A 288,358-nucleotide genomic window follows, 5' to 3' on the forward strand; every position below is an offset into this window, starting at 1 on the left:
AGTTGATCATTAATGAGATTTTTTGGTATCTGCCTGTCTGGCATAAATACATGTAGAACGGGGTGCTTTGTGACCCGTGTTTCCCGGGAATATCTAATATACACTTCCTACTTTTGTAGATCAACTTACTATCCTAAATGGTTAGGTGATTAAAATATTTACTGTCTGAATTGTAGAAAAGTTTGTTGTAAACCCCCAGAAGAGATCACGAGTGGTTGGAATCGGAGGTCAAAGGCTACGACAGCTGGCTCAGAAAACAGGTGTTCAGATGTCAGCCGTGGATGAGAGCACGTTTGACTTGTTTGCTCCTGATAAGACTGCCATGTTGGAGGCCAAAGAGCTGTTGGAGTCCTGGCTGGAGGAAAAGGTCATACCCCAATGTCATTATCTACTCAATATCATTATCTACATGATGTCTCTTTTACATGATGTCATTATTTACATGATGTCATTATTTACATGTATACTTTATCTAACTGTTATGCTGCATGGGTTACTGTACATTTCAGCCTGCACCCCGGCTGGACTTTGGAGCTATATATACAGTGAGGATATTGGAAGTCAAGTATGTATATCAGCACAATATTCTACATCCATTACACAAAACTAGTTAAAAACTGATAGATATCTTCCACTTCATGTCAGTTAAACATTACGCAAAGCTAGTTAAATTAAACTGATAGATATATTCCACTTAATGCTATTTAATTATAAGAATTATAGTTGACTGTTAGTTAAATTAAACTGATAGATATATTCCACTTAATGCTATTTAATTATAAGAATTATAGTTGACTGTTAGTTAAATTAAACTGATAGATATATTCCATTTAATGCTATTTAATTATAAGAATTATAGTTGACTGTTAGTTAAATTAAACTGATAGATATATTCCACTTAATGCTATTTAATTATAAGAATTATAGTTGACTGTTAGTTAAATTTAACTTATGTATATTCCACTTAATGCTATTTAATTATAAGAATTATAGTTGACTGTTAGTTGAATTAAACTGATAGATATATTCCACTTAATGCTATTTAATTATAAGAATTATAGTTGACTGTTAGTTAAATTAAACTGATAGATATATTCCACTTAATGCTATTTAATTATAAGAATTATAGTTGACTGTTAGTTAAATTTAACTTATGTATATTATTTTGACTCTTTTTGATCTTTTTCATCTGACAGTAAAGTGAATAGTACTTGCAACTTTAAATGGACTTTATCACCCACTGTTACTATGTACATGTATATACAAGGGTGAGTCAATAAGTAACCAGCCTAACTTATTTCCGGTTGAGATCCACCTCTTCTTTTTCGATGTAATTGCCCTCTAGTGTGATGCACTAAGATCATCGGTGTTCAAGTGCCATCAGCCCAGAACTGAAAAAGTCAGGGTCCTTTTCATTGACCCACTCCTCAACTGCTGTCACGACTTCTTCATCAGACAGGAAATTATGTCCATCGATATCCTTTTTCAAGTTTGGGAATAGGAAGAAGTCGCTAGGAGGTAAGGCAGGCGAATAAGCAGAATGTGGTATTTTAAAATTCATACCCGTTTCACTCTACAGCATCCATTACAACTTTGCAAGTGTGGACTCTTGCGTTGTCCTGTTGCAGCAAAACACCTTTAGAGAGTTTACCTGGGCGTTTTTCATGGATGGCGGTTCTCAGCTGGTCTAGCAAGTTTGCATAGTACACTCCAGTTATTGTACTTCTCTTGGGTAAAAAGTCCAACATTACACCTTTTGCGTCCCAAAATACTGTGGCCATCACCCTGCAGATGGTTGTGTCTTGAACTTCTTTGGCGTTGGGGACCCAGGCCCTACCCACTGACGACTCTGAGCTTTATTCTCTGGCTCATAATAATGAACCCAGTTCTCATCTACAGTCACCAGACCGACGCAAAAGAAAATCATCTTTAGACCTAAAACACTTCAACAAGGTGCTGCATACTGATGCTCTGGTTGCCATTTGCTCATCACTAAGGGATTCGGGGACCCAACGGGCTGTTAGTTTGTGCATACCTAAATGATCATGTAAGATTGTTGAAATGCTACCCATGTGAAATGCCAAATGCCTGCACTATTTCTTTCACCTGAATTCGCCTATCAGAGTATACCAGATCCGGAACTTTCTTACACATTTCTTCATCGGTGGCATCTAGTTGGCATCCAGACCTGGCTCCATCTTCTAAAGATGTTCTATCGCATTTGAATTCCCCTACCCTGAATTTAACCTGAGCTTAAGATGGTGCAGAAGACCCATGAACATTGGCTAACTCGCCGTGTATTTCTTTGCCTGTTTCACCTTTTAAATACAAGTACTGAATTATAGCACAGTACTCAGCTTTAGATGAAAAGCATGCCTTTGTATCACTAGCCATGTTTGACATTCAATATCTTATTAAAGAATGACTCGATGAAAATCGTGACCGAGACGGTCAATTGGAAATGGGATGGATGGGTTACTTATTGACTTGCCCTCGTATAACAATATTTAGCTGTATTTTCCGTCAGTTTTGTTTATAAAAATATTTAGCTGTATTTTTTATACAGATACTAAACTGTATTTTCCGTTGGTTTTGTATATAACATTATTTATCTGTATTTTCCGTTGGTTTTGTATATAATAATATTTAGCTGTATTTTTTATACAGACACTAAGCTGTATTTTCCATTGGTTTTGTATATAACATTATTTATCTGTATTTTCCGTTGGTTTTGTATATAATAATATTTAGCTGTATTTTTTATACAGACACTAAGCTGTATTTTCCGTCGGTTTTGTAGTGTGCAAGGAGTCATGGTGGAGGTCCATCCCAGTATAGAGCCAGTATTTATACACAGGTCACAGCTAGATCTCAGGAAGGTAAGGGAAGGATCAAACTGATGCCAAATGGACAATCATAAAATTACTTTTACAAGTTCTACAAAATTATAAGGAATCCTGAAATGTGTGTTCTGATCTAGTCATCATTGCATAGTTTTTTAAATTTTGACAGACATAATATATTGTTTTTGATGCATGCCATTTTTTAAAAGCTTCTGTATTTTAAGTTTTAGCAGTACATGTAAATTTACTTTTACAACATTTTCTTTGAATGAACAGGTTCATGACGCCACAGTTTTAGGATTAACACCTGGTGATGAGATTCAGGTGAAATATTTTGGGAGCGATCCAGTTAGTGGTCAGATCAGACTGTCCCGCAGAATCCTGCTGTCACCAGCGCTCCCGCTATTCAAGTCTTGATGATGCAGGATCTCTAGTTTAACCATTGCATTTCTGACACAACCCGAGTCGTGATATTCCCAGATCAGAGGGAGAACCATAGAAAGAGCTAGAACTCCACAGGTTCTGGACTGGCTTGACAATTTTCTACACAGCATCCTAACAGAGCTATTACACCAAGCTCAGTTTGCAGTGCTTCATCAGGTCAGACTTTACTGACCAGTACGAGAAAATTGACCGTTCTAAAGATGATTCGTGCATGTTTTAATGACAAAGATTGACCATATGATTTCACTAGTTTAGTTTGCACTCCAGTTTTCTCTCAGAAGAGAATAACATAAAGAAATCTCTTATTGAATTATAAGCATTGATCATTCCTTTCTCTAGGACGGATATTCTGTAATTGGAGTATTTAAAGCACAGCCAGGTTTCTAGTCCTCTTTTATCATCACATAATTCGTTTGCAATTTTTTAATATAACAAGTGTAAGTTTTTCTTGCATGTTACAAATATATGTCGATATGAAATACTGTACACAGGAAAAATTTTATTCTCATTTTAGTTTTGCCCAAACCCTAAATGGCTAAATCGAAAACTGGACGCATATAGATTTATTCATAACTTCAAAGTAGAAAAAACAGCTCTGAAAAAATTTTAAACTGGACAAAATTTTATTCCATTGTGTATGGATGAAATTAAAATCTGCGAAAAAAAATTTCATATGTAGTAGTGGTTCTTTATAGAAGAGTTTGTGAGCATTCACCATTGAAGTGTACTGTTTCATATTGATTATTTAATGGTTTGAATTAACTCTATGATAGCACTACATGTTTTGTTATTTATAAGATTTTGTTTGAATTGTACACCAATCAACATTTTTTGCTGATCACATTTATAATGTTTGTGGAGTATCAGAATGGTAAATTCATGATACTTTACTTGTTGACAGATGAAATGTATAAAATTATGATTTTTTAGAATATTGTTGATTTCATCCTTATGGTACATGACAATCCGCCCGTTTTGAACATCAGCATCACATTACGTGTAGATATCTTGGATTGATTGATTGCATCTTGTTTAACGTATATCACAAAAAAATTTCACTCATATGAAGATGTCACCAAGACCGATGAAGGGCTTCAAATTTTGGCCTTTGCTTGGCGCTTATGGCCTTTGAGCTGTGAGGGTTCTTTAGCGTGCCACACCTACTGTGACATGGAGCATCTGTTTTTAAGGTCATCTCCGAGGACCCGTGACATTCACACTTGATACCGAGCGTTTGGCCATGGAACTGTCACTACCTGTTTTAACGACTTACATATGCAGGTCTGTCGCGGCCGGGATTCGAACCCCGACCTTCCTTCCGCATGCGGGGCAAATGCTCTAACCTCTAGAACACCATCTTTGAAGCTGTACAATATTCATTTGTAATCAGCTTTAGTCCCTTGGGGAATAATTCTTGTAATCATAGTACATGTACCGTGAAGTGAAATGTCTAGATTTTGTATTTTTCGACAGTGAATTGTGTTTCTGCAAAAAAGGGGAGACCAAAAAGCACTAAATGAAACTGGGGGGGGGGGGGGGGACCAACTGCACCAGGTAATGAAAAATGTTTATAGATCAACCATGCTGGTATTGTATCGGTATATTTCAAATGTTGAAGTCTATGGAGTGCCAAATTAACATTAACTTGAATAATTGAAAGATTTCATTTGAAGTGTGCAACAATTCATTTAAAGATCTCTTCAAATAATTAATGATATCTTCAATTCTGAGATATTGTGCACATTAATTGAATGTGATAGCATTAATTCTTCTGCTGAATTGATGCACACTATAATTGAATTGTTGCTTTCTTCAAATGAATTGATGATATCAATGATTGAACTTATACACGATACAATTCAATTGAAGAGAGCAATAGCTCAGTTAATCTGTGCTTGAATTCATGCGCGCAATAATTCTTTTGGAGATATCTTCAATGCAACATATGTACAGTTGAATTCATGATCTCTTTAATTGAATTGTTGTTCTCTTTAAAAGAATTGATGCAAGTATTGATTCCTTACACAAAATCGTTGTGAATAGTTTTTAAAGATATCTTCCATTGAATTGAAGAGATCATCAGTGGCGTAGCCTGAGTTAATTAATGTGTATGGCGAGGGGTCTAATAGAGAGAAAAACATAACGTAACGACAACGGTTTAGACCCGGAAAGGTGTAACATTAAAAAGATATCAGTACCAATAGGGAGACTAATGTACCGCAAATACTGCAGACACTTATTTTTCACCTATGTTTGTAGCATTTTTAAAATAGGTTGGGTTTTTTTTATGTGTACACCCGGGCGTTTTGACGTAAACGTAGCTATTCGCCTGATCATCAAATCATTTATACCGAGCTCCAAATTAGATTTTGCGAGCAATAATTCCACCACATTATGAGAGCAATAATTGAATAGATGCGCGCTTGAAATCAATCATTGCTCTCACCAAATGAATTCATGCACGCATCAAATCAATTATTGCTCTTAACAATTGAATTGATGCGAACATTAATTCAATTATTGTGCGCAATAATCGAATTGATGCGCGTATCAATTAAATTGATGAGAGCAATAAATGATTTGATGCGCGCATCAATTCAATTATTCCGCGCAATAATTAAATTGAGGATATCTTCAAATAATTAAAAATATCTTCAATTGTTTGAGTTTATATTAATTTGGCGCTCCATGGAAATCTACAAAGTATCAACGAATATTCTCTGTCGGTTTCCTCGGTTTCCCTTCTTAAACACCGAGTGGAAGTTTTACAGGGGAGCTATTTTGTTAGCATTAATCAACTTGCGGGGGATATCTGTCTTGTACATGTAAGACATCGATTGAGCAGCTGTCGATGCCTTGTAGAATTTCACAGTGACGCACTTATAGCAATAGTAATGCAGACCTCTAAAAGGCTTCAAATGTCGATTTACATATCCCCTTGTGCTAAATACTTGAACTTTTGTAGTTTAGGTGGATATTTTGCATTTGAATGCTCCATGGATTGAATGATTGATTGAATATTGTTTAACGTCCTTCTTGAGAATCATTTAATCATATTACTCATATTGCCGGTGAAGGGCTGCAAAATTTAGGCTTATGCTTGGCGCTTACGGCCTTTGAGCATGGAGGGATCTTTATCGTGCCACACCTGCTGTGACACGGGACATCGGTTTTTATGGTCTCATCCAAAAGGACCGCCCTATTTAGTCGCCTCTTATGACAAGCAAGGGGTATTAACGACCTTTTCTAACCCGGATACCCACTGAAAGACTGCTCCATGGAAATTTTGAAATTCAGAAAATTGAAAACTATCCAATCTGATTAAAATCAGATCCTCGATCCGCTCCTCTTTTTTTTCTTTTTTCTTGTCGCTACCTCGTGTAGCGACAAGAAAGAAAAAAAGAGGAGCGGATCGAGGATCTGATTTTAATCAGATTGGAAAACTACCATAATTAAACTTTTCATGCAGCTGATGTACTTGCACAAAATGTGAATCCTCTCTATACAACTTTACACAATGTACAAGACAGAAACCGGAAATTACAAAATGTGAATCCTTTCTATATGACGTTACTCAAAATGTGAATCTTTTCTATACGACAACGTCACACAATGTATAAGACAGAAACCGGAAATTCCAGATGCCAATACCTAAATATAGGTAATATGTTCATGTCATGGAATTAAAACCACCAACATTTCAGAAATTCTTGACAGGATAATGACACGGTTTCACTCTTTGATAGGGCGTATAAAAATAAAAATTCAGAGGCGGAGAACGATCACCCCCTTCTCTCTCTCTCTCTCTCTCTCTCTCTCTCTCTCTCTCTCTCTAAAAGAGGTGGTGAGAAGGGCATATGTTTGTTGCCCCATAATACTTGTCAACATAACTAAATGTATTAGTATTTAACAGACATGAAATATAATTTTGTTTTTAATTTAACTAATTACTTCCGCATTATAAACGCAAAAATATGATGCGTAGCTTTAGTTGGCAAAACACCGTGAAACTCAGTAGAAGATGTAGTACCTCCGTTACATTCTAATTAGTCTCTGAAACTGACGAAATGGATTTCAGGGAAATTCCAAATGAAAACAGAGAATGATGAGAGAAATTAGATAATTTTTTCGTTAGAATCTTTACTAATTTAACCAATTAATGAGGCTCTGTTTGGGAAAGGGGGTGGGTGCATGGGTGTCTCAATACTCTAAACTTGACGACATGAAGCCAAAGTTTACATTTCTCCTCCACTACTTCAATTCATCAGTTCTGGCTTACAATCTTATCATCCCACTACTGCACTGCTATTATAAAAAGTATCTTAGTTTTCGTGTAAAACAAGTATTCTGAGAGTATTGCATGGCAATACATAGTCCCCTACCGGTTGCAAAAATTACTGTACCACAACAATATTCAAAGTGCATTATGTAGGTTATAGTAAAGGGAAAATTGGGGAACCAGGATAGGAATGGTTGGAAATCAACTACTATTCGAGTAGAGACTAGACCAAGAAAAAATTTATAATTAGGTTTAGGTCTTTAACCAAGTCAATAAACTCTGACATGTAGATGATCAGGAATAATTTAGCTATATTGTTGTATTATTATGCTAGAAGTTTTAATGAGTGTAGTATTCTTATCTACAGAGATAAGAAACTTGGATGTAAACTAACAATTCATGCTATTTTTCTTAAGTCCAAGTGCCATAACTTAATGGAAAATTAATGGACCGAAAAACAAGGCGTTTAAACACAAAATTAATTTTCTTTCCATCAAACTATAAGGTAAATAAGATTTCGTAAACTAATGGAGAGGCCGTTTGCGAAAATGTTTATGTATTATTATTTTTTTTTTTTTACAAGATTTGTGTAAGATATGGGCGTCGTGTGCCCCTGCTATTGTACCTACATGCGCAGGTTCCGTGATACTGTTTGCCCCATCTTTTATCCTCACGTGGTCTAATGTAACCACAGTCCTGTCAGTGGACTGTACAGTAGATTTATAATGCCAGAACGACAGAGAAATTTTCGTCCTTGAAGAAAAAAAACCCACCACAACAGAATCCTATTATGATTGATATTTATGAGTAAGAACTTACTAATAAGTGATTGAACTTGGGGTTAACTATGGTTAATTATACCTCATCAATGCTTAATGAATCCTAGTATACAAAAGATGTCTTTAAGAGACATCATATACGTTTTGTAAATACATACGTTATGTGTATCAATTGACAGACTTATCACCATATTAATCAACCTATTATTTTGATTACAAAACCATATTCAATATTCATGAAAACAAGTAAATCCAGTGAATGAAAGGGTGAAAATAATGAACAGTACTCAATTCATAATTCCTATAAAGAATACAAAATTAAAGAGTAGGACAAGCACAGAACCCTGGACACACCAGAAGTGGTATGGGGTGTCTAGGAGGAGTAAGCATCCCCTGCTGACTCTCGCGGTGAGCCCAATACATGTATATTGAATAGGCGTTTTAAACGGAGTAATCCGTAGTCAAAATCAGTGTGTAAAATACGGCCTAACAATTGGTATGAAACACGTCAGACAGCATTCGACCTAATGACAAGTTGTATTTGTGAATTAGATTGTTATAACGACCATAGAATTTGCGAAAAGCTTACTCTAAACGAGACTGCTGAAACCCCTGTGGCACCAATCATGTGTCAGTAGCTCGCCTCGATTTAAAAACTGGTCATATGCAAACATACTGTTGCTATCGTATCAGTTGAGCGACTAACACCATATACAGGTGATAATGGAATATTGCTACACGCTCTTTACACCACCACGGGTCATGAATGATATTCCTTTCGAATCATGCCACCAGTTCCTTAAGCTCAAAACAAAGGGATAGATGCCGTCAACATAAGCAACATCCTTCGTCATAAAAGAGTCCAGCCGTGTATTCCAACCAATTTCATGTTCAAGTCTGCACCCTGTATTTCCTATAAATATACTTCTACTATTGCAGCAAAACTTTTTCATTATAAACAAACTTTGCAGTGCCTAGATATATACCATCTTATACGTAATCCACCAACATGTTCTTGTTCTTCATCTTCTTTCAGCTATAGTCCAACTGGACATGTCATTACTGGTGATGTTGATATAGTTGGAAATGAGGATCTCAAATCACTTATTCTATAAGGTCTTAAATACAGAGAACCTCGGTCTTTCAATTGGCAACAGAACGTCATCTCGATTATGAATTCTGTCGAAGATTATGCCAGACGATGGGCTAAATATGAAAAAGAAGAACTGTATACATTGTCAGAATGGATTAAAAGAGAAAGAGGACTCTTAAAATCCCGCACTAGACACATCAAAACAAAAGAACGTACCATCTATACTAGACAAAATTTCTAACTCCCCACCTAAGTTTTGTCATCCACTGGTTTTATTTTCTATTATTTTGACATAGGTTTTGATTGGTATAAAATATAACATCTTCAAAAGAAGTCAACTTTTTTTTTCGATGTTCATTTATTGAAATATTCAACTAAAAACATGAAAACTTAGCAGTACCCTAAATTTTGAAATTCTCAACAATCAATACCGTGTGTGTCCCCCATTCGCTCGAATAACTGCCTGGCACCTGTTTCGCATTGAGGTCACGTAATTGTGTAAAAACCTTTGTGGAATGTTGTTGCAAGTGTTAGTAAGGTTTCTCTCAAGTTCTGTCAGATTCTGCGGCTGGGGAAGCTGTCTTACTCGCCTGTCTACCTCGTCCCATACATGTTCAATAGTACTGAGGTCTGGACTGCAAGGGGGCCAGTCAATTACGCGGATATTGTGGCCCTGCAGCATCTGTTGGGTGGTTCTTGCCGTATGTGGGGTCGCATTATCCTGCATAAGGACTATTCCGCGATTTGCTTGGATGTGCGGAATTGCCACTGGCTGAAGGACAAGGTTTTGGTACCTTGCTGCATTCAGGTTCTGGTGGATTGGGATCATTGGTGTTTTTGTGTGAGACGATATTCCCGCCCACACCATGACAGAACTACCTCCAAACTGCCCTCGCTCCCTTACACATGCGTCAATATATCGTTCGCCAATTCTGCGGTAGACGCGGGGCCGTCCATCTGATCGCCTTAAATTGAATCTGGACTCATCTGTGAAAAGAACTTGTCCTCGCGCGTATACCTCAGATGGCGTCTTGTCCACGCTAATCGAAGTTGCCTATGTCTTGCAGGCAATACCAACCCTACATAAGGTCTTCTTGCCTGCAATCCCCTTTCCCTAAGTCTGTTTCTCAAGTTTGATCACTGAGGGATCTTCCATGTGTTCCCAATGTGCGCCTTGCTGTTGCTCGAGCTGTCAAATGTCTGTCACGTAAATGGGTCACTCTTATGTAGCGATCCTGTTGAGGGGTTGTTACACGCCGTTTGGGCCGTCGGTGTAGATCCGCTACACTTCCGGTTCCATTGAATTTTCGGACTAGGTTTGCGATGGTCTTGTGGTCTGTATTGAAATTTCTAGCAACCTGTGAAAATTATCAATTCAATTGAATTTTTAAATTGTTTCCTACACTGTGTATCTAAAAGTTTTTCGCAAAAGATCGAATGTAATGGAAGAAAGCAAACCTCTCGTAAACTGCAACCAGCATGGACCATGCCAACTGCTCTTGCGCGTTCCTCTGTCGACATGCGCCGCATTTGACTTCAGTAATTTTGTGTTTTTCAAATACAAATTTGAGAACAAGAAAACAAAGAATTTTGAAAAGCAAACCAGTAAAACCAATCGAGCACGAGATTTTCAATTTCAACAAAACCCACTACGGTCCAGTGGCTACGAACGCGTTCTTGAAATGGTCAGCATTTTAGTTAGCAGACGATATTATAAATTTACAAATTGCATAACTGCAAAGGTTTGTAAAATTTAGAAATTATTAACATGGGGAGTTAGAAATTTGGTCCAGTATATCCTTCTGTGTTTACCAAGAATTAAATAGGTTACATGAGGAATATGTTTCAAATGGTTCTAGCTGACAAAGCTTGTAACAATAACGAACTTGACATTAATTCCACCTTTGGTAATCGTACTCATATTCCAACTGCTCTATCAAAAGATGAAATTCTTCCAAACCAGTTCTAGACACATTTAATATTATTAATTATCATTACAATGAAATGAAATATGTATGTTCATTGTTGCAAATGACTAAGAAATATATAAGCAGAATGCAGATATGAATTATCAAATGATCGTGATTTTCTGAAAAATGAGCACATTCCCACATATTGTTTGAAACATTTCCGGTTGGAGCATATTGCGCCAAAGTACAAAAGGGTTTCTTACAAATTATTACATAAAATACCTATGTATTTCCATAGCCTGGTACCCGAGGCCTTCCTATGTTCGTTCTTTGAACATCGGAAGGCCTCGGGTACCAGGCTATGTATTTCCATTGTCACGTGTTAGATTTGACATACGGACAATAGTACTTCCACGCCAATGGCTGATCGAATATCTACAACATCTAGACTTTACATATTCTGCATTGGGACATCTTTTAAACAAAAACTGTTTTGAGCTTCAGAAATTCCACACGAGCAAAAAAGGAGAGTCAACAATATTTCTCATGTCGACTGACGAGTCACAACGTGGACAGATTCTAAGATTTGAAGGGGAAAACCCCCCAGTTATAATTAGTTAATGTTAGTTATATAATAATAATATTGATAGTATAATTAGATATAATATATAGATAGATAGATCCTAAATCTATAGTCTTGTTTAATTGATAATTAATTCCCTCGTTAAGGATGACCCTCGAATTTTGCGTAGATTTGTTTTGAATTTCAGTCAAAAGAGAAATTTATTGCTCTTATTGTTTCCAAGACGCAACAAAATTATTAAGTGTGCCCCCCCCCCCCCCCCCCCGACCGGTCGCGGTATAGCGTTCTTTATCATAACGAGGAAGTGGTGACACCCCCCCCCCCCCCCCCCCCGTCGTGTTATCATGGTTATGCCTGAGTCAAACTTCGGTAGTGGTTGCCCCTTCGCCAAACGCTCGGCATTTAGAAGTGAGAATCATGGGTCTTTCAGATATGACCCTAAAACGGAGGTCCCGTCTAAATTTGTGTTACTTCACTTACAACTGGCGACGTCCCAATACGAATGATGATTTCACCATACGTTGCCCCCCCCCCCCCCCCCCATACCCCCCCCCCTCTGTGTACGTTGTGCTAAATCTTATTTATGGGCATCAATACCTCTAGTAGAGTTTTCATTTCTAATTTAATTATATAATAAATATATCTGGGGAAAAAAGTTTTCTGTCGAAAATACCTCAGCATTCCACTTGTAAGTGCAAAAAGTAAACCATGTTCAAATATGGCGGACATAGCCTCCGAGTGACTGGCAGATCCCAGTATTTCATCATGACTAGTACTATATTATGCAAGTATGATATTTACGGAAGTCCTCAAAGTATCTTATAAGTTCCCCGTGGATTTGGTATTCGGTGTCTAGAAAAGTTATTCTGTAGGATGGATAGCAAATTATATCAATATTCATTAAAAGGGAGGTGGGCATTTTCTTCTAAATGGAAAATATAGGAAGGCAAGTCCGCTCGACAACCAAAGCAGATTTTCTCTTCAGCAAGTCGTTCAATTGATCCAATATGAAATATAGATGTAATTTTGTCATGTTTATATAAATGTCTTAATAATGAGTACTTAGATGCAAGGAAACTCTGTTGATATAGTTGGTGGGTTTTTTCCAAACTTTGCAAATTTCCTACGTCTTTCTGGAAGATTTGCATAAAGAAATATTTATTGATCTGTAGAAGGCGGCAATGCTCTAAATTACCTACAAAAAAAATATAGGTATATTTTCTAACAATTCAAAAGCCGACGTTGACGGATTGCCACTGTCATAACGATACGCATGGCTTGTTATAAATATCACACCTGCGTAAGAGAATTATCATTTATAAGTAATCGATGAAGCGTGACGCCCATACTGACACGACGCAGAAGACTTCCGTCGGTTCGCACAGCCGTGGACCACTTGTTCAGGTAAGGTGTTATAATCTTTCCTGTTCGAAAATATAGGGCAGTCATTAATTTCTCCCTCTGTGGTCACTAACTATCACAATTTCTAACATTTAGTGAAGGTCCAAAACGATATTATTTTGGGTTTTTTTCTCTAATTTTATTTTATTATTATTATTATTTTTTTATTTTTTATTTTTTTTTGCTGATTTCTTTTTTATATTTTTGACATTATATGCAAATATAACTAAGCAATTATCACGTGTCACAATTAGATAACAGGTTAAGGCATTGACAGCACTTTTTTAAAATCTTCTTTATATGGTTTCAAAGTTCAGTAAAAATAAATTCCCGAACCATTTACCATGAATATTTCATATGATCATTATGATATAAGGCCCCTACACTCCATTCTTGATCTGTGTATCGGCGCTAGTGGTAGCTGCCGGTGGCATGTCTTTCTATGTTTACTTATTTTCCCTATCCGTGTTCAGTTGTTTACTGTATACGTTATTCATCACTCCAACTTTACACAGAGAGATAAGGAGTTTAAACGAAACATTCAGTATATCGGAACCTGAGATATAGAAGAAGAAAAAAACCACTGGGTGGAAAAATTAAACTGGTGGCTAAATCCGTATCTACGAGGGCAATTTATATACATTATTCAGTTATTTAGCTGAATGCTGCTTTACATTGCTTCAAGGATATTTTATAATTCACTTCTATTCAAAAAGTTGCGGCTCGAACTTAATTGCGCATTACGATATATTAATTACTCAGCATATACAATTACTGCATTTAATAAATGCACAGCAAACTGAGTTCCATGAACGAGTAACTGACAAGGGGCGTGTTTTATTACAGGTATTATTCACAGAGATGACTTGATTAGTCTGGCGACATACAACTTTATATTATTGACTATAATTATAAAGTCAGAACTTTTATTACATTAATGTGGGCCTATGAACAAGACAACATATAATTGTGTTCTTTTCACAAGAGCCTACGGTAACTATTGAATAAATTCCTCCAGAACCTCAAATTTAATCTGACAGCGCCGCTCTACATGTCTGCAAATTGAAAGACAGTAATATGTACAACACGTGCTGATTTCCTGATAGCTTGTACAGGAACCCAGCCTCCAGCTCTTTCTGTCAATGTATGTTTTTTTAAACACTCTCACCAATTACCTACATCAAAAATCAATGTAAATGATACTTATACAGTGGCGAATCTAGAGCCCCCCCCCCCCCTCCCCGTTTGTTGACACCCCCTCCCCAATTAGTACAACAACAACAAAAGTAAAATATTTGACATTGTATTTACATGTAAGTGCATAAAGAAAAACAAATCAATTATTTGTTGTTTTTTATTGATTTTATTTTGTATGACGTATTTAGCTAGAATAACTCACAAAAGTAACTTCAAAAGCCTCAAAACCTTGGGGCCTCTAGAGCTTATTCCACTTTAACAAATCCTGGATCCGCCAATATAGAACACACACACAAAAGATTTGGCAAAACCTTGTATACATGAATACATATACACTGTTTTGTCATATACTTCGCATTGCTGCATGCTTATTGTAAAACTGAATCTACGAAGTATTCTGTACAAGGGGAATTTAATGATTATAATTATGATACTTTCACCGCCCAAAAAGGGATGAAAACCTCAACCATTATTACACATAATTCCAACCAGAGTTTTGTGTGTAGGGGGGGGGGGGGGGTGCAACCCTTCTAATTCCCGCTAGGTACGCCTCTGTTCATTTTATACATTGTTATATTTACGGAGTTGTATCATTTTCGTATATAAGTTCTCAAAGTGCTTATATTTTTTTTTTATATTGAAAAAGTGTGTCAATTTGGTTGATACAGTCTGCATTCGTTAAATTATTCATAAAACAGTACCCATTTTACTAATGTTTGACGTCATACGCAGCCTCCTTTCCAATGTTTGTCATAACCAGCACGATTGTAAAGAGTTTACATTCGTTACGTAATATATGTGAAGTTCATCACAAAAGTGGAAGTAATTTGATACAATTTATTTCCTTATTGCCGTAACAGGTATATGGAAATTCAAGTCAGATTGTGCATTCATATATCATCTTAATATAACATTTAATCAATGATTTGTTGATGGGTTTCTTCTAAAGATATATCTCGAACAATCCGAACCTTGTAAGAACCAAACAATGGTATCCTTTTACCCATGACAATTTAAGAGAACACAGCATGTCAGTTCAAAATACAACCTGGAGGCATTTAGTGACAGCGGCAACAGTTAGCAACGGTTAGAAATGCAAATGTGCTTTTCAAGTTTTCATTAATTTACATATTAAGTAAACATTTTAAAAACACACGGATCAAGGCAAGGGGTTATGTCAGGTTACTTTCTTTACAGAGTTAGGACAACCGAATGTCACTCATCCCCATTTTTTCCAGAAGTGCTTGTTTGTAAATATCTGTCTCCCGCATGGAATCGACCCACGTGATCCACCTCAGTTAGCCCTCTTTTTAGATTTAAGGCGTGATATATATATTTAATGTTTTCTCTTTTTCATCAATTGCTCTTGTCAAGTTTCTAAAAAGTGGAATGTTACATACTATGAAAAATCAAATCAAATCTGTCTTTAAGTCGTGATGAGAACAAAAAACCATATCAAAAGTTATCAATATCATTCGTTTTGTTGTTGTTGGGGGGGGGGGGGGGGGGTACAGAAGGGTGTTGCATATCCGGTCCAGTTTTCGAATGCCTGTGGTTATATAATCTGCAAAGTTTACAGAGAAATATCATTAAATATTATCGATTATTCTCCAAATCTAGCAACAATTAGTTATTTGTACAGACACTTAATTAACAGCCCACAGGAAACCATGCTGTACATGTCACTAATTTTTCATTTATATGCTATATATGCTAAACTTAATGAAAGAGCTGTCAATTTACCTCAACAAAACTTGAAAGTGCTTTCTTTTAAAATGCATGCAAGTGATAAAAAAAAATCATATAGAAACATGAACATTTCGATTATTCTCTACGAAGTATATTTAATTCTAATGACTTTATAATAATTGCTTTCGAGACAAAAATTATTCCCTATACATCTTTTAAAATGAATGTCTATCGTTCCATGCACACTTAAAACACACAACTTGTTTTTCTGATTAATGACCATTTCTAATTGCTATCTAAAAGTGACGAGGTTTCAGACATATTTAAAACCCATCTTTTTGACAGAGGCTATCAAAGCTAATCACATTTACCAAGACCTAATTGACAACTTTTCTTTTCCTCAGTAGTTTAATCCTGTTTTACTGCCATCATGGCGGCCCGAAAGTTGAGCGGTGTGATGATGCGCAGGAAGAGCAGTGAGGGTCTACTGGACACAGCAGACGACCTGGCCGAGAAACTGGACTGTCTTGGCGACATCTTGGAAGAAATCGACCATAAGTACAGCGAGGTCAGTCTTCATATTGGGTGGAGAGGTTTACACCTAAATTTGCAAGAGTAATAATGGACACTACGAAGAGTAACCTCGATCGCTGATTTCCGAATATATCTTGAATTGTGTACAGCTTATGAATGTTTTTATTGCAGGCTGTTGAGGAAGAGTGTGCACAGGAAATCGAGAGTGGAACCAACGTTCGTTTGTACAGACGACTTAAAGATGGTCTCGAGTCAGCGAGGACATTGATTGGCTGTCTAAGGCGGGAAAAATGGCGTCTGAGCAGACGAAGAATGAGCGTTGAGCTGAGACTTGGCGAAATGGACGATTACAAAAAACACATCAAGAGAGATATGGTATCTATCATTCCCTGCATACAACATTTTTTATAATCACCAACCAAAATTATAGTGCACTGTGATGTAGCATGTAAAATTATCGCCCATCTTAATGTGCACTATCAAGTCATATATATGTTACTTGTGAATTGTACAGAGCTCCAGTAATATTTCTGCTTGGAATCTATTCATTGTTGGAAGAGTAACACGATCATTTTATTTACAGACAAGTTTGAACGACACGGTGGATGTTCTGAGTTTGCGGGTTATCCAGCTTGAGAACGATTTAGTGGAGCAGCAGGAAATACAGGAGGAACTCGAGGCGGAGAGGGCCGACCTCGAGCAACAGGTCATTAAGCTGGAACTCAAGTGTAAAGGTAACACGTCTTAATGGCACTGAAAGGTCCCAAAACAATAGAATTAAGTATAGAGGTAATGTTCACTGAAAGGTCCCAAAACATTAGCATGGTTATTTAATTACAGCCAACACTCTTAACCGGCATTCCATCGTTCTAAACATCGTTATAGATACATAACATTTTATGACCTCATAATTACCCTCGCAAAACTTCATAAAAAATTGTTTTGGTATGTTTATGTACCAGGTAACAGGAGAGTACCATGGATTTATACACTCGGAGAAGGCTCACCCTTCCAGTTAGAATCGTATCACATTGCGGATTGAGGAATATGTTCTACATACAAGATGTGTTTCGTGTTGTTTTACGTCCCATTCGAGAATTTTTCTTTCTGCTTTGTTTTTTGGTAGAGAAACATCCAAAAGCAATCAATCAAATTTATTTAATATTCCTACTACTCGGTTCTTTATTGAATAAATCAATACTGCGTGATTTAAGATGTGTCGGTGACTCATTTCTCATTTTCATATTTTATGAATAGCCGTATTTACTGTCATCAGTTATATATCTCCAACTGCCTACGCATCTTAATTTCGGTAGTGCTGTGCAAAACAGTTGCATTTCATATTCTGAATTTCATTTTTTGAATCCCTCTATTTCAGATTTTGAACAAGAGAAGATAGCTTTCCAGGAAGAGTTCAAGTCTGTAAAACGACAGCGGTCCAATGTTTCACTTCAGCTGGAAAATGACGAATTGCTCTCAGACATGGAGGTGTTGCAGGAAGAAAACAGAAACCTAAAAGAAATGATCCGCGCCCTTGAGGACGCTAACAACCCGAAAAACCAGGATGGTGGATCAAATATGAACGGGTACAAAACTATACAATACATTGAAAATAATAACAACAAAGTGCCGCTTAAATTCGAGTCACCGTTTCTGCTCAATGAACAAAGTGAATCGACGAATCTGTGATCTGTGAGTAGTGAAGGAGAAGAAGTGTGTTCGAACTGTAGATCAGGACAGCCAGTGGTAATCAAGGAGTCCTACAATGAAAGCGTTGCGAATCTGAAAGGTGACAATTCCTAGAATATCATTGTTTAAAGGTTTCGTCATGCACACCATCCCAAAGACAACAAGGTTTATCACAGTGCTGAGGGATCCTTTTATTTTTATTTTTTGTCTCTCACTGGCCGCAAAAACGTTGCACAGACGCATTTGTTTTGAGTTAGTACTGATGTAATTAATGCATATTTGTATATTTAATGAAATTTGAATATGTTTGCAAGATGTATAACTATGCGATATTTGCATTCTTCAAAACACTTGTGTCAAAGATGTACGAAGTTCACGTAGATTATATACACAGTGCACTCGTCTTAGAACACTTATTAGATACCAACTGAACATAAATTCTTAATAAACAAATGTCTGTTTTGACTTCTTTTGAGAAAGGTTTTGTTACGGAAGATCTTATCAAAGATATCATGCTATCATCATTTTTGTTTTTTAATTATTACTATTATTTTAAGAATAGACCAATATTTTTAAACTGCTTACAAATATTCAGACAGAAAATAAGAACTATATCGCCCTGGCAATCTAATTAAAATCAGATCCTATGATCCGCTCATTTACTATCGCTACACATACCTTAAACTGACCGCTCTGGTACCGGTTCTGTAGTATTGCCAACAACTTAGAAAAATTCACACAGGACACTATACAGAATTCAAGTAGCATTGAGAAATGTCGTGAGATTCCCAATCTAACTAAAGTACAGACCTATATCATATATTTTTAATATAATATAGGTCTGTACTTTAGTCAGATCGTGAGATTCCGAAACACCGCTGTATTTACACTTGTGAGGGGAATAAAGTTCTTATGATTTTGAACCCATATTGCTAACAACGTAATGTAAAGTATCATTTGTTAACAATTTAAAAACAATATTTTAAAAAATTATAGGAACATGTTACAGCTGTATTCATTGTTTCTATGGCGACAGATAATCTTCAGAGGAATGGTTGAAGCAGGGTAATATCAGAAACCTATACTAGGTCATGTTTTGTGTTTAGTGTGCATGTCTGCAATTAGTGAAATGGCGGGTAATCATTAAATTTTACTATATATACGTCACATTCTTCGTGACGTGTGTTCGCTGTTAATACTGACAGGATCGAGATCTCAAAAGAATAAATCATGATATGTAATTGCATTATAATGAACTCATGAATTAAATATTACCACATGAAAACACTTTTAAAAATATGATTTTTGATGAATCTTCTTTTCTTACATAAATTAAGTATATAAGTGTTCTTGGCGACCGGGAAATCCAGTTTAGAATTCATTGAGAAATGTTTATTTGGTATTTCATATAGAACAATCAACCGAGTGTGTTGTCCTACTGATTGGCTTCCATAAGTTTTTATATACCACCTGTCAATAGAAATATCGAAAACAAATCGATCAATTTGTTTTGTTAATCTGATGGTCATAACTATCTAATTAGTCTTACTAGCAAATAATCTTAGATATTAGGTGGGTGATTTATTATATGAACAATAAATGGTTCATATAGAGATTTGCTTATAATGCAATTTCTCCACGAGGTCATTGACAGGAAAGCACGACCTTCCAGGGGCACCTGTTACAAGGACACATAAAATAATTTGTTTATAAATAATACTATGGTAAATAAAAGAAAGTATTCTGAATCGAATGTAAATTGGATGGTGGTCGAAATTCGTACAATGTATATATTTTTTAATTATTATTATTCGGCGGGGGGGGGGGGTAAATATTGTTTATTGGAATTTTTACAAACCCCTACATTCCAACCTAACCAGTGGATATGGGGTAATTAATATGTAAAATAATATGTATACAACAAGTACTCACAAATAAAGAAAGAAAAGAGGGCAGAACAGTATGTAAAAAAAAGTGTTATAATACTCTGGCTACATATTCCTTATACAAAAAGTAGGCCAAGGTTTAAAGGTATAGGACAGTCATATAATGACAGTCTATTGATATTTTATCAAATATGATTGATAATTCAATGGATACACAATATTTTATTAATGAATACATCTTGATAATTCGATGACATTCTATCAAGATACACATAATTATAATATATCCGTGGATACTTCCTTATATTTAACCTGTGGATGCATCTTGATATTTTACCAATTGATACATCTTGATACTTTATCAATGGATACTTGATGGTATTTTTTATCAATGGACATTTGATACATAATGATATTTTATGAATGCAGCATAGTTGCATCACTGTCACATGTGCCGCTCGAAGTTCGTACTTCAGAGATGGTCGTTGGTGTTTCGCGAACTTTAGAATAAACAACATTACAATTTTGTGTACATACTTTCTTGACGTGCAGAAAAAATGTCAACATGATGTTTATAAGGACAGCCATTTCCTGTCACTGATGAAAAAAGTCTTGAATTTATGTGAAGGACAATTTATTCATTAGTGAGTGGATTCTGTTCTAATGAGCCTTTATCCTCATGAAATGACACAATAAGGAAACTGTTATATGACGAGACATGATTATGTACATATAGCCAATCCATTATCCTTTAATTTAATATTTTCGCCCATGCTATTCTATTTCAGCGAAGCACTTAAATCATGCAGCGAGGTATGTTAATTTACTGCACTTTGCCTGTCAGTATGAGTGTTGTTGTAAGTTGGTTTCAGAGAAGGTGATTAAATAAAGTTATTAAAAGAGAATTACTTTCTGTGAAGAAACATACATTCAGGTACAGTAATAAAACCTGTACTAGAGAAAGTTCAAGTCTATATTTCACAACAACGTATTTCGTTACACTCGTTTGTAGGTCTTATATTTATTTATTTATTTTTTGTATTCATGTTTTATATAGAAAGTCAAGCAAACAATTACTTTGTTACACTCGTGTATTGCACACCAAAATAGGAAGCCAAGCAAACTTTTTTAGTACTATAAAAAAGGTTTCTGCTGATGAATATTCATTTTTTTTTTAATGACCAAAAATGCCTAAATGTAAACATGAAACTAGCACTGTTGTAACGCAATGACGTAAGAACCGCCCAATAACATTGCATACAGTTTGTTTACAATAATAGTGGAAAAATTGCAATAATATCAGTGATCTTTCAAACCCTAAAGGACAAAAAGACAAGTGCTGACTTTGATAAGAATTGGCCAAAGTTAAACTCACCTTATTTCTTCCAAAAGTTCCAATCCAGCCTCTATAACATGCCATTATCAAATGTCATTCATGAAAATGATTGTCTTCGTGTCCTGAACATAAAGAAAAAAAAAATGCCATTCGGGTCGACTCTAATGTTATATCTTCTTCTCATCAATGAAAACTACATGAAAACAATTAGATTTCATGTAGAAAATAGAACGCTTTTTCCTCAATACTTTAAGACACATAGTAATGCTTGAAATCTTTAAAGTAGCTCCACCCTCGTGTGACATCATAGGTTTTGTAAAATCTTTAATTAATTAAAATTTGTGCATCATAGACATTTTTTTTTAAAATGTAGGGATTTTATTCAATGGATACATTAAAATATCTGGTAAAGTATTTGAAACTGAAAAAGTGTATATTTTCTATGCATATTTATGCTTTTTTTTATTAAAAATTGTCAAGAGCTAACTCCTATTTTGGTGGGGGGGGGGGGGGGGGTCATTGTATGGGTATCATAATTATATAGTTCAAATATTTTTATGAAGTAGCTCTTTCGTCACCAATTAAAATTTAAAATTTTGGCATTTTCGTCCAAAGTCAATCGTATCAAGCACAAACATAATTATATTTTTGTCAGCACAATGTGTGTTCAGTTTGGTGGGTCTGAATAACAAAATGTCAATGATGTGAAAAATGCCATTTATTAATGTAAATGGCAGATAATATGCAATGGTAAATACAACCAATAATAAACAAGATATACATGATGAAACATCACAATCAACATACATTTAATATCCAAAATTATATGGCCCACCAAAAATGGGGAACTTAACACCCCCATATCAAAATTAATATTCTTCAACATCATCTTCAAGTTTACAATCGATCAATTGCCAACTGAACTATTCGCATATCTATCCCCCCCCCCCCCTTTTTTTTTGTAACTTAACAAAATATGCGTCAGTGTGGGAAGTGGGATTGTTTTTTTATTACTCTGGATTTAATGCAAAGTGCAAAGTTGCGTAACTCAACAATCAAAAATGCATCCCCTTGCGCTACGCAAGAACAGTACAAGAGTGATAACTCTAATAAGATGACCTACAGCTTGCCAAAAATTAGTTTATTTCATAAACTCTATTATATCTTCGCAATTTAAATGATATCTTATTTTTCGAATATATAGTAAAAGGGTTGCCATAAAATATCCCTATATTGAAATGAGAACATTATGCAATGTTCGTTAATAAGTTCCACCTCCATTTAGGCTATCATGATCGGATATATAGATAAGAAATTCTATTAAATAAAGGTGTATGTGTCTGTTCCAATTTCTTTTTGTCACTCCGTATTGTGTGTTTCTTACCCTTCGATTTCATGAACACTGCTGCTGCTGCTGTTGCTGAACCTCGCTGTGTGGGTTCCCGGGATGTCCATCTATTTCTGTCAAGAAATAGTGCATTTCAGTAATCGGAGTTATCGTTCGTTCCCCCCCCCCCCCCCCCCCCCCCCCAAACTGCATAAATATATCGGTTAATTATTAAGTATTCATTTTTGAAAATATTTGAGAGTATTAATTTCTACGCTTTCCACCAGCATACTTCATTTAATTCCTTTAATTTTGTTTTGTAATATCCAATGTTTAAAAAAAAATGCATATTAAGACTATTTTGGGAATAAGCCACCGATTTAAGATTCTACTATGTCAAAATAATTAGAAATACGATATAGTATGGTGTACATGTAATGGAGGCCAGTGACGGAGTTTGTTTATTACTACCTTCCATCTTAATATTCCGATCATAACCAATAGGATAACCATGTTTTTTTTCTGAGTGCCGTGTTCTGCTCATTCCAGTCATTAAAGGCAACCATGTTCATAAATGAAATGTCGTTTTCTTTTACGGCATATTCATTCTGTATCTTTTAATGTTTGAATACTCTATTTCATATTCATTTGAGAAAAAACCCAAACACACAAACCAAAAAACCCGAGTCTAAACAAATGAAATGTACATATACATGTATACACACAGTACAAATGCTGCTTGTTTTATTTCGCGAATTTCGTCTTTACTCTGAATGGACGAATTCAAAACTGAACGAATATCCTTCAACCTACCACTAAACACTTTTGAGCGTTTTTAAACTGGGCAAAAAATAACGGGATAAAAAAATTCTCTAAACAAAATTCAATATTTGTAACATTATAGATATGCACCGTGTTTATTATTGATATTTATTATCACCTTCATTTTGGTGTGCATTCAAGAACTATATTTCCGTTATATATATATTGAAACTAAATGCATTACAATAAGCCCCTGCATGAGTTCCACGAAATCTGCAATCTTCATTACATGATAGGTAACTGGTCACTATTGGGGGTTGTCGTTCGTCTTATCATCTGATAGGTGGAACGGAACATTTGGGGGGGGGGGGGGGGGGGGGTGAAACATATGTGGGTTGGGGGTATACATCAAAGTCAGATTATGATATACTTATAAAAAATTATATTTCCCTTTTATGTTAATACTTGTATTCTATATTGGTGTAGTTAATAAATAATTACCCAAAATTGCATGTAATCTATACATACTGGTACTGGTGCACAAACATACTCTAAGCAGGTTCCCCTTTCTCGTTTTGATTTTCTCTCATTTGTGCTAGGTCGCACCATCCCACACCATCGAGCGAGGGGATTTAGACACTGTGTACACAATCAAGAACCCTGTCTGCCCTTCTTAAAAATCTACCTTTCATATGGGGCCATCCACCTTCCATCTCAGCTACAGACCACAGGAGCTCGGTTGTCAGATATTGAAGTTTTTTATTATTTGTTCCCGAATAATAAACTAAAGTATTGCATTACTGTATTTGTGTCCGAATAATAAATTACCGGTTTGTAAATAAAATCTACCATCGGTGTATCATATGTGTACAGGGGGGAAAACCACAGTTAGAAAATGCCTGCGTGTATGTGTGTGGGTGCGTGCGCAATGCCACACTGCTTTAATAACTACGGGAAATTCCTTGAAAATATCTAATATTGTTTAGAAGTTTTTATTCCCTACACAAGGAATCTCCAATTTAAAAAAAAACAACCAAAAGGAATCAAATTCAATACGGAATTTTCAATTTAAAAAATGAATAGTAAAACGGTGAACGGAAAGGTCACTGATGCCCTGGCGAACAGACGGTGAAGCATCCTTAAACTATCTGACTATGTATAACACCAAAACATACACCCTAGGTGATTCAGGAGGGAAAACCAGGTGTTCAAGAAAGCGTTAAACATTGAATAAAGATGTCGGTGATCACCCAGTCAGGAAGAATTCAAACCTTGGGAATCTGCCGTAAGATATAATACCTTTAGACTCAGGGGTACTTAGATTCTTGTAAAAGTCATAACAAGGTTTTAGCTCCAAAGCACCATGTGGAATTATCGAATTTCAATGATTTTGATCAACACGCTGACTTCACCACTATGAAATTCTGTACTGAAAAATATAACGTGGTATGACGTGCTATGAGTGATATGACGTGCTATGAGTGATATGACTGATATGTCAGTCATACTCTTGACAGAAAACTATTAGTAGTACCTATTTGTATCTATTTGATAGTACTTGCTAGTATGTAGTTTGACAGCACTGTTATTTTCACTGATAATAAAGGTTTAAAAGCAAGTAACATCTCTCTCTCTCTCTCTCTCTCTCTCTCTCTCTCTCTCTCTCTCTCTCCCACACTTTAAGAAATAATCAATGACTTCTTTGACACTTTCAACCTAACTTGACAGAAGAATCCCCAGATGAAGAGGATTCCAGTTTGTGAAAATGACAGATCATATCATCTTGAAGGTTGGGGGGGGGGGGGGGGGGGGCGAGAATTATGTAAACTGATGTTAAATTTTAAAAATCTTCTTTAGAACCGCATGGACAACTTCAACCTTCGGCTCAAAGTATTCTTGGGTGAAAGGGATGGATTTAAATGTGTTAAAATGAAGGACTGCAACCTCTTCAAAGGGGATATGATATACTGTATTGGTCAATGGATATCACACTTTTTTTTATTTTTTATATAATTTATTTATTTTTTTGGTCACATACAATACATCAAACACTTACACAAACATACCTTTCATACATGCAGGAAGGACTGCAACCTCTTCAAAGGGGATATGATATATTGGTCAATGGATATCACACTTTATAAATCTTAAAGAGGTTCGTGCCTGAGTTTTGTAGTATTGTTGTGTTTTTTAAGTATATTTTTTATTTTTACATTGTAGGGCAATTGTGAAATTAAAAATAACTGGGGTCGTAGTGCTTGTTACTGAGGAACTTTTTGCACTAAACTTTACTTACAATCTCTTTGCATAAACTCGAACTAATGGTTGGTGTCAATACAACATAGGCAACACAAATCAATCATTACATCAAATAAATACATATCCATGTCTTCTAACAGCATGGGCTATAAAAAGTTTAATGATAGTAGACTAAAAATAAATACTGACCGTTTTGCACTAAATATAAAGAAAAATTCATTATATAGAATTTGATAGTTATCAGAACATATTAGAAGTACTGTTTCTAAAATTGCACATAAGTTATAAAGTCTTGCCTTAAAATTTAAAATGGAACTTTAAAAATTAAAAAAGGGGGAGGGTTATAGATCATACTTTTGAATTATTGACCAACTTATTAATTTTTTTATCGAAACACTCGGGTAAATTAATTGATGTTTGTTTGGAAAAGTATATCAATTACCAAATCAATGAATTTATAACATCTGAATTACAACACTAAGTTTAAACGACTGTAAAACGAAAACTAGAAAATATATTGTTATGAAATAAACTGTTCTATGACCTATCAAACGTAGAGCATCACTGTGAAAGACTCACTTATTTTGGCAATAGGGACAATTTTGGTACTTTGTTATTTCCTCTACTTGTTTCACAAATTACAAAATTGAGATGCACGTCTAGGGGTATACATATTGGCCTTATATTGGATAAAACAGAATCTGTCAAATCGTGCAGTTTTAGAAGGTTTTTTTTAATTAAACAATCCTTCCACCACAAAATAAAGTAGGTTTTATACCCTTTCAAAATTTGCGTTGACATTAAAAAATTGAACTGTGTAGGTTGAAGAAATAAATGAATAATATGTTTGGACCGATGGAATAAGTATTAGACCAGCACACACGCAGATATAGCATCTTGCACAGTTGTGGTCAAAAGCCGTGGTGCTAACTTCCCCAGGAGCCAATTTCAACCAAACTTGGCACATAGCAAAACGTTCATGTCCCTTTTCAAGGGGAGATGATTTGGGCATATTGAAATGTAATCGAAACGATTTTGATCAGGATTGGATGAAACAATGCTTTCAATCTTATTTCCATTGTCAAAAACAAACAAAATACATTTTGATAAGAATCATTGATACTATTGAAATACTTATTATAAAAGATATGCTTCTTTTTTTTTTTTTCTTTTTTTTTTAAATATACATTAATCCCGCACTCGTGTAAACGCCTAGCCATTTCACCGAACGCCTCCTGGCGGCCGGTAATAATTATGTAGATAACGATGAAAGCATAAATTTTGTTTATATCAGCCGTTGATATACATTGAACTGACGATATCAAGAATAATTTGCTTGAAATAAGCCATTGAATTAAATATGAAATTATCATTTATTTCCTCTTCAACTTGATCAATGCTTTTAAGAAAGAAAGATGGTACGTGATTTTCGATTTTTGTTTGAGCTATTTTATTCTCAATGCTCACGTTCTCCTGCAGTTTCGGTGGTTGTATAACAGTTGGTAATAAATATATGATAGCAGCCATAAGCAATTGTGCCTAAAGTGTTCGGCATCATCTAACACAAAGATATATTCAAATAAATCATTATATGCTTTCTGTATTTCACAGGTATTTATTAAAAATTTTCCTTAAATTATGTATGTTTACCCTTTCTTAGGTAAACATTTAACAAAAACGTGTTTAATTCAATTTTCTTGAGACAGAATAGTATATATATATACATGTACAAGATAAAGCGTTTCAGCAAAACATGCAGAAGTCGTGTTTTACATTACGCCAAGGGGTACATCAGATATTCACCACAACAGCAGGGGGTATTTACAAGCATCCTCATATAGTGTAGATTCAAGTTGTTAAAATGGTAGCCCCGGGGGTATGGTGGAATAAAGTTTCATATTTGAATAAGTAAGGAAAAATCTTTTAAAATATTTTCTTTAGAGCAACAGTGCCCATGATTAGTCGTATTGATATGCAAGTATCATCAGGTAGTGCAGATTCCAATTTATTCAAATCATGGCCTTTGATGGTATGATGAGGCGACAATAAAGGATCAAATTTTTACGTGGCAATATATGATGAAATTAATCTGCATCATTTATACTTGTTCTCATGCAAAACATTTTGTATGGTCGGTGAAATGAAACAAATTATTTGCGGCCCTTCTTTGAAGCTTGCAGCAATATGTTTCTTGTCAGTCTATGATATTCATGCACGTATACACCTAAGCTTTCAATATAATACTGAACGTACCTCTATCACAGAAGAGCTGAGATATCTGAAATTGAGTATTAATGGGTTTTTTCTCTTGAACACTGGACCTAGAATTACAAAACGTAGGGTTAGGGTTAATCTTGGCTGAGATTCGGCTTGGCTGAATATTTGGACTGACACTTTCACCGAATCTCGGAGCAGTCGTTCATAATTCATGTCTGGAAATTTACTCTCAGCTTCGGCCGGTTAATGTGCACTTAGGTAACACTGCTGTTCGCTTCAAATAAGTGATTTGACTGTTCAACTAACTCTCTATCACTATTAATGTTGCATTACTTACCGTCTAAGTATGTAAATTCCATAAAATGAACTATCACTAAGTTTTCCGTTCAAATGATGACTTCCATGGCGCAATATGTTATCTCCCGAAATTGAAGAGTTCCAATAGTTTGTTTTTTAAATTAGCGAAAGACAAGACGGTATGTGGAGATACAATATACCAGTAACTAGATAATACTGACTATAGGAACTCTTCAGTTTTAGGAGATAAAATATTGTGTCATGGAAGTCATCATTTGAACGGAAAATTTAGTGATTACATGTATTTTCATTTTGGGATTTTCATACCTAAACGGTAAGCAATGCAAAATTAGTAGTGATAGAGAGTTAGTTGAACAGTCAAATCACTTATTTGAAGCGAACAGCAGTGTCACCTAAGTGCACATTAATTGCTAGAACCGGCCGAAGCTGAGAGTAAATTTCCAGACATGAATTGTGAAGGACTGCTCCGAGATTCGGCGAAGACGTCAATCCAAATATTTAACCAAGCCGAATCTCATCCGAGATTAGGTTAGTGTTAGATATAAGCATTATAATTATACAGTGTAGATTGTTCGAATTGGCTTAAGATAAGGTCATGGGGCCTGAAACTTTCAAAAATTCAAATATGTATGGAAACCACCTTAAAATCTTCTTTGAAACAGCAAGGGTACAGTATGTCCAATGAAAATAAAAGCGTCCTCGTCAGATTTAGTTTAATTAGAATAATTTCCACTTGTGTTTACATTGTAAAGCATGCCAGGGTGAATTATTTATTGAAAATAGAACAAATGTGGCATTCCTGGTTAGGATTATAAGGGGTTCCCTGTATTCTTTATATATAAGAAAAGTTAAGAAATCATTATTTAAAGACAGTTTTAGTGTAATTAAATGCCCCCCTCCACTCCGGACAGGATTAAGTCACAGTGGAATATAGACTTCGAGAATCTCAGGAATGACACAAAAAGTATAATTTTTCAAATCAATATGCATTCTAAAATAAACATACCTATATTGATTTGCTAATTTTATGTGGAGTTAATGCCATGTTACCACTCCGGATAAAACTTTAGAAGTAGATAATTTCAAGCAGGTGAACAATGTGGCCCTGCATCTCTTGGTCATTGTGTTCTCTGTCTGTCCGTCTGTCTGTCCGTCTGTCTGTCTGTCATACATTCTTTTAAAGAGAGAACAAAATCGTTTTACTTGTGATTAGATAAATCTTATAGATGTGCAATATGATTTTTTAAAATTTCGATTTGGGTCCAGTTGGTTCAAATAGGGGCCAAGAAGGGTCGAGTTCATGTGGTTGTATAGAATATCATCAGCCTATAATAAAGTGTTTGTGATTGTTGATGCATAAAATGGTTCCGATGTTGAAATCGATCTGCATTGTCAGGGTGAGTGATCAATTAATTTTTAAAGGCAGGTTTAATTCCAACGAAATATGTTGTTAAATACTGCAACTTACAAAAATTATACATGTACGGTTGTTTTGCATCAAACTTTGTTCGGATGTTAAAATTGACCTACATTTGAGGGAGTTAATTATCAAGATGAATTGTGGGCGCAGATTCAACTCTGGTATAATACAGTAACAATACATTTAACAATACTTACATTACCAATGTTTTTGCTTTTTATATCTTTACTATAATTACATACTATAATTGTAAACAATGCACTAATGAATCTTGATAAATATGCTTCAATTTTTATGTTAGATTTGTAGAGATGTAAAGGAAAATATTTTCAAGTGACAGCCTGTCTTTTTAATACACTCTTTCCGAAATGAGCCGAGTGCTGACCATGTAATTGTTTTATTAACATACCATGTGCTATTTTCTTAGCAATGCTGGATTTCCTCATAGCAAACTCCCTTCAGTGTTTTACACATTATATAACATACATTAGTCTGATACATCCTTACATCTACATCTGCAGTCAGTGAACTCGGATGTCAGACCTACCCTTGCTTGTCCTTCGGATGAGACCGCAAAAACTGAGGCCCCATGTCACAGCAGGTGTGGCACGACAAAGATATCTCCCTGCTCAAAGGCCGTACAAAAATGTAAGTGCTCATCATAGGTCTAGATACTTTCATCGGCAATGGTGACATCTCCATATGAGTGAAAAATATACAATCAATCAATCAAACCTACCGACGCCATTGTCTTCTTACCGACCACGTGTGAAGGTGTGCGCAATGCATATATTATACGCAAATAAAGCCAACCGAAAATGTCCGAGAGTTAAATTAGTCAAGAATAAACTAAACAAATCTATCTATTTCTTTCATCTGGGATGAAATCAATAGTTTACGTTGCACAAGTTATTACACGTATATCGCCATTACATAGAGAAATAGTACTGAAATGAAAGTAACGGCGTGAAGCGTAGCGGTTCAAAATGAAATCTCTTCTAAAATTGGTGAAACTAACATGTGTGATATCAGTAAGGATGCATTCTATCAGACTTGCTTTCTATACTGCATTTGGCCCATATGAGAGATCAAGATAAATTAAACAAACGTTGATGTGAAAGGAAATTCTTAAAGTACACAAGCTTAATCAGTAGAACTGATTTGGAAACGATAAAAGAAACTGGAAGTAAATTTGTCACTTATTCCTACAAAAAGAGTGATAAAATCAAGAAGAAATATATATATGTGTGTACTTAATTTTAGCCAAATATCGGTATATAGACACTGTAGATAATTGATTAAAGATCACGGAGATGATTTGAAGGTTGCTGAACACGATGTTCACGACCATGATGGTGGTTTGAGGGTTGCTGAACAATTGTTTCTTTTTTATGCCTAGTGTAGTTCATCTCTATCTTCTATACAAATTGACAATGAAAGCAAGATGATTAAATTGTTTTATTCTTTGTATAGTGTTGAACAGAACAAAACGTGTGAAGTCATTAAAGTATAAACTTCTCCGATTCTATTGACAACATGTTGGTAGTCTTGTCGATATAGATATATCATTAGTGTCTGATTTACAAGTATTAAAACATGCGGAAAACAAGCAAGCGCCTAATGAAATCAAACAACACTTCAACCTGACAGTTATGGTGTCACTTGATTAACTTCATAGAAAACGGATCGACAAATTCCGGCAAAGTTGGTCCAATAATTGAGGAAAATAACAGGGGAGCCATTGGGCCGCACAGACAACATGACAGAAGCCAGGGTAAAATAGCAGCCTCATCGGTCGTAATTGTGATCCTGCTCGAAGACTTATCCGGAGAAATCCAGTAATGAATTACAAATTGACGGCTTCCGTAGGTGGGAAACAAATCAAAACCTTTCTGTAATTATTTTAATTTGTAGAAGTTTCAGGTCTTAAACTGTTTTTTTTTTATTCACCCTAAATGGAAGCTTTTGGATTTTAAGTCTGGTTTTACTAACGTAGATAAAATGTTTCATTTGTGGAAAAATAACTAGTATAATTTCTAAAACATACAACAGGGTGCTCATTCTCTCATAGTACTATAATGATAATATTTTATTGTATGAAGTGTGTGTTGTGCAGTGATTTGACAGCTTCAATTTCTATTAGCATTGTGGTAACACACAAAATACCCCGAAGTCAAGCAGAATCCGTACGTGTGTTGCTTTATATCACGACCGTGTTCTGTTGTAGGCGAGCAGTCCAGTTGACTACCATAGAATAAAGCCTGGTAGTGCCTATTGACGATTTCAGGTATTTTCTTTGACATCCGTAACGCTGTTACCTGCCGCTTGCCAACACGATACGTCAAACCAATTTCACGCCTCCCGGATTAATTTTCCAATACAATTGTACTTTAAACCCAGCTTTCTACATGCGAAAAAAGTCGCAAGGACTTCTTTAAAGTCAATTTTACCATTTTGTTAGTTAAAATTATCAGTTTAATCTCTTGAAATACAACCTATCTATAAATGATACATTAAATGATCTTTTAAGGATGTAAAAAAAAACACAAAAAAACCTTTTTAAATATATTGAATGAAAACTGCAGTACGATACACATTTCTGTCTTCATTGAAACTGCATTGGACAATTTGAAATTGCCTTATTTAGATAGCGAAAATAGCAATGTTAGTGTAAAATCTTTGGGATAAATTTATTTATTTAAACTGCTGATTGAAGAAAAATTAGGCGTATATATGCTTTTTTTTTCTATGTAGAATCTGTGTGAGATTTATGTATAAACTTAGAATTACAGACCACCCGGGCCTAGGTACAGCTTCTATCATGAAATGTTCATTCGCTTCGCTAAGCCTCTTGTAGTTTATTTTCATTCTAGCTCTGAGACAAAATATATCATCCCGTCAATTAATTGTCAGACATTTTGTAGTTTCTTATGAAAATACTTCGGAAATGGGAAATCTACAGTTTGTTTACATACTTTTGAATTAAAAGTGAAGTATTGTCTGGCAACAAGAGGCACGTGATTATCTGACGTTGATTTCCTAGATTATTCTCAGTAAATAACTGTATCTACTTTGTTATCATGAATTTTGCAAACCATTTGAATGTATTTCAAATCTTATCACGAGGAACGTTTTTCAGCCCAACATATCGTTGAATTCTATATGTGGAATGGGTGTATTTTTATTTTTAACACCATAATGTAAATAAGTATTTGTAACAAGATGAACAAGTTTATGGCTATTCTTGAGGTAGAAATATAGAAATATATATATATATATATATATAGAGAGAGAGAGAGAGAGAGAGAGAGAGAGAGAGAGAGAGAGAGAGAGAGAGAGAAGCATTGAAAAGGCCACGACACTGTTGGTTATTTAAAACTCAAATTTTCGAAGCAACCCGCGTCTTTATCAAGAGACATATGTTACACGATAAAACGACAAGTATCAATAATCTACATATATATCTACAGTGTTACCCATATACTAGTGTAATCCAGTAAATATATCCATTGTGTTTCCTATATTAATGCGTATTAGATTTGAAGTAGTTGGACAAGTTATAGTTGTGGCCACATACACTTAAAAAAAAAAAGGCCATCATCTGACATATGTTAACCAATAACATTGAATCGATACGTGTTTAAGAATTTAAAAAGGTTTTCTTTAGTCTTTTACATTTAAAAATTTACCAGCAGTAACAACCAAAAAACTGACAATATGTTTTGACACTATCAAAGCAAAGTTTTTGGTGCTAGTTCAAGACTATCCGACACTGATGCGATTTAACTGTAATCTTTTGGGAGTTAATGGACAGGTAAAAATATTTTCTCCATGATTATCACATCCGAAAAGTGTGATATTTGTCATCTTACTTCTGAGTGTTTGAGAATATAATTTTATCATCTATATCATTTAGATTGAAGGCGGTTCATCAGAGTTAAAACAGTTGAAAATTGTTGACAGATGTTGGATTTCTGCCAGTTTAACGCCGTATATTTTTTCTGTCAATGAGAAAATATATAAGAAAGGAGTAAATGGTTTTAGATAATTTGCTATTTTCTTTCATTGAACCCTTCAGTCTCCCATTTGAGTTTGGATGAAGCAGAAATATGTAATTGTAGGCTGGCTGCGACCAGACGACCAAGTTCGTGCCGATATTGCCATCAGAAAAAGCATTTATTTGCTGAAAGGGGTATATTATCTTGATTGTAATTGGAACAGCTTTTAACAAGATCAAATTAGTAGTCATTGTTTGTTGTGTCGTGAAAGCGTTTGCGTCTAATGAGATACCCATCGGCAGAATAAAGCATATTTTTGGACGTGAATAGTCCAAAGTGTCACGTGGTTTTGTCGTCGGCCTCAGCAGGGCGGTGTACTAATACACTTCAACAAAGATACCAACAGGAGTATTCCCTTTGTTAGTGTGTGAAGTATCTAAAGAGCAAAGAACAGTTATCCAAAGGGTTATGTAAATGTGTTTGTTATGACGACTCCTTGTATCCCGTGTTTATTTACTTTGCCCGAATCCCGTTGTCGTGTTGACGCATCTGTAAGCACATATGAGTTAACTTTTACGCCATTATAAACCTTTTAGTCGTCTAATTGGATCAATTTGTAAATAACACGGAGACCCACTGTGTATTTTCTTTGTATTCCGCCTTGGGTAGCCTTAATTATTAGCACATTCCTGTCATTATTTTCTGCTACATAAAATATTGAACTTCTCTTTCGCAGAGTTCATGGAATGCCCTGAAAATGACATTTTTCTTGAAAAATCAAATTCACCCCCCCCCCCCCTCAAATTCCCTTTTTACCATTGAAAATATTTCTTCCCCTCCAGTAATGTCCATTTATCAAATAAAAAAAGAGTGGTCATTAGCATCGTTGGTACATTTATAAGACCCCCCGGTTTGTGCAATATATTTGCAATATATGATGATATGTTTTCGATAAAGCTTACCATGTCTGTGTAATAAAACTATTAAAATGAAGAGATATATTATTTCTGAACTTATATTATATTGCATCAATTCATTAAAAAAATTTCAAGTAAGTACATATTCTCCCCTCAACGAAGTAAATAGCTCCATAGGTTATGATACACTGCATGTAATTGAAGTGTTTTACTGCTTGGTTCGCCGACGTTTTGAATTTCTCCATTTTTTTGTGCTTTAAAAGATTTGTATATACATGATTCTCCATCTTTCTGAAATGTTTCAGTCCTACGGCGCATTTATTATAACTTACAAATTCCATATAAACATTCGTTCATTTTAGAACTATTTAAGTAGAAATATACGATAAAATTTTTAATAAAAGCGTCACCATACCCGACACATGGACTTTTTACAGCTGGTCAATGAGAAATCCCTAAAATTATTGTTATTGAGCAGCTGATAATAACCGTATATTTCAGTGTTTTATCTGCATGTTGATGTTATCGGGGGAACATTGATACAAGTCGACAACGAGAGTAGCTCGATAGAGTAAACAAAAAGGCGGGGTTATCACTCGTTTAGGTATTCTCTCCCCGTTCATTGGTTGATATGGAAATAAGAGGCGGAGCAATCTCAGCTGGAAGCATCATTAAATTGTCTACTTAGTGGCAGCAGGGGGAACTATATCCAATTTATAAACAGTGTAATTTTGACAAATTATTATTTGAATGTAGCAGTAACAGCAGATAGACAGACATTTTATCAATGAAGATGGTGCAGTTCGGAACTCCAGTCACGTTTGACCAACGACCGTCGTTTAGTATTAGCCGGGTGCTTGGTGAGGAATTGAATGACGAAAACCTGGATAATGCGACGACTGAGCATGATGATTCCTCGGAAAATTTTGACTTACCTGCTGACGACTCAAGCAACGTGGACGTAGAATCGTTGGAATCCGAGCTAGAAAATTCAGAATACTATCAGAAAATGTTCCCTAAAACCTGTGATCTACCACCTACAAGTCCGAACTCCAAAGACAGTAGTACAGGAGACGTTGATGTGGATGAATCTGATCGCAACAATAACAGTAATTCGTCACAGCAAACCAGCGACAGCAAGAAGTCAGAAAAACCACCGTTTAGTTATAACGCTCTCATTATGATGGCTATCAGAAGTAGCACCGAAAAAAGACTGACCTTAAATGGAATTTATGAATTCATCATGAAAAACTTTCCATACTACAAGGACAACAAACAAGGATGGCAGAATTCTATACGTCATAATCTCAGTTTGAACAAGTGCTTCGTCAAAGTCCCTCGTCACTATGACGACCCGGGAAAGGGTAACTACTGGATGCTGGATCCGTCCTGTGATGACGTTTTTATCGGAGGTACCACAGGAAAACTCCGCCGACGGTCTACGACAGCTTCTCGGAGCCGCCTGGCGGCCTTAAAAAGAGCAGGTTTTGCTGGATACCAGTCACCGGTTTATCCATATTTTGGACACGGAGGGAAACCCGGGTCTTACATTTGGCCTTTTCCATCTTTATTTCATCTCGGGTCTGCTAGTCCGATTTCTACATCCGGGTCATTGAGATATTCCGGATTTCCTATGTACCCCTACAGAGGTTTGCTGTCTCCATCGTCATCGCTTCCGACCAATTCTTCTCCCAGAACTACAAATTTTTCTGTGGACCGACTGCTAGGGTTGGACATTGGATCGCAACAAACCGCTAACAAATCCAGCAGTTCTTTCCTCCAATGGCCGCCTCAAGCTGCCATGTCTTTAACACAAATTGAACAAGGCTCTCCCAGTAATAGGGGCCTCGATCTCAGTGTATTTAAGGGACTTCATGGACTTCCGGTTTCGCCAGTATCTGCGTTTACCTCCCCTGACATGATGTCACAAAGTCCTTCATTAGCTGTTCGGGGGATGTTGCCAGCCCTGACAAGGAACAATTTAAGTGAAACAAGAACAAGTTGATCAATTCCTCAAGTGACTGTAAATAGTGCTATAACAATGTGCAATAAGAGACTGTCCTAGGCTGCTGTTTATATGAGAGCTGTAAGAATTTGTTTTTAAATGTTTATTCTTTAAATCTAATGATACAAATATTAAAATTATCAAGATAGTATATTTGTATGCATTTTAATAGAATTTTTTGAACAGCTAGGAGAGGGGTTTGCAATATTTTAGACTGGTTATACATTGGTAATTGTGGATCAAAATATTTAAAAATTAAATTCTAGCATGTTAAAGTGAATAAGTAAATCAAAATCTTAAATGTTTGCTCGTGACAGTATATGAAGTTGTTATAAGTTTTTATGCAACCAAATGGAAATAGAATTATCCGTCAAAGTACTTTTTCAAACGAACAAATTAATTCTAGTATTCTCTACATTAATTACAAGAGGTAATTTTTTTACTCAAAGATTACTTCAGGGTATTTTTATAGGTTACACAAATTTACTGCATATTAAGTTGTTTGATATTATAGTTAGGTAAATTTCCATTGTGTTACAAGTCATGAATTTCACAATAGCAGTATCATACAGTAAGTGCAGATGTTATATTGATTTGTCGCAGTGGACATCGTACAACCACTTGCTAAATTAATGACTAAAATGCTATGAATTATAAAATTTATTTATTTATTTTACATAAATAAAGTCAACTTGCTTTCACATGTATTTGTGAATTAACATGAAAGAAATAATTCATAAACATTGTTCACCTTTTTATATAGAAATTAAATGCAAATCTCAAAGATGAATCATTTAATGAAAGGGAAAAAAAGACAGAAAACTTTTACGCGATTTAAAATGAAAAAGGATCTTTCGATTTACACAAGATTGTTTACGCCGACCTTGCAATAATCGTATGTGGTTAATATCATGTCCGAATCAAACACGCCTATTGCGACGAAGAAAAAGACCCCCTTTGATCTTTCATTTTGTTGTATGGACATATTGAAACAGTAGCAAAGTTATTATACATCTCCTAATCCAATGTTTATTAAATTTTCCTTGAGACCGTAAATACAACATGTTGTTCTGTTGTACGTAACCCTTTTTCAATGGCCACCATCAAAGCAGTTCGCAACTGTTGCATTGTAGTGAACGCGTTATGGCCCACGATAAAAGAATCAGATTAATAATCTATTATTCGACATTCTTGCCATGAAACTTGATTAAAAAGTAAATCATTGTGATCAACTCACGCAGAAAATATATTTCCGGATCGCTGTTTTCATTTGATCTCATATTGCACACAGAGGGATAAGAATTGTTGAAGGTCTGCAGCTGACCCAGCGCCAGATAGAACACGTTACACTGTGGTTCAGTTCATATCCATTCCTCACTCTAACATTTCTTCTGTTCATAGTAATGCATAAATGATCAGACATTAATCGCGTCCGAATCATGGGATATAACATACACCCATCATATGTACTATATTGACGGTACATATAATTTTCCTAGCTTATTTCAAATTGGCTGAGCAAGAGGTTCTTATCTAACGGAGGATTGATTGATCGTATCTTGTTTAACGTCCCTCTCGAGAATTTTTCAATCATATGGAGACGTCACCATTGCCGGTGATGGGCTGCAAAATTTAGGCCTAATAGGCTATGCTCGGCGCTTACGGCCTTTGAGCAGGAAGAGATCTTTATCGTGCCACACCTGCTGTGACACGGGACCTCGGTTTTTGCGATCTCACCCGAAGGACCGTCCCTATTTAGTCTCCTCTTACGACAAGCAAGGGATACTGAGGTCCTATTCTAACCTGCATCCCACGGGACACTAACGGAGGAAAATTCGCAATTGAGAGAGCAAAAGATATAAAGATACGTATATTTAGTATTCTGAATTAACGGAACAAGAGATATAGAAAGTTATTCTGAATTAATCGAGCAAGAAATGTAGAAATATAATTTATTTTTGGTCCAATTTGGAAAAAGCAAATGTTATATTCACCTCGAAGGCATGCGGAGGTGAATAAAAGACTTAATTTTTCTAGGTTGTTGAATTTCAGCTTATATTCAGAATGCTCGCAAATTTTCCTTTAAATGATAAAGAAAGATATTCTAAATTACAAGAGCAAAAATATGAAGTGACCATCAGTATTGACGGAGCAAGGGCTCAAGAGGTATGGGAGCATATTTTTAATTGACGGATCGAAAGATATATGGAGATGTTCTGAATTAAAAGAGCACGACATATGGAAATTCAAGATACTGGCATATGGGCACTATAAAGTTGCTTTGTTTAATATATGGATGTAGTAGATTATGGGTGGTGGGGCGCATCATTTAGATTATATTTTGCTAATTTGAGGGATTTTCTCATTTATGAAGGAAACATTGGCGTGTCGTATATGTTCGTCCAATACATAAAAAAAAAAATCCGAAGTTGAATATACAGAATGTTGTTTGAATATCGTGGCATTAACATAACATATATAACTCACAAAACGCTGGTATGGAGAAACGGTCTCTCGGACACTTTCCATACCATTCCTTCTGCGGGGTTGCAGCTCCTTGCTGATTTACCAATGTGCAAAAATGATTGATATATCAAAAAGAAATGAACCATATGTTGTCCAACACTGCGATAAAAGTAATTCACCTGTCATCCAAATCGTCCGCGACACTTTTTTTCTACAAGATAACCTTTTCAACAGAATTTAAGATAAATCATGAGTTTGACAAGTGTTGATACAAATACGCAATCGATACATGAACTTTATCAAATAAAAAACAAACGAGAGGGCAGTTTTCTTAATATGGGCCTCTATCGTTCTCGCATCTGTAGAAACAGGTATCCCGGAATGCGGGACTGGGGTCCTTTTGAAGACGTTTCCCCGAGTTCAAGGGTCACTGTTGCACATGCATACCAAATAACGACCCTAATCTGATTTAATCCAAACATTCGGTATAAGTCAGCAAAATATGTTTTTGACAACTTGATAAAAATATTCAAAATAGCCCCTTGCATGGAGACACCTCAATGTACCAAGAGCAGGTACAAGACTGCTTTTCTTCGTCTCGGCCAAATATTTTGGCAAACATTAGAGATCCCTGCCCATCAGTGATAAATGTTTATAAATATCGTTATCACTAAGTATCTTTGAATTGATTTCTGTTTATTTTCCATCTTAAGTTTGTTTATTTAATGCCTCGGGTCAAAATAATTTTCGTTGGTTTGAAGACCGGTAATCGGACACCGCGCCGTGATACTGATGGTGAGGATGATTGTGAAATGAGCGAGAGCTAATTTGTCAAAAGCATGGTAAAAATGCCTCGCGATCTTCACATCATGTTTTTCTCTAACTTTGAACAAATGAATCGACAGGGGGTCTATTTTAGACACATCACGAGATCTTAAAAATATTATTCTTTCTTTTGAAACAGAAAGTGAAATTTTGATTGGCATTTGCATATTTTTATCTTCTACTCATGTGGGAGAGAGTAAACAAATATTGTTCATTGAAAATCAAACAAGCTTATAACTTTTCATACCAATGCATCTAAGGATTACTAATGTGGAGTCCGACAGCATAAAAAGCAACATTCACCTTTTGAAAATGGATGTTAAAAATTTAGCTTTGAAAGCAATCATTCTTAAATGAAACATTGGTTATCTTATTTTGATGTTTGGCCAAGGTGTCGAATACGTCACAGTATTATTAGATTGGCTAATTGAGCAACTATAACACAAATACATACAGATATTGACCAAAGTTAACGAATACGGCAACACATCCTTCTGTTTGCTTGTTGATTTATCTATCAAAAATATCATAGATATTTCCCAACGTTAGCTACTATGGTAACACATCGTTCTATTTGCAATTTGTACTAGCATGTTGTTATCTATTAAAAATATTTCGGTAAGAGGCATGCGATTTGATATACTTTGAGATTTCAAATATATATATATATTATATATATATATATATATATATATATATATATATATATATATATATATATATATACATATATAATAAAGAAAAATTAAAATTAGAACGCCGAAAATAACTCAACCGGTTTCATTTTCAATATTTTCTTGAATAACTCTTGAAAATTGAAAATGAAAACCGGTTGAGTTATTTTCGGCGTTCTAATTTTTCTTTATTATACTATTACTTGTGTGGATATTTACTTATATTATGGATTATATATATATATATATATATACATGTATATATATATATATATATGAAGTTAACCAATTACATGCGTATTTTATGCATCTGTTATGTAACACTAAATTGTTTTTCTCGGGTTTAATCTACACAATCACAATTAAGTACATGTATTATTTAATGTAGGTCGGTAAATGGTTTTGTCGACTGATGCTTTTCCTTTTACCGTGACTCGTGGACTTTTTATGAAAGTTATGGTGGCCATGTTTTTCATGACGTTCATGAGCAGCCAATCGCTTGTGTGGAAGACGTACCTGTAGTTGCAATATTTGATCTTTCCATTTGTATTGTCTATTTTCCAGTCATGTCATATTGTAATTTTCTTTATATACATGTATTGTAGAGAATTTTCCATTTGCATTTTATATTTTTCATTTGTATTGTATAATTCATTGCATTCTAGAAATTTTTCTGCATGCTATAATTTGTCGTTTGCTTTGCATGCTTTTTAATGACGACTCATTGAACACAAATGATAAAGTATTTTATAAAAATGAGAATAAAAAATATTAGATATTTTGAATAAATCAGTATCAGATAGTTCTTGTAAACTTTTTGGAGACATCTGCTTTATTCAAGACTTATCACGACGAATTACAAATTAAAGAAAAGGCTCAGAATACCTCGAATTCATATATAAAATGTGGAAAAGAGGTAATGCGTACAGCTAGAGGAGTGTGTAGTTATACAGTCCGTAGACATTACATACATCGACTTCCTGTCACGATTACTAATGACCAAAGGTTCAAGGACGTCACTCATCCAAAATCGGCTCTTGAAGCCAATTGAAGAAAAATTTGAGGGGAAATTCTTTATATGTTTTAACACAAATAAATCTCAGATTCTAATGGACGTATTCGGAGAAGAGGCGATATTCCTTATAGCGAACGTCTTGAATTATATTTTTCGTCAAAACGTTTGGTATACGATACAATATGACACTGACTCCCGGGCCATGGTTTGGGGTGAATAGCCATCTCATGGTGTCTGGTTCACGGAAAGGGCAGACTATTTACACCCCATCGTAATGATTTGTCAATATTTGGGATTGTTTTGTTTGTATTTTGGTATTCTAACACTTACTGTATTCAATATTTTTCATCGCCAGCAACCGCAGTTGTTTTATTTACGTTAGACTTCTGCCGGGTGTCTATTACAACGCTAAGGGCGTGTATTTTTTCAAACAACAAATTTAAGCTGTTAGCGGAAACATTATATTCCGTTTTGATGTTCTGAATTAAGTCGCAACTTTTCTCCATGAATAGATTAAATGTCTGTGTTTATCATAGCCCATCCTTTAGACCGAGTCATTGGTTTACTAATAAACTCAAACACGCAGACTAAATAACTTTATACAATATTTTATTACGTATAACATTGAAGTAGATCAGGCTACATATGTTATATATACATAATTATACAGTTACATTCTCCATACTTACAAAGGTTAAGCTATTCAACAAAATGTCATTCAAGAATAAAGATATTCAACAAAGTGTCATTCAGGAATAAAGATATTCAACAAAATGTCATTCAAGAATAAAGATATTCAACAAAATGTCATTCAAGAATAAAGATATTCAACAAAATGTCATTCAAGAATACATGTACAAGCTAACAGGAGTTGATCTGTGACTTTAACTTGAACACTTGTGTGTGTGCAATGCAGTATTTTTACATGTGGAGGACAGATATTACAACACGGTCAGCGTAATTCACAGTGCGCATCGCGTACCGTAAACATGTCAGATTTGTTCATATTTAACGGTTCTTCCAGTGTTAGTACATGGTTGTGAAATATGGATTTGGAAAACCTTGATATTATTGAAATACTTTATCTGAAGAGTAGTACTTCAAATATAGTATACATGTATACAAGAATGATATCATATTGATGTAAATCAATTATTAGCCCAGAAACTAAAATGACGGTCAGGAACTTACTTAATCTCAGCTGAGATTCGGCTCGGCTGAATATTTGCGTCAGTCCAAATATTCAGCCGAATCGAATCTCAACCGAGATTAGAACTTGCTCTGGAGGAGAAAATGGTATGAACCTATGGATCGGCTGCATACAAAGAAATGTTGACTTTTGTGGAATGTCTATATATGTTTGAAATGATCATGCAGTTTTAAAGTTTTTATATAATCACAAATAAGACTGGATGACTGTTGCTTAACGACTACAGGACCAATTTGTAAATAAGTGGCATGCTGAAGTTGATACTTCGTATTATATATTTATTACTTAAAGCTATCCATTTGAAAAATCTTATGTCGATTCAAAATTTGAACGGGTCTGGAAAGGACTATATAATTGTTCCAAATCTGCACAATTTTATATAATATATTGTCAATATTTATATCCTTAGACATGTATTTCAGTTTTGTAATTTATGATATAAGTACATGTAGTAGAGACTTTTTAATTTAAATGTTGCAAATTCATTGATTTGGTTGGGTGTTTTTTTCCAAACAACGCCATTTCTTTAAAAAGTTTATATCAATTAATCTACCCGACTTTTTAAATGACTCCCACTTATTTTTAAAGTTCTATTTTTAAAAATACCAATGGAAGACATTGTAACGTATGTGCAATTTTAAAACAAACAATACTCCTAATGTATTTTTAAACTCTCAGATTTTGTATGATGAAATTTTTGTATATTAAGTGCTAAAAGGTCATTGATCATTAACAGTCTACTAGCATTAAACTTTTTTATATCTATATCGTTAGAAGACTTGAGTATGTATTTATGTGTTGTAGCGATTGATTTGCGTTATACTGTGTTGACGCCAAAGACAAATCGAGTTTATGCGAATATTTAAGTGCAAAAATGTCAAGTTTAACACATTGTAGGTCAAAAAGAAGAAAAATATCCCCAGTTTTTCTTTTTGAATTCATAATTCCCCTTCAATGTAGAAATCAAAATTACACTTCCAAAAAATGACAATCCTGCAATACTCAGGTGCGAACCTTTTTAAACTCAGGAAAATACTTGTATATAATTTCTTACTCTGAATCCTCGTTACCAGTCGAGCTGGAAAGGTGGGCAGGTATACCACTGAATGAAAGATTATGTACACATTGTAACACGGGAAATACAGCAGATGAATTTCATTATATATTAATTAGAGGGTAGTGCACTTTCTCACATACGAAAGAAAAATGTTAACATTATTGCACTTAAATTTTCAGATCTCCTGTCAAAATAAAATCTTAAGTCACTGGAAAAACTGAGTGTGTTATTTTAAAGATGTATGATTTAACCTGTCCACCATGATTCTTTATGCTTACATTTTTTCCTTCTTACTTTCACAGTCTGTAGTAGCATACTTTGTTTCTATCAGGATGGTGTGTATGTGTTTTACTTATTGTCCTCGTGTACACCATGGTATAAATAGTTTGGAGAGAAAACTCAACTGCATGTGCTGTTTTCTGTTTAGTTATATAACAGTGTCATTTGTGGACAAGATTCCCCTACATTAGTCGAGGACACTAAATGTCACTTGAAATTCGTGGACGCACGCAAAATATTGTGATTAAACACAATTAAAATACATGATATGTTCCCATCATCTCTTCTGAAGAGGAAAGTTCGAAAATTATATGTAATGTTTACGATTTCAGGCCTTTCATCATCTAAATTTTTACAAATTATATTAGTTTTTCAACTTTATGGATATAGATTATCTGGTGTGGATTATCTATATTATTTCATTAAGGACTTATATTTCTACCTTGGCCAGCTATCTATTTTGCCAAAAAGCTCACTTTTTTTTTATATATTATTGAACCTAATTTTTCTCTGTCAACATAGAGTCGTTTCTGAAGGCTTGATTAATCCAATAAATCGTCAGTATGTTGTAAGTATATAATCAAATCATTTGTATTTTTGGGAACCTCAGACTTACAGTAAACCATAGTGTGTGTCTATCTTTAAAACTGCTTTTGATGATAGTACAGAAACGGACAATTTTCCCGTCCAAATCTGATGCATAATTAGACCAGCTGAATTAGGTTTCCATTTTTGCTACGGCTCCTGAAATGCCACACTACAAACTTTTAGTTATAATAGTATGCCAAAAAACAAAAGTCTAGACAACATTGAACAACCTCGAGTCGGTGAGTATGACAATTGTATATTCTATATTCATATTCAAATATGACATTTTTATATTTGATGGACAGCGGTAACTCAACAACAGTGCAATGGCTAAATTGTTGAATGATTTAACATGCATGTTCATTTATCAATTTCTACTCAAAACATTGTGATATGATTTTAGAAGTACATTACGCAGTGTAAACGTCATTTTAGAATATAGAGATTTTCTGCAGAATTTTCGTGAAAAAACTAATTAAATGCGATGTACAAGAATTAATATATTTCATTACTAATTTAGAAAATATGTCCTTAAAATATCATAACGACCAGTAGATGGAATCTGTAATCTTAAAAAAAAAACACGAGAAAGAAATTTAAAATTGGATACCGGTGTTATAAACATGCACAAATCCTTCTCCCGCAGTTGTTAAAAAAAAAGCACCCCACATACAAAGTAATTATGCATCAGTTGATATTTCAATCTATTATTTGATACCAAATGGAACTGTATCATTCATAAATCATGAGATTAAGAAAAACTATTTAGATTACCTATATTCTTTTCTTTAGTAAACAAATGTCCCATATATATGGATATTGCGTTTCTTTTCCTAGAAGAAAATCCTTCTGTTTTTATTTTTTTAAATTCAATTTCTCTATTCAAATGCATCTACAATAAAGTTATATAAAAACAAGGCAAATAGCATAAAATATTGAAATACTAATAGGTTTAGTATTATTTTAAATTATGCTTAAATCCACTTGAAATATTTGTGCCATCAGAGATTCTTTTGACGTTCATTCTACGTCTGTGCAGTATTTTGGAACATGGTAAAAGTTCTGTATATTTTGGACAATTATTCCTTGTTTATTCCCGTCAAATTTTAACGAAAGTTGACATATTTACGACACTTCCATATAACCGATTCCCAGTTTTGTATATCCATTTTATTTCATGAATGTAAATATTTTACCAATTGCCATTGCTTCTCTGAAACCATATGTGCCTTCATTGCCAAATACAAGCCGTGTTAGCGGCCCTCTTTACTGGAAATTTAACAAAGTTTACGTCAAAGTAGCGATTTCCTTTCACAATGTAAACTATGTTGGTTTCAGGGGGTATTTTAAAGCGAAGAAAAGAACAATAAAAGAACAGCAAGCCACGTGTTTGTAAACAAACAAGATAATTTACGGTCCCGATGTAATCAATCAAGTGGGGGAAATTCCTTCTGCACCTCTCTGACCCAGAGTGGCAGTTTTCTTTATCAGCCTTTGTAATAAGTGCAAGGGTTAAAACTTTGAACCGTTTGACGCCTTAATGAGTGTATAAATGTAGGGTGATATGATTATATATTGAACCTTTTTGACACATACCCAACCCAAAGCACACTTCCATTTAGTTTAAATCATTACCATGCCAGTAAAAAGTTATGTTAAACAAAGATGATTCAAACAAAAGACTGTAAATCACTAAAAATTGTGTTATCCGACCTCGATAAACGAATCAAGGTGTGAGCATTGCAAATAGAATTATAAATCTTTTCATATTAAAATTCAAGAATGAAAAAGTGAAAAAAAAACGAACAGTGATCAATCTCATAAATCCTATAAAGAATACAAATTGAGAGTAGGGCGAAAACGGATCCCTGGAAATACTGGAGTAAGCATTTCCCGTTGATCGATAACACTTGTCATGAGCCCTATATTTTGGTCAGGCAAATGCAATAATCCCTAGTCAAAATCAGTTTACAAAAAACATCCTAACAATTGGTATAAAACATGTCAGACAGCATTCAACTTAATGACAGGTAGTATTGGCAAATCAGATCAATATAACGAACATAGAATTTTCGATTTGTTTATCATAAACGATATTGCTGAAACTCCTGTAATATCAACTTATTTGTCAGTAGCCTACCTCGGTTTAGAAATTGATCATACGCAGAACATGCTCTTGCATTCATAAGGAAATGGCTTATCATTTCAATTGGTATAGATATCGAAGGCAAAAACATCGGAAATGTAAGTATATGAAAGTGAATATTGTCTATAGATAAAACGTCGTCAATGCATTTAAATGTCGGGTTGAAAACCAGAGCAAGATATATTTTCTTCTTATGTAGAAGCTTTTGCATAAATTATGCCTCAAGAGAATACAAAAACAAGTCAGCTATAATATATAGGAGCATAATTCATGTTCATGTGAATTCCAACAGACTGTAGGAAGACCTGATCACCGAAGATTATATACTGTCAATGAGAAACTCCAGCATCCTTCTTTAAAATATCGAATTCATAGAACTTGTTCGTGGTGTTTAAAAAAGTCTTTTTTAATGACTGATCACAAGAATGAATATTTCCATTCATTTTTATTGAGGAAGCAGCTGTCAATAATGTTTCTTTGTTTTACTTTTCACTCAAATTGAGATGTCACCAGCTGTAAGTGAGGTACCACAGATTTAGACCTATGCTTAGCGCTCAGGGCCGTGGCAGTGAGGGTTCTTTAGACCTATGCTTAGCGCTCAGGGCCGTGGCAGTGGAGATTCTTTAACGTGCCAACCCCTGTCGCGAAACGGGACCTTCGTTCCTAAGTTTATATTTGAAAAACCAGTGATTCTGACTTCTAAATGTCGAGCATTTAGCGAAGGAGCAATCACTACCTATATCTACGTCTTAGGTTCGACGCGGCCATGACACGGGCGGGGCTCTAACTCACGACCTCCCGGCTACGAAGAGAACGCTCTACCATTGAGCTACCGCGACCGGTCACTGATGTCATAAAGCCTAGTCATGGGGGTGTAAAGTGTTGAAAAGTGCGTTTTGATGCTGTTGAATTTGGAAAAGTTTCGTGATTTCAAATCTACTAAAAGTTATATACGACGTGCTAAACAATTCATGTTTTATCGTGTTAATGTCCATGAATTATCAAATTATAATTTCATTTTTTTTTAAACTTATTTTTCAAATGAACTAGAGATATGTACTTGAGTAGTATTTTGGTTAGCAGAATTGCTGATGTACTGTTTAATAAACGTAATCTACCACAGTACAAAAAATCAGGCCTGGGGGTTGATATACCGTACTCATACTCAAACTCAGCCATGTTTGTTTTGAGTACAACTCTGAGCAAGCTCCGAAGCATTTTTTGTCATTGTGAAGTTGAAAACTATATATGAGAAAATATCATTATCAGATAAACATTTAAAACCCTTAGTGGCAAACATTATCAATTACGCAATTACAAAGGCATCCACGCTCTATACTTTGGCTTTTTCACGTTGCTCCTCGTGTTCAACTCTTATGATAATATTTACATATCAATGCACCATATCAAAGTGAAATACTAGTACTGTTCATTAATTCTAAAGTGGTTTAAAATTCCAATGAATTTGTTGTCCTATTGTAAAATTCAGTTAATTCTGCTTCTGAATCTACGAAGTGAATTCATTACATTTTCTGGTGAGAGGATTTCTAGAACATAAGGTATGTTTGCTATACACAACTATCTCCAGCCATAGCACAGTGGATGGTACAATATAGCTAATTCTTAGCATGTTCCATTGGAAAGGCCTAACTTGCTACCATGATTACACCATCTTAAGTTTTATGCATGTAGTTCAAAACTTTTAAGAAATGTTGAAGTTTTTGAAAAGTGGATCAACTGTCAAGGTCACGGGAAATCAAATACGACAAAAACAGTTTATAGAAAGTTACAGACAATGTTAAGAATTTAATTAAGAACTAAATTTTATTTTGAAAATATATGAAGATATGAACTGTGACGTTTTATGTCGTCATCTTTCGTGACATTAGCGCTACATAACAAATAATCCGGCGTGAAGTGTAGCAGTTCATACCCTCATGTATTTTCAAAAATGGAATTTATTTCTTATATTTACATTCTATTGTCTTTTCTGTCGGAATTCCGTTTCTGTCATTGTAGTTTGTAAAGGTACCAGAGGCAAAAAATTTGGAAATGTGCACAAAGGTAACAAGCCAGAGTCACAGTCTATATTTTGATGTACAATCAAGGATCCTCAATTATTGGTGCAAGGTTGCTTTTGCAGGAGATAAAAAAAAATCAAATATTATGTACGCATTTCAGGGGCGGATCCAGGAATTGCAGTTACGGGAACGCCACTTTATGAGGCAGGGGATCTGGGGACCGCCTTGAGGCCTTCAGTGGGTCCAGGGCGAAGCCTCCGAAAGCTCCTGGATTTTACAGATTTTATAGGGCTTGAAATATGTCTCCTATTTAGTCATTTGTACTATTTTCTATCATTTCTTATAAGGTGAAATTAATAAAATGAAGCAAATTTTAAGGGTTTTTCGAAAAAATTAAGTTCTCCCAATAAAGTAATTCAAGAAATCAAAAGATTTTGTCATTTATTTCTCCGGGAGTGGAAGAAATTATTGCTTCTTTTATCGTTTAGTACATTTTTCTAAACAAGATACCGTGATTTACCTTAAATTTTAACATTTTAAGGGGGGGGGGGGCTGCGCCCCCTTAAATCCGCCACTGCATTTTGTAAATGCAAATACACACTAGATTCTTACTTTTCTAAGATGATGCTTTATGTGAGAAAAAAATCTAAATAATTTAGGTTTCGGTAATATGTGGGATTCGAATGGAGGTTTTACTATTGAATGGTTCAAGCATACTATTAAGTAACGAATCTGTGACCAGTTTGCACAAAAATGGTATAGTAATGCATTTTTAAAATTCATCAAAAGGATTTTTCTATCGTATAATAAAAGAAAAATTTTGTTTTGAAAAATACCTTGATATACTTTATCCTTCTGACAGAATAGCTTTGTATAGATTTCGTACATGTAATAATCGATTACCTATTGAAGTTGGCTGAACTGAACTGAATTTATTTCTCATCACAATTACACAATTGTATACAGAGATTTTGTACATGTATTTTATATAAAAGTGATGATAATATATCACTAAATGATTTAAGGCATGTGTCAATATGGAGATTGGCAACATTTGCAGTTTTAGGTTCGAGTAGTCATTGGGTCGCGAACATAGTTTATTAATGTTTCTTATAAAGGAACACAATTTTCTTAGAAAAGATTACTTGTTTGAATTCATTATAGTTTTAAATATGATGATATTTTGAGACGTAATTGTTTCTGTGATAAACATTGTTTTCTTATATCAATCAGAGATTTGCAATTAAACATGTAGTGGAATTCATCACCAATTTCATTTAAATCCCATTTATTACAACGTCTTGTTTCTCGGGACTCGTTTCGCCAGCGTCCACTTTCAATAGGTAAGTGATGATTACAGGTTCGAAATTTACACAAGGTTATAGCATCTTTTCTGGGTAGGATGTCCAGATATTTTTCAAATTTGAATTCATCCTTGTACATTCTATAATTTATAGTTTTTGATAAGAGTTTTATGTCAGAATTCCACTTTTGCTTGAATTGATCGAGTAAAATAAGTTTTACTTTTGACTTTAGCCAGATGGTCCGGCATAGAAAGATCCCCCCCCCCCCCCCAAAAAAATGTACCTTGTGTAATGGCAATAAAATTGGTGATGAATTTAAATGCAGTATATTTGCTACAATTAGAAATCAATGTATAAATTGAGAAAAAGGTCGCCACCAAATGTATTAACAACAAAATCTATTTTTAATTCTGACAATGTTGTCACGTTAAGAAAATTAAGTATAAATTCTTAAAAGCTATCCACCATACTCTGTCCCCTCTATAATGACTTAAGATACAATGTCATGTAAAATTTAGTAAATATTTTTTTTCCAGAGTCCCCCCCCCAAAAAAAATCATGTCAGGAACATATTTCAAGTGTTAAAGAGGTTGAAATATTTTGCAATGATTATATTCAAAGGATTTTTTTCTTCACATACTCTGTAATATTAGTTGTATAGTTATGATTTACGTGATATGAAATGCTTTTCCAAGTTTGATTAAGAGCAAGACGTCTAATTCAATATCGCATATGTATAAAGAAGAAACACCTGTATTTTCGTGATTTAATGTATGTTGCACCGGAATGTCTTGAGAGAGAGAGAGAGAGAGAGAGAGAGAGAGAGAGAGAGAGAGAGAGAGAGAGAGAGAGAGAATATCGACTTTCCCGCGAAATGGGAATTGAGAAGGATAAACAATGGGTTGATTTCAATACGTTGTTTGGTTTTATTGAATCCCTTATGTTGTAACGACCCTCACACGTGCTGTATGTTTTAACGAAACGGAGATTCCCCACTTGGGAAAGTAATCAAATCAAAAAATATATATAAACAATCGCCAGGGCATACACATGCCATTTTAACAAACGAGGGTAAATTTCGTAAATGAAAGCAATTTCATTCAGGAAATTATAAAAAATATTTTAAACCATGTGGTTCCAAATGGCTTCGTAGATGTAAAAGAAAGGGGGGATTTCCTTCCTAACAAGATGCGAGGATTTCACAGAAATAACAAACATCCTCTTTTTATGTAACTAATCATCAGAAATAGGTATAGATCTATAGTGTAGTAAAAAAAAACCCATCAGAAATAGGTATAGATCTATAGTGTAGTAAAAAAAAAAACCCATCAGAAATAGGTATAGATCTATAGTGTAGTAAAAAAAACCCATCAGAAATAGGTATAGATCTATAGTGTAGTAAAAAAAAAAAACCCATCAGAAATAGGTATAGATCTATAGTGTAGTAAAAAAAATACTGATATACGAAATCAGTAGAGAAATATACTCAGGCATTTCAGAATATATCGTGCCTAGATAATGAAAATGAAAATGTTTTTGAAAATCTAGATAAGTGAATTTCAAAACAAGGGAATCCATACTCCATAATTTCTTACTTGAATTCATCACATTTCAGATTATTTTCAATTATGACAAGAAAGAAAACAATATGATATTAATGATAATCAAAAAATAAATTAACAATGCTTAAGAGGTTGTCCTTAACAGTTTATAAATTCGGGGATTATCAGTAAGTAGCACTATTTATTTATTTTAACAAAAAATATAAACTGAAAATAGGATAAGTTGACTGGACAACAGACATACACATAATAGATTCAACATATGCAAGTCTGTTTGTACAGTGTTTTATGTTTTCTTTTGTTATAAATAGTTTTGATGATGATGGTGATGACGATGATGATAAAAACAACCTACTTTTCTAATTTTCGACAGTTTTAATGAAAACAGGCATTTTCTAGAAAAGAACAAAGAACAGACACAGGGTTTTAAATTTTTATTTGTTTATTTATTTTCATCTTAACAAAAAAGTGATTTTATATAATGAAAAACAGATTTTCGTTTATGAGAATCAATAGCCATTTACCGAGATCTAGTATATGATGAAATCATTTTTCTACAATTACATGATATTCTATGAAAACACTTCGATATATCATACAATAAAACCCAAGAACTGTAGAAGAGGAGTCAGTATTAATGCATTGTATCTATATCCTGATTTACAGAAGTATACTCATTGGTCAAGGAAAAGCATTTTATACAAAGCGATTTTTTTATTCTTCAAATAACAATATCGAGCACCACTAATATCCGAAAAAGGCAGACTTTTAAAAATATAATTTTGGAAATTTTGTACATACATGTATATATCTCAAAGAGTACTGGACGGAAGGCTGAAAGTCGAATTTCAACACTCTGGATTTCCACGTCGGATAGTTCATTAAATAATTTCTTTTCAATCGATATATTTCTGTTGAAGTTGGCTACATCAAATTTCAAGATCAAGCAAAATCACATAAGTATTTACTTGGATTGATTGTGTTAATTTAATGAAATTTGAATTAAAAGACTCAACGAGTTGATTGGGTAAACAATTATTTACATGGAAACTTAATTTCGTCGAGCTAGTGTACATGTTTGTGTATAATTTGCACCACTGTTAAACTCAATGAACCCAACACCTACAGCCTTACAAACAAAACACCTGTTTAACAGAAGCTTTCAAAATATTATTTACTTTCGTATTAGTACACACCTGCAGGATAATCAATATAATGTCAAGGTAAATATGCAATCATATATGAAATCTTCATTCCTAGCTAGGTTTGACATTATCATATGATTATTTTATCTTCCTTGTGTAGTACTGAAAGAGAAAGAAGACTTTGTTTGACTATTCCCGGATTAATAAAGTAAATGCCGATCCCTAAAATTTCATAATGTACATTCGACCAACCATGATTCACATTTCTTTGATATTCAAAACAGTATCATTCATAAGAACCAATAGTTAGCAAGCTACCTATTTTGTACAAATAAATCCGAAAATGACATACTATACTCAAGAATAAAATAACTTATTTCACTTCCAAATTGTTTTGTTTTAATGGATAGTCTTTGGGCCATCGATATACATATAAAACATTTTTACGATACAATATTGTATTATATATTGTATACTAAAGGGCATTTTCAGAATTTAGTTCAGGATCTAAAGTCAATACAAACAAAACTAATAAAGATGCATTCAGGCATCGTTAATGAATTAAAAATCTTTATAATCTTTGAAGCAGTGAATTTCGTTCACAAGTTCATCAAAATCACAATCCATCAACAGTGTTATCCTTCCGATATATCACAGGACAGTCGTTTTCAATACTTTGATATAATTATACATCCCCATCTATCAGTTTAAAACATTCGTAAGGGTTTATCTGGTTTTTACTTACTTTCACTGGACTTCCGCTTTAATTTTAAATGATCATTAATAAGATTACTTGAAATAGTGTCGTGATTCTTTTATACATGTATATACTTCAAAAATAATTTAGAATAATTAAATAATTTAGCAGAACCACAAAGTGAATTCCATTAACTAAATCTATTCCTATTCGTGTTGTTCCATGTTTCAACTCCATCTCCAACAGGTAAATGGGGGGGGGGGGGTAAGAAAGTTTTGGTTTTGTTTTTTTAAGGTTAATCGATCCTCGTGTGATGTCATAGGTTTTTGCAAAATCTTTATCAAATTAAACTTTGCGCCTGAAAGAAATATATCTTCAGAGGAATTTTATTTACTACATAAAATAAAAAATTTGGTAAACTATTGATATTGAAAAAGTGTATATTTTCTATTGATAATCAATTCTTTATAATTAAAAAAATGTTGTCAAGGGCAATAACTCCTATGCTGCTATTTCTTCTACTGCATGTCTAGTATGCATGATTTCCCCAATGTCCACAATTAATTTATACATATTTATGAATTAACAGTTTTCTTAAACTGTTGACATTTAAAATTTGTCATTTCAAAAAGATTTTATCTATTTTAATTATTCTGTACAACGAAAATGTGTGATTTTATGATGTTAACATATACTTCCGTTTTTTTTATGTCTGACATCTTTAAAAATGTGGCAACATACACATTTTCTATGGTTATTGTTTAAATTTAACTATATTGAATGGAAATTAATACAGATTTTGCACTTTTAACCATTATTATTGATAAGTCACATGAGGATCGATCGACCTTAAATCAGTTTTTGACCTTGGTGTCATATCAGCATTGTAAATGAACTTTTTCGTTTTTGTAATAAATTATCTTTTGTTTTATTTTCGAATAGTTACCACAGAAAACAAATTTTCAAAAAAATACTTTCTCAACAACAGAATATTTAATTTTTGTGAATATCAGTCGGCAGAAGTATGAATAATTCTAGTAATATACAAATAAGATTTTGGTTGTATAAATCATTTTTTAAAAAGTTTGTGGATATTCAGCATGGTCTAGAACCTGAGGCCCTGACATAGCCTTCCCCACCTACGCTGCCATCACAGTCGAGAGCCCGGTAACAGGAAACACGCGGACCCAGTTTATACATCACCGAAAAATGGCGAGGACCTGACGAGCGGCGATGACACACGGAGAGCGTTGTTTGATGTTTGACTAGCATCAGACCAACTTTTGGCTTTGATGATACGTCCGTCAAGTTCAATTAGAATTGTGTTTCGGTAGCGAAGAGTTTCATCTTGGTTCGTGTGTTTTTAAAATGTAATTATTTTCCGCGATCGCGTGCTCCGAGTTTCTGGAAACACAAATAAACACGGGAACCTGTTCAATTTTCTTGTCAACTTCTGGAAATCCAAATTATGTTGTAAACAGAAGGGAAATGAAGTAAAGAGAAATATTTTCCTACTGCCATAGGCTGTACAGAACGGTGCCCCATGAGTAATAAATAATATACAACAAATCATTTCTACATTTAATTATTTGCTGGCTGAATATTGATAATCTTGAGAAAAGCTTGATGTCAAAGATGTGTAAACTTTCTCCAGAGGGCAGTTACTTTTGTTCCATTGATATTTCTGTCACGTACAACAGTAGCAAATGGTACCACACATTTTAGTTACACATAGGTGTCCGTAAGATTTCACAATATGAAGATGGAGATGCCCCTAAAAAGGACGGTTAGAATAAACAACAAAACGAAAAACAATAAAATAAAATTGACTTGCAAAAGAAAAATACTGGAGTTTTTCATTACAATGTAATTTACTCTTGGGTCGATGCTTTGAATTTCTTAAATTAGAACTTGTCTGAGATACACAATGTACAATTATAGATTTAGAAAGGTTTATGAAAGAATATGTGTTGACTAGATTGTGTAATTAATATACAATATACGGGACCTGACTGCACTTTTGGAACATCGAGGTAGGTAAATTTTCAATTTTCGATTTTGCAATTTACCCGTGATGGACTACATATTGCCCACATATTTAGAAAATGTTTTGATCTTTGAAATGAATATTGTTCGTGAAGTAAATTGCAATTACTAGTGTGCGTAATATTTACCCAATTGTTTCCTATTTTTAGCGAGGCTGTTTCTCGTCTCTTCACGAGAGTTTTGGCGGGCACCTGTGTCTTCAGGTGGAACCATTTGTCGCTAGAAAACTCTTCTCGCGTCATGGGAGGAATATGCCACTTGGTAGACATGAAACAAATGTGCCGTGGTTTTCATGTTCGGTTAATGCTGTGGGAATATACCTGATAGAGTAAACAAAGTAAATATTGGCTTCTATCACACATTGTTCAATTCCGCCATATTAACCTTCAGCGGTATCTCAATAATGATTCACGGAAACCAATTTTCATTTCGATTAAATTGTTAATTTACTATAAAGAGGGGAAGTCAATGTACACAGAAAGACAACGGAATTTTCGTAGAGCGAAGGAAATGTTAGAGTGTTTGGAGAAATCTGGCTGGGTCAGCTATCCGGATACTTACGGTAAATGTTTACGCTTTTGGTTTTTGTGTATAAACTCGCCACCCAGGCGGAAGGGGATGCACGTGGAAATTGTCAGAATCAAGAACACAGATGTGTAAACTAAACAAGATACAAAAATATCAAGTTTGTTACAAGACAAAAATAATCAAATTAAAAGCGATGATGCACGCCATTACAAAATTTTGCCAACAAATGTTCAGATGAAACAGCAACGTTAGCTTGATAAATCGCCTGTGGACGTATGGACATGAGTGTTAGCGTCTGTGAATCCGCTCTATCATTTCTGGTATTTTCTATGTACTTTCTAAGACTCGTTAATTTCTGCTCTTTTAATGCTTTTCTTTAATGTGACGTCCAATTTGGCACAGCATTCAATTTATAATTTATCATGCACTATTCCAATCTTCCCGGTTGAATTTAAAGTTCGAATTTTAGAATGTTGGATAGAGAGCACATGCGTTTTCAGCAAAAGTATGCTTCCCATTATATTTCTTACAATTCTATTTTAAAATGTTCGAATGAATCATAAATCATTAAAATTGTTGCCATACTCGTCTTTAGCTAGGAGCATAAGACCAACGTTTCCCCTGTCCACATTGAAAAGTCTGAGAAAATCTCTCTGTAATGTAACACCTGAATAGAAATCCGAAACAAAGACCATGGATTCGATGAAGTCCCAACATGAAGACGAGGATCATAATGATAATATTTACCCAGTCCAGCTGAGCTGTACCCGGGGCCCGAGGCACGATCGACCGAGTGGAAATCTTCAAGCCACTTAACCGCCCAACATAATGGAAGACAAGGAATTTGACCATTGTGGATGCACAGTGTGAAATAGACTAGGCCGTGTCAAATTGATTCGCAATTGACCAACTAATTGTGGTCACACACGGTACGTTCTACTGCGAGAAAACATCTTAATTGATACTTGTAAACATGAGCACAGACAACAGCAAAAGGTGAGGAGAGAGTGACGCGCCTTGTCTCATACCCGCACGGTCGGAGAAAAACGACAGAAAAACGTCTCCTGTCTTCGTGATACACATGTCGTTCTAAGCTTCTCTCCGGGATATGCTCTGGCGTACACAGGACATGTGGAGTTATTATATGTTGTCTTGCTATTTCTGATGGCAATCTCACCGTTCCACTGTAATTGATATGTAGGTTCTGTCAGGTGAAAATTTGGATTCAATTTGTTTAACAATTTGAGGGAAAATAAACAATTAAAAACTTGGATTTTTGTAATGAACTTGTGAGATTTGAGAGATTAATATAAGAAAGTAATGCTTATGAAAAAAGGGAAACTGTCTGGTGTTTTGAATTAAATATTTAAAATCCATTCTCTGGTTTACTGTAATTTAATATGAATCGAGGGAATATACATGCATAATAAACATAAATTTCCTGGTAATTGTCAAAAACAAGAAACATACAGCTTGTAATATTACAAATAAAGAATCTTATTTACTGTCGCTCTGCGGAAATATCACTTCATTTGATTTCCAGTTCCATAACAAATTTGTCATCTAAGTTCCGTTCATTTTCGCTACAGCGACTAGAAAGGATAAATTTATACCCACAAATGACATTAAATGACAGCGGGAAACAGCAGAAAAAGAGGAATTAACTATTGAATTGAGAAACAAATCATGCCAACAACGGCCCTGATCGGAGTTAGTTCTGGAAATAGGATCGTGTTTTACGAGTCCAGACCACACGACGGCTACCCGCACTGATCTGGAGATAGGAAATGGATATTGGGGTTTAACTGCGGATCTAATGCGTACACGTGGCAGGGCGCTAATGAAATGCCACTCTGAAGTATTCTCATAATTATTTATATTTAATTAATAAACCGTTAGATTTTGCAAAACAGAACATTAACTCCTTTCGGATCGATCGATCATCATGAAGAGTTTTACTTTGTTTTCGATCATGCTAAATTAAGTGTGCGTCATTAAGATTTCCTTCGTTTTCGGGCAATATAGTTCACATAAAATAATGAAGTTCGTTTATTTCAATGCGAGCAATTGTAAATTATCATAAAATACGACTTTCTCGAACATGTACAAGGAATTTCTTCTTTGTTATAAAAAAAAACCAAACAACAACCCTTAGTACATTTAGTCAAAATCGGCAATACTCTATAACGATTTTCATAAAAGAGTTTTAACTGGTTAATTTGAAATATCCCTAACGAAACCGAGGGTATGGGGTAATTAGGTAATTACAAAATCATGAGCCGCTGTTATTTTCTAATAAATTGTCAAGGTAGAAATGGTTACGTTTGTTGACCGCAATAAATATGACGAAAGATGACCAATTGATGGTCCACTTTTAGATAATACCTTCATTTGATAGTTATAGGTATAAGAATATATAATATTTTATATAAAGTTTATAACATTTATTGCGGCGATCATATACATAAAATGGTAACTCTTTTTGGTGGTTGGTACAACGATATTTAGGAATACAGTGACGAAGCAATCCAGATTTCGTTACTATACACACACACACACACACACATATATATATATATATATATATATATATATATATATATATATATATATATATATATATAGCAGATTTAATATTTAGGCAAAGTGCTTTCCTTTTGCAGTACCAAAAAGCAAAAAGTGAATTAATAGATGAATGCAAGAAAAAATTATTGTAGGCCTACTATAAAAATATTATAGCATGGTAGCCCTTATTTTAAAATGCAAGTAGTCTATAGTTTTACTGTCATCAGTGGACGATGTAACAGATTTTATGTCGATGGTATAACCACGATGACCACCTACTGTGAGGGTGTGTAATTATGGTCGGGTTTATCGTAACGTCCCTACTTAAAACTTTGTCATTATTTCGTAACGTAAGAGTCACTGTGTCGCTCGTAAAGGGTGACGTCACTATCATCAATTCTACAAAAAATCTGAGGGGAATAATAAAAGCAAAATTTTTACTGAGTATCTTTGCTTTCAATGTTAACGGTAAATCTGAGTACAAAAAAAGAAAGAAAGAAAAAATAGTGATAAGATATTGTATCTGCGATTCACACACGTTTTTGATACAATCTTTATATGAATAATGCAAAAATGTGATAATTGATAACTTCAACGTCTAAGTTTTTTGGGGGTATCATATTGGCATATTCAAATCTATAAACAATACATTTCTACTTTGTTTGGACAATCATTGAATTGGGGATTGCTGGGTATTTGAATTTTGAGTGTAAATTTAATTATATTAAATAGGTACACTTTTAATTAAAACCTGACAATTATGGCAATATATCAGAAAAATACAGAGTTGATATGCTTGTTCATATACATATATAACAATTAAAATCAATTCGCAAGACAAATCATGTTCCAAAGGAAACTTAATATCCTCTTCTACATTTCTTTTTATCGAGAATCCTTATCTTTGAATTTTAATGACGTCAACATGCAATTCTTGCAGAGTTATATTTTCCCACATATTAGGAAAGCAAAATGAGATATTATACAAGAACATGCAGAGTATTTGTTAAAAATTCAAATGTTCTTCCATGAGGTGTTTCAATGAATAACGCTGATCAATACTGACACTATTTTTTCCATCTTGGGCTGATTCACGATTTCCCCCCAAAATTTGTTTATCACTTTTAATGATCAAAATCTACTGTCTAATGTGTTTGAAAGATTTCACCTGAAAATTAAGGTTATACATTATCCCAGAAGCTCATTTTAGAGAGTTTATTATTTGTTTTGTAAACAAAGATTGCGGTATGCTATTGTTTACGAAATTTTCAAAAGAAATGGATATCGATCTAAGTTTAATATATATCTTTCACATTTCATGCATTTTTGGGGTAAAATGTGTCATCTAAAAGTTAAATATGTGACTATGCAAAATTAAGATGCATTATATTACAAAATCAATATTTCACTTGTTTGTTTGTTTACATATAAAGACACGAGTCTTCGTTTACATAACACAGATTTAAGGCTAAAATATTGCTTGCATTCTAAAGGTCAAAATTTTGGTTGTCAACATTAACTGAGTTATATTTGTAATGTTTAACATCAAAAATTAAACATATTTTTATCAAAAATCGTGAATTAGTCCCTTTAAGATCGTAATGCCGACCTGATCTGGTAGTTTTCACATTCGCTCTTGTGCTTCCTTGTATATCGTGGCCAAGGAGTGTGTTCGATTTACTAGCACAAAATATACTTTTCAAGAAGGTAATCTTTTTCATCGTGTTCATCAACGTAAATTGTGATACATAAGTTATAGAGAAATTGTAATACATAAGTTAGAGAGCAGAAACACTTCTGGAATCATGGGGCCATGCTACAAGACCCACCGAGTAGATAAAAATGGGTATGAATTGTCATAAACTGTTGGTGACTTATTATCACCAGGGGTCTGGTAAACTGTACTATCCAACAATCTACAATGTAGAATTTTCATGCAATGGTCTGTAATCGTCACTAATTTTGAGAAGTCTTGTTATTTAAATATAAAGAATCTCTACTTTTAATTCTCTCCATGGTTTTTTTAAAACCACAAAAACGACATCAATTGTTTGACTGGTATAACACTGTCCGATTAATGACAAACCAACCACATACTCATGCTGTGCCAAAGACCCTGCTGTTGTGAACTAATAAAGGAAATTTGATACACGAAAGTTTTGTTGATTTTTTCAGTCCTGGGAAAATAAACAAGATGTAAGGCGAGGAGCTGGTGAACTCCCAATGACCAGGGCGGTGCGATGAGATCAGCGAGTCTCACCGCGGTAACCGACTCGTACAATACAAATTATCGCCCCGATCCTCGCACTTCGGTATAGAATTATCTGTAATCTCATGTCATTGAAAATATTGTCACCAGTTTAAAATATACAAAGTTTTGGCTAATAATTTGTTTAAATTATCCCCTGTTTTGACATAATGATGTCTGCTGAAGTGTTTCAATTATTGGTCGTTTTCGTTTTCAAGATTATTTTTTTATTAAGATTTACACTTTAATTTTTCCTCTCAAATAGTGTTTACAAATATGATTGTCATCCTGATGATTTGACTGTTTTTTGGTGTGTTTTTTTTTTAAATGTTTAGATATAAGAAACTCTGCAAGAAAAAAAAAAATGAAAGCATAAGTATTTTTCGCCACATTACCCAAGCTTCCATCAACCAAGACATTATTTACTCCATAATTATTGAATTAAAAAAAATACATATCAAAAGTTCAATATAAAAATACTAGGGATTTTTAAAAATTTAAATATCTTTGAATTGAATTTTTTTTTTTAGAAATGACAAAACTATTAAGCTTCTCCCTACATTCCGCCAAAAATATGTGAAATATAATATTAGTTTAACCTTTATTTCATTTGAATAATTCAACATGTATATACAATAAGTAGTATGCACACAGGATTCGGAAACAAGTTGTAGCAAGTTATATGTATTAATCCGTTTCCTTGATATTAACTTTGAATAATAAATGTATATTTGCCCTTGTTGCATGACAAAGATGAAAATGAAAAAGTAAAGAAAAATGAAAGAAAAAATTTAACAAGTAAATAAATAAACTTTTGAAGAAATGTTATAACATAACATAATGTAATATTGAATAACATTGAAACACACTGAACGGTGTTTTGAAAGTGAGGACCTTGATTGTGACGTCATTCTGATTGATTTCCGGCAAGAAAGTCTTCCAGATCGCAGGACGGAAACTTTGAAAACATTGATAGAGTTTCCTTCCCTGTTTTTGTAACGAATCCAACGTAAAGTTTCTACGTTCTAAATATTACAGCGAATCAATAAATCTTGCATTAAGCTTCTTCTACATCGTTTATCAAATATATTTTTAAAAAACAAACCAGAAATGAAATGAAACATGACATAAAATCGTGCGCAGAAAAAAATGTGCTTTAAACCGTTCGTCTTTAATTAAACGGTTAAATCTGTAGCTCTCTGGCCTATCCCAGTCTTTTTGCGAGAGAGCTACAGTTCTGCAGCTACCTAAGCTGATCATGTTAATTTGACTTTTAGGAAAATAGGTATGAAATTAATATATCTATCTAATTATACATACTGTTGGGTTTTAACATAATCTAATGCAATAAACCAAACAACATTCTTTATTGTCAAATTTTTAATTCCTTTTGATTTGATTTATCATTTTATAAAATGTGTGTTTTAGTATGAATTTATTTAGGCCGTTTTGGCACACTGATTTTTACTATGGATAACTCCGTTTACCTGATCAAATTATAAAGCTCACGGCGGGTGTGACCAGTCGACGGGGGATGCGTACTCCCCCTAGGCACCTGTTACCACCTCCGATATATCCAGGGGTCCATGTTTGGCGAACTCTCGATTTTGTGTTGCTTATAGGAGTTATGAGATTGATCACTGTTCGTTATCTTCGCCTTTTATAATAAAAAAAACGTCAAGGTTAATAATGTTGCAATACTTTAATTAGTAAGTTGTATTATTAAGAAATAGAGCATGTGTTGCTCAGCCAATAAAACTAGGAGTTAGAAAGGAAATAAAACTATTTTCAAAAGGAATGAATGTCTGTATCAGGGGGTATATAGATGATAGAAGGGAGGGGTTAACTCGACTACAGACATAAATTACCCCATTATGACATCCAACTATGATATAGACAAGAAACTAACAAAAGATCTGCCATGTTGCAAAGGGTTGGAAACTACGATAGAATATGTCGAAGTAACCGAGCCAGTTTGATCTGAATGGAACCCCAAGGAACGAAGAGCTTCAATTTTAAATGTGGCAATAGTCCAGTTTGTATATCAATAACCATATCGCTGAACTTTACAATACATCAATAAATCCGTCTGAAAGGCTTTGGAATAGCGGCGGCGATAACCAACTGCAATTGGTCGTTTAATTCTCCACTTTAAATTATCATATTGCAGTAACTGGAGTCAAAGAAAATTCCCACGTCCCCACGGCAAAGTTTGAAAAAAAAAATTTTCATGCAGGCTTTATCAGATTTGATATTTACATATATTTATCAATTTCCAGCTAAATGTAATGATTTGTCGCGCTACACGACGGCACGGCATAACATACAAATGAACAATCCGCAAATTATGTTATTGTATCAATCTAAGTAAATAGGCAAAGCACAGTAAATAGGGTAGGGTTAGTAATAAAACCACAGCGGACGCAGCAGCTGCCTAATAGAGGGGAATAGCTATGTGATTTCTAGATAGCAAATAACACGAATTTCTCTTGTCATAGCGACCATTATCCACACATGAGCAGAAGTGAATAGAATCTCATTATTTTAATATTTTGTTTCATTACATGCCATTGTTTTGGCCACAAATGTCACTGTGATATTTACTGGTACTGTGTTTGCTGAAATTGAAATATGGAGAACAATGTGCTTATAATTAAGCCCGGTAATTGAGAAAGAGAGAAAGAGAGAGAGAGAGAAGAGGGGCGATTTTTTCTATGGAAGAGAAAGCATTTTGCATGACAATATTTGCTGTTGACTTAATGATGAACATCGCAAAATCAAACCGGAAATATTGTCTGAAATACTGGAATAATGGCCGTGATGGAAAATGACAAAGAAAGCTCTTTTTTGACGTTCTGAGACAGAGTCTTTGATGTTTGCCATCAGTATGCGGTAATTTGTCGCTTTGAGCAGATGTTTGCTGATCGGAATAGGTCTCTAATTAGTCCCGGCAGCATTCCTTTACTGTGTGATGGATACGCCGTGTTGTCTTTTTGGTTAATTGTAGACGTAAAAAGGAAGCACCGCGCACAAGCTTTCAGCAGACGACAAACCCCGTAACGCGGTGCATTATTACTGGGAATAAAACATCCGTTTCCGGAAATGCCGCACGCCTTTGGCATCAAAACCGCGCCATAATTATAAGAGCACTCTTCGGTAATCTAACACTTTTGATTATGGAAAATTCGATATGAATTAATAAAAACATCTTTAAATCTTGAAAATTAAATTAAGAGGAAAATTAAAGTAATTTCTACATATACAAATATGTACGGTATGTTTTCTAGCTGTTCATACAATATTGGAACAGACCCTAAAACTTACCATACACTGTAGAATAGAATAGAATGGAATATTCATTCAATCAACCACAGGGGCGCATTAGGATGCACATTGTCAAAGTCCAAAATCACGGAAACGTACGACAAAGGAAAATAAAGACTGTATGATGAACAGAGAGTTAGCCATCAAATCTTTCAATGCATAAAATACACAAAACCCCCATATATTCATGTATTGTAGTACAAGCATAGTAACTATGTTACAGTAATCCACTTGCATGTTATACATGCACATAACTATGTTGTACATGTTATTGTATATTGTTTTCTTGTATTGAAATTTGCAATTAAATATTGGCATGATAAAACAGCAAACTCGGGATCTTCGTTTGACATAATCCATGTAAACAGATATTCAGCATTGTTAAGCAGCACTAGGTTTGGAAAGGTTTTACATTTTGCTCTAGAATTATTATATAGTGGACATTCGAGTAGAAAATGTAATTCATCCTCTGTTGAACTTGAGATACAGTGTTGACAGACTCTTTCACATCTAGGAAGAATTTCATATTTACCAGTTATTAATTTTTCTTTCATATCTGCCTGTTTCTATCCGTAGAAAATGATTACTAATTCTGAATTTAGTGAGAATTATCCGATTGTCTCGAGTTTTTAAATTCAGGTATTTTTCAAAATTGAACAACCTTTTGTACTGAAAGTATGTACTTAATTTTCCAAATCCTTGCATATAACTGGTACGGATATTTTCCCAAAAGTTTGAGAAACTGTTACGCAGTTGCTTTTTTATGTACAATTTAAATTTGTTTTAACTTAATTTTTTGCAGTGGGACAAATTGATATTTAGTTTTTCACTGTAGAATAATATACTAGAATACCAGTCACTGTTAATGGTGTTAGACCTGCACTCGTTGAAAGCAGCCTGTAATATGTTAGAAGTTGAATGTTCTAATCTATACCAGTATATAAATGTTTGCTTTAGCATATCAATATATAATGGATACCTTCCCAGTTCAGAATAGATTCCTATATTTGTACAAATTTTAGACACCCCTATAATCACAGAATTTTATATTTAGCTTTTCCATATCCCACTCCTTAAATATCAAAAAGTGGAAGGTTTCTTTTTGGAGTAACATTAATAATGCTCCGGTTCTCACAATCATACAACACTATGGGTTTAATACAGTGATCAAATATATGTAAAAAAGGTTTTATAGAGGGATTAGCAGTTTTTACATCCCAGTAAAATTTTAAGAATGCCTTTAAGCTTTTTTGATATAACTGTTTCTTTGCTTCAATAAACTTTCCGTTGTTTTCAAGAGTTAAACCCAGATATTTGTATTGTTTTACACATTCTATAATATCATTACCATGGCAAAATTTTTCTTTCAGTAGTCTACCTGAGTTGTTGAAAATTATTACTTGTGATTTTGAATGTTTACTTCTAGTCTCTAGACACCATTCACTACAGTAATCATGAAGGATATTTAGTTTATGTTGGAGATCTGTTTTTGGTATCGGATAGTTAAACAAGTTCATCTACATACAGAAGACATGAAATATTTTCATTATCTAGAGTAACAGGAACAGAACTGTCATCTAGAATACTTGGGAGGTCATTTATAAAGAGTTTAAATAAAGATGGGCTAAAGACATCACCTTGTCTAACTCCAACCCTAGATGTGAAAAAACCAGTCATTTTATCATTTACTTTCACACACAATCTATCATTTTTATACATAGATTTTAAAAATTCTGTAAAAACACCCACTGATATCATACGATTGTAGTTTATACATAATGCCAACTTGAATGACTATCAAATGCCTTGCGAAAATCAACAAAGCAGGCATAAAATGTCTTATTACCAGCCTTTAAATATTTGTTAATCAAACATTTCAGTTTACTTTATTCACTCACACCATATTATGGTACATGAGGTACAATATATACAATATTTACAAATAGAATATATTATATGCAAGGTACACGTGAAAAAAGCAGGGAGTTGTTTTAGATACATAAAATGAGTTAAGGAGGGCAGAATTGGTCATATATTTTAGATATAAAACTACATAATTTGATAAGTATACATTAGGGTCTGAAGTTGACATTAACTCTGAAATTTTGAAAAAGTTAGGTTTGTGACAATATTTTCTACACAGATACTTTCTTCTATAACATTCAAAAAACTTACAAAACAAAAATATGATCTGAAGTGCGAGATTTCTTAGAGAAACCTATAGATCTGTGATTTATGAATGATATTCTCCACCAAGAAGTTGTCAAGTATGCGGTACTTTATTAAGTTAAACAATTTTCCAATACTATTGTTAATAGCTATGTCTCTGTAATTTGCTGGCTTATTTGGATCTTCAGATTTAAATAGAGGACAAATAAAGCTTTCTGATCATTTTGAAGGGTACTCTCCAGATGTAAACACAGCACTGTAGAAAGAGCGTTATCTTTATTCATTAACTTAGTATCTTGTGATCAAAATAACCGCATCTCGACAAAATCGTTTCCAAATGCGCTTGAATTTTCGAGGATGAACATGAATATTGATACATGTAAATCATTTAGATGTAAATACTTTACTATTTAGAATAGTTCATCACAACCTGGCCAGGGGCGGATGCAGAAATGGCGGTAAGGGTGGCGCAACTTTATGAGGCTGGGAGTCAGGGGGCCACCTTGAGGCCCCCAGTGGGTCCAGGGCAAAGTCCTGGTGGGGGCCTAGGGGGCGAAGCCCCCGAATTTTACAGAACTTGAAATATGTCTTTTAGCTATATAGTAATTTTTACTATTTTCTGTCATTTTTGATAAGGTGAAATTAATAAAATAACGCAAATTGAGGGGTTTTGGGGAAAATGTAAGTTCTCTCAATAAAAGTGATTCAATAAATCAAAATATTTTGTCATTTATTTCTCCGAGAGTGGAAGGAATTATTGCTTCTTTCATCGATTGCATTTTTCTGAACAAGAGACCACGATTTACCTTAAATTTGAAAATGTTAGGGGGCGCGGCTGCACCCCCCGTAAATCCGCCACTATTGGCGGATAAAGTGCTTGACCGTGCTAATTTTGTGTCTAAAATCCTAGCTTAGTAGTTACTAGTATATCATTAGTCTACCGATCTGTTGGTCAGGAATCCAACCAGGATTGTTTTGAGTAGTTGCAAACATTATTTTCTAAAAAATCCGGAGCGGATCGTAAACCCTCTGCTAGCAAAGATGAAATAAATCTATTATCGATAAAACTTAAGAATAACATTTTCGTATGAATAGAGGGAATTTTTTGTGACTTTATTCAAACAATCTGCCATTTTAGCTTTTATGATGCATCGGCTGATAATTAAAAGACTAAATTTCAAACCACACTTGTAGGAAATATACTCATGAAGAGGGCATGTAATCAACGTTAGTCGCCGATTTCGTTATAGTATTGTATAGTAAGGATAAAAATTGTATATCCGTAAACATAAAAATGGTTTGGTTGAAATCATTTGATTTTTAGCAGAAGCTACATATACGAACTTAGTTGCACCTAGAATCTTGGGACCGAATGTAAAATATTCCCAATGAAACTTTTTTTTAAATCATGCACAATAAATTTGCTCACTGACAAATATGACCGATGTCCACTGAGTACAAGTAAATGTACATTAAATTGATTTCAAATCGGTAATTAAGAACCTTGTCCCTGTGATTAACATGAACAATAAAAGATGTCTGCCTTATTGCACACAGAGTACTATAAAATTAAGACAAATAATATAAATCGTTTAATAACAACTCCGCCGTAACGATCTGTCTGCTTCAAAACACGTGTATCTACCTGCGAGCACGTGATGTATCTTGTCCCAACGGCGGCGGCGGACGCGATCATGCGGGTAAATATTTAATTGTAAATTCGAGTGCCGTAGAAATGGACCATTATCAACTCTTAGAAAGTGTGGCGTGAAATGTAAAACAGTGAGAGATTTGGTGACGATTATGAATGGTATTAAGACATTAACGACCCCCTGATAACGTTGCTCGACGACTACCGGGTAGCATCATTCTTAGAATGACCCAATCCGTGATCTTTCCATTGTCACATGATATATTGCACAAGCGCACAGCGAGAATTTTAATATTCAAATAGGGGTTATTAGAGGTGCTTTAACCGCCATGACTACCGAGATCTTATTGTTAGTGCCGTGTCTATTTAATAGTGATTTAATTGTTATCTCTTGTCAATATTTGACATCTGTATAGGGACAGTAATTCGTCGTTCTTCTATCTGCCGAAAATAAAGATTATTCATGATCATTACAAAGTTTATAATTCCTAATCTTTTCTCAGACAAAGCAACTTCTCAACAATACTAAGCGATATTCCAGTGAAAATGATTTTAACTGTTTTTACTAAACGTATATATAATGAAAAGAAACATTAACTGCCAAGATCCTATATGTACACAGCAGTGGTAAGTCGGGTCTTGAGCGATTGATGAAGAAATCAATTTAGAAAGACGGCAAAAAGCTTGCCTGCCGATGATTTCAGTGACCACTTCTCCTTTAAATCTAGCTGAAAAACTGTAACTCTCCGAGAAAATATTGTGTGGGACAGATCAAAGATTTGTGATTAGCTGCAATAATGTAGCCCTATCAGATTTTTTTTATTCTGACGTTTTCGGGATCTCCCCCCCCCCCCCTCCAAAATAAAAAATCGGAGAGGGCTACATTATTGCAGCTAATATCTGATCTGGCCCAATATTTTCTCAGAGAGCTACAGTCCTGTAGCTACTTTAAATCGTGTCGGCCTGGGTGATGTAAACTGGTCTGGTAGTACACTTCCATCCCGCATGCAGCGTAATCTTTCCAAACTACCCCGTGTGCATTAGAGAATTTCAGGACAAACAACCAAACAAGAAAGGGGGAGCGTGCCAGATCAATTCCTTATCACACAACAGTACCTTGTGCAGCTGATGTGTGCAATGGAACCACCATTGAAAGGATGACGAAAAGTAAATATTGCACTCCATACTGTATAATTGGCAATTGAAACCCCAATACAAAGAAAAATTATAAAGATTAAAAATGGTTGTGATGCATGTACGATAAACGGGTATCTAATTTCATTCAACATATTTTTCAGAGCAAATACCTTATTGAATGAACATAAATTTTTGTATACATGTATATAATGCTTAATATGCTAGAATCACTTTCCTGTCAGGGATGGTGGTCGAGCACACGACCCACAAAATGAATTAATCAAATACATATGATGATTTATTTCTAATTTCAAACAATACATGTAACAACAAAAAACAATTACATGTGGATAAAATAATTTTTAAAAATTCCCCGAAGGAAAAGCGGCTTCAAGAAAGATAACTCTTAAACTAGCACTGCATATTTCAATCTCTCCTTTTCCGTTTCGGCTTTGGGCTCTTTTTTCGTGGCGTTGCTTTCACTTTCTCAAAAATTTCAGGAATCTTTTCCAAGAGTTCCTCTTTTGTTAGAGTGAAGTCACTATATTTCCAAACCTGTCTCACCTCATCTAATGTCAGTTTAAATAATGGTCCTCTGGGTATGTTCATATCTATTAAATCACTTCCTGTTGCTGGCAAAGCAGGTGGAGTCCATTTGCTGAACTCCTCGAGCAAATCTGGTTCATTTTTATACTTCAAAAGATCACATATATGTTCCATTGTTTTTGTCTGTTTACCCGGAGTGTCGACTAACAGATACTGATAAAACTTCAGCTTACCGTCTCCCTCTTGTTTGTCTCGATTATGAACTATGAAAACTCCAGCAGAAAACTCTTCATTGGAGAGCTTGATTCTGTTGTCCAAATCATATAGCTACAAAAAAGGAGTAGAATCACTACATCAGAAATTATTTTGTTTAAATCAAAAAACTACCATAATGGAATAGCCGAATCACTTCACTAGAAAATGCATTAATTCTGTTGTCTAAATCATATAACTACCTTACAGGAACAGCCAAATCACTACATCCTAAAAACAAAGCTAAATTCTGTTGTCTAATTATAGAACAGCCAAATCACTACACCAGAGAAAAAGCTAAATTCTGTTGTCTAATTAAAGAACAGCCAAATCACTACACCAGAGAAAAAGCTAAATACTGTTGTCTAATTATAGAACAGCCAAATCACTACACCATAAGGCCACATTAAAAAAAATGTTGGTTTGCCATAGCCCGAGGGTCATAAAAGATATTGGGTCGGTTGGTAGGGATTTTTTTTTTTTTTGCTGAAAATATATTGAATATCAAAACTCTGTTTTTATATTTTGTGTTCTTTTGATGAAGTAACCCTATTACAGTGAATTACTTGCAGAACTGTCAGAAACCTCTCTAAAAAGTGCAGTTTTAACTTCATGGACAGGAGTAGTTTGTGTATGGCTCATATATCATTTTGTTATTATGATATGTTACTTGTTTTGTGAGTGTTTGTTTTCCAGGTCTTGAATATGTCCATTGTTTTTTCAAATTTGTCTAGAGTCTTGGTTGCCATGATTTTACTCTCAATGACCAATGTAACATGCATGTATTATGAAACTGAAACTTGGTAGCATTGTTGTTGTTCTAAAATATTATTCGTATAAACTCAACACAATTTCATGTTCAATGATGTTGGTCAAACGATTTCTGATACATTAAATCCGTGCTCCGCGGTACCTCGAATTACCGAAATGCCCATTAGAACTAACGAAATTCCCCTTTGAATCAATTTTTTAAGTTAAATTGAAAGATTAGGGATTGATTCAATGTGTAAAATACCGTCTCTGAAGAAAAAATAACATAATTTTTTTTAATAAAAAAAAAGTCTTGTTTTATTAGAATTTGTGTTAATCTAAGGAAGGTAACTCATGTTATTTTTCTTTCATTTAGAAGAATGTGTTCAACCATTATTTCCTAATCATTATATATAATTATATATTGAGGGCCCTTGATTGGAAAATAAAAATGTTATGTATAAATTTTGCTAGAGTTATCTTTCTTTGAAACATCGTGAATGCGAGAAATGAACACAATTGCATTCCCTAACTTTACAATCACAAATCTAAAAACGTTTTATCATAAAAGATTAACATATATAAACTTAATATGCATTAATGTATATAATTAGAGGGGAATTTCGATACTTTTATGTGGTATTTCGAAAACTAATTCCTGGGGGCATTTTGGTAAATTGCGGGCATTTCCGAATATTTGGGATACCCATTTACATTTCCATCGGACACAGTTGCTGTTTGTGTCCATAATTATCGAATGATTCCTCGTCGGATAGATAAAATTCTACCAGTATGCCATATGCCAAATCGATCATTTGAGCGCTTAAAATTGCGGCGATTTACAAAACGCCGCAAAGAACAAAACTAAAAACAAAACAAAACGCATCTTCACAAGTTAAGGGCTATTGATTAGTTACCTCGTTACAAAATAAAAACAACACGCAATGTTCTTGATGTTAAGAAAAATACCCCACGAAGACCATTTTTGCTCTTTCCAAACTTGCATCTTAAACGAGGAATCTCATTGGATGATTTAATTTTAGATCATTGCGTCATACCCTGTCCCAAACCCGTGTTTTGAATGGTGACTGATGCGAGCATGGTGCGAGGTAACGAATCAATAACCGTTGACTTGTGAAGATGAACCAAACGCGGATAGGAACTTGAAAGAAAAACAGAAGTCGGAAAATCGAGTGAAAAAAAAAAAACATGGCCGAAATTATGTCATTAAAAACTTTCCAGTCGGGGGGTTAAAAATGGGTCGGTTGCGCGATGGCAAACAAACTCCTTTTTAATTCTGGCCCAAAAACAAAGCTAAATTCTGTTGTCTAATTATAGAACAGTCTAATCACTACACCATAATAAAGTGCACCGCCACGGCACATGATACGCCCGTCACATATTGTTAACAGTATAGATTGTACCCATTAAAACATTTTTTTTATATCACCTTAATTAAATGTCACAGTGACCTTAAAGTAGGATGTGACACACCTTCTACCTAAGATGCATTAGTTGACCAATTTTGGTGATTCTAGGTCTAATAGTTTTCAAGTTATGAGCCGGACAAGTTTTTGCCATATATGGCCATATCTTCTTAATGAAAAGTCACAGTGACCTGGTTTTAATGTGTGACACACCTTCTACCCAAGATGTATCTACAGACAAAGTTTGATGATACTAGGCCTTGTAGTATTTAAGTTACGGGTCGGACACGAAAAAGCTAACAGACGGACGGACAGATGGATATCTTCTTAATGAAAAGTCACAGTGACCTGGTTTTAATGTGCGACACACCTTCTACCCAAGATGTATCTACAGACAAAGTTTGATGATTCTAGGCCTTGTAGTATTTAAGTTACGGGTTGGACACGAAAAAGCTAACAGACGGACGGACAGACGGACGGACATGAACGCCATACCATAATACGTCCCGTCTTAAGACGGGCGTATAAAAACACTAGAGCATTGACTTGAAATTGTCAACCGATTCTGACAAAAATTTGTACCGACTTATAAGCGGGTCAATGGCAAATTCCTACAAAATAACCTTTAAAAATACAACCGACTTATAGGCGAGTATATATGGTACACCAGAAAAAGCTAAATTCTGTTGTCTAAATTATATAACCACAACAAGGAACAGCCTAAAGAGGTCTAAATGTCTTTGTATGGCATGATAAATCCCAATTTGATATCAAAGATGGGATACATGTATTTTACATATACGAAAGCTGACAATTCCAACCAGGTTACTTGGGTTTATAAAAAGTACTTGTTTGAGACAGTTAATTTTATTTACCTGGTCATCAGTAGACAGTAAAGCCACTAGTCTAGTCATTACTTGGCACCTGGTCACTTCTGTTGCTTCACAAACTCTCTCAAACTCATCCAAGTTACAGCACTCTGGTAAACCTTTACAAAAATACACATGTAATGTACAAAAGTTTATACTGAAGATGTTCTGTAAATTCATATTGATACATTGTCTGTATCTGTCAAATCATTTACAACGTGAAATCACCATTTTAAACCATATCTACATTATGAAATCAAAATAGACATATCTTGTGAAATCCCAAGTATTCAGATAAATCACTACCAGAAAGAGTGTAATTCTGTTGTCTAAATTATATAATGTAAAACTTATACGGTACCAATTTTGATGCACCAGATGTGCATTTCGACAAATAATGTCTCTTCAGTGATGCTCAACCGAAATGTTTGAAATCCGAAATAACTATGAAGTTTTAGAGCTAAATATAGCCAAAAACAGCGTGCCAAAAAAGTGAAGCCAAATTTGTCCAAGGATAAGAGCTATGCATGAGGGAGATAATCCTTAATTTTGAAATGAATTTCTAAATTTTATAACAGCAATATCCACAATAAAAGTCAAATTATCAAAGAAGTACTTTTTTATTACAGTATTAAAGCGCTATTCCAGTAAAACATACATGGGACAGGGGGAAGGCACTTGAAAATTAGGATGACCAGCCATGGAAGTGATTTTGGTACACTCTTATCCACCCATATAGAGGCAAATAATGAAGCTTTATAGGCACCTAGAGAAGCTAATTGATTCATTGAAAAAGTAGAATTTAAAATATTCCCAAATCAGAATTTTTTCCCATCATACAGCACAAAATACTTTTTCATCTTCATATCAACTTTATTTCAGTATTCAATACATGCAATTCCCTTTCAAGCTTAATTTACAAAACACCAAGATTGCCTTTGTCAGTTGTGTGTTCTTCTGATTATTTTCTCACAGATTATATGGTTTGGTAAAATAACCACCCAAAGAAGCAATTTTCGTGCAAAAGTCACCCACCAATAGAATCAATATCCCACCAGTGTGAACACCCACCATAGAATCAATATCCCACCAGTGTGAACCACCCACCATAGAATCAATATCTCACCAGTGTGAACCACCCACCATAGAATCAATATCCCACCAGTGTGAACCACCCACCAATAGAATCAATATCCCACCAGTGTGAACCACCCACCATAGAATCAATATCCCACCAGTGTGAACCACCCACCATAGAATCAATATCCCACCGGTGTGAACCACCCACCATAGAATCAATATCCCACCAGTGTGAACCACCTACCATAGAATCAATATCCCACCAGTGTGAACCACCCACCATAGAATCAATATCCCACCAGTGTGAACCACCCACCATAGAATCAATATCCCACTGGTGTGAACCACCCACCATAGAATCAATATCCCACCAGTGTGAACCACTCACCAATAGAATCAATATCCCACCAGTGTGAACCACCCACCATAGAATCAATATCCCACCAGTGTGAATCACCCACCATAGAATCAGTATCCCTCAGTGTGAACCACCCATCATAGAATCAATATCCCACCAGTGTGAATCACCCACCATAGAATCAGTATCCCTCAGTGTGAACCACCCACCAATAGAATCAATATCCCACCAGTGTGAACCACTCACCAATAGAATCAATATCCCACCAGTGTGAACCACCCACCATAGAATCAATATCCCACCAGCGTGAATCACCCACCATAGAATCAGTATCCCTCAGTGTGAACCACCCACCAATAGAATCAATATCCCACCAGTGTGAACCACTCACCAATAGAATCAATATCCCACCAGTGTGAACCACCCACCATAGAATCAATATCCCACCAGTGTGAACCACCCACCATAGAATCAATATCCCACCAGTGTGAACCACCCATCATAGAATCAATATCCCACCAGTGTGAACCACTCACCAATAGAATCAATATCCCACCAGTGTGAACCACTCACCAATAGAATCAATATCCCACCAGTGTGAACCACCCACCATAGAATCAATATCCCACCAGTGTGAACACCCACCATAGAATCAATATCCCACCAGTGTGAACCACCCACCATAGAATCAATATCCCACCAGTGTGAACCACTCACCACAGAATCAATATCCCACCAGTGTGAACCACCCACCATAGAATCAATATCCCACCAGTGTGAACCACCCACCAATAGAATCAATATCCCACCAGTGTGAACCACCCACCATAGAATCAATATCCCACCAGTGTGAACCACCCACCATAGAATCAATATCCCACCAGTGTGAACCACCCATCATAGAATCAATATCCCACCAGTGTGAACCACCCACCAATAGAATCAATATCCCACCTGTGGAACACCCATAGATTTTTTTTTTTAAACTGCCTTTCCCTCCGTACCCCATGTTCAAATGGAACAGCCCTAAGAAGATTTTGCAGATTCATAACTGCCATTGCAATACATTGTTACCTTATCTTAAAGTACAAGTGCAAAGTGGGAGACAGGGTACAAATGTACCCAATACGTACCTAGGTAGGTGTGCACACCACAAGACACCATTGTCCTCATCAGACTGGTGGCAAAATTCCCCATCAGGATTTTAGATAACTCCATCCAGAGACGCTCACCAGAAATATCTGTAAATACGATGCATCATATTCATTATCCGAGTCCCATATGACCTCCGAGAGTAACAAAATTAGTATCAGTAAGTTAAGGAAACACACCCAAGTGATTGCCAGGTAAAAGATGTCTTTATAACATCTGTGTTTTCCATCTTTTTAAATTCAATATTTTAACAAGTTCTAATCATATTTCAAAATATCATATGAGAAAAGCTGTAAGTAAGCAAATAGGCATGCACTTTGGTCATTATGAATATGTGTGTTTTATTGTTCACCACTGACAACTCACTTTTTAATCCATGTGCATTCTGCCTAATGGCCTCTAGGGCCGATTCTTCATGTACACTGTTTGAGTCAGCTATTCTTCCAAAAAATCTAAGACAAAAAGAACTTAGCTTGGGTATATACTGTACAGGTACAAACTCTCTGTTCAATAATTTCCTTGAAGTAGAATCACCTGTCCTCACCTGTCAGCCAGCTTACCTGAAGTATCTCATGATTCTAAGGTAATCCTCCTGGATCCTTTCAGTGGGGTCCCCCACAAACCGGATTCTCCTGTCCTCCAAGTCCTGTCTCCCACTGAAGTAGTCATACAAATTCCACTGAAAATCTACAAATAAATGAATAAGGAATTCTAGTTTTGTAAAGTTAATACAGGAAAGAGACAATATTGTAAATTAGCAGTTAACTTTGATAAATAATATCAATATCATGTGACTCGACATGAAGAGGCATGGGATTTTCATCTGATCTTAAAAAAAAACCTCACTGTAAAAAACATATATAGAGTTTGTATAAATGAATGTAAGTTGTTAAGCAGAAAAAAAGAGTATACATGCACCTAGAAACATGGCATTAATTGTGAGATCCCTTCTGTTGGCATCAATCTTCCAGTCTGTGGTGAAAGCAACTTGTGCCCTCCTACCATCTGTTATGACATCAATTCTCAATGTTGTCACTTCAAAATTCTCCTTTTAATAGAAAACAAAACAAAGACATGAACTCAGCCTGACACACAATAAAATTGAATTGTATATTAACACTACTTATTTAGTATAACCTTGTCATCTATTCTTGCTGTGATGGTGCCATGCTTCTCTCCATTCATGTTAATCATTCGGATACCCTCGGTTGTGAACATTTCTTTCATTTGTGTGGGAGTGGCAGTTGTGGCAAAGTCAATATCATGAGGAGTTTTGTCCATAAGGACATCTCGGACAGCCCCTCCAGCTATACGCAACTCAAAATTGTATTTCTCAAATATATCAGTCAACTTCTTCATTTCCGGAGTCATAAGCCCATCTAAAACTGGACTTTGAACTTTCATGATTTTTAATTCTCCTCTCCACTTGTTCAGTCTAGCTATATGAGATTTTCTAAGTTGTACGCAGCATGGAAGGTGTTTAGACTGCAATAGAATTGCTGAAGTTATCATTGCCAACAGTAGTATGTGTAACAGAATAGGAAAACCTTAATCAAAGAGGTTGTTCACTTTCACCGATATTCACGATTCTTTTAATACTAAGAATCACTATTGTTTTAAAGATCCCACTTACCTTGAGAATTTATACAAACAATGCTGTTATCAATACAGTACTTTAAAATCATGGTAAGAATTAAGGCCAAATTAGACCGTTTGTGAATCTAGTTCTTTCAAGCATTCATTTTTATCAGAAATTTTTAGTGTCGGGACCAACATAACAGTTGAAATTCAAACTTACAGTATTCATAACTATAAAATATGTTATCAAATCAATAAGATAAAAACGAGGCATAATCATGTTATTCGCACCGCCCGATAAAGTGTAAGATTTATTTTTCCTTTAGTAAGAGTTATTTGCTCTTTAAATTTGGTTTATTCCGTTAAATTACTATAGGAATATGCAAATTTTCAAAACATTCAAATATGGCACCGGTGAAAGAAGTATAAATTAAAACAACCTTGTGGGTGGTGGTGGGGGATGGTGGTGGGGGATGGTGGGGTACATTACAGAATAAACTGCGGTGCGAATAACATGATTATGCCAAAAACGAATACATTTGTTTAGTTCATATTGAATGAATGAAAGACTTTAGTTAATTTCATCAAAGATTTAAATGTATGATTTTTAAAAAATCTAGAAATAGAAATTTCAATGAATAATTGAAAATGAATACAACTTAAAATAAAAGTTGACTCGTTCATGGCAATATGCTGCATTATAATATAATGTGTCCATGCACATGGCATAAACACATTTTACGTCACTGTAAATTTAGTCCCAACCACGCGTGCAATACTCCCTGTCCTTCCATATAATTATTCAGAATACTAACAAGTATCTGTGCTCCGAATTGTCGTCTAAATAAATACGTGATAAATGACATTGATATGCATTTATGATGTTAAAGTCCTCCACCTCTTCAGGATCTTGCAAATGCAACAACGTGAAATAAGTAATCAGTCAATGTTATTATGCGTTTTGAAATGAGTGGTCAAAAGTTAACTATTTCAAACGCAGAGATAACATCGCAATTCGCTAAATTTATTTCGTTCCCAGACCTATTCTGCCCGAGATTTTTTTGCCCAAAATTTATGGATTCAACATCATAAAGGGGACTTGGTGCTAGGAGAAATATACTCTTCATATATTATGCACTTTATTATCAAAGGTACTTTGGAAAATAGAGTGTTTGTGATGTTTTGAATCTCCTTTACGCAAATCTATAATGATCTAGTTGCCAATAGATGGGTTTCATACCAATTGTTAGGCCGTTCTTGACACACTGATTTTGACTAAGGATTACTCTGTTTACCTGATCAAGATATAGAATTCACGACGGGTGTGACTGGTCGACAGGGGATGCTTTCTCTTATCATGCTCCTGATCCAGGAATTTTTGAAAGGGGGTGTTTCTACCATCAATTTTGGTTTTTAAAGGAGGGGGGGGGGGGGCGGACCCATCCTTAAACGTACAAACAATTTTTTTAAATCGTAGAAACAACCTTTTGAATCATTTCTACGATTTACTAAATGATTTTTTTTCCATACTAGGATAAAATGGCACGAATACGCCGTCGTAAATGGTCGATATTTTGTGTGGTTAGAAAAAAAAAAGTTAAGTGTTGATACTGCATCAACCAAATAAGTGTACATTACCAAGGTACATTACTTCAAACTGTTGTGGTAATTAAAAAAAAATTAATCAAATTAATTATTCTTGCATTTTTTCTCTGAAAACATTGGTTGATACCTGTATCATCCACAACAATATTAGTTATTTTGTAAGTGAAAGCAAACGCCGAGGGCATTAATTCAATTCTTTATTCCTTATGCAGTGCAGCATATTGGTTAACATATGTACACAGTAATATAACATTCAGCAGGGGTGAATATAGGTGACAATATACAATGTATATCAAATGGTTCTCTGATATGATTGGCATAACACTCAACATAGGTTATATGATTTAAATCAATCTTATTAAAATCAGATCCTAAGATACGCTCACAATTGCAGAGTATACGGCGCTGATCTAAGACATCTGATTTTAATTAGATTGGATTTAAATCACAATACAATACAGGACTGAGTTTAGTACACAAATATAACACAATGTTATGTACACAAATATAATGTTCATACATGTATACGTAATGCACATGAGCAATACTCATCATCAAGGGCAGATCCAGAGGGGGTTCGGACCCCCACCCCCCACCCCCATTTTTTTTTTGGTGGACCTAAAAGTTTAATAGTTATTCAGTTTTAACGAGTCTTTGAGTCAAAATGATATGAAAGGTGGATACTTATAATTACATCACTCAAATTTATCAACACCAGTATATCATTTAATTCTACGATATATAAGACGACATATGGATATATAATTTTACGATATAAGCCGGAAATGCTCAGAACTGGGCCGGATTTTGCACGATTTGCCCCAGAGATTCTGAGAGCTATAGGCGGCCCCCGGCCTGTTGGGAGTAACCTTTAAATCAGCTTCTTTTTTCTCTTTTTATTTTCATAGGATTAGAATGACTAGAACTTTGGAAACAAGTAATAAATAAAACTAAGTATTTTCATGTATAAAGACTGTCTCACGGATCGATCTCACTAAGTTACTCTAAGATGTTATGTACACGAGATAAGGGGTAAATGGGGGTAGGGTGGATGTAGTGAAAAGTACGTAAAATATCAAGTGCTAGATCACCCTTTAACAAGTTCCTGTATCCGACTGTGCACCACGGATATGGGGATGGGGGTGCTATATGTTGATTACAGGCTCCGCGCTGAAATGTAACACAGTATATCTTGTTTTGTTAGTTATAATACGATACAAAAGGTAGCAAGAGACGGTGCTATAACAAAATTATTTCAGTAGTGAAATATCCACCTCCATCCAAAGTAACATATAGCCATTGTGTATTGTTGAAGAAAGCAAAAGCCTTGTGCAGTTCAGCACACTGGTTAACATACACTCAGCAAGTGTAAATATAGGTGACAATACACAATTTATGAAAGGTGAAGATAAGGAACAGTGATCAATCTCATAACTCCTACAAGCAATACAAAATAGAGAGTTGGGCAAACACGGACATACCAGAGGTGGGATCAGGTGCCTAGGAGGAGTAAGCACCCCCTGTCGACCGGTAACACCTGCATGCCGTGTGCCCTATGTCTTGATCAGGTAAAAGGAGTTATCCGTAGTCAAAATCAGTGTGCCAAGAACGGCCTAACAATCGGTATATGAAACACGCCAGACAGCATTTGACCCAATGATAGGTTGTATTGGCAAACTAGATCGACATAACGACCATAGAATTTGCGAAATACTGAGTTTAAACGAGACTATTGAAACCCCTGCATCATCAACTTGTTTGTCAGTAGCCTGTCTCAATTTAAAAACTGATCATACGGAGAACAAGTTCTTGCGTATCGAATCAGTTGATCTATATAAACACCAGATGCAGGTGCATAATGGAATATTGCTACATAAAAATGGGAAGTTGACGATGGAGAAGATGTAATCATCCCGTTTGTCATAAAGTTGAGTTGTTAGTTTGCTGTTAATATTTACTTTCAATAAAGATATCTAAGGATGAATGGACGACTCCATGGTGTCTTTTATTTCAATTTTACTGGGATATATCGAATCGACATATGAATGAAAATTATTATTGTTAATAGATAAACGTCGTCGATATATCTAATTGTCGAATTGAAGGCCACAGCACGGTAATTTGAGATAAGTTTTGCGATTTCAAGTTTCGGCTAAAAATTCTTTAGAATCCACATTTGATTTGCACAACTTCTGGCATATGTAGTCGCACAGCACGTTTGAAGTTTCCAAAACATATTCCTCATATTAAAGGGATAGATTCTTATTATAAATGTAAATTCTCAATGTTACTCAGCCCTACGCATATTAGTTAAACGATATCAAATTACTGAAACTTTTTCTAGTTCATAAACACCATGTCTCTGATTATGTACGGGGTCGAATTTGTTAAGGCCCTCACACACCCGAACGCCATTTTCGTATTTCTTTATTCTAAAATGTAAAGAAACAATGAATGTAATAATTATAAGTTTCAAATAATATGAACAAATGCATAGTGAAGAATTTATATACTTACTTCTCTTTCAATTAGCTTTTTTCATAAAGTTCGAAACTTTGATACTGAGTTGTTCAATTGTTAGCCCAAAGAAAAATGGCAGCCACCACCATCCGGTACGTGTTCACGATAAGATTTTATTTGCATTAATGCTTGTCTTCGTTAACGAATTAAGATTTAATATCCTGTCAAACATTACTTTTATTGTGACTTTTCAATTTGAGCCTCATATTTCCATTAATTATCTTTTGTTGAGCAGAAAGTGATCGATTATTATGGACTCTTGCGTGGGATTCTCTGGTTGGCTAATTGGCGATTCGAATTTTCTCTGCAAGATGTTATTATATCTGAACCACGATGAACTTAATTCAGACGATTCCGTTTTTGGCATTCGTTTATTATGTCACAACATTACTTGAATACATTAAAAGTTTGTTATTTCCATCATAGTACATAATGTATAGCCATTTGCTTTAAAATTTGGTATTTCCCCTGTCGTTTGCCATCATCCTTTCCCTTTCATGATGAAAGCTGTGAATTTATAACTAATATGTTTTACGGCGTGACCGTGTTTGAGGGCGAAGCAAAAAAGTTTTGACATTAGTATCTATATCCAAAACAGGACAAAAACAACCCGAAGTTAGCACGCGGACGGAGCTGTATCAAAGCATCCTAATTTTTGGACATTTGATCCACCTATATATTAAACGCGGGAAATATAACGCAATTTATGTAAACAGTATATTGTGACGTCATATGCAGCGTCATTATTTAGCAAATTACAAACAAAGCGTTTGAACCACAACAAAAAACATGGCGTTAATGGTGGAGTGATTATATATGATTAAGAAAATAAGATTTACATGCTTTTACGGATTTTATGTATAACATCTCAGAACGACGTGAACTAGGGTAGATGAGATTCAAAATGGAGGAATACATGTCCACGCGCTAATATTCGAATCGACGCCATTGGTACCAAACTTTTCAAGTTCCATAGGTATGGTTTAATTTTTCATTATTTTCCTATATTTTCCTTTTAAACATGTATATACGTGTTACCTATAGGGAGAGCTCCGCTCTCACGGCCCTTTGGGCCGTGAGAGGGCTTCGCCCTCTATAACGCAATTGATGTAAACAGTACATTGTGACGTCATATTCAGCGTCGTTATTTAGGAAATTTACAAACATAGCGTTTGAACCACAACAACAAACATGGCGTTAATCGTGAAGTGATTATATATGATTAAGAAAATAAGATTTACATGCTTTTGCGAATTTTATGTAACATCTCAGAACGACGTGAACTAGGGTAGACGAGATTCAAAATGGAGAAATACATGTCCACGCGATAATATTCGAATCGACGCCATTAGTACCAAAATTTTCAAGTTCCATAGGTATGGTATAGTTTTTCATTTTTTCCTATATTTTCCTTTTAAACATGTATATACGTGTTACCTATAGGGAGAGCTCCGCTCTCACGGCCCTTCGGGCCGTGAGAGGGCTTCGCCCTCTATTAAAGATAGATCAGAAATATAATTGGCTCATCAGTAAAAAGCAGTTTTATAAGAAATGAATAATTAAAAAATCCATTTTTTTCCCGAATACAATTTGAATGATAATTGTATTTTAGGGATTTTAATTTGCATTTTTGCCCAGCTGCGCAGAGGTTGTGTAAAGTTTCTTTTTTTGTTAGATGTGTGGTCAGACAACACCCAGAACTGAATCAGATGTACAACATTTTTATTAGCCCCACGAGATACAACTTAATAAGAACAATGTTTTGTTATTTTTTGTTTTATGTGCGAATGTTGAATATGAACCAGAATGAGTTATTGCAGTCTTCATGCAAACTCAGTGATCCGAAGACCGAAGCCAGTGAATTTTACGGTCTGGTCAGTGAAAATTAAAAATCAGGAAGTCTGATGGGCTTGTAGACTTTTTGTAAGTCACACTAAATATATTATTTATTACTAAATTATTGGATTTAAATATTCTAAACGTCTTATTTGCTTAAATTTACCATCAAAATAAAAATAGATAAAAAAAATAGCACAAAGTAACAGGGATCGAAATTAACTTTTTTCACTACTAGCAAATTTTAGCTAGTGGATTATTTTCCAACTAGTGCAATTGAGCTTTTACTAGCATTTTTTAATCGATTGCTGTTTTACATGAATTTAAGAAAACAAGCATGTCTCTTTATCAAAATATAGGGGAAATCTTTTAAAATCTCCTTTAAAGTGCAATAATAAAAATAAGATTGTGAATTCTTTCATTTAAAATTTAATGAATTATCAGACAACATACATGGTGCATGGTGAGGGTCATAGGTTACACTTGTGCGGCGTACTCGCTGTCCAGAGATCTACCACCTATTTACAACATCATGTGGATTGAAATCTTGAAGACTGTTTGCACCAATTCACTATATGTTCAAAACTTTTGGAAATTTCATCTAAAAATTTCTAGTTGAAAAGAAAACCCCGCGAACTCGGAAGTGTTTGACTACAGAGTACAGAAGGACACCGCGTGAAACGGTGACACACTGTCATATGTTGTTTCGTGTAGATACGGACGAGATCAATGCTTGCTATTTAAGTCAGATGTCACTGAGACGCCCGAAGTGTGCTTGAAGTAGGCCATCTTCGATATCACTGACCAGTGCTCCCACTGGACCAGAATTTCCTTTCGCCACTTTTTCGGGGAGTGGCGCGGCACAAATAATCACATGCTTTACAATTATTTCCATCATATTATATATTATTTTATTCATTACACTTATTTTAACATTTTGAATCAGTTACATTACTTAATCATATCCAGCTACCATACCTAAACACTTCTTTCTGAAATGATAAGAAGTTGATTTGTTTGATAAATTCTATTATGGAAATCAAAAATCAGATAAGAAATCATATAAATATAAACTTCATGATGCTACACCCCTCAGTGAAAACATTGTGTACATTGGCCGAAATGCAGATGTCACAAAACATCAAGCCCAATTTAGAGTCGTATCTCTATTCCCTATTAAATTTCCGTTTTTGTATGGAAGACTTTGCAATTTGGACAGAATCAGATGTTTGAGCAGGTGGGGTTGACTGTAAAGCCAAACATAGATATTTTTATTTTTATTTTAGACTGACTAGGGTCAGAAGCTACAAGTTTACTGTCAAAATAGAATGGGGTGCATAGTCTTATCAGATTAGCATTTTTATACTGTTGTGCACCGAACTTCAAAGAAAATTATTTATTAAAATTGCTATGTCCATATCAATGGTGACCGACCGCATTGTTTATGAAATATTCGAACTAAAATCAAACACATCAAAATCAAAATCTTGTAATCAACGAGTTTGACCGCAAAAACAAACAATTGATGTATTCATATATACATTTTACACAATAATACGGCCAATTTAATTACCGGTCGGTTCTCTGGTTAATGTGGAGATGATAACACGATAATGAATGACTTTAAATGTTAAACAATTGACCACAGCAGGGTAAACAGCTGTCGATGTACTTTATTACATAATCACCGACTTTTTTGCAGCCATAAATTACCTGAGGCTGTGACCAGCTCTGTGTGCACTGGAGCGACGCGAGATTTCCGGTCGCACGCGTTGACTGAATAAACAGATTTTTACTGCATAAACAAACAGGCGATAATGTGTCACTGACAAAGGATTAAAAATACAATTTATTGCAAAAAGGGATTTTCGCCACTTTCAATTTTTTTTCGCCATTTTTGAAAAAAATTCGCCATTGGCGAAAATGGCGAAGCCCAGCTCGAGCACTGTCACTGACTGAGATGACCTTGGCCTTGGTTATTTATTCGATCCACGTTTACTTTTTCAATACTTGTATATTCATTCTGTAAAGCGTTTCTATGCACAAGACAAAATTATTGTAAACTTTAAAGTACAGCCAATAAACCGAGGAAATCCAGGAAAAGATCTTTTTTTTTTCACTCGCAAAAAGTTGCGATCACTTGTAATTTTTTACTCGCAATTTCAATTTTTAATTCGCATTTAGCAAGTATTTCCCCTTAATTTCGTTGCCTGAAGTAAGTGTTTGTACATTGTGGTTTGTTTATTTTGTAAAGAACGATAACTATACTTGTAATTGTCAAGATAACTTGTACGTTGATCACGTGAATATTAAACGAACAACTTGTTGAAAAAACAAAATGGCCGCATTCTGTATCGCACAACACACCGGTAATTGCTGCTTTATTGTATTGTACAATTAAAATGAACTTTGCCAAGTGCAATTATCTCTGATTTTATGCAATTTCTATAGTTTATAGAATTAATCAATCGTTTACATTTGATGTTAGTAGAGAAAGCTACTTCCTAAGGTGCACTCGGGCTGTTTTCATGTTTGTGAAAAATAAGTGAATTTGTAGTCTTGTTGTTTGCGGATGAAGAGAGGGAAAATACTGTGTACGACCGGTGTTATTTTTCTGGAATTGACAGAAAGGATGTCTTAGGGTGCATATGAATACGAGTAATAACCATAGTTTCAGTAAATTAATTGTACAATTTTACAATGCATTCCATAACGTATGTGATAAACATGTACTATGAAAATTTAAGGGGCCAGTAAATTTCACTGTGGGCCAGTAAATTCAGACAGTTCACTGGTCCGACTGGCCAGCAAGTTTTAAATGTTTTCGTGAAGACTGTTATTGAGTCTGAGAAATTTATATGAACGCATTATGTTAAAGTTGAACAAAATGGTGGAAACGAAAGCAGATCTGCAATGCATATCAAAGCATCCTTATTTATCTTACACAAGAAATAAAGAAAAGGGATGAGAACATGAAGAATTACGGACATTTAAGATAAGATGTAAATAAATCATGTGTCATAATCTTTAAAACAAAGAAACAGTAGAGATATGTTCACACACACACCTTCACGGAGTATCAACAGAAGATATACAATTTCCAGATGATATTTTTAACGGATTTCACTGGAACGTTTATTCCGTTGACCTCGGCATTACGTTATTTTATCGTGACAAAATGGAAACTGTAATAACGGGGTTCCACTGTACTAATAAAACTGCCCAAATAGCAAATATTAATGACTGATTGTACTGTTAACCATGACAACAGATATTTAGATCAGGATATGATGCAATGATTGGCTGTCTTATTTACACAGATGCTCTTTGACAATCTAGATAAAGGTCTTAAACATTTAGAGACTGAAGTAACCATTATAGGTACAGCAAAGAGCAACACATATGTACATGTATAAAATTACAGAGATCCAAATGATTTTGTGATTGATGTCTTCAAAACACTAATCAATACACTTTTTAATGCACATGTGATTTGTACCAACTTTCGTGGGGACAGGTATCTCATTTTCAATTTAAAACTGAGGAAATGTGCACTTATTTGTTTAAGACGTAAAACTGACTGTTTTATTTATTGGAGTGCATTTGAAAATGGCCAATGGACAGCTGAATCTCTGTTAACTCAGCTTACCATAACATAGTGCTAATGAAACTAATGTCAGCTAAAAGTGATCATTCAGTATTCTTTTTGAATTAAAATGACACAAAACAATTGAGTGAAAATGATTGAACCATGGCCACATGTGTGATAGTTTAAAGAAAATCTTATTTTTTTAAATGTACATGTGTAGAAGTTACATATCTGTCAGTTGCAAAAGATGACTTCCATCTGTAAATACATGTAGGTTTCGTCCTATCATCCTAAAAAATGAGGTGATGATTAATTTCTTTCAGACACGTGAATTGACATGTTTAGAAATCACTTTATGGGGAGCTCATACACATACTGCCAATAAACTGGCCTGCATTAAAATACAGTGAAAATTAACATTTGCTTTTAAAAGATTTGATGTACTATTCACTAATTTCCAGCTTCTCGGGTTCTAAAACAGGGAAGGGGATGATATGATTGATTAGTTTTGGATATTAGTGACTTTTATGTGCTTTCATATCAGCTGACTGCTGTCTGAAATATAAAGTGTTGTCTCTTGATACTGCTTATCATCCAGATGTTGTAAGAATATTTATAGTATATGATCAAATTACAGGTTGTCATCCTATCTGTGTTATTTGTTGTGGATAGTGCAGGTGCTCTCGGTCAATCGAGACAACTTCAAAACATGTGATCAGAGTGGATTTTGCAAGTAAGTGAAGAGATTTGAAATGAAATGAAACTTCAATTAAAAAGTGGATCTGAAAAAAAACCTTGTAAAAACTTAAATGAAAATGTATGATTATCACCGAAACTATTGATGTTTGGACAGATCTGTTTCCAACAATACAAGTTATTTTGCTGTATTTTATTTCAGGCGACATCGCAACGTACAGCCAGGGAATAGTCCGTATGTTGTACTGGCAGATTCATTAAAAATCACAGATTCTCAAATAAGTGTTCATCTACTAAATAGCAAAACAAATGTGAGACTTGGTCTGGACTTGTATGGCTTACAAGGAAACACAGCCCGGGTAAAAATTAACGAGCTGGAACCACTTAAGCCTCGTTACGAGATTCCTGTTGGGGATGTTCTTATTGGTGAACCAAAACAGCAGAAGTAAGTCTTATATGTACTGCATTTGTTGACAACATCTAGGACTGGGATGAAATTGGATTATTTATTTACATCATTATTCTGATTCTTTTTATTTTTATGTCCCTGTAGTCAGAGATTTGGGGGCATATAGCTTTCTGTCCATCTATCTGTCTGTCCACAAAAACTTTAATCCTGGCCGTAACTTTGAATGGAAGGTAATAGGGCTTTCATAGTTCGCATGTGTATTTCTTGCAATAAGAACTTTCTTTTTGTACCAGAACGTTTGACCTTGTGAACTTGAACTTGGGGATTTGACATACTATTGTAAAACGTAAACCTGGTCATAACTTTTGAATGGTTGGCGATAAAGGCTCTCACATTTAAAGTGAGCATTTCTTTTGACAAGACTTTTATTTTAGGTAGCAAAATGTTTGACCCCATGACGTTGGGGTTTGACCTACTTTTGAAAAACTAACCTTGGCCAGCATCAACTCTGCTGCAACTGCAAATGTTTCACAAACACATTTTTTGTGTTTAGAATGTTTCGAAGGCTTAATTAAGGTGTGACTTATCAATATCAATGGTTGAAAGTGGGAAAGTTGTATTAATTTTCACTCAATATAGTTTGATTTAAACAATAATCAACGAAAATGTGTATGTTGCAACCTTTTTAAAGATATCAGATATATAGAAACCAGAAGTATAGATCAACATCAGAAAAATCACACATTTTAGTAAAACAGAATAATAGAAATAGACAAAAACTTGTTAAAATGAAAAATGTCAACAGTTTAGAAAAACTGCATATTTATTTGGTGGATATTGGGGAAATTATTGTATAATAGACATACATTAAAGGAAATACCAGCATAGGAGTTATTGCCCTTGACAACAGTTTTATACGCCTGTCGAAGACGGGACGTAATATGGTATGGCGTCGTCCGTCTGTCTGTCCGGACCTTGTGGACAGGATACAGACTGAACCATAAGCCCTAGGACTTTACAATTTGGTACATTTGATCACCATGATGAGAGGAAGATGCCTATTGTTTTTCAAGGTCAAAGGTCAAGGTCGCAGCATCACTTATTAGGAAAACCTTGTGGGCAGGATACAAACCGAACCATAAGCTCCAGGATATTATAACTTGGTATATTTAATCACCATGATGAGAGGAAGATGCCTATTGTTTTTCAAGGTCAAAGGTCAAGGTCGTAGTATCACTTATTAGGAAAACCTTGTGGGCAGGATACAAACCGAACCGTAAGCTCCTGGATATTATAACTTGGTATATTTGATCACCATGATGAGAGGAAGATGCCTATTTTTTTTCAAGGTCAAAGGTCAAGGTCATAGATTTACTTAGTAGGAAAACCTTGTAGGTATACAGACCGAACCGTTGGGGCTAGGAGTGTCAAATTTAATACGCATATACCTTATTCCAAGTGGAGGAAGTCTATTGTTTCTCAAGGTCAAAGCTCAAGGTGGTTGTAGCAGGATTTCAATATACTGTACCTGTACTTATACTTTAGCACTAACAGTTTCAAGCAAAGGTGTGTGGTATATTAGCATATTTATGAAGTAGCGCATTCTAAGGCTATCCCTCTTTATATCTTGATATCCATTTCTACAAGCATAATAATGAATTAGCTCACAGAGGACAGTGCTAACTTCACTAAAATATGAATCCCACTAAAATATGTTTTCCTTGAGCAAAATCTACGGGCGTATTATGCCACGTTGGCGGTGCTCTTGTTTAGAATTATAAATACAGTGGAACCCCATTATTACGTTCCCCCTTTAATACGTTAGTCCGCATATTACGTTGGAATTTCAAAACACAAAACCATTTCTTAACAAACCTATATAAAATAGACCTCGTTATTACGTTGTCCTAAGATGCCGGGACTCGGTATTACGTTGTAAAAATTCCGACGAAAACGTAATAAACCCCTAATTGTTCAATAGTGATTCTCAAAATAATAAGCCATTCACACCTTGACTGCCTGAGGCAGTCACCACGTAAATTTCCTGGTCTGTTTGGGGATTAGAGACGCTTGACTGATCACGCTTCGATAGATCTAGCGACATCAATACAGGTGAATACCCCGTAACGAAGCCAGTGATAAACAATTAAATAATGTTTATTTAGAAATTGTACTCTTTGAAATTTACTTCATTTTTCATATTTTGATAATCAAAGAAATAATTTCTCAACTACCTGCGTGCTCAGCATAGTGTGATTACCTTCGCTATTAAAACTCTATTTACGGACAGCTTTGGTACCAAACATGAAAGACAAGATTTATCGTAGCAATATTAAAACCGCTTGGGTAAGTTCTTGGACATAGGTGACTAAAGGTGTTCAATTAAAAAATTGTCCGTTGTTTGGACATGCAGCTTGGGTGTTCGTAAATCTTGTCCATTCATACACCAATCAAACTGTCCTGTGTTATCGGCCGATTCGTGCACGGCATTTACCTCGGTGAATATTCTAAAATCCCCTGATGCGCACGTGATTTTAGTGCCATGATTTAGCGTTGTAAATGAAATCTTCGTGCATCATTATATTTTTTTATGTGGATTGCGCTTAAATTGTTCTTCGTGTTTATCGTTGGTGAGAAAATTGTGTAAGTGTTGGGTATTGTGTGCGTTTTGTGTCTATAGTTTTGTTGTTTTTTGGATGGGATTTTTTTTTATTGCGTTGTGTATTGTGTAATTACCGAACTTAATAAAAACGATGTTTTGTTATTTTTTTAATACGAATGTTGAATACGAACTGGAACGAGTTATTGAGAGAAATTTACATGAACGCATTGTTTTAAAGTTGAACAAAATGGCGGTCCAAACGAATGCAGAAAAGCAACGTTTATCAAAACATCCTTATGTATCCTACACCAGAAATAAAGAAAAGGGATAAGAACATGAAGAATTACGGGCATTAAAAATAAGATGTAAATAAAACAAAGTATCATAGTCTTTTAAACAAAGAAACAGTAAAGATATATTCACACACCCCTTCACGGAGTACCAACGGACGATATACAATTTCCAAACGATATTTTTAACGGATTTCACTGGGAACGTTTATTACGTTGCCCCTGGTATTACGTTATTTTATCGTGACAAAATGGAAAACGTAATAACGGGGTTCCACTGTAATTGATTATCTATGGAAAATATAAACTTTTTCATAATCAATACTTTACCTTTTTTTAAAAATTCTATCCAGTGAATGAAATTCCTCTGAAATATATACTTCTATCGTCTTTAATAAAGATTTTTTAAAAACCTATATTGATGTACCTGTTAAGGATTTCCAAGGTAATCTAAAGATTGTTTATGTATTACTTCATTATTGCATTTCATTATGTGTGATCATTCTCCATTGTTCCTTCTTAAAAAATGTCACAGCACACTGTCATTGTAACACTATACTAGTGCTAAATCATGACACCCCCCTGTTCGTATCACTATACAAGAAATAAGTGTCTCTCAGATGCAAATATGAAGATCTACCCAGTCTTTGAATGCATTTTAAAAAAGAAATACATGAACATGAATAAGATGTATAAGGTATGAATAGATAACTATAGCTCTTGTGATTTTATCCAATGAAAATTCTGTACAAATCGATACAGATATTTAATGTCAAGCTAATAACAAAACAGGAGTCTTTTAAGAGTTTTACCAGCTATGAGTTTAGGCTTGAAATCCATGTATAAAATCATAAGAGATCGGTATGATTTTGTGATGTCTCTATGGATACCTTATGATAGTGTTTTATTTTTACTTTCCAGCCTTAAAGTTTTAGATCGGGGTTCAGGAAGTGTAACATTAGGACTGGAGAAAAGTAAGATCGTTCTTTCGTATTCGCCATTCCGTGTAGACTTCATATCTGGAGAGGAGCCTTTGGTCAGCATCAATTCACAGGGCCTGCTGAAATTCGAGCATTTCAGGAAGAAGCCGTGAGTTTTTTTTTCCAGGTTTCATGTGTATATACTATAGAATAAGTAATAAAAACAATTTCAGAAAATTTTTTTTAGCAATTTTTTTTCTAAATAAGAATGTTGTTGAAATATATTTAAACTAGTAAATCAATTTTCTAACAAGGTAATCATCTAAAACTGTTTGAAATATTTCCTTTATTTTGAGAATTCTGATTTTATAATTGTCAATGGTAATTTTTGTAATATTTTTGTTTAATGTTATATACTTGGAGGATTGAGAATATGTTAAAATAACAGAATTTTTTTCTATATTTCTTTCATATATCAGTTGCCTAGATGAGTTTTTACTCTATAATCATGGAATTCAAATTAACATGTCACTAGTGGAAAGGCACATTAATAACTCAATACTTTTTGTGTTCATACTAACTGAAACTTAGGATAGGCCCAAACTGTATTTTCTCAGAAGTGTTTCAGGCTAATATCAAACTGTGATATCTCAGAGCATTGCTAGGATAGGCTCAAACTGTATTATCTCAGAGCATTGCTAGGATAGGCTCAAACTGTAATATCTCAGAGCATTGCTAGGATAGACTCAAACTGTAATACAATATCAGAGCATTGCTAGGATAGGCTCAAACTGTTGATATCTCAGAGCATTGCTAGGATAGGCTCAAACTGTTGATATCTCAGAGCATTGCTAGGATAGTATCAAACTGTAATACAATCTCAGAGCATTGCTAGGATAGGCTGAGACTGTAATATCTCAGAACATTGCTAGGATAGGCTCAAACTGTAATATCTCAGAGCATTGCTAGGATAGGCTCAATCTGTAATATCTCAGAGCATTGCTAGGATAGGCTGAGACTGTAATATCTCAGAGCATTGCTGAGATAGGCTCAAACTGTAATACAATCTCAGAGCATTGCTAGGATAGGCTCAAACTGTTGATATCTCAGAGCATTGCTAGGATAGACTCAAACTGTAATACAATCTCAGAGCATTGCTAGGATAGGCTCAAACTGTAATATCTCAGAACTGCCCTAGGCTAGGATCAAACTATAATATCTTAATAGAATCGTGCTAAGATAGGATCAAACTTATTAGATTAGGGTCAAACTGTGGTATCTCAGACATTGATTAGAGTACATGTACACTGTACATTTACGAGGAGTAATTTTTAAGTATTATTTAAAAAGTGTATTATTCTGAAAGCTTTGCTTTTTGACAGGTTTAATTTGATGATTATGATTGCAAATTTTTGTAGAAAAGTGGATTAAAAGCTGTATGGTGAACATATGTGTGAATACTCTCCTGGCAATAATGCCTTCTATTTTAGGAAGTACAATACATGTACTACTTCGCTGTGAAATCTAATCTAGTAAACGCCTGTTCAGATAATTATATTGAGATAAAATAGTGTAGTTCTAGAAATACTTAAATTGAGATAATACAGTTTGACTATACATGTGTGACTAAACATACAGCTTTGGTTGTTGTTTGTGTGTTTGTGTGTGCTGCTAGTTGCATGTTACGGTGACCAGAAGTCAGTAGCCTCTCTCTTGTCTAGGGGCTGGGTCGACAAGCTGACTTCTGTATTCTCATGGTTTTCCCAACCTTTCAGAGAGGCTCAGCCAGAGGAACAAGCCCCTGCGGAACCCACAGAAGAAGAGAAAAAGGTTGGTGTTAATGTCAGAAGTAACTTAGAAAGTGCAATCAATAAATGATATATTGAATATGTTTGGACTGATAGTATTTATGGTTCATAGTATATTATTCACATTCACATACTGTAAGTTGTTTTAATTCTGTAGTGCTAAAATTTCACGATTTGTTACAAGGGCACAGCAGTGCTAAAATTTAATGATTTGTTACAAGGGCACAGCAGTGCTAAAATTTAATGATTTGTTACAAGGGCACAGCAGTGCTAAAATTTAATGATTTGTTACAAGGGCACAGCAGTGCTAAAATTTCACGATGTGTTACAAGGGCACAATCTCTATGTTTTTAATTTCACATGGGAAAATCACTTCTAATATTTCAATTACGAAAGCATTGAAATATCTGTAATATATTATTCACTATAGATTTAATTTCGTTGAAAAACAATTGATAAATTGTGAACATAGTGAAATTAAAACCATCATGTTAATTTCCCAATCTACATTATTGATAATCTGTGTGGATGCATCCTATTCTAATTGTTTTATTATGCCTCCATCCAAGATGTGAATGTAGATTGTCTTGAATGGAAAGCATATGCTACATTTGAAAATTGGCCTCTCTGTTTGATGGCAGTGTGATTGTTTAATGTGTTGTGGCATATCACTGGTGGTTTAAACTGTTGTACATGTATTTGATTGGTTGTTTAAACTGTTGTGCATGTATTTGATTGGTTTTAGGAGGAAGAAGGTGAGAAGAAGGAGGAAGATGTGAAGGAGCCGGAACAGGAAGAAGAGTCTGGACTGTGGGAAGAAACTTACAAGTCTTTCCATGACCCTAAACTCAATGGTACTATTCAAATCAACCATCCATCATTGCATCAATAATTATCTGGGCTGGTTAAAGTTCATTGGACCCATGATTTACAAAGACAATCATAAAATGGGTTTGTCGTTATGTAAGATACATGAACATGAATGCCCCATCACCTAAACTTTCATAGAATGTAATTACATTAAAAATTTGTATGTGTATGTACATAGTAAATATCTCTGCAGTAAAAACGTGGGGATGTTCCATGTACACACTGTGTAACGCATGACTTGTTTTCACCTTGTAGGTCCATCCTCTGTTGGGATTGATGTCTCCTTCCCGGGTTTTGAGAATGTGTATGGAATTCCTGAACATGCAGAGAGTATGGCGCTGAAGACCACAAAGTAAGTGATAGATCAGTATATATACACTGTACAGCATGACAAAGTAAGTGATAGATCAGTATATATACACTGTACAGCATGACAAAGTAAGTGATAGATCAGTATATATACACTGTACAGCATGACAAAGTAAGTGATAGATCAATATATATACACTGTACAGCATGACAAAGTAAGTGATAGATCAGTATTTATACACTGTACAGCATGACAAAGTAAGTGATAGATCAATATATATACACTGTACAGCATGACAAAGTAAGTGATAGATCAGTATGTATACACTGTACAGCATGACAAAGTAAGTGATAGATCAGTATATATACACTGTACAGCATGACAAAGTAAGTGATAGATCAGTATATATACACTGTACAGCATGACAAAGTAAGTGATAGATCCAGTATATATACACTGTACAGCATGACAAAGTAAGTGATAGATCAGTATATATACACTGTACAGCATGACAAAGTAAGTGATAGATCAGTATATATACACTGTACAGCATGACAAAGTAAGTGATAGATCAGTATATATACACTGTACAGCGTGACAAAGTAAGTGATAGATCAGTATATATACACTGTACAGCATGACAAAGTAAGTGATAGATCAGTATATATACACTGTACAGCATGACAAAGTAAGTGATAGATCAGTATGTATACACTGTACAGCGTGACAAAGTAAGTGATAGATCAGTATATATACACTGTACAGCATGACAAAGTAAGTGATAGATCAGTATGTATACACTGTACAGCGTGACAAAGTAAGTGATAGATCAGTATATATACACTGTACAGCATGACAAAGTAAGTGATAGATCAGTATATATACACTGTACAGCGTGACAAAGTAAGTGATAGATCAGTATGTATACACTGTACAGCATGACAAAGTAAGTGATAGATCAGTATATATACACTGTACAGCATGACAAAGTAAGTGATAGATCAGTATGTATACACTGTACAGCGTGACAAAGTAAGTGATAGATCAGTATATATACACTGTACAGCCTGACGGAAGTGTGTACACTTAAGAGTTGCTTGTTTTTAGTCTTCTTGTTAAGATTTAACTTGCTCTTGAATGAAGTTTTAATATCAAGTTGTCATTAGAATTGTAATTCGTTACAGAGACACTGACCCGTATCGTTTGTTTAACCTGGATGTGTTTGAGTATGAACTCTACAACCCAATGGCTCTCTATGGATCTGTGCCTGTCATGTGGGCACACAAGTAAGTTTTGCTGAGGTTAAAGTTCAAGTTAGACACCTGTTTTTCTCGTGATATTTCAGATGCTGGAACTCAGTGATGCAACTTATTGAAGTAACTGTCCATTTTGTATTTCTGCAGTGAGAAAAGTACTGTGGGTATTTACTGGAACAATGCCGCAGAAACCTGGATAGACATTAGCTCTACCACTGCAGACAAGGTAGGGATTAGTTTCTGTTTTCTTAAAGCCCGTAGATCCACCTTTCCACATGTATTTGAATACAGTAAAACATAGTTGTAGCAAACCTCCAGGGCCAGTCAAAAACAGTTCATTATGACCAAACTTCATTATATCCAAGAAAATTTTCATCTCATAGGGAATGAATATCACTTCACAATAAGCTTGAATTCGTTATAAGCTTGTTTGTTATAAGTGAGTTTCACTGTCTTTAATATTATCAGATAATAATTACACTGCCAGTAAATCTATTTAGAATGATACTATTACACTGCCGGTAAATCTATTTAGAATGATACTATTACACTGCAGGGTAAATCTATTTAGAATGATACTATTACATTGCAGGGTAAATCTATTTAGAATGATACTATTACACTGCAGGGTAAATCTATTTAGAATGATACTATTACACTGCAGGGTAAATCTATTTAGAATGATACTAATACACTGCAGGTAAATCTTATTTACTTGTAGAATTTCTTTTCTAAAATTGCTGATCTTGTGAAGGGGAACACCGAGATGGCTCAGATGGATACCCATTGGTTCTCGGAGAGCGGGATAATCGATATTTTTGTCATGCTAGGACCACGCCCCAAAGATGTGTTTAAACAGTATGCTGCTCTGACTGGATCCACAGAACTCCCCCCAGTATGTCTTCATCTACTTCATCAATTCTGCATTCATTTTACACAGAAAGTTATTTTTAATTCTAATTTACTGGTGTTAAGAAGAAAGAAAGAAAAAATAGTAGGAGAAGCATGCATTTTGATAATTGTGAAATGTTGTGTTACAGCTGTTTGCGATATCATACCACCAGTGTAGGTGGAACTACAACGACCAGGATGATGTCAGGAAGTGAGTATCAGTCACGGGGGGGGTGGGGGGGTCATTTTAAGATTGATTGATGTAATATGTCATTGACTGACATTAAACTCATGCTTGGTTCTTTCAGTGTGGATGCCAACATGGATGTATATGACATTCCGTTTGATGTGATTTGGTTAGACATTGAACATACAGATGGAAAAAGGTGGGCGTACAATTACTTTTAGTATCATTTGTGTGTATGGTTGTCAAGTTTTACAACAAAATAAAGGTTTATATCTTAGTCTGGTTTTTGAAATGCACATTGTACATTACCAGTGAGTAATTGACTCTAAGAATACAGTACTGATTTGAGAAACCCATTTATTGTAGATATTTTACTTGGGATGCTCACAAGTTTCCAGCCTCCAAAGATATGTTGAATGGTTTGTCTGTGAAAGGAAGAAAGATGGTGACCATTGTGGACCCCCATTTAAAGAGAGATGATAACTACAAAGTGTACTCTGATGCCAAAAACAGGGACATGATGGTGAAAGGAAGCAATGGAGTGGAGTATGAGGGGTGGTGCTGGCCAGGTAAAACTAGAGAACTGTATAGACAGGTAAAACTAGAAAACTGTATAGACAGATAAAAGTAGAGAACTGTATAGACAGGTAAAACTAGAGAACTGTATAGACAGGTAAAACTAGAGAACTGTATAGACAGGTAAAACTAGTGAACTGTATAGACAGGTAAAACTAGAGAACTGTATAGACAGGTAAAACTAGTGAACTGTATAGACAGGTAAAACTAGAGAACTGTATAGAGGTAGTGTTAGACAGGTAAAACTAGAGAACTGTATAGACAGGTAAAACTAGAGAATTGTATAGAGGAAGTGTTAGTCATGTAAAACTAGTGAAAGGTAGTGTTGGACAGGTAGAACTAGAGAACTGTTTAGGAGTGATATTGGCTGTTAAAGTCATCGATCAGTCACTGAATATCAGTAATTTAGACTAAATGTCTCTTACTAGGGTCCTCAAGTTGGCCAGACTTCCTGAACCCCGAGGTCAGAAGGTGGTGGGCTTCCAAGTTTCAATACAATGAGTATGATGGCAGCACCCCAGATCTGTATATCTGGAATGACATGAATGAACCGTCTGTATTCAACGGACCAGAAATAACGTTCCACAAAGATGTACAGCACTATGGAGGATTTGAAAACAGAGATGTGCACAATTTGTACGGTTTTTATGTGGTAAGAACTCTAGTTTGTATAGGTGCAATACATATGGACAATAAAGATCTTTATCCGATATTAGGCCAATTAAAATTAATGGATAGATTATCATCCCCGCCCACCCCTCAAAAAACTGCCTGTCCTGATTTTTTTTATTTTCGCAAAAATTACGATTTCAAACAAACTTGCTTCCCAGTGACATGAGTGAATGATTAAAGTCACAGAATGTTGGTTTTATATCTTCTACCAAGGATTCTTTGAATGTGAACTTGATTAACACTTTGTGTGATGCTTTTTGTCAAATAAATAAAAATAAAAAAATAAAATCCTCCCACCCGCCCCATAATATTTTGTGTTCCCGGATGATAATCTACTAATTAAGTTGAATTGGCCTTAGTTGGCCCACTAATTACTACTGTGAAATGTTTAACTTAAATAACTTGTTCTATTTAGCAAAAAGCCACAGCTGAGGGAATCTTGATGAGATCCAACAATGAACAAAGACCTTTTGTTCTCACCAGAGCATTCTTTGCTGGTTCCCAGAGATTTGGTAAGGATATGTAAAGATAAAAATACAGAAATGCCGTCGGTTTAATATATGCCAGTGTTAAATCAATGAAGGAAAAAACTGACATTGTCACTTTGAATAATCTGTTTTAAACTACTTGAGATAAGAAATGCCATTGTTATGACAAGTTTGTGTGTAACAGGTGCGGTGTGGACAGGGGACAACATGGGGGAGTGGTCACATCTCAAAGTGTCCAATCCTATGTTACTGACGCTAAACCTGGCAGGAATCACGTTCTCAGGAGCAGATGTAGGGGGCTTCTTCAGGAATCCCGACAGCGAATTGCAGACTCGCTGGTACCAGGTAAAGACAAGGCAATCAGCATGCACTAAGAAACAATTAGGGAAGGAATGCATCAGAATAAAAAGCGATTTAAACCAAATTCATTCCATGTCATTAAATGTCACTTTAGAGTTATGCAGTATAACTCTTATTTTCAATTTGTACATTTCCAGTTTACAATGTATAGTCAAGCCTTGTTAATCCAGATGTCTTGGTTCCAGGCTAAATCAGCTGGATTAATGAAGCATGAATCACATGGATCATAAAAATATATATTTCATGAAAAATTTATTCCAAGAAATCTTGTCTAGTAAGGACTGATTTGTTGGGATCTAGGTAAAGGAAGTCTTGCTGCACACATACATCATGCAACTCATAAAAAAAACCTCCCACAGACAGTGGTTCCTTAAACAAACTCCCAGACAGTGATTGTAAAACACAGCTCCTAAACAAACTCCCAGAGTGATTGTAAAACATAGCTCCTAAACAAACTCCCAGACAGTGATTGTAAAACACAACCCTTAACAAACTCCCACAGTGATTGTGAAACACAGCTCCTAAACAAACTCCCAGACAGTGATTGTAAAACACAACTCCTAAACAAACTCCCAGACAGTGATTGTAAAACACAACCCCTAAACAAACTCCCAGTGATTGTAAAACACAGCTCCTAAACAAACTTCCAGCAGTGATTGTAAAACACAACCCCTAAACAAACTCCCAGACAGTGATTGTAAAACACAACCCCTAAACAAGCTCCCACAGTGATTGTAAAACAGCTCCTTGATGTTTTAGGCTGCAGCTTTCCAACCATTCTTCAGAGCACATGCCCACATTGACACGAAGAGGCGTGAGCCATTCTTATTACCTGAGGAGAACATGAAAATTGTCCGAGATGCTATTCGACTGCGGTACAGTTATCTCCCTTTCTGGTACACTCTGTTTTACCATGGTTATCGTAGCGGAGAGACAGTAATGAGCCCACTGTGGGTGGAATATCCAGAAGACAAAAGCACATTTAAAATGGATGATCAATATTTGTTAGGTAAGGTAATGTTTAAAATATGGGCAAATCCGGGATTTCTTGAATGTGCTTAAAAAATGTCTCCAAAGTGTGGAGTTACAGACTGACTTTGGTTTACTTTAAATGCATTATTGTACTTCCCTATTTAGGATCTTCACTTTTGGTTAAACCAATCACGGAGCAGGGATCCACTGGTACAACCGTATATTTCCCTGGTAACAGTGATGTAAGTATTGGTATTTCCTTGGTAACGGTGGTGTATATATTATGTGAAGGGTGACTGGTACAACAGTATATTTTCATAGTAACTATGATGAAAGAATTGATATGAAGTCTCCCTGATAACAATGATGTGCATGTATGTACAGGACAGATAGAAAGGAATCTTTGAATTTAATGAATTACATTTGTCAAATTGTTTACGATATATTTGTATGAAAATGATACAAGTATTTATATAGTATGTAATACTATATTTTCCATCATTGAATCCCCCCCCCCCCCCCCCCCATTAAATTGAATACTGTAAAAGTGGTTTTTTTAAGCTGGGGGTAAAGTACATGTTTTTCCACATCCAACATTACATGTGGGGGGAATTCACTGTGACTGAATACACTACTTGTATATATTATATCAAATATTTATATCTATAACGTGAGGGAAATTTATGTGCTTATTACGTGACCGCATGATTAGTGTAAATTTCCCCCACGCGTAAATAACCACTTTTACTGTAAGGGCTATTCCAGAAATAAATACATGGGGGGGTCGGGAGGCACCTTTTGTATATACCAAGCACCCATAAAAAAAAATAAAAAATTACCCCATGACCCATCAAATTAATAAACTCATTTTACAATGACCCATCTAATAAAAAAAAAAACTAACCAGACCCACGACAAAAATATTTTTAAAAATGAAAACGGTACAAATCTCGCAAGGTTTTCGGGACAAACATTCTAGTCAATGACGCGGTAATGCCTGTGTGACATTGTATCACAGTAGTTCTGAAGAAACGATGTCACATAAACAATCAAAGGCATCTATGGCAGGAATGTTGGAAAGATTGGGAGTCCAAACGATGCTATTATCATGAAATGGGTATGGATATGTTTTTCCACAAATCGTTCGTCTTCTAATGGAGCCCGCACCCGGAGGCCTCTATATCACCATCACACCGACTGATAAATATAACGCATCGGCACCCTCGTATAAATCAACTAAGGTTTGCCTATTTTTATTAGAAAACGGAATACCTATTGGTTTCAAAATATTCCCAAAATCGATGCACTGTAAACTGTAATAATCTACAGAACAGAGTTCGCCGCCATCACGTCCTAAGGGACCCTACTAAACGCGCCTCTAATTTGAAGAGTGCCGTAATGGAAAGTTGTGCGCTGCAAAGAGTGACAACTCGAATAGTTCTATGTTACTTCCGATTTTCGATTTCGAAAGCAGCATTACGAAAGCACATTTTCAATTTTCTCTCCGACGTTTTGTAACCAACACGACAAGAGCGACAATAAAAATGTTCTGAAAACTCAACACCCACGTGGCACAAAATAAGACAATAGAAACTACCCACTACCCATAAAAAATATTTTTTTAACAGTCCAACCACGGACCAATTAAAATATGAAAAAATACGACCACCCACACAAAAAAATATCGTTTGCCGCCCGACCCCTCCATTTGATCATTTCTGGAACAGCCCTAATACATTTATTTGCAAACATTTTTATCTTATGAGCATGTATGTCTATTGTCATTTGTTATTTAACGTTGTCTAGGTGTGGTACGACACAGAGACATATCAGAGTTATGCTGGCTCCCAGAGCACATATGTAAATGCACCTCTTGGAAAAATCCCAGTCTTTCAGAGGGGTGGAGCTATTGTCCCACGCAAAATGAGGGTGCGGAGGTCCTCGTCTCTGATGGCAACTGACCCTTTTACTCTGGTTATTTGTCTGAATAAACAGGTAACTGACTAATTAGGGCATCATACAGGTAACTCACTAATTAGGACATCATATTACCCGACTAATTAGGTTATCAAACAGGTAACTGACTAATCAGGGCATCATACAGGTAACTCACTAATTAGGTTATCAAACAGGTAACTGACTAATCAGGGCATCATACAGGTAACTCACTAATTAGGTTATCAAACAGGTAACTGACTAATCAGGGCATCATACAGGTAACTGACTAATTAGGTTATCAAACAGGTAACTGACTAATTAGGGCATCATACAGGTAACTGACTAATTAGGGCATCATACAGGTAACTGACTAATTAGGGCATCATACAGGTAACTGACTAATTAGGGCATCATACAGGTAACTGACTAATTAGGGCACCATACAGGTAACTGACTAATTAGGGCATCATACAGGTAACTGACTAATTAGGGCACCATACAGGTAACTGACTAATTAGGGCATCATACAGGTAACTGACTAATTAGGACATCAAACAGGTAACTGACTAAGTAGGGCATCATATCAAATCTGTGGAAGCCCTATGGTAATCACTGTATTCATTCATTGATCTGTTTGTCTCCCAGTCAACATGTCTGTAACCATCTTCACAAGTCAAGGGTTATTGATTCGTTACCTCGCACTAACCCTTGACATCAGTTGCTATTTAAAAGTTGGGCTCGAGAAGAAGGATGACGCAATACGCTAAAATTAATCAGCCAATGGGATTTCTTGTTTCAGATGAAAGTTTGGTAAGGGAATGAACAGAAAGTAAAAAATGGCGTCCGTTGACGAAAAGATATGTGAAAAATATCAAATCGATCATTTGACTGAAAACCAAAAGCTTTCGATATCATGTATCAGAGAAGGAAAAGATGTTTTTATTGGGACTAAAACCGGCAGTGGTAAATCGCTATCTTACGAAGTTGTTCCATTATTTTGGACAATTTGTTTAATTTATTAAAACATAGTCGACAAACGTACTTCGACAATCCGTCATTTTCATTCGGCTCATACCCCGAACCCTCGTCTAATTGTTTCTTCAAGCAAAACGAACTCCCGAAAATCAATCGACGGTATCTGTCTTGTACTAATTGGTCACAAATTCTACACCATAATGCCGTCGCCATGCGTGTTTACTGTTTAGTTTTGTTTTCAATCGACTATAAAAGCCGTTGTCTGATTGGTTTGCAGCTTCAGGCTGCAAACCAATCATATTGCTTCTTCTCGAGCCCAACTTTTAAATAGCAACTGATGTCAAGGGTTAGTGCGAGGTAACGAATCAATAACCCTTGACTTGTGAAGATGGTCTGTAACAAGGTATCTCAAATAATTTTTGAAATACAAAACTCCTTATTAATTGAAGGATATTTCAGAAGACGTTTATTGATTTTAAAGTCAGAATATCAAAGGTGAAGGTCATAATGATATGATGAAGAATGGATTTATGACATATTGGGAGTAATTGTCACCGAAAAACTCCATATTCATTACTCAAGTGGACAATTGTTCAACTTTAATACAGACTTGATATTTGGTGGGCATTAGGTGAAAGTAAAAGAATATTCTTATATATGTAGATTTTGGGCCACTGGATCAAAGGTCATCAATGTGTCAAATTATTCACCAATTTTATTGTGGGGTCCTGCAGTGACTTGTCAGTTTCCAAGTTTATTGGTCATTTGTCAAGCCTGTATAAGAAATGCAATTCTGCAAATAAACCAAAAAAAAATACCAACCTTTATAGATGATAGTTTTTAATTTCGATTTGAAAGAGTGGAAAAGGGGGTAATGATATGTGCTTGAAGTTCTGGGTACTGTAGTTGTCCATTTTTCTACACGGTATATATACATATCCACTTTAGCTGTGATTATAAAAAAATTCACGGAATTTATTAAGCACTCTAAATAAATGAATGATAGTATTTCACATAGATCTGCAGTTTTGTGCCTGTAGACTGCACAGAAGTGTAATAAAGTATGCCTCCAGTATTTTTGTAGATAAATCTGTTGACTCTTCCTAATTATTCAGTTAGTTATACTTACCCACTAAATGATAAACAATGTGAAACTGTGTATTATGATACAGTGTATGATTATTCTATCTTATTTTTAACAGGGTGAAGCTTTGGGAGATCTGTACGTAGACGATTATAAATCCTATGCCTACAGAAATGGAAATTACATACATAGAGCGTTCAGCTTCAAAAACAATATATTACAAAGCAGGTCAGTTTTTTGTCAGATTTAATCCATTTTTTAATTTTTTGTCTCTGACATATTACAATAGCTTCCATTTTGTTAGAGTTGAGTGTACAATATACACATGTACATCATGATATTTTGTTTTCAGTAATGCGGATCCAAATGGAAGAGGATCCAGCAAAGAATGGGTGGAAAAATTAGTGATAGTAGGATTTCCTAAAGCTGCATCTAGTGTCCATATTACAGGTAAGGCCATGTCATAGGTAGGCTCAATTTACATTATAGGTACATGTAGGTTCAATTTACATTACAGGTAGGTTCAATTTACATTACAGGTAGGCTCAATTTACAATACAGGTATGACCGTATTATACCGTATATACTCGCATATACATGTAGATCGGGTTTTTTTTGAGAGTAAAATTTTGACTCTGAAGTCTATGTCTACAACCCCAATTTTTTTTTTTTTTGGTCTCACAAGCTGCGAATTGTGACATTTAAAAATGGTGTTTTTAATGCATTAATATCGTTTTCATGAATAACAAATCACCAGGAGTGATCGTGTAAACAGCAAAAGAACAATCCCAAGTACTTACCACAGTTCACTGCAATGTTATTAGTGAAAATATATTTAAACTGTAATTCACTGCTTTTACATGTTGATAAAAGTCAACACAGAGCAGAGTTCCCTGCAATGTTATTTAGTGAAAATATATTGAAACTGTAATTCACTGCTTTTACATGTTGATTAAAGTCAACATACAACATTTTTGTGCGAACATTTCACTATTAAAGAACGAGCCCGATTACCGGTTGTAAAGTACATCGGTATTCTATATATCAGTATTAAATCGTTGTATGTAACCAGTACACTAAATAGTCACTCCAAAGCTAGAAAAATAGGTTTTGATGGAAGGAAAATCTGATAGGAAATTCAGTAATACTTATAAGAGGGTCAATGTGAAATTCCTAAAAATTTCTCTGAAAAATGGGTCCCCGACTTGCATGCAAATCAACTTACATGTGTGTACATACAGTAAGTAGAGCAATGTAAAATATAGGTAGGGCCATTGTACATCACAGGTACATGTAGGGTCACATAATAGGTAGTAGCATTTTACATTACGCAACAGGGTCATACCAACATTATACATGTTGGTAGGGCCATTTTACATCACAGGTAGGGCCATTTTACATCACAGGTAGAGCCATATTACATCACAGGTAGGGCCATTTTACATCACAGGTAGGGCCATTTTACATCACAGGTAGGGCCATATTACATCACAGGTAGGGCCATATTACATCACAGGTAGGGCCATTTTACATCACAGGTAGGGCCATATTACATCACAGGTAGGGCCATTTTACATCACAGGTAGGGCCATATTACATCACAGGTAGGGCCATATTATGAGATTGATCGCTGTTCATAACCTTCGGCTTTCATGTATGTAATGAAATCTAATGTGATGTAAAAGTAGTTAAAACTTACATGTACATGTCCTGTACGTTTGCTAATGCCAAGATTTTGATCAACTCTATTATGTTTGTGCATGAAAAGCAGTTACTGCCTTCATTGGGCGAGGCCTGGTCATTGTTTAAGGTACACAAAATAAAATGTATTCCGTTTAATATGTATCATATTCTCCAACGGACATATATCTATATGTATTGGATTACATGTCCAAAAATTAGACGTGTCTTTGTAAAGTCGGTCGGTCTGTAGACCATGTGTTGTCTGCTCAATATCTTTCGACCCCTATGCATGATAACTACCAAACTTGGTACAAGGGTTGCCCTTGGAGAGTAGATGATCCCTATTGACCTTCAGGTCATATGGTCAAACCTCTGGTCTTAAGCCCATGTGTTGTCCGCTCAATATCTTTTGACCCCTTTGCTTGATAATAGCCAAAGTTGATACAGAGGCTTTCCTTAGAGAGTAGATGATCCCTATGGATTTTCAGGTCACGTGGTCAAAGGTCAAGGGTCAAACTGGGCATAGGAATATACTGACCATTCAATGTCTAGAGAACCCTTTGCTTGACAGACATCAATCTTGGTACACTGATACGTCTTCAGGAGAAGATGACCCCTATTGATTTTGAGGTCACATGGTCAAAGGTCAAGGGTCAAACTGGACATTAGAATATACTGTCCACTCAATATCTTGAGAACCCTTTGCTTGACAGACATCAAACTTAGTACACTGGTGTATATTCAGGAGATGACTCCTATTGATTTTGAGGTCACATGGTCAAAGGTCAAACTGGACATAGTAATATACTGTCCACTCAATATCTTGATAACCCTTTTACTTGACAGACATCAAACTTAGTACACTGATACATATTCAGGAGAAGATGACCCATATTGATTTTTAGGTCAAAAGTCAATTGTTGAACTGGACATAGTAATATATTGTCTCCTATAATTTAAGAATTATTTGCTTGATTGTCACCAAACTTGGTACACTGGTACAGCATAAGGAATAGATGACCCCTATTGATTTTTAGGTCACACTCTTGACATAGGAAGATATTGTCTGCTCAATATTTTGAATTGATGATACTACTATCAATTAAATGATGTGTGTATAACCCTTTTCAATTTTGCACCATGGGGGCATATGTGTTTTACAAACATCTCTTGTTTTTTTGCAGTTGCTGGGAATTCTCAGTCTCTACATCATAGTTATGACAGTGCCACCAGAATTTTAACAGTTAGAAAACCTGAAGTCAATATAGCAACAGATTTCACAATCACCATTCAGTAACCATTCTCATCATTTATCCGTACCATCCAGAAAGAGCCAATCAGAAATTGTGTTACATTTCAAAGCTCTTTAAATTGTTTGCTGTTATCTCAATCTTTTTTGACCTCAATTTAGAATCAAATGAAAGGTTACTTAGTACATGGTGTGATAATTATATAGGGTTCGTATGGACATTTACCAAGTTTAAGAGAATTTTATGCTTTTATATAAACAATTTTTTCAAGGAAATCACTACCATGCATTTTGCAGTATTTCATATGATGTGTACTCTAAAGCTGACCAGGATAACCTGTATCTCCTCTTTTTGCCAATTTAAATTTTGTCAAAGGTTTTTTTTTTTTTACGACCTTCTATTATTTACAATAGTTTCCAAAGAATTCAGATACATATGACTGCAGGTATTTTGTTTAAAAGTATCAAAACATGTAGTTTTCAGGATAGTAAATATGTACTTACAAATATTTAAATATAGCACATTCCATATTTGTTACTGCGAGGCATATGAATGCCTTGTAATTAACATTTGTTAAATGATTCTATAATGCTAAGTCCTAATAGTACAGTTCTTATTTATTTGGAGTTTTCGTCAAGAAAGGAAAATGTTACTAAGATATAGAAGAGGTTCAATGATAGAAGTCATAGATGTATATGTAGTCCTATAGATTCAAGAAAAGCAGCTGATTACTCCGAGACTATTGATCTACGTTATTTGAACAAGGATGTAGGGTAATTTACACTGTACTGATTCTGTTTATGATTTTTAGTATTAAAAATAATTTTTCATTGATGATAAAAATTAACTTCTATGGGTTTGTGAAATAAATAAAACATACATTTCCCTGAATGAAAAACTTTCAAAGAAATTTTTTGTTGAGGTTGTAGAATTCATAGAGAAATGTGACTCCATTATATCCAAGATGTCATCTAATGATAAAACTTTTTAAAATCAGTAATTTATGAATATCGTTAGTACTGCAAATGGCCAAAGTGATGCTTTTAGTGTTTCATGATATCGTATGCTAGACTTGTGAGGTAAGAAAGTGCTGTATCATTAGTGTAACTGATTGCAAGAATTATATCCTGTATTATATAATCTCAGGTTTCCAAAATTTTTTTACGGTTTTGAAACTGTATATTTTCCTGTGACCAGACAGAAACTTACAATATATACGTTTGATTTTAAGTTGGGGTATTAATATTGTGGGCGAACATTCATCGTTTTGGTGTTTGCGCATGTGCTAAACTGCTTAGTGCTCCGTATATACATTGTATATATATAGTTGATAACTTAAGTGCTATCAAAATCCAATAAACAATGTAATGCATAAAAATATTTTTCATTAATATTGGGAAAGTCGTGGAGTTGCAAAATCTGTGTATAGATTCGCTGTACATGTACGAATGATATTGTGGAATTTTCTGTAAAACCTCGGTGTTGTGGTGCACGTAGAACAGCTCCAAATCCACTCAATTCTGTTGCCATTTGGACAGGAACATTTGCACTAATTATTCTGTACTCTGTTCACTACACATGGAAAAGATATTTCTTTTGTAAATCAGCAATAATATAGAAACTTCAAATGTCCCGAGAGAAGACTCTGGGCGAATACTATTTTTTGTTTATCACATGAATTGGTACATAGGAGGTCACGCTGCAATGTTTACCTGTTTAATGTTGCACTTAAAATTATTTTTAGATCGGTAAAATACATGTACCTATACCTGTATAAAACTGCTAGCCAGTATTTGTTTAATGATGGGAAGATTTGCAATATCAATTGTCATTCGTTATCTCAGTAGATTTCTGCTGAAAAAGTAGGGAAATTCAACCTTGGGCATTTGCATACATGTAAGTGGTTGAAGTACAGTGGATATGCGGTTTCACAATGTCATATTTTGTGACGAATATTTCTGGGAACATCAACTGTTTGTTTTTGCGATAGAAAAATAATTACGCATCGAACATTTTTTGAAAGTGTTTTTTTTTCCGTTGTCACAAATGTTTTGTTTGATTATCTACTCATGTACATTGTAGATGTGTGAGTATATGAGACACAATGTTGATGAATGTCGTACAAATGAATTGGTATGGCGGTCATGTTGATTTATCACCTGTCATTCATGTCAGTATGTTTGGTTATCTCTTCTTCATGAAACTGAAGCAAAAAATATTGCAAGTCCAAATTTGAGTGATAGTCATGAATAAAAATAACATAAAATGTAACTGTGTTGTCATTTCAGCTGTAATCAATCAATCTAAAGGATCACTTTAGGTATATAGAGAAGTTTAGAAGAAACTGTGTGTAAGGGGGGGGGGGGTGTGATATGGTGATCCATCCATTCTATTAAGGTAGCTCACTACACTAAAGCTTATACTCTTTACGTCACAAGATGGCGTTGTAAATGTTTTGTGAAATGATTTGCATCGATTGATTTGTTTGTCTATCATTGTAGCTCAGTGGTTAAAGTATCGGGCTGGTGAACCGCAGATCTCTAGTTCAAATCCGCCTGTCTTTTGTTCATAAGTGTTGAAATAATTTTTTGAAAATCATGTTATCCAAATTTACGTATTTTCTGCCTTTTTGGCAAATATACTTATCATATCTTTTATGATTAAATCAATTCATACTGATTTGAGAAACTATTGCAGGATGTAGTGAGCCACCTTATCGCAATTCACCTTTGAATTAGAACGCTTTGACCGATATAGTAATGCATTGTGTGACGACACAGTTGAATCTGTTTGTAATACAATTGCGAAATGCAACAGAAACTCTCATTGGTCCATATGTACAAGTCTGCCCAAATTCCCTTATACGGTAGTCAGCATTTGAAAACATGACGGCCAGATGCTAGATGGGGAAAAAAAACTTCAAAGAAAGAAAGAGAAAAAGTTGTATTCTCGTGTTGTTGTCTCATAAATTTAATATAAAAAAAATTCCTAACATATTTTCCTACTATACTTGTGTCCAAACATACCTTCAAATATTTATTAAAGCCCCATACGACCCCAAAACTCGATCACAGCTTTTGATGATTTCGTTCGTAGACGTAGCTAGGGCTGGGACGATTCAGGGTTAGCTCGATTCGGTTCGGTTTCGATTCAGAACAGCACGGTTCGGTTATTTTCGATTCGGTTCATGTTAGATCCAATTTATCTAATGACACCACAAAAATTAACAATTTTAATGAGTAGCATATTTGATTTGATTTAATTCAAGTTATATAACTATATGTTGTCATTTGTAAACATCATATCTATTCATAATGGCATTTTATAACTTTGATAGAAAAAAGAAAACACTGACAGTCTATCAAAATTTGTTATATTAATGTGCTGCATAAGTTTTGGATTATTAAACAAATCTATAGTGAATCTAAAATGTATATGATATTGTTTTCATTGATATGCAAAAATTCAACAATTCTATCAATTGAGAGTCTTTGAAAATCTCTCCTTTATTGATTTACTTCTCTCATGTTAACTTAGTTAGAATAATCTAACTGTGTCTCGGGACAGGCCCTCACCACAGTTAGAATACCTCCCATATACCCGTAATGTAGCAGAAAATTGCGGAATCGCTCCAAAACGATTTTAAACTTATCAAAGAATAAACGTGTACATTTAAAGTTAAATTTATATACAACTAACCTCATTGGTAATTTGTAAGTCCTTAACACTGTAAAAAATCGTATAATAATATTGTAAACTCAACACTTTGAAATGTCACTTTTCTCGATTCGAACTGACTGCCATTTTACCGGAAACTGCCATCGGAACACCCTGCTGCATGCTGTTTTCCAAAAACGAACGCTTACCTAATTTGCAAATAAGAACGGCCCAAGTGGGTCGTTAAGATAACTTTCCAAATGCATATGAGTGATGTGTTACATAATTTTACCGAAACATGCACTGTGTGCAATTTTCATTTTGCTACATTGCAGGTATATAGGACGCATTCTATCGTTAAATCGGGTCCGTAGGACATTATCATTTTAACGATAGAACATTCTATCTAATGTTAACTGTCAAATCTGTGTCATTACTTACGATGTTGATTTCACTCCACCACTGACAGAAATGCTATATGTCATGTAAAGATAAACTGCAATGATCTTACGGACCATATTCTGTTGGTATCTGAGTGGTGAAAATGCTAACTCTTAACACAGTAGTGATTTAAATCTCCGTTGCATAAAAAACCACATGTTTTCAACATCACTCGGACGCCATATTTGTTGTTTTGGTGTAAGTAAAATCTAAACCGAACCGAACCGAAATCCGGAATTTGTAATCGGTGCATCGAATCGAATGGTATGAATCGCGGTGCACCGAAATTTTCGGTGCACCGCACAGCCCTAGACGTAGCCATGTTAGGTAGCCAGTCAATTCGAATCCTGGTTCATTTCCATATTGTCACAATAGCGTCTAGATGTGTACTAATACCCCACAAATATTTTAGCTATATTGTTTAAATAATATACCACCCCAGTCCTATTAAATGATAATTATTCAAATAGCTAAACTCACGGCAGTGCGGCTTTCATTAGTCATGAGCGGCCACGCCGGCCGGTCTCCATCTAATGTCCTTATGTAGCATTTTCGTTCATCTAGAGCTTATTTTACCTTTACAAAAACTGGTTCAAAAATGTTTTAATTTCTATTAATTATTCCTGTTGATAATAAATGAAGAGCGAATAGATAACTTACAACCGATTTTATGAATAGATATACCAATAGCAAGAGTTCGAATTGACCGGCTACCTAACATAAACGAAATCATTTGAAGCTGCGAGTTTTCGGGTGGTGTGTGGCTTTAATGAATATTTGAAGGTTTGTTTGGACGCAAGTACATGTATATAGTAGGAAAATATGTTAAGATTTTTTTATATTGAGTTTATGAGACAGCAACACAAGAATACACCGATTTCAGGCCTCAACTGTCCACAGCTTTTTGTGACCCGTAAATCGAAGGATTTTATAAGAGGTGGATCTTTTCAGTGAGCTATGTACAGTTCTCCAGCTACACTGAATCTGCTCCAGAAAGTGGGCGGGCTGTAATCGGCCAATGAAAACTCTTGTTGTACTACATCAAACATGTCATTCAAATAATTCAATCGTCTCATTCAATTGTGTCGTCACACAACGCAATACTATATCCGGTAAAGCGTTCTAATTCAAAGGTGAATTGTGATAATAGTGTGAGCATGAACAAAAAGATTTGTCATTACATATTTTAATTTAAAACATCATCCAAAAGAAACATTACAAATATTGTCAGCAACATGATAAAATTGTTAATCACATGTACAGGTAAATATCTGTATGGCATCTGGAATCGCACATGTACAGGTAAATCCGTGGATTTAAGCGTGATTTACACCAATCTCGCACCAGAGGGTGATTTACGTCGGCTTCACTTTCAATAAGCTAACATGCTCCCTCTGCTCAGATTTTACACTGATGTTGGTGAAAAAACAAGGAATACAGATAAAATGTAGCTTTATATCGTAAATCTGTGAACTTCTCCATCCAAGTGTCCCAGGATGTTCTCCCAACTAGAATTGGAATATTTGTCCCCCCAATTTTTGTCAAGCTTGCATGCATGCCATACTTTTTCCTGCGAATGATCAGTGCAGATCAATCAGAAATTACTTCATCACACATCCTTGTATTATTACTCTGGTAACTTATATTTCTCTGTCACAAATTGGATCCAAAACATGATTTACATAGATAGACAGGTAGGCAATTCCACCCCCCCCCCCCCCCCTTGTCCTTGCAGGGGTACAATACATTGTAATAAGCTTTTGTCATCTTATGTTATAATCCCTGTACATGCCTCAATACATACATTTCCTATTAAATGGTTGATATACATATATGATTGTACAAGTATGTGTATTTTCCATACTAATTCCTTGTCCTAGATATAAATGCCTGTTTGAACTGTTACTTTGGCACACTACACTAAACTATCCCATAAAACAAATCTCCCATTCCCTAGTAAGGGCTACAGAAACCTTAAACATTATATATAAAAGTAATCACAAGTTAGTTGTACCCATCTTTTCCCAATACTGAACACATTGAAAACTATATGATAATCTTTGTTAATATTTGTCACACAACTGGCAGACGCTGATGGATAATTTAATATTGTCCTAAAATATTACAAGTATTCAAAAATGTTCATTTTCTTTAATTGTGCAACACTTATAATCACTGCAAAAAGGATACAAAATAGTTTTTTTCTTCTGGAAAACACTAATCACAATATATTTGTCACTGAAATAAATAAGGGCAACAAAAGGCAGACTTGCACGATTTCTACGGTCTTTAAACTGATGATTTTTGTGAATGAGGTGATATACGATCACATGCACGTAATGCCGCCCTGGGTAAAAGGTTATTGGTTAATAGAATCCTAACACACTGGTCTGTTGTCAGGCATAGTATGTTGGGGACACTAGCAGATCAGTTAATATGACAAGCTGATCGTCTGTGAACATTTGTTTATGATCATGCCAATTATCGTGGTGAGTTCGACGAAAGTTTGACAGTGTCTTCTTCACAGTCATCTGCAACACAATAATACCAAGTCAGAAAAAATTAAGTTCTATCAATGAAAGTAAATCACACATTATTTAGACTCATCACACATGTACATGTACATCAATTCACACAGGTTTAAAGATAATATTAGCAAAACTTATAGGTTATTGACTGAATATCAGGAAATATATGTATGCTTGTTTGTAGTTTTTTTTATAGGTAGAGCAGAATGACCTTGTGAGGTCTGGATCTGAAAAAAGACCCATTGCTGGTGTTTCCTGATTATTAAGTCGATAACCCTCTATTTCATTTTCTCTAATTCTTTATGTAAAAGCCTGAATACACTAGAATTTCAAAATGAATTTTGTATTATACACTGAATAACATTCCGAAGATTTTCTTCTAGAGTACAAACAAGTGCAATCATTCTGTCAAGGCTGCACGAGTTAATTATGATTAAAATGTCAGCAATGACATGTACACTGCAAGTGCTTATAATGCTGATATTTCTCCTTAGTCAATATAGCCTATAATGTACAGTGTATGTACTTCTCCTTAGTAAATATAGCCTATAATGTATGTACTTCTCCTTAGTAAATATAGCCTATAATGCATGTACTTCTCCTTAGTAAATATAGCCTATAATGCATGTACTTCTCCTTAGTAAATATAGCCTATAATGCATGTACTTCTCCTTAGTCAATATAGCCTATACTATATGTACTTATCCATAGTAAATATAACTTTGGTATTTTACATGTACAGTGTACATGTATCTCTCATGCACCAGTCGCTACTGACCTGGATTGGTTGTGGGTCATTGACATGATTGCTGAGGTCCATTAAGACCTGTGGCATGAACCCTGGCACGTCGTACGGATAAGCTTCCACCAAAGCGCTGAGGCCGAGGACACCAGCATGCCGCTTTATGAGAGCGTCCGGAGGTACCGAGTCTGAATGCTTGCGCTTCTTCACCTTGTTCTTACTTAGGAGTTCAAAGTGATCCTGTAGAGAGAGACGCCAAAACAGGACTTGAGTTACTGTATTTCTACTTCAATTGAGTGTTTTGTTAGATTTCAATAGCTAAATTTAAGGGTAACATTCATGTCAAAATTGAACGACACAAATACTTTCACACCCACATGTACAATTGAACAAGAGACCCATGGACCACATCATTCATCTGGATCACTATGGCCCTGCTGTTGTTTAACTGTTGTGATTTTTAAAAGAATTTTTCCCAATCTTTATTCCTATGGAAAAGTTTGACCCCATATTGTGGTCCAAACCTAGCCCCACAGGGTCATGACATAATCGAACAAGGTCAAAGATCATAGTGGTTCTTGGGAAGATTTTTAAAAGATGCCATAAAATTTTCAATAATTCTTAATTATCTCCTTTTTAGAAAGGGTATGGCATTTCATTTGAACAAACTTGAATCCTCTCCACCCTAGCATGTTTTGTGGCAAGTTTGGTTCTTAGAGAATTAGAGAAGAAGTAAAAATGTTAAAAGTTTATGGACAGATGGAAACTGGACAAAAGGTGATCAGAATAGCTCAGAATAGGTAGGTGAGCTAAAAATTCCCAGTCCTTACACAACTGTACATGTATGAAATGAAGAGAAGTTCAGTACCAGCATATCTGTGTCCATGTCCAGGAATCCACAGTGGAGCAACCCACTCAAAGTAATGGCTGCCATCTCTCTTACCTACAACATCAAGCACTCAGTAACTTGTACATCATTCAGTTACACATCAAGCACTCAGTAACTTGTACATCATTCAGTTACACATCAAACACTCAGTAACTTGTACATCATTCAGTTACACATCAAACACTCAGTAACTTGTACATCATTCAGTTACACATTACATCAAACACTCAGTAACTTGTACATCATTCAGTTACACATTACATCAAGCACTCAGTAACTTGTACATCATTCAGTTACACATTACATCAAGCACTCAGTAACTTGTACATCATTCAGTTACACATTACATCAAGCACTCAGTAACTTGTACATCATTCAGTCACACATTACATCAAACACTCAGCAACTTGTACATATCATTCAGTTACACATTACATCAAACACTCAGTAACTTGTACATCATTCAGTCAAACATTATATCAAGCACTCAGTAACATGTACATCATTCAGTCACACATTACATGAAGCACTCAGTAACTTGTACATCATTCAGTCACACATTACATCATCAAGCACTCAGTAACTTGTACATCATTCAGTCACACATTACATCAAGCACTCAGTAACTTGTACATCATTCAGTTACACATTACATCAAGCACTCAGTAACTTGTACATCATTCAGTCAAACATTACATCAAACACTCAGTAACTTGTACATCATTCAGTCAAACATTACATCAAACACTCAGTAACTTATACATCATTCAGTCACACATTACATCAAGCACTCAGTAACTTGTACATCATTCAGTTACACATTACCTCTACTTGGTCATCACAGATGAGGTGTAGTACGAAGTTCTGGATTTCCTTTTGGTACTTGGTCTGGTTCATGGTGAACAGATTACAGAAAACCATCACCTGAATGTAGCCCAGGATTGCCACCCGCGAATGCCATGACTTTAAACCCATCACCTGTAGATATAACAGAAACTGTCAAACCAGTTATATTCATTCTAACGTAAAATTTGTTTTAGCACATTCTAGATACTATTATAAATTTTGGTCTTGTTTCCAGATCTGAAATGTTCATGATGAATTGTAGTTACCCGTTTGGAGAGACCTGAAATGCCTTCACCTGATTCACAAAATTTAATGATGTACAGAACACTACAACAGCAGGTACTTATGACTGGTGTGTAACAATGCAATATCTACACCAGGAGCACTTGTTGTTCAGGTACATAGACTGCACTTTGTAACCGGAAGACATTTCTAAATGTCTGCATGAGCTATATAAGGAAAACTATGACTAGATCACAAACATTTAAAAATGGTCACCAGATTGCAATGCATGGCTGAGGAAAGGGATGATAATTTTCTCCATTAGAACTACATGTATACATGTACAATGCATTTACAAATTGGGGCAATTTTTCAACTTCAAACAATATAAGATGATGGTTATGGGATGAAACTGTCCATTTCACTACCGTATATACTCGCCTATAAGTCGGATTTTTGGGAGTAAATTTTTTGTCCAAAACTCTATGTCCGACTTATAAGTGTGTCCTAAGAAGATTGGTATTTTTCTGGGAGGCGTAATGTAGTGTTTTTTAAACAACTCCGACGATTATCATGGACTGCCACACAAATGATTATTGTTCACAAATATCTAGACATATCATATTCTTTCTGTATTTTAAAATTATGTATAAAGTACAAGTATTAATTTTATCTAGTGAAGTGTATATTATTTATTTTGAAAATTATTTACAAACCGGTAACTAATTCTTTCAATTTAACTAATCGGTAAAATTTAATTGCGAACCCAATTTAATATTGAAATATTCATATGTATAGCGGCTGAAATATATTTCATAAAAGATTGAATATTGTTAACAGATAATTTAGATCATAATTCTTGACTCTTAAAAACTTGATTGTTGATACAGTGAATTATACCGGAATCCCACAATAACAGTTTTCGTGAGGCACGTGCCACTAAGTAAACACGGTGTCGGGTACTGGTAATTAGGATACCATAATTGCTTAGATAAACAAGTGATCATTGCCAATAATAGATCAAGGGATGCGTTTAAACCCCAAACGGATATGGCTTCGATATTGAGCACCTCATAATTATTAATTTCTCAAAATATTTTTTGAAACATAGGTAATAACACTAGAGCATTGACTTGAAATTGTCAACCGATTCTGACAAAAAACTTTGTACCGACTTACTAGCGGGTCAATGGCAAATTCCTACAAAATAACCTTTCACAAGCATTCTGAGAGTATTGCATAGCAATACACAGTCCCCTACCGGAGGTAAAAATTATTGGACTGCAACAATATTCGAAGTTCATTATGAGACCAAGGTTATGGTAAAAGGGAAGATTGGGAAACCAAGATAGGAATGGTTGGAAATCAGCTACTATTCAGGTACAAAGACTAGACAAGGAAAACTTCAAAATCGATCTGTAACTTGTTATGGCAAAGCAATCATCATGATGTACTGGATATCAAATGAATATCTGCAAGCACATTAAAAAAAAGTCCAGAAAACTGATAATTCATCTTATTTTTTTAAGTCCAAGGGCCATAATTTAATAAAAAATCAACGGACCGAGATGAAACTCAAACTTGATCTGTAACTTGTTATGGCAAAGCAATGTACCAAATATCAAATGAATATCTGTAAGCACATAAAAAAAGGTCCGGAAAACTAATAATTCATACCATTTTTCTAAGTCCAAGGGCCATAACTTAGTGAAAAATCAACGGACCAAGACGAAATTCGAACTTGATCTATAACTTGTTATTGCAAAGCAATGTACCAAATATCAAATGAATATCTACAAGCATGTAAAAAAAAAAGTCCGGAAAACTGATTTGCAGGACTGACAGACAGACAGACGGACGGACGGAGCGCAAACCTAAAGTCCCCTTCGACTTCGACGGTAGGGGACTAAAAATACAACCGACATATAGGCGGACCGACTTATGGGCGAGTATATATGGTACAAATTCTGTTTGTGTACATGTGAAATAATGTGCTCTTCAGGCCTAAACTAATTTTGAGTTAATTTGATTGTCAAATATCTTGGGATGTACTTGGAACTTTAGAACAAATATTGGTGTCATTTGGTGACAACCCAGATGAGATGCAATGTACATGTATATGCAAGCCAAAAGCTAAACATACAGTATGAAAAGCCTTTATTTAATTAATTTTTTAATCACTGAAATCAGGCACCCTGTAATACATGTAGGAGTTGCTCTATTCTATATGTACAGGGTACCCATACGTTCAGAGGCCCTGTAACCTTGGTACAAACCTGGGTCCTGTTTTACTAAAAAACTCACGACCTAGATGTTACATAATTCTAAAAACTCATCAATTTAATTAATTTTGCAAGATTATACTTATATAAAATTACATAAATAAATTCTACTAATTGACATTAAAATCACAATTTAATTAATGTAAAGAATAAAGAAATTGCAAAAGAAAATTTTGGTCTTAGTCATAAGTTCTTTTGTAAAACGTATCAATTGTTACCCTGGACTCATCTCTCTGATAGTCCCCAGACACACCTGGACTCACCTCTCTGATAGTCTCCAGACACACCTGGACTCACCTCTCTGATAGTCTCCAGACACACCTCTCTGATAGTCTCCAGACACACCTGGACTCACCTCTCTGATAGTCTCCAGACACACCTGGACTCACCTCTCTGATAGTCTCCAGACACACCTGGACTCACCTCTCTGATAGTCTCCAGACACACCTGGACTCACCTCTCTGATAGTCTCCAGACACACCTGGACTCACCTCTCTGATAGTCTCCAGACACACCTGGACTCACCTCTCTGATAGTCTCCAGACACACCTGGACTCACCTCTCTGATAGTCTCCAGACACACCTGGACTCACCTCTGATAGTCTCCAGACACACCTGGACTCACCTCTGATGGTCTCCAGACACACCTGAACTCACCTCTCTGATAGTCTCCAGACACACCTGGACTCACCTCTCTGATAGTCTCCAGACACACCTGGACTCACCTCTGATAGTCTCCAGACACACCTGGACTCACCTCTGATGGTCTCCAGACACACCTGAACTCACCTCTCTGATAGTCTCCAGACACACCTGGACTCACCTCTCTGATAGTCTCCAGACACACCTGGACTCACCTCTCTGATAGTCTCCAGACACACCTGGACTCACCTCTCTGATAGTCTCCAGACACACCTGGACTCACCTCTCTGATAGTCTCCAGACACACCTGGACTCACCTCTCTGATAGTCTCCAGACACACCTGGACTCACCTCTCTGATAGTCTCCAGACACACCTGGACTCACCTCTGATAGTCTCCAGACACACCTGGACTCACCTCTGATGGTCTCCAGACACACCTGAACTCACCTCTCTGATAGTCTCCAGACACACCTGGACTCACCTCTCTGATAGTCTCCAGACACACCTGGACTCACCTCTGATAGTCTCCAGACACACCTGAACTCACCTCTCTGATAGTCTCCAGACAAACATGGACGTTGGTCTCCTGAATGAGAGCCTGAGAGAAGCAGGCTAGGGCCATAGAACAGTCTGCCTTCAACTCCTCGTCTTTTGTTTCACTCTCTAAGGTGCAGATCTGGAATATAATCCACCGTGTAGGATGCTACAGACACTCAATGGTCTCAATAATCAATCTATGTAACTACAGCCATTTCCAGCATATCTTACACAAATCTGTATGAATAGTACCTGTAGATGTTAGTAAATAGAGGGAGAGAAAAAACTCACCACTGGGAGAAACAGGAACAGCTCTGGTGTAGTGGAGGTGAACATTCTACCGAGACCATCCGATATCCACTTTAACACTGCATTAAATACAAAAGGATAATTATACACAATATATACATCTAAATGTATTTTCCATTGAAAATTATAGAATCAACTCAAATGAGAAACCCCGAGATGTTTGTTAAATAGTTACTTGTCTGTTACAATGGTAACCTGTTCTCTGTTGCCATAGTTACCTGTTTAACTTCATTTTAATGTTGCTAGTCTGTTACTATGGTCACCACTTTTACACTTAATAATTGTCGTTTTTCTATTACTGTAGTTACATTGTATCTGTATTGCTGTCTTTCTGTTACCATAGTTACCTGTTTTACACATTCGGATTGTTGTCTTTCTGTCTTCATCCTCATCGTCATCCACTTCCATCTTCTCGGACGTGGCAGGGGTTTCTTTGTGGTTCTCTTCTGTAAACATCATTAGTCTCAAATGCAATGACAATGCAGGGTCTCTTACTAATCTGAATGTTGTGCAATCCAATCACCACATTACACTTATGTAAATTGTAAGTTTGGCACTAAACTTTGTATACTGAATTAATGATTTCTGGATTTCAGATGTTGTCATAGCAAATAAAGTAGTATTACATTTTTCTCAGTCATCTCCTCTGCATCCTTAGCAAATCACCTGTTATTATTCATAAAATTGTCCAGCTCATTTTAAGGAGAGAATATCCCCTCCCCCATTTTTTTTTTTAAAAAGTCTTCACAATTTTGTAAAGTTACCTTGTTGTATGGAGTAAGTAAAAAAAAAAAATTTTGATGGTAGCAAGTGTCTAATCAGGACAACTGTCATCTTGTACAAGCAGGTATTACTAAACAAAATTTCAAAAAGCTTTTTTCTTATACTTTATCACCACCTTCAAATACAGATATCAAAACAACAACAGAACCTACCCTTGGAACTTCCATTATTCCCATTGTCTGATAGCACCAAATCTTTCAATGGTTCTAACTGTGGCATCACCCTCCGGACAAAATCTAGCCTGTGGGGAGACTTTGTGGTGCATTCACTGCGAATCTTATAGTCGTACAGGAAGATGTTGGAGAGCAGGCTGAAACAGACGTGATGTTCAAGTAAATCTTTGTGAAATTTTCACAAAAGGCAGGCCTCTTGATTGGCAACAAGTGATTTATATTTAAATGAGATCTGGGAATCCGGTTATACAGAGGCACAATCAAGAGTTTCCACTGTCTATGTATGGCCAAAATCAACCACAACTCAAAATTCTATTGTAGAAGTAAAGGAAAATTACAAGATGTTGAAGGAATTTTTTATAGATAAGTAATAAAATGAAGTGTTGTGTACTTATGTCAACCATGCGGTATGATTGTTATGCAGTGATATATAATGTAGATTAAGATAATAATCAAAACACGATGTTCAAAAGATTTTATACATAAAAAGTGTAGTCACATTTCCTTAAGGTTTATTCTGGTCATAGTTGTATGTCCCATGTGAAATTTAAGTATCTATAAAGGACAAATCTAATGGTCATAAAGTTAGATTTCATAAATCAAAAGATTAAAATAAACCTCATTTACAGGGCTCTCATTGATTTACTTCATTAAATTTGTAATTCCTACATAATAAATTATTTCTACAATTTATACTGAGGATGCATTACAAAGCAATAGAATTCTCTCCTTGAATATTCATTTTTGTTTAGGGAATAAAATTGATCATTACCATAAAGAATAATACAAAGCATTTACAACTACTTTCATTCTTTTACTATTAATGCAAAATTTCATTTTTGAGTTTATACAGTAGACATTGCAATTGAAAACGATTACAGAATTACATCTGTTTAATGTTCATGAGTGCCATTTTGCAATCCCCTGACTCTATCGTACAATTCCAATCAAATCTATTTTTGATTAAAGTAAATATTGGTTTTGGATGGCTAATTTCGGGGGGGGGGGGGGGGGGGGGGGGGAATCACTTGGCCCAGGCTTGGGTGTAATTATTGACCCTTTAAGCATGGCCTGTTTGCCACATGTACACACACATGGAGATAGATGACTGTTGATATCTAATTTGATGATTAGCCATTATAATTCACTTCAGAGCGACCTTTAATGACTAAAGCATGCAAAAATGTTTGAGCTGAAGCTATACAATCATCTAGAAAAACGAATTTCTTCAGAACTCAATCTCAGAAGTCCCTCTAAAAATTGCAGAGATCTCACAAAATCACATCTACTTGATCCGAGATTACAAACTTATGTACATTATCTCAATTTCATCCTAGTTTTGTGGTCTCTTCCACAATTCAATGCAACATTAAGTCTAATGTATAACAAAATTTAATATCGATGATTGTTGGGTAAAACGATGTGTGACGTCATGGTCTTTGTTCTGATGTCATAATACAACTGAAGCAGTGGCAGATTTAAATTAGTTGTTTTGTGCAACAGAAAAAACAAACCTACATTGTACATTCTTTCTGCATCTGAAAATACCAACCGCTCACATCTAGATACCAGATTCAACTCCTTGACGTGCTCGATGATGCAAACCACAGTGACAGACCCCCCTCCCCAGGTTTAGTGTTAATTTAGTATGCACACACATGAAAATCAACCATGCCACTTACAATTCATTATTCTACTAATACATGTATTTATGAAAATATGTAACTGCAAGCTTGACATCAAATGATTGTGATCAACCAAGATTTGTTGTGTCTGAATGCACAATGAAGAACATGTTTCCAAATAGTTTTAATGCATACCTTCCCACCCTATCACGGACATTCTTGTATCTGTGAGAGAGATACGACAACAGGAATCCCAGCAAGCGGTGTAGGAGTTCTGGAACTCTCCACTCTTGTTGTACCAAAGCATTCTGCACTGCAAACAGGCGACTGAAAAACCAGAATTATATTTCATTCATTTCTACATCATAGGGTGTTCCGTTTAGGAGCATTTTTTGTAGGATGTGTATATCATTACACATCTGTTTGTTTTCTATTTCATAATTCATGTGTGAGTTCTACTCCACGTTAAACTTTACCTGGAGTCCTCAAAAGAGGAAGACCCTTCCTGGATTGGTTTATCCAGAAGTAACTCGAAGAACCTGTACAGTCTTCGCGGATCACGACTCTCTGATACGACAGTGAAGAACGTCCCCCAGTCCCTCATAGTCTCACTGGTGATATTGTCCAGCGAGGTTCTCAAAATGGGGATTACCCAGTCCCATAAGGCACTCACCTACCAAATATAAATACAACTACAACTCAAAATGGGGATTACCGAGTCCCATAAGGCACTCACCTACCAAAAGTAAATACAACTAGAACTGTCCTAGCGAGACTAATAATCCTCGCAGCGCAAAATGGATAGTGGAAAATGGTGACTTTGTGCTCAATGAAAAATAAACACATCCTTTTGACATGAAGAAGAAAAGTAAAGTTAACTGTTTTCTTGAGAGAATTTAATGTAAATGCAAGACAGTACTATATATTCTTCAATACAGCATTACTCAAAATATGTAAGATATAATGTATATACAAAATGTCTGAATCAAATCAGTTCATTGGCTTTTAAGATATACTCTGGATAATGACAACATCCCCCTCAAAATGAAAAATATGTCCATAACTTCCTTGAATGTTAAAAAATCAATCAAAATAGCAGGTGCACAACTTCATTATTCATAAGATATACTGTACATGCTCGTAAAGTTTAAATCGAATCTGCTCATCGATGTTAAAGATATCCTCTGGACAAATCATATCTACGGACGGATGGACAAGGTGATTCCAGTATCCTCCCCCCCCAACCTTTGTTTGCGGGGGCATAACAAAATCATCCCGTAATGTACAGTATGTACTCATTCTAAAATCATAAAAAGCCAGTATATCTTCTTAATTCAAAATCCATGCACATCAATCTATGTAATGTCATACTGTTTACATCCTACACTCCTCTTACATTGAGTTTAACGAGTGATCTATGTAGTCTAATTTTAATTAACGAGTGATCTATGTAGTCTAATTTTTTTTTTTTTTTTTTTTTCACATATATCAGTCTTTAATTCCAAAATACATTACTATTTCGGGGTAAAGTCTCCGCAGAGACCCCCTTATAATCTTTACCTAGGGTGCCAGGGGCCCCTTGGATTAGATGTATATAGGCATACATATACATATATATAAATTTATCATATAAATTTCTACATATAGAAAACACAAACATATATGCATACATACAAACACACACACATATAATATACTGTTATATAACAAAATTTATTAACATGTTATGGCAAAAAAGGTTCTTATTTTTACGGAAAAACCAACAACACAACAATATAATTATGTACATAAAGAACCTGAAACTGCCATATGCGGGGTTAACAATTCAAAAGTTCATATCACAACCCCCATGGCAGCACTATAGGAGGACAGGACCCCTCCTCATAGTGGGAACTTTTTGCAAAATACCAGTATATAAAAGGTTTATTACAAAATTTTATTTGATATAGAAATATAGTTGTTTGTAATCAATTCAAATTGTTCAAAATAAACTCACATTGTAACATAGTTAAAAATGTGCATAGACAGATATTTGTCAGGTTTCATATTATAAAAAGTCATACCTGCAAAGGTGTATAAATTACAATTTGTCTTTAATTGCTTTCATAACTTTAGCATATTTTTTATCCTGAATTTTTGTGTACACTTCTGTATAAAAATTCAATTTACTTTTTATGTGGTTACATATTTCTTGAGGTTTTTCGTCTTTGTTATCTAATCTACAACACATTTTATACTTGTATATTTTACAGGCAATAAGAGATATTATGCTATTCAAAAAGAGTGTCTTTTCATTGTTTTCATAGTAAAATCCTATCACAATTGTTTTCCACGATATATCAAATTTTAAAATTTGTTTAACAATGTCCCATATATGAGAAACATTTTTACATTTTAAGATAAGATGTTCATTGTTTTCTTTAGCATCTCTGCAAAAGACACAAAAATCATTTTCTACTATCTTCCATTTCTTCAGCAATTCTCTGTTACACAATAGATTATTTAATAATTTATAATTAAATTCTGATATACTTCTGTCTCTTATGGATAAGATTTTTTGTTCATAAATAGATTTCCAAGCCGTTTTTGTTATTTCAAAAACCTTTCCGTAATATGTTTGGTGTAATGGAGGTATAAATTTTTCATGACAAAGAATTTCGTAAATCAACTTTGAATTGATATCACACACTTTAACATGTCCTTTACATAATAAATCGTATGATGTACTCCCATGAAAAATGTTTTCGTATCGTATATTTGAAAATTCATAACTTTTGAAGGTTTTTGTTATAACTGTTTTTATAATCATATATTCACACATCCAGTTTTTTTTACATATAAGTTTGTCATCAAACCATTCCAAAGGTTTTATGCCATTTTCATTTACAATATCATTCAAAAATTTAAAACCGCTCCTCAGCCAATTATGAAAAAATATTGGCTTGTTTTTGTACATAAAATTTTTATTACACCACAACGGTTCTTTCAATAATGCATTCAGATAAAATTGTTTTTTATTTTTTTTTACATTCGTTGAAAAATACAAGCATTTCCTTGTAGAATAGAGGAAAATGTTCCATCATTTGATAATCATTTGATTTCGTAATATTTGTTTTACATAGATATTCAAAATCAAAGTCTCTTTCTTTGCACAAACTATCTACAAAAAAGAATAGAGAGTTTCTTTCGCTTGAAATCCTGTTTATCCAAGATACTTTTATGGATTTTAATTTCAAAGATACATCGACAATTCCAATGCCTCCCTTTAGGACATTTCCAATCTGTGTATTTCTTTTAATTCTATCTCTTTTGTTCCATATATAGTTATATAACAAACTTTGAAATTTCTTAATTACTTCTTCATTTGGAAAGCTCAGAACTGATCCAACATATATAATCTTTGATATTGCTAGGCTATTGATGACACAAACTTTACCAAAAATGGTTAGTTTTCTTTTTTTCCATGATTCAAACAGTTTTTCTAAGTCATCTACAATTTTTGTCCAATTGTTTTTATAACATATTTCTTTGTTGTGTCCTATATAAATTCCAAGAGTTTTTATGCTATCATTGTTTACGTTAACATTTCTAATTTGTTTATAATGATATTTGTGAGGACCCGTTAATATACATTCTGTTTTTGACATATTTAAATACATACCCGAAACATTGCTGAATTTTGCTATGACTTTAAAAGAATGTTCTAGAGAGGTTTCATCTTTAAGAGGAAGAGTACAATCATCTGCATGTTGTATAATCTTAATACTGTTAGTCATTCCTGGTTTTTGAAATCCATTAATATTTGAATTCGATCTAATATTTACCGCTAATATTTCTATAACAAAAAGAAATAATATTGCAGAGATGGGACATCCTTGTCTTATACCTCTCTGCATATTGCATGTTTTGGACATCCATCCATTATTTTTTATTTTAAATATAGGTTTATTGTATAGTATGTTGACCCATTTGAGAAAGTTTTCGCCAAAGTTAAATTTTTTAAGAACTTTCGTCATGACGTTCCATTCCACAGAGTCGAACGCTTTTTGGAAATCAAGAAATAACATTATTGATTCTATATCATTTTCTTCACAATATTCAAAAATATCAATAATTAACCTTGCATTCAGAGCTATATTTCTCCCTTTTATATAAGCTGATTGATTAACATGTATTGCTTTATCCAACACTTTTTGTAGTCTATTAGCTAAAAGAAAAGCTATTATTTTATAATCAGTATTTGTAAGACTAATAGGCCTATAATTGTTAAGACTCTGCGGGTCTCCTTTTTTAAATAAGAGAGTAATTAAAGATAGTCTTTGTGAATATGTCATTGTATACTTTTGGAAGATCTCTTGAAGAGTGCAATAATAATGTTGTTTTATGTTTTCCCAGAAAGTTTGATAGAATTCACACGGTAATCCATCAGATCCGGGTGATTTATTTTTTTTCATAATGAATACTGTTTCTGTACATTCTGATAGTGAGGGAAGGGTGTCTAATTCATTTTTTTCTTCATCATTTAGACTATATTCTAATTGTATATTACTTAAATATTCATTCACTTTATTATCATTTTCATTATTTGATGTATACAATTTTTCATAAAAATTGCATGTAGAATCTAAAATTTCATCTTCATCAAAAACTGTACCTTTTTCATTTTTTAATGATTTTATCACATTTGATATTTGTCGTCTCTTTTCTAAATTTAAAAAATAAGAGGTATTTCTTTCTCCCTCTTCAATCCATTTTGCCCTTGATCTTACCTGTGCACCTTTTGCCTTTTTGTTTATTAATTCTGTCAATTCATTTTCTAATTTTCTTTTTCTATTCATATCTATTTTTTCATATGGCAAGTCTTCTATCTTACTTATTTCTCCTTGAATAGAATTTATTTTGTTTTTGTAAGATTTAGATATATTTTTCGATAAATTTATACATTTTGTTTTTATATTCCTTTTCAAATTTTCCCATGAATCTAGTGCATTTTCTTTATCGAAATTATAGTTTTTCAGGAATGTATTCATTTCGTTCATGAAGGTTTCATTTTCAATTAAAGATGTGTTAAATTTCCAGTATCCTGGACCTCTAAGGTTTTCATTTACAATCAAAGAAAAAATTAAACACTTATGATCAGACATCCTAGTACCGTTTGAGTGTGAACCAGGAATGTTTTGAAGCCTTATATTTTCACATTGAAAACAAAAGGTATCGGATAGTAAAATATAATCTATTCTACTTGTTGGGATATTTACTCCGTTACACCATGAATATCCTGTTTTTCCGCTTTTCATAGTTTTCCACATGTCGTGTAAATCGAGCTTGTTCAGTAGTTGTTTTAAAATTATAACACTTTTATCTGATTCATTTTCTGTTGAGCAATTAAGGTCACCACATATCAATAGATTATCAAAATTTGCTGTATATTTACTAATCCATTCTTTAGCCCGTTTAAAAAAATCACATCTATAATTGATATCGTTTGGAGCATATAAATTAACTAATGTAATAATTTTTTCATCATATGCTATGTTAACCATGAGTTTCCTGCCTTCATTAGATTTATGTATATTTAGTATTTTGAAATTCAAATCTTTATTAAATAATATTGAAACTCCTCTACTGAAAATTGAATCGGAAAAGCAATGTATTGATATACCTTTCCACCTTGCATCATAATTTAGTACATTTTTTTCAATATAGTGGGTTTCTTGCATAAATATTACATCAAAACAGCTATCATTAATCCAGGTATAAAATTTTATACGTTTTTCTGCAGTATTTAAACCCCTGCAGTTCACTGAAATAATATTTAACTTGTTCATGCGTATGACTGACTAGCGTTTTTTTTTTTTTTTTTTTTTTTTTTTTTTTTTTTTTTTGTTTGGTAGACTTAACTCTGTTTTTTGCCCTGCTTGTTTCTTGTTGATCTAGAGGAATTGTTGGTAGCTGAATTTTCGTCCGTACGCTAATCTAGTATGTAGTCTAATTTTAATTAAAATGAATTTAAGTTTACAAAGTTAGTTAACCTATCTGTAATTAATCAAAACCCTTCCAAAAAGGACTGTTTTCCTCTTCACCTGAACTTTCTCTCTACACCAGGACTCCCTTTCAGACTTTTCCTCTCTGTACTCATACTATTTCTACATGCTCATTCTCTAGATTCAGACTCTCTCTATGCATGGGACTCTCTTTACACTCATTCTATAAATTTGGAGTCTCTCTCTCTCTCTCTCTCTCTATACTTAATTCTATCTCTCTCCCTCTCTCTCTACTCACTCTCTCTACACTTGATTCCATCTCTCTCTCTACTCACTCTCTCTACACTTGATTCCATCTCTCTCTCTACTCACTCTCTCTACACTTGATTCTATCTCTCTACACTTGATTCTATCTCACTCTCTCTCTACACTTGATTCTATCTCTCTCTCTCTACTCACTCTCTCTACACTTGATTCCATCTCTCTCTCTACTCACTCTCTCTACACTTGATTCTATCTCTCTCTCTACACTTGATTCTCTCTCTCTCTCTACTCACTCTCTACACTTGATTCTATCTCTCTCTCTACACTTGATTCTATCTCTCTCTCTCTACACTTGATTCTATCTCTCTCTCTACTCACTCTCTCTACACTTGATTCCATCTCTCTCTCTACTCACTCTCTCTACACTTGATTCTATCTCTCTCTCTCTCTCTACTCACTCTCTCTACACTTGATTCTCTCTCTCTCTCTACTCACTCTCTACACTTGATTCCATCTCTCTCTCTACTCACTCTCTCTACACTTGATTCTATCTCTCTCTCTCTCTCTACTCACTCTCTCTACACTTGATTCTCTCTCTCTCTCTCTCTCTCTCTCTACTCACTCTCTCTACACTTGATTCTATCTCTTTCTCTACACTTGATTCTCTCTCTCTCTCTACTCACTCTCTCTACACTTGATTCTATCTCTCTCTCTACTCACTCTCTCTACACTTGATTCCATCTCTCTCTCTACTCACTCTCTCTACACTTGATTCTATCTCTCTCTCTCTCTCTACTCACTCTCTCTACACTTGATTCTCTCTCTCTCTCTCTCTCTCTACTCACTCTCTCTACACTTGATTCTATCTCTCTCTCTACACTTGATTCTATCTCTCTCTCTACTCACTCTCTCTACACTTGATTCCATCTCTCTCTCTACTCACTCTCTCTACACTTGATTCTATCTCTCTCTCTACTCACTCTCTCTACACTTGATTCCATCTCTCTCTCTACTCACTTTCTCTACACTTGATTCTATCTCTCTCTCTACACTTGATTCTCTCTCTCTCTCTACACTTGATTCTCTCTCTCTCTACTCACTCTCTCTACACTTGATTCTATCTCTCTCTCTACACTTGATTCTATCTCTCTCTCTACTCACTCTCTCTACACTTGATTCTATCTCTCTCTCTACACTTGGATTCTCTCTCTCTAGTCACTCTCTCTACACTTGATTCTATCTCTCTACACTTGATTCTATCTCACTCTCTCTCTACACTTGATTCTATCTCTCTCTCTCTAGTCACTCTCTCTACACTTGATTCTATCTCTCTCTACACTTGATTCTATCTCTCTCTCTCTTTACACTTGGACCCTCTATCTACACTCACACTCTCTATCTCTCTACACCTAAGTTCAAATATGCACTGACTTAAAAAAAATGACAGTTCTTCACCTTTTGGTATGGCCAGTGTTTTGAGCCTCGTACAACTCCTGCAAGAATCTCCATACCACACCTCTGTTTACTATCGTGGTGTTCGTGGCTTCTGTCAGACAGAAGCTCCACAATGTGAGCTCTAAAGTGGGGAAGGAAGGTATCCCCGTAATTCCTAAATAGACCCTGAAAGGCACACAGAAAAATCACCAAATCATGAAAAGTTACAGGAAAACTATCAAATATGACAGTTATATTCCTAAATAGACCCTGAAAGGCACACAGAAATAGCACCAAATCATTAAAAAGTTATAGAAAACTGTTGAATATGACAGTTATATGTAATACCAAATTCAAGAGATAAATTAAAATATATATATATACCAATACATATTAAAGCATAGTACCATAAAACTTTCAATACAAGTGTACATAGCAAACCTTGAAGAGTGTTAGATGCTTGTTCCTGAATTTGTCTTTCCCTTTATTTTCTTCTAAACTCAGCACATCTATAAACTTTTTTACAAACACAGAGTCACTCATTTTCACAAAAATAGGTTTTTCAACATCTAACAGTTCTAATTCCACTCGGTCTAATTTCGGTTGCTCCAACTGTTTGGCATATATCTTCATTTCTCTGTAACAGAAAAGCTTTAAAATACAGACTTCTTACATCGTAAATAACATCATTTCAGACTGCGTAACCTACTTTAATTTCAAGTAGTACAGAACCTTTACTCTGTGTAGTAGAATTTGCTCATTAAAAACATGGATACAACAAACTTCCATATATAACAAAGTAAATCCAGGAGTCCCCGGGAATTAGTTGTAGTGAGATGTCACTACACATGTACATCGATCAACAAACATCATACTTTGGCCAGCAGTAATATCCCCAGTGCGTTTTGTCGACGAATTCCATGGCTTCCCATTTTTCCTGACTGTCTGGAAGCTGGTCGGAGTTGTACATGATCCATTCATTATCCCGTCGACTTCCAGGTAGGAAGGTTCTAGCGGGAGGGGGTGGGACACCCTTAAAAGCATCCACCACCACTTTCGGATGTTTTCTTTTCTGCTGCTTCAGAATGGCTGACACTGAGGCTATTGAAAGCTATGGACAAAATCAAAAGCATTCATTGATCAGTTTACCCTTATGATATGAATATTAAAACTCGTACTTTCTGTAAGATCGCATTACACCACTTTTCAGCTTCCTTGTTACTATGGCGATACTCTTACCTTCCTGATGTAGATGGAATCATGAATGAGGTTGGAAGTGAAGAGTTCCACCGCTGGGGTGGGGGTGGATATATCATGCCTCAGTAGCAGTGTTAGTAGTTCTATACAGTACTGACTGAACTTCCACATCCTGTCAGGGAGATCGGCAAAACAAAATTCAAGTTACACGTACATTTCAATATCTTACAAAAAATGAACAAGACACTAATTCTTACACTTTTAAAATATAGAAATCATGTAATATCAGTGAAAATGATAATCAGTATAAATTCTATGCTTGTGGTAACTGAGCAGAATGACTTCAACATCACTTACAAAGTTCCACCATTGACTAACGCCACAAGATCTTCCACAACTTTAATATATAACCTGTAAGAAAATGTCGAGTCAATAACAAATATATCCCCATTAATTAAGGTACATTAGTACTTTTAAGAAATGACTGATAATTAAACAATGTACCATACCGTCTGTTGGACTCATTGCACTTGTTCTCAAATTCTTCACCCAGCTTCACCTCACTGTCGGACAGCTTACTGGGATTTGCTAAAGGAACACCCGAGGCCAGCAATCTTCTAGCCGCTTCTAAACAACTGGAGCTGGCCTACAAAAATTATCTCGGTATGCAAGTACAGATATAGACAAATCACCGAGAAAAGGGCAAAGGACAACAACTTTACATGATTGTCAATTGAAGGTACATGTATACATTTTTCATTACATTGCATTTTATATATATATTTTTCTGAATGTACAGGTAAATAAAAAATATTGTTCACAGCCATATTTTCTCTGCAATTTAATTTTCACTATTGACCAAAAGCATGCAGGGAAAATAACCTTGCCATAACAATTATATAGAATGGGTATAAAATTCATGAATTTAGAATCGAGTGAAAACAGACTTTGACAAAAAAAAGCGATATTACGGCTGAACATTGCATACACTGACAGTCAGCATTTCCCCCGTTTTATAACTGGTAACGATAAACGGTACTATTCCCAATGCCAAACGTTATCAATTTCCCCCAATTTTGAGGCTAAAGAATGCTCAGTAACAAATTGCTATTACATTGCAATTTGAGGCTCATAATTCGCTTTATATGAAACGTATGAATTAACTAATTTTTTCACTTCATCTTAAATACAAAATAGATGTCAATATTTGTAAAATTGTAAACGATAAATACTTGTTTATTCTTTAAAATATGGCTTATCAGTGTTAAGTTTAAAATAAATACCAAATTTGATCTATTTTGATGCTATTTTTCCCATTGGGTATGGGTACAATTTCCAAATAGTAGTGCAGGAAATGCTGACAGTGTTTCATGTTTAAAAACATAAAGCAGACAATTAGCAGTACACCCATTGAAAGCTTGACCAGCAGGTCCTTTCTTCTATAAATACCGTAACACATATTTACTTTGATTTCAATTCCAGGACTTTCTAGATTCTTGCTGACTTTTGCTATAATGTCATCAACCACTCGTAATATAGAGGGCTTCTCCGATTGCTGAGCCTGGACAATGGCAGGCCATAATTGACCAATCACCTCCCAGCTTCTCTTGGTTGCTAGGCACCTCTTTCCACTGCCGAGCACCACATACAGAGTCCCCTGCCAGTAATAAATGATCTAGTTACTCCTTAGTCCAAAGAAAAATTCCAAGTAATTTTTGCAAAGCATCTGCAGAATACATGTTTAATGAATTCCCATTTCTTACTAGCATTTGTATGTTAACTTACCTTAGCTTTTTATTCATACTTATGTGTCATTATGAAATAGAATTTAAATTTCATTCTCATGGAATTAAACAGCAGTTAAAAACATGGAACATGAATGACCTTGCAGCTTATACATGTACTCTGGTAGCCCCTCCCCAACAATGTTGGATTTGTTGTAGTGCAATATATTCAAGATTATGTAACAGCTGAACATCTAATTGCTTAAATATGAACTTGATGCACTATTGATTATTATTCTTTTCATAAAACTCTAAAGTTCAAAATATAAACCATTTTGCAGACAATGTTTAATGTTCATATACTTTTTGCTTTGATCCACACCCTGCATATACACACTCATTTCACTATTAATCATCTAAGAATACCTAGTATTCGAGTATTTGATTTTTGTGTGAAGTAGACTTTGTTTTAATGATTTTCTTTATTCCTGATGATGTAAGTTCGAATATTTCAGAATTGCTTTATTTTAATGTACAGTGTATGTTTGATTCCATTGTCCAGTAAAAATTGGAGAGAATTGATAAGATATTTAAAAGGCAATATTCTGTGATATTTGAAATTTTTCCAAAAATAAATATATGATTTACACAAATCTTATTCTGTTGCAGTATTTACCCCTTCTTTGTTGGTGTGATGTATAGAAAATTCTTGGGTTGTCAAATTTTCTCTTTCTCAAAGTTACTGTTCTCTTTTGGTTTTCTCCTACTTTGGGACATTGTAAGTATTGCAAATGTGAGAAAGGAGTTTTATGTTAGTCAGTTGTGTTTGAGAGATGATAATCAGCTGGCAAGGAAGCAGATGTGGAGAGAGGGACTTCTGACAATATCATTAAGGCTTAAGGTACCCTGTGAAAACTTACCTTGAACTGTTTTTCAGGGGTGTCCTTTCGGGCAAGACTTTCAGATACTCTACCCAGAATGCATCGGTAGCAGTATGGGAAATTCTGAAAGCATTGCATCAACACAGTCTGGGCTTTCTTTCTCACCTGTAACAAGAGAAAAGAAAGATCATGGAGTTGAAATGAAGTGCAACCCTAACAAATAACTTCTGTTTATTTGTCAGTACAGGAGTTATAGGGCTTCAGATCTGATGTTACTTCAATGATTGGATCTGGTGTTACTACAATAATGATTGGAACCTGTGTTACAACAATAATTGGATCCATTCTACAAAAATGATTGGATCCTGTGACAATTCACTGACCTCGCCATATCTACTGACAGCCAAGTTGTACAGGTCGAACAAAATATCCTGGTGATGATCAGTGTAATCACGAATTCCATAGAGCATTCTCATCTGTAAAAGAACAGGCAATTTTACTGTAAAAACCCAGTAATCTCACAGTACAAACTCAGTACCAGTAATCTAACAGTAAAAACCCAGTAATCTCACTGTACAGACTCAGTAATCTCACTGTACAGACTCAGTACCAGTAATCTCACTGTACATACTCAGCATCAGTAATCTCACTGTACAGACTCATTAATCTCACTGTACAGACTCATTAATCTCACTATACAGACTCAGTAATCTCACTGTACAAACTCAGTACCAGTAATCTCACTGTACAGACTCAGTAATCTCACTGTACAGACTCAGTACCAGTAATCTCATTGTACAGACGCATTTAATCTCACTGTACAGACTCAGTAATCTCAGTTTACAGACTCAGTACCAGTAATCTCACTGTACAGACTCATTAATCTCACTGTACAGACTCAGTAATCTCACTGTACAGACTCAGTAATCTCACTGTACAGACTCAGTAACAGTAATCTCACTGTACAGATTCAGTAATCTCACTGTACAGAATCAGTAATCTCACTGTACAAACTCTGTACCAGCAAAATCAAGGTACTGACTTTAAAGTACTATTGATGATGCTTAAACATAATGATTTGTGTGTTGAATTACAACGCTTTCAAATGAATATTTTTCTTTTATCTTTATTGATGTCAACTTCGCTTTCAAAACAAAGTTAGTATTACACCAACCCCCTGTATTCATGCAAGATTTACTTGAAAAGTACTCGGAGAATTTTGGAATATAGATTATTAGTTATTGATATTTAAACAGGTAGATCATATATATATATATATATATGATCTACCTGTTTAAATATCAATAACTGTATGTCACTTCTAGTACTTTATACGATATTTTATCTGCCTTTCATGTTTCGCGTCTTCCAAAATGTATTTAAATCGACAAACCTGAGAACGTATATATCCATGAATGGCGATAAAATACCATTTAAGGTACCCATTTTCAAACTAGAATTACCCGAAAAGTGCTCGGTGGATTTCAGTGGATTTCGGAATATATATTGTCTAGGGTCTACCTGTTGATGCTCTGTAATCAGAATTTCTGTTGCAATTAGTTCAAGGTTGACCCCCAATATCCACTATTTTGACTGGACTATATATATTAGGTGGTATTTCAGAATTACATAGATAAACTCTCAATCTCGCCATTCGCCATACAGGCGAATGTCAAATGCCCCACAGGTCTCTCTTGAAAACACAAATACATTTAAATTTACCTCTTGCTGTAAGACAACTCTATCAACCAACAGAGCTCGGATGTGCTTTCTTCTGTCCCGCATCTAAACAGGAGAAATCCAAGATGACAGATTTGGTAAATATACACCATGTGTTTCATTAAGATCACACTTACACATACATGTATCATGATACATCAGGATTACATCCATATACAATACACTACATTGTTTCGTGTTAGTTTTTACATTGTACCGATATAAAAAGTACATTAAATTGTTTCATGTTAGTTTTTACATTGTACCGATATAAAAAGTACATTAAATTGTTTCGTGTTAGTTTTTACATTGCAGCGATATAAAAACATGTACACAATAAGGTGTGAAATATGTAAATCAGCTACAAACCTTGTCCTCCAGGGCTTCTTTAACAGAATGTAAACTTTTCCATCGAGCATCAAAATCTTGTTTACTAGCACCATAGAAAAACAACACCGTCTCATAAATCTGATCAAAAGAGAACAACAAACAGGAAGTTTAGCCTCGTCACAAGCTACAGGTAAAATATACAACGTAATACAGGTACATTAATATACAATGTACTACAGGTACATCAATATACAACGTACTACAGGTACATCAATATACAACATACTACAGGTACATCAATATACAACGTACTACAGGTACATCAATATACAACGTACTACAGGTACATCAATATACAACGTACTACAGGTACATCAATATACAACGTACTACAGGTACATCAATATACAACGAATACAGGTACATTAATATACAACGTAATACAGATACATTAATATACAATGTAATATACAGTAGGTACATTAAAGGACACATCTCATGTTTTCAAAGTATACAATATTACATGCATTTTGTCTTCTTTATGCTTATAGTAATTAATTCTAATAGTTCATTTGCCGAAATTTTGTTATAATTAACCACAATACAGACTTACATGTAAATCTAAGCCCCTATTTCAAAAAGTTTAGTTAATTAGGTAGGTAGTCACGTGGTACATTGACGTCGCATGCGCCCTTCGGATTGTGAAAGTATTGTGAGGTATTATTAAAAACTCAGCTTTTAGGGGCCTAATTTATTCACCATGGGAAACATTTAAGTCGATGTTGACAAATTTTCTGAGTTTTATGTTTTCCCCACCAGTGCATATACATATAGTGATGAAAATAGCCAAATATAGCGAAGAAAGCATGTATGAAATCGGCAATATTGCGAGTAAATAATGTTTGTATGGGTTGCTGTCTACAAACTGTTTGGTAATGTTATTCCTTTATACATCTGTAATTGGCGCTGTTTTTCCCCCCAAATAAACAGTGAAATTATTTATTTTTGGATTAGACAAATTATAGTATGTTACATTGTTGACAACTACGTCCTAGGACAAGCTACTGTCACGGCCGGGTGCATTTCGGAAAGAGGAAAAGAAAAAATACACACAAATCAATAAAATCAAGAGGTACTGTGAGCAATGCTCACTAAGAATACCCCTCGCTTACCCCAATCTCCCAAAGGGTGTTGTTAATAGGCATAAATTACCTCTTTCCTGAGTGTAAAAATATAGTATGCCTTTGTAGAAGAAAATGGAAGATATAGTCTGAAAACAAATCCATGGTATAAACCTATAATTTTGACCTTGAGATCAAAGGTCAAGGTCATAAAGAGGTCATGAATGTACATGACACATAGTCTCATGGTGATACACCCATGTCTTATGGTATGACTATGTCAAAACCCTATAATCAATTTTGACCTTGAGGTGAAAGTTCAAGGTCATATAGAGGTAATGAAGGTACCTGACACATCATCTCATGGAGATACACTCATGTGTCAAATATGGTATGCCTATGTCAAAGAACAAAGAAGTCATGGCCCTGACACGGATCCATTGTAAAAACCTTTAATTTTGACCTTGAGGTCAAGGTCATATGGAGGTCATGAAAGTACATGACACATCGTCTCATGGTGATACACTCATGTATCAAATATGGTATGTCTATGTCAAAGAACAAAGAAGTTATGGCCCTGACATGAATCCATTGTAAAAACGTTTAATTTTGACCTTGAGGTCAAGGTCATGTGGAGGTCATGAAGGTACATGACACACTGTCTCATGGTGATACACTCATGTGTCAAATACGGTATGCTTATGTCAAAGAACAAAGAAGTTATGGCCCTGACATGAATCCATTGTAAAAACGTTTAATTTTGACCTTGAGGTCAAGTTTATATGGAGGTCATGAAGGTACATGACACATTGTCTCATGGTGATACACTCATGTGTCAAATATGGTATGGCCTAGAAGTTATGGCCCGGACACGAATCCATTGTAAAAAAAACTTTTAATTTTGAACTTAAGGTCAAGGTCATATAGAGGTCATGAAGGTACCCGACACATCGTCTCAAGGTGATCTACCTGTGTGCGAAATATGGTATGCCTATGTCAAAGAACAAAGAAGTTATGGCCCGGACACGAATCTGGGGTCCGTTTTACAAAACAACTTACGACAAAGTCGCAAGTCTTAAATTGTATTACACTGTTATTACTTTGAGTGAATGAAGTAAAACTTTTCTGAGGCTTAGTTTTCAATATCTAAAAAATATATATTGCATTTGGAGTGAATGATCTTACAATAAACTAGAAAATTTCAGTATGTAAACTTGGTCGTAAGTTCTTCTGTAAAACGCGCCCCAGGAGACAGACAGACAGTGATTCCTATATACCCCCCAGAACTTCGTTCGGGGGGTATAATAATCAAATTTAAAGTGGAAATCACATCATTTTATTTTGATAAAGCAATATTATTATTTTTGAATTGTGATCTGCACGTCGTTAGGAAGTGGGAGCACAGCGCTATACTGATGCACTCTTGAAAGATGTTACGAGTTCATTGAGGAAATAATCTTATAATTCAATTTAAAGTTAGGAAGTACAATATTCTATTATTTATATAATTAAAAGTTCAATTATTTTGTATCTTTAAAACGTTTGTAAATCTACCAGTTGGTAGAAACTGGAAGCACAAGTTATACCAGGTATGTTGTTACAAGGTGAAGGTCAGTTGATCCGAGTGTGTATTGAATTTGAAGACCAGAACAGAATTATGTAGTGTTTATAAACTTCGATATATCCATTTTCTCGCAGTTTATCAGGGTCTCTGTCCAAACGGTTTTTGAAAAGGTGAATGGGTGTGTTTTTAAAGGTAAAGTTCTTACTCCAACAAAAAATTATCCACGTCTTTTTTCTTCCTTCAAAAAATTGAAAATCCTTTCTACCGACAACTAGTACACCCGAGCATGGCACAAAACATCTTAATGCAATATCATTTACAAGCTGTTAACGTGATAATTGGGTTTTTTTGTCGATTAAATCTAATCTGTTTATGAAATGGCTAATAGATGTTCTCAAACCCGAGGGCGCATATGACGTCAATATGCATATTGCAAGATTTAAATTTCATTGCTTTCAAACTCGAAAACTACGCAAAATATTTCATTAAAAACACATTTAAAGTAGTTTTAGGCATGAAAAGAATTAATTTTGCAGAAAACATGAAAAAGTTTAGAAACATGCGTTGTGTCTTTTAATATACAATGTAATACATGTACAAGTTCATGCATCGATGGACACAGCACTTTTAGATGACAAATTGACACTATTCATTTCTCAGATTGTCCAATAGCTCTTTAACTCATAAGTTTACTGTTACTCTTACAAAAAGGCTGAAAACAAAAGTACCTTAATTAACAAACTAAGTACTGTACCTTAATTAGCTTCGACAAACTCTTAGTATCATCTTCTGTGCATTCCATCAGGTATTCTGTTCACAGAAAGTAGATTAAATTTTTTAAACATATATTGTTCCTGTTAGAGAGTTAACTGAAATGTCTTGCTCATATAAACTGACTTGATGAGGACAATTGAATCCTCTACTTACTCAGTAAATGTTTCATGGTTTTCACAACTTCCAGTCTTAAGTTAGCACCTTTATACTGTACCTCTGTCAATCAAAAGTTACAACATACAGTATGTTTACAGAGTGAAACATACAAAACTGATTAATATCAAGTACACATATTTTCTATAAAGCTGTAAATGGCCATATGTCTTTGACATTCTGTTAACTGCTTACCTAATGATTCTTTCACCGATTTAACTGGGAAGCGTTCCATAGGAACCTGCGTTTTTACATTCAAACTGGACCTACAAAACAAAAGTACAAGTACATACATGTAGAGGAAATGTGATCAGAAAATGATTGACGGAACAGTGCTTATTGTCAAAACACAGGTAAGACTCACAGACTGACGGATGTCGACTTCCAAACAGGAAGTGCTGCCCCGGCCCCGAGAAGGCACTCCAGTGTAATGTTTAGTCTCTGCAACAACTCCTCTCTTTATTTTAAAAGAATCACAATACTGTATGTGTGCTTAATCTGTTACATTCAATTCTATGTGCATTCTAAGTCAAAGACCATCAAAAGTAGTCAAGAATTTATGCATTTAGCATCACAATATCATACAATGAATTAATGAAAAGTGCAAGTAAAATTTTTGCTAAAAAATTAGCAGACTCCTTGCCTGGATCAAATATATGTACTACCTATATTATCAACTACTAAATATCAACAAATACATTATCAATCAACAAAGAGCTCTTTCTTATACTAAAAACTATTTTAGCGGTGCATAAATTTTCACTAGTGTCGAAGTAAGGGATGCCTGGGATCTTACTTGTCCATTGGATTGGACGATGATAATGACATGATTTTCTCTAACTCTGGTTGTAGTATATGGTCCATCAGACACTGTGCGAAAGCTATCTCGTCAGCTGAGGGGATATGCCACTTCATTCCAAGGTCATCCATATCGCCGGACATTGCCCAGTCCTGTAAACAGTACACCAATAATTCAATAACTCAGCCATTCATATTTCCTTCAAAAGTTACTCCATCATATATTTTAAAAAGAGAAATGCAACATCCTGTACATGGTACGGTATATGAAAAATTAATGGGGAAAAAGTCAATGGACGGGATCAAAGAAGAGACATTACATTTAAATAAACATCCTGGAGACAAATGTATGCACACAACTCTCTCTGTGACTGACGCATTACATACATGATGAGATATAGCTATAATGAAGACACATTCATTCAAAACCTGTAATGTGACTAACACTAATGTTACACACCATGAAGACTAATTCATTAACCTGTAATGTAATTAACCCTAACGTTACACACCATGAAGACTAATTCATTAACCTGTAATGTAATTAACCCTAACGTTACACACCATGAAGACTAATTCATTAACCTGTAATGTAATTAACCCTAACGTTACACACCATGAAGACTAATTCATTAACCTGTAATGTAATTAACCCTAACGTTACACACCATGAAGACTAATTCATTAACCTGTAATGTAATTAACCCTAACGTTACGCACCATGAAGACTAATTCATTAACCTGTAATGTAATTAACCCTAACGTTACACACCATGAAGACTAATTCATTAACCTGTACAGTGACTAACACTTACATCGATAATGAGATATACTGTAAGTATAGTGAAAACTAATTCATCACACTGTCCTGTGACTAGCACACTTACATTGATGGCGAGATACTCGGACACTGGTCTGTCGAAGGACCCAGCCACACTCCGATAATCCAAAGGATAGTGAAGAGTTAAGGCCCTTAGTATGTACCTCATCAGCTGACAGGCTAGCTCGTAGCCTTGTACACACTTAAGGTGAAGAATCAGCTGGAGCACTTCAAGCAGCTCATCTTTGTAGGGGAGCAGCACTACTCCATTGCATCTTACAAGCTACAAGGATGATAAAAAATAAAGTAAGAATTCATTGACAGTTTAATTTTTTTTTTTACAAGATTTTGAATTGATTAACATTAAGAATCCAACCTGAGAGAGCATGAGAAGATTCCACAAGAATCCATCATCTAGATGTTCCTCTGTCTTGTATTCTTCATCTACAACACACACATGTACTTTATAATGTCTGAACAACACACAAATGTACTTTATACAGTGTGCAAAACTAACTTTATGTCACATCTACAAACAAATGTACTTGTGCTTCATAATAATTAGATCCTTTGCATTTCTACTACATTCCTCAACAGAGTATGAAACTTACGTTCTGCCATTAGATCTTTGATCTTCTTGCAAAACAGAGGTAAAAACTTGTCTACTGCTGCCTTAGGATTTGCCTTAAATTAAAATCAAAATGCACATGTACGCACCATCTAATACTGTATACCCTCTCTCACAAAATCAAAATGCTCACTAAATCAGAGTACAACACTCGTGACTTTGCTTCTCAAAAATCAACATTTAATGACTACACAAAATTCAATACATGTACTAGCATATAACTCTGCAATAAGATATGATTTTTTATACCAATAATAAACTCTCATCATATATGTTTTTCATGTTCAGTGGAAGTTTCTGATACCTTTGCTGCTGCCCTGCAAAGATTTGCTGCGAACCTGCCGCCAACATTGGACTCATACACACTAGTGGTTATAAAATTATAGAGACGAGAAAGCGCCGACTGCAAAGTAAAAAGTGATTAATGTTTGAATCAATCAACCTTACAGAGAAACCTTGTATGTCAACACAAATACATGTACTGTATGAGAAGAAATCATTTATACCCGTACCTCATATATAGGAGTAGAACATTGTAAGAGAACCGAGGTAAATGTTGATGACAGCGCCACCTCCATCATGGTCTGTTCTGGATTCAGACGAGTGGGATCACCATGAGTGTGCTCCTGGGCACTGTTCTCAATCAGGGCAAACACTCTAAAAAGATAAAATTAGACACATTCTCAATCAGGGCAAACACTCTAAAAAGACAGAATTAGGCACATTCTCAATCAGGGCAAACACTCTAAAAAGATAAAATTAGACACATTCTCAATCAGGGCAAACACTCTAAAAAGACAGAATTAGGCACATTCTCAATCAGGGCAAACACTCTAAAAAGATAAAATTAGGCACGTTATCAATCAGGGCAAACACCCTAAAAAGACAGAATTAGGCACATTCTTAATTAGGGGAAACACTCTAAAAAGACAGAATTAGGCACATTCTTAATTAGGGGAAACACTCTAAAAAGATAGAATCAGGCACGTTATCAATCAGGGGAAACACTCTAAAAAGATAGAATTAGGCGCATTCTCAATCAGGGGAAACACTCTAAAAAGATAAAATTAGGCGCGTTCTCAATCAGGGCAAACACTCTAAAAAGATAAAATTAGGCACGTTATCAATCAGGGGAAACACTCTAAAAAGATAGAATTAGGCACGTTCCCCTAAAAAATTAAACACTTTATTAAGCTACAAAACTGATACTAAATTTTAAGGACTTTTAAAAAAAAAACCCACACATCAAAAATGCACTGAAATACACATATCAACAAACCTGTCCAAAAACAACAGAACGAAGTCCTCAAACTGAGCTGTAGCTGAACATAGTTCTTTTTCTTCCTGTAATTTAAACCAATCATAACAATATATACACACTAAAAAATGGACAGATACAGTGAAGTTTTATAGCATTGTTATAACCATTATCTCTGATTGTAACAAACCAACATATGCATCTTACTTTTACTGTATAGCATTTGGGGGAGAAGTGTAAAATTCAAAGAGTTTAAGAAATAAAGGTACATGTTTGTTAATAATTTTGATGGTAAATTTGGTGACGTAAATGATATTTACTACATTTGTACACAAATATATACACTGAATATTGGGGATTCAGTTTGGTTTTTATCATTTTAGCAATTAGGAATCTATCACCAAAATAGGCCAAACTTTGTACTCCACCAAAATAACCAGCTATAACGTAGAGTATATAGTATCAGAATACAAAGTTTCATTCTATGCTTGTTGAGATCTCAAACAACATACCTCTGAGAGGTCATTTCTGATGAACACAGCCTCTGAGCAGTCAACAATAGGAACCTGAGCCACAAAGGTGGAAATCATCTGAAAGGTCACCAGGCACTTCTTAAAGTCATTAGGGTCAATTCCTGGTAGTGCGAGGTTCAGCAGGGGGAGTACATGAGAACGGCCTTCTGGGTACCACTTCCTGGCACTCAGCATTGAGCGAGACACAGCCACCACACAGTTCATGCAGGCAATCAGACGGTGGGGCTCGATCAGGTTCTCCATCGCAGGATACATCCTATCAATGCAAAAAAACAAAGTGTTTCAAAGCTTCATATAATAAAAGAACAGTAAAATAACAAACAGTTAAATGATTAAATGTGAATAGTTGAACAAGTTTAAGATAAATTGCACAAAGTGAAATTTGATTACTGCAATCAAGGCATGGAGACAAGACTCGTGTGTTTGAAAATAAACAGTCTAAATGGCAGCCTACTTCTCTAATAGATCTGGTATGATGAGCTCCGGCCTCATGTTAGACAGGTGTCTGATTGCTATTGCTGAGTCGTGACTTCCGTATTTACTGAACATCGACACCGATACTACAGGCTGCATGCTCTTTACGAATCTGGTGATTTCAGAATCCTTGAGTTTGTACTCCTCTGGAATCACTGACAGCCAGTCCTTCTTCTTATATCTCTCTCTGAAAAATGTTACAAAATGTGAAAATGATTATTCCTTCAACATATCGACATACCTTCAATATTTTGGCGTAAAACATCTGTTACTTCTGGTGCACTGTACAGCTCCATCATATCTACTCGATTGACAGCAACTATATTACACAGTATATTTCACACGGAACCAAATTCAATAAGGACAAATACCTGTGTATTCTCTTTACCACCAGTTTTGGAAAATTCATTAGTAGCCCACTCAGCTTAATCTGCAAATTGGATAGGTCAATATCACTGAATGATATAACAGGTATACACTCGGTGAAAGAAATATGGAGGATAAACTGCCTTCACTACTTACATTCCACTTTCCCAGGTTTGATGGGTGGAAAAATGACTGCAGAGCTTTAAAGAAGCTGTCTATGTGATCCTGCACCATGCTCCCATTAGGCCCGCCCTGCAATGGACAATCAGAACAGTGAAGTCTATCCTGATATCTCTGATACAGAATGGGAATAACATTTTGAATTGGTTGCAAGAACGGGAAATACTCTCACCATCATGGACACTATCCAGGTAATCGTGGCGCCGATATCGTAGGTATTGTTAGAACGACCTACTTGCACTTTCTGCATTCCGACCGGCAGATTGAAACTTCTTATGAAGCGATTGAAAACCTGTGTTGAAGATATACATCTAGCTTATCAAAACAAAATAATTCAAAATACAGAAACTGCAACATTTCAAACAATTCTTTGTTAATGAATTTCCTCTTTAAACAGTTTAGTAGTGTAGCATTATAGTGTAACACTATATAAACAAACCAATAGCCGAGTTCAACTTCGTTGCAACTCGGCTAACAATACCGACAGTAGAAATAGACTCACCATGGATACATGAGGACACCAGTCTATATAGCCTATTGTGTCGTGGGCAAGTCGTGCAAACAATCGAACGAGACCCTATCAAAATATTTTTTTTTAAGTTACTGCAAAATTTGGTAAATGGTGTAAATCAGTAAATCATGCTATTATTTACTAAAAGTAAAATGATATATCTTACTGCCTCCCAAGTCGGAGCATTTTGGTAGGAGTGCCACATGTTGAGAAATTCATCAAGCCACAGTCTGAAAGAAAAACAATTTCAGTTTTTATATGTAATGAAAAATTATAATATTTGTAATTAACTCCCATATCTCAGTATTTCTGGGCTTCTTTCAAGAGGTAGAATACTGCTCTAACTGCGAAAGTCCTTTCTACATATCTAGTGGGTTAAGAACTAAAGTGAAAACAGAAAATAAAACTGGGATGTGCAATCTATATTTTGGATACAACAAGATGTGTTTGTGAGACACTGATGTCCTTGTATAGCAGCAGAGTAATTCTGGTGCCCAAACAAAGGTCTTGTCACAAGGAATACACATATGAAATACGAAAACCTTTAAAAGTTATGACCTAAGTTTTAGTTTTCCCCCCAAAAGTAGAGTAAACTCCAAGGTAAAGGTCACAAGGTCAAAATCTGTGCTACCTAAAGAAAAGTCTCGTCACATGGAATGCACAACTGAAATATGAGAGCTCAACACTAAGCATTCAAAAGTTACGGCATTGGTTAAGGGTTTTTAGAAGTAGGTCAAACTCGATGCCAAGCCCACAAGGTCAAAACTTCTGCTACCAAATGAAAGGTCTTGTCACAAGGAATACATATGGAATATGAAAGGCTTATTACTAACCATTCAAAAGTTATGACCAAGGTTAAAGTTTTTCAAGAGTAGGCCAAACTTCATGGTTAAGGTCACAAGAATTTTGCTACCAAATGAAAGGTCTTGAAACAAGGAATACACAATAATGAACAATATGAAAGCCCCATCACCAGTGATTTTTCAAAAGGGTCCTGTGGCTTTCGAATTGGGAAAACTTGTCAACATTTTGATCAAATTGGGAAAACCTAGTCATTATTGTAAATGTGCTAAATATATCATATCAAACAAGAATTCAAACACAAATTGATGTCATTCTTCTTATATTTTACATATTTAACTTTCTTATCTTTAAGCTCTTAAAATTTTCGATTATTCTTTCTAAATCATCTAGAATTGATGTGTCTTTATCATGTCGTATATAAACTACTCACATTGAACTTATTTTTTAACAAATTATACATTTTTTACCAGTTTCTAGTATTGGAAAAAGTGCAAGTTAAATTGGGGGGGAAAATGGTAATTTTTGGGAGGGGAAATGTCAGATATTCAGACCTAAAATGGGTCTTTAAAAAATCACTGATCACTATCACAAATCATTCAAAAATGATAGCCAAGGTTAAAAGTTCTTCAGAAGTAGGTCAAACTCCAAGTTCAAGGTCACAAGATTTCTGCTACCAAAACAAAGGTTTTGACACAAGGAATACACATGCAAAATATGAAAGCCCTATCACTATCCATTCAAAGGTTATAGCCAAGATAAAAAGTTTTGCAGACAGACCAAAAACTATATGCCCCTGAATCTTCAATTATGGGGGCAAAATAAACTCATGCAGCAGTCTTCACATTTATAATCACCCATGTCAGAACATTGTGAATTTCTCTATTGGGTAATAGAGCTATGAATAAAATCAAATTCACATTGATCATAATTATGTATTTTAAAGTACAGCGTAGCTATAGTCCTTCACTGATCAAGGTCACTTGAACCCTTTTATCTTTTACAATGCACAAGTAACTAATCAGACTCACTTGAACCCTTTATCATGGTATTCAGGAGGTAAATCTGTTGGTAAGAAGTATTCAAAGTAGTGAACAGCTTTAATATTAGTGACATCAAATGGACAAAGCAATGGTCGCCATTCGTCCAACATCTCCTGGGTCGCTGACACTGGAAAATAACTGAAAAACACCTTGAAATTAATTCACGGCTATCTACAGTTGTTGTATGTGTATTTTCAAATTTAAAAATTCTGATCATTCAGTAAATCTGTTCCCCTAAAAAAAATTGTACCATTAGTACTTTGTAACATTGCACAACATCAGTGCTACTAGCTGCAAAAATGTAGCCCTATCTGATTTTTTTTTTTTGCAGAATAAAAAATAAATAAATCGGAGAGCGCTACATTATTGCAGCTACATCAGTGTTTGATAATCAGCTACGTTCTTTAAACCCATTAAAACTTACGTCCTACAGTAATTAACAAGGTTCTTCAAATCATGCTCCATATTTCTGGAAAAAAAAAAGCAACCGAATCATAATAAGGATAATTTTCCTGCCTTGTGTCATTATCATCATCATCAACTGATTTTTATTATACAGGCCATGTATTAATCCTCATATCGAGGGTGTGTCACTAATGGTTTTTCAGCAAAGTGATCTCTGACACAAGAAAATTCTTACTGTGGAAATAATTGCAATCCGTGGTGTTCATATGGTGAGTACGCCACATTTTCCACAAGCTGATAAATTGGTTTCCATGGCAATTCCAAATCGTCTCGTGTTAACAATTTTTGTTTTCTGAAATAAAGTGAATAACAAAACAATTCATATAAACTCTTTGGGTCTTTGACCAGTAGCTAGGTTAAAAGAAAAAGGAAACAAGATGTGTTTGTGAAATACACAGGTCTTAGAATGTCGTTGTGTCTCATTTAACAACGTTGACCTTCACTAAAACTTTGATCCAGCAAATTTGTTTTACATTGATATTTTCAATTTGCTAAACATGAATAGGAAGTCTCTATCTTGTCCAGTTCATGTTTAATACAGTTATGTTCAATGTTATTTTTAATTTTTTGGCCTTTACATATAACTTTCACCTTTTTTGGACAGAAACCATGATTATGCCCTTTCACAATTCAAGTATTAAGTCTCTGTCTTTCATAGCTCAAACTTTATGACCAAACTTGAAGTTAGGGACAGACTATCAGACAGACCATAAACAACATGCCCATATAAGCAGAAGTCTTTGTGAGGATTTGATTTTGGCATTATTAGCGAGGGTGTTGAGATCACTAAAATTGAAAATCGCTAACAATTTATTCCCTATCTGAGATAACAGTTATCTTTCTTAGTTTCATAAAGTCACTAAAATTAGCTCTTGCTATATATATATATATCATGCTTAGCAACTATCCAGTATGTTTCTGTGTAACATGTACTCAGTCATGTAGATGTTTTTCGTTAGATGTCATTTTTCTTCTGACGAGTGAGGAGAAACTATCCCCTTACGAAACAGCCTGAAGAGAAATAAATGTTATGTGATTAAACTCCATCTGATCATCAATTTATGTAGCTCCGTGAGTCCATGTCGAGCACTCTAGAAGATTATATCGGAGATTTATCCCACTATGTATATATATATATGTATATATATATATATATATATATATTCCCATTTTTAATGGAAAAATTGCTAAATTTGAGGTTTGCTAAAATTCCACTTATACAGTATATGAGTGAAGACTCACAACATACAGTTGGGATTGGGTTGGCAGTCAATATTTTTAAGAAATGAAATAGAACATGGCAATACAATTCTAATGTACGAACCTCTTCCAAACTTTAACAAAAAATACTGGTTGGCCACATAGACATCATTCCAAAAGGCTTCAGTAAAAATCATTACCATTACAATAAATCATATTTAAAAGAGTGTTACAAAGTTAACTCATGTTAAATGTTGACTGTGTGAAGAAAAATTTCAAAATGTGACACAGGTGACAGTGAAGAGTGGTAGGTTCCAGAGTAGTGGTGTTAACTTACTTCAACAAGCCAACAAGTTGACTGGCAAACTTTGGAACTAATGAAAGTTCAAGGTCAGGAATGGTGGTCAGCTCAAACAAAAGCTTGATAAACAGAACATGATCTTCTTTTGAGAACTTCATTCCATAGAGACGAATGTATCTGGAAAAGAAAATATTGATCGATCAATCGTCACAAAGATATAGAGCATCAAAACGGCATACCTAAAAACAGACAAGCATTCCTTACATAAATTATTTGTAAATATAGTAAAGTACCACAAACATTTTTAAGGACTAGAAAAGTCTTCTCATATCTCAAAGCTAAATCTAATGACACAATCATATTTCCCATATTAAATGAATAGGCATAAAGTCGTGTAGCAAGATGTTAAGGGTCTCACTTGTCTCAACAGTCACACCTAACGGTAACCATTGTTGGATATTTACACTGTGGCCTTCATTGAATCTTGGAGCAGTTCTTCATAATTCATGTCTGGAAATTCATTCAACTTCCGTCAGTTATGCGCTCTAAGCTGTTAGGGGCATAATGCAAATACATTATTTGTAAAATAATGCACATCAACTTATTTTACACATACATATATTTTTTTAATATATGTAACACATTTTCATCATTTTTTCATCTTAAGCCCCAGACTTAAGGGGTCATTGATTTCATCAGAAATTTTTGGTTTTTTGCATTTCACGCCATGTAAACATAGTAAGAGAAATGTAATAAATAATAAACAGTTGTGATGGAAGGCATGTAGCAGGTAAATATTAGTAGTACTTTACTCGTTACTTTGAGGTGTTATTTACAATTTTGGGTGACATTTTTATCGACATATGAATAATTCGCCACGTTTTTCCTTAAACTTTGAATACTTTTCCTGGATTAAGTAAGCTTTAAAATAAAACAAGCATTGATCTTCTTGGTGCACCAGCGAATACCTGAGATGTCAGGGAGGTTGACACACAATAACATAATCAAGCACTAAACATAACCTGTTGAGTTATCAATATTTACATTGACTGAATCTTTTCTCTTAATATATTTCTTTTGAAATTGATATTGCTTTCATCTGCGACAATGAGTGCATATTTGTTGCAAAGTAGTTTGATCTTGTTTTTTTAGTACCACCTGTCTGTGTAATCATGACCAAATATAAAACGTCATCAAGGTCAAAGGGTGCATTGGCTGTTCCATTTAACACAATGAATGGGTTAACTATTTGATATTTTAGTACTTTAATCTAGTTAACATACATGAAAACAAAAATAATAAAATGTCTTTCTTTGACATTTCATCAGGTGATGAAGGGAGCAATTATTGCAGAAAATATTTACATAACCCACTTAGTGGGTTATAAATTTTTTCTGCAATGCTTGCTACCTTCATCACCCAATGAAACAACAAAGAAAGCATTTTTGTTTCAATAAATGAAAGAAAAGATTAATTCATTATAATATTGATGAAGGATATAAGCAAAGAGAGGTAACTCAATGTGACCAAAAAAAAACAAAGTTCTGTGCATTATTTTTCTAATAACACGTTTGCGATATGCCCCCCCCCCCCCCCCCCCCCCCCCCCCCCCCCCCCCCCCCCCCCGCGACTGCTTAGGTGACAGTGCCAAAATAAGTCACTTGACAGTCAAACTAACTCTCTCACTATTAATGCTGCACTGCTTACCATTTAGGTATGAAAACCCCAAAATAAATACTAGCAGTCACTATGGCATACTCTCATGGTGTAATTGTTTATCTCCTGGTATTGAAGAGTTCCCATACTAGTCTGGGTTTTTTTTATTCATGTTATACAGTAGGTAAAGGCAGTTGCTATATATCACTAATAAAGAAAAACAGATTATGGGAACTCTTCATAATCAGGAGATAAACAATTACATAATGGGCATCTTCGTTTGAATTTTTTTTTTTACTGTTTTTATTTTATTAATAGCAATACTTATTCGAAGCCCTACATGCACATTAATTGCTAAAACTAGCTGAAGTTGAATGTGAATTTCAAGACATGAATTATGAAGGACTGCTCAAAGATTCAGTGAAGGCGTCAGTCCAAATATCCAGTCCAGATTATGGTTACACCATAAACCAAATTATTTTTAATTTTGTTATTAAAATATATTATTATACAGGGTTTGACATTGACTTTTTTGAGCACTAGACCAGTTGGGCTACTTCAAATGATTTTTACTAGACCTGACCTTACATGCACTAGCCCTGATCAACTTTCCAGGAAAAAACCACAACTCCATATCTAAATACTTAATTCAAATTACAAACATTAAGTTTGAACTAAAATGTATTTAATTGTCTCAAAAAATCTTCAGTCTCTTCATTCAATTTGATGCTTTTATTTTCAAACACATTTTCTGTTTCTTTAAATTCTACCTGGAACGGAAATTCTTTAGTCCATTTAGAATAAGATGACCTCAACCGTAGTAGTTTTTTAAAATTATTATTTCTATTTCATAAGCCCTGCTTTGTTTTTTCCCATTTTTTTCTCTCTTGGAACATCTTTCCTTGAGGACGAGAAGTCGTATTTGAATATAGACATTCCCGCACATGTCAACACCGAAAAATGGCTGTTTACGACGTAATTTATCAAGTTATTAAACACTTATAAATATTAAATTCAAGTAAACTGGGCTTTTTTAAAATGAAAATGAATTTTATTTATAAATATTTATATTAGAACTAAAAATAGAGATTATGTCATCACGCGGTTCAAAATTGCTCTCAAACTCTTTGCAGTTATTTTTTTGTTAAGAATAAAATACCTTATGGTTTAAAGTAAAGTTTCTTGTTTATTTTTTCAACTCGACCAGTCGGACTAGTAAATCGACATTTTACCCAACCGGACCACTCATTTAGTAGACTCGGTTGGTCGGATGTGCCTTAGTGTCAAACCCTTTTATATAATTATTTTTCAATATACATGTATTGTACAGTGTGACCGTTGAGACGAACGAAGCCCATTAACATCTTGCAACATGACTTATAGACATCCAATCCGCCTCCTCATTTAAAGTGGGAAAATATAATGCAGTGGATGTAAACAGTTGCATTGTGATGTCAATTAGCTGCAATGATTTTTCTTTCAAACCAAGCAATTATCAACAAAAACAAAATGCACAAAGCTATGAGAAACCTTGTCTGGAATTTAAAAACATTTGTGGTACTTTTTAAACAATTTATTCACGGGGTTATCAATGAAGTATACCGCAGTGACATTTTTCCAGAAGTATTATGGGTAATACTCATCTTTTTTCAGCTGATGAAGAGCAAATCATGTGACTCATATGTGTAATAATTGGAGCAAGCTTGTTGCACCGCGAGCTTTGCTCGCTATCAAAATAAATTAAGTGTCATTCTGGTGAGTTCGGGCATCATTCTGGTTTTTACCGTCATTCCTCAGTTCCTGTTATTGGACATCATTTCTGTTATTCTAAGCAGGTCCAGCACAATCTTTATATTTAGCTATGTAGCTTTACGAAGATATATATAGCTTTACAAAGCTATTTGAAATAGCTTGATTTAGATATTTCAAATCTTTAATCAAATCAATTTCTAAAAGCACTGAGTGAAAATATTTCATCCTTATACTCCACACAACACATTGGTTACAAAAAATACTTCTTAAACTGTATCCCCTAGGAAGAAGTTTGATTCAAAATTGTCTAATGTTTAGGATTCTTAAGTTAAGCAACAATTATCCAGTCTTCAGCAAAGAATAAAAGTCAATGAGGATAAAAAGAATAGTGGATTGGCAATCAGATTCCACATCGTAAAGTCAGCATGCACAGGGTAGGCTGAGCTATCTGGCGACCCAGCTAACCCCTACATTCCTTCCTCCTTAAATTGTCTTTGCCCTCAAAGACACACAACCCAGATTCTTTTGCCCCTGGCAGGACTTTCACAGGACTGCAAGTCCAGGGGTGGTCAACAGCACCAAATGTAGTATTGGAGAGGAGAAAATTTGAGGCTGGACTGGGCATCGAACCCAGGATCCCCGCATTACTAGTCTGGTGCTCTAACCACTGAGCTATCCAGGCCAATATCCACAGTCCTTATAGTCCTAACTACTACATTCCTCCTTCCTTTAATTTGTCTTCATCCTTGAAGACTCACAACCCAGATTCTTTATATGCCCCTGGCATGGCTTTCACCTGCAAGTCCAGGGATGGTCACGGCACCAAATCTGACAGGAAGGGAGAAAATGCAACCGACCAGACCGGGATTCGAACCTGGTTCCCTGAATCTCTAGTCAGGTGCTCTACCAATTGAGCTATCTGGCCACTAGATCAAACCCAGCTGACTGCTACATTCTACATTGGAAATGCCAGGATGGGATAAACATCCTGGGTTGTTATCTTCAAGCGTGTAGACATTTAAGGAGAGAGAAATGTAGTGGTCAGCCAGGTTCGATCACTGGTAGCCAGATAGTTCTGTTGGTAGAGTACCTGCCTAGAGATTCAGGGGGTCTGGGTTCGAATTCCGGTCTGGTCTGTTGCATTTTCTACCTTCCTGTTATATTATGAACTCTAATTAAAACAGTGTTGTGGTTAGTTCAAATTATAGTCATGTTGAAAAATTATTATGCGACTACTTGGCAAGTATTCCATTGCACTTAAGAAATTCAATCTAAACTAGCTTAATCATGCTATTTCAAATATCTTAATATTACGTTATATAGCTAAATATAGAGATTGTGCCGGACCTGCTAAGTACCCAGAAAAAAAAAATCCATCTTGTGACAATTAAAGTTCTGTTCATTAACTTAATCCCCAGATAAATACCATTCCCTTCATCACTTATCTTATTTACATAATCGTACCTTGTGAGCTGTCCAACCCAAAAAGTCGCTCCCACTTTGATGTCTCTGAGCAGAACGGCTTTTGCCAGATTGCCTTTGATTTCTGCAAGAGCAGCTATAGATTCATCATCTATATGCTCGACATACGGTAAAAACTTGTTGTAGATTTTATCCTTCTGAGGCTTAAAGCCCAAAGCCTCCTCTCTGTCCTCCATCTTCTGATAATGTGTGAAATTTGCTAATTCAACATGACATTGCCTTTCCGAAAGTCTCCATTTTTTTCTATGTAATGTCATACCATAGTGTCATTGAATTTTATTGGTTAAGCTGCTCTATATTCACCAATCACTGATCGGGTTTCAATTTCCGTTAGGAACAATTATTTCAGCCACTCGGCAACTCCTCGGTCAATATGATATATTCCAATGAAGAAAAAGAGCGAGGTTTACCGATGGTTATTCGATAGCTTGAACGAAGGGAAGAGAACCAGCTTTGACAGCAACTTTCACTTTGACAACGGTTTGTTTCTTCTAAGAATATGGCTTACCAGAGATTTATATCAGTTGATTTTGAGTTGTGTGGAAATGTTCAAGGTATTTGACTTCCCAAAGTTGTTTTTGATACAATTTAATTTTCAAACCTTGTTACAAAAGATTCAAAATGTAACTAGACTCTATATTGTAACATATTTTATGAAATTGTAACTATGGAAGAGTGGGAGGGAAGCCCGAATAAAACATAGTGAAACTATAGGTACGCGTTCGACATTATTCTTTTGTCATAACCCTCTGCCACAAGTCAGTTAGTTTGTAGATTGTTTTAATGTTGTGCACAATTGCATCGTTATCATGTTGAAGTTCATTTCCTTATTTTTTAGGCGTTGCATTGAAACCTGTAAGTAAATTGATAAATGAATAGGAGTTGCAATTTTATCAATAAAGTGAGAATGATCAATTAGAAACGGGCATAGATCCTACAGACTAGCTTTTCAGTTGTAGCAAGCACTTGCTATGTTCATGAAGCTCACCAGTAGATGAATGCCTGTTTCTCATTTATTCTCACCTTATATATAGTGATTAGGCCCCCAAGTGATATAAAGTGCCTGTGATTCTCACTTTATTGATAAAATTGTTGACTCCTGTGATAAATTCAAATATCATATATCAATAATATAATCATGAATTATATGTTATTTAGGGAATAATAACACATCGTCACAGATATTTCAATTGGATGTTAATTTATATGCCATAGATGAAGAATAAAATAAGAAATTTATTCTTTGTCTTATATCTTTTTTAACCTGTCTGGTTAGCTCAATGGATGAAAACCTAAGGTTGACAATCTGCCATTTGTGAGTTTGAGACCCACAGGGGTTTCAGTTTTTTGGGGGTTTTTTTTTGTTTTTTTTATAATTTGAATTGAATTCCTGTAAGAGGCAAAATTTCCAATCCCACAGCTCTATAGTTTTTATTCATGACAATTTTGATAAGTGTGTTATACCTTCTAAACTTCCTGCTAATTACAGTAACAGCATTATGCCATTCATCAACTTAACATTTCATTTTCTTTGATAATTCACAACTGTTAAGATTTTTTTATTAGATTACACACATACTATATTTGAGTCATTCGATCTTTATCATATCCAACTATGTTATAAAACGTCATAATGATAAAACATGACACAAGTTTTTACATACTTGTCAGGAAAGACATGATTACCAATAACCAGTTAGTTGTCATCTTTGATTGATTGTAATAATTAACAATCAATATTGCACTAATATTTTTATGGATTGTTTTCTATAGTTCATATTTTAATCTAGCACTAAATTACTTGAGGGCCCTTTTTATGCCCCCCGAGATCGAAGATCGGGGGGGCATATTGTTTTTTTCCTGTCTGTCATTCTGTCTGAAACTTTAACCTTGCTAATAACTTTTGAACAGTAAGTGCTAGAGCTTTGATATTTCACATGAGTATTCCTTGTGACAAGACCGTTCCGTGGGTACCAACATTTTTTACCCTGTGACCTTGACCTTGGAGTTTGACCTACTTTTTGAAAACTTTAACCTTGCAAATAACTTTTGAACAGTAAGTGACAGAGCTTTGATATTTCACATGAGTATTCCTTGTGACAAGACCTTTCTACTGATACCAAGATATTTGCCCTTGTGACCTTGGCCATCTTCGGAATTGGCCATTATTGGGGGCATTTGTGTTTCACAAACACATCTTGTTTTGGAATGGCTTTTATAATGTTTTGTTTTCAAGCTATACCTTTCTAACTAAAATGATTCAAAATGAAACACTAAGTCATGTGCGGAATCATATGAATTTTCATCTTTCTCTTTTATGTATGTTTTGCTACATATTTTTATTATGTACATTTTATTGAAATAGTACACCTATGTGGAAGCAAATAAGTACGGGGTTGTTGGAAAGATGATGAATACCGAGAAGGGGACTGTAAGGGGAACAATCCAGGGTAGCAGGGGTCAAATAAATAATATGTAAGGCATTTTTACATACTAACTATTAAGTAGAAAGTTCAACAGAATCATGTTCTTGGTTTTAATATTATAATACTATGACTGAAACAGGAATATAAATCATATGATATAATTTTACAGTGTTGTAAACCAAGAAAAAGAATTATTAAAGTTGTTATTAAAGCTGTCATTAGAAAATAATAGAGATTAGATTTACTGATTTTTTTTAAAAATGTTCATTGATGTTAACTAACCTGTGGATTTTAAAAATGTGTTTGATTCAGGAAACAGTATTTGACATCCAAAGGGAGTCCATATTCTTCTGTTACCAAAGCAAACTTCTACAATGAGCACGAGCTTGTACATCTTGAGTTTTCCAAATTCACCATTGATCCAACTGATTGGTAAAAAGGAAGAATTTTATATAGATATCATGTGATAATAGGATACATTTATGATGTAATTTATTATGGCACTGGTGTTTGGAGTGAGGTTTGCAAATTATATCATTGTAAAATTGTAAATTACATTGTGTATATATTATGACTGCATAGTCTTTCACAAATTGTTATTAGTATATATTGTAATGGTTATAAAACCTTGAATTTTGTTTTAATAATCAGTATTAAATTTTCTATTATTTTACTGCATGTTTGATAATATTCGACCATATTTAATTTTCTATTATTTTACTGCATGTTTAATAATGTTCAATCAGTATTAAATTTTCTATTATTTTTTAATGCATGCTGATGTTCAATTAATTTTGATTTTTCTGTTATTTTATTCCATGTTTTGGTTTGTTTTTTTTTTGTTCTATTGTATTGTTTATGTTAATGCCCTATCAGTATTATTTAAATTCTCTGTTATTTTACTGCATGCTAAGCTAATTATGTCTTTTACATGTTTATTTTTTATGTTGCCGTCCTTTTTTATTGTAATGTTTATCAATGACTGTGATAAAAAAAAATCCAATAAAGACGTAAATTGACTATTTTGTATGGTTTGGTTTATTTAGAAGCCGTAGAAGTGCTGACTCACTGATTGACATCTTTAAAATATACGAGTTGGAATATATATATATGAGAAAGATAATATACAATTATATATGTGAAATTTGTATTTAATAACACTCTAATGGTGTGCACTGGAATCTAATTGCAGTTCTCCAAACGCCTAGATATATCGTCTAGCTTCCCCGTCTAGGGATTTCATTGTCGCCGATGACGATACATGCATCCGTGGTGAACGTCGACATAAATTCTCGTCGACGGAAATCTATGTTGGGCGATGATGTACTACATGTATATTGCAACAAGGAACTCTTCTTCTACTTTTACGGTAATGAAAGTTGGACTGATTTCGTAGGATCTAGATCGGCGTTGATGAACGACGAGAAATCGTCATGAACTGTTATATATTATTATCAAAATTATCATCCATTTGGTCAACTCATATCTTCTTCACCATGCAAGTCTTCGAGATAACGTTATGTACCATCACTATAGCACATCAAATTCATAATTGTTGGAATGGCTATGGTGTTTATTGGATTTCTGCTCCTCCTGCCTTGCATTTGGGGAGGAAACGATCAATCCGATTTCATTTTAAAATCCGCTAGGTAAAGTTTTTATTTAGTCAAATATGTTGACATTGTGACAGATGTAGAGAACGGTACTCCTCTTTCATGCAGTGTTTGTAAATGATCCTCTAAGTACGATCTATCCACCGTATACAACGTCACTGGGGGTCACGAGGGCTCGGCTCCGAAGCGGAGCAAATTCAGTATCAGTGAGTATGAAGTAGATTTACTCATAAAATGTAAGACATCTCTCGTGATTTCTGCAAAATTCATATTGCATAGAGTGTCGTGGATCTACCTTGATCAATTAGGCATTATTAAGCACTTCGCTCGCGTTTCACGAGTAGTTCTACAGCGTTGGAATTGGGTTTTTTTCGGGCATTAAATCTTTGCCTAAGTAGGTTTGTTTGATAGAGAGTGGGTCTATATCCCGATGACGTGATTTCAATTGATTACAAATCGCCCTTTTTTCACATGGAATTCGCACCAATTTGTAATTTGTTGCATGGTGGCTAAAATTTGACATCCCACGAGGACTATGCTCCACGTTTTTGACTGTATCGCCAGGCTTTAAAATTTGGCCTTTGGGCATCTAAACATGAATTTTATTACGATCCTTTTAATATCACATATTTCAAGGTATTTGTCAGTTTTCTTTTCATATTTCAGAATAAAAAATGACGTGAACGAAGTCCAACCTTTGCATAAATAGGACGAAAAAGTGGGCGATTACATTGTAGCAAAACTGAAACTTGTATCGTCCAACTGATTCGATATGCAAGAGCTTGTTCTGCGTATGATCGGTTTTTAAGGCAGGGTCAAATTTAAAGCCTGGCGATACAGTCAAATAACATGGAGCATACATGTAGCCCTCGTGGGTTGCGAAATTTTAGCCCTTGTGTGACACATTACTAATTGGAATTGATGCGAATTCCACGTGAACTGTGAGAAAAGGGGCGATTTAAACATTAGAAATCATGTTATCGGGATATAGATGCCCTCTATCAAATTACAGGAACCGGTAATTTTGTCTATAATAATAATAGTAGGGGTCTATACCATTTTTTTTATTAGGGTGTAGTATTATTTTATTTTGATAGCAGGGCACAATGTGTATAAATTGGAACGTGTTTCAGATATCTTACCTGTCACACAAGGAGTTCCACAAGGTTCTATTTTGGGTCCTCTTTTATTTGTATTATACATAAATGACCTTCGGTTACATGTAAATAATTCAAATGTTGACATGTTTGCCGGCGATGTTACTCTATACTCTAATGGGTATAGTAGGAGATGTTTAGAAAATGTACTCAGTTAAGATATTCATGACATTGAGAACTGGTGATCTCAGAATCAAATGGTGCTAAACGTAAATAAAACAAAATGTATGCTTATGGGTACACAACAAACTTGAGAAAATCAAAATTAGAAGACCGAAATTTGAAACTTGTTGCTAGAAATAATTCAATTGAAAATGTTCAGACTGAGAAGCTTCTTGGTATACACATGGAAGAAAGCTATTGAGATACATATATTCTGCCGTCTATTAACTACTGCTTGACTATTTGGGGTAATACATCCAAACTTAGCATGGAAAGAATATTTAAGTTACAAAAAGAGCTACAAGGATAATTCTGGATGCAAGTCCAGATTCCTCTTCTAAACCATGGTTTGAGAAACTTGGTTGGCTGACAGTTTATGAGATAGTTGATTTGCACAAATATTTTTTATTATCTAAAAATTTCCGCGGTTTGACTCCCGATTATCTTAGTGAGTTACCGTAAATCTGGTTATTCTTCCTGTTAATTAATTTTTAGCGTTTTTGCGAGTCAGTTGGATTCGCAAAAATATTTCTCTCAAAATAACTCTACCGTAAAAAAAATTTCTAGATCCACCAATTCGATGGTCAGTTGTTTTAAACTCACAGGTGTATAAATAGTGATCAATACTGACGATTTATTTGATATCACTCGTGCGTAAGTAATCTGGCGGGTTATAGGTAACGTTCACGTTTTATCGACTATCCTATACCTATATATAGTTTGGTATATTGTCACGCTCGGCATTACTTTTTAAAAAGCTAGAAAAAGACATAACAAAATTTTGTAATTTAGTTTTCAATGCACCCACGCCTGGCGAGGGTCTTTATCAGTATGTAAACAAATGTCTGCTGGGTTGACAGAACAGAATTAATGACATAAATTCGTACGATGGAATTCATTTGTCGATTTATTTTTAACTCCAGCATAAATTCGCAAAAATAAGAAACACAAACATAAATATAGACGTTTTACTCAAATTCGCAAAAATAAATCTACGCAAAAATATTCAGATTTACGGTATTTGAATTTCAGTCCTCTGCTTCATATCATCTGCGTTCTAGTTTAACACGCAATTATTTAAGACCTCTTTACAAAACTCAGATGTGAACCTGTGGAACAAACTACCACAACACATAAGGTTTTCTCAGTCTCAACATATTTTTATACATAATGTAGAGAAAGACATTTTCAGCTGTCACACTACTATTAAATTTTAAGCATGCCTTTTTCTTCTCGTATATAAATTCTATGCATTTATGTCTTTCAATCGCAATCTGGAATATTAAATTTTGTGATTGTTTATTCAATAATAGACTGGATATTGTTACATAACCTTGTGTTTTTGATACTTTATTTTAACTGATTATTCTTGTATTTATGCGTATGTTTTAAGTGGTAGGTCCTGGAGAAGAATAATGCGTGTACTAATCAGGTCACCTTCTGGATGAAAGGTGAAGATAACAAACAGTGATCAATCTCATAACTCATATAAGCAATACAAAATAGAGTTGGGCAAACACGGACCCCTGGACACACCAGAGGTGGGATCAGGTGTCTAAGAGGAGTAAACATCCCCTGTCGACCGATCACATCCGCTGTGAGCCCTATATCTTGATCAGGTAAACGGAGTTATCCGTAGTCAAAATCAGTGTGCCAAGAACGGCCTAACAATCGGTATGAAACACGTCAGACAGCATTTGACCCAATGATAGATTGTATAGGCAAACTATATATGTAGATCGTTATTTATTATTATTACAGACACAATTACCGGTTCCTGTGATCAAACAACTCAAGTAGGCAAAGAGATGAAGTTACCGATACAGATGAGTTTTCTTGATCATTCAAATTTGTAACAAGTGCCTGTGACTTCAACGCTGTAGTCCTACTCCTGAAACGCGAACGAAGTGTTTGAGGCAAGAACTTGTTTTTGAAATTCGGTGACAAATCTGATTGATCAAGATGTATCCACGATACTAGATATGCAATATGAATTTTTCAGAAATATCATGTATTCTATGAAAAAATCTATTTCATACTCAATGATACTGCGTTTGCTCCGCTTCGGTGATCCACAGTAATGACCCCTCAGTTGTGATGTTGTATACGGTGCTATTACATATTCATGGAAATGCTATTTCTTTCAGTTTTCCAGATGACGATCGCTTTGCCCCACCTATTGGAAACGGTTACTTAGCTACCAACGTGTTTAGTGACGCCATATACGTTGATGGCGTTTTCAATGGATACCGCGTTGACAGCCATCGAGCCAGAATTCCCTCTACCGCGTCTCTTCGTGTTGTAAATGACGTTATTTCTGAAGAATATAGTCTGGATATGTGGAATGGTAAGCTAGCAATTTTCATCAAATAACTATCGTTACCGGTGTTATATAGTGAAAATTTCCCAATTCGCTTATGGCCTTTGAGCAGTGAGAGTTCTGTACTCTTTAACGTGCCACACCTACTGTGACATGGGACATCCGTTTTTAAGATTATCTCCGAGGACTCGTGACATTCACACCTGATGCCAATCGTTTGGTGATGGAACTGTCACTACCTGTTTTAACTTCTTGCATGTAGTTCTGTCGCGGCCGGAATTCGAACCCCGACCATCCGCATGCGGAGCGAACGCTCTACCTCTCGACCACCTCGGCAGTAGATCGAGAGAGAATTTGGAGAGAGAGAGAGAGAGAGAGAGAGAGAGAGAGAGAGAGAGAGAGAGAGAGAGAGAGAATTTACATCCGGAACTGTTTTATGTAATTGTGAAAAACTGTATATACTTATGAATATATTTGTGTAAACTATTTTGATATGTGCTGTATAGAATGGTTATATAGTGAGTCTTTTCACTGGAAGAATGGACATAAGGTGATTCTTCCGTTAAAAGGTTTTACCCGGATGTATATATATATATATATATATATATATATATATATATATATATATATAAAGCACTGAAGAACCAACAACATTCAGTATCCAAAACTGTCGGATCTATATTAGATATTTCACGTCCTGACGAAGGGACAGGTTGTCCCGAAAATTTGACAATTCCAATTGTTCATGTCGTTGGTCATTCTAGTGCTTTATATATATATATATATATATATATATATATATATAGTCAGCCTTCCCCGGGGGAGGATTCATTATATAACACCGGGCAAAGTTCAGTCTAATTAGATGTTAGATCCGTTCGCATACTCGCTTACATAACAGTTACATGTATGCATATGCGAGAGGATCTAACAAATAATTTTAATACGCAACTTCCAAGATATCAGCTCTTCTGTGATAGAGGTACGTTTAGTGTTCTGTTGAACGCTTGGGTGTGTACAAGATGTATACATATACTATAGACTAGCTATGTAAATACGGATAAAAGTAATGAAAGTGTAAATTTTGTTTATTTCAGCCGGTGGTATACATTAAATTGACCATACCAAGAATAATATTTGATTGAATTAGGCCATTGAATTAAATATGAATTTTTTTATTTCCTCTTTTGCACGAGTGATATTTTAATCAAAGAAAAAAAATGGTGATTATCGATCTTTGTTTGAACTATTTTATTATTAAATACTAATAAACTTACTAATATTGTATGTCCCTGCAGTTTGGGTGGTTGCATGATGTTTGATAATCATCCTTTAGGCAATATATGAAGGCAGCGATAAGCATTTGTACCCACCGCGTGTGGACGATAGTATGTTTTGTGTCTCACTGTGTGTAAGAGTTCCACAAAGGGAAAGAACTATTGGTCAATTCGGAAATTGTGTATTAGACTGGGCAAAGATTAAAGTACTGTATTATTTCCATTCTCTCTCCAACGTTCCAGGTGTGTTTATTCATCGTGCTAACCTGTCAGATTGTGAGGTGGAAACGAAAACATTTGCCCACAGGTTGTTCCCAACTCTGCTGATAGTGCTCGTGAAGCTAACCAAAACCCGACCATATCATTCTTGTCTAAATGTGAGGATTCACCAAGCCGAAGGAAAACCAACTACAGATTTCAATCTGTCTAGCATAATGGTGAACAGTAATTATAACTCAGGGTAAGGTACAGAGCATCACGCACATATCCTCCCACACAACACGCACTTTGTACAACGATCTGACTTGGCATTACATCTTCCAATCATAGATACCGCTATGGACCAATAAGACAACCAGAGACAAATACCAGCATTTTGACATCAATCCATCATTTCTGGACCCTTGTTCCTGCTTCTCTTTCGTTGAACTCTTCACAGGAGTCTCAGACATTCAAGTTTGTTACCTCCATTCACACAAACAAGACGGAGTCGTCTCGGCGCTTCACCACCGCCCTGTCAATCAGTTCAGATGAACTATACTGGTTGCATTGTAAGGTATATATGTCGATATTTCACGGTTGCTGGTGAGAGTCCAGCATGTTTAACACAAGCAATGCTCACATCACATAACGAAGTAGAGTTGAATCTGATTTTAAGGACACTGATATCAAAAAGGACACAGAAGCAATTGTTGATAAATAATTTTGTATTTTTCTATAATGTTCAAAAGCCGAAATGTAGTATCCCTCCCTATATAACTATATATTTTCCGCATTGTTTTGGACTTAATTGAGAAATTATGGGAATGAATAACATTCACTACGGTAAATTGTATTTGATGTACTGATAAAAACATAAATCTAGTTTTCATTTTCAACATTTTTGAAAAAAAAAGTTTGTAGCAAGTGTCGTTAAGTAAGGCTGCGGTAACCATGTGGTTAGTGCGTTCACTCGGTCCACCCCTCGCAACCGGGAGCTCCACCCCTTGTAAGCGGGAGGTACCAAGTTAGATTCTCGATCTTGGTGCCACATCACACCTATGACGTTGAACAGGTAATGCTTCACCAAGCGCCCAGGATTAGATGTAAAAGTCACGGATCTTTTGGATATTATTGGAAAAACGGAGGTACCTTGTCAGGTGGGCGTTGACATGATAAATAATCCTTACTGTTACGTCCCCGAGCGCCAAACTTAGGTCTGAATGTGTGGCACTTCATCTACCTCAGGTTACAACAAACTGAGCATTAAGCTTCAAAGATTGGAAATATCTAATACATGTATTAGCGTTGAATAACATGCACTGTACATTAATGTATGTATACATTTCATACATACACATGTATTCCATTTCCTTGTTTTCTCAGACATGGCAAGGGCTGTGGGGGAGAGGCAAAATTAAGATTTTTGGGGACGATGACCTACAGAAGACAATTAACGCATGTTTTTATCACATCCTGTCGTCACTTCCTGCAAAGAAGACGAATAGTTTCTATGGTCTTAGTCCCGGTATGGTTACCAGATTAAACATAGCAAACTGAAAATATACCACGTTTTGTTTCTTTCTTGTATGGGTTTTATGGATATTTATTGAATTCATTTTCCATTTGAAAGATCATTTTCTTTGACAAAGATTGAATAGAAGAGAACTATAATTTGCAGGTTATAGCAAAATACTAGTTTTAATAAATAATTCAAAATATCGAACAGAATAGCAGACTATAATCACCATATACTGTAGGGGGACTTTCTCGAGGAGGCAAATTGTTTGCTAATGTTTCTGGCGGACCGCACAACGACTACGCAGGTCACGTGTTCTGGGATATGGATACGTGGATAATGCCACCTATCATGATGTTTTTCCCAGACATGGCAAGAACGATGATTGGGTCCAGGCTCCGGGTACTTCCTGTCGTTAAGAAGAGGGCACAGAAAAACGGATATCAAGGAGCTCAGTTTCCCTGGGAACAGGCTTTTACAGGTATTGGAGTACATGTATTACTAATTTCTTACTAAATCTTGATTGATTATAGTCAGTTTAGCTTCAACACTTAACTTTTGCTTTATACTGAGAAGGTTATGAAAGCTGTCCTTGGAAGCCAGCATCAGATTACCAAATCCACGTGACTGCTGACGTAGCACTTTCCATACGTCATTACTTGGCTGTTTCCTCGAAAGAGCGAGCTACAGAGCTTCTGAACAGTGGAGGGAAAGAGTTAACACTAGAAATAGCTCGTTTTTGGATGAGTAGAGTAACAGAGTCTGTGACAGGAGACTATGTAATTACTGGTGAGTTGTAGGTACCGTGTAGATTACTTTACTCCATAAATTGTATAGATTGCCTAGACCTCTTCGCCATGTTTCGATTTATCTCTTTGATACCCACTGAACATACGTAATGCTTTTTTTTTCAAAGGTGTAATGGGACCTGACGAATATCATTTCAACATCAACAATTCTATTTTCACAAACTACAACGCCAAATTAAGTTTGGAACTGCCACATCTCGTCATGAAGAGGTAATATAGCGTACTATATTATGTGCATGCTTATGACACAGCTGCATTGCAGATTTTTTTTTTACCCTTGTCTTTTATTTTGTTGACACTGGTCTTTCATTTTGTTGACCCTTGCCTTTTATTTTGTTGACCTTTGTTGACCCTTGTCTTTTATTTTGTTGACCCTTGTTTTTTTTATTTTGTTGAACCTTGTTTTTTATTTTGTTGACCCTTGTTTTTTATTTTGTTAACCCTTGTTTTTTATTTTGTTGACCCTTGTCTTTTAGGCAGTTAACGCCAGTAAATAAGACGGAAGTGGATGAGTTTCTGAAGGTCAGCAATAAGATAAGGATTCTGTATGATCAACAAAAAGATTTCCATCCTCAGTACGATGGCTTCTCACTGAAAGGTTTGTAGTTTGTTGTCAATCCAACATTGTAAAAGACACCAAAGCCACACAGGGACTACTGTTACATGTACAAATATGCTCTGTTTAACCTTTGGAGATCAAAGTTTGACTTTTGTTTAATTTCAATGAAAGCTTTTATCATCGAGATATTTCTTTCGACTGAAATTGGATTTTCAGAAAAAATTAAGCAGTCGGACGTTGTTTTGCTGGGGTTTCCTCTCCAAATGAATATGTCTAAATCAACGAGAAGGAATGATCTAGAAATATACGAAAATGTAAGTGAAAATTAATTAATCTATATTTAAAAGGACTTTGTCGAGGCGAATGAGAAAAAATTGTCATTGTTACAAAGATCTGATTAGACTTGATACAAGTTCTTACTTTAGAAAATCACAAAATAAAATTGCATCGTATCTATGTTTGATTTGTTGACGTGTGAACTCTAAGGTAACAGACAAATACGGACCAGATACAGGCACGTGGAGCATGCATACGGTTGGATGGTTAGAGCTAGACCAACCCCAGAGAGCTCACCAAAACTTCAAAATGATGTTCCGAAACATCAACGGCCCCTTTAAGGTGCGTATTTAAAAGAAAGGAATATAAGTTGACTTTCCATTCATTCTTAGATTAGATATGATCAGAAGTATCCTTTGTATCCAAGGTGTTCAGTGAGAAGCCGGTCGATTCTAGCGATGGTCCGCGATGTGTGAATTTCATCACAGCAGCTGGAGGACTGCTTCAGGCTGTGGTTTTCGGTTATGGCGGATTACGTTTGAAAGACGACCATCTAGAGGTCTCTGTATCCAGTATTCTAAGGATATCGACTTGGGCGATGTATGATCTAAAATATAGAGGATTTACGTTTGACTTGCAACTAAACGACGATAAGTTGTCCATTACAGTGACAGACTCTGAGAACCAGAATAAGTCGTTGGCTGTGCTGCTTCGGGACGGATCCTCCCATCCTCTACATACAGGAAAGGTGAAATCTGTACTGGATAAAGCAATTAAGCTCCGGGTGGAGGAGAGTAAGACTGTTGTTGATAATTATAACCACAATAGTGTTCAAACTTTAAAGTCCAGTGGTATCTTATTGGCCGTATTCAATCTTTTATTGATTTTGTGAGGAAAAGAAAAATCGTCGTGTGCTCACATTTTTTGATATGTATTCCCTCATTAAATGTCAAACAAGAGAAAGAACTTCATCGTTTGTTTATGGACTTGGAAGTTATTCTATTGAAAGGTGTCACAGGCCACCGAAGCCTAACAAATATTAAAACATCTAGTACACATAAACACGACTCAATCTTAACATTTTGGGTAGTAGACATCTGAACTTCTCAAGAACGTTTACACAAACGTTGCAGGAGGCAGCATTCTATTTTCTTAGCTTTCCACACATTTTACCTGTACCCGTTGACTTCGCTCTGGGTACAATATACCGGCGGCCAGTTTATCTATTTCTCATTAAACTATATGTATATTAATTTCATGGCTTGTCCTATTTTTTTAAGATTGAAAATATTTGGTAAGCGAAGGTCTGATTTACAAACATCTGCAGTAAATGGAAGGTGCATTTAGTGTTTTGCTTACGTCTTAAAAATGAAAAAAAAAATACTGTATACACTGCCCACATGTTGTACGGTGACACACAAATATTGTATATCCTCAAAATAAATAAGTTTACACACCATCAAAAAACTACACACCGTGCTTAATCTGCTATCAAAGAGGACACTAGCGTAAAGAGAGCAACGTTTAATATATGTAAGAAAAGACCAACAAATCGCAAGGTGTAGTGGACATACAAAACACCGAAAAATCAAACCCTGCACAGATGTTAATCCATGAGATTAAAAAACAAACGAGGATTAAAGACACTACATTGATCACCACCCCAGAAGGTCATGATATTGCCAAGTGCGATTTCTGCCCACTATCCCAGAGAGTTCATGTTATTGACGAGTGCAACGAGGTGCTCGAGTATTTAAACCCACATGTCGGTCTGATGAGGAACAGTTGATGTTCAGTTACTGAGGAAGATGGTCGTGTCTGGAGAGATGACTTGTATACAGTGCACGATAGTGGGAGACAAGAAGGTGGGGAAGTCCACAATCAGTAGAGGTCTGTGTGAGACTGAGGGGGTTCTGGACATACACAATAACAACTACCAGTCTACAATCTTTGACAATATTGCCGGTAAGTTTCATACTTGGATGTGTTTGTGCACTAGTATTTTAAGAAATTATTATCACCTTACATATTGAAAAATATGATGCAAATAGATATAATTATATTCAATAGCATTTTCTTTTTCAACTTATAGGAACTACCAATGTTGAAGGAAAAGATGTACCTATTAGCTTATTTGACTGTTCAAGTGAGACGGAACATTCTGCAATCAGAGAATTTGCTTACAAGGACAGCAATGTGTTCATTCTGTGTTACAGTGTGGTAGACAGGACTTCTTTAGTGAACATCAGGGACAAATGGATTCCAGAAATCCGAAAATTTCTTGGCAAAAAATTTAAACTGTTGGTGGTAGGGACACAGACAGACATACGTGATTCCGTGTGTCTGGACCAGGACCCGCCAATCAATAAAACCGAAGGTGCTGACTTTGCGCGCCAAATTGGTGCGGACTATTTCATGGAGTGTAGCTCCACATCTCCGTCCACTTTTTGTGACATTTTCAAACATGTGGCCATGATCGGCAAAAAGACAAAACGAAGGCGATCTCCTGTAAATCTAGTTCGAAGACTGCTGGGTACAAATTAGAGATACCTCAAACTTTTGTAATCTTATTCTAGTCAAAAGTCATCCACCGTGTGTCATTTATGATCGTTTTCAACTTTCGTTATTGTTTCCACTTTTATGATCGTGTTTATGAGATACATGAATTAAACATGGCTTGAACACTTACAGGTGTCACATTTTGTTGTTTATAAGTTTTTTGTAAAACCATCGTTACGCATTGAAGGTCGATTATTTTATTCGAGTTTGTTATCAAAGTATAGGATCTGCAAGGTGAAGGACACAACACAATGCCCACCAGTTGTGACCTTTATGTTACAGATTTTACGTAAAACTATAATTTATTCCGTTGTCTTCTTATCTTAGATCAAAACATGAAACATACACTGTACAATCCATGTGATGCGTTAATAATTGCATATAAACAAGAAACACTATATTTTAATACACTTTATAAGATTTCTAGACATCGGACCAATACTTTGATTATTCTTTATTTTGACAATGCCCACAAACATTTCCAGAACGCATCTGAAACGTGAAACAAATGCGACGTATGGAGAAAGAAATAGAACATTATTATTCCTCCTAGGTACTTGATCGTATAACTCTGGTGGTTTTTTTGTCCTATTCTACATTTTATATTCTTCATAGGATTATGAGACTGTTCACTGCTACTTTTCTTCACTTTTTCACTATAAGGTCTGTCGCGATCGCTTCAAGTTTTGTTTCATTTCACAGAAATCTAATGGAACATGTCATCATCATTGACTGTCATAAACTCCAAGAAATATATTACAAACCTAAAAATCTTCACCGAATTTCCTGGATATCAGTCAGTACGTTTTAATCCTATGTGATTTTCAAAGAAACAAATAAATAAACACACACAGAGAGAAAAAAAAATAATAATTGGAAAACAGAGTTATCTTTCGTAGTATTCAGTCACGAGCTCAAGGTTTGATATGGTACATACCCAGGGCCGTAAATTAACCTTCAATTTGGAGGAGGCAGGAAATTAGGCGGGGGTCTGGGGGCCGCCCAGGCCCCCAGACGCTGAGCACATTTGTGCACACTGAACACGTTTCGTGCAAAATCCTTGATTCTAGGGCCTTCTAAGATGTTACTTGACTAACTCATTCTAAAAGAAAGATTTGGAATGCTTTTTAAGGGAGGTATCATGTTCTTAGTTATTGGAAACAACATAAATTCTAATGAACTTTAAATTTTAATTTTTTTTGGCTCAAAAGTTGGAGGAGGCAGCTGCCTCCTCCGCCTCCATGTAATTTACGGCCCTGATACCGCTTTCATTGTAGCACTGTTCGAGTACTAGAGTTTCATTTTTTGTCTCTATCATAGTGATTAATGAATAATGTACTTTCCATAACAATGGACTGTCTACAACAATATACTTTATAACAGTATGATATATATAACAATATACTCTCTATAACAGTTAGATATCAATAACAATATACTCTCTATAACAGATATCAATATACAATCAATCTATAACAATATACTCTCTATAACAGTTAGATATCTATAACAATATACTCTCTATAACAGATATCAATATACAATCAATCTATAACAATATACTCTCTATAACAGTTAGATATCAATAACAATATACTCTCTATGACACAGTTAGATATCAATATACAATCAATCTATAACAATATACTCTCTATAACAGTTAGACCATGCAACATTAAATGTGCATATTTGTCTCATGTTCACTGTAATAATCAAATTATCTTTAAAAATGATATTTAATTTTCAACACGAAGGAAATCCGTCATTAGTGAAAACGGAAACGTTTTTATCGTAATAATCAGGTAATTTTGTGATGATTGCAAACTCGAATTTACTGGATAGATAAGATGACGATTTAAAAACATTATCTCTCTCTCTCTCTCTCTCTCTCTCTCTCTCTCTCTCTCTCTCACGCGCAAACACACAATTCAAATATGATACTCTTTTGCTAGCTGTCACGAATGTAGTAGATGTGATACAGACCGACATCTCCTGGATACATTATTTTATTTATTACAGTGATAACTTACATATATATCATGATTCTAATTTAATTTTCAAAAAATACTAACTTAAGAAATACGATATGCCATCTTTTGACTGATATTTTTTTCAGGAACAGTCCATTTTAAAGTTGATATGCAGTAGTACGTTTTCCTTAAACGATTTAACACCACACACAGCTGATGATGGAAATTATTAATCTGTTATAACAAACTAAAAAAAGATACTGCTGCGGCCCTAATATGCTTCCGTAAATTACTAATTTGTTATAACAGATTAATAATTTGTTACAACAGATTATTGATTTGTTATAACAAATTAGTAATTTGTTATAACAGATTAGTAATCTGTTATAACAGATTAATAATTTGTTATAACAGATTAGTAATTTGTTATAATAGATTAGTAATTTGTTATAACAAATTAATAATCTGTTATAACAAATTATTAATCTGTTATAATAAACTAAAAAAAGATACTGCTGCGGCCCTAATATGCTTCCGTAAATTTCTCTCTGTAATGAATTTAAAACAAAATACAATGTGGGACAACAAATACTATCCACTGGTAATGTCGCTAGTACTAAGGACTTCTGGGTAATCTATTCCATGTAAGGATATATCAAATTGTGCACAATGTTCATAAGAGTCCTTGATCTTTAAATTAAAATATATCGGAGTTAACCTCAGGATAAATTTTCTGAAAGGCGAGAGAGATGAAATATTTATCTTGTAAAATCTGTGATTCTTTTAAATTCAACTGCACCGATTAACTTGATTTCATGTGAAGGTTGTCGGAGTAACTACTACATGTGGTATGGTGACCAGAGACAGCCATTCGAAGGATTAATATTGTATAAAGTGAAACGTCTTGATGATGCAGCACAATATTTAAGCTGATCAGAGAGCCCCCACGAGCGACTTACTCTAGCGTGAGAATACGCTAAACAAAACAGGTATGCGTGGGTTGTTTTAGGTTGTGGGTTGTGTCTATTTAGAAAACGGCTGGTTTTATGTGTACGCAATGGAATGGCCACTTGGTGCTATATCTCTGGGTCAAAATAGGTCAAGTGAGAAGTAAAAGTGAACTTGAGAAACTCTGAAAGTGTACACAATCACCATGGTACCCTTGATCGGCGTAAGGAAACAAATCGTGTTCTTGCAATTCAAAAAGGGAGGGAAACTCAGTAGCCTTCCTCAATGCAAAGGAACGGCATGTCTAAAATAATTACCAGCGATGCAGGATCACGCACCCACCCACATTGTCTATTTTCCACTTCGCTTTTTAGTTTACCTTAGCGGAAAACTGAACTGAGATTTTCTGATAAGAATTTGTCCAGCAGCCGTCTGTATACAAATTTTTGACCAGTTTTAACAAACTTTGCAAAACCTATCTGTAAATTAACGGGCCACTTACTATAGGGGAACATGATAAAGAATTGGTAAAAACTTCTCTGGGACCCCTTGGTCAGAAATGACAAGAATTATGAAAAATACACGAATATTCTTGTAGATCTTGGATTCAAGTTTGTTCGCAAATGTATACTATTCATTGTGGGGTGACAGCGGCTCAACCCTTTAAATACATGATAATACATAGGGGTAAAGTTTTCATAGAAAATTACATAGTTAAACCCATAACTCTTTAAAGATTTCATAATGGTTCTCGAAAGCAACGACATACGCTATATGATGTCCAATCATCCTTATTTAGTGTTAATCTCAGGTTAGTCTAAGGAATCCAAGGTTACAAGACTTTTCTGAAAATGGACAGCATTCAGCAGGGACCTCTATTGCCATGGATATTTCGTCGCTCTCTGTGTTGTTATATCGCAGTAGATTGATTTTCATAAAGAAATCACATTTTTGTTTATTGTAATATTTAGTTTACATCTTCACGTGAATTAATATAAACCAAAACAACTACGCTAGGTCCACGTGCAAATCTACCGCAAAATCATCCGATTAATCAATACTTTGGGAACGTTGAATTAACAAGGAAATAGTGATGCAAAGCGTAAGATTGGAACAAGCACCTTACCACTATCAACTATAACACAAATGAGCATGTATGAAATCGCACCATATGGTGTTTATACATGCAAGTAATAAACAACAAAACTTTCCTTAAGTTTAAACTTTTCAACTCTGAAACTGCATCTGCTAAATTACGTATTACGATCTTCCGTGTTTGTATAAAATTAGGAAGGCGTAATACGACTTCAGCAGAGTCACTATCAATGGTGCAGGATAACAAAAAATGCGAATAAATTATAGTTTAGGTCCCTCATCATACAGCAAGTTGACGGAACCATAAGTCAGCCTTCGTTGCGTAAACCTGATATCAGCTTCTCCACAAATAACAGAAATCAAAAACTTTTATTTTTGTATTTCTTTAATTTTTAGCATGTTTATGCAAATTAGCAACAAAGTATCACAAGTTGAAAATAATCATAAATAGCACAGGAGGAATGCATTTTGACTAGAATAAACAGAAGTTTTTGAGGTCGTATCTCTAATTTGTACCCAGCAGTCTTCGAACTAGATTTACAGGAGATCGCCTTCGTTTTGTCTTTTTGCCGATCATGGCCACATGTTTGAAAATGTCACAAAAAGTGGACGGAGATGTGGAGCTACACTCCATGAAATAGTCCGCACCAATTTGGCGCGCAAAGTCAGCACCTTCGGTTTTATTGATTGGCGGGTCCTGGTCCAGACACACGGAATCACGTATGTCTGTCTGTGTCCCTACCACCAACAGTTTAAATTTTTTGCCAAGGAATTTTCGAATTTCTGGAATCCATTTGTCCCTGATGTTCACTAAAGAAGTCCTGTCTACCACACTGTAACACAGAATGAACACATTGCTGTCCTTGTAAGCAAATTCTCTGATTGCAGAATGTTCCGTCTCACTTGAGCAGTCAAATAAATTTATTGTTACATCTTCTCCTTCAAAGTGGGTTGTTCCTGGAATAGAAAAATATACAATTAAGACAAAATTCTATTTCTTTATGCGGTTTTTTTTTTCAGTTAGACATGAATTGAAATGATAGTTGTTTTTCCCTGTTAGACACGAACTGAAATGATAGTTGTTTTGATTTAATGAATGCATCTGAAAACTTACCGGCAATATTGTCAAAGATTGTAGACTGGTAGTTGTTAATGTGTATGTCCAGAACCCCCTCAGTCTCACACAGACCTCTACTGATTGTGGACTTCCCCACCTTCTTGTCTCCCACTATCGTGCACTGTATACAAGTCATCTCTCCAGACACGACCATCTTCCTCAGTAACTGAACATCAACTGCTCCTCATCAGACCGACATGTGGGTTTAAATACTCGAGCACCTCGCTGCACTCGTCAATAACATGAACTCTCTGGGATAGTGAACAGAAATCGCACTTGGCAATATCGTGAACTTCTGGGGTGGTGATCAATGTAGTGTCTTTAATCTCTGTTTGTCTTTTAGTCTCCTGGATTGACACCTCTGCAGGATTTCGTTTTTTTCGTCTATTCTAAGTTCCGTGAAGCGCGTGGCTTTGTTGTCCGAATAAAGTACCCAGCGGATTATGCACGGTGTGTAGGTTTTGGATGGCTTGTATATACGTATTTATGATGAGGATATGACCATAATGACGACACAGTGATTGTGTGTAACCGTAAAACTCGTAGGCAGAATAAAACTATTTTTTATAAATTGAAATACGTCAGCAAAACAATAAATGGCTACACTTCGATATTTTTTTTAACGTTTTTCTGTTTGCGACTGTGTGTCGGAGAAAAAATAATGAGAAAGTTTACACCTAGCTACATATCATTATAAATTTATATCTTCAAACAGATGGGACACAGCAAAATGAAATTAATATTGTTTAATGAATGAAAGCCTTAGTGGCCGCTGGTGTATTGTACCCAAAGCAATGTTAACATACGCGCATATATATGTGCGGACAACTAAACAAATAGACGGGTGTCTCCAGCGATGACTATATAAACGTTCTAGGGGCATCATGGAGTCGCCAAGAGTATCCCATCCACAGAACCATTGAGACTGGGTGGTGTTTATGTGTACCGGATAACGTTTTAATTAGCTAGGGTACAGTGGTTTTCTGACACGTTTTAATGAAATAACTTCATAAACATAGGAGGTACGAGAAAGTGGATTCTGGTGCTGAAAATCTGGGTCACCAAGTGTGTGACTTTCATCTCTGCTACCAGGACCATTCAACGCAGATGTCTTGGAGCGTGTACTGAAAATCGTCAATAAAACTACAAAAGATGTATTATTTTCATTTTATTTCAGCATCATCAATAGTAATAAAATATTAAAAACAGTAAACGGAAAAAGAGACTGCAACATATTCTCGCAAGCAATCGCTTCACCCGACCGTACTCGTGAACCGTTTTGATTCGCTCCGACGTTTTAATAATTCGTTTACCACTGTCCATTGATGTTGAGTTATGCATGTACTATACGTGTATTGTATTTAGTTTCATGTATTTTGACCTATTTCCTTACATTATTTTATCTATCTTTTTCTCGTCAAGAAAGAAGAGACGAGCAGTACTAAATATTTCACAAAATAGTGCTTTAAATTCTTCTGGTCTTGTATTGATATTAGAACTCCGATATTCATCGGTACATGTAGTGCTTTTGGTTTCATTTATTTTGTAATAACAAATATTTCCATGATTTTCTAATCTTTTTCATGTTTTCTTTGCAAAAAGAAAATTAATTAAAAAACTGTTATTGTCTTGGCACTGTACAGATGTGTTTTGTTCGATATCGAAAGCATTTGGATATAATTTGTAACAAACTTGCAGCTGTTTTCTAGAGAGTAGCAACACTCAAGGTATTGAACATTTTTCTTCTCGGAAGTGGGCTAAATTGTTTCATCTGCAAAATGTCAGGGAGTGTGTTCAGAGCCTTTTCTTGATACATTGTTGTTAGATGGTAGATTGACACTGAGCACATCTTCGAGATAATTTGATTGTAACTTAGAGAGTACTCGCGTTATAGGTTTGTACCGGAAACTTTTAGGTGAATTATTGATAGGTGTAATGAATTTGTCTGGCTACCAAGTGTAAGTGGTTTCACCTACTTATAGAGTTGTTAAAGACGGGTTATCGATGGGTACACTTAATCCATCCAGTGTATGTTGAGATAAAACTGTTATATATTTTTCTTTTTGTTTTCCCTTCTTCTTTAATATAAGAATGCATGTTTAATATGCAGATTGTTTTAAAAGTTGAGTTTGTTATACTTTGATAAAATTGATATTTAGAAAAGTAAGTTTTCAATACAAGAAAATTAAAAAAGTCAATAAGTACATGTGTACATACATAGTGATATCATGACAAAGTTGCAAATAGAATATTTTTCCCACCATTTTTTCTATCTATGATCTAAATATCTTTAACCAAAAAAAAAAAAAAAAAATAAACCCAGTTAGTATTGAAATATTATCTCATACGAGTTAAGAGGTTACAAGAAATATTAATTCTCAACACCAGTAGATATGATATATAAACACTTCAGATAAATGCGCTGTTTGTTTTTTATTTGTGCACACTTGCATTTTCACGTAGGCAAACCAAATTCTTTTTGGTGGTGCATGGATTACATGGAAGCAAAGAGGTGACAGAAAAATGAGGCAACATTTCAGTTATTCAATACATAAAGTATAATAAGTGAAATATTTAGTATATGAACACTCGTGTTATTTCATAGAAATATTTATTCCATAACAAAATATAATATACACCGTACATATACACGTATTTCAATGAACAATATCACACAAATAGGAAAGCAAGAAGATATATCAAAGAAAACTCCAAAGTATTTCGATATTTACCATATCACATCCTTTTTTACTTCCGTTTGCACTTCCTTTGTTTCTGAGCAGAATTTAAAGAATCTCGTTCCCGTGTTGAATTAGAATTGGTGTTATTTATGTTGATACTTTTTGGAATACCTAGTCCGATAACTCGCATGGTAGAAAACCATCTCAGAATTCGCAGATAAGGATACACGTCCGTTCTAAAATAACAATAATATTAAACTCAAACAACGCCACCCTCATTTTGTGACACCTGGTGAATTTTTGTTGTATATGAATGGATATGTGTGAGTAAAAGTAAGTGAAAGGTAACAATGATAGAAAGGAGTTCTTCTATTATGATGTAACCTATATCTAGTATGTAAATCCGTCCACTTCAACATTGTGCACACCAATTTCAGAGCCAGGTGTACTGTGTATACAAGTAAAGGAATAAAATACGCATTTTGCAAAGGATAGTTGGATATTTACAGGAAAGACAATTGATGTCTTACTTTAATTGATTTAGCAAGTATGCAAGATATACTTTTACCAAGAAATGCAGCAACCGGAAGTTTTCAAACCGGAAGGAGAAGAACTAGCTTAATCCTACTGAAGCAAATAATAATTTACTACACATGTAGTAGTTTGATATACAACACGAATACGAATTACAATCGATGAATCCCGTGGGGATCCGGGTTAGAATAGGTCCTCAGCAGCCCTTGTTTGTCGTAAGAGGCGACTAAATGGGGTGGTCCTTCGGATGAGATCGCAAAAACCGAGGCCCTGTGTCACAGCAAGTGTGGCACGATAAAGATCCCTCCCTGCTCAATGGCCACAAGCGCCGAGCATAGGCCTAAATTTTGCAGCCCTACACCGGCAATGGTGACGTCTGAAAAATTATCGAGCGGGACGTTAAACAATGTACAACCAACAATCGATGATAAAAACGCAAATCATTGGTTTGATCATGGCACTTCATTGAATGTCAGTATGAATACGAACATTTCCAGCTTTAGTTCAGAATGGAAAAAAAATCAGGACAGATCTTCGTCTTAGCAATAAAAAAAAAAGTTTGAACAAACGATTTCACAGTCTTCCATACCATTTTTTAAAAGTATTCATAGTCTTGAAATTACTACTGTAAGTTTTGCATTGTTTCCGTGTTAACATGCAGTTTTAGCTATTTTTATTTTCTTGTAAATCATGTAGTTAAATGTTTCTGTCGTCAAGGTTATGAAAATATTCAGAACGTTTTCTTACAACCATATATGTACAATCTGCCGCTTGAACGACTTTTTAGCCTACCATCCATTCACATTCCCGTGATTCACATTTCTTACTGAATGTGGAAGTCTTCACCCAAAAGATAACAAACCGACTCTTATTTATAGAGAAAACAACAACAAATATGAGAGTATCTGATTTCTTTTTAATTTCATGATGATATGCAAATTTTGTACATTCCAAGACAAGATTCCTTATCTAATAAATAATCGAGAAACTATTTCAAATTGCTAGAAATCATATTGCATACCATGACCACTGCCGATTCCCAGAAAAATGAGGTTCACCATAATAATTGTTAGATTAAACAGATCGGATAAGAGAAGAATGAGATCTCTCTAGGAAATAATGGGAAAGTTCATTGTTTTATCACTTATACGCGTGTCCTTTTGTCATTGATAATAAACACGTTACACTTAGGATGCTCTGTACTTTCAGAGATCTTATCAATATCAAATCGCATTGCAGGATTCCTGGATCTGATAAACCGAGTATAATGGGAAGTGTCATTCACAGATAATTGTGTGTATGATGGGAACAATATGTAGATATATCTCTCCGTTTCCTTTTGCAAGAAAAACGTAAATACCGGATCAATATTAGTATTTTTTTTTAAAAAGTTGATTCGTGGGTTACAGAGATACAATAGTGACTTTCCTTCCTACGCAGAAGTCCTTGTTGTTGTGACCTTACGCAAAATGGAGGGCCACAATTTGATCATATAAACCTACTCGCTACTAGCATATTTATATATATCATAAATTATAACCTCAATTTGACCATCTCGATTTACGGTTACAAAGTTCAGTTTAGCAATGTCTAGTTGTGGCCAAATACTTATATTTACACGTTGCTGCTTGAAGGACTTTTTTCTGTCTGCTATTCACTCTTCAGTTCTCCCTCAGGGAAAACGCACTCTCTTCTTACTAATCGTGGAAGTCTTTACAAACATAGCATAGGGTCCTCCTAATACTGTTTATAGAAATAACAACAAATATCAAGATAATTTTTCATGATGATAAGCAATTCTTATAAATTCTTAAACAGAATGTTTTCATCATATAAACATTCGAAATATTTATTTCAAATACTGGTTATAGGTAACTTAGCATGACGATGGACAATTTCCGAAATAAGATACTTCCAAAATAATAACAACGTATGCTTGTAATACAAGGGAATGACATCTAATAATTTGTCAAAAGAAAAGAATATTTGTCCATTTTGGTAAATGGCCTTGAACAGTCATATTCTAATTGTAGATTTATAGTATAAAATATTGTAAATTGGTGACAATTTCAAGAAATCAATACAATGCATACTTCTATGATATCAATATTGATTGATTGAATAATGTTTGACGTCCCTCTCGAGAATATTTCACTCATATGGAGACGTCACCACTGCTGGTGAAGGGCTACAAAATTTAGGCCTATGCTCAGCGCTTATGGTCATTGATCAGGGAGAGATCTTTATCGTACCACACCTGCTGGGACACGGGGCTTCGGTTTTTTGCGGTCTCATCCGAAGGACCGCCCCATTTAGTCGCCTCTAACGACAAGCAACGGGGTACTGAGGACCTATTCTAACCCGGATCCCCACGGGATGATATCAATATTTAAGTAATCAATACAATTCATACTTCTATGATACCAATATTAAAGTAGTACAGGTGTATGTTATGCATCTAATCGGTATCCTCATACTTCCCTTATCTAACCGGTATCTTCATTCTTCCTTTATCTAACCGGTATCCTCATACTTCCTTTATCTAATCGGTATCCTCATACTTCCTTTATCTAATCGGTATCCCCATACTTCCTTTATCTTCATACTTCCTTTATCTAATCGGTATCTTCATACTTCCTTTATTTAATCGGTATCTTCATACTTCCTTTATCTTCATACTTCCTTTATCTAATCGGTATCCTCATACTTCCTTTATCTAATCGGTATCCTCATACTTCCTTTATCTAATCGGTATCCTCATACTTCCTTTATCTAATCGGTATCCTCATACTTCCTTTATCTAATCGGTATCCTCATACTTCCTTTATCTAATCGGTATCCTCATACTTCCTTTATCTAATCGGTATCTTCATACTTCCTTTATCCAAATCAGACACTGCTAGCTTGTACAGTTATCTGTTTTTAACAGCGATGATTTCCAATGTAAATTGAATTTTCTAAGTTGAAATTTGGGAGGATATATATCAACCGGTGCACTTAGAATATTAAAAAAAGAAGAATTTTGACTCTGGGTGATTTGGCAGTTAATTCTTGGACATTTATTTTTCTTCCCAGAAAGTTCTCTCTTTAAAGAGTGATTTGGCCTATACAATCGTGGAATGATGATTAATATTTTGATCCACTACGAAGTCCATAGATCATACGTTGGTTGATTGTATCTTGTTTAACGTCCCTCTCGAGAATAGTTCACTCATATGGAGACGTCATCACTGCCGGTGAAAGGCTGCAAAATTTAGGCCTATGCTCGGCGCTTAAGACCTTTGAGCAGATGGGGAACACCTGCTGTGACACAAGGTCTTGGTTTTTGTGGTCTCATCCGAAGGACCGCCCCACTTAGTAGCCTCTTACGAAAGGCAAGTGGTACTGAGGACCTATTCTAACCCGGATCCCCACGGCACCGTAAATCGTAGGAGAGAGCGATATATATATTTTCAGAAGTCTATAACTGAATATGAATCTGCTTTTGCTACAGTTGTACAAATGAGCAGAAAAATTACCACGTGTAGAACCTGATCATCAGAACAAATTCACTCAAATGTAAAGACATTGTCTGAGGAGGATAGATTAAAATCAGCCTGAAAATCCGCATGTGCAACAGGTGTCCTTCTGTGATCACTGCTTAGTCGACACCTGACGAGGTACGCTGCACTCTTAGGGGTAACTGATCCATCTCATTCTAACTCTTTATCTGTTGCCTTTAGAAAAGAGTTTTATATTTTTTCGTCAGCTGTAACTTTTCATGTTACACTTGTGTCTCTTCATATTGCAGTGCAAGAAAATTTTGAAAGACATTCCACTTTGTCATGGAAATTTATTTGTACCCAAAAAATTAACTGTAAATTCTTACATTACTGGAGAGAAGTACATTGAAAATAAAAACTAGTGCGTGTACCTGATTTTCAAGATTTACGTCGATACAACGAGAACGGAGTATATGTGTTCAACGTGCAAGCTAATTAACCAAACCATGTCCAAGAATTGTAGCCAAAGGAGCTGAGCTAGCAGAAAACTGATAAATTAAGACACAGAAAATGGTGAACCTATGTTCCAGGCCGACAAATAGCTAAAAGCATTTTTCATGGAGTTATATTGGAAGTTTTGCTATTTCAGAGGATGGGATAATACCTACATGATATCTTGTAAAAATCTTCCAGAAATGCGGGTTTTGAAATGGTAAAATCCACACTTATCAAACACATTTAGAAATGATAAAGTACCGTCTGTTGCTTTTAATGATTTGACAATGATTTTTTTTTCTGCGCGTGTCTGAAAGTCTCCACATATTAAACAAACAAAAACTATACAAATGCAATGTCATCCCAGATTTCCTATTTTTATTCAATCATGATAAAACACTTTTTTGACATTTCATAAATAATTTTTTTTTCATAAAAAGATCTAAAGATGTAAAAACGATTCGTCTGTTATCACTGTGGTCAAGTGTGGGCGAAAATGTGAAAGTTCAAGTACAAGTATGTTAACCATGTAACAAGTTTCCAACAAGATGAAATAAACCTCACTTGATGTAAATTTACTTGTCTTTGCATCAATTTCATGGCAGATTGGCCAGTGTCCTATTATATTGTATTTCGTAACAGCATACAACGATTTACTAGGCTAAGCAATTGAGCAATATACCAAACTATTAATTATTTTAATTGACTCACGCGTGTAACCTTATACGGGTGTTTCTGTGTGAAACGCACCGACCAGGTAAACCAATTGTAAAGAAAGCACAGTTCAATCGCCATCATTTATCAAGTGGTTTACTTTCAATAGGCAGCAGAAGAGAGGACGTGTAAACAGCTTGACACCTTTAAGATTTTAATTTACGGCTGGCTTTGAACACAGCCGTATGTGTTTTAGCACCTGCAGTGATTGTAACAAGGACCAAGGTAGTTGACTCTTCATAAACAAACATTAAGAACAAAGTGATCGATTCTGTTAAGGTGACTGTCCCACATTTTGACGAATTTTACCTTAATCTCGCCATCATTAAGGGTCGGGATCATCAACGTATCGGCTTACCACGGTCCCATAGTAACACCATTGTATTCTATGCTGCTGTAGGTACTGGAAAAGACAGGGTGTTTCTCGTCATAACTTTTTATTGTGCCAGGAGGGTCCCAGGGTCACATAACGTTAATGTCACTTTCGTATAGAAAGATGAACGACCATGACTATGCGAATCCGTAAACATGACAATGCTAGACATTTATTCCTCAAAAGCAATTTTAAAAGATTCTATAAAGAAAAGGGAAATAAAAGCTTTGCGAATAAAAGATAATGAACCCAGACCACATGTCATGGCTCATCCGGACTATGTTTTTGACAAATGTCGTTATATTTAACTAAATTGTATTCACTTAAGTGTATATGTGTTTACGCATGCGCTGCCACAAATTCGAATTTTAACTGAAATCAACTAATGCGATAAATAAACCACGAAATGATTTCCTTCTATTGAGGGATTGCAGACCCTTTTCTGCATTTTTCAGATTCCAGAAGGATGTGTTTGTAGTGTGGTGTTCACGTATTTGTCTTTGAAATCTTCTAAAGCTCTTTGTTTTTAAACGTTCTACAACCTTGAAAGAATTAATAGGGAGATAACGCAATGCCTTGCTTCCTGGTGAACAAAACAAATACAATAGGCAACACTTCCAGATTTTCAATAAAGTTTTATGTTATTTCACCTTGAATTGTCTTTGATAATGTCCACGACAACTCAAAGTGACCATAGAAGTGGCCGGTCCAAAGTCTGCAAGATCTCTAGTACCCTGTTGTGCTGTTTATATGACTTTGAAGTTTTCGTGACCTTCTGAAACTGTTTTGAAAGCCGACTCGATAATGACCACGATCACACACTTACCATTGCAGTGGTCAGTGCAGAGTCCGTGGTGGTTATCAGTATTTGCAGTAAACTTTCAACAGTTTCTCTCAAGGTCTTCAGATAAGTGGCAATATTTTTCTCTCGTTTCGGTTGAATCACTGTTATCTGTGTTTTTCAGAAGTCTTGATGTTTATTACAAGAGACCTTGACAATGTCATATCTGTAGTTTGCCACTTTGGAAATCACAAAAACTGGTAATGATCGGTATTTATATATCCATATATTACTCTTCACCTGCAATCTTCACGGTGTAAATTGTGAAGGGTTGTACTTTTAACGTTTGCTTAAACTTACAGTTACCCCTAAAAAGAGCATCTTCAAAAAGACATATCCTTAAATGTACTGCTGAACAAGAGTAATTTCTGTCGATATATCATAAATGATTCCTATTGACGGCCTTTTATGATTCTTTTATATTACAGTTACACTATCTGCGCTTTATCTTTTATCACAAATTTGGTTATTTCTAACAAAACACACACCAGGAGGTCTGTTGATGTATGGTGTCAAATTCATAAACATATATGCTAAATATAAATTCTATATATTTACCATGAATTCTGTAAATAAAAGTCACTCAGGAGTCATGCACATAAACTCAACAATGTGTGAAATACGATTTATCAAATCATTATGCAAATTACTCAAAACATGAGAGACTTAACAACCTTGTAATTTGTAGAAAAGGTCGATGTTCTGGTCAAACCAATAACAAAAACAACTGCAGGTCAGCTGGAAAAGACTTTGATGGATCTCTCTTTCTCTCAATTTTAAAAAATAATACGAGATTTTCGCAGATAAGCGCAAGTGGTTGTAAAAATGAACATCATTAAATTAGCTTGCTTACAAGTATAGATGTTCAGTTTGTAGTCCTTTGAGTGTTCCTGTAATTTGCATCAATCCTTTCAATGAATACGATTAGGTTTTAAAAAACAAAACATACATGAATTGAATGGCATGTTTTATTTTATGCGTTTGATTCCATGACATCTGTAGTAGAATTTGAAATCTACATTGTATTCCGATATACAGGTGTCATTTTATCAAACAAACTACAAGTGTGTATGTATTCATCTAATTCATTAGAAAATTTTAGAAATTAGTCAACGACACAGCAAGTTGTTCATAGAATTAACGACAGTTACGACCCCCGCAAATTACGATATTTATCAATCGACAAATGATTTAATGTTTAAAAATATATTTCATTGTTTTCAATAATTCATAAAACGTCCCAATTTCATTACCACACTTCTTGTCATTGTTAATTCTCTTTGTAATTGATCAAATGAAGAAAGAAAAAACCCAGAGATCAATGATTAGCCTTGTTAAGCCCTATAGACCGTGTATAAATGCCTACAATGGAAATGTCGCTTCGACATCTACAATCCATCACCCATCCTCCTACACCAAATGTTGACAAAACAGAGGACTAACCAGAATCTACACAGGAGACGCAGACGGAAAAAAAAAACCAAGAGACAAAATCTGTTACTAACAACCATAAATACGCCCGCAATAAAACTTCTTACTCAATCATTTTTATTTATGGTTTACCTTCATTTGTTATTGGCTCCTACAGAAAAGAGTTCCGCTATAGGCAGCGAAACAGTATGACAAGCTGTACTTTAACTTTATGATTGTGCTTTTTGTATACAAAACTGCAAATAGCATCTTGGATGAATGAAACTCCAAAAATATAACACAAAGAATTTAAATGTTCCCCATGCTTTTCCTGACTGTTTCATTTAAAATATGTTTGTGTATAACGGGATTCTTTTTCTATTTCGCAGGAGGAATCTATAAGTAAACTGTAGATAATTAGAAGATGTTTTGGCACTGGATAAAAGATGGCACTCTGCATCGAATCCCAGAGATACGTTTTCATCTCTCATCGCCCACCTACGCCGGGTGTTTAACTGTTTGGTGTTCCATGCCGTCTGCTTACAATCCCGTTACACTCTATGTTCGTCTCATTCTCACCTAAACTCTTGGCAGCTATATATTGAAACTCGTGCACATCGCATTAAGAAAAACTCTTAAGCACAATCATTCAACAATTAGATAATTTTCTCAGGAAAACCTTACAATACCCCTGTTGATAAATGGGTCCGGATGTGCGAGAAATGTGACGAATTGAAACGTCAACAATGTGTTCGTACCTATCTTTAATGATAAAAAAAAATCAACAGCAAAAAAGTCAAAAGCTGAAATATTGTTTAGGGCGGAGGTAAATTTCAACAAAGGAAGGCGATATTATTTGGGAGGGGGTGTATGAAGAGACACTCAAACTGTTCATCGCCGAAAGCATTGCAGTATTGTTAAAACTCTATCAAACAGCTCAATTTCCTCATCCATTTTAAAATAATTATTTGATGTTTATCTTTATCAGTATGGATTCTGTATCATTTATAAGCTGGATGGAATTAGCGAAATCTTTAATACATTATGTAAACAAGACCATTTGATAAATAAATCTAAAACGGATTGTATTGACCGTCTCTTTGAAATGTTAGATAAAAGAATCATACAACGAATTAACCTAAATTGGATTGTATGACCCGACTCTTTGATATGATAATAACCGCAACGAAAACACGAATCGGTGAGCTTTGAAAATCATTTTTCCCAATACATCACAGCAGGGCATCAAGCGTAAAAATTGATACTTCGATCTAAAAATAAGGGTAACGACTTGTACTAGATTTAATTAAATTAAACATTATGAGCAATATTCTAGGTTATTCATAGCCTATTGAAATATGTCAAAGGACATCTATTCCTGCCTGAACCGGAACCTCCATCATCAAAATCGATGCCTTCAATTAGGTCGTTGATCTATTTGTAATTTACAAATGACACTACTTTGTATCACCGGTATGTATATAATTAGTAACCCCAAATGTGATTACCCTTGGACTACTTTATACCAGTTAATAAATGGCTTATAGTGGTTTATAAATGTGTTGTGAGTGCATTGGAAGGGATGATTCACATCAAAGCTTCACACACTGTTGAAAGCGAAGACGAGGACGATGAAAGACATTTAAATGAAATAAATACATTTACTTCGTAACACAGACTCGGAGATGTGTTCAGGTTTGTATGAAAAACCCACGGTTTTTTATACAAGTCAGTGAGGCATAGCAATCAACCCGCGATAATCGTGTTAACTTTTTTCTCACTTTTCCGCCCCCATCATATTACCATATCTTAACAGTACACAAAAAATAAAACAGCATATCATATTCGCTCAGATGCATCATTTATTTAAATCAGGATATGAAATGCAAGAGTACAATCAATTAATGGATTTAAATGTCTTCGTGACATTACACTTCTTCTGGTTCTACCAGGAACTGGTACACTACTGTGGAAAATCCAATACCACACCTTTTTTTTCAGTACAAACCGAGGTATGCAATCAAAGTCCGGCACGTAACACGTGGTCATTTCAGGTCATTTGCTTGGGTCAAGTCCAAGTCAGTTCATCATGCGCGCTATCTTTGTCCGATCACCGGTTTTTTTTTAATTGGTTTAGACCTGTGCTTCATTCGTTCACTAAGGGTTGTGAAACAGACGCATGGGGTATACGTCTTCAATGTGAAACCAAAGTAATAGTGCTATTAAGTTCAGCGTCCTAACACTCGGCGGAAAATGTTCCCCATTCTTTTTCTTTGTTTCAAAGCAGTAAGTACAACGTTCTCAAACACACTCTGTACGCTCTGCAAGTCCGCCGAGGAACACTCTAGGTACCGATCCGCCCCGATTTCTTTGGCCATTTTTTGTCCCTCTTCAGTAGTGACACTGTCCCCTCCCGGAGTGACCTCCTCCATGCTGACACTGTCCACTCCATGGGAGGATCGGGTATCCGTTTGGGTAGCCACTACGATAATTGGAACGCGTTTTCCTAGAAAGTCTTTGACTTCAGGGGCCCAGAATTCCCGGACACTCTCAAAGGAGTCCCTGTCGGACACCGAGAAACAGAGCAGGAGGACTTCGCTGTCCTTGTAGCTGAAGGACCGCAGTTCAGTGTACTCATGCTGAAAAACACACACACAAAACCCATTAATCTAAGCAATAAGAACAAGTTTGATGTACTTCATAGTTATAAACTTGAAGCAAAACTAAATCTTTATTGTTTTCTTTGGATATAGAAAATAAGTACTTAATCGACGCTTACCTCTCCGGCGGAATCAAAGATGCTGACCACATATTTGTCCCCTCCCACTGTGGATTTACCGGCATAGTTATTAAAGACGGTAGACACATACTCCTGGGGCATAGTTTGTTGGGAGAACACCTCCGACAGACATGTTTTCCCCACCATCCCGTCGCCGATCACCGTGCAGCTAATAGGCTTTTTCATGTCGCTTAGATGGACCATCGTATTCCCCTTAACAAAATGAACGCAGAGTCGATTGAATAATGATAAAAATAGACAAGATCGCGCAGTTTTTAAACGTAGTCTAAGTCATGGGATTCGCTGGCAGCCAATCATGTGCGGGCTCACGCGGCTCTCTGATTACCTGTATAGATTTTTACCTTTGTAACGAGGTGTGACAGTGTTTGTATTTCCTATCGTATTCACGATAATCCTGATTCTGGAACTTCCGTTTACGTTCGGATTAATGACGAAAGACACAAACAATTACCGAATGTCACTAAAAATTACACGTTATTTCGCGAGAGTTTCTGATTTAGAACTCTGAGTTATCAGAAAGAAATGCAATACCTTTATCATTAATATTCTATCAATACATCGGTAAAAGTATTATCTACAATCATGTGTTTTGTTGCACGTTTAAAATTCATATTTATTTGTTTCGTCCCAGATTTTTGCACTAATTACGCAACGTCACATTTTCTTTATATTTTATTTAATATATATATATATATATATAAATCTGTGTGTGTGTTTCGTCCTATATTTTGCATTAATTACGCAATTCTTTAACAAATTACAAATCAGAAATAAGCTATGATTGGCACTATTAGATTTTACATGCTTCCTTGCACTTTTGTTTATATAATACGGTAAATGTACATGTTTTGCAGTTGGTGCTATTAATATATTCAATTATTTAAGCATTGGGGATTAACTGCTTATAAAGTATAAAAATCCTTGAAAACAATCAAGATTTCCTTTCAGTTTTAATTTGCCTTTATTTACACTCTTTAAAATCACCACCAAATGCATCTAATACTGCTTGGTCCCAGCCTGAGGTCATTGACCGGAAGGCAAGACTTCGGACGGTTCCTATATACCAAAGTTTGACAATGGCATTGACCTCCGATTTGGTCAGTCTTTTTTTTTAATGACATTCAAATATTTTTCTCCTCCAAGTTGTTTGATTACCGAGAAATTAGAAATCAGGTCAAGTTTTTTTTTTTCGTGGAATCAACAGCCTTCGTGCATGCATTATCACCTAGGTAAACACAGATGGCGCTTGTTCGTACCTGTATTAGCGTTCTCTAAAAGTTGTATACATAATGTGTATCCTTGATGTAATAAAGTAGGACGGAAGATAGATACGCATTCTGAGTATTATTATAAATCATCAAATAAGATAATTACATTAATAGTAAGAATTACCTCCTGTTGAAGTAGAAAGAAGTGGATATTTTACATCAACCAATTATCCTATAGCACCGTCTCTTGCTAACCCCCCACCCCCAGATTATAATCTACAGACACAGTCTTATTAAGTTTTACATTAATTTGTGGATAGGGGTACAGGTGTTTTGCATGGACTTAAATAGTTAATTTAGATATGTGAGGTATATTAGGTTTTTTTTGTTGCTGTTGATATTGTATATGTTGCTGTTGATATTGTATATGTTGCTGTTGATATTGTATATGTTGCTTTTGGAGGAAGTGAATATTTCACAAATGAATTAATTTTGTTTCATAGCACTGTTTCTCGTTACCCTTTGTATCAAGTTAATTAACAAAACAAGATGTGTTACATACGCGTCTTCATTTCAGCTGAGTCAGCAATCAGCATATGACACCACCTTATTCATTATGAGTATTGAGTATGTCCATTGCATATATGAACAATATAACTGTGTGCTGGAACTCAGTCCTGTATTATATTTGTGATTTGAAACATATGTTCAGTGTTATGCCCGTTCCAATTGGGAATAAATAAATCATATCATATAGGCCTACATGAGATTATAATGAGAATATATTATTGTTTGCAAAGTGTATCAAAAGAAAATTCAAGTTTCAATTAAAGTAGGATGGAAATACATATTTCATACTAGAACGTTCAACCTGCATTATACGTGGTAACGGAGAGCACCAGTATTAACAGATCTCCCGGACCATGTGACTAATGACTAACTAATATAGTGAAGATGTTTGTCTACAACCGGATCCTGCCCAGTTTACAATTAAACACTCTAGTTTATTTCAAAAGTAGTCTATAAAGATACAATTTTTATTTGTCAGAGCAATAAAAACAACAAATATTACACACAAAGTCAATATTATGAAAGGGGCGTTGTGATAAATATCGTTGATACGTAGTCACTCACGGATATGTGAAAAATAATACGATAAATTGAACATGCTTTAGTTTATTTCAGAAATAGTCTATAAAAAGCCAGAGCAATGAAAACACAAAGTCGAGATAAACGATTTATATACAACGTCAATATTATGAAAGGGGCGTTAAAAAAAAGATCATTGATACCTAGTCACGGATATGTAGAAATATACAGCATATAACGATCAATTGTCTGGTGAGTTTTTGAATAGTAACTTTAATTGTTCTTTCTTTATTAAGACTCGGAAAACAAATATGATTTATCTTTTTAAATTTACAGAAAACATGTTTACAGTACATGCAATATGCAAACATTTCTGTGAAAAAGTCAAAAGTCACAAGGCTATCGCGGTGTTATCTGTCAGTGACTCTCAAAATAAATATAGACATTTTCTCACTTCCGAGACACTGCTGCATATTACACGTATATTTGTATTATATCAAGTTTGATTAAGATAAACTAATCTGAACTAATCTGACCTTCTTCTATCTCTATATCAACAAGAGAATTTTGGAAATTGCCCGACGAGTTATGAATGAAAAATCGCTGCACTCAGCACGTATTTGTACTGTAGCTCAAACTTTATCAAGTAGATGACATCGTTTGGTGCAAAATTCAAAAAAATGATATGGGCCCTTAGACACACTCCAACCTATTCTGCACCTTGCTATTTAGTTCAAACACGACTTCTATTAAGTTCACACATCTAACGAAAGTGAAACAATTACTTATCTCTCTGAACTGCACTGTTCTAGTAATACATGTATTTCTTTTCGTTTCAAGTGCAGAAAGTCATTATTTTTTATCTAATAATTGGCAGTGGGAAATGGCATTACACACAGATAAGCTTTAAGGGGTACAAGATGCATAGACCCCATTATTTACATACATTCTACCGTCTCGGAGGCCTTAAAGCAACTCTACAGTCTATAAATGAAATTTATGTTCTTAGACGCCCTAATTTTATGGCAAAAATAGATCTGTGTAAGCCATTTCTGCTTAATTCTACTTTGAGGTGTGACCATGATTTAACCAGACAAAAAATGATAACTGCAACGTTTAGTTTTGATCTCTCCGGCAAAAGCAATCATCTTAGTGGTTCCGGACATTTCCCAGCGCTTGTTAATGTCGCAGGTAATTAGACATTGGTTGGAGGAAATTGGGCTTTTCTTAATGACCATTAATTTCATAATGGTAACCTGTGATAGAGCGGTTCAACTTCAAACATATGTTATAAACGCATTTTTATCAAATAATCTATCTTAAACAAATATAACCTGACAAACGAATTCAAAGCATACCTACTATTGCTTAGCTGATACAGTTGAAAAGAATTATAATACATGTAATAATCTATATTTTGTTGCTTATAAAGCATGGCAGACACACGGAAAGCACCTTGTCTGTCTAGGTGGAGTCAGTTTAGAAAGAAGCACTTGCATGCAGTTTAACATTTCGAAGCCTTTGACATTGTCTATTTCAAAGCATCATTGACCTTACAGCAATTCCACGTGCAGGTTTCCTAACAACAACTCACAATCTAAAAAGTGGAAGCAGTAAACGAGGCCATTGATTGCATGAATTTATGTGTAGGAACAAGTACTATGGCCTAGACGTCCAATTCCTTTTAGCGGAGTTCCGATACACGATTAGATTCCTGGACCAATCGGGAACGCGACGAGTAAATGATGCTATAACTTCCTTGTTACTGGGGTCCAAAGTAAGTGACATAGCGGGTTCTGCTAATTAACAGATATGACCCTCTGCAGGAGAGCTTTTCTAGAGGGGGCCCAGGTGGACTGTTCCGTGACATGTATTGTGAATTCATTGTAATTTAAGAAGGGTGGTTGTCAAACTTTCCATACCTCCCTGCAAAGGGGAAGAGTGAGACATTCCAAAATATCTTTATTGCCCTTTACAACCTATTCAGAAATATGTAGTTCACTTTATATGGGGACTTAAAAATGGATATAAATTATCATGAGGCATCATGTGTGCATTAATGAAACTATTGTGTTGAAAATACAAAATTTTCGGGTTCTACTTCTTCAATCGATTTCCTCTCAATGCTTTACATTGGTACGAGTGTATGGAAGACGTATCGATTCTCACGATTTTTTTTTACCAAAAAAAATCTCTCCTTTTATTTAATTTTTTTTAAATTTAATTTTGGCTCAATTTTATCTGAAGGGAATGAATAATACAGACAGATGTTTAAAAATTGCAGAAAATTTTGAAATGTCCTTCAAACCAATACTCTTTATTCACTTAGAAATAATCATGCAGAACAGCAATGCCTTCTATTAATTTGTTGGAATATGCATAATCAGTAGTTCCGAGAAGGGAGTTTTAACTGAAGTGACATTTTTTCCTATAACTTTTTGGTTTCATAGTGAAAATATAGTCATGATCATTATAAAAATGTAACATAGTGTGGTATTTAAAAAAATCTTTTAAAAAGAGAAGATGACCGCATCGTGTTTTGTAATTATCATTAACATGCGTATACAGGTATCTGCACATTAAAGAAAGAAATTTTACTTTTTTAAAAATACATGAGGGTATGCCTGTAACTGTGACACTTTATGCCAGCATACTTCGTGAAGCACGTTAGCGCGTCAGGAAAAGTATTCTAGCGTAAAGCGTTGCTGTTGTTTTCAAAGATGAAATTAATTAATTTTATTTTTTTTTACATTTTACTTCCATTTCTGTTGGGATATTCACATCCGTTAAAATATTTATCAAAATTAATACGAACATTGTTCACATTCTTGAGGAAATGGCTATCATTTCAATTGGTAAAGATTTCGAAGGTTAAAAAAATTGAAATGTAAATATTAGATTATGAAAAATAATCATTCTTGGCTTGTGATGAAGCAGGAAAATGAATTTAATAAAAAACGACCTAAGAGGACAATATTCAGTGTCCGAATTAAATACTAAATATGGTTAACACACTTCTGAAGACAATACATTCTCAACAAAGCCTTATTGTGTTCATATTTTAATTCATTCAACCACACTTTGGACATTAAATTCAACAATAACGGAATTTATGAATTTTTTTATTCACTGACTTTAGTACATTGATGTAATCATTTGACAATCGCTTTGTAATAGTTCTGCAAGTCCATACGTTTGTTGCACCGTCTGCCGTATCAACCTCTGCGAAACGTTCCCAGCAATAGTGGCACACGTCTCCGTCCGAAAAGGTGTAGACCCTGGTTTTGAAGATGCAGATATCAGCACGAAAAGGCTCTTATATCTGTAAGTTTCTTGGCCGAAACCTCTTTCTTTTTCTCTCAAAGTTTTCTCAACGTCCGACAATTCTTTTTATAACACGGAATCGTCCTTTCTTTTGCACTAAAACAGCGGACACGACACTTTCAAATATCTGCTGGATTCGAACTTTGTCGGTCGAAGAACACTCAATAAAAGAGTGTCCACCAACCTCTCTGCAAAACTCAAAGCCTTCCTCAAATGTCACGTGACCGGAGTCATCTTCTCGTCTGAGGTCCACATGTGTGGCCACAAGAATAATGTTCTGCCTTTTGTTCATATTTCGTATGGTGGGTATCCAGAAGTCTTTTACATTTCTGAACGACTCCCGATCTACTGCACTGTAGCAGACGACAAACACTTCTCTGCTGCTATTTGTTGTCTTCGTGAAGTCTGTTTGGTACTACAACATGAACAAGACTGTTATATAAATTTTAGTAATTCTTGTGAAAGGTTGCAATGATAAAACTCAAATTAACGCATTCACGTTAACTCTTTGCAAATAGTAGTATTTACCTCTCCACCAAAATCCGTAATGTTGACCAAGTACTTGTCTCCATAGACCGATACCACGGCAGTGTACTTCTCCATCACCGTCGCCATGTATCCGTCAGGGGGCACCTGGCCAACGAACGACTGGATCAGGCTCGATTTACCGACCATCCCATCTCCGACTACAGAACAACTAACAGGCTTTGACACAACCATATTGCTTCTGTCTTGCTGAAGGCACAATTATGATTTAAAGAGGAACGAAAACATGCTATATAGGCATTCAAGATCTCCTGGAGGGGTAGACCATTGTTTTTCTCTTTCTTTGTTTCAACTTCACAGGGAGTATCGAGTTTCCCTCTATAGCTTTTTTTCTGAAATTTATACCTTCACGAGAGGTTATGCTGTCATTGTCGCGAAAAAATGCGACATTTTTTTTGTCAAGACACACTTATGCAACAGACACATCATATATACCTTATATATAATGAAATAAATCATAGGGACGACCCGTTCCCTCTGAACAAATGAAAAAAGTTTTACTAATAAAAATGCAAATGTAGGGCCGGGCGAACACGGACCCCATATACGGGACCAGGTGCCCAGGAAGAGTCAGCATCCCCTGTTGACCAGTCACACCCGCCGTGAGCCCTATACAATAAGTCGTACGTTAGATTAAGATGAATTACTGTTTTGAAATACCAAAATATATATACATAAAGTGTATTTGCTCAGATAGATTGCATAGAATACTGTTATTCGAACTGAATAACCTTATCAGAATGTGTTTATCATTTTGCTATGGCTATGCATACAATTAAATGGTCAATTGAATCCTAACAAGCCATGTTGAGTGACATTGGAGGAATTTCATTAAATGTAGGTTTACACTATATATAATACAAATTTGTCAGGAAACGGGGGAAAGTCCTTTTAACATAATTTTTTACTTCAATGAAAAAAAGAACGTTTTTCAGGAGTTTTTGTCCATTGATTTGCGGAAGAAAGATCTGGTTGTCAAAATTGTGCATGACTGCCTTGAATGAATAATGAATTGCTTTCATTTTAAAGGTTTTTTTCTGTTAAAATAGTTTCGCTGACATGCTTTTATCTGTACACGGAAATGATTGCTGGAATGAAATGGTTTGCCTACCTTCACAGGCTTACAATGAACATACTCCCAATAAAAATGTAAGAAGTAAGGTGCATATACCATAAGTTACTCAATGTGTCTGATTTCGGACGTGACTATAAGGAAAACCTCACTGTAATTCAATTACAAACTGAAGAGCAATGCCCAATTACAATGTATGCTTTGGTTATCTTCATTATAATAGTAGATATTTTAAAATCAATGGAAGTTCTTATGAAATAAAATTACTTTAATCATCAATCTTTTGCATCTTTCTTTTTTAAAAGAATGGTCGGCATAACTAATGCTTAAATTACATATCATAATCATATTCACCGTTTTAAATATATTACACGACATTTTCATTTAGTTTTAAAAAGGGGGGAAATCGTGTACAGTGATGTATTCTCATATAAACATACTGCATTTATTTTTGTGGTGGCATTAATATATTTTAAACTGGCAAATCAGAGAAAATTATTACATATGATAAGGGTTCCATTTGCTTCCCAAGATTTGTTTTAAAATAAAGTATTCAAGAATCCTGATGCAATTCAGTTCTTCCTATCAATTTAACCAGTATGACCTAGACTTACAATCATGACAGCATAAAAGATGACATTTTCCCGCCATTTTCTGACACAAAATGACAATTTTGATTGAACAAACTTCATATTCATGCCAGATTCATCTTCCACCATACTTTGGTGAAGGAATTATTTGTCTAAATCTGCGTCCTACATATATATTTTTTTATGAAAGACAAATGTTCGCGAACTTGCGTAAAATTGAGCGCAATGTCTTAGATACATGTCTTAGAGACAGCCTGTATGTAAAACTGGGTTGGACGTGATTTACTATATGAGATGTATAAAATGAGATTTGATTTTTCTTCAAAGCTGAGCTTTTATGCGTCAAAAAGGACTGTTATATATAGATAATTATAAAGTCCTTGTATATTATGCAAAACAACTTACTCGAGAGTGTTAGAAAAGCAAATGAATATCCCATTCAAGATATTCATATGTGATATATATATATATATATATATTATATATATATATATATATATATATATATATATATATATATATATATCATCTACTTAATAAAAAAAATGCATACTGATTAGAAATATCATCCCACAAAATGCATCCTCTATACACCTATAACTCGGTTACAAAAACTAATCTCACAGCAAGGTCAAGTGTAAGTGTAGCAGCACTTAATGAATAAAACATATTTTACAATGTAAACGGCAATAAAACTTATGCTTTTTAAAACTTGCCACAACATACAAATAAATGTGTAATGTAGTGACTTCTAAATTTGCTTCATCATAGGTTGTTAAGTGCCAATTAAAGATCAACAGAAAGGTAGTCAGAGCCCTAGACAAACTGAACCGCAACTCTTTTATTATTACAACAACCACACATCTTAACCATAATACACAAAACACGAAGATGCAAGTCCTGAACGCAGGGCACTGGGTTCTAAAATCTTCATTGTTCGTCTGTCTCTAGAAAGCAAAAGACCTGCGGTTTTGAAGGCTCCTGGTTATTATCATTGGTGGCAAACCTCTAATTAGCATTTATTATTGGGAATTTCCATTTTCTAACCTCTTTAAATGACCGTGTTTACCCAGGGTTAAACGTGTATTCAACACATGCAGCTCAAGTGTCGGTTAAATACCCAAGTATGAATACATCAAAGTATATTATCGTATTTGAACTGCGCTTTTTAGTATAACGTCAGAATACAGAGAAGAAGATAGTACGATAGGTGTCTGTTGGCATCAAAAAGAAGCAGACGTGCTCCGAACAGACGTGACAGCCAAAAGTATCGCTAACATTCAGAAACATCAGGAAGTTAGGTTAAGCTCTCGGCCACACGTTTAATATATTTTCAAATGGCTTTTATTATGATAAACTTCGCAGTTAGTACGGTGTATCAGGAATCTTTCAAGTTGATGACTTCGTTTTTTTCCCCCTTCTGAATAGACCCTTGAATACCAGTAACACAAGGACAGCAAATATAATATGTTAATCCCACGGGTTATCACAATAATTAAACAAGCTTATAGAAACATATTATTATACATCAGTATGAGAATTCTATGCAACGCGTAATCTGCTTGGTCTAGACAGTCACGTTTCAGGGATGATAAAACTTCTTATTATATACTTTCAATTTCATCTCTTCTCTTTTCTTTAAAAACATTCTGGCCCGCAAATATTACGTCACAATCAATACACAAGCAAATTACTACGTCGTTAATTTTCAAATTTTTCATCTTTTACTCAGTTAAACCGATAAAGTTATTGTTAAAAATAAAATTATTGTTAGTTTCTAAATGAAATTGAAAGTATATAATAAAAAGGTTATAGACTTTGCATGGGAAAACATGACGACCTCGTTTTTTGTCGCGTAGACGGACCGAGCTTGCGAGGTCCGTTCGCGACAAAAAACGAGGTCGTCATATTTCCCATGCAAAGTCTATAACCTTTTTATTATATACTTTCAATTTCATTTAGAAACTAACAATAATTTTATTTTTAACAATAACTTTATCGGTTTAACTGAGTAAAAGATGAAAAACACGAAAAATTTGAAAATTAACGGCGTAGAAATTTGATTGTGACGTAATGTTTGCGGGCCGGAATGTTTCCGGGCATATATCGTGTGATATATGCCCGCAAACTTTTAAAGAAAAAAGAAGAGATGAAATTGAAAGTATATAATAACCTATAAATATCTCCCTCTCAAACATCATATCTCCCTATCATATTTACCTCTTGGGAAACCTCGTGCATTTCTCGTAAATTTAACGTCAAGGTAGACGAAGTGTATTGTGACGTCACAATAAGACATTCTACTTTCATAGTTCGTAAGGCATAAAATATTCGGGTCTCTGATACACAGTTAAATCGGCTGGTTTTGGTTGATACAAAAACAAGCAAGTAAATCAGCATTCAAGGAGAATGGAAATACCAAAACTGGTTATCATATCACTGTATTTCGTTGTTTGTACCTTCTATCATAATACGTTGACGGAGTGGACATACCGTTAGGGCGATCTCAGCTAGGCCTACAAACAATGTATAGATGAGCGGACTCCAATTTCAAATGCACTTTTGTAGTTTTGCTTTGTTTCGATATAATAAACAATTTATTGCATGAATGTTTGGGAGATATGAAGATTTATTCACCCAAGAAAAATCATATTCCCCGAGGGCAACGCCCGAGGGGAATATGATTTTTCTTGGGTGAATAAATCTTCATATCTCCCTCACTATCATGCAATAAATGTATAATATTCCTTACACACGGACCACCAACCATTAGCAAAACAGCATAAAACGAGACGAGATACTGGTACATAATTAGTATTCTAATGTTTATCAAGTGATGAATACCTAAGATATTGAATGAAACAAAAACATATTTAAATCCAGAAAGAGTTTTTATAAAAAAAGGAAATGCAAGGGGATTGTTCTTTATTTTGTTGAAATGGATGATTTATACCCATTACCTATCTCTCTTACATTGTGACATCTACAAATCCAAAGCAAATAGAACAGAGACGGACAACGCAGAAACCAAACACGAGCTACCATTCACCGGGTCTCCGGAACGGGAAACTTACACAATGGACAGGTTTTATGTACATCTTGTGGCAGACCGTAAATCAGAAAGATACACAGGTTCAAAAAGACGGTTCCATTGTGGGCTAAGATAAGTCCACAATATGGGGCGCCACAAGAAGCAATCGGGAATACACATTAAATACAATGTCAATATCTTAAACAATTTGTTAACATGTGGTTTGTACACTGTAAGTCTGCGCCACTATTGAATAATTAAGTGAAAATCAAACATTTGGATTACTACGTACGGAAATTTCATTCATACTCTCCAATCCCCCATTCATGAAATTCATTAATAAAAAAAGCTAGCAGCTATTATTACACAAGATGGAAGACATAGTAACGGTGAAATTCATGTTGTATCAAATTGATTGGGTTGTTCGAGCACATCGTCAGTTATCTGTCTCGTGCAATGTTTTCTTCTTCTTTTTTTTTAAAAACCTAACAATTCCATGAAAACCATTGGCAAACCCCTAACGTTCCTTAAAGCTAGAAAGAAGTAATCATTGAAAGCGAGGGATAATGAGTAGATTTCAAGTACAAACTGATTCAGCTGACGAGCGCCCACTACAATGGAATCAAGATTACAATGGCGTCACAATTCCAAAGAATAACAAATAAATATGGTTGTTTCTAATTACTTGGTTTCAATGTGACAACTACTAAAATAAGGAAAAGGCTCCAATGGCCAACGTACAAAACTCTATGTTAACATTTTAAGACAAAGTTCATCACATATGACATTTCATTTCATTTCTGAATTTAAGTCTAAAGGATATCCATCTGTCCATCTAAAATACCAAGTACACTGTATATTAGATAATTTTCAAAAGAGCAAAATTATGTGTGTTCAAATCAAAGAACACGCCCTCTGAGTTCAGTCGGTGAAATGCACTCTAGCTGGTCTAAACATGCCTTTGTTTTATGATTTAATTATTCTAATTGACATACTGACACACTGTAATGGAGAAATGAATATGGAGAGATATGGAAAGCACCGTAAGATGACATTTACTGCATACCTGCATGTCCTTCGATTGGTTGAATGAAATAATTCATACGTTCATTTTGCAATCGTGCATGTATGACATTTTTGACAGTTGTGCAAACTATATCCAATATCTTTAAATGAAATAGATGTAATTACAAATTATATATATGTCATATCATTTGAGTATTTTCAGTTGTCGGCTATCATTGAGAACATTTGAATTTTGTTCTGGCACGAGAGATGAACACGGAGATTCAGGTCTTAGTTCTGCCGTGTTTTGCCAGATTTTTACCACAATGGAGAGTAGATCGATGCGATGCCGATATCGGTATTGTGTTATACAGAAAATAAAACTGCATTATCTAATAATGGTATTGTAGCACATCCCCATGAGATACGTGCTACAATGCATTGTCGTATCACTTCTGTATCCACTGAGCGCTGCAACCCGATGAAGATTTTGGAATCTTTTGCCAAAATAGTGGCATTCCGGTACCTGCTGGGCGTTTCTCTTGTTTTTGGTCGCCGTTAAGGTGACAAACCAATTATTTTTCTCACTATCGTCCTTGATAGTAAAACTTTAAGCTAACGCTTGCTGGGAGCTGGAATGATTCAAAAGACCTTGTACTTTACCTCTATCTACAGAAAAAACACGTTGTATCAGACACGTGGACATGGTCATTAGGTAGGGGTTATGTTGGACAGTGGTCAAAGTCTAGTGCGGAAAAGTTAGGATGGGTTTTGTTTCAGTTTTAGCTTTTATGAGCAGAATATCGTGTCGTGCACATATACGCATGCATTTCATAAATCGACTGAAGAAGATTTCAATGAGCTTTAGTGGTGTTCCTCTGTAGTATTGATTTCAATGCATTTTTATGGTGGCTCTATTTCGAATTCTTTTCAATACGTCTAGAAACCCTCACTACGCTTTCTGCATTGTGAGACGTTCGCATTGTTCGTCAGTATCCGCATATCTATATTGTCTTTTCTCAGATAGCCAACTGCAGATTAATATAAATGAAAACAAATATTGTATAGAATTTATTCTGGAGACATTTATGAGCTTAAAGGTTAAACCATTGCACCCTGTTACCCGTAATCACCTCGTGGTCCTTTTGGGCTAAACAGAGGCATGTCTAGAGATAAAAAGGAGTATATTTATGACCTAAATACTTCATCAAAATATATTTGGGCACTGTCATTCATAAAATGCATTCAGTAAATAACACAGGTTTGCCCTATAAGAGCACAATAAATAAGGAGTCGACGAACTTCAGCTGTCGCTGGGAGCTCCATACCCAACAAGTCAGTCTTTTCACACTTTCATTTGATGACAGATATTCAAAATTTAAAAGGATCAAATTCAATTTCATAATTTATTAGTTTGTAAATTGATATATTCGATGGATCATTTTTACAACGATAATTAGTAACAGAATTTAACAACGATATCTTAAGAATGACAATATTGCACATCTTCCAACACATGACTGAAGTCAAGAAGCGAGTATTCACCAGGATTACAGTATGTCTCATGATAACCAGTTCCTCTTTTACAAAGTACCATACAAATGACTATATGTTCCTTGATGAATGCGATCTACACAAGCACACGGGATATACAGGATACCCATACTGAAAGAACCGCTCCAGTGTGGTGAGACATTGGTCCTGTGGGGGGAGCCTTGGCAGCTTTGAATAGGAGAAGAGACCCTACGTCTCCATGCTTCACCGGTTGTTCTTTCCCTGATTGGTTAAGATTTTCTTATTTCCCAAAGTGAGCTGAAGAGAAAGACCAGCCACGATCTGGAAGACCTTAGTAATTCCTACTTTCTGGACAGCAGAACATTCCACAAAGGCAGATATATTGAATTCATTGCACAAATTCCTTCCCTCTTCTTCTGTGACGTGGTTTGGGTTATTCTCACATCGCAAGTCTGTGTGTGTTGCTGCAAGCACAATAGGAATCTTTGGGTTGATGTTTCGGACCATTGGTAACCAGAAAGATTTCGCGTTGTGGAAAGAATCTTTATCCACCACATTGTAGCAGACGACTGTTACTAGATTACTGGACTGACAGTTTGGTCTCACGTGCAGATCCTCCTGTACAATGAAAAATACATTCTATAAGATATCCACTTTCATTTTGGAAGAAGGTACAAGGACAAATATAAATAAACACCATCTGACATTAAGGAAGCCAAGCTTTGAATAATTCACATTTTGATGTTCTCTCCCGATATATAAAAACACTGCTATGTAGTAATTCTGTAAGAAAATGTGCTCTTACCTCAATAGAGAGATCCGTTATATGCAGTGTATGCTTGGCCCCCGCCAGACTGAGGTGAGTGCTATAGTTATCCATGAATACTGTGGCTGTATAGTTGGGGGACAGCGTATATCCCAGAAATGAGCGAATAATGGATGTTTTACCAACCATCCCATCCCCAAGCATTACACAGCGGAGGCTGCTTCCCTTTCCGGTGTTTACCATGGTTTTCATTACAAGAGAGGAGATCTGCTAACTCAAGTCTCAAAGAACACGTTTTAATTTCGTAACTTTCACATAAGTAATTTATATAGTGAAGAGGCACGATCTCCTGACCAATAGGAAATGTGGTTAGAAAAGACGTAGGTAGGGTATGTCGGGTTCAGTGATTAGACACCCGTGACCTTGTTCAGGGTGGTTGTTTACTCCGCCGTGTGTACGTAAAGCATTAAAATGACAATGCTGAGTTTATCTTTAGGATGTTTAAAAGTGTATTTAGTGCCGCAGATGATAGCTGTACAAAAGAAAAAAATCGGGAGGTGTATTTACGATTATCATCAGTCTGTTGGAGAAATTCAATCCTTTTTGGATATGTAGTTCGTCAGCCCATGAACTATATACATCCCACTTCTTTTTAAAATATCTCTGTCCTCTTTATCTATTAACAAAGTGCGATGACAAGTCGAATAATAACATTAAGCTTTTGATCCTTTCATTTATTCTGATATAAGATATTGACACCTTAGACATAATTTTAGTAATAAGTACTAATGTGACCTGTACTAGGTAAATATTACGCATTTAAAACAACGATAATTTGTATGCATTCAAGAAGGTTCCTATGGGTGTTATTGAAACCAGAGTGATATTTGATGGCTTTGCCCTCAAGTTTGGCTAAACTGGACACTTGAAATCTGGGATGTTATGGAAATTTTTATCTTTGTATCAGAATTTACCCTATGCCACTCAATATCACTGCCTCCTTCTCTAGGATGTGCCAATCCTCACCCTTTTGATATTTTCGCCAAATATAAGCAAAGTGTGTTGCAAAATAACATAATTGAAAACAAAAAGATTCAATTGTTTTAATCTTGGATTCCGAGAATACATTTATCATTTTCTTGTGCTAAAACGAGTACAAAATGATTGTAATCAATATCACTAATTCTCTGAAAGCGTGTTAATGTTCTTTGGAAATGTTTTAACATCTAAGAGGGAAGCCAGTACCACTGAAAGCGCAGTAATGGAGTTGAAATCACGGACATGTTTCTTCTCTGGACGTGAAGTTGACACAGAATGAGATTGGTAATCTCTACTCTGTTGAAACAGGAATCTGACAATTGCATCATACAACATATCTTATAACGTATAATTTTAAGCTGACCTTTCGTTTGTTGTTGATTGTTTGACGGTATTACGGTCTGAGGTGATAATCCGTTAGCAATATCCTGTAAATGCATTTGTTGAACTCTCAGACGACAAAGTTTTGGGGTTGTATAGGAAGTTGTATGACACGCCTGATAAAGGATGTCTGGGAACAGACTCAGGGTATTCCCCGTAGTCTATATCCTCTACCTCCCCGACTTTCCCTGAATACCTTATTACAAATCATGCACCCAACCAAAATATTCAGAGCAGGTCTGACACTAGAAATGTCCGCAACAATTTATGAACTCAAGATATGAATTGTCATGATGTAACCACAATCCATACAGTGACCACATTCTTTCTAACCGCAGCGCTGACCCTAGTCGTGTGCAACCTAGGGTCATCTAGACTATTGTCGCGAGCTTGCCTACTGTACTATTTATACAATGATAAAGTGAAATCCAGCATTCTAGTTCAAAACAAACATTAGGAAATGGTCAGGAATGCGAGGAATTGGAGTAATGCTACGGGGAAATGCGAATTCATGGAAAGAAATTCTGCACTATTTCGAGTATCGTAAACTTAGGATTTTAGCCAGAATTTTCGGTGCAATCCTGTTTAAATTTCTACAAGTGTTGAAAGGAAAGCAATATCGCACCTGTTAAGAAGCTTACAGATATTTAGACTAGTGATTTAGAATCCTGCACTGTGTGAACTTAACATTTAACCTCAAGTGGTCAGTTTAGACAGATATAACTTTGCTAACGTATTGTTGCGGTTCAGTCTTTAGATGTATACAAGATTTCACAAGAAATCATGATTGATCCATCATATAGGTCCGACTTCCGCGTCCAATGTAGTATCTATAACATATTGTAAAGTTGCACAACTTTGCTATGTTGCCGTTTTGTTGCCCATCCACGTATTTAATGCACAATGCCACTCACTCACTTATATAAAGTATTGTGATTGTTCGAATATCGTGGACGATTTGGAATGCATTTTCTTTCAGTAATCACAGGACATCTGTGTTACCGAACCATGTATAATTAATTTCTTTTCTGGATATCTGCACCCAATAGATTGTGTGAACTTTATGGTTTTGCAATGCCTTTTGGTTTTTGTTGCCATGTCGCCACCAGGTTAAGTCACACTTTAGGTAAAATGGACAATTTTTGACATTTTCGAAAAAAAAATTATATTAAGGATCTGCTTATTATATATGAGCAATAATTGGACAATGATTTGTGAAACCAACATAAATATTCAATACCAAAAGCTTTAAGGTGCACTTTCTATTATACAAACATTTCCTGGTAGTTTGTCAGACAGTTGTATATAAGAGTTTATTCGTACACAACTCTGCCATCACGTAAATCGACCGCCCCCACACGTGTCCTGTCCCTCAACTCTCGCAATTAGCTCAGAAGATGTAATAACGTTTTGGTTGTCATTTATTTGACTTTCAAATAAATGTTTTTAGAATTTGGCGCCTTCAGAATGTCAAGTAATTTCTTAGATATTAATCAGAAGTCCCGGAGAAGGAAGATTTAATGAGAGACGGCGACATTTCCTGTCGGATATAGGGATACACTCTAGCGACCGACAAGGTTAATAACTAAGTACAATCCCCATAAACGGTGAGTCTATGTACGGTTTATAAAACCTTTAGGGGTACAGTGATCTCCCGTTCTAACGCCAACATTTGTACCTCGGCAATTTTGGCATAACGGGTGGCAATATATCGGGGGAGGGGGATAAATAAAACATGTTAATTGTGAACACCATGATCATACCACACTTTTTCGCTTTTAATTTCAAGATGTCATCAGTCACTGGAATGTTTTAATATTTGAAAACCACATGTACAGAGCATCTTCCATGTTTTCGTGATGTGCCAAACGTAGTCCTTTTCTGGGGGTAGACGAAAGATCTTCAAATTCAATTCCTGAAGAATATTTCTACAGTCCGTCTTTTCACGTCAATTTTCCAGAATTCAGTAAAATAATTTGAAATTTCTTGCTGTGAACGCTTTGGATTTGCTTCATGGTATCTAATGATTTCCTGTTTTTGTTTCATATCCAAGATAACACGCTCAGATTTCGGTGTGTCCGCCATATTCAGATTTCAAAAACATGATAACAGATTTGAACTCAGATGATTATAATGTACATAACGTATTATCTGCTCAAACTTTGATACCTGGAGGATAAAAATAATAATCATACTCAGAACAGGCTCCCGCGTATCGAATCGGTTGAGAGACATAAACACCATATGCTGATGATAATGCAATATTACTATAAAAATAAGGGAAAGTCAGAGTTTGTCATAAAGTTGAGTTGTTAGTTTGCTGTCTACGTCTGTATTCAATAAAATATCCAAATATGGAAGACTGTAGGATGTTTTATTTCGAATTCACTGGGATATATCGAATCGAAATATTTATGAAAATGAATATCTTTAATAGATAAAACTTCGTCGCTGCATCTAAATGTCGAGTTGAAGGCCACAGCAAAGAGGGGTTTTTTCTTCTTGTGTAGAATCTTTAGAATAATTTCTGCCTCATAAAAACACAAAAGCAAGTCAGCAAATAAAGGAGTGCACACTTCGTGCCCATGGAAATTTTAATAAACGGTTGGAAGACCTGATCAACAAAGACTACATAGATATTGTCAATGAGGAACATCATCTATATGATGTCAACTTTAAAGTGCTTGTACGTAGAATCAGAGTGGTTTAAAAAGAGTTGGATTTTTTAATGACTGATATGAAAGTTTCCTTTTTCTATTTTTATTGATGAAGCAACCGTCTATGTCAAAACACCTAGTTTTCAATCCATTGTGAGGAATGACGTAAAGTGTCGAGAAGCAGTATCTTTTGTTGCTGTTGGTTTTTGAAATGTAATAAAAATGTGATTTCAAATTTACTAAAAAAAAATTTTGAAATTTTTTAGACTCCAAATTTGATTTACATCCCTTCTATTCTAACCCGAATTCCCACGGAATGCCGACCATGGTAGCGGTTAGAGCGTTCGTTTCGAAATAGGAGAGTCTGGGCTCGATTCTCGATCAAAGAGCCGCGTCAAACCTAAGTCGTTTAACATAGGCATGCTGCAGTGGCTGTCACAGATCATTCAGATATGACCTAGATACACAGTAGGCGTTGCCACGATAGGGAGCCCACGTTGCTAAATAGCTAATGTCGTAACGCCATGCGTGGATCAAATTTTGTGGCACTTCATCAACAGCTGGTGATGTCTCTACGTTCATGGTTGAAAAATTTTTGAATGCGAAATAAAACAATATCCAAGCAAATCATGATCAACTTTTAAAAAAAAAAGTTAAATCTGTAAGATTTCAGATGCCTTCTTCACAACACCAGCCAAATATTACGTTATCGATCAATTTAATGGAAGGTTTTCATGAAACAAAATAAAACCCATAAAAACAATTCGCTGTCTTTGTTGAGACACTTTGTATGAGATATTGAATTTGTAGATTTGGTTTTTACTCAGAACATTGATAATTTGAAAGAAAGTTTATTAGTGTATATTAACGTCTTTTATTGATATTATTATAGCAAAGTAAAAAAAAAAAAAAAAGCTTAATATTTTCTCGAGACTAAAAATCTGAACTCGCACAATACTTTAATCTGTCATCATGGCTTACCATTCAGAGAGTGCATCAAACTAAAAACATCATTACTTCCCCCTAGCTGTAGAGGCATGAACGGTGTCCTATGGTATTAGTCTATTCTGTGGTAAAATATACACATATATTGATTGAATATTGTTTAACGTCCCTCTCGAGAATCTTTCACTCATATAGAGACGTCACCATTGCCGGTGAAGGGCTGCAAAATGTAGGTATATGTGAAGTGGAAGAATCAAATCACTCCGTGAAAAGAAACCCTGCCAAATTCAGTGTACATTGACACAGAATGTTGTAATGGCTGAGCGCAATGTTTCAAACACCTTATGTGCCAGAAACTTTTCTTTAGGAATGGACTGATACCATTCAGAGCATGGTACGACTGAAATATTTTAAGAATAAATAAAATTCAAATACACGCAATGCTCTGTCAGAAATTAGTTTTTAAATTTCGTAGTGTTAAATTTATATGTTCTTGTTAATGGGTATTCTACTTGAGCTTATCGTGGTGAAAATAGATTGTTTTTCAATCGTGATGAAAATAGCTTGTTTTTCTATAGTAAGTTACAAGTGATATTTCAGCTCAAAACGAGGACAAATGCCGTCTTCTTGATATCGTATTTTGTTAGAATACGTAATGCCTATTGTGGTTTTGAAGTTAAGATGACCAACTTTGAATCTTTCATAGCCTCTCTTCTCTTCAAAACCGATATTAGAAGCTAGTAAACACTTTAAACACTTGATAACTAGTACCAACATCAACTTGGTTAAACTCCAAACATCTAGCACCTTAGGTGATGATATTTTTCTCTGTAGTTTGAATGGTCCCAGGTCGGAAATGTCTCCACGGTCACAGACACCTGTATTTAAGATTTAGCGAACCTGTCCTAATAACCAAAGCATTTAACTACAGGTCAGGTTTCCCCTTAACACCTGTTTTTAACGTTCACACTAAAGTTTTCATATGATAACATTGCTTGTTGATGTGATAAAATGATACTGTTGGATGCTCAGTCTAATTGGAGCAGAAGTGCATTTTAGAAATTCTATTGCTAACATTGTGGGTTTTTCTCTACATTGCATAATCTGATATTGGAGATTTTCTAAATCATGTTTCCTTGTGAGGATGAAGTGAACAAATTTATAAAATCCAAAGTCTAACAAATATCATTTCACTAAAGAGTTTGTTTTCATTCTAGAAATGACGTATTGATGGCAAAACTTGTTTGTTGGGCGATACTGAGAGTAGTTTTACCACAGGGCCCGGGGTCACTGCTCTGCTAAACCAACTCTACTGGTTTAATAGTCATCATTAAAATGTACAAAACTTGGAGTTTTATATGGATATTGCTCTCTAACAAAACTGAATGGGATCATGGCACATGCCAAATATGCTATTAGTTAACAGTAAACATTATTTTTAGGACTCTAGAGGATAATGTTACACTGACATCGATGGCACCGGTGATGTGTTAGAATGACCACATTAACCAGTCAGGTGTAGGTAGAAAACCAACTAAATCAGCATAGTCGATCTGGAGGTTGTTACACCCAATTACAGTTCAGAGTATCCTCAGGTCGGCCCCATCTAAATCATCATGGTCAATTTGGAGGTTGTTACACCCAATAAAAGATCGAAGTGTCATCTTTGCAAACTGTGTCACCGCACGTATTATAATGTGAGAATGAAAATACACATAGCCAAACCTGATCATGATTTTCATTTAATGACAAACGTCAGGAATTTTTCTTCTTTTTCGGTATTCCGTCTTTTTTCTCTCTCAAGAATTGACTGTTAATCTGCATTTGGGTCAAATATATTACAACCTTATCTGTACACAGAATGCAATGATTAAACATTTACCGAGAGGGTGAGAATCCGACTTCTCTACAGTGCCAATCATCAATCAGATAGTTTCGTAATTTTTTATGCTTATTGATTGTATGTTATTTAACATATGGAGACGTCACCATTGCAAAATTTAGACCTATGCTCGGCGCTTACGGTCTTTGAGCAGGGAGGGATCTTTATTGTGTCACGTCTGCTGTGACACGGGGCCTCGGTTTTTGCGGTCTCATCCGAAGGACCGCCCCATTTAATCGCCTTTTACGACAAGCAAGGGGTACTGATGGCCTATTATAACCTGGATCCCCACGGGACTTTTCATGTTTATATTATTTGTTTATAAATAAAGCAATCAACAGTTTTATGTCGTTGTATTTTGTGATTTTAATCTATTTCATTTTTCTGCTTTAAAATTTCTATTCCTTATAAAATCATGTCCACATGAAACATGGTCACGATGGATAGATATACCGGACTCCGATTTATAAAGATAATATATATCGAGATTATTTAAAGAATTTGATAAGTCATTTAAAAAATTCACCTGTTTTTGATTTATTATTCGCAATTTAAGTTAGGCCTAATAAGTGAATGGAAATCCTAGTAACATTTTTTGATAATATTAGAACACAACCAAGAGGTCAAGAACTAAGTAGGTCCCACAAACTTTGAATATACTACTTTAGGGGGTATTCTGTTTTCCAAGAAAGGTGTGATAGACATCTTGCACTTTTGTTTTAGTATGTTGTATGAGGATGCATACATTAAAATCTTTTTAAAGGTATCAACCGACCATATTTACTGAGAATTTCCATGACAGAACGAGAAATTACGGTACAATGATGTGATTTTCCTGTATTTTAAACATTTGTAAGCAGAGAACGTGTGCCCGGTTACTCTCGGCGATCACTGTTTGTTATCTTTACCTTTTTTCCAACCACACTGAACCGTAGACTCACGAATTCACAACTTCAGTCACAAGTTATGTTCTCAATATGTTACTTACGATGATTTCAATTGATTCTTGTCAAACAACACTAAAGCCTTATTATCACTTTTGTGTTATACATTACATTTACAGAGATGAAATGATGATTTGAAAGAAAGATACTCTACTAAACGCTTTTCTTTATAGGATATATGAGATCGATCTCCATATTTGATATCTTCACCCTTTTCATATTTATATACTTTTACAGTTAGAATTTCTGAATTTAGTTTATTAGTGTATTAATAAAAGCGATACCACAAAAAGGTTCAATATATTACAGAGATTAAAAGTAAAAATTCACAATGTTTTATTTAAAACTTAATCATAGTTCAACATTCAGAAGGTGCAACAAATTAAAAAATTCAGTGACATATCCTGCTAAACAGACATAATGATTACTGGACGATGAACGATTTTATAAGTCTATTCCGCTGTGAAAATTGTAATTCAACTATTAGATAAAGACATATATATGTGAAGTGGAAGAACCAAAGCACTCAATAAAGAGAATCTTGCCAAAACTAGTGTACATTGACACAGGATGTAGTAATGGCTGAGCGCAATGTTTAAAAAAAACTGTAGGTGGCAAACTCCTTTCTTTGAGAGCAAATTGATACATACCACGTAGAACATTGTACAACTTACCAACATTTTAAGAATAGAGACAATTCCCATTTATACGTAGGCAATACTGTATCAAAAATTCAGTGTTATATATGTATATGTTATTGTTCAAAGAATTAATATCATAATATATGTAGATTTTTTTAATTTTTAAAATTACGACGACCAACTTAGAATCTTTCAAAATAATTTTGCCTCTTTAAAAAACGATATTAAATAGTAATAATGTTTACAACACTTGGTAAACCCTCGAATATCTAACACCTTTGGTGGTGATATTCTTCTCTGTAGCTATAAAGGTTCCAGGTAGCGATTGACTCCATCGACACAGATCCCCGTGTATAGGATTTAGCGAACCCGTCCTAATACCCAAAGTATCAGTGGTGGATCATGTTTCTACTTCACACTTGTTGGCTAACTGCAGTTATGTCTTCGTACAATATCATTATTTGTCTCTGTATTAAAATGATACGTATACAATGACTATAACCTTGCTTTCCATTTTTGTTGCATATCAACAATAGAGTTTGGATAAGTTAGATCCTCAATCAAATTAAAGTAAAACAAAATTCAAGTGTTTAAAAACTTTCTTCATTATCTTGTAGTTTTCTACCGTTATATGTGTTTGCATTTGTAAACTCCAATATCTCTAAATTTCAATTATGTATGATTTAATGACGAAAGGAAAATTAATATTATCATTCAAAGTCTTACATGTGTAACACATATCATTTTTAGAACGTTTTGTTTTCACTCGAAAACCAACATATCAATTATGAACCTGCTCTTTTAAACTAACTTTCAGCAGTTACTGTTAGATACTACAGCATTTATCATCTAGATGAATAAATCTCCAAAAAACCCACAGTACGTTGCCGAATATCCTATATAAGTTAACAGTAAGCCATCATTTTAGGAGTTCAAAGGATAAAGTTTCACTAACATTGGTAATATTTATGACGTGTCAGAATGACCATTTTAACCAGTCAACTGAAGATAGGAAACCCTTTAAATCCGCACGGCCAATTTTGAGGTCATTACACCCAATTACAGTTCGGAGTGTCCCCTGTTAGGTCCCATCTAAATCATGGTCGATTTGGATGGAGGTTGTTGCACCCAGTCGCAGATCGGGTGCTATTATTTTACAACTTGTGTCACCACAAGGATAGTTGAAAACGAAAGTGCATAAAAGCAAACATGGTAAGGAAATTCGGTCATTGACAACGTCAATCATTTATCTTCCATTTTCTGTACTTTGTCTTTTTTCTATGAGAGAATTACAGAATTAACGGTCGATATTTTCATAATGGATCGAATACATTGCAAGATACCTTCCCGGATGTCAGCGTAAACAAACATAAGTTCTTTTGAGTAGCCTAGAAAATCATTTTCCTATGGCGCCAATCATTTCGATTGAATTTATTTTTATCTAAAATCAAAGAAAGGAATCATGAAAAGGTGAAGATAACGAACAGTGATCAATCTCAGAACTCCTATAAGGAATACAAAATTAAGAGTTGGGAAAACACGGACCCTGGATATTCTATGTTGCTATTTATTTCATTTCATACCTACTATAGGCCTAAATGTCTCCTGTAATTTCAATCATCAAATCATGCCCTTAGTATGCATAATCACGCAATGAATATACTGAAATTTGATTTTAAAAAGAAACTTGATGAGACAGGCAGCTGGTTAAATACAAGCCATTGATTTATCACTCGCAAGATAAGTCAGAAGTCAATGAACACATCTTTGGTTTTAATACGACAGACAATAAGTGTTCACCTCGAACTAATTTTCAAAAAGACTGACTGTCTTTCTGTATTACACGTCATTTTGGTATGAATGAATGAATGGGAAGGGATTCTGTTTTTGTAGGATCAATAGGAAGCGATTGCAGAACATTTTTGTACCGTCAAAAAAGACCTATAAATGGGGGGGGGGGGGGGGGGTAGCATGGTATTGTTCATTTAGAATAATAGAAAACCTTGTACGAAGAAAAGGGAGAATAATCGACTGGTATAAAATGTTATTCAGTAGCGTATATATAGGACATTAATGCAAAGAGAGACAACTCTAAACACCGAATAGTTGCATAATAAGCTTTAACTGACGATATCATGGGATATTAATGATGAAACATTTCTTCATCCATTTTTAACAATCTTCATCAATTAGAAGTAAGATCTCTTTCCGCATGGAAATTTATGGGACTAATTAACTCTATATATGTAAGGAATATTTTTAGCTCATATATCTGTCACGTGAACAGATGACAATAAAATTATGTCTGCTGAGTAATATTCATCTAGTGTTAATGTTGCAATGACCTGTCATATTTTAAACCTGTCTTGCTGTGAAATTGCATTAATTTCTAAACAACCTTTTGCTAACTTTATAAAAATTCAGATTGATAATGATGAATGCAAGCTGTGCGGGAGCGTTGAAGCAGATGATGAAGTTGATACCATGTAAAGACATTAACCTTAACTTAATGGTATTTAGAAGTGATATTTAGAAATATAAACTCAGCACCTTGGATGACAGAACTGTTTCTTTACATACGAGGTGACCTGACGAAGGACATTGCACTATCTGCACTGATTTTTCAGATGTATAAACTTTTGTATGTATCGTGTAAAGATATTTAGGTGGATTAATAGAATTGGACTGATTGTTTTCAATACCTTCAGAAGTTAACTTGATACAAGTATATCTATATTGCAAATACTAGCTAACGCGATTATAAAAAGGAGTTATAAGAGAGGTTTAGATTTTTAAAAAAAAATCTTTTCAACGTAGAAGTTTAGGAATGGTTTTGAGAAATAGGTTATTTTGTATATGTTTACAAAGTATTTCGTATCTAATGAGGTCTAATATTCAATAAACTCCATCCAGCAGAGTAAATTGTCGGTGTGATAAATGCTAAACACTTGATAACCAATGCCCACCATAATGATATAAATCTACACCTTTGATGATAAAGTGACTTTCTAACACGGGAATGGCGTGAAGTAGGACGTTGCTCCATAAGAACAGATACCCGCATTTTGGAATAGTGAAACTGTACTAATGCCAATGTAATCACTCAAGATCAAATTTCCATTTAACACCTCATATTTAACAGGATTTTAACTGCTCTATTTGTTTAACTCTCAAATAGCAATGTAGCTGCAGCACTATAAGCAATGTATATACATAATATTATTGGAACTTTATATGTAATCACGTGATTTATAGAGACACAGTGTAGCTGGTACAGAGAGAGAGCACTACGCAGTTACACTGAATAAAAGACAGAGAATACAACACAACATGGCGAATAATCCACACGATACAGAGTAAAGCACAACTACAGCATGCAACACAAGGAAGTAATCATCAAGGTCATTTCCGTTGATGGTACCAAAACAGATCTGTTTTCGACATCAGAACCATAAACAATTTAGTAGGTCATACCATTAGGATTATTTCATAAATCTTCGATTTTAAAAAAGGATCGGGTATTGTTGATATTGTATTACAGTTCTTGCCTTTGATACCTTTACAAATGAATGGACTGTGGTTGTAGCAATGTGGGTCCTTTAACGTGACAACGCCTGCCGCGACAAGGGACCTCCGTTTTTAAGGAAATATCCGAAAAACCCATGAAAGCATTTGGCGAAGGAGCGACCATCGCCCGACAATCCACAAACGAGTAACATTTGGTACCTATAAGTTTATTGCCTTTACAATACTTCGATCAAAAATTCAAAATATATTTTAATTGTTCTTCTACCTATCTATTATAGTCCGACAGTGGATCATCGTGATGATCGGGCACAATCGGCCGACTTGTAGTTGTAAAATCTTATGTCACCAAAACTCAACTCTGGTGCTAAAAGTTTTTTTTGTTTTTTGTTTCTGCAGCATGTCGCCAGATATTCGTGTCGGCGGACTTCGTTTTACGACCGAGCAATAATAAGAATCTAATCGCCCGATCATGTGTTTAAATGCGACGTGATGTTTGGCGTGGCCCTGGCACGAGGAGGGCTCGAACTGATGACCTCCCTGTTACGAAACGAACCTTCTACCACTAAGCTACCCCGACCGGTTTGTTTCATCAAACATGTTATCGAAATTAGAAAGGAATATTGTAAATACCAATAATCAATTTTAATGTCTCCCAAGGGAGAATTGTATCGTAAAAATAAATTGAATACGGTCATGTGATACTTTAGAAAGGGTAGATAATCTGTAGAACGAGCAAGCATAATCCATAGCGTGTGTTTCATTAAAAAAGTGCCCAGCTTGTTTTTCTTAAGATTATGGCACTATAAAACATTCCAGGTTAAACACCTCCATACATGTATGTGGATGTCGTCGGTTATTGCTCCATTGACATCGAAATTAAACCGCAAGAAACACAAACCCAGTAATACATGAAACTGGTTCAATGAGCTTTGACTACATCATCCATCACACAATGAGAAAACTTCGAACTCCACATGGATCCATAGACCTGCATGGCCTGGCTGTACACTGGCTGGCTTCTCTGTTTGAGAAATTTATTGGACTAAGTTTTCTGGCGGATGTTGATCCCAATTACTGAAGACTTCTTCCTCGAATGAAATGTAGTCAATATGCTTAGAAACATGACACGGCAAGAATTTTTATTGTTTGAATGCCCTTTTCATGAATTATCGATATATATACTTAAACGTTTACTGAAAACTTCTAAAGAGCAATCCGACACAAAGGTTTTAAATTGTTAGTGTACGATATTTCTGAAAGCAAACTAACTATCGGCGAGCAAATCAGTATATGACTGATTGATTGCATATTGTTTAACGTCCCTCCCGAGAATATTTCACTCATATGGAGACGTCACTATTACCGGTGAAGGGCTGCAAAATTTAGGTCTATGCTCGGCGCTTATGGCCTTTGAGCAGGAAGGGATCTTTATCGTGCCACACCTGCTGTGACATGGGACCTCGGTTTTTGCAGTACCGGGTATCATCCGAAGGACCGACCCATTTAGTCTCCTCTTACGATAAGCAAGGGGTACCGAGGACCTATTCTAACCCGGATCATGTACATAATAAACACACATTATGATCTATAATATATATATGATTGCTGAATGCACTACCTGAAAGTCAACATTATGTAGTTATATTTCCAATGTTTTTGCCTTTGATATCTTTACCAATGATGATGTTAACGTTAGCCATTTCCTCATAAATGCGATGCAATTGACATTAATACGCGAATGAATCTTGATAAATATAGTACGTCTATTTCAACGGCTGGGAATTCCGAGAGAAATTAAAATAGAACCTAGATATGAAAAATAAACTTCATTTTTGAGGATTTGGAATGCAACGCTTCACACGGTTAAGTGTTTGATGACGTTCTAACATACGTCATGAGATGTGCCGGCGTAAAACGTCGAAGTTCATGTCTTCATATACTTTCAAGAATGAAATCCATTTCTTAAAAATATAAGATTTGTTTTGATTTCTCATCATTAAGATTTTCTTTCCTTGAATTTGCCACCTGTGTATGATTGGAAAGAGACTAACACTAAATCTGGCTACAATCTGACATTTAGACCAGGTTGTATGCAGATCAAGATTTTAATTAAGTACTATCAATTTCATAGTACTCGAACCAGCCCTTCAAGTTCAACTTGATCTGTCTATTGTACATTTTTCAACAAACAGTTTGTCAAGTAGAAAACAATAATTCAAATAACAAAAGTTTAGAAATGGATGATACTACACATTGTTGTGAACTTTGTTTATGTTTTTGTAGTATTTGAATGAGAGAGCAAAACGAACAATGACCTTTAATATATTGAGAGTTACAAACGTTGGTGACTGTCAAATAAAGAGGGATAACTCTTTCAAATATCCCATCAAGATCATCAGCCACAGACCAGGCTGTTGACTATCAGGTTGAGAGTCCCGATGATACTCAGGAACTTTCTGCTTGTTGATTTTACATTTTACAATTTTGTAATGTCATACTTAGTACTTTACAAGCCAAACAGTGTTAATTTGGAACACATATTTTACTTTTTCTGTTTTCTTAAAACAAGCCACGACAAGGAATGAACCTATGTGAAGATATCAACAATTCTATTCAATTTCTACATGTGTAATAATGTATGTATATCATGTGTATAACATTCCATTTATATACATAGCGTTATAAACAACTTGCATTTGATATTAAAGAAATCTTTTTGCCCGTGAACAAACCTGAGCGTCAGGAAGTTTGTTATGTGTCAGAATTAAAAAAAAAAAATATGCCAAGCACTAAAAAAACACACAGGGAAGTTCTATAAACTATAGAATATTGAAAGCATGCAAATTTCGTACTAGGACACCTCAGATTGTCATACTGCAAGGGGGAAACAATGACAGATGGACACGTGATACTTCCTCCGCGAACAACATATTTTGTGGCGGTATATCCCACTGACGTTTTCTGAATATTTTTAGAAAAATTATTGAATTACATGAGTACGATTATCATGAATTAGTAAGATATTACCTGTACTGTAAAGCTGATGCTGTGATTTAAATATTTTGTTTGCCATCAGAGTATCATTTTTGTTAATGGTTAATGTTGTTGTCACAGGGTTCGCAACCTTCATGAATAATTAATATAGAAATGAAAAATTAAAGTATCAGAAGATGAAATATGAGTCAAGTTTTAGTCTTTGTTGTTTTACGTTTAGAAGAATAAAAAAAATCAGATAATCAGAAAATTCGGGCAGGAAAAATATACGTTTTGGCTAAAAAAAAACAGTCATCCTTGAAGATGAGTATTTTTAGCCCATTATTTATTTAATTATCATATAAAGCCTCAACACAGATTGACGAGACAACAAAACTTCTTAAATATTCATCAGGAATCATATTTGCTTTCGGAACCAAACATTAAATATATGGTATGGAAACAGAAAGTTTCTTTTCATATGACCTTTAAAAAGTTGTTTGTATCATTTCAAAACGAAACCTAGTGCAATGCGTCTCAGTCAATGTTTTGGTACAAATGAAATAAAGAGGCCTTTCTCCTATAAATAGCCTTTGAAGTATTTTGTGTCAAGATCGATGAAACGATAGAGTTCATAAATGTTTAAAAAGTACAAATACGAACACACAGTGACCCCAAACTGTGTACCCGGCTCAAAGAAAAATCGTGTCAAGAATACCCTCAGAGACCTCCAGCGAAAGATCAAAATACAAACGGGAACAAAATCTAAGAATACACGATGATGTGCAATACTGAGACTCGCCCACCCAGGGGTTAAACGAACTGGTGGCGAGGCTGTAACGTACACGTGAAATTATTTATGTTCCATTTTAGCACACAAACACGCGCGCGCGAATACTGACCCCCTATATAATTTTCATCATTAACAGAAAATTCCTTCTTGTACACGTGTACATTGTACCTTTAATCGCAAAATGATTGGTAGACGTCAGATCGCGTGAATATGAATTCGCGAGAGGACTGTTAATAAAGAGTGTTTACATGCATTTCAACTTATAAAAATAAATGCGAATAATTTTATTTCACAGGCGGTGCTTCTCTCTAAATTACGTGATAATAAATTCGTATAGTTAGGAATCTACCAGTACTTAATAAATGACAACTTCCATCATTCGTGGCGGTTGTTGTTGTTGTTTTTTTTTTTTTTTTTGCATTCACCCGCTGTATCCAAAAAAAGAAAAAAGAAAAGAAAAGAAAGTAAGACAGCTTTGGCTCCTTGATGTGTAAACTAGAGAATATCAAATATATCATATGATTTAAACTAATGTTTGGTCAAAATGAGAATTATATATTAGCATGTGATTGATATTTAGTGATATTTCTAGTTGTGTAATGTGCAGCAAGATACCTTGTCCCTAGATTTAATTAATACAACATTTATTTGTACCGGGAAAATAGAAAATAGTGGGGAAATTCATGGCCAAATTTGCATAATCATTTAAACAGTTTTCACACGATTAGGAGATGTCACAATTCGCTTTACTTAGGTTAAGTTCTGTTAAGTTTCATACAAAAATGTAGAAGCCACCGCCTGAATATGTTAACACAAATAGCGAGAGACAATATAGCATTTTCTGAGCGTATTTATATCATCCTTAAGAAGATATACTGCACGTTGTGGATTTGAATGTCCGTCTCTCTGTCTTGGCACGGAATATTGTTGTATTCAGCTCAGGGATACTATGTTTAGCGTTATTTTATCTTGTACAGTATTATTGTAGTATTATCATGTTAGAAATAATTATGTTTGTAGCATTTGTGATAAATTTTGCATTTTGAAAGAGAAGAGGACAATAATTTGGAAGTCCTAAAAACTAAGAACCAATTGTTTTGCATATGTATCATGCAATAAAATATGTTCAAAAGAAACAGACAAGTCGCGATAGCTCAGTGGTAGAACGTTTCGCTTCGTAACCGGAAGGTCATGAGTTCGAGTCCCGCTTATGTCTCAAAAGTAAGACGTTCACAAACATAAGTAGTGATTACTCCTTTGCCTTTAGAGAGAATCACGGGTCTTTCGGATATGATCATAAAAACGAGAGTCCCGTGTCAAAGCAGGCATTGGCACGTTAAAGAACCCTCACTGCTACGGCCCTGAGCCATAAGCATATATATGTCTAAATCTGTGATACTTCACTTACAGCTGGTAACATCTCAATATTAGTGTGGAAAATCCTCGAAGGGGTGTAAACCGAACAAACTAAAATGTAAATGTATTGCAAATTGCAGAAATACACTTTAACCCGATACAAAATTCAAATGCATGTTTTTTTTTATTTCCTCTACGAGGTAAAAATGTGGTTAGATTATTTGTAAAGGAAATTCCTCACATTTTCTCGGCATCACACGCAGTGCACAGCCTCCACCGATAGAGTACGTGGGGTATGTATCGAGGTAGTAAATATTATTGATGTATGTGGTCGGTAAAAATTTGAACGTACTTGACACATTTTTTATCCTTTGTAGATTGTAAAGGAATAATAAAGACCTTTTAATAATTTCACCACGTATTATTCCACTGATTCAATGATATCAAAACTTGATACAATAATATTGCGTTTTGTTTTATAAAAGCTTAGTATGCGGTTTGCAAAAGAACCTGATTGCTCTTTTAATCCATCGATGGCCTTTTGTAGAGGTATCAAATGACTGAAATTGAGTTAAAACGTTTTACATGTCAGTTAAATACACTTCATGGTCCATAGACCAGGAAATGTTAAGAGCTCTACGTCACAGTAGAAGTTAATATAAATAAGACTGCCGTCTCATACCTTTATCATTCCTTCCGACACAAGCAAATTTGTTCCATTTCCATTCAATATGGTTGTTGCAATGCTGAAATCTGTGCAGTGTACAGTAATCGGGGACGGTTTTGTTGGAAAGTCCTGCCTGGTGCAGAAAATCGCGGATGGTCAGTTTCATGAGGAATATATCGCCACTCTTAAGGACGACTACAATACCAATATATTGATCAATGGTGACCACTATGACCTCAGTATAACTGATATCGCTGGAGAGGTAAGGAACGAACAGACCATACTTGTAGTTTGTAGTCATAGTTAAATTAAACTTCGTAAAACTTTGAAAAGCAGACTTTGCATTACAATATACATTTCCTCTTTGCAGCACGAAGATTTATCTTCTGTAGAAATCCCGGACGTCTACATCGTCTGCTTCAGCTTAGCGGACAAAAATTCCATGGACAGTGTAGAAGACTTCTGGGTCCCAAAAGTTAGAGCTCTTAGAAGGGACGTTCCAATTGTTCTTGTTGGGACCCAGACGGATGTGAGAAAATCTTTACATAATGGACATATCACAACCGAAAAAGGGCAAAGGTTAGCAAAAAGACTTGGAGTGGATTACTACGTAGAGTGTTCAGCGAAAGAGAACTCTGGGATTCAAGAAACGTTTCTAAAAGCTGTACAGGCTAAAGTAAGAAATGACAAGAGGAAATTAAACATTATCAAGAGAATTCTTGACAGATGATCATTAGATCCTCTTCATATTCTGACAAAGTGATCCTTGCGTCACTTCTGAGAATAACTGTTTGAGTTCAAATGCCGATGTCTCCTGCAATACGAGAAAGACATTAACGGCCAATTCCTTGTATTCAATTACTGTTACAAAGGAGCAATTCTGTTAAAAGAAATGCACGTTTTGGTGGCTTTCGAAAAAACATTGCTAACTCGACAAGTGCCAGTGAACGCCTTTCATTTATCAGCATCAGATTGGATGTTGCAGAGACTCCAACGAAAGCACAAAATCAGACTGATTGCTTGATATGAATTTACAGAAATTCGAATGTTGAAATATAAACTTTTTCTCATAAATAAATGGGAAGAATATATTTTCTTGTCTTGATTTGTCTTAGCTTTTTTAGCACGGATATATATGGACACTAGTAAATGTTTACATTTCCAATGTTTTTGCCTTTGATGTCTTTATGAATTGTAATGATAGTAATTTCCTCATGAATGCGTTGCAGTTGTGAACAATGCGCGTTTGAATCTAGAAAAATATAGTATCTTTATTTGAACGGCAATGATTCCGACAGAAATGAAAGTAAAATACAAATATAAAACATAAGTTTCAGTTTTGAAAATACATATGGAATGCAACGATTCATACCGGCATATTGTTTATGAAGCGCTAACATGCTGCATCATGAGTTCATGAAGTATGTCGGCGTGAAGTGTCGCAGTTCATAACTTCATGGATCCGGGTTAGAATAGGTCCTCAGAACCCTTTGCTTGTCTTAAGAGGCGACTAAATGGGGCAGTTCTTCGGATGAGACCGTAAAAACCGAGGCCCCTTGTCACAGCAGATGTGACACGTTAAAGATCCCTCCCTGCTCAAATGCCGTGAGCGCCGAGCATAGGCCTAAATTTTTGCAGCCCTTCATCGGCAATGGTGACGTTTCTATATGAGTGAAAAATTCTCGATCGGGACGTTAAACAATATTCAACCAACCAACCACAACATCATATTTTTCCAAAAACAAAATTTATTTCTTAAGTATACTTATAATTATGTACTTATTCTTCAGAGTAGCATAAAGCACGGGAGCTAACGAATGTCAATAATGTTCAATCCTTCGTATCAGAAATTTTCACGTCACAATTCTTAAAGATGCCTACAATGAAATATATACGAGTATTATGATTAGTTGAATGAATTATGTGCATTTCTGGATTAAAACTCAACTATTAGATGCAAAAGCATCATTGTAAATAAATCATTTTAGTTCAAAAACCCACTAGTGTATACATGTACCTAATACTAATAAATATGGTAACATTATTCGAATCTATTAAGATTTCAATATCATTAATCTTGCACAAAAGACAATGCATTGGTGAAATCATACCTTCATATAGGTTATATGTTATTTTCTAGTGGGATATGAAAATATAAAGGCAATTATCATTTGATAGCTAATGTTACACCTTTCCTGATATATTGTTCATTGCACCATGACATGAAAATCTTTTTCGGAAGAAATTGCATAATTTCTTGATAACACGATTCTTACTTGGGCTCTGAGTACAATATAGTACACACCAATTGAAATTATCAGGCTTGGCGTGACATAATTGAAATGTTGATTTTAATAGCGTACGTAAATTTAGATATGCTATCACTTCATGAGCACCTATACAGCTAATATGCACACATGAAAACAAAAATTCTGCAATAATACAATCTTTAATTATTTCATCTAAGATGATCATAATTGATATCCACAATTTTGCCCAATGAATGCAAGAAAAACAATTCTGGTAATTCTCAGCTTGTTTTTACTGTACATTACAAATGAAAAGATAAGAAAGAGCACCATTGTGTGAAATTGTCATTTATCAAAGGTAACAAATGACTAGAAACTAAAATTGCATATTACATAATCTTGCATAACAATTAATTGGCTGGGCTTAAATTAGAAAATTGATTAATAACTACAAATTGACTATTTACATGTAGAGTTTAAAACGGGTTGACAATAGTCACATGACAAAGTTGTCCTACTAATAAAGCATGTGCAAATAATGCCAACAAAACCCACTAAATATAGCAAAAAAGGAGATAGGCACACAAAAGGAGACATGTTTATTTTCAAAATTAGGCGTCAGATGTGGATTTTTCTAAAATTCTAATTGAAATTAGGATAGTATCTGTATATTTTCCATCTCAATATAAAAAGAGTCCATATGAACGTTTGAATTCTCTTTATGGTGTATTCTATCACTAAAAAATATTACACTTCAGTCGTTAAGAACATGTGAAAGGGTCAGGGACGAATGTGGCTTTCGTTGTTCATACTTGTTTTAAGACATTTAGAAAACAACGGTGAAACGACAATTTATAAAATAATAAGAAGTGGACAATTCTTTCTAAGTAGCTCAGTGATAGAGCGTTGTAACCGGAAGATTGTGAGTTCAACTTCCACTCATGCCATGACCGCATCAAACCCCAGACGTTAACATAGGTAGCGATTGCTCCTTTGCCAAACGCTCGGCATTCAGAAGTGAGAATCACAGGTCTTTCGGATATGACCTTAAAAACGGAGGCCCAGTGTTGCGGCAGGTAATGAGTAGTAGTTACCCCATACAATATTGTTGGTTATGTACATATAACCCACACTTTTAACAAAAGAAAACATGCCAAACTATGGTACAACACGTGAAAGAGCACTCACTGTTTCGGCCTTGAGCGCTAAGCATAGGTCTAAATGTGTGGCATTTCACATAAAGCTGGTGAAGTTTCAATATGAGTGAACAATTCTCGATAGGAATTAAATCAAACAACCAACCCAAGTGAAAAAACTTAGAAAAGTTTCATTTGAATTGTCACAAATTCGTCAGTTTGGTGATATCTTAGTTTCCAGGCTGAGCAATGGTGAAAACTTACCTTCTTCTTAAAAAAGTTAATTGTTTTTATTCCACAAGTTACAACACTTTACTGTGACATCGCGAAAATAAATTTCTTGTATGATGTCAATTATCTCAAATATTGAAGAAGTACAGGAGTTTAGTAGTTAGTAATGTTGCTCTATTTAAGAGATTACAACTGAGTTCAATGATCCCATCAATTAGAAACAGAATCTTATGTGATTCATGAACTTTTTCATTATTTAGTTCAATGGATGAAAGGTGAAGATAACGAACAGTGACCAATCTCATAACTCCTATAAGCAATACAAAATAGAGAGTTGGGCAAACACGGACCTCTGGATACACATGAGGTCCCTAAGAGGAGTAAGCATCCCCTGTCGACCAGTCACACCCGTCGTGAGCCCTATATCTTGATCAGGTAAACGGAGTTATTCGTAGTCAAAATCAGTGTGCCACGAACAGTCTAACAATCGGTATGAAACATGTCAGACAGCATTTGACCCAATCATGGTTGTATTGGCAAACTAGATCGTTATAACAACCATAGAATTTGTGAAATGCTGATTTTAACCGAGGTTGTCTGAACCCCTGCACCATCAACTTGTTTGTCAGTAGCCTGTTTTGATTTTAAAACTGGCCATACTCAGAACAAGCTCTTGCGTATCGAATCAGTTGAGAGATGTAAACTCCATATGCAGGTGATAATGGAATATTGCTACATAAATATGGGAAGTTGACGATGGAGAAGTTGAAATCATCCCGTTTGTCATAAAGCTGAATTGTTAGTTTGCTGTTAATATCTACTCTCAATAAAATATCTAAGTATGAAGCAGAAGTGGATGACTCCGTGGTGTCTTTTATTTCGATTTCTCTGGGATATATTGAATCGACATATGGATGAAAATTATTATTGTTAATAGATATTACATCGTCTATATATCTAAATGTCGAATTGAAGGCCATAGTAAGAATTTTTTCTTCTCACGTAGAAGTTATGTAAGAAACTTGATGGCATGAATGAATGAACATTATCTTGCTATATTTAATATCAGTCCCATATTTCATAACCCAAAGCGCAGCATTCAGATTTTAATGGAACGAGGCACATCCAAACAGAAAGCAATGTCCTCCTAATGCTTTTTCTGCATAAGTACAACATTTTTCAATTTTTACTGTTACTTGAATTTCAGAAACAACATCCTCTCTTGGGTTGTGTCACATGTATCATTTCACACAATAAGGTTGCACGTTCGGTGGTCTTGACCTTGTGTCGGAGTACCCTTTTGTTTGTAGTAAAGAGGCACCTGCTAGGAGTCCTTGTTGTTGTGCGACGGAGACCCTTTGTTCTGCGTCTGTCCTCGGCTGGGCTTTCATGTATGATCTGTACTTTTAACTGTACAGATTACAATCTCAACAGAATCTTTTAACTCCTGTTTACTGTTTCAAATTACAACATGAGGGATTTTAAAAATTTCATTGAGAATAAACAATGCAACAGAGGCGACATTGTTTCTGTAACCGTGTCATACATTCCGCTGAGATGTAACAGTGCAAACTCTGATAGTATTGGCGGGGACGTTTCCAGTCCTACAATGCTGGTACGGCAAAATTCATCGATAGGAAGATAAGTTCAAACTTGCTGTTGAGATGCCAGATTCTACGTGTTATTGTTGTTTATTCGTGTATCTTATACTAGTAAATATGTTTGTTTATCTCACAATTGATATCAGTAAATATATATAAAGATGTCAAGGAAATAAAATAAAATCCTGATTCGGTAAATACATAGTTTGGTATCATGTAATAAGTCACGTAGGATAAATCTGACAGATTAAAAAGCTATAAACATGCGCTATGCTTTTTCGCCATTCGACACCCTGTTTTAAAACGCTTTCTTAAAGTTATTTATAAAGTTATTTATTGCAAGTCAAATTTGGATTAGATAGTAAAATACCGTCATAAAAATTGTTATCGGTTTAGAAGGAAGAAAACAATCTGAGCGATTGTATATGTTAGATTTTTATTTATTTATTAATCTAAAGAAGAAATCAACATGCATTCGTCACACTTTTAATGAGACGCAGTCAAGAAATGGTTATGTTCTAATTACAAATTTCTCTCTTACATTTTTTTCTCATGTTCCTATAGAATTAAAAAAAACTAATTTACATTGGCAGTATAGTCATTTATTGGATTCTGTCTAAAACATTGTGCATAAATTGATTTTCAAGATCGTAAATGTAATTAGAGAAATTGCAGATATCAGAAGCAAGGTGAAGATAACGAACAGTGATCAATCTCATAACTCCTATAAGCAATACAAAATAGATAGTTGGGCAAACACGGACCCCTGGATACACCAGAGGTGGGATCAGGTGCCTAGGAGGAGTAAGCACCCCCTGTTGACCGGTCACACCCGCCGTGAGCCCTATATCCTGATCAGGTAAACGAAGTTATCCGCAGTCATAATCAATGTGCAAAGAACGGCTTATGACCCAATGATGAAATTCTTTGAAAAGATCATTTGGTAACACCTTTTCTCTGTCAGGTTACGATGTATTAGAAAAACTAAGGAATGATATGAAATTTTTCAAAGAACTGGGATATTATATATACATAGATTTTACTACAAAAATCTCACAACCCAACAACTGCTTCTTGTAGTTGGTATTATCATACAAATTGTACGTTGGTTACATTGATATGTATTATATATTTGGTTATATAAGGTATATAGTTTTAATCTGTATCATTGATATGTATTATATATTTGGTTATATGAGGTATGTAGTTCTATTCTGTATCATTGGTTAAACTTTGTAATAAGCCGTGTCATGTTTAGTTAGTTATTTCTGTAATTCTGGCATTTTACCCCTGACTGGTCATGGTGACGGTGTAGCTGGAGATTTTAGATAGAGTTCATGTGTGATTTATACGTTTTTTAAATTTATATGTACCGGTATTGGAATGTACACAATGAAGAATTTGACATATTTTACGTAACGGTTTTTTGTCACATTTTTATTCAGCCTGTTCATCCCTTGAATTTACTAAGGGTCAATGAAAAAATGAAGATAACAAACAGTGATCATCTCAAAGTGTATGATGAATGCAAAATTGGGAGTAGGGAAAACACGGAACCATGAAAACACTAGAGGTGGAATTGGGTGTCAAGGAGGAGTAAGCATCCCCTGTTAATCGGTCACACCCACCGTGAACCCTCTATTTTGATCAGGTAAACGAATTAATTCCTAGCCAAGAACGGCCATATAATTGGTATGAAGTACATCAGATAGCATTCGAGCTAATTGCAATTAGATTATTATAACGAACATAGAATTTGATAAATGCTGACTTTAAACGAGACTGTTGAAACCGCTGCACCATCAACTTGTTTGTCAGAAGCCTGCTTCGATTTATAATCTGATCACAGGAAGAACATGCTCTAGCGTATCGAATCAGTTAAGAGAAATAAACACCATATGCAGGAATGTAATATTGCTACATGTACATAAATATGAGAAGTTGTAGATGAAGCCACCCGTTTATTATTAAGTTGAGTTGTTAGTTTGCCGTTATCATCTATGTTCAATAATGTATCAAATTTGGAATATGAAGCAGATGTGGAAGAATATGTGTGTCTTTTATTTCAAGTTCACTGGGGTCTATCGACATATGAATGAAAGTTTATACGTGTATTGTTAATAGATAAAACGTCATCGGTATATCTTAATGTCGAGATGAAGACCACATCATTTTCCCCCGTCTCACATGTATATATGTATGTAGACGCTTTTGAATAAATTCTTTATCATAAGAATACACAACAGGTAAGCTATCAAAGGAGCATACTTCCAACAGACTTACCAGTCGCGGCAGCTCAGTGGTAAAGCGTTCGCTTCGCGAATATGAGGTCGTGAGTTCGAGCCCCGCTCGTGGGATAGCTGCGTCAAACCTCAGACGTTAACATAGGTACAATGTAGTAATTAGTTCTTCACCAAACGTTCGGCATTTAGAAGTGAGAATCACGAGTCTTTCGGATCTAACCTTAAAAACGGAGGTCCCGTGTCGCGGCAGACGTTGGCACGGTAAAAAAAACCCTCAATGCTACGGCCGTAAGCGCTAAGCATATGTCTTAATCTACAGCTGGTGATGTCGTAATATGAGTGAAAAATTCTCGACGAGACGTAAAAACAACAACTAAACAGACAACAGACTGTTGGGAGACCGTATCTCCTTAGATATTGTCAATGAGGAACCCCGGCATTTTTTTTAGATATCAACTTCGGAGAACTCTCGTAGAATCAGAGTGTTGTTTCACAAAGTAATTGTTCTGGATGACTAGTCACAATATAACGGAACAGTGATCAATCTCATAACTCTTACAAGGTGAAGATAACGAACAGTGATCAATCTTATAACTCCTACAAGCAATACAAAATAGATAGTTGGGCAAACACGGACCCCTGGACACACCAGAGGTGGGATCAGGTGCCTAGGAGGAGTAAGCATCCCCTGTTGACCGGTCACACTTGCCGTGAGTCCCATATCCTGATCAGGTAAACGGAGTTATCCGCAGTCAAAATCAGTGTGCCAAGAACGGCTTAACAATCGGTATGAAACACGTCAGACAGCAATTCAAATTAGAGAGTTGGGCAAACATGGAACCCTGAATACACCAGAGACGGGATCAGGTGCCTAAGATATATTTTCAAAGTTTCCTTTTTATTGAAGAAGCAGATGTCTACGATGTCAAAAGCCCAGTTTTTAATTGATCGTGGTGTAAAATGTTGAAAAGTAGTACGATTTGATGTTTTTGATTTTGGGAAATCTTTTTGATGTCAGATTTACTAGAAGGTCTTTGAATTTTTGAGAATCCACATTTCGGTTACATCACTTGTAACATATACGTCAGAGGTTTCACCTTCACAGCAGTTAATAATTTTTGTGAGGAATAAAGATAGGGGCTCGGTAGAACATGTACGGCATCCTGCAATACATCTCTGTAGGATTATAGATACTAAAACTTTAAATGTTTTTAGGCATGTAATGTTTTAAACACAGTACTGGTATACCGACAAATTGAATAAAGCATGTTATGGAACTTTGTCTGCGCACTCATTTCGAGTATAGCGAAATACGTGTACATATCAATCATTTAACCTCTCTTTTTCAAAGATATCCTTATAAATAAAGATTCAACAAGTTTCAACAACCACGATATAATCAAACCTGCTTGTTTTTGTAGTGACATTCTGTAGATTTTCTATAAAAAAAAAAGCACGTTGGAAAGTAAATCTAATACAATAATATGCCGTATTGTTTAGGTCAATAAGTTTCGTCCGGAGAAACGCTGCGTTTAAATTAGTCAAGGTGTACCAGTCCAATCAAGAGTGGTTGTCTATGTCTAACAGTGATCAGTCGATACAGTTATAAAGATGGGAGTCATTGGAGCTATTGTAAGTAGGTAGATTGTTTCCTAATAAAGGTAGTGTGAAGAGATATTGATAGAGCTAATGCTAACTGTTAAATAATCAGTTAATACAACTAAACTAGTATGCAAGGAGGCTGCTGAGGTTGGGGTTTATTTGTGCAATATGTAGATCCTAACGGTACACATATTTTACCCTAGTTTTGAATATGTAAATATATTTAGGTTCCATTTGATAAGTTTTCACTCATATAGAGCGCCTCACCAGCTGCATGCGGTGAGCCCAAAATTTTGATTCATGCATGGTGCTCAAAGCCGTAGCAGTGAGAGTTCCTGTTACAACAAGGTGCCTCAGTTTTCAAGGTCATATCCGAAAGACCCGAGACTTTTGCTTTTAATGTCGGGAGCTTGACAGAAGAACAGTCACTGGCTATATTGAATGTATTAGGCTTAATGGCGTCATGATATAGAATCGAACCAATGGACCTCTCGGTTGCTAAGCGGATACCTTAACCACTAGGCTACCGCGGCAGTAGTTTTAAATATAAAGCTGTGTAACAGGAAGGGAGAAAATGTAACGGACCAGACCGGGATCCGAACCCCCCTCTCCCCGAATCTCTAGTCAGGTGCTCTACCAACTGAGCTATCTGGCCAACGGCTGACCGCTACATTCCTCCTCCCTTAAGTGTCTTCACTCTTGAAGATATCAACCCAGGATCTTTACCCCGCGGCAGGCATTTTCTCCTGTCAGTTCCAGGGGTTGGTCACAGCACCAAATGTAGCAGGAAGGGAGAAAATACAACGGAGCAGACCGGGATTCGAACCCGGGCCCCCTGAATCTCCAGTGGATTTTTACGAAGGATGAAAAACTTATTTTACACGGACTATACATCGCCCTTCATAGCTATACATTTGCGATCCTTCTTAATGTTTACCTACCTTTGTAAACTTAGAATAAAATATTACAAGATCTGTTGAGCAGTATTCATCGAATGGCGTACTCAGTAAGACTGACTTCGTACACAGATAACCGCTAAATTGTATTTCAATGCCATAAAACATGGTACGGAAACAAACAGACGGAGGATTGACAGCCACACAGTGAAGAACGCGATTGTTCTCTACGAATATTACCCATAATTAATGGTTTTAAAGTTTAAACATTTACTTTTAGAATTGCAAATTCGAAATATCGTGCAATGAATTCAGTCAAGGTCAATGTACTGATTTAGCTTACAGGTCAAGAAGCAAAATAAGTCTTCAAGTTTTTATCCAAGGGAAAAGTGGTTAGAGGGTTTTTTTTATGGTATAAAGATATTGGAAGCATATCGGCAAAGTAAGTGAATTTTCAGGGATGGTATTGCTCAGGGGTTATCTGATTGCCTTCGGTTTTCTTGTAAGTATTGGAAATACCAGCGTATTTACTGCAAACAATTGTCATCACTGCGATAATTAAAATATCATAGTGATGGTGTCACCATACTCCGGCCACATAAAACAAGAGCCACCACTTAATGTCATCTCCACAGACATGTAAACGATCATCATCTGTCATCATCATCGCCATTTTCATCATTCTCAACTTCATCATCGTCATACCACGGTATCACTTTTCCTAAGTGAAGAACTTCTTTCAAATTATTTCTTAAAAGAGAAGGAATTTTACGACTTTAGATTTACTACAATTATGATTTCGGGAAGAATTTAAATGAATTTTTAAAATAGTTAATTTCCATTGACGTAAATTGCCAATCGTTCTAGTTTTCTACATTTTAATTTCATGCCATTCTCCTATTTGCCCTTGGAAATCTTCCATATGTTATCATCAAAACTAATATATTCCCGAAGTTCTGATGAATAACAGTTTATAGATGTCAAGTTTATAATAAGACATTTGTAAGTTAAGAAACAATGTCGTAGAGACTATGCTGTCCACATCAAGATAACAAAAAAACAAACAAAAAACAACAATAGCTGCTGGTCACAAACACTGTAGGTTTCAAATCACAACTCTTGTCCGTTTTCTTTCCTGTATTTAGACCCCCAGACAAAACCGATCTATGTTTTACACACTGTACAATTTCGTCATATAATTTAGAAAATAATCATCCTGATATAGTTGGTGCAGGATTTTAAGTGCATCGTACATCAGTACAAAATAACAAGTACACAAAATGAAACGACGCCCTCCGATATTGTAACATATAACATATCTGATTTTATTGTGTGAACAAAAACATTGTGTTTGTATTAAAATTTGCGATTTTCGATTTATATAACTTTATAGTCCTGAATATGTAAAACAAAGAAAAGTATGCTTAGAGAGACGGGTGTGACCATCACTATTCTGTATAATAAATTAATTAAGGAATAAATGTCTAGGTATATTTTTTGTTGTATTATAGAGAAATGAAAACAATGGAAGCCTGTAGATAATTGGTATAATTACACTATGCTTTCATTGTTTGGTTTTCTTTTTAATCTCCAAGACATTCATATTTTGAACTTTACTTTGTTTCTTTTATGAATAGGTGGTTTTGTCATTTTCATAGCTCGGTGCTTTGTTCGAGAAATAGATATATTAGAATTATAGCGTAGCTTTATTACTGACCAAACAATGGTAAATATAAATACTATAAGATAATATTATTCCTCTCCGGTGTATACACTTGGCCACAAGTGAAGGATCACAGCTATTTCAAACAAACACGTTCTAATTTTACTATTTAAAAGTTGATTTACTATATATGAGATTTTGTATATTAATATTTAGACAATTGAATTCTGATACAATTTTGAAATAAAGTTATGGAAGTGCCATTCAGTACATTGTAAGAGGGTAGCAAAAATCAAACAAATGTATTACCTGATCAAGATGTAGGGCTCACGGCGGGGGTACGAAGTAACAGGGGATGCTTACTCCTAGGGTCTGATGTGCCCAGGGGTCCGTGTTTGCCCTTCTCTTAATTTTGCATTCTTTATATGATTTATGAGACTGTTCGTTATTTTCACGTTTTCATTTATGAATCCACAGGACCAGTAAACGAGATACGACAACTTGGCATTAGTTATAAAGATGTACCATTTCGTCACAATTATTGATTTAAAAAAAATTCGTATGGAGTGCATGCCCATGGATTCTGTAAAAGTTCTGAAAATCTAGATGTAAAGTGGAAAAAATCAAACCCAGTGTACAACAATAATCCCTAAAATCAAACTGTGTCCCTGTATACTAATGAAGTGATTTTATATGACTTACAGCAATAGAGTGATCTTAATCTTTGACAGTTAGATCATTTGTTTTATCTCTCTGTCACTAAATCTATCCTTGGTGGTGACTTTTATCCACCCGGGATCCGGGTTAGAATAGGTCCTCTGTGTTCCTTGCGTGTCAAAAGAGGCTACTAAATGTTTACGGAGACGTCACCATTGCCAGTGAAGGACTGCAAAATTTTGGCCTATGTTCGGCGCTTACCTTTGAGCAGGGAGGGATCCTTGTCGTGCCACACCTGGTGTGACACGGGGCTTCGGGTTTTGCAATCTCATCCGAAGGACCTCTTACGGCAAGCAAGGGGTTCTGAGGACCTATTCTAACCCAGATCCCCACGGAATGCTATGAGACTGATCACTGTTCGTTATCTTCACCTTTCATCAATATATACTCCTTGAAATGAATCAAACGAGCCCCCCACCCCCCACCCAAAAAAAATTGAGGGGAAACTGAAATTAATGTGTTAGCTAGGGGGTGAAGATTAAAAAGATGATAGTGTCTTACAATCGTCATCATCCTTACTTCTAAAGAAACATTCTTACATTTATAACACACTTTGAAGTAAACGAACTTACTTAGCTAAATTATCTATAACGATACGTCCTAATTTGACATGGATTCATTTAAGCCACGGCGTCTAGATTGATGTAAGAAATAAAGCTGTTGTATTCTCTACTGAGCTGTATCGTACTGATTTACACCGGTAATCGTCTTTAAGAAGATCGATACACCAATCATCTATTTCACCTACATCACCCACACTAGCATCACAGGACATTAAAGACGATTAGGTGGGCCGAGTTTCGTCATTTGCGTCTTTTCTGTTACTTGACTTTTCAACTAGTTCTCCAGACGCTCCGATATGTTGATATCTAGATATACGTACATGCAAAGTAATCCCCCATGAATTTTATCATGACTCTCAATACAGGCCTTAAGTACTAAATGTAGTTAAAGGAAAGCATATGTTGGATCCCGGATGACGGGCGAACGTTCTTAGTCTGATGAATCTCGCAAATCCTGTGTTCGGAGTTCAGGCGTCTGTACTTAACTTGACCCGCGACATTCAATGTTCTTGAAGTTATGCAACAGCAGCGATTTTATAACATTACCAGCTGGTTTGTCTTTACGTCCACTATCATTAACATTAATTATGCATTGTTTTAATGTCAAATCAAGGACAGACAACGCCTATTTTTGGAGGATGTTCCGTAGGAGACGTGCACTATACGGATCGTGGTGACAAAGCACTATCTCACTATATGTATCGTATATGTTAAATTATTTCTAATTTCTGCTGTATGCACACCCTTGGTGAGCTTATTTCACTCAGAATGAATATACATGTATATATGTATAAGTACCTCATTAATACTATTGCTTAGAAATTAGTTTAGTCAAGCGAAAATACAAAATTTGAAATATTTCTGAAAATGTGTTTGAATCCGTAAATTTAATACTTAGAAGACTTAAGACATTGAATAAGGTGACTTGCATAATATCTTTGACGTTACTTTCCATGTGTTTATTACTTCTACTACGAAATCATCAAATGGGGATGTTTCTAGAGTTCAAGACGTCCATGATTGGCTAAATTTGAATTTCAATTACATTGCTGGCTTTGAATTATCTCTAAAAAGATACGTGATTGTGAAATTTTTCTAATCAGAATTTCCCAATATAGGGAAACCGATTTAAATGTGTGGAATTCGTCAGATCTTATGAAATCCCTTTATCAGGTATCACTCCGTGGTTTTGATAATTTAAAATTCTCTTTCTGTCCGAGACGAGAACGATGTCAGCAAGTGCTCGTAGGCCTTAGTACTTACTTTAGGGACTGGACAACGCACAGCAGAGTTAGATTTATTCAGAGCAGTAGTTTCATCTTTATTTCAAACTGATTCAAGTATTTCCTTATTCTAGTATCCGTGTCGTCTTCACAGGTTTTGTAAGAATTGTATTCATATACTCAATATAGATATGCATCTAGAACTGATGTATCGATATTATTTATTGAAAATTCTTATAGTTGTAATGCTTTTGATGTTAGCGTCCTGTCTGAGAACAAGAGGAATAAATAAGAGATGTTGGCAACCACTCAGATTCACTACAATCTGCAGCATTGGGCCACAAAAGAAAGGTTTGTGAAAATGGCACCTTCATTGTCTGCTGGGTAACATCTACCTTGCTTTGTGCACTCCGATGCAGTCGTAATGTCGGAGTAGGTCTCCGTATTTGATACATCTTTTATTGTTTCAGTTCAATGTCGCAGAACCACAAAGCGATGTCTGTACTTTAAAGGAGTCTCCAACAACAGCGATGCTTGTGTACTGTAAGGATTAATGGATGTTCATGAATGCATCCCATGTATAAAGCAATGTATTGAATGAAACTAGAGTGCAGTTGTAACAGTTTACACAAAAGAGTTCAATGTTTCATAAGCACCTGCATAAAATGCCCGTTTGCAAGCACACAGGTAACAATGTCAGTTTCCTAATACCAGTGATCGGATGTAATGAATTATTCATGATTTATTTATCATTTGTTTATTAATTCGTTTATCTATTTGCTAGCAACATGGTATTGGTATACGAAGGTTTAAAGTCAGCGCAGAACACGGAGGGGTAATATCGGGTCCACTAAAAGTAATATAAGAAATCGTTTAGCAAGGTGGACACAAATAACGTACGAATAATTTATTCTTCGTTTCTCGCCCCCTGATTCTGAGGATTGTTTGTGTTTTCACCATTTTCGTGAAAAATATAACTATAAATGAAGATAACGAACAGTGATCAATCTCATAATTTCTATAAAGAATCCAAAATTAAGGGTAGGGCATACATGGACCCCTGGATACAACAGAGTTTATCATTTATGTTACATTGTATATTTAAAACAGGCAATAAGCAATTATTAAGTATATGCACATTTCATGAGGCACAGCAGTTGAAGTCGGATCGTTGTTTACACGACACTCGTAAATTATAAGATATTGGCAAATGACGAAAAACAAATCCCAAGGTGTATCAGTGCATTGTCTACGACATCGTTCTATGTTATTGAACCCTTATTACAACTTACCTGTCAATCAGCTGATGTGAACTTTAATAGATTTTTTCAGAAGGTCAAACTGCAACAAAGTACAGGTTAAAAAAATAGATCGAATTCATTATTGTACCATTGTACATGCTGAGATGTCGATCGTGCAATATGACCTGTACTAGGTCACAAAGAAACTAAGTACGAAAGAAAACAAACACGTTTTGAAGATACGAAGTCTATAATTTAGTTTAGGACTTAATACTTCTTTAACAATGATGATGATAATGTACATATAATTGATTAGGTTTGGTTGGACATATCTAATCTTCTGACCGGATATATTAAAAGGTACCAGTGTAAGTTATTTAAGAATAAGGACATTAATCTGAAAGAGACGGACAACAAATTCAAAATCATTGGGCACGGATATTACTAAGGGAGTGTAAATTACCATGAAAAATTCAGATGATTGTGATCTGTAAAATACGGTACATAATTCAGCATTTGTATAGACTTCATTAATTCCCCTTCACTGTATGGTGTGTGCTTTTACTTTGCCTTCAATAGATGCTTTTCAATCTCAACATTGTAACGTTATACACCATTAGGGACAACCCTTCTCTATAATAGGATAACGTATGTGATATATCGTACTATACAATATCCTTGGTAACTTACGTCAGCTGTCTCAGACTTGATGAGAGTATGGAGGAGGTTTCATTATCATGTTAATGTTGTATATTATATCCGTGATTTGACAGATCCTATGAACATGTTAACTCCTGTATCATGATGACTGTATAATAGCAGCTCGGACGTCAGGTTATCCTTATTATTGAAATTAGGCGGTTTTAATGCTTCGTACACCCATTTTAACGTCTTATAAGTGCTTGAAATTTTGCTTTTTTTTTAATTCTCTCTCTCTCTCTCTCTCTCTCTCTCTCTCTCTCTCTCTCTGTATCTCTGTTAGTCCGAAATATCTTGCGTTTTCCTGGGTTTTTTTTATGATTTTGATATTTATCGTGCCGTCCCGGTAAATATTAAAATCATTTAAAGGGACTGATTCACGATTTTCCCCAAAATTTTCTTCTTCACTTTCAATGATCAAAATCTACTGCCTGATGTGTTTAAAAGATTTCACATAAAAATTAAAGTGATACGTTATCACAGAAGCTCATTGTAGAGAGTTTATTATTTGTTTTGTAAACATAGATTGCGGTGTGTTATTGTTTACGAAATTTTCAAAAGAAATATATATCGATCTAAGTTTATTATATCTTTCACATTTCAAACATTTTTGGGGTAAAATGTGTCATCTAAAAGTTAAAATTTGGGACTACGCAAAATTAAGATGCTTTATTTTACAAAATCAATATTTTACTTGCTTGTTTGTATACATAAAATGACTCGAGTCTTTGTTTACATAACAAAGATTCAAGGCTAAAATATTGCTTTTATTCTTGTATTTAGAAGGTCCAAATTTTGGATGTCAACATTAAATGAGTTATATTTTTAATGTTTAACATCAAAAATGAAAAATATTTTTATCAAAAATCGTGAACCAGTCCCTTTAAAAAGCCAGGAAAACGTCAGATATTTCGGACTATCTCTTTGTGTGCGCGCGTGTGTGTGGATACCGACATGTTGTCTGATCTTGGCTTTTAACTTCTCCTTTCCATCCACTACTGCTCGTGGGAAACCCATATTCAATACCCTACACTGATGAACTGTAAATAACGTATTGTTTTGAAGTGTTATTACGAAACAATGTATAATAACAAACAAAACGTTTATATCTATCAAAATGAAAAGGACATCAATACTTTATTATTAACACGAGAAAATTTGTCAGACTTGAAAATGACTTTGACAGGAATGTATTGTGTTTTCTGTGCGTTTAGAATATATTCACGAAGAATCTCCCCAAATTTTCTGAGCAAGAGGGTTACACCTTATGTCATGAACTCAAGAACCCTTTTATCATTTTTTTTTTCTATAGGTCACATCGACTAAACAAGTACCGATATTAATTTAAAGAAGAGTGCATTGTATTTATTACATTGTATTGAGTACGTTGTATTGACTCAGTGGTACAGAATAACATTTGTACCGTGATGTTACCAAGGCCATACTCCTGTTCCACGATAATGATCCAATAGACGTCTCCATTGTCCTTAAAATGTCGTCTCGACATATTCTTAATAATCAAATTAACCGTTAAGTTATAAACAGAGTGACACGTGAAGATAAAACTTGACAATGTAAGAGATTAACAAAACAAGGTATTGGGAAACAATACGGGGAACTGGTGAGATGATATCTACCTATAGTCTAATGTCAGCTACAGCTTGTCCAGAACGGGACTTTTTTTTGACGTCTTCAAAAACAACTTTGCTTCCCAATTATTTGTAAGAATATGTTTGTGACAATTTCAAATTATCTCTTGCAAATTATTTGTGACATTTTCAAAACATGTCGGGTGTGACCTGGTCGACAGTTGGTGTTTCCAGGGCCCATGTTTGCTCTACTCTCAATTTTGTAGTATTTATAAGATCTATAAAATTGTTGATCATGTTCGGTATCTTCACCTTTTTTTCGTTCTCAGATAATGCAATTAATGATTTTTAACGTTTCATAAAGAATGTCAGATGACAAAGAATTTGATAAGAAAAAAGTATGAATAATCATATAATTCAGACTAAACACAATAAATGAACGATCATAAGGAATCGATAGAACTCATACAGAAATGAATGTCCCCCAAAACTTTCACCTTTGTGACACATTTAGAGTCTTTTATGTAGAGAATGGTCATTACGACAACAGTGTGTGACAATGTTTTCATTACTGTTAAAATATTTTGAAAAGCTATATCTATATCTATGTAGACACAAATTAAATATTGTATTAATATCGATATGAAATGGTGAGTGTATGTACTTAGTGCTCTGATAATCCGGCAATGTCCTTTTGTACGTGTATCAAATGACTAAAGATCGGATCTTTTGAACTATAATCTGACGGTTCCTACGTCACAGCTGGATATATAAGGAGCTGAAGACTTCAACCACTACCATTTAACTGGAATCTCCCAAACGACTACGTGGTAGTTGCATTATAGTATATTCACAGTTTGTTACATCCTTCTTTACGACCACTGTTGGAATTCAAAATGGTTGCTGCTGCAGAGAAAGCTGTTCATTGCACTGTTGTTGGTGATGGATTTGTGGGAAAGTCGAGTCTTGTTCAGAAGTTTGTGCGTGGACAATTCAACCCGGAATATGTCGCCACGCTAAAGGATGAATACACCGCTAGAGTGTCTACAAATGGAGATGTGTATCGCCTGCATGTCACCGACATTGCTGGAGAGGTAAGAACATTGCACATCTTCATTTCTTTTCGTCATGATTAAGATGATGAGTTTTCGCATGCTCTACACAGTTTACTAGTACTAATGTATATGATTTATATCTTGAATAGCACGAAGACATGTCCTCTCTACCAACACCCGAAATCTTCATCGTCTGCTTCAGCTTAGTGGACAGAGATTCGCTGGATAGCGTCGAAAACTTCTGGATGCCTAAAATTCGCTCCGTGGGAAAATATATCCCTATCGTACTTGTTGGTACCCAGTCAGACATGCGAAATGCAACTGAAAATGGACATATATCGGCTGAACAAGGACGTAAAATAGCTAAAAGTTTGGGAACTGAATACTACCTAGAGTGCTCCGCTAAAACGGATATGAAAATTCGGGAAGTATTTGAAAAGACTGTACATGCCAGAATTCGCCATTGCAAGAAAAAAGTGAACATTATAAAACGCATGTTTAGTCGTTGAAACATTTTATCCACTGCTCCGACAAAGTGGCCCTTGAGTCACTACTGAGTTATATAATAAAATGATAAGAGTACTTCTCGGAGGAATGAACGGTCTTCCGAAATCGACGCTCCTACTGCCGCCAAAACCAAATAAGCTTTCCTTGTGGATTATGAGCTTCCCAATGGCTATAGAAGGAAATGGAATAGAAGTCTAAAACGCCAGCGGTCCAGAAACGTATTTCCCCACTAAATTGTTAAAAGTGGAAGTGGCATCATTGACTGGTTTAACAGAATCAATGAAGAAGATGAAAACCGCTGAAGCACAAGCGACAATGTACGAAAACGCACGAGTGTTTAGCACAAGAACACACGAGTGTTTAGTACAAGCGACAACGTACGAAAACGCACGAGTGTTTAGCACAAGCGACAAAGCATGCCAACACGCGAGTGTTTGATTAACAATGAACTTTGTAAATAAAAACTGTAAATATGTGGATATTTTGGATGTAAACTCCATTGAAATCATTCTATATATCTTTCAAATAAAGTAGTGATTTGATAGTTCATGTTTTGCTTATTAATTGACACCAGTAGCAAATGACATATGTTGAAGTATAACATTGTTTAGTATGCATGTGTTGAAGTATTTAGAAAATGTGTACTTGAAAGCTTGAATTATGGAATAATCTTTAGATATATTTAACGTTATGCATATTTTCCTAACCAATCAATACGAGTGTTAAGGTTATCAAAAAGTACCAGTTATAAAATCTGCCTATTCAATTTCTCGTCGTTAATTAGAATTCCGGAGATCAAATCGTTTTTATACATACGAAACTCATTCAGATTGTAGACATAATGATTCGAATGCATTCAACTGTTAAAGTGATTTACTTAAAATAGTCAATCAAGCTTGTTAACAGATTGTTCAAATGTCAGAAGATTCTACCACGATCTACTTGACGTTGAGAGATGTTGATTGATTTCACAGGATTAAATTCTTCTGTAATTAAATAAATCTTAAAAGTCAATGCTATCACTCTGTAGACGAACAATTATTATTGCATTATTGAAAGATGCAATCTTCGTACATGTTGGAATGTTTATATAACTATAAACAATTGGCTGACACTACAAATTATCATCAAAATTGGACACTGCAAATATATTTATTTTTCATACATGTATATTGACTGCAAAGCTGTAAATTCAGCACTGCATGCACTGTATACAAATTAATAAAATGACAAAAATAAGCATACTAAAATGACCTGCCACTGGGCGTCTTGGGATCGGGTGGATGAGTTGAAGTGCTATTCTTTAAAGAATAGGTTTTTGTTACTAAATAATTCCTCCTAACAATTTCTACATCGATCCTTAAATCAGCTTACACTTATCTATCTGAAATATATTTCAATGAGGATAATTTGGGTGATACGAAGGTCAAGTAGCTTACCACGGGCAAACGGTAAATTTTAAATCATGTTTGACTTATCCTACGGTTTGGAGAGTTTTTCGTTTTTGTTTCTTTAGTTACAATTCTTTGAAGTCACACATCATCAGACGTAACTTTCGGTTGATATCCCTTCTCAGCTAATCTTATTTCGTTTGAATAAGAAACCAGTGCGTTTATACTTGACAGTTCCTGTTTGAAGACATTTTAAGAGAGATTTGTTTTCACTGAAAGATACCATTGTTACATAATTTTAGGAGAATATAATTTTTCAAGCTGTGCAGTTTTTATATTTTAGTTGAGGGGAAAACAAAGCAAACAGGAATTGGAATATTTGTGGTCAAGGGAAATAATAAGCAGTAATGTCAAAGTGGTTTATATACACCTTAAACCGGTTGATATGTACCAGTTACTTTTGACACCGATTCATATATATTTACATTTTCAATATTTTTGCCGTTGATATCGCAACAAATTGCAATGATAGCCATTTCCTTGTGAGTGCGTTGCAGGTGCAAACAATGCGCGTATGGATACAGATAAACATAGTACGTCTATTATAATGGCTAGGAATTCCGACAGAACTGAAAGCAGAATGTAAATATAACAAATAAACTCCCATTTTGAAAAAAATATATGAGAGTGTGAAATGTAACGCTTCACACACCCATACTTTTCATGAAGCGCGCGCTTCTTCACACAGGCATATTTTTCATGAAGCGCGCGCATCTTGAAGTTTGCAAGTGTGAAGCGTCGAAATTCATTTCTTTAAATGTATACTGAGGAAAGTATGATGACATCATGAAACTTTAAAACATTTTTTATTAAAACTATGTATATTTATTTCTAACATTCAGGAGATAGTCTGCTGTCCTCCCTAATATTTATATTTATTAAATGTCCGACTCTCAATCTAATTAAAATTAGCTCTATCACTTGCTCTTGTTTATTGATATGTCGCGCGTATATTTCAATATCAATAAAACGGGAGCAATGATAGATATAATTTTAATTAGATTGGTCCGACTCTCTTTGTATGCATTTTGCCCCCACCTCTATTTTGTGCTTATGAACATATCTATGCATGTATTATTTATACCCTTGGAAATATTTTTTATATAATTACAAAATCAAAGTTATGTATCTCATGTACCATTGTGAATGGTTTGAGCGAATAAATGAAATGAAAATGAAATAACGTTAATCTCGTGGAAAGCGGTTGCGTTTTAGTGAAAACGTGCTGTAGTGTACATACGACTCGACATTTATCTATATAAAAAAATGGATAAATCTAAAGTTATGGAAGGTAAAATTGTTAACCTTTGTCGATTTTGGCTGTAATGGGTTTGATAATATCGTAATGTTCCTTCCTTCTAATCGTTATACAGTTGACAGGTCCTAAAAAATTTGAGGAATCTGAAGGCATTGTGTGCTTTAATTGGATTCGATGAAATTGTGTATACTTTTAGTAATAAACCACCGATGTGTCAATACTAACATTCCACTCAATAGTACAAACACGTGGCTATTTTGAATTACTTAGATTTTCATTTCCATAGTATGACCACGGACTTTTATTTACCCGTTTTTGTAAACGACAACATAGCACTACATTCTGATGAGGTGAGAATTCCTTCTCATCGCTTACTTTATTTGTTCATAAACATTATATATGAAGTGATATTACATGTGTAATTCATCTCGTAATGAAACATGTTTAAGCCCATTTGTTCTCTAGAAACCATATATAACGGCGGGCGTGATAGGTTAACAGGGGATGCTTACTCCTCCAAGGCATTTTATCCTACCCAAGAATCCGTCTTTGTCCTACATTTAATTTTGTAATATTTATGGGAATTATGAGATTAATCACTGTTCGTTATCTTCACTTTTTTCATATGGTACACGAGGACAATAAATAATATACAAACATACATTTCTTATACAAAGTATACAATTAGATTCAGATTATGAAAATAAGATGGAACAGATGAAAGCATAAAAATCATGGAGGACAGGCTAAATCATAATTATATTTCTATGATAAATATACACATAGTGGTTTTCACATGAGATCGGAAAATTGAGGTACATGATCCACAAGTACACAAAATTTGTAACATTTTTCTTTCGTATGTGAGAAAGTGCTCTACCCTTTAATTAATATATTATGAAATTCATCTGCTGTATTTCCCGTGTTACAATGTGTACATTCATTCAGTGGTATGCCTGTCAACCTTCCCAGCTCGACAGGTAACGGGGATTCAGAGTAAGAAATTATATAACTATTTTCACCATTGATGTGTCAGACAGTGTATCTGGGTTTTTTCGATAACCTTTACCTTAGATGACCATTGTGCTTGAATGATCCTTTCGGACATGAACTATTTAAAAGCTTAAATTTCTTTTATAGCTTGTTTACGCTCGTATTAAGTACCAAGTGCATTAAATAATCCAGCCGGCGAGAATTTGAAGAAGAAAAATGTAAGAATTCTATCTTTTTCGATTTTGTTGAAAGAAATTCTTATGAGTTTAAACTATACCGCAAAGCATATACAACTCGTATCTTCTAATAATAGGGGAAATTACCATGGTAAGCGTTTTGCATGATGAAGTGTCAGAAAAGTGATATGAAAAATGTGTCAATTTGCAAAGATATTCAAGTCCTGGTAACCTTGTATTTAATCAGAAGCGATGTTCTAATCCATATCGTTTAGACATTTCGAACACATGTTCTCCTCTGCAACGAACTTATAAATTTGGAGAGCTTCAAAAAGGTCTTTTGGCAAAAACACTTTGCTCTCTAAACATGCCATGGAAATCGTGCATATCTCGGTGAAATCATGGATTTCAGCCTCATTTTAAAGAACTTGAACTGCTGGTTCATTACAATTATATTTCCTCTAGATCTCCACGTTTGGTACATTACAATTATATTTCCTCCAGATCTCCACGTTTGGTACATTTTTTGCCCTGACATTAAAGATTTCCTTGCAATCTGAGCAAAGGAAATAAATTGTTGTCGACGCAAATTAATTCGGAGATCTGACAGACGCAGGATGACCCATAGTGGTAGTAACGTAAGGTTGACAATTGAACATATTAAATTTGCATTTATAATAACTTAAATAATCACTATCGTCAGGAATGTGATAAATATCGGCTTAACCCAGACATTATGGCGATTGCGCTTATTGTCATAGACGTTACATTCGTGATGCGGTAAACTTGAAAACTGAACAGCTTCAAGTTCCTTGTTCTCTTCTACGTTGCATAACATTGCTATTCTGTCCGTTTTCTGGTTGTTATTTTACATTTACACAACGATGTTTCAAGAATATTTCGTCAGACACCATGAAACTGAAAGAAGACCCATGAATTTTTTTTTTAATTTACAATGCTTCTTAAAATGATGATAGGAACCCATAAGCCATTTTCCTAATGATAAATCCGAATCTTCATTGTCTTGCTTTAAATTCCTTCTCCAAACCAGTTCTGTTTTTCTGCATATCTTTATGTAAATCATCTGTTTTTAAAACTCTTTAAAATAATAATAATAAAAAAAACAGCTCAAACGATAAAGTACAAAAAATAGTTATGACCAAATCGAATGTTGTAAATAGTATTGCCCTCACAACGTTCAGCTATATTTAGACAGTAATATTTGTAAATAGTATTGTCCTCACAACGCTCAGCTATAGACAATGATATGTGTAAATAGAAAATGAGTAATGACACAAGTGGTACTAAACACCTTTTGGACTTTGTTTCTGAACCATTGAGATGTGCTTCATTGCATTCCACTAAGAAATACCTTTATTTATAGAGCATGATGCCAGTCAACTCAGCATATTTCATTTGCGCCAAATATAGCACCATTTGCCACACCGATGAACAGATTACGTCCGTTTCTTTTTATAGTAATTAAAATGCACAATGGTTTCTATTTAGGGACAACTTATTATTCAACTCCTCATCTGAAAATCTGCAATGATGTCATCATCCCTTAATAAGCATAAAACAGGTAAGTTTTGCTATTATCTCTCCCTCCAGTCGTTCAAAATATATAGATTTATGTTATTATTTGCCACATTATATTGCTCTAATGAGCTGAACTTTTTTATGAATATCAAAGACACATAGAACGCCTGCTTTCAAAAGAAATCTTTATTTAGTTACATCAGACATGAATCCGTTCGACAACATGCTATAAGAATGTCATTTAGTAACATTACAATGACTTTTGCAAATAAAAGAACAGTTTTAACGCTTGTTCTCTCTCACACTTCTTATCACTGTTTGGAAGACTTCAATTCAGGTCTTTGCTGGTGTCCTGCACAGACGCAGAAGCAAGAAGTAGGGATGAGAGAAATGCGACGGGGTGTTCTGTTTACTCCCACAACGATGAACAACATCATTGATTTGGTTTTCCAAGAACATTTCTTAGAACGTAAGAACAGTGGTACACGGACCACTAAATATCAAACGTGAAAGCCACCTCTTCATCGTCCTAGAACACGTTTTAGGATGTTGGCCTTCCTCTTTTTGTATCTGATGCTCGCCATTAAGGCGCTCTGGAAGGCTTCCAGCACTCCGGAGCCAGACTTGGAAGAACATTCCACGTAGGCATCAGCTCTCATCGACTTCGCCAAAGCCAGGCCATCGGATGTAGTAATATGTCCAGTTTGACCAGTTTGTCTCAAATCAGACTGTGTTCCTACAAGGACGATTGGGGTATGCTTCCCGATTGTCCGGAGTTTGGGATTCCAAAAATTAAGGACGCCGTCCATTGAGTCATCATCAACAAGGCTGAAGCAAACAATGTAGATGTCTGGCGTTGCTAATGAAGACAAGTCCTCATGCTGCAAAATTTAAAAAAAAAAACGTAAATACTCTTGAATTGAAATTTTAAATCTAAATATTAGATTTAGTTAGTTGATATAATCAGTCTTAATGGACACTTGAGTGTGGTCAGCTTACCTCCCCAGCAATATCTGAGACATTCAGGGTATATGCATCCCCATTAGCGGACAGTTTGGTAACGTAATCGTCCTTGAGGGTGGCCACATACTCCTGGTGAAACTTTCCACTGATCAGTCTTTTAACTAAACTTGACTTTCCAACTAAACCATCTCCAACAACCGTACACTGAACAGATTTCTGCATTGCAACGACCATTATAAATTCCTTAATTATTGTGGGTTGTGTATTAAAGGAATAGAGCGAGCGATGAACTGGTAAATCGCCTCGCCTCTCCTGTCTTATATAGTTTTCACAGAAGTGACGTAGACCTTGATTTATTTCCTTGTTATCTAGACCATGACCATTATTTTGATAGCATATCAAAACACTCCAGTTTTACGTTGAGTCATCTTACACCGAAAAACATCCCAGGATTGATTGAACTTTCAGTCTTGACCTTTCTGCAGGCTATTAAATATTAAATACGCAACCATGGACATTAAATCTGCAAATATCCAAGGCAGACGACCTTAGGACACCTGAAAAGGGATTTGTCCTAATGTTTGCAACAAATATAGAAAAAGTGTTCCAAACAGAACTGCTTTTATTCGGGTATTTAAATTTTACTTATATAAAACAATATTTGGACACCCAAGGGGTCTCGAACATGATGATTAAGTGAACGTAAGTTGTTTAATAAAGTTTCAAGTTTAATCCATATCAAGTGTTTTAAAGACTAGTTTTTAACAAAGGGTTAGAGTTATGAAACTGGCATCGTATGCAGTTGACCTAGAACTGGCTAAAGAAGTTTAAGGTTAGAGATTAAAAAAGGCACCATATCTATTTTTTGCATTATAGACACAGCTGTTGGCCTACTTATGAAAAATCATAATTCCTAATAACCATTTACAATTTTATAATAGAACAAGACAATAGATGGGGAGATTGGTGACATTATTTCTACTTTAGTCATCTAAAGATTTCTAATTCATAGCTGTAAAATACATAGATGGTAGAAAAATCTACACTCAGAGAAAGTATAAGGCAAATAAACACTATTCAAAACCGCAATACGCACATACTCTTCTTTCTTTGGGTATAGAGGTATAAATATTCAATGTGTAGGTGCAAAACACTTAGAGGTCCTGCAGTGTAAAACGTAGTAAGATTTGATGATTTTTAACTGTGAAAGGGGTATATCATGGTAAACAGCTAAAATTTCAATAGTTTATCTTACTTGTTAATTGGTGATTAATATGGGACTTTAAAAACTTCGCAGAATCGGTTATTAGATAAATGAATAAATTAACTGACATACACATGAAGACTGCGATAGTGATAAACACCAACACCCCATCCTGTTTGACGAACAGCTGGTTACGTAATGACATAGGTGTTATTAAGATGCTCATTACCATGACCAAACCATTATCTCTTTATGAAGGCAACATATTGTAAATCTTGTTTTTCTGTTTAGCTTTACTTTCCATGTCGATGCTCTTGCACAATCAGCTTGTTGATTCCGTTTATCATTGAAACAAACTGCTGATGTCACAGTAACCTGCACTTGGTCGTTTGCCATCTTGGTTTCTGTGTATAAACTATAAAACATAAAAACAGGTTTAATTTTATATTTATTGTACAATTTTAACTCTCAAAATAAAGTTAAAAAGACATTAACTCCAACATTACAATATATTTACTTGAATATGAAATCATCGTATGCACGTATTTGCAGTCCTACATGTGCTCCGTATGTTAATAAATATAATTAACAAGTGATGAACTTAGATGTCTTACCACATTAGAATTGCGAATGACCGAATTTACATACGTTTATGATACATGCAAAAAAATGTCAAAATTGTCGCCGAACTGTCGCGGTGTTTTAGGCTCTCTGTTCGGATACCAATACCACGTGCAGACGACTTCAACTGTCAAAGACGACACAAAAAGGGGGGATACAAAATTTTCTACTTGACAATAATTCTTGAAATATAAAGCCAGGGCCGTAAATTACATGGAGGCGGAGGAGGCAGCTGCCTCCTCCAACTTTTGAGCCAAAAAAAAATTAAAATTTAAAGTTCATTAGAATTTATGTTGTTTCCAATAACTAAGAACATGATACCTCCCTTAAAAAGCATTCCAAATCTTTCTTTTAGAATGAGTTAGTCAAGTAACATCTTAGAAGGCCCTAGAATCAAGGATTTTGCACGAAACATGTTCAGTGTGCACAAAATGTGACCCCCGCCTAATTTCCTGCCTCCTCCAAATTGAAGGTTAATTTACGGCCCTGAAAGCGTTTTGAATAAAATCTTTTTGTCAAAGAAATAAATCGCGTTGCTACACGCACGTGTTTAATAAGCTTGAATGCACATACATGCAATGTAAAGGTGTCTCACTGTTACATAATTAACAATATATTTAAAGAGTTTTTCTTTTTCATTGCAATATTTCAATATGTTTTATGGGTTAAGCGAGTGCTAAAGAAGATTTTTGCCAATTTCCAAAATTTGTCCCTTTTTGCAAACAATATTGCAAATGATTCAGTGCCAGTGATGAAATACAAAAATGGGGGAAGCAGAAGTGCTTACGCATAAAGCAATTAGAATTTATGATTTTGAGACATTAGAGTTCATTTGAATTTATAAATCTGATTTTTAATCATTGATAAAAACAAAAGAGAACATTGAAATAAAGCTTTGCCTCGTGACCTTGGGGTTCACTGGTAGACAATGTGCCTACTGATGTTTGCGTAAGAGTTCTGTGTCATAGCTAATCTTATTCTAAAATAAAAAGTAAACGACCAAGGTACCATTTCCCAGTTTGATTATAAATGCACGTTGTTCCGGTTTTACCAGAAATAGAACTTGATCAACAAGAAGACAACGGGACATTCAGTGGGCACTTTGTGGCGAAATATACGTGGGTGCGCCTTACTCACTCACGGTACAACAGGGGTTGTTTTAGTGTCCACCTCTCATTTTCATATTGATGACTTCGATGATATTTGCGATGAAGCTTAATGATCTCTTTTCTATGTTTTATATACATGTAGCATGGATGTTTTATCCGTAACCAGTTTTTAATTACATTTCATAATTTTTACATGATATTCATGAATCGATTTCGTTTGATTCATACGAAGTTTTGGCATTTTCTACTTTAAAATTGACAAAGGTCATTGTCCAGAAAATCCTTACCCAACTCAAGAGGTCATCTTCCTCTGTTTAGTTAGCCGTGCTTGACAAGCCATCAATAATACAAATAAAACTCCTAAAATGTCCACCTCCAAACACATTTACGTCAAATATAAAAAAAAAATTCCCGAACTATAATTACATAGCTACAGTATATGAAAGTTGGAACTCAATATGCGTTTAAGGACTACAAGTCTCTGGTGTGTTGTTATTTTATCATTCTAACATTAATTGTACACATTAATTGCACACTACTAATCGTTAAACGACATCCCAGTGAGAGAGAATCTCAGAATAAATTTAAATGAAAATAATATCAAGCCATCTACGTAATATTCCAATCATGAAGATTTCACTGCGTATTGGTACAAAATATTTCACATTCACGTCTTGTTCACCATCCCAACATCAAGCCACGATACTGACTACAGAGCACGAACCCTCTCTCTGTCAGTGCAGTATTAGTAGGAGGAAGTTCGAATATAACACCATCAGCTGACTGCAGTATTCAAAAGGAGGATTTGTGATTAACATAGGTGTCAATTTGTTTAAAGTTTCTCGTCACATTTAACTTACTGTGAGTGATTTCTAAAGGGGACCTAGATACCCTGTTTTCCGTTTCAGGTTGTGATTTTTACCTTCGTATTGTGACACCCGTGATGACTTTGCATTACTATTGTAATGTTGTTTTCGATCGAAGAGTAAAAGGGTTAGAAATCTGGATGCATTATTAAACAATTTAATTCTGTCCTTAATCTAGGATTTTCGGTGGTAAAACCCTGAAATAGCTGAGCGGATTGATGAAACTATATTTAACCTGAAACCATCGGTCATTTAACCTGCTCACTGAATCCCTTATGTAACCATGCCGCTGGGCATGCTATACCTTTACTTCCAGTATTTGTCCTGCACATAAAGGAAGAAAGTAATCCTCTTCATTTCAAGGAATGGCATCTCAACTTAATATCATACACTGTAGTTGCAATAAAAGTTAACATTATAGGTAGATTTTCTTGCTTCACCATAAGGTCTAAGACTATACATGTATATGGTCATTCTTGCAATTTCTTTTGCGATTCATTCATTGTCATAATGATCTGTGAATGAGAAAAGTAAGCACAATTGTTGCAATAACATGAATTTTATTCATAAGATGACGCTTGTTTTTCCACAGTTTTAACATGCATTGAGATATTTGACATTGATATTCACATACTGCATAAGTAAACAAAAACCTCTATGTTAAATTTAATTGTATGTAATTCAACGTAAAGAGGCGATATTTATGATCTCAAACGTCTCCATGCCCGTAGTGATGTTTCCTGCTTAAATATGTGGGATCAACTTCTGTTCCACGCTGCACGCGAGGGTTGGCAGTGATAAGCTTGGGGAAATTCTGACAACGAGAGGAGGATTGTCCTGAGCATCTCACCCTAGCCAAGGGTATATTGAATCCCAGAATTCACCGATGACGAAATAATTGCATGAATATTCGTCACTTTTAATATCAATCTGAACACAGATGAAGAATGGCACACGGACCATACGTCCAAATTTTTTGCATCAGTTCATCTTCCAAGCACGCGTTTGAAGAGACTTGATTTTCTTCTGCTGCACGTGTTGCTGGCCAGAATCACGCTGTAGAATGCTACATCTATCCCAGTGTTGTCTTTCGCTGAGCATTCCACGTATGCTGCTGCACAAATCGATTGAGCCGATGAAAGCCCCTCCTCAGTAGAAATATGACATTTCTTGTGGGCTCGTCGCTTGTCTAACTGAGTCCCGATGAGGACAATAGGTGTGTGTTTGCTTTGAGAACGTATCCTGGGAACCCAGAAGTTGAGCACGCTCTCCATGGAGTCTTTGTCCACGAGACTGAAGCAGACGATATAAACATCCGGAACATCAAGGGAAGCCAAGTCTTCGTGCTGTAAAGTAGAAAGAGGAAATATGAAGTTTTTGAATGCAACAGATATTAGGTATAATTTTAAGTGCAAATGCCTCGTTCAATACATGTATAAAAGTAAGAGAACTTACCTCTCCTGCAATATCGGTGATGTTCATGTTTAGGTTATCTCCATTAAGGTTGCATTTTGTAGTGTAATCATCCTGAAGAGTGGCCACATACTCATTAGTAAAGTCTCCACCAAGAAATCGCTCCACAAGACAAGACTTTCCAACCAAACCATCACCAACCACAGTGCAGTGAAAGCTTTTGGTAATAGACACCACCATCTTTGTAAAGTTTAGCTACTTCTTCACACCGGGAGAGAGAGAGTTGAAAATGTGTGCAAGCTTAGTCACGTCGCCTTTTATAATGCTGATGGGCGTTTGACGTAAGCACTTTATTTCCTGGTCACCTAGACCGTGAAATGTAGTCTTATGAGCATGTCAAGTGAATTAATGAATTAAAACAGAACGCTGTCACCATGTTAATATATAACAACTGGATCAAATTAGTGCTGGATCATTATCATCTATTTATCCCAGAGTACTGTACATCTGATCATGTAATACCCATCCCTCATTTGTAAATCACGTACAGATGTAGGAAAATACATGATAAATTTGCACCGTAAAAAGCATGTATTGAACTATATAACTAATGAATATGACATTTAATCCAGAAGTGTTTCATCAATATAAAATAATTATTTTCTTAAATTAATGAATGACAAGGGTAAAGAAGATTAGCGTGAGAATTACAAGCCAGTTTCAATACTTATGATCTCGTTCCCAAGATAGCAATTAGATTACTTTTTACCACATTTAACCCCTGTCGTGTAGAATGATTTTTCATCGTTTATACCCATTCGATAAATTCGATGATTAAAGCGCAGTCAGTGCATTAACTTTTGCGGATGATTTGGCATGTCGAAAACTTCCCTTTTTGAAATTTTGTAATTTTCAGAAAATTCTAAATTTAATAATTCATATGAATCAAGGTTTCTAAGTAACAATAAATTATCACTTTAATTGTAAATTTAATGAATTAAGACAATATTAACTTCAATGTATCCATTAATTAGAAAAGTTAGGGAAATTAATTCAAAAGAAATAAAAGCAAGAAGTTTTTATATTTTAATTTTCTGCCATTTAGACTTTTTTCAGAGCATTTGATAAATCATAGTTAAGTTAGGAGACGCCAGATGACAAATGTTGACTGACATAGAAAACCTGTCTCCCTCTAGTACTGGGGATTTATCACGTGAATACTCTCCGAGTAAAGCCAGGAACAAATTTGTCACCATTATTCCTGCTCCACAGAATAGCACGGAACAGATGAGTGGTATTGATCGATGATTTGTATACATCAAACATCGCCTCATGTTCGTGATATATTTTTATGATCAATTGTTTAGACTTCGTGTCCATTTTTTAATTATGATTTTCACCCACTCATGTTATTGTCAATAACGGATTTGACTAAAAAACAATGACTGTCGTGACTAATGACATTTAGATTATCCATAGATTAACAATTACTGTACAGATGAAGAGTGTTACAAAAAATACTACTTCTAATAATCTTAAACATGCATAGATGGTCTTCTTTTACGTGATCTAGGTCGCTCATTACTCTTACGTTACGGCTCTTCAGATCTCGACCTATCCACTTATTTGACAACCTCTTGCACTAAACATCTGCTAGAGGAAAAGCAAAAGCATCCCAGATTAATTACAACTTGACAAGATACATATGACCTGCATCTAATTTACATACTATGTTTGTCACGGTTTGTGAGGTAAACAGCCTATAATGATCTTGTTCAGGGAATACGACATGCAATACATACAAATATTATGCAACGATATAATTTCTTATGTCGAGCGGCGCTTTCTTTGACGTGCCAGTCAACCTTCATAAATTACTTTTTTTATTTCGGTGTCTTGGGATCAATAAGTATTTTTATCCTTTTTAAAGTGATTGAATTTATATGTGGGTGAAACATGAAACATAATCTTCTCATAGCAATTACAGAGAATATGATAGTCTCTACTGGGTGTTCTTGTTTGTGTAGATGATATGATATTTGAAAGATCGTCATTTTGTGAGTTCTTGTAGATGAAAGGCGAAGATAACGAACAGTGATCAATCTCATAACTCCTATAAGCAATACAAAATAGAAAGTTGGGCAAACACGGATCCCTGGATATACCAGAGGTGGGATCAGGTGCCTAGGAGGAGTAAACATCCCCTGCCGACCGGTCACACGCACTGTGAGCCCTTTATCTTGATAAGGTAAACGGAGTTATCTGTAGTCAAATTCAGTGTGTCAAGAACGGCCTAACAATCGACCTGAAACACTTCAGACAGCATTTGACCCAATGATAGGTTGTATTGGCAAACTAGATCGTTATAACTACCATAGAAATTGCGAAATGCTGATTTTAAACGAGACTGTTGGACCCCTGCACCATCAACTTGTTTGTCAGTATACCCTGTTTCGATTTAAAAACTGACCATACACAGAACAAGCTCTTGCGTATTGAATCAGTTGAGAGATGTAAACACAATATGCAGGTGATAATGGAACATTGCTACATAAATATGGGAAGTTGACGATGGAGAAGTTGAAATCCTCGAATATGGTGTTTATATCTCTCAACTGATTCGATACGCAAGAGCTTGTTCTGCGTATGATCAGTTTTTAAATGTGAATTGTAGTCTGATTAGGACTGCAGATTTTGTCAGCTACATGTAAACTGTAGTGTGACTAGGATTTAAGATTTTGTGAAATTGTGACGTAATTTCGGCATTTATTTTTAGCTTAAGGTAGAGACCGATAGCAACCACGTGATCAGTAAAAATCGTGTATTTTCACGTGAAATTATTTTTCGGAATTCCGTACATCGCCATAGAGTAGTTGAAAAACAAAAAGGGGTTCCGAAAGTACAAGTTGTTGCTGTGACTGAATCGATGATTGAGAGGGTCGTCTCGACGATAGATATAGAAATTTGGCCATAGTTTAGATTAGGAATACGTCAATGTAATAATAGTGGACTAAATGTTTCGTCCGTGCAGAATGGCACTTTTTACCTCACGAAACTCACCACCATGAATAGCTGCGCTACGTAAACAAAGTTGTTGATGTAGCGTGATCGTGATGTCCGAGTGCTGCGAGTTTCAATACTGTTTATGTAGTCATTGAGAGTTTAAACAAAGTTTCTTATGAGAAGAGGAATTCGATGGATGCATTCAACGTGGACAACGAAATCATAATTTCGTTTGGTAAGTGAAAAAAATGGCAAATTGAATTTGTATTCAACCCACTTTTCCTCTGCTATTTCACAACGCGATTTTATAATAACATAGATTATAAACGCACAATTTGGAGCTGTTTCATTTTTTGTGCATTTATGTATTCCATATGTGCCCAAAATATAACTCCTACATGTGCATGTAATTGTAAATGGATGTCATGTATATGCCAGATTTGGAAAAAAAAATAGGGCTCTCACAAGTTTTTTTTGGGGGGGGGGGGGGGGGGGAGTGTTGCACTAAAATTCTATTTGGTATAAATGATAGTACTTATAGTATCTTGAAATTTCATTGACCTAAGAGATATTTCAAATCTGGGTTTCATATTTCATGCAAGCATGTAGGTCTACAAAACTTTATTTAAAATATTTGTAAAATCACAAGCCCCCCTCATAGGCAAATAAATGTATTGTATGAAAATAACATATGTATGTCCTTCTCTTGACCCACACTTTGATATTATTAGAATGAACTGGCAGTTTATGAAAACATATCTGTCACCTCATATTGTAATATGATAATTATGATGTTTATTCACCTCATTAAGGACCCGGGGGTGGGAGGGTATGTACAGTTTAAATAGAAGGTAACTATAACAATATGAAATAAATAACAATCATGCAGATGTACTACTACTGCAAGAGTTCACATTACATATGTAATACTGATTTCAGACAAGATTTTAAAAATTAACATAATAAAATACATGTTATGTGTGTAATTTTCAATATATCAGCATTTTAAAGTTCACTAAACATGCATTGAGACACACAATTTTAAAATTGACATTGTCTGACACAGTATAATTAATGATTAATACTGACTGTGCAAATATTAATTATGATGATTTTTTTCTAAGCATCATCCTAAGGACCAGTGCAAGTTGAAATGGGCTTCCAGCCAACAACTTCAACAGCAATTTGCCATGAAAATCAGCAAGAAAGGTACAATATTTTCTATCTTAGTAAGATAGAATTTTTCATTTTAACACCAGACATTTATAAAGACAATTCTTAGTATATTAGATATTCATCTCTTTTTCAATATTTGAATATACAGAATATATTTTTTATAACAGGTACTTCATTTACATTGATGATGTCATATCCCCTGGACCCCACAACTTTACAGGTTACAGAGAAAATTCAAGAACTTCTGCAAAATGTGGGACTTGGATAGAATCAATAATGTATTTGTGAGCCCAGAGCAATGGATATATTGTGCAACATACTAAAGTGTGAATTTAATGGAAAACAAGTACATGTACTCATGTATTACATGTCTTTTTTAAAGACAATAATATTGTATAAATATAGAGGAAGTGTCATTGTTGATTATTCTAAGTTTTTGATATATCAAAATCAGTAAACATTTCTAAATGAAAATAAAATACCAATTTTATAACTTTAATCAATGTGTTTGAGATGACCTTCAAAACGGATGCCCAGTGTCACAGTAGATGTGGCACGCTAAAGAACCCTCACTGCTCAATGACCGTAAGCGCCGAGCAAAGGCCTAAATTTAAAGCCGTTCACCGGTCTTGGTAACGTCTCCATATGAGTAAAAAATTCTCGAGAGAGACGTTAAACAAGATACAATCAATCAATCCATGGGTCGATTGGGTGGAAATCTTTCCATTGATATTAAATATAAAGTTGTTATTTAAACATATTTGGTGCACTATGCTGTATAATCATATCAATTTCTTATAGTAGGTAATCGTGTCTGGTTATTATAAAAAAAATGTATGAAAAATAACTAAATATTAATGCAATCATTGTGAGTGCAAAAAGGTCAATCGCAAGAGCACATACATAAATGCATTGGCGGATATAAGGGGTGGGGTGGGGTGGGGGGGGGGGGAGGGCAACCGGCGCGAGCCCCCCTAAAATTTTCAAGTTTAAAGTAAATCGTGGTCTCTTGTTTAGGGAAATATATACGATAAAAGCCATAATTTCCTCCACTCTCAGAGAAATAAATGTCTGACAAAATCTATTGATTTATTGAATTACTTTTAGTGGGAGAACTGCTACTTTTTCCAAAAACCCTTAAAATTTGCGTTATTTTATTAATTTCACCTTATTAAAAATGACAGAAAATAATAAAAATGACTACATAGGAGACATATTTTAAGCCCTAAAAAATCTGTAAAATCCAGGTGTTTCTGGGGAATCGCCCCCCCCCCCCCCCCCCCCCCCTTCAAGGCGGCCCCCAGACCCCTGCCTCATACAGTTGCACCCCCCCCCCTCCCAACTTCAATTCCTGATCCGCCCCTGAAATAGCTTATAGAAACCTTCTTATTGTCATGTTCAATTTTCAAAGAGGTAATTTGGGAATGCCTAAACATTCCAAGTTATAAAAAGGTCAGTAGTTTATCTCTTCTGGCTGAATCTTTCTTCTCAATGCACCTACTGCAATTCATAATGTCTATGTTCCTGCTCATTCTTTCTCCTCCATACCATGCAGTATATTAAAGGGGTTGGGATGTAATGGAGACATTTGTTTTAACAAATATAAATTGTATTTCAATTTTTTGTGGGGATTTTTATTTGGGAAAACTCTTGATATTAATCATCAAATATGATGACGTATGATAAATCTATATTCTGAGTGTAAGTGCACAAAGGTCAACAACGAGAACTACAACAAAATATAAGCTAAAATTTGAAATACATACTTTCTGTATTATATTTATTGATTTAAAAAAGGTATTACAAAGAATCTTCGAATTTCAGCAAGCTGTTTTTGATGGATTGTTTACAACATCTTTTAATAACCCTTTTTCTTACGAAAATGTGTAGTTTGTTAAAAGGGGGTGGGGTTAGGAATTTTTTGCTAGTTCCATATTGAACCCCATTATGGTGTATGATTTTTTTCATATATTTTACTTACTAATAGACTGACCACTTAATGAAATAAAATAAGAAATTTGATGGGTAATTTTTTTGCAGCGTAAGCAAAGGTATGACCCTGTGTGCAAATAATGTGCACTGTTTTAAGATAATTGGCCAATGTAGCTCTGTTGAAGTAATGTTGTTGCATGTTAATAATGATTGCTGAACTTGAAATTGACGTGTAATATACAATTATGTGAAAGGTTGTTTGGAACCATATATGACAAGTTATTATCCTTTTTACAATAAAAATGTTATAGCTCTATTTGTATATTGCTCTCTACTTATTTTTCTTCACTTTTTACGCTTTACAAGGACTAAAGAAGGTGTTGTTAAAATCACCATATTTCTCAAAAACAAGGTCGATTACCTACATTGATTTTTTATTATGTTTTATATCGAAGCTTCATCATAAACATATATCAAAATAAAAAAAATTCAATGGTTAATTTTTTTAGCATCAACCTATCAATCTCTACCTTAACTGTTGCTTATGTAAAAAGGCAGGTATGAGGGTTGCTGATACTGTATGAGGCTCTATATTGGCAATAGTATAAAATGGGGGTTTTTTTGTTCTGAGGGAAATATAATAATGTCAGTGGGGATGGGAGTTAATACGTGTTGTAAGTTGAAATATAGTTTTTGAGAGTTCTATTAAATTGATAAGTTATATAGTGTGGAATGTAAGTTTTAGGGTTCCTTTGTAGGACTGGCTTTGTGGCGTGAGTACTAATGTGAATTCTAGATTCTGTGAAGTTAATGTTAGTTTTATAATTCTATTTTTAAAACGTAATTAAACGTATTGGAATGTGCTTTTAGGAGAGATACATCATTTCAAGTAGCATATCAATGAAGAATGAAAATTACCATCAAACATTTAATATTAATCCATAAATCTGGTAAACAATAAATAACTCTAAAGATAGTACCTGTTCTTTAATACTTTCTATTTTTGAGGTAAGCTGCTAAATGTTTTGCCAATTTGCCACGCTCTGTGTGCCAGACTCCAGGGGTCCACGAGGTTTTATCGGTAGAGAGCGGTCACAATGCGGTCAAATCATTCTCTGCGTTCATGGATTAGTTAGATTGAATCTAAGAAAGCAAGGAAACAGAAGTCGAAGGTACAAACAAGGGTCAACGATTGTCTTCTAAACTGTCAAACTACTATCCTTATGCAACTAATCGCTCAAAGGGTGCGTCGTCAGAGGATTAACTTTTAGTATAGTGATACTAATGGCAAATCTCGACACCATTACTGCTAACATCACAAAGAGTTTCTCTTTTCTTTCAAGAGTTACGTGAACAGGGCACATGGAAGTTCGTTCAAATAGCAATATAGGAATAAAAAAAAAGATCCAGAAGGACTCTGTAGCAATACAAAACAAGGATCAAAGACAGGAAATGTAATGCATCGCCAAAACCAGGCTCCAATTTTCTACTTAACTCTCCTTTGCTTAAAACAGGAAGACCAGCTTGTCCGTACAACCATTTTTAGAAAACATTAGTGTCATGACAACTTTTGTTTTCACACATTTTTGTCAGAAACATTTCCTGTCGTCAAATGTGTTCAAATCTCATTATTTGACGACAACCATGCAGGTGCAAGGTTTATTTTTTCTTTACTACAAGTGCATGCAATGTGTTGCAATGTTTAGCATGAATCCTGTAAGCCAGATGGTTCGCCTCACAACTATACTAATTTCGAAAAATTAATATGTTCATTAGAAAGAAACATTGAATGTCAAATTATAAGATAGATAAAACTGTGTTCCTTTTCATTTTAGATTTGCATTGCATACTTTAAATGAACATGGTGCTTCACGAGACCAAATCATGACGATATCGTTGCCCCAAACGCATGCAGTTTGTTCGAAACTGCTGCATTAAAAGAGCAAAATTTAGTACTGAAATACAGCTTCCTCGCATTTTGACCTTAGGTTCGTGTAATTATGCTAACGGGGTTCCCCTTCAAAATATACAGGTAAAATTAATACTCTTTTTCTAGATATATGTTAACCTTAAAGATGACATTTCCTACTAAAAATAGTCCTCGTTTCATGATTTCCTTTATCATCAGCATTTTTTGGTACTTACATGATGTTGCGCGGTAGTGTTCAAAATTTATTAGTATAAATATATGAGCAAGTCCTTGTTTATCATATCATGAATTTGTAATATCTTTTTTCCTTTAATGGCTGTGTGAAATTAACTTCTATTATATTCACACGTGTTAAACAAAGCGGATGTGTCATGTTGTTGTGACCCTGCATCGCTGCTTAGAAAACAACATTGTGCAGATCACTGCTTCTCCTTGTAATTTTATTGTTGATTTTTTTTTTCTTCATTTTTATATAAATGAACGATGGCTTGCCTGTATGAAATTTTCCAACAACTCACTATAACAATCGTGCCAGGAACAAAATTTATTGTTCTTGGAATTTGTGAAATAATATTATCATTTTTCTAGTTATTACAGCTTCAAACTATAAATTTGTAATTAAGTTAATGAAGGTTACCGTTTTATGGCCGTTTATGAATCAGGGCCGACTGTAACTGTGGTTGAAATTAACAAATTTGTTTAATGATGCAACTCATGTGTTAACAATAAAGCGGTACTAATATAGAAATGTTGGATGTACATCTGAACTCTGATAATTATTTAATATTATATGAAACAACGGGTTGTTGTGTCATTCTTCCCTTGATTTAGCATTAAATGTTATGCAAATATTTTTTCATGCCAGGTACAAGTTTTCACATGAATGAAATCCACAAAGACAACGTTATATGCAACACCCGAGATTTTGGTCACTCCTAATCTCTACCGAGGGTAAATCCGGGGCCGTCCACCGGCAAACGTAAAGGAAAGGTTAGCAAAATATGTTCATCGTCTACATAATAGTATATCCACAAGGTATTCGAGAGAGTTGAAAACAAATGCAATCTGAAATATGAAATGTTCCTATTTTCTGAAGAAACATCGTCCCTATAAACGTTTTTATTCTTTATTCATCAAATGAAAACATGAATGAGGCAGCATTCGTTACACACTCTCCCTTTATCAAGATGTGAATGGGTACTATATAATATAACATAACGAAGGGAGTAGATCAGATGATAAAAATAGATATTTACAAACACATGTACATGTATATCATACCAGTACTGGCAGTTACACATGTTACACACGTAGCCCTGAGACTTGTCGATGTGGAAAAAATTTAAACTTTAAAGAAGGATGCAATCAGACAGTAAAATGACTTTTGTGATTTTCTATTTAATGACAGGCTTGCAAAAACTAGAATTGAAACATAATAATTAACTCTTTTGACTTTCAGCTAGTTCGGATGGCCTCAGGTGGTTTAATGATAGGGATTATATTTTGCTTAGATATAAAGTTACAACGGTCCTCTAATCATGAATTAACATTATATAATCATTTCGGTTTCACTTTGTTTAATCAATTAGCTCCTGAACATGATATTATTTCAGCCAAGCAAACACACGGTTTATTTGGTACACCTTAATTAAATTTCTGATGCAAGCTCTGTAGATGGTACTCTTAAAAGACATCCACTGCTGGTTTGGGAGTAACCAAACGTTCGAATGTTGCATGTATTCTTTGCAACTTTGAAATTCTTCTTTGAAAATTTTGAATTCCTCAACTTCTGATTCAAAATACATGTATACCCTACACTTGGTGTACTTATACCCAAAAATAAAAATGTTTGGAATTCATCACTCAATTTATTTTCTTTTTTCTTGGAAACAAATGCATGCTTTTATCATTATCATTTTACTATATAGATTACATTTCATAATAAGCTGAGCGACCGACCAAGCGCATGACCGTAACTGCAAATATTTTCCTTTTTTGCTTGCAGGATCTTACACATTCGCCAGCAATGATATTTTATGAGTTATTAATTACGAGCAATTTTCAAAGTATACCATAAAACACTCCTGGTAATTGGATATGGTGCAGTAAATAATGTCCTGTACATCTATATGGTGCTCTAGATGACCCCGTTAAGCCTGTAGTAGGTTCTCCTGTTAGGTTCTAATAAAAACGTCCCCGATTTCCTCTTATAATTTGAGACCAAACTTTTATTCTTCAAATTTTTTATGTAATTATACAAAGAAATTCAAATCTAGCACATTAACTGTTCTTCACTTTAATGTGTTTTCCCAGCTGCAATTGCCAGGATTGGCCATTACACCATTAATTACCTAATACACATACATGTGCATAAGAAAAACATTTATAACCCTCTCCCCAACACAAACAAGAGACTGCCTTAAAACTTACTATACTGAGCATCATTACAATTAACAGAAAAGAACATTTCGTGTGTGTTACATCCGTTTATTGGTTCACATGATAAAGTCCAGTTTTCCACCACGGTGTGCATAACACACATAACAAATATGGTATTGGGGAGACACGTGATTTATCTGACCCGTTGTCTTATCAGGCAGAATTTATTCTAAAGCTTCTATATGACAAGAATAAATACCTTGCTGTGGTTTTCAACACGACGATTAGATATATCAACGATGCTTTATCCATTAAACTAAATCATTGTCATTCATATATCGAATTGATTCGATACACGAGAGCATGTTCTGTGTATCATCAATTTTTTAATCGAGGCAAGCTACTGGCTAATAAGTTGATGATACAGGGGTTTCAACAGTCTCGTTTAAAGTCAACATTTCGCAAATTGTTATAATGATCTAATTCACAAATACAATATGTCATTAAGTTGAATGCTGTCTGACGTGTTTTATACCAATTGCTATGTCGCTCTTTTCACTGTTTTGACTACAGATTACTCCATTTACCTGACCAAGATAGAGGGCTTGCGGTGGGTGTGAGATGCTTTTTCCTAGGTTCCTGATCCCTCCTCTGACGTTTCCAGTGGTCTGTGTTTGCCCTACTCTTAATTTTGTATAATTTAAAGGATTTATGACATTTAGCACTGTTCGTTATCTTCACTTTTTCATGTATTTAGGATATCTATGAAGTGCGATACCTTTGCTTCATCAACAAGTTTAAATGGTATATACATGTATATGTGTGTGTGTGTTCGCGAGGCTTTGCCGAGAGAATCTAACGAGATGGATAAAGCAAATGACTATTTTAACGAAAATGTAATATTAGATGTTTTATTTATGAAAAGGTGAAGATGACGATTCACAGTGATCAATCTCATAACTCCTATAAGGAATATAAGATTAAGAGTAGGGCAAACACGGACCCCTGGACACAGAAGAGGAGGGATCAGGTGCCTAGGAGAAGTATACATCCGGGCTTTTTAGCTATCCCTGCAGCTATTGAATTGAACATTTATACACGAACTTGAATGTATATCAATAGGTTATGGATCAAATTTAAATTTGAGTATTGTTGACCTATTCTTGAGAGAGTTACAGACCTCACACTTAGCAAATTTCAGGGATTTGACAATTTTCCAGACGTTATCTTTACACACGAACTTGTATCAACGGGTTACAGATCAAGTTTGAGTTTGGGCTGTATTGACCAATGTTTCAAAGAGAAATGGACATTGAACTCGAATTTGTAATGCTTGCCATCACAATGATATCTAGTTGCATCTGTAGTTTATAGTAATGCATACTTTTTTATGTATACACACCTTCTGCCGTTGAGTTGGTATCACGTGATTTGGAGAAACATTCCAATAGAATGACCTTGTAATAGCCATTCTTTTTTCTCCTTAACGACAATTAGACGCTTTTTGTGAATGGTTGTCACTCTGAAATTGACATGTCCGGTCATATTGGTCCGGCTGGGTTATCATGTAGTGTTATGAGGTACACATAAGAGGTCTTAATTAACCTTAAGATTTTGATGAAATAGCATTAAATATTAACAGTGATATTAACAACTTCTGTATTATTTTGGACCCTCGGTTTTTTTAAAAGTACACCAGACACTAACTGCCATAACTTAATTTGGAGCCTGTGTGAGCGTTCCCGGAGAGACAGCGGCGACACATTATTTGTCATTTATTTATTTCTCACAGCCTGTAGTAGCAGTGGTACTAGGTAAATATTAAATAAAAAATGATTTTCCAAGAAAATAAACAACAATTACAGAAGTACACAATAATAAATGGAGACGAAAAATTGTAAGTTAATGAGATAAACTATCATGCCTTTGTGGGGAGTTTTTATCCATACTGAAATTAATTATAGCATACGATAAAACAAATATATCTTCTTACTATCTCCATTTTTAAAGTGCATATTTTGTCGTAGAAATTCAACATGAAGTTCTTATCAAGTTCATGTATTGTTTATCATTAATACAGGAAATGTATCCCCCTTTTTATTTTCACAAAATGATATCTTATATACTAGTATTAAGTACATGTACAGTATTCATGCATGAATTTTAATTTCATTAGTCATTTTGTTATCGTCTCCTTCTAAAATGTGTTTTAACGGTCACAGAATTTTCTATTTAATTAATTTTATAAATTTAAAATGTATGCATAGAAATATACGTGTTTCAGTAATCATGGCTGGAATGTTAAATTACCATCGTGCAAGTTTTAACTTCGGTGCAAATTTCAAACTACGGAATATGCATGTTCAACGACTTCCAAAAAATACGAAAACTATATCAAAGTTCTAAAAGTACGCTTACAGCTTTACAATGGTGTGCATATGATTGAGCGTGCTTAATCAATTCACACTCACATGGGTGGGGAAATCTACGACAATAATTTTATGCCTTTGATTTGGAATAAGTACATAAGTATATACTTTTATTAAGGTCACAGGCCTATACTTTTTCGACCAGAATTTTTTTTTAAAAAAAATATTGAGACCTGACCCTGAATTGTTAAGCACGACTATCAAACTTTTGTCCTATAAAAGTACTTCCATTAATGAATATATACGGAATTCATTGATATAGTAGTATGATATTACGACTCTGTACTTTGTGTATTACGTATGATGTGGGAAAATTTATAAAGCTCTGTACAATGAGAGGTACTGTTGGATTTTATACATTGCAAGAATGAAGTTCTAAGTAACTTTTTTTTTTAAATCGTTCCCAGGGTAAAATCATACCTACAATTGATTTTAAAATCATTGTTGACTTTTGTCGCTTTTCAGTAAAGTTCAACATGTGTAATCCAGTGCGCAATATCAATCAATGCTAAGTCATAGGGGTTCAAATTCCTTTCTGGTTGTCAGTTTTAATGTATCGTGATTAACCGTCAGATAGCCATTTTAATCAGAGGTCGAGGCCAAGTGCAAGTATTCGGTATGTCATCCATCCTGACCCTCATCACAGGCTGACACCGGGATAATGTATTACCACTAGTGACCCAATCATGGCTAACTTTAAAATCGAATCTATTGAAAGTTCACAGAATTTTGTTGATCGATGACATGATAGTTCAGGTTTTATAGTATGTTGACCTGCTGACCAGGGCAGAACCAGTCCGGGTGTGAAATTCTTTTGTTGATCGGAAACCCTCGGGATATTTCTTTGACTCCTTATGTATTGGTAACAATGGTTGACCGGTGTAGGGTCATTGAACGATATAAATTAAATTTCAATCAATGGCAGATGGCTATCTACAATTTTAGATCACTCTCACATAAAATTCGACCTAAAGGAAAAGATGTAACATATCACCATTAACTGGAGAGAAGTTCACCCTTCTAACTACTCCGTACATGTCATCCTAATTCCACGAAAGTTGATGTCAAGAAATCATTGTGATAAGACATTACTAGGCCTAATCGCAGCGCATTTTATTTTGTCTCCTTTTTAAAAAATGTTTTTATTTGATGAGGGGGTGAATCTTGCTTATCATATTTATGTAATTACCGAAACTTGGATTCAATTTTAACTCCAAATATCGATTCGATGACACTCTGTCATAAATGTTTCGCGGGAACGCCTCAAATTTGCATCAAACCCGAAGAAAATTAATTCTAAGTGATATAAATTGAAATCCAGAATAATTGATCATTCATTTCTGATGAATCGCCCACAGGGGGTTCATTGAATTAGTTTGTAAAATGACGTAGAAACTAATGAACAGGAAAATGGACCCTAACATACAATCTTCTTAATGTATGCTCGAAAATAGCAACGATCAAGAATAGAATTGTTCAAACTAGCTCGAAATCAAGAAGGAAAGTGCATCTCTAATCAAGTAATCAATTCATAGTCTTTTTAGTTCTCATTGATTAAAAACCACTGACTTAATGAATATCGACTTTTGTGTTCTATATATATATATATATATAGATAGATAGCTTTTACTTGATGAAAATTCAATGAATTCATGAATATCTATTATTGTTTTGATTATACATGGAATCTATATTTTGCAATCAACCCAGCAAGATACATTTCACCACTTGTCAATTGATTTGATTGTTTATTTCTACTGCTGAAACACTCTGTCGCAACAAAATAAGGAAAAGTTTGGTCGCCTCTGGTCATCCTGAAATGGGGGGGGGGGGGGGACTCTGCACTGGACAGTACTTGACGGTAGCAAGGACAGAATAAATGTAAACAATAACTACAACACAAGCAGAAGTCGCTTAGTACACTCCGGTGTTTTGTTTTGTTTCTCTAGACAAGGTTGTAGATATAGAATATATATGTCTGTAGATAAAATATCCCTCGTTTGATCCCGCCGATACTTGTCAATTTCCCTACACGAGATTGACATTCGATGGTCCCTTATTAATTTGTAAGTATTAACGAACACCATTATACTGTTGGCGAATGCATCGTGGACCATAAACATGCATGTTTTATGGCGCGGTTCTCCGTGTAGAGTAGTCTTCATACAAAAGTACGATGATGACCCGTCCGAGGAAACCAAATATACACATGTGGTACTAGTGAGGAAAACAAGAGCATTGAGTAGTGCTGCTAAATATAAACAGTAACGAAATACCGGTCATCTACATAAGAAAATTTATGTTGTGTAGAATCGCCAAAAACAATTTTCAATATTTTAGGAGCAGAACGCGCAGAGCGTAACTGAATGAGAATTTGACTGTATAGAGAAATTCAATAAATTGTGTGTATAAATGTGTAAAAATAAAAAAAATAATAAAACAAATAAAGCTTTGTAAAAGATATTTCAAGAACAGACATTCGCAAATAAAACACATCTTCTAGTCTCTCTTATTAGATATTTTTTATTCATTTTCTATGAAACCGCTAACCAGCATGTCAATTAGAAGTATTCTATTTGGAAAATTAAATATCACCGATGATGTATATTCTTTACAGAGAGAACAATCGATCAAAAGATCTAATTGATATCGACGATCAGTGACATTTTGGTTTTCCTATTCAAAATTAACAGTAAAAAACTAGTTAATCATGCTATAACTGTCAGTGAGAGTATATAAGCTCGGGCTCTATTTTAAGTTCTACTCATTTTCATCTAAAATGTAGAGCAGAGCACTGCCATTGATATAAAATTGAGAGATCTTCAGAGTGTAGAGGTAATGAACAGAACTAAAAACATTCTGGTCACTAATTTAGAATTATACCGTATTGCATTTAGAAAAAAATCATTTATCTCTATATTCTTCAAGGTCAAGAACTTGATTAAAAAAAATTAAATTGATAATAAATAAAGCGCTTACTAATAATTGGTACAAAATCGTCTTCTCTTGACAGTGTACACAATAATTTGATCACATCTACCATGGATCTGTCAATAATAAACTAATATTCTTTTATTGCATTATATTTCTCCATGAAAACAATGAACTTGACATAGAAACCTATATTAATACATACCATGAAAGAATAAATATCTATGTTGTTAGTTTTATTGGGGTATATAAACACTGGAATCGCGGGGGTAATTTCTGCAAAATAGACAATGCCGACCCATGCTTCCATTAGCTATATATACCCCACAGGGGATAAGCCCGTTTTGGGCCCGAACTCTGTGATACCATTATGGTATCACAGAGTTCGGGCCCAAAACGGGCTTAGCCCCTGTGATATACCCTCCAATACAAACAACTTTCCCATATGTTCTTCGGTTGTATTTTAGAACACATTCCATATTATCGAGCGCATTTTTTTTTTTAAATTCCTTTGCAAACTTTTTTTCAAAATTGAAAAAATCCGAAGTTCGCAAGCATTTCTCTAAGATTATACATACAGTCAGGTAATATTTCTACCAATGTCATAACCGAACATAATGTGTTTTATGTTGCTTTTCATTATGATACTTGTAGGTTAGTCTCTTTGAAAATATTTTTGCTAATCCTGTGTGAAATTTTAAAAAAAATCAATCAGTAAAAAATTAGCCGTAAGCAATTGCTACACACTTTCATAAACGACTGTCACTTTACGGTCAATCAAAAGTTTGGGCATAAAAATTGGGGGGTTTTTTGGGTTTTTTTTTAAAGCAGGTCCTATATACGGGGATGAGGTTTTCTTTAAGGATGTACTCTACATCGTCATAATGGCTGACTTCCTTTTGGAACATGGGTGAAAATATAGATATTAGCCATATTTGTCTATTCATTTAAAAATTAATCACATAGCCGAGTAGTTCAGTTCATATTATTATTTTTACGAAAGAAAAATTGTTTAAATTTGGGAAAACTGAATCTAAAATATGTCCAGTGTGTGAATAAGAAAGTGACGATTTATTTCATTTGTTTTTGAAATGCAAAGAACTCATTGATTTCAAAAACAATTTTGTTATATATCACCTTGAATCATTTCTGGAAAAACTGTGGAAATAGCGTTTACAATTCTTTGAACTTTGAGAAAAAATTTCTAACTGGGTTTACAAAGAAAATCAATCATGTTAATTCTTTCTTTGTGAATTTGTGTAGATTTTGTATTTTTAAAAGAAGACAAATATGTCTGCAAAGTGGTAAACGACTTGACATTGCAAGATTGTGTAAGTATACTTTGAAAAACTATATTTCATATCATTTTTATCAATTATGCACTATTGAAAACAAAATACATATTTCATAAAAAGTTCTTGTATAGAAATCATATTGTGAAAGAAACTGAGGGTGTACTTTTATTTATATTTTTAAAAACAAGATATACATGGATTATCTGTTTTAACAGTTATTGTACTGATTAAAATGTAATTGGCATTATATGTATGATGATAAAATCAATAAAAGATAAAAAAAAAAAAAAATAAAAAAAAAAAGCCACAAAAAAACAAAACAAAACACGTCGACTGCTGAACTGTGGATCGCGTGTTCGAGTCCAGCAGAGGTTTTAATTTTTTTCACATTGGTTTCTACTAAAACTGCATTTTGTGACTAAATAAAGTAAATTTGAAAGTTTTCAGTTTCAAAATATTGTTGTACATATCCTCCACTTTTCATCCATATAAATTTCTCTGGTGTAGCATTCCTCCTTAAAAGAAGTGTTCCGATGCAACAAATCCACGACTTCTGATGTGAATATAAGGTTTGATTACGAGTGATTTCATCGACATCGTGGTGTCTTTCGTACTTGAATTGCACCTTTTGTAATGCTGGAGATACATGTAATTTTTATTTTATAAACTACAATTTAGGAGGGATGTCAGGATTAGGAATATGTTTACCACACGCTAAGGGATCATAGGTGTTTAAATGCATCTACCACAATTAGTAACTTAATGCAATGTCCTCTTTATTCAGGCCTTAGTGTTTTTTGGTTTTTGTTTTGTTTTTTTGCTTTGTGCTGAACTTTCACGTCAAAGTTGAAGGGAATTTCTGTCTAACAGCAGTATAGAAATTTGTTAGCAACACAAACCAGCTATTGACGAAGCAGTGGTGCGATTCTGGTTTTTTAAAAAAGATAATTGAGGATCAACCTTGAAATTTCTTGAGTCCTCTTTCATGAACCAAAGTGGTGTAATAAATATGCTTTCGTAAGGACAATTGTAAAACTCCCGGACATGACAATCTTCTTTTCATGTAATCTGAAAAGGTATGTTATTCAAGTACGAAAGAGAGGATCTTCATTGTGACCCCAAAATAAGACAGACAAATCAGTTTAAATATATCTTGTTTTATTTGTAATATGCTTTAGAACACATCTTTACAAATTAATAGATCATTACTGCAATACATCAGTTAAGCTCAAGGTCCTTTACAAATTGTAGAGTCACGCCACACAAAAGAGTGATGATGGAATATAATTTCACACCTGGTGGTTTTCATCAAACATGAAAATTGTTGCCCTGAAGGAAAATTATAAGGTACAATGCAGTAGAGATCATATCGATTTTATCGCTCGTTGAAACGGTTAACGCCTCGTACTGTTCGGGTATTGTACACCCCAGTCATGACGACACAAAATTCAGTCACGGTCTCCGGGAATCACAGTTTCTGACTTCCACGGCAGCAAAGTTCTGAGAACAAATCTTTTGTAGAACGTCCCTGTAAGAACGTAATGCTTTAGCATCGATCGGTGCATTTCTTCACTAGTGTCCTCAGCCACAACCAGCTTTTTTTCAACTCGATCGGGTTATTAGCTCTCTCGATTTGGTATCCCAACACATGAACTCGTTGCTCCGTGATGCAATATGTGCAACAGGAATTGTTATGATCGGGTGATCATATCGAAGTAAAATTCATACACTGCTTACATAGGGTTTTCATCGGCTGAACACCCGCTTGATGAGACTAGAGCGGCGCTTCCTGCACTTCAGAGTCGCCATCACGACCTGTTCGAAGACATTTTTGACACCAGTTTTTTGTGCAGCTGAGCACTCGAGGTAACTGAAAGCTCCGATCTGCTTAGCGAGATTTCGACCCTCTTCGGCAGTGATGTGATCAGAATCCTCCTTTCTTAGATCGGTCTGAGTCGCCACCAGAATAATGGGACGTTTCCTGTCGATCTGCCGGATCTCTGGGATCCAGAAATCCTGAACGCTCTCCAAAGATTCCCGATCCACGGTGCTAAAGCAGACGACAAAAATGTCATTGCTTCTGTAATCCTGTCTTCTGACTTTGTCGTAGTCATGCTACAAAAATAAAAATAGAGAACATCAAACTTTTTTCAATGAAGCTAAATTTTTTTTCAAAACCAAATCTATATCATTTGAAAAGTTTATTTAAAATAACTGAAACTAAAGTGAAATTTCGATAATTACCTGTCCTGATAAATCCAGAATGCTGAGTGTATATTTGTCTCCAGCTACTGACATGGGAGCTGAGTAGCTGTCTTCTGTAGTAGCGATGTATCCATCATCCAGAGCTTGTCCCGTGAAGACTTTAGCAATAGAAGACTTTCCCACCATGCCGTCTCCAACCAAAGAACACTGCACTGTGTATTTATCCACCGATACCACCATCGTTACTAAGCTAGGATGTATAACGTGTGAGCTATCTACTACGGTAATCATACGAGTATTGAGCGAGAGACAGGCGGGTCACGGTATTTATATGGTTACAATTTAGCCAGCCAATCATGACTCGCTTTGGTAGGTCTATTTTTACTTTCTGGATTTCACCTGGATTTTACTGTTTCCTTCTCTTACTAAGGTAATTTGACGGGCGGCACGTGGCGACTGTCAACCGGGCGTCAACGCAACACAGCTTCGTTTGTTTGTTTTACTTTTCATATCATTTTTATTCTTTTTGAAGATTTTCAGGCGGAAATAGCATATCAGAGAAAATTGTTGTGACAGCTAGATCGTAAAGGGTAACTTTATTAGCATTCACATTGCTATTTATTTAATTACATGATCGTGTTATCAGATTTACAACAAAGGGCAAACCAAAATTATATTCATTTTCAACACTAACATAACAGTACTTATATATTTCGTTTCCACCGAAGAATATAACGGTATAATCAATCATGCTGCATTTCGATTATGGTGAAGGCAGTTTCTCATTTAATTGAAACTGAAACTGTTTTTATTTGATTTAACGCCTAATTTTACACAGAGTATTCAATGGCGTTGTACATGTATAACATAAAAAGCTTTAAAAGAATAAACAATACATCATATACATGCAAACACACTCTACATATACTAAACTAAAAACATGTACATTAAAACTGTCTAAACAATTGTGTCTTCAGTTTGGCTTTAAAAGTATGTAGAGATTTGGACTGTCATATTTCAGCCGGTAAACTGTTCCACAGTCTCGGACCAATGGTTCCGAAACTTCTGTCACTGAAAGTAACAATGTAGTAACTCTCAGAAGATTGAGCGGAGTGCAACTTTTTATTTGGTACCTGTTTCGTTAAAAGTTCTGTTAAATACAATGGCGCTTCGCCCACATGACAATTATACATGAAGGTTAATAATCTAAACGAAATCCTAGAATCGATAGGTAACCAATGTAGGTCAATGAGAGCATCCCTAGAGCTGTCAAATTTCTTACGATTTAATACCAGTTTCGCACCCATGTTTTGGATTATTTGCATTTTACATATTTCAGTTTGTGCAATGCCGTATAAAATCACATTACAATAGTCCAAATGAGAAATTACTAAAGTTAAAACCTAAATTTCTGTAGCTTCCTTTGTCAAATATTTGCGAATACTTTTAATCCTACGATAATTGATCATAGCTGTTCGGCATTTCCTTTTTATATGTTCCTTAAAATCTCGAGTTTCATCCAAATATGCACCTAAGTATCTTATACAACGTTTTGGTTCAATTTCATCATCATTAATGTTGATAACTTTAAAATTTAATCCAAATCATTTCTTTAAATCAATATTTACATTCCAGTAAATTGTATGAAATCATATATGTATCTATGTAAATTGTCATAAAGCAATTGTCGTAAAAATCGTGAGAAAAAAATTAAGATACCTATGATTATCAACATATTCAATTTGGTACTAAGCCATTAATCTATTGCCATAAATAATTTCCTTGACACTATTTTCATACAAACCAGTCATCAAAAGGAGATTCCCTTCACATTTCGTACCACTAATGGCTATTTTATCAGTCATTACTAATAGTAAGTGTCAAAGCGGACAACCCTGCGGCACACATCCTCTTTTGTGTTACGACTAAATACCATCAGGTAAAATCTTGTTTCATTCCCGGAGGTGTACAATCTCATCATCTACAATTAATAACGCTGATACAAACCAGGTGACAAAATGTATGGTATACGTTTACCTTCAGCCTGCAAGGTAAAACAATATTTTTTGTTTTTAGAGAGAAAAAAATCCATATATAGAAGATATTTTTAAAAGCGAAGATGGATGTTAGAATTAACATTATTAATCATTATACAGACGCAAAACAGGGGTCACCGCAAAATCACAATTAATTAAAAGGGGGAAACTAGCACAATGTATATGTGTAAAAACAAAAAAATCTTTAAGACAGGCATTTTTTATGGACCAACATTTCAAGTGACAATGTTAATCAATTAACATTTAAATATGAATATTTATTAGAATCAAGCAATGATTTTGTAAAATGTCTTGTACCTGACAGCTGAACAATATATATGTATGTATTTTCAAGGTAATGCAATCGATATACATATAAAACAAATAAAATTAGCATTAAGCTTAAGGTTCATCAATATTTAACAACATTATCAAAATTTTACAAGACAATTGCTCTATGGGCCTTTTATTCTTGTACAAATATACATTCTATAGGTCTAAATTATATAAAAATACATACATGTACAGTAGTCATTATAAAAATCCAATATTTGCCATAACTGCATTAAACAGGTGATCCAATACAATGTAAATCAATTTATAAATAAACTGAATTTGGCAAATGTCATATGTCTGTATGTAACCATGCATAAGTATTTCGTAATTAGAATTCTGAAAGTAATATGATTTTAATTACCATAAACGTTCAGAAAATATCAGTTTACACAGATTTCAAAATTTTATTCAATAAATAAAGCTAACAACAACATATTATCTAAGATGAAATATTGCTGATTTTTGATGCACTTTTATTCTTTTGTACAGTTGTCACAACTGTACAAAAGAATAAAAGTGCATCAAAAATAAAAAAAAAAAACAACATAAACAATTAAAAGAAAAGAAACCAGTGGTTTGTTAAAATTTACTGCCTTATTTCAAATGGAAAGGGATGTGTGGTGTCTTCCACAAATCACAATTCTACTCTATTACTTCATAGAAGTACATGTACCTTGTCGATATATACATACCCTTTAGACAGCGGATCTTTTACATTTAAAAAATTGTTTATATGTTATCTGTTGCAATCAAATTCAGAATACGTATATGAAAGGTTAAGATAACGAACAGTGATCTATCTCATAACTCCTATACACGTCCATATATATCTAAATGTCGCATTGAAGGCCACAGCAAGAGAATTTTTCTTCTCACGTAGAAGTTTTTGAATAAACTCTGCTTCATAAGAATATAAAAACAAGTCAGCTAACAAAGGAACACAATTAGTGCCCATGGGAATTCAGAATACGTATATGTAGAGAGAGTCTATTTTATAAAGTTCCGGTTTGTACTCCTTTAATGAAGGCATTATTTGTTAATGTATAAAAAAAAACCCTGAAAATAAAATACCGGGAAAAAATCAGCTCTGGTATTTTTAAAACGAGTCCTCGTTAATTCATCTCCTATATCATTGCAATTTTATGATCAGATTGAGGGAAATGCAATTCTATAGAGAAACCCTGAACTGTCGACCAAAAAATAGCGTAAAATAATAGCAATTTTGGGCCACCTGAAAAATGGAGGAAAATGAACCTATTTGTGACGTTCGGCATTCATGATTCTTTATATAAAGGCATAATTTGATTTGATATGTCCCACTTCTTTCTGTTATTAATGATGCTTAAAACTACGGTCAGATTTTATTATATGTTACAACACCATAGTTCATTTGACATTTCCTAGTATTATCTATTTTCAGAACATTATCCAGCCTCTTACAAAAACACAATTAACAGTTCTTTTACAACGTTTAAAATCCACAGATCTATATTCCTTGTATTTTCACCATCTTTTTAAGTGTTGATGTTTACTTTTTTTTTTAATACTTTAATCTTGAACGTTGGACTCAGTTCAGTTATATAATAATATTTGCCCCAAACCATGTACATAGAAAAAGATTTGCACATCTCAGACACGCTGGGACTCGAGGAACAGAACAAGTTACTTATTTGTCCAGTATAGTAACCATACCTATTTGACGTTCATGTATATGTATTAATTTTTACAGCTGAATATGCACAACTTATCTTATTGTATCTTTTATGCAACGGGTCTATAATTTCCAATTTCCTCTCTGCTTAGATATATAAACAACCTACCTTATTATTTTCATTCACAACACCGCTCAGATGTCTATAAACACGTTCTTTTCTTTTTTTATTTATTTATTTTTTTTGTAAACAATCTGTATATATCATAATATATATTCAATATATACATACCAAGGATCATGTAGAAATACAGACAAGTTTTTTTTTTATATGTGAGAGACACAGAGAGAGAGGGGGGAGTTAAAGAAAGATCAGGCTCCATCTGTTCCACTGGGTATCTATAAACACGTTCTGAGAACACGGAAATTTTGTGTTCGAAATATTTATTTTTAGTCTTACTTGTACTGTTTGTGAAATACCAGCGACCCATAAAATGTCCTTATACGTCTAAGTGAAAGGTGAAGATAACGAACAGTAATCAATCTCATGATGCGCCACTAAACGTTACTCCTGTATTCTCTAATCTGCTATCTTTGTGGTACGTTTTATGCGCTGTATCTCAACTAAACATGGGGCATCTTTCTATAGAGAATTTCCTATCAACTATTTTTCTCAGATTATCACCATCATCCATTGTAGGTTAACACGGGTATAATTTCGATTGATTATCGTAATCATTGCATCTTTGAAGTCCATTCGATAGAAAGAGAAGTTGGAAAATCGATATGCAAATTATATATGATTGCAACACTTTAAAATGTTACATTGTACTTTTAACTTTGAAATGTCAATGACTTAGTGTTATATTGTAATTTTTGAATTTACAGGGTGGGTGTATCTACAGGAATTACAATATGACATTAGACTACTTGCAAGGTTCCAACACACTGGAAATTCTATTTCACCTGTATTTCAAAATTACCTCAAACCACAGGAAGTCCGTGTTTTACTTTTAAAGAATACTTGAGTTTACTTGCAGTATATGATTAGATTAAATTAAACCAAGATACATAAGCTATAAACTACTAAAAAATGAAAATGATTTAATTATATGTACACATTAGAGCCTAAATACACCGTAATAAAACTACGTGTATGTCAAAACCTAGGATAAGAATACGTGTTAATAATGAATTAAATGCATGGCAGTATCAGGGGGAGACATCTTCGACGCGGAAAAAAATCATCAAGAACACATTTGTTTAACAAGATGGTAGGAATAGAATAATGTTACAGCTATCATCGAAATAAAACCGCACCGGAAACAGGTGAATGGCAATGACCTGATGAAGGTTTCAGGTAACTTTATTAAAACAAATACTACCTCACTGGACAGTCCCTCACAGAAAATAAAGAATAGGCCCTCTTAGGAAAAACACCCAAAATTTAAAACCGCACATCTTCGTTAGGCAAGGGTACCAACCGGGATTTTTTCTGGGAACATACGGCTAGCTACCGTGCTTATCCGAAGAGAAACCGGCGTTTTACGTGTCAGACCGTGTTGACACCGGCATTACGACGTCACAGAACTCAAGTCGCCTGGAGGTTATAAATCATTTTTGAGCACGTTTTCATACTCAAACTCAAACTCCGTTCTCTAAATCGTACCCATACTCAAAACAAAAGTGAATGTTATAAAACTTTTTAAAAATCATTCTCATACTCAAATAAAGATTTTTCGAGTATGCTTAGCAGCTCGCTCAGAATTGTACTCAAAACAAACATGGCTGAGTTTGAGTATGAGTACAGTAAAAGTTTTATAACCAGGCCAGTTGACCCTGGATGACTAGAATTTAGTATCCGGTATCGACGGACTCTTGATCCGTGAATATGTGAGGGGTGTTATAGAAGATTTTGAGTACTTCAAAAACAATGTTTTGTTTGTTGTTTTACGCGTCCCCAGCTGTAGGGGAAGTGCCAAGATTTTGACCTTTGCATGACGCTCAAGGTCGTAGCAGTGAGAGTTCTTTATCGTGACGTCGCTTCTGATACCAAGCGCTTGACGAAGGAACAGTTACTACCCATATTTAACGTCTTAAGTTTAACACGGTCCCATATTGGTTGAGGATCGAACCCAGGTTTTCCCTGTTGCGAGGCGAGCGCCCTATTAAACCTGTAGCTTATCGCAATGAATCAAAGTACAGAAAATAAAAATCTTATTAGAAGGTTAAAGATATGTAAATTTTAATGTATGATTGCCTACATTTCAAGATAAAATGAGAGAATTCGAAACAATTCACATTCCTCTTGATTCTTGATTAAGGTTCACCAATCACATAGAAGTGGTTTGTTAATGCAGAAGAAGACAGAAAAAAGTAACATATCTTTTATTTTCATTCAATTGTATAATTCATCGCAAAACCTTGCTGAAAGTAGTGAAACCAAGCATTTGTATTTGGACTTGAGTCGTTAGTTATGAATATGTTGAGTATGTTAGCAATGAACCAATAGAATATCTATTTAAAATCTGCATGCAATTACTTAACAGTGTACATGTATTTCAAACGTACTACTATGCGCTCTCTTTGTTTTTTCTTCGTAAAATTATCAGATCAAAGACATGCAGAAATGTGGTTAATCATTTGAGGTATATTCTGTATATAGATTGTGTGGTGGATCAAAGAATTGCAAATCTCGATTGATTTCAGGTGATCTGCATCTGAAGTCTTGCATTGTGCATCAACCGTCGTGCGGTAACAACTGAACATTTTTAACTTTTTCTTTATGACTACCATTTCAATTCTTTTCAATTTAGTGTGAAGCATCTCTGGGACAAGAGGGACATAAATTGTAAATTTCAGGACTCCTGCACCCCCAGATGCCTGGGGACGGGGCTAAAACTGCCAAAAATTAAATATTTTTCAAAACTCTTCTTCTCTGCAACTGCATATCTGTAAGAAAAACTAAATGTATAGGCATATAGAGCAAGAATTAGGCCTTCTTAATGATAAATAGACATGTCCCATTCTGTCTATTTTACGTAAGAATATCATCGTTCTTACAAAGTAAAAAAAAAACAATATCAGAAAATATTTACACAGTAAAAGCTCATTACTGTCGCCCAATGTCACATGGGTTCGACTACGCCTTCATCATATAAGAGCTGTTGTACTAATTTGAATTTGATACGGAAAAGGCCATTGTGCAAAAGTACATAAAAGCTCTAATATCAAAGAAGATGGATGAGGGGTTCGATCTAAAAAAAAATTATGGTGTTAATTTTCGAGTGACCTAGATCAAGATCAAGATTCAATTCACCATAGAGTGCTGCTTCGATTATAATTTACATGCATATGAATTTTTATGCCATATTGGTATTTTTAATAATGTCTGCGAATCTGTAATATATTGATGGGTATAGTATGCAATTGGCTGTAGTTTACAGAAACAGGTTTCTTAATTTCATCCGATACATGGCACAACTGATTCCAAAGGGTGCACAGATGACAATTCCTCCTCAGACGTTTAAGTTCTAAGATGCACGTGCTTTATTTTCCTTTGTTAATATAAAGTATCTGTTTACAATGTTATCTAAATAAACTGAAAAATAGAGTTTAGATGTTAGACTACGATAATACTCTGACCCAGTTAGATCATGAATGGCACATTAACAGGACATCGATCTCGGACAAGTAAAGAAAAGTGAAAGTAATGCTGCGCTGTGTCACAAATTCCTGAAGAATTTTTATGAATTTCATCACATATTTTCAAAAACCTGTTTTGCCTAAAAATGGGTTTATTTCAAAATCGCTCCACTAGAGCAATGTCCTATTCCTTTACGAAATTAATATGGTATATACAGACATGATCTGAACTTCTCTGTGTAAATTATGATAGTCATATATTTCTCTCTGGAGGAAAAAGGGGAATATATTTAAGAAATTTAATAGTTTAATTTGAAATCATACGTTGTAATTGCCCTTATATTTATTCAGATTTAAGACCAACAGGAGATGTTAAGTCGGAGAAAACATGAAAACTACAAGTCATATCGTAAGCCGTCTCCCGGTCACCATGACCTAGATTTAAAGGTAAATGGCATTAAAATCCAAGGAAGAATTTCAGGGAGCACTCCGTGTACCTATATCTCTGACGTTAGTGCTGTTCTTGGATGTCTTTTTCACTTTGATGTTTTAAGATTGATAAGCACCAAGTCGAGGAAATTGCAATAACCCCCCGTAAATATCGTTTATTTATACCTGTTCTATCTCTGTTTCATTAATAGCAAGATGTGTAATTTACAAAAAGTCTCTAAGATATTATTTGTAGCCCCTCTCTGTTTTCGAACATTTTGATTTTATAATAGGACATTTTCTTCAAGCGTTTTCAAATCATAACGTGAATGAATTTTCTACTACCCGTACATGTAAAAATTAACTACATGTAATAGGTGGAAAATACGACCGATAGAAAAAGAAATGAAAAATTCATATTTTAAGTTTTAAAAATGAGCCGAAAATAATACAAATTCAATTTCAGAGGTCAAATCTCATCATTGGGTTTGAATGCTTGTGCAGTATTTACGTGTTAGAACGCACTTCTCAATCAATGTTTTGGTGAGGGAGTCAACCTTCCATCATTTACAATTCTACAAATAAAAGATGGTAGATCGGAAGCTACGACACAGAGCTACAAGGAAGGATCGCATTAGTAGAACGAAGTAAATGGAGACCTTCTTCAGATATATATTGTATCATTTACGATTTTCCTCCCATCTATAGGAAGAGAGAAAATAGAGATTTAGAATTAAGAATTCAATAGCGAATAGTTCTACCTTTTAACATTTACTGATATTTTACATAATTATTTTAAATGCTTTTCTCACAAGGAAACAAAACGACATTAGTCTGCGTCATTCAAAACCTTCTACTTGTCACAGACTTCAGTCTCTCTAACCATAGTACCCTATATTCAGACCTCACGTTGTCATTTTCAGATCTCTTTCTACACAGCAATGTAGACTATATACATATTTTTTTAATTTGTGAAAGTGATTTATCATAACTTTAATGAATTAACTATGCATATTATGCAAACATACCATATCACATACATTTCTCAGTGTGTGTCATCCTGAAAACTCGTCCTCTCAGAGACAGGTCATTCACAGGGTTTCTTCAGACTTGGTAGAATTTTGGTCCATGAGTTTCAAAACTAAATCCTTTAAAAGAATGGATGAAACGAACAGTGATCAAAGAATTCATTTTAGAAATTAATTTCACAATATATTTTCATTTCTCACGAGTTTTGACATTGTAAGTGGGCATGCTTTTATATTAACCGTACTTTACTTTCAGGTACAGGTGAATATCTTTGGATTCCTTTTCCCTAAGATAGATAGTAAGTTACACACAAGTAGAACTATTACACACATAATGTACTCTACTGATCTACAAACCTAATGATTAACGGTCGGTAGATCAATTGCTCCCCTCTCTCCTCTCTGCCTTGATAATACCATAGCATTTAAAATGTCTAGAAAAATAGAAGTCTATGGCCGTACTTGATCACCTTAGTCACTAGAGTGCTGAATACAAACAAATACAGATGTAGTTCCATTCTTCGTCCTCTTCCAAATTCTACTCTTTCCCAGGCCTATAGTAGTTTTATGTCGTATTTTTCAGGCCTATAGTAGTTTTATATCGTCTTTCCCAGTCCTATAGTAGTTTTATTTTGTCTTTCCCAGGCCTATAGTAGTTTTATATCGTCTTTCCTAGTCCTATAGTAGTTTTATTTTGTCTTTCCCAGGCCTATAGTAGTTTTATTTTGTCTTTCCTAGGCCTATAGTAGTTTTATATCGTCTTTCACAGGCCTATAGTAGTTTTATATTGTCTTTCCCAGGCCTATAGTAGTTTTATATTGTCTTTCCCAGGCCTATAGTAGTTTTATATCGTTTTGTGGTTTCTTTTTCTCTTTAAAAAAAATCAAATGTACTTTGTATCTGTATCCTTTGGAAATGAGAACCTTGAAGACCTACTAAATCGACTTACCAAGTATGAACGTTTCATAGTACTCTATCCAGAAAAACCCGACAAACAACTGCACAGGGGTAAACTTGTTTGACAGTGTGTCACTATTCAGTAAACATATTTTTCAGACAGTCGTGCAGGGTTATTGTCCTCAGAAGCAATGCAAACATTTCAATAACTGCACCGAGTAAAAACACCACAAGGCTATAACCATTCATTGTTATTTTTTATATCCTGTCTTTTCTCGATTTTTTTTATAACCTGTAGGTAAGTGACAGAACTAATTTACTTGAAAAATATTAATAACAACAATTAATCACAGTGTGTCTTTGGAAACAGATCGTCCTAATCAACATGCAATGATGGGCTTTTAAAAAATACTTCATGTTTTAAATTAAAACCAGACTAAAGGGTCACGTTAGATAGAATCAATTACCTGATGGTGAATATTTGAACAGGATTACTTTGACAACTTTTCATAACTCAACATTCGTGCTGTTTTCAGTATGAAGAGTTCATGTTAACCATCATAGTGAATCTAAGAATTCTTATTCTAAGACATTTTGTGACACATTTCTGTGTAACTTAGCACTAGGTAACTGAACGCTCCGATCTGCTTAGCAAGATGTCGACCCTCTTCGGCAGTGATGTGATCAGAATCCTCCTTTCTTAGATCGGTCTGAGTCGCCACCAGAATAATGGGACGTTTCCTGTCGATCTGCCGGATCTCTGGGATCCAGAAATCCTGAACGCTCTCCAAAGATTCCCGATCCACGGCGCTAAAGCAGACGACAAAAATGTCATTGCTTCTGTAATCCTGTCTTCTGACTTTGTCGTAGTCATGCTACAAAAATAAAATAGAGAACATTAAACTTTCTTCAATGAAGCTAAAAAAAATTTCAAAACCAAATCTATATCATTGAAAAGTTTATCTAAAATAACAGAAACTAAAGTGAAATTTCGATAATTACCTGTCCTGATAAATCCAGAATGCTGAGTGTATATTTGTCTCCAGCTACTGACATGGGAGCTGAGTAGCTGTCTTCTGTAGTAGCGATGTATCCATCATCCAGAGCTTGTCCCGTGAAGACTTTAGCAATGGAAACCGTCTCCAAACAACCATTGTTACTATTGAACTAGATTCAAACAATTATTAGAAACCAAGAATGAGAGAAAAACGGGCGGTGCTCAATATACCTAACTGAGGGCTCAGGTGAACTCGCTTTTATATTCATAGACTGTGTGGTTACGTGGCATCAGAGGGAATCGAAACACCGCTCGCCCCGCTGTTAGAGTTCTTTCTATACAATAGGGGGGATTCGATTTCTGCAACTACGTCAAACCTAAGGGCTCTATCAGATGAAAATGGTGGCAAATACATGTACAAATTTCATTTCTAGAAAAAAAGTGTTTCAGCACTGAATGTGACACATTGGAATAAGCCCGCGAACCTCAACAAACTCTCTCATCTCCGTCAACAACAATACTCATCCACAAAGCTCAACAGACTCTCTCATCTCCGTCAACAACAATACTCATCCACAAAGCTCAACAGACTCTCTCATCTCCGTCAACAACAGTACTCATCCACAAATCTCAATAGACTCTCTCATCTCCGTCAACAACAGTGCTCATCCACAAATCTCAACAGACTCTCTCATCTCCGTCAACAACAGTACTCATCCACAAATCTCAGACAATCTTGTCTTCTTTTTGTAAAACTTTAATTGAAATCCAGCTATAGTTTTCAGATACATGTACTGGGGTACAGTAATCTTGTCAACAGACAAACACACACACATGTATACGCACGAATGCACCCCACCCCCACACAGTAGAGTACCAAAAAAAAACATAATTCGAGATTATGAACGTTTATCTGATTTGTAGTGGTGATGGTTTCTATTTTTAATTATAGCCAGTTACTAGTAGACAACTTTACCGATCTCAATTTTGACATTTATGGGAAGCAGAAAACCCTGTTTGAAACCCCCTAAAACACAACCAGAAAAAGGCAGTATACATTTATTGCATTTTTTCTTCGTTTTGGCATGTGGTTGATATAATATACCAGAAACAAAGGTAATGTCTACATAAACGACGCAGATCTGTATTCGATTAATGTGACAACGTTAATTAATCAACCAAATAGTCCCGTATAAAAAGATTGAAAACTACTAACGACAGAGTCTAAATACGTGTAATCTTATTCCATTTATCAATCCCGACATACAGTATTCTATTGATAGTAAAGTGTCTCTATTTCACTGATTTTATATTTTGTTTAAAGTAGGAATCATTAAAACTCGCCCTACTTCCATCATGAATACATGTACTTTGAATCACTATTTTACCCGCATTTTGGTTGAATTAAACGGAGGGGGGGGGGATCGTACTCAAGAGTTCGCATCCTAAAAGAAATAAAATGTGAAGTATTAGAAACAAACAAAACTTCTTAGCAGTTACAAAAACAAGACCCCACAAAACCAGTGTTTTCATCCAAACCTCGGAAAGTTTACAAATTAATTTCCAAGATTCCGCTGTGACTGATTAAATCAGAACCGTCCCGCTCGGTCTTAGAAAGATCTTTAGACTTTTAATGATTTCAGAAAACATTGAAAACTGTCAAGGGCTTTCTGTAGGAAAATGTCTTCTTTTTTCCTACATTTTGTTTTCATATTGGAAATTACAAAAAACTACCTTGACAATGATCAATCATGATACATGATTGAATGAAAATAATTTTTAAAAACTTTTTACGTATGGTTTATTTCAAAACTTTTTCCGGAAAACAGAATAAATAGACAGAGATTAATTATGTGCAAACGGACCAGAAATTATTTTTATCACATCTTAATAATGAACCTCACTTCAGAATCAGAGAAGGAAATAAAGGCTACACCATTGTTCTACACCATTATTATCGCCTTGTTTTCATTTCTGCTGACAGTTTACAATGTTGTACAAAGACGTCTGGCATTGAAGAATATGACGTGTGTTTTAAAACTTTTTTTTAAAAAGCTTCAAATTGAAAGCATCAAAGACAGAATAGTTGTTTGATATGCTTTTTTATTGGAATAATATAGATGTATGACAAGTTTGTGTTAGTTTTTACTAATGAATCCGTCGCGGTTATACGAACGATAGACCAAAAATAGCTTTATCCGGAAATACTAGTAATGGAAAGACTCGTCATCCATTAACACTGGGAATCCAGCTGCATGCATTACTTTGACTCAGAGACAAGTCCAGTGAACTTCTATTTTTAGCGATTTGATTAGTATTACGATTTGTAATGATGTTACCAAGAATGGAATTCAAATAAAAAGTAGCCTCAGAACAGTGTTCTGTAGTATAGAAGATATGCGAACTTACACTAATTAATTATCGTTACCAATGGAAATTAATCTTTTGAGAATCCACTGTTACTTTATTTTTAGTTTAAATTCACTGACTCTGCACAAAGAACCAAAATGATGCGGTAAAATTGGCAAAAGTTATGATTAAATCTAAATGACTATGAAATTTTATTAATGCAATGCGTTTTGGGTTTTTTTCTTCTTCTGAAGCATTGCTCGGTAATGGCATACATCACGAAAACGTCTCAGTTTATTTTAAATATATACCGCACGTAGAAACAGCAAGTCCTAGCACTTTATACCAATCGAAATTTTAAGTTTAGCCAGTGCAGAACGAAAGAGGCTACATGGATTCCGATTCTACTATGATTGTAGATGTTTCTGATCATTCGCCTTGCATCTATAACAAATAAACCGAGGAACTTTTTCTTGTCGGATATTTATGAAAGTTTATTCACATGTTCCATGTACCTCTGTCAGGGGCGGATCCAGGAATTGCGATTACGGGGGCGCCACTTTATGAGGCAGGGAATATGGGGGACGCCTTGAGGCCCCCAGTGGGTCCAGGGCGAAGCTCCTGGATTTTACAGATTGTATAGGGTTTGAAATATGTCTCCTATTTAAGTCATTTGTACTATCATTTTTGATAAGGAAATTTGTAAAATGGCGCAAATTTTAAGGATTTTTGGAAAACATTAAGTTCTCCCAATAAAGTAATTCAAGAAATCAAAAGATTTTGTTGTTGATTTCTTCGGGAGTGGTAGAAATTATTGCTACTTTTATCGTATTACATTTTTCGAAACAAGATACCATGATTTACCTTAAATTCTAAAATTTTAGGGGGGCGCGCGCCGACTGCCCCCCCCCCCCCCCCCCCCAAATCCGCCACTGTCGTTTTCTCATGAAAACCAGGTTATTATTATTTCTTTCTCGTGAATTATTACTGACAGACAGAGACTAGCTGTAGATTATACAGTGTCATGGATACCAGTGATTAAATTAACTTCTTCCAACATCCCATGTCTTCTTAATTTGATTTAAACCTATATTCGCGTGCGCGTGTGTGTGTATATGGAGAGAGAGAGAGAGAGAGAGAGAGAGAGAGAGAGAGAGAGAGAGATTTATTTCGTATACTTATTGATAACTTAATTAATGGAAATTATCTTTGGAATTATTTGGTGATGTTTTCTTTAGAAAATACTCATTTAATCAAAGCGCCAGACTGCGCAGTTTTTTTTATCTTCACTGCGAAAACTTTTTCATTAGAAATATATTTGTGTACGTTTTTCCTAATGTCCTTGCATATCCAATATTTTGTAACATACATAAGTATCTGAAAGCTTTTTTTCTAATTTTGAAGTCACCTTGCCTTGTAATTTGCCTTGTCATGCTTGCTTAACGATAGAATTGTCAACTTTGAACCCATGCTTGCTAAATTTGGAAGAAATTTATGTACAAAATGACTAAGATACTGGCATAGAGAAGTTTCTTAGGTCTCCAAACCAAAAAAATAAAATGCGTCATACTTAGACATTAACTGTAGGTCAAATATTTTAAATTATATTTTTAATGAGAAACTTGCATCCCTGAAAATCTAAAAATAGAACAATGCATCTAGGTGCTCTGTCGTTAATTGACATGACAATTCATAACAATTAGGAAGATTAAATCATCAAAGTTTGAAAACATACAGTTAATTTAGAACTTTTTATATAACACAAGGCATGCCACTTTTGTTCATATTCTGGTATCTTTCAAACTGTCACATAACTTAATGACATTGTCTTTCAGTCTTCTTACTAATTTGTCTCCAGAATAGAATGTTTAATAGCCACGGAAACTTAAGCGGCTCTGGGTCAGTATGTCAAGTTCTTAAATAAAACTTTAAGACGCTACATACCGATTTCGTTCCCTGCTTGACATCAGATAGGGCTAAAGTATTTGTCATAAGTTCAAAGACACAAAAGCGACAAAGTTGTGTAAATGTGAATATAATAAATCGTGAACAGGAGCTGATCGAGGGACAAGATTTTAAAATTTAAAAAAACAAACAACTGAATTCCAATCTATCAACAATCCTTTTTTTTCAGAACTTTTTCGAATGCTGTATGATACTGACCTATTTTCTACCGTGCAATACTCACTTTTTAGAATACGATATGGTTTTTTTTTTAACTGTGTGTGTAAACATGTGGGGTTTTTTAACTGTGTGTTTAAGCATGTCGTGTCGGAGATTCCATGTTATGTCGAGCTTGAAGCTTGACACAGACACAACAATCACTAAGAACAGACCTAATGTATCATCCAAGGCGGGGAAAAAAATCATCTTCACTTTGATCGTCTCAGTTTCAAAGCCTGGATAAGTCAGCGGAAAAATTTATTCATTTCCAAATGCAACGTAAAATGAATATTATTCGTAACTTTTCTTTTGTATTTTGAACTTCATATCAGACATTAATTTTTTTTTTAACATTTAAAAATTTAGTTCTCAAAGGATCAGTGAATGTTTGAAAAATAGTTCCATGGTCACCAATCACCAAATATGTAACAAGAAAAGGTCGCTTTGAGAATCAAAAGAACATTTTTTTAAAAACTTTCATCCAAAACCTTTCGAATGTTAGGTACGGTACCGACAACAAGACGTTAATAATGATTTATATACATGTATAGTGGTAATTGTAAACATAGTACATCATACAAGTATCATATATGTAGTATATAGTTTACATAGGCAAGAGGAATGGGGGGGGGGGGGGAATTGGAATTAAAAGAATTTTAAAAGTGGGAAAGGAGGGTTCTTATTTCGAAACGTTTCTACGGGCCTTGTAGAATTGGATATGTACTTTGTGCTCAGAACTGAGTATGGACATTAAATATTTGAGATATAATAAAAGTTGTACCTAAGTGAAGTAGAGCTTGAAGATTGACACAGACACAGTGATCTTTTCACAAAGTACAAATGTAATGCATTACCCAAGACGGAAAAACCTATGTTCACTAAAATGTTTCCGTTTCAAAGGATTGATAAATCAGCGGAAAGATAAATATTGAATTTGAAAAGCAAAGTTAATGCATTTGTCCTTCAATTGAAATTAATTTTAGATACAGTACACTATTATAGAAGTCCATTAATTCTTATATTAGTTTTGAATTTCTTAATGTGAAAAACGCATTAGTGTCAATGCTACATGTACCACTGCTCCGAAGGATATCACAGTTAGAATTCAGATACATAAGACCAAAAGGAAGCTATAACTATGTTATATGCGCAGAAAAATGATCAGAAAAATTATCATTTTTAATGCCATATTTTATCATTTCATTACGATTTTTACCACATCGTATCAGGTGAACACAAAACCGGCTTGGTGGCGGTATAATCTCCGCTGAATGCATTGCAATTTTTAGAATTGTGAAGCTTCAGAATTTGTCATTTATACATTTGTAGCAGTTACCGTAGTACATTGGTAATCGTTCTTGGAATTGGAACAATAATAATAGAATTAATTGTTTTCTGTTGAATTCCAAGTGATAATTGTTGTAGATAATTTACGCAAGGTTATTCTCCTTAATAGCAACATGAATATTTCATAACAGAGAAATGGGAAGAGAGTGGCGTGGTTTGTCTCGATTTCAGATAGAGAGAGGGTCAAAATATTCGGTGTCTACAGAGGAAATGAATTCACTTCAAGCTGGAGTCCTCCCCGTGTGAGTGAAAAATGTCTCGAATAAAACAACATACAAAAGAATTCAACATCCCAAATCAGAAACTGTTGCAGAGCAACCTAGACGGCTGTGGAATGAAACAATGACTCGGGTGTACTTGATCAAAAGTTCATCTTGTAATATCAATAAAATGTCCCGGTGTCGTCTTGTAAAGTCCACGTTGCTTTTCGAACTGCATTAAACGAACTCTGCCACTACCTCCATATATCACAAATACATCAAAGAATGCCTGAGGAAGTGTATACAATCATCCAAGTGTTAAAAACATTATTTTTATTGATACCAATAAATGTTTTACATGACCTCTTTACATTTTATTTCCTATTGAAGTGCGATTAAGTAGAATTGTATTGAAATTTTGCACTTTATTGAGAGTAAACATGTTTGTTAGGGTTGAAAACTCGTAACATCGACCTGGAACCTCTCAATATGTATGACTTGCACCTCAAATTTCTCAATCTAGAATACAATTAAGTTTTCAAATTATAAGTGCAATGGTTTATGTCACAAATTTTATCAAACAATAGAATTGTGCAATGGTTAATGGATGTGGACCCCTTTAGACATTTTTCAAATTTATATTATATTATATATATATATATATATAATAATATAGGTCTGTACTTTAGTCAGATTGCTCCCCTTCGGAAGCTGATAACAGCCTTCTTTTCTCTTTTTCAAAGTTTCACAATTAAGTCCTCATTATGGTAGTATTAGGACTGTCTGTGTTTGTCCCTTACACAGACAAGCTATATTTCAAAAGTAACACAACACAGATTCAAATGTACATGTACTATTATCTAATTGTACGAACATAACATAGAGCTAAGTTAAAACCGTCGGTATCTGCACATTTTAATATAGAGCTTGATTGAAAACCGTCAAGATCTGCATATTTTATCATACAAGTATAGAGCTTGCTTATGTGAGCATCAATATCAAATTCATGCTCGTATTATCATCCTTCAATATCAAGTTTCTGGGGTTTTTGTTAATCTATTTCGTATTACGTCACTGTGTGACTGTGATTACTATAGGATTAAACATTCTTTCTGAATAATTTATCGATGTGTAAACTCCGGACATTTTACTCACAAACTGAATAAAAGTGCGAAGCACTTTTATGTTAAGTTTGTGAGTAAAATGGCCGGAGTTTACACATCGATAAATTCTTCAAAAAGAATGTTTGATTCTTATAATTCCAATTCATTCACTTCATTAACAATTGCAAAAATTTGAATAGTTTCCCGCACTATGTTATTTGTTTTCAGGCGTGTATGAATACATCGCGTTTTCGGATTTATTGATGTATAAACTCTTGTTCAGCTTTATTTTTGTCCAATCAAAACACTTGTAATAAATAACATTGGAATTATTTTCAAATATCGAGACTTCTACAGACGCCCACTTCTA

At 35.0% G+C, this 288,358-nt stretch overlaps 18 protein-coding genes and 5 long non-coding RNA genes across 35 annotated transcripts in view; 11 read left to right on the forward strand and 12 right to left on the reverse strand.

Moving 5' to 3' along the window:
- LOC125650936 (polyribonucleotide nucleotidyltransferase 1, mitochondrial-like) overlaps window positions 1-4,219 on the forward strand; it is a 32,417-nt gene extending 28,198 nt beyond the window's left edge. For all 5 annotated transcript variants that reach the window (XM_048879508.2, XM_056165423.1, XM_048879509.2 and 2 more), the window contains 4 exons: window positions 177-367; window positions 510-565; window positions 2,801-2,879; window positions 3,120-4,219. In XM_048879508.2, the coding sequence (XP_048735465.2) occupies window positions 177-367; window positions 510-565; window positions 2,801-2,879; window positions 3,120-3,260 (467 nt within the window). In that variant the 3' untranslated portion in view covers window positions 3,261-4,219. The remainder of the gene's footprint in view (window positions 1-176; window positions 368-509; window positions 566-2,800; window positions 2,880-3,119) is intronic.
- Window positions 4,220-13,194: 8,975 nt separating this feature from the next.
- Window positions 13,195-18,894, forward strand: LOC125651930 (uncharacterized). 2 transcript variants are annotated; one of them, XM_048880779.2, is made up of 5 exons: window positions 13,195-13,335; window positions 16,623-16,786; window positions 16,924-17,127; window positions 17,336-17,486; window positions 18,131-18,894. In XM_048880779.2, exons 2-5 carry the CDS (start codon window positions 16,649-16,651, stop codon window positions 18,439-18,441), a joined length of 804 nt encoding a protein of 267 aa, XP_048736736.2. In that variant the 5' UTR covers window positions 13,195-13,335; window positions 16,623-16,648; the 3' UTR covers window positions 18,442-18,894. The 2 variants fall into 2 exon arrangements, with proteins under 2 accessions (XP_048736736.2, XP_048736737.2); XM_048880780.2 differs by having other exon boundaries at window positions 13,198-13,335; window positions 16,626-16,786.
- A 2,363-nt stretch (window positions 18,895-21,257) lies between these two features.
- LOC125651931 (uncharacterized) lies at window positions 21,258-28,373 on the reverse strand. The gene is made up of 3 exons (XR_008803056.1): window positions 28,265-28,373; window positions 23,048-23,124; window positions 21,258-21,785 (listed from the first exon to the last, which is right to left on the reverse strand). It is a non-coding gene; the product is annotated as an uncharacterized LOC125651931 (long non-coding RNA).
- A 7,181-nt stretch (window positions 28,374-35,554) lies between these two features.
- Window positions 35,555-37,035, forward strand: LOC125652396 (forkhead box protein G1-like). The gene has a single exon (XM_048881584.2). The coding sequence runs from the start codon at window positions 35,669-35,671 to the stop codon at window positions 36,884-36,886; it is 1,218 nt and encodes a 405-aa protein (XP_048737541.1). The 5' UTR covers window positions 35,555-35,668; the 3' UTR covers window positions 36,887-37,035.
- Window positions 37,036-44,817: 7,782 nt separating this feature from the next.
- LOC125651639 (uncharacterized) lies at window positions 44,818-49,597 on the forward strand. The gene is made up of 3 exons (XR_007361298.2): window positions 44,818-45,239; window positions 49,166-49,210; window positions 49,328-49,597. It is a non-coding gene; the product is annotated as an uncharacterized LOC125651639 (long non-coding RNA).
- A 5,957-nt stretch (window positions 49,598-55,554) lies between these two features.
- LOC130054747 (uncharacterized) lies at window positions 55,555-56,661 on the reverse strand. Its single transcript, XR_008803057.1, has 3 exons — window positions 56,483-56,661; window positions 56,050-56,241; window positions 55,555-55,649 (listed from the first exon to the last, which is right to left on the reverse strand). It is a non-coding gene; the product is annotated as an uncharacterized LOC130054747 (long non-coding RNA).
- On the forward strand, window positions 56,225-57,720 carry LOC125651513 (uncharacterized). The gene is made up of 2 exons (XR_007361271.2): window positions 56,225-56,483; window positions 57,045-57,720. It is a non-coding gene; the product is annotated as an uncharacterized LOC125651513 (long non-coding RNA).
- A 12,108-nt stretch (window positions 57,721-69,828) lies between these two features.
- On the reverse strand, window positions 69,829-78,526 carry LOC125651540 (CCA tRNA nucleotidyltransferase 1, mitochondrial-like). Of its 4 annotated transcripts, none has more exons than XM_048880186.2 (8): window positions 78,371-78,526; window positions 77,115-77,462; window positions 76,896-77,025; window positions 76,538-76,664; window positions 76,344-76,429; window positions 75,959-76,066; window positions 73,394-73,506; window positions 69,829-70,416 (listed from the first exon to the last, which is right to left on the reverse strand). In XM_048880186.2, exons 1-8 carry the CDS (start codon window positions 78,419-78,421, stop codon window positions 69,970-69,972), a joined length of 1,410 nt encoding a protein of 469 aa, XP_048736143.1. In that variant the 5' UTR covers window positions 78,422-78,526; the 3' UTR covers window positions 69,829-69,969. The 4 variants fall into 4 exon arrangements, with proteins under 4 accessions (XP_048736143.1, XP_048736146.1, XP_048736147.1 ...); XM_048880189.2 differs by having other exon boundaries at window positions 78,303-78,492; XM_048880190.2 differs by having other exon boundaries at window positions 78,298-78,492.
- Window positions 78,527-81,712: 3,186 nt separating this feature from the next.
- On the forward strand, window positions 81,713-109,613 carry LOC125650094 (neutral alpha-glucosidase AB-like). Of its 2 annotated transcripts, none has more exons than XM_056165428.1 (22): window positions 81,713-81,772; window positions 87,743-87,838; window positions 88,004-88,246; window positions 92,024-92,191; window positions 93,798-93,852; window positions 94,576-94,684; window positions 94,956-95,052; window positions 96,195-96,296; window positions 96,414-96,492; window positions 96,988-97,161; window positions 97,307-97,368; window positions 97,466-97,543; window positions 97,711-97,913; window positions 98,349-98,572; window positions 99,008-99,104; window positions 99,265-99,425; window positions 100,200-100,449; window positions 100,578-100,654; window positions 102,219-102,407; window positions 104,528-104,637; window positions 104,762-104,859; window positions 107,277-109,613. In XM_056165428.1, exons 1-22 carry the CDS (start codon window positions 81,753-81,755, stop codon window positions 107,387-107,389), a joined length of 2,805 nt encoding a protein of 934 aa, XP_056021403.1. In that variant the 5' UTR covers window positions 81,713-81,752; the 3' UTR covers window positions 107,390-109,613. The 2 variants fall into 2 exon arrangements, with proteins under 2 accessions (XP_056021403.1, XP_056021402.1); XM_056165427.1 differs by having other exon boundaries at window positions 81,718-81,772; window positions 93,744-93,852.
- Window positions 109,614-112,610: 2,997 nt separating this feature from the next.
- LOC125650077 (proteasome activator complex subunit 4B-like) lies at window positions 112,611-154,693 on the reverse strand. The gene is made up of 44 exons (XM_048878024.2): window positions 154,416-154,693; window positions 149,580-149,720; window positions 148,218-148,334; window positions 148,002-148,046; window positions 147,566-147,715; window positions 145,900-145,963; window positions 145,725-145,799; window positions 145,395-145,514; window positions 145,199-145,294; window positions 145,048-145,106; window positions 144,657-144,863; window positions 144,182-144,458; window positions 143,691-143,755; window positions 142,924-143,068; window positions 142,716-142,814; window positions 142,395-142,467; window positions 142,160-142,227; window positions 141,851-142,066; window positions 140,962-141,116; window positions 140,530-140,622; window positions 140,361-140,431; window positions 140,166-140,228; window positions 139,993-140,048; window positions 136,593-136,691; window positions 136,227-136,289; window positions 134,888-134,980; window positions 134,544-134,669; window positions 133,365-133,556; window positions 132,409-132,545; window positions 132,257-132,310; window positions 131,942-132,071; window positions 131,578-131,813; window positions 131,144-131,339; window positions 130,724-130,888; window positions 123,497-123,693; window positions 123,216-123,347; window positions 121,375-121,532; window positions 120,787-120,885; window positions 120,422-120,498; window positions 120,141-120,269; window positions 116,425-116,577; window positions 115,579-115,653; window positions 114,747-114,950; window positions 112,611-113,971 (listed from the first exon to the last, which is right to left on the reverse strand). Exons 1-44 carry the CDS (start codon window positions 154,688-154,690, stop codon window positions 113,837-113,839), a joined length of 5,580 nt encoding a protein of 1,859 aa, XP_048733981.2. The 5' UTR covers window positions 154,691-154,693; the 3' UTR covers window positions 112,611-113,836.
- A 144-nt stretch (window positions 154,694-154,837) lies between these two features.
- On the forward strand, window positions 154,838-167,706 carry LOC125650079 (protein-glucosylgalactosylhydroxylysine glucosidase-like). 2 transcript variants are annotated; one of them, XM_048878027.2, is made up of 15 exons: window positions 154,838-154,987; window positions 155,272-155,288; window positions 156,799-156,908; window positions 157,172-157,291; window positions 161,939-162,138; window positions 163,632-163,848; window positions 163,938-164,163; window positions 164,973-165,114; window positions 165,347-165,586; window positions 165,682-165,894; window positions 166,022-166,124; window positions 166,391-166,512; window positions 166,690-166,787; window positions 166,960-167,091; window positions 167,177-167,706. In XM_048878027.2, the coding sequence occupies exons 1-15, from the start codon at window positions 154,933-154,935 to the stop codon at window positions 167,639-167,641; spliced, it is 2,460 nt and encodes an 819-aa protein (XP_048733984.2). In that variant the 5' UTR covers window positions 154,838-154,932; the 3' UTR covers window positions 167,642-167,706. The 2 variants fall into 2 exon arrangements, with proteins under 2 accessions (XP_048733984.2, XP_048733983.2); XM_048878026.2 differs by lacking the exons at window positions 154,838-154,987; window positions 155,272-155,288; window positions 156,799-156,908; window positions 157,172-157,291 and adding an exon at window positions 157,306-158,508.
- A 698-nt stretch (window positions 167,707-168,404) lies between these two features.
- On the forward strand, window positions 168,405-169,437 carry LOC125651780 (rho-related protein racL-like). The gene is made up of 2 exons (XM_048880536.2): window positions 168,405-168,714; window positions 168,842-169,437. The coding sequence occupies exons 1-2, from the start codon at window positions 168,558-168,560 to the stop codon at window positions 169,291-169,293; spliced, it is 609 nt and encodes a 202-aa protein (XP_048736493.1). The 5' UTR covers window positions 168,405-168,557; the 3' UTR covers window positions 169,294-169,437.
- Window positions 169,438-173,688: 4,251 nt separating this feature from the next.
- Window positions 173,689-177,313, reverse strand: LOC125652368 (rho-related protein racL-like). Of its 2 annotated transcripts, none has more exons than XM_048881514.2 (3): window positions 177,171-177,313; window positions 174,436-175,562; window positions 173,689-174,278 (listed from the first exon to the last, which is right to left on the reverse strand). In XM_048881514.2, the coding sequence occupies exons 2-3, from the start codon at window positions 174,590-174,592 to the stop codon at window positions 173,827-173,829; spliced, it is 609 nt and encodes a 202-aa protein (XP_048737471.1). In that variant the 5' UTR covers window positions 174,593-175,562; window positions 177,171-177,313; the 3' UTR covers window positions 173,689-173,826. The 2 variants fall into 2 exon arrangements, with proteins under 2 accessions (XP_048737471.1, XP_056021404.1); XM_056165429.1 differs by having other exon boundaries at window positions 174,436-175,581; window positions 177,171-177,229.
- A 9,494-nt stretch (window positions 177,314-186,807) lies between these two features.
- On the reverse strand, window positions 186,808-188,274 carry LOC125650573 (cell division control protein 42 homolog). The gene is made up of 2 exons (XM_048878968.2): window positions 187,748-188,274; window positions 186,808-187,607 (listed from the first exon to the last, which is right to left on the reverse strand). Exons 1-2 carry the CDS (start codon window positions 187,949-187,951, stop codon window positions 187,197-187,199), a joined length of 615 nt encoding a protein of 204 aa, XP_048734925.1. The 5' UTR covers window positions 187,952-188,274; the 3' UTR covers window positions 186,808-187,196.
- A 4,897-nt stretch (window positions 188,275-193,171) lies between these two features.
- LOC125651640 (rho-related GTP-binding protein RhoQ-like) lies at window positions 193,172-194,641 on the reverse strand. The gene is made up of 2 exons (XM_048880330.2): window positions 193,918-194,641; window positions 193,172-193,804 (listed from the first exon to the last, which is right to left on the reverse strand). The coding sequence occupies exons 1-2, from the start codon at window positions 194,107-194,109 to the stop codon at window positions 193,436-193,438; spliced, it is 561 nt and encodes a 186-aa protein (XP_048736287.1). The 5' UTR covers window positions 194,110-194,641; the 3' UTR covers window positions 193,172-193,435.
- Window positions 194,642-201,025: 6,384 nt separating this feature from the next.
- LOC125650685 (uncharacterized) lies at window positions 201,026-206,637 on the reverse strand. The gene is made up of 2 exons (XM_048879164.2): window positions 201,954-206,637; window positions 201,026-201,766 (listed from the first exon to the last, which is right to left on the reverse strand). Exons 1-2 carry the CDS (start codon window positions 202,164-202,166, stop codon window positions 201,392-201,394), a joined length of 588 nt encoding a protein of 195 aa, XP_048735121.1. The 5' UTR covers window positions 202,167-206,637; the 3' UTR covers window positions 201,026-201,391.
- Window positions 206,638-219,744: 13,107 nt separating this feature from the next.
- Window positions 219,745-220,810, forward strand: LOC125650883 (rho-related GTP-binding protein RhoQ-like). Its single transcript, XM_048879451.1, has 2 exons — window positions 219,745-219,981; window positions 220,090-220,810. Exons 1-2 carry the CDS (start codon window positions 219,784-219,786, stop codon window positions 220,447-220,449), a joined length of 558 nt encoding a protein of 185 aa, XP_048735408.1. The 5' UTR covers window positions 219,745-219,783; the 3' UTR covers window positions 220,450-220,810.
- A 15,215-nt stretch (window positions 220,811-236,025) lies between these two features.
- On the forward strand, window positions 236,026-239,478 carry LOC125650939 (rho-related GTP-binding protein RhoQ-like). Its single transcript, XM_048879513.2, has 2 exons — window positions 236,026-238,466; window positions 238,577-239,478. Exons 1-2 carry the CDS (start codon window positions 238,269-238,271, stop codon window positions 238,934-238,936), a joined length of 558 nt encoding a protein of 185 aa, XP_048735470.2. The 5' UTR covers window positions 236,026-238,268; the 3' UTR covers window positions 238,937-239,478.
- A 5,044-nt stretch (window positions 239,479-244,522) lies between these two features.
- Window positions 244,523-245,548, reverse strand: LOC125652760 (cdc42 homolog). Its single transcript, XM_048882148.2, has 2 exons — window positions 245,351-245,548; window positions 244,523-245,232 (listed from the first exon to the last, which is right to left on the reverse strand). Exons 1-2 carry the CDS (start codon window positions 245,546-245,548, stop codon window positions 244,873-244,875), a joined length of 558 nt encoding a protein of 185 aa, XP_048738105.2. The 3' UTR covers window positions 244,523-244,872.
- On the reverse strand, window positions 244,523-250,886 carry LOC125650546 (ras-related C3 botulinum toxin substrate 3-like). Its single transcript, XM_048878917.2, has 4 exons — window positions 250,570-250,886; window positions 248,536-250,460; window positions 247,167-247,266; window positions 244,523-246,933 (listed from the first exon to the last, which is right to left on the reverse strand). Exons 1-2 carry the CDS (start codon window positions 250,765-250,767, stop codon window positions 250,101-250,103), a joined length of 558 nt encoding a protein of 185 aa, XP_048734874.2. The 5' UTR covers window positions 250,768-250,886; the 3' UTR covers window positions 244,523-246,933; window positions 247,167-247,266; window positions 248,536-250,100.
- A 2,422-nt stretch (window positions 250,887-253,308) lies between these two features.
- On the forward strand, window positions 253,309-255,205 carry LOC130054748 (uncharacterized). Of its 2 annotated transcripts, XR_008803058.1 has the most exons (3): window positions 253,309-253,765; window positions 254,655-254,739; window positions 254,874-255,205. It is a non-coding gene; the product is annotated as an uncharacterized LOC130054748 (long non-coding RNA). The 2 variants fall into 2 exon arrangements; XR_008803059.1 differs by lacking the exon at window positions 253,309-253,765 and having other exon boundaries at window positions 254,466-254,739.
- Window positions 255,206-268,743: 13,538 nt separating this feature from the next.
- On the reverse strand, window positions 268,744-270,117 carry LOC125652292 (cdc42 homolog). Its single transcript, XM_048881368.2, has 2 exons — window positions 269,847-270,117; window positions 268,744-269,717 (listed from the first exon to the last, which is right to left on the reverse strand). Exons 1-2 carry the CDS (start codon window positions 270,096-270,098, stop codon window positions 269,349-269,351), a joined length of 621 nt encoding a protein of 206 aa, XP_048737325.2. The 5' UTR covers window positions 270,099-270,117; the 3' UTR covers window positions 268,744-269,348.
- A 10,296-nt stretch (window positions 270,118-280,413) lies between these two features.
- On the reverse strand, window positions 280,414-281,329 carry LOC125651039 (cdc42 homolog). The gene is made up of 3 exons (XM_048879639.1): window positions 281,312-281,329; window positions 280,832-280,996; window positions 280,414-280,704 (listed from the first exon to the last, which is right to left on the reverse strand). The coding sequence occupies exons 1-3, from the start codon at window positions 281,327-281,329 to the stop codon at window positions 280,414-280,416; spliced, it is 474 nt and encodes a 157-aa protein (XP_048735596.1).
- Window positions 281,330-288,358: the final 7,029 nt, after the last annotated feature.

The sequence above is a fragment of the Ostrea edulis genome, chromosome 5, assembly GCF_947568905.1.
Source record: "Ostrea edulis chromosome 5, xbOstEdul1.1, whole genome shotgun sequence".
NCBI classification, from domain to species: Eukaryota; Metazoa; Mollusca; class Bivalvia; order Ostreida; family Ostreidae; genus Ostrea; species Ostrea edulis.

What these genes read in the sequence shown, in the direction of transcription:
- LOC125651540 (XM_048880186.2), bottom strand. Translation starts at nt 78,421, where the DNA reads ATGTCATTTATCACGTATTTATTTAGACGACAATTCGGAGCACAGATA. An exon ending in AATTCGGAGCACAGATACTT is followed by an intron (nt 77,463 to 78,370) that starts GTTAGTATTCTG and finishes ATTCTATTGCAG; the next exon opens with TCTAAACACCTTCCATGCTG. An exon ending in CAGCAAGAATAGATGACAAG is followed by an intron (nt 77,026 to 77,114) that starts GTTATACTAAAT and finishes TTCTATTAAAAG; the next exon opens with GAGAATTTTGAAGTGACAAC.
- LOC125651640 (XM_048880330.2), bottom strand. Translation starts at nt 194,109, where the DNA reads ATGGTTGTGTCAAAGCCTGTTAGTTGTTCTGTAGTCGGAGATGGGATG. An exon ending in TTACGGATTTTGGTGGAGAG is followed by an intron (nt 193,805 to 193,917) that starts GTAAATACTACT and finishes TTCATGTTGTAG; the next exon opens with TACCAAACAGACTTCACGAA.
- LOC125650546 (XM_048878917.2), bottom strand. Translation starts at nt 250,767, where the DNA reads ATGGTGGTGTCTATTACCAAAAGCTTTCACTGCACTGTGGTTGGTGAT. An exon ending in TCACCGATATTGCAGGAGAG is followed by an intron (nt 250,461 to 250,569) that starts GTAAGTTCTCTT and finishes TCTACTTTACAG; the next exon opens with CACGAAGACTTGGCTTCCCT.
- LOC125651780 (XM_048880536.2), top strand. Translation starts at nt 168,558, where the DNA reads ATGGTCGTGTCTGGAGAGATGACTTGTATACAGTGCACGATAGTGGGA. An exon ending in AATCTTTGACAATATTGCCG is followed by an intron (nt 168,715 to 168,841) that starts GTAAGTTTCATA and finishes TTCAACTTATAG; the next exon opens with GAACTACCAATGTTGAAGGA.
- LOC125650077 (XM_048878024.2), bottom strand. Translation starts at nt 154,690, where the DNA reads ATGACATTACATAGAAAAAAATGGAGACTTTCGGAAAGGCAATGTCAT. An exon ending in GAGTTGTCTTACAGCAAGAG is followed by an intron (nt 134,981 to 136,226) that starts GTAAATTTAAAT and finishes GTTCTTTTACAG; the next exon opens with ATGAGAATGCTCTATGGAAT. An exon ending in GGATATTACTGCTGGCCAAA is followed by an intron (nt 131,340 to 131,577) that starts GTATGATGTTTG and finishes TTTCTGTTACAG; the next exon opens with AGAAATGAAGATATATGCCA.
- LOC125652396 (XM_048881584.2), top strand. Translation starts at nt 35,669, where the DNA reads ATGAAGATGGTGCAGTTCGGAACTCCAGTCACGTTTGACCAACGACCG.
- LOC125650939 (XM_048879513.2), top strand. Translation starts at nt 238,269, where the DNA reads ATGGTTGCTGCTGCAGAGAAAGCTGTTCATTGCACTGTTGTTGGTGAT. An exon ending in TCACCGACATTGCTGGAGAG is followed by an intron (nt 238,467 to 238,576) that starts GTAAGAACATTG and finishes TATCTTGAATAG; the next exon opens with CACGAAGACATGTCCTCTCT.
- LOC125650573 (XM_048878968.2), bottom strand. Translation starts at nt 187,951, where the DNA reads ATGGTCCATCTAAGCGACATGAAAAAGCCTATTAGCTGCACGGTGATC. An exon ending in TCTTTGATTCCGCCGGAGAG is followed by an intron (nt 187,608 to 187,747) that starts GTAAGCGTCGAT and finishes TGTGTTTTTCAG; the next exon opens with CATGAGTACACTGAACTGCG.
- LOC125650883 (XM_048879451.1), top strand. Translation starts at nt 219,784, where the DNA reads ATGGTTGTTGCAATGCTGAAATCTGTGCAGTGTACAGTAATCGGGGAC. An exon ending in TAACTGATATCGCTGGAGAG is followed by an intron (nt 219,982 to 220,089) that starts GTAAGGAACGAA and finishes TCCTCTTTGCAG; the next exon opens with CACGAAGATTTATCTTCTGT.
- LOC125651930 (XM_048880779.2), top strand. Translation starts at nt 16,649, where the DNA reads ATGGCGGCCCGAAAGTTGAGCGGTGTGATGATGCGCAGGAAGAGCAGT. An exon ending in AACACATCAAGAGAGATATG is followed by an intron (nt 17,128 to 17,335) that starts GTATCTATCATT and finishes TTTTATTTACAG; the next exon opens with ACAAGTTTGAACGACACGGT. An exon ending in GCTGGAACTCAAGTGTAAAG is followed by an intron (nt 17,487 to 18,130) that starts GTAACACGTCTT and finishes CCTCTATTTCAG; the next exon opens with ATTTTGAACAAGAGAAGATA.
- LOC125652368 (XM_048881514.2), bottom strand. Translation starts at nt 174,592, where the DNA reads ATGGTCGTGTCTGGAGAGATGACTTGTATACAGTGCACGATAGTGGGA. An exon ending in AATCTTTGACAATATTGCCG is followed by an intron (nt 174,279 to 174,435) that starts GTAAGTTTTCAG and finishes TTTCTATTCCAG; the next exon opens with GAACAACCCACTTTGAAGGA.
- LOC125650685 (XM_048879164.2), bottom strand. Translation starts at nt 202,166, where the DNA reads ATGAAAACCATGGTAAACACCGGAAAGGGAAGCAGCCTCCGCTGTGTA. An exon ending in TAACGGATCTCTCTATTGAG is followed by an intron (nt 201,767 to 201,953) that starts GTAAGAGCACAT and finishes TTCATTGTACAG; the next exon opens with GAGGATCTGCACGTGAGACC.
- LOC125651039 (XM_048879639.1), bottom strand. An exon ending in TTCTGGATTTATCAGGACAG is followed by an intron (nt 280,705 to 280,831) that starts GTAATTATCGAA and finishes TTATTTTTGTAG; the next exon opens with CATGACTACGACAAAGTCAG.
- LOC125650094 (XM_056165427.1), top strand. Translation starts at nt 81,753, where the DNA reads ATGGCAGCCACCACCATCCG. An exon ending in GAGCATTTCAGGAAGAAGCC is followed by an intron (nt 92,192 to 93,743) that starts GTGAGTTTTTTT and finishes TCTCTTGTCTAG; the next exon opens with GGGCTGGGTCGACAAGCTGA. An exon ending in CCTGTCATGTGGGCACACAA is followed by an intron (nt 96,297 to 96,413) that starts GTAAGTTTTGCT and finishes GTATTTCTGCAG; the next exon opens with TGAGAAAAGTACTGTGGGTA.
- LOC125652292 (XM_048881368.2), bottom strand. Translation starts at nt 270,098, where the DNA reads ATGATTACCGTAGTAGATAGCTCACACGTTATACATCCTAGCTTAGTA. An exon ending in TTCTGGATTTATCAGGACAG is followed by an intron (nt 269,718 to 269,846) that starts GTAATTATCGAA and finishes TTATTTTTGTAG; the next exon opens with CATGACTACGACAAAGTCAG.
- LOC125652760 (XM_048882148.2), bottom strand. Translation starts at nt 245,548, where the DNA reads ATGGTCGTTGCAATGCAGAAATCTGTTCAGTGTACGGTTGTTGGAGAT. An exon ending in TCTCAGATATTGCTGGGGAG is followed by an intron (nt 245,233 to 245,350) that starts GTAAGCTGACCA and finishes TAAATTTTGCAG; the next exon opens with CATGAGGACTTGTCTTCATT.
- LOC125650079 (XM_048878027.2), top strand. Translation starts at nt 154,933, where the DNA reads ATGGCTTACCAGAGATTTATATCAGTTGATTTTGAGTTGTGTGGAAAT. An exon ending in CGATGGCTTCTCACTGAAAG is followed by an intron (nt 166,513 to 166,689) that starts GTTTGTAGTTTG and finishes TTGGATTTTCAG; the next exon opens with AAAAAATTAAGCAGTCGGAC. An exon ending in ATCTAGAAATATACGAAAAT is followed by an intron (nt 166,788 to 166,959) that starts GTAAGTGAAAAT and finishes GTGAACTCTAAG; the next exon opens with GTAACAGACAAATACGGACC.